Below are 288,358 nucleotides of genomic sequence, written 5' to 3'. Positions count from 1 at the left end.
GGTTGCACTTCTCTGAGAGCCTAAGATCCTTTTCCCTTCCTTCCAGCCTTCCCCTCTCTCCCTATCTCACATTTAGCAGTCCCCAGCTGACAAGTTGAATCCCCTTGCTAACTGGTTAATCCCCCACTCCTAATCAATTCTCTCCCAATCTGGCCCATGCGCAGATGCGTACAAAGTGCACAGAGTGGTGAGACAGCCCTAGGTTGCTCTCACTCTGTCACACACAATTTATGATCAATCAACACAGAGTAGCCACAAATCACCCAGGGCAAGTTTGTGCCATCTCAGCTGACCCTTGTGGTAGGGCCAGGGCCCAATCATGGCATAGGCACTGTAGCCCAGGGCCTGTACCTCCTCCTAAGGTCTCAGAGTTAAGGCAGGTCACCAGGAGGTGACATACTTCAGAAAGGTTCCTCTCAGGCAGGTGGTAACAGACACCTATCTCCCTATCTGGCCATTTGTGTATTGTCTGATGGGGCGTTCACCCCACACTTGCCCTGAAAATGTTAATGAAGACAAAGAAGGGGGCTAATTAACCCATCAGGACAGAGTTGAGAGGAATCAGGTAGCTAAGAAATCTCCTGACTGAGTGATGCTGTGTGAACACAGGAAGGGGCACCGACTTCAAGAGCTAATCCCCATAGTGACCAGGAGGAGGTGCCAGACTAGCAGTGAGTGGTGCACCCCATGACACTGCCTCATACTGTATGACCACTTACATACTGAGCCAGGTGTCAATGGAGAGATTACAAAATCTAAAAGAGGAGTTCTACAGGAAGAAAGGGGTGTCCTGTTTATGGATAAGGGCAAAGGATTGGTGTGGTATATCTTAGAGAACAAAGACACACACTGAATCCTTTACCGAGGAGGCAAACTGACAATGTTTGTCACATGAAAGAAGGGTCACTGCCTGCCTGGGTGTAAAGAGCTGCAGGGAGTTGGGATGAACAATACTTTATTAGACGTGAGGCCTGGTTAATTAAGTCTAGGCTCTAGACTGCGTGTTATGATTTTGTTTTATATGTAGCACTTTGTTTCCAATACTTCCACTTGCTAGTCCTTGAATCTCTGTGCATTGTTAAATAAACTTATACTCGATTTCACTTCAAACAAATCTAGGGTGCCAACTTCCTAATCGCACAAAATTGAATACCCTAGCCCCGCCGCTTCCCTGCGGCCCCGCGCCCCGCTAACTACATTCCCCCTTCCTGGGTGGCTTGCTCTTCCCCACCTTCACTCACTTTCACTAGGCTGGGGCGGGGGGTTGGGGTGCGGGAGGGGTTGAGGGCTGTAACTGGGGGTGTGGGCTGTAACTGGGGGTGCGGGTGAAGGTTTCAGGGTGCAGGAGGAGGCTCTGGGCTAGGGCATGGAGTTGGTGTGTGTGTGTGGGGGTGAGGGCTCTGGATGGGGGTGTGGGCTCTGGGGTGGGGTTGAGGATGTGAAGTTTGGGGTGCAGGAGGGGGCTCCAGGCTGGGGGGTGGGGCTGAAGGATTTGGAGTGCGGGAGGGGGCTGCGAGTTGAGGCAGGGGTTTGGGGTGCAGGAGGGAGGGGTGAAGGCTCTGGGCTGGTGGTGCGGGCTCTGAGCTGGGGCCAGGGATGAGGTGTTTGGGGTACAGGATGAGGTTCTGGGTTTGGGGGGCTAAGGGCTGGAGCAGGGGGTTGGCGCTCAGGGTTGGGGCGTGGGCTTACCTTGGGTGGCTCCTAGTCAGCGGTGCAGCGGGGCTAAGGCAGGCTCCCTGCCTGTCCTGACTCCACGCTGCATCCTGGAAACAACACCAGGTCCAGCTCATAGGCGGGTGGTCCAGGAGGCTCTGCCCGCTGCTCTCACCCATAGGCACCCCCTCTCCCAACTCCTATTGGCCGTGGTTCCTGGCCAGTGGGAGTGCGGAGGTGGTGCTCCAGGTACCCCGTGAGCTGAGGTGGAGCTGGCGAGTTAGAGGTGTTGGAAGCAGAAAATCAGCGAATACTGCAAGTGCCCAGTGGAACAGATGTTGGACACTCCAGGGAGAGCCTTGGTGGGCTCAGGGGTTGGAATGTGCCTATCGCTAACCTGCCAGAGAACACCAAAGCCTGTGAGGCCTAGAGGGGAATGCTTAGTTTTCCAGGGGCTGGTCAGGTTGGGGAGCTGACTCCCGACTGGCACAGAGCTGGCTTCCTCACACTAAGGGCAGGTGGTAGAGAGGTGCCTCCCAACTCTGGGTACTGCTGGAAAGTGACACGCTTCCCCCATGTTCTGGCTGCAAATGGGCTGGGCAGAGTCTAGCCCTTTGAGACAGACAGTTATGGGAGCTAAGATTTACAGCCAGGTCTGCAATGATATCCTCAACCAAAGATGGCTAACGAGGGCTGCTGCCCCTGGAATTGACTGCAGTTGTGGACAAAAGTAAACTAAACATCTTTTAAAAAAAATACCCGATGCCTCAAATACATTATGTGTATTTATAAATTAAAAACTGCCCACTCATGCAATAGAAAAATACTGAGTTTATAAACATTATTCAGACTTGTATGACTCGTATTGTAGAAGATGTTTTACAGAAAACTGCCAGCTGAATAGGAAAGCCTGGGGTTTTGCCTTCATTGATAAGTTTACTGTTCCAAAAGCAAAGGCAAGCAGCTACAATTAGCCATCCCATTTTGAGCTGTATCATCACCTTCTCCAAAAAGACCACCACCCAAACTTGCTTGCTGGGCAGGCATTCCAAATTGCAGCATAACTGGTGTAGATTCCAAAAGCAAAGCAAAAGGCTTTCTCTCTTTTGAAGCCATATCCCTCCCAACAAATCAAAACCAGATAGAAATGCCTGAGTTTAAAACAAAACAGATGCTCACTTTGAATGGTCAGCATCTGGAGCCTATTTCCCAAGCTTTCGTAATTACCCATTTTCTGGTGCTGTGACTGTTTACCTGTTATCAGGCTGCTGAGTTGTTGCTGCACAGACTTCCCCTTTACATTGTCCAGTTGCAAGTGCAAACGGAGTATAGCACTGACTGAGGGGAGCAGCTAAATGGAAATGCTTTAAAAAGTGCCTGGAACCGAGCAGCTGCAATAAATGTATGTGCTTCTGAGCGAATGGTGACACTTACTGGCTAGAGTTGTTGAAGTCATCATCACCATAACATCTCCTCCAGTTGGATGTCCCCAGGCTATTTTTGATTGGATTCCCTTTCATCAGAAAGAATCCAAGTTATCTCATCTAGAAATCAGTGTGGTCCTCTAAAGTTTAACTGTTGCATCATTTGTCATTCTGCAGCATTTGTCATGTGGTGATGCGTTTTTTTCTTTTAGTCTATATTTATTTATGAAGGTTACTGGACTGGCTGTGATAAGAGCCAAAGGCCTTTCCTTCTTTTTGAATTGTTCTTGTTGATGTAGTGCTGATTGAAGGGTGCCACATAGAAATAGCTCTAGAGACCAAAGTCCTCTATCCATAGTGACAGGACAGACTTCCCCACAATGCACCTCTACCTTGGCCGGGAGGTAGGTCTGGTTCCATATCCAGTAAGTGTTTACCTCTCTCAGACTGTTACGAGGGATCCCAATTAATATGGAGTTTGGTAGTGGTTTTGTGAGGTCAACATCTGGTCCCCGGAAATAAGACTGAGTCACCAAACTCTTTTTTGCCACTGAACAATCCAGCTGGCCTGGATTTGAATCTTCCACTTAATCCTCTCTTCCATCCACAGACCCTGGTCCAGTCAGTGAGCTGCAATGTGAGCTTCCACACACAGTCCTCAGCTAACTCCTCCTGGAGAAATGTTTTATGGCATGGGAGGTAATTGGGTCAGCTCAGTCGGCAGGCTTCTCCAAAGCAGCAACTAGCAGATGTGCACAATTGCATCCAGCAGTTCAATGTTGATGTCTGTCTACTGGAAACTCGTAACTCTTCAATTTGTGTATGTGTGTGTGTGTATACACAATGTCAGCTATTTGAAGCTGTTCAGGGGGTTGGAATGAATTAAAATCCATCCAGAGAGATAGATTAGTGAACAGTGGGCAGATGCCACAGTTCTGTAATTTATCATGTGGATTATCTCTTCCATATAAGTGTGTGTGTGTATTTGTGTACATACAACTATGTACCTATTCTACAATTCTTCTAACAATAACATGAATGCTATCTTTCAGACACAGATTAACCCCATAATAACAAACCTCAATGATCCAAAGTTTAGTTGCATAGAGCTATGTTATTATCTAGTATGCATTGATCGAAACTTTCTTCAGAGCAATAATAGGTTTTCTAAAAAAGTATTAGTCTTTTTACTCATATTCAAAAGCTAATTGAAGTGATAATCATCAGCCTGCTTGCTCAGCCATCAACAATGGACTTCTGTTGTCACTTTCTCTCTTAAATCTTTGAAAAGAAATACAGAGGGAAACACTTTGAGTTACAGCTTGGGGTCGGGGGGGTGGGGGGGACGACTTGATGTCTAACCTCCCAAAACATTCATTTGCAATTGTGGATGAGGTAGGGGAGGGGAATGCTAGAGCTCTTAATTCTGTTGCCTCCGGCATGCCTCTGAAAACACATCAAAAGAAACATGCTTTTCTTTTACCCGTTAGTGTTCTTAGCTTGTTGCTAATGTGCACAATTTCATAAAGAAAGCACTGAGTAAGCCCCAATTTAGCAAAGCACCTAGGCATGTACTTGAGTCCAGCCCTGTTCAGGACAGCTCTAAATCATGAGTTGCTGAATCATAGCCTCAGTAGGGTGACCAGGTGTCTGGTTTTTTACCGGAACACCTGGTCGAAAAGGGATCCTGGCGGCTCCAGTCAGCACCGCTGACCAGGCTGTTGAATGTTTGGTTGGTGGCACTGAGCAATGGGGCTGGCAGGCTCCCTGCTAGCCTGCACGCCGCACGGTTCCTAGGAAGCAGCCAGCATGTCCGGCTCCTAGGCTTAGGGGCAGCCAGGGGGCTCCACATGCTCCGTGTCCTACCCCCGCCCCCAGTGCAGCTCCCTTTGGCTGGGCCGGGTCAGGGCAGGGGATGAACTAGCGCAAGTCACAAGTGCTCATCAGGCAGCTGTTGAGGGGTTATGGCACGCACCTCTGCCGCTGCTGCTGACCCACTTCTCCTCCTCGTGCTCCTCCTGTGGCTGGGCTTGAGCTGCGGCGCATGCCCCTGGCCCAGGGGTGACCCATGGTCTGTCGCCCCATTGCATATCCCTGTCTCCGAGTGCTGGGATGTCTCCCTGCCCGTGTACGCAGTCTCCACCGAGCTGGGGTGACAGCAGAGGGGGAATCTGTGTGTTCTGCTGCCTCTCTGGGTCCGAAGCTGCCTGCAGCTGCTTGTGTCTCCTGAACAAGCCTTCAGGCACCTGACCCTGAGTGCTTTCTTAAAGAGACAGTGCGCTCAACACTCACTCAGGCACACACAAACTCCCCTCAACACACACGCACACACACAGACACTCACTCCCTCTCTCATACACACACACAGTCTCCCTCACATAGTTCCCCCAACACACACACGAGGGCTCCCTGCATCCAGGTCACTTTCCCCACCTGGGCTGTGCTGTGAGGTGAGCAACAGGAGCCGCTGCTCTCCTGCCCTCTCCTTTCGCAGCCCAGGCAGGGAAGGTGACCTGGATGCAGGGAGCCCCGACCTCACTCCTTGCTCCCCGCCTTACAGCCCCCTAGGGGCGTGCAGCGGCGGGACAGAGGAGCAGCAGTCCGGGGCTGGGGAGCGAGCAGCAATGCCAGCTGCTCTGTCACTGCATCCAGGTCAGTTTTCCCATGTTGGCAGAGGGGGATGCGGAGGTTAGGGGCGAAGGGAGAGTGGGGAGCCCATTGGGGTGGGGACAATGGGGGTGGGGGCACACCATGCCCACGGGGTCAGGGGCACCAAAAAGTGACCGGCCCTGACATGAGACTGCCCCTCTCAGGGCCCTGTGGCCTGTGGGACTCCAACGCCTCCTCCCCCATAGGGCCCCGAGAAAGTGTATGAAAAAGAGTCTCTGTGTAGGCAAGTGTGTGCATCTCCCGCATTCAAACTGTTGCAGCTCCTGGCCGTCTCCTGGTGCCTGTTTGGGCCTTGCAGTGAAAATGAACGAGTGAGCGAGGGTGGGGGAGAGCGAGCGATGGAGGGAGGGGGGATGGAGTGAGTGGGGGCCTTGGGAAGGGATGGAGTAGGGGCCTCGGGAAGGGGCAGGGGAGGGGCCAGGGCCACAGGGAAGGTGTGGGACAGGGGCAAGGGTGTTCAGTTACCTGGAATTAGAAAGTTGGCAACCCTAGGCCTTGGTGACAAATGGGCAGATACCGACTTCTATTGAGGCTGTTTTAATTTTCTTTAAATGAGTGTTCCTTGGTAATGCAAGCCAGTATGTTTTATTTTATATTGGTTCTTATACTGTTCACTAAGGCTTTGCTACTGTTGAAGCTAGCTCATAAAGGTCAAACAACATAGTTATTGACCAAATTGCTTTATTTATGTTGGTTTTTCTCTTTAACCTCCAATATGGCTTCTGCACTGCTGCTACTACCCTCTGGATTCCAAAGGTGGAATACTAATTTGTTTTCAGTTTGTACTTATAAAACTAAGCCATTTACACTTGTTAACTGGTCTGGCTTTTATTCTTTTTTAAAATGTAGAGGCAAAAGCCCATGGTGAGGTTTTCCAGTCATTCTTTGTTTGAGTTACCATTATTCCAAGTTTGGGTTAGAATATCTAGTTCTGATCAATGTTTTTCCAATTCCGTGGTTGACAGTCTGCTTTTTTTACTTCTGTCTTTACAATTTCCCTGGAATTTTAGGATAATTTCCATTATTTGTGTGAAAGATGGAAACACAAATGTGTACAGAATGTTTGCCTATGTTGAGAAAGAAGAAATATCTTGTGGCAAGATAACCCAGGGTTCTGTCAAAGTTTTTCAACAGTCAAAATATTGTAAAATATACAAAGAGGTTCTACAGTTCATCTAGTAGCTATAACAATGTCCCTCCATCTGTAGCCCATGGTCCAGTGTGCTTCAACAACCACCGTGGGAACTACAAGTTGTGGGCTACAAACTACAGCATGGGAGAACTTCCTGGTTCCTGCCAGGATGTACCCTCTGCCCCCCACAGGAGGTCTCAGCACTGACTGAGCTGGGAGCATGTAGCAGGCAAGCAGAGAGAAGGCTGCTGGACTATAATCCTGTTCTATATTCTTTACAGAATAAAGCCTTGTTCCTCGTGGTTTGTCGGAGTGGGTCTGGTCTGAGGTGAACACACACTGACACGCAATGCAGAGCACAAAGGAGCCTTGGGCCTAGTTTCCGAAAGTTGTGTAAAAAGATTCAAGGCAGGCTTCCAGTATCTTGAACAATCTCATACTGGGCCACTGAACAGGAGAGGGGGCTACACTTCTTTTTTCACTTGATAATGTGCTTTTCCTCTAAGTGTTTATCTGTGAACAAGGATACTACAGTGAAGGGTGCCATATAAAAGCCTAGAGAGAGCTAATATGTTTTTCAGCGTGTTCATACTTGCAGACCCTAGTGCTGAAAGATAAATATTTCCCACATTTTAGAGATGGTTTGTCAAGGTTCCTTCCCCACTCTGAACTGTAGGGTACAGATGTGGAGACCTGCATGAAAACCTCCTAAGCTTACTTTTACCAGCTTAGGTTAAAACTTCCCCAAGGTACAAACTATTTTACCTTTTGCCCTTGGACTTTCGCTGCCACCACAAAACATCTAAGCAGCATTATTATTATTAGAAAAGAGTCCATTTGGAAACGTCTTTCCCCCCCAAATCCTCCCAAATCTTACACCCTCTTTCCTGGGGAAGGTTTGATAAAAATCCTCACCAATTTTCATAGGTGACCACAGACCCAAACCCTTGGATCTTAAGAACAATGAAAAAGCATTCAGTTTCTTAAAAGAAGAATTTTAATAGAAGAAACAGTAAAAAGAATCACCTCTGTAAAATCAGGATGGTAAATACCTTACAGGGTAATTAGATTCAAAACATAGAGAATCCCTCTAGGCAAAACCTTAAGTTACAAAAAGACACAAAAACAGGAATATCCATTCCATTCAGCACAGCTTATTTTCTCAGCCATTTAAACAAACAGAATCTAACGCACATCTAGCTAGATTACTTACTAAGTTCTAAGACTCCATTCCTGTTCTGTCCCCGGCAAAAGCATCACACAGACAGAGAGAGAGGCTTTGTTTCTCCCTCTCCCCAGCTTTTGAAAGTATCTTGTCTCCTCATTGGTCATTTTTGTCAGGTGCCAGCGAGGTTATCCTAGCTTCTTAACCCTTTACAGGTGAAAGGCTTTTTCCTCTGGCCAGGAGGGAATTTAAAGGTGTTTACCCTTCCCTTTATATTTATGACATGGTTAAACTGAGACAGGGAGAGGTTACGAGTCGCCCAAAGTTACATACAATAGTGATTCAGTGGCAAGAAGAGAACCCAGGAACTCTGACTTCCAGTCTCTGTCTCTAACCACTGGATTTTGTGTCCCATTGACTGGCCCCTTTAAGGAGATACGGGGCCTCCCCCAACTATGCCATAACTAATTAGCTGCTTTCCAGCCTGAGAGGGTGGGACTAAGCAGGTCAGGTGATAGCTTAATGGACACTGGGCCTCACAAAAGGGTTAAAAGAGATCAATCATTCTTTGTTGTGGAACTGCAGCGAGTGGCCAGGTTCCTATGGAAACCCTGAGCCAGGATCTGCAGGATGCTAAGTACTCCAGGGGAAGGAGCCTGTGGGGACCTGTGCTCTATATCGGAGCAGGGGAGGATCCAAGGAATAATGCACAGCAGGGGTTGGGAATGGTACTCTGGAGGGAAAATTCATAGGTAGTCTAGAAAGGGGCTGGGCCAAGGGCCCAGAAGGAGGGCTGAAGAGATGCCCACAAAGGTCTGAAAAACCTTTTTGTTTGTTGAGACTCTTTAGTTGGACTTTTGTTAACCTGGAAGGGATTAAGTTTGTTTGTGACTTGACTGGAGAGCCATGCTACATCTCCAGAACTGACTTGCATAGGAAAGCTGAGGAGACCCATCCTGGAGAAAGCAACTGAGGCAGAGAGTGCTATGCTTGAGTAGAAGAGGGTGCTGTGGGGTAGACATGCCCTATGACACTCTCTCAAGGAGCCATAGTCACAGCAGGTGTAAACTGGTATAGGTTCAGTGACCTCAATGGAGCTATGCTATTATGCTAAACCTGAGAAAATATATAAAATTCCTGTATCACTAGGCCTCAAGCTAGAGAGAGAGAGTTGTATATCCAGAAGGTATTAGATTAAGTCCCCTTGCTGATCATTTCTAAATAATTATAGTGATGGCAAGTTTAAGGACAAACTTGGAGATATACAAGGCGCTTTTCTGAATAGTTTCTTCAATTCCTGGTAGTGTCCCTGAACTTGGCATTCTGGAAGGGCATGAGACACCACAGGCAACCTTAACTCTGCATTAATGAAGCTTTTTGTCAATGAATTGTGTGTATGATTGTGATGGGTTTGGTCACAGAGATCCCCTGGGGACTGTCAGCTGGTGTGCTGAAATTACCTCTGAGCCCATTTTCCCTGCCAGCTGGGGACTCCAGAACCCTGCCTTGTTGAGCCAGACATGCTAGCCTGCTGCAACACAGATCCAGTGTCTGGACCACTCGCCCAAAACTGCAGGATTTAAGTGAAAACAGCTTAGCAGGTTACCTGCCTCCAGCACCCAGACACCCAGCTCCCAATGGGATCCCAACCCCAAATAAATTCGTTTTACTCTGTATAAAGCTTATACAGGGTATATTCATAAATTGTTTGCCCTCTATATCACTGATAGAGATATGCACAGCTGGTTGCTCCCGCAGGTATGCATCACCTGTTTATTAATAAACAAAAATGATTTTGTTAAGTATAAAAAGTAGGATTTAAGTGGTTTCAAGTAATAACACAGAGAACAAAGTAAGTCACAAAGCAAAATAAAACAAAACACGCAAGTCTAAGCCTAATACATTAAGAAACTGATTACAGGTAAATCTCAACCTCAGAGATATTCCAATAAGCTTCTTTCACAGACTAGACTCCTTCCTAGTCTGGGCCCAATCCTTTCCCCGGTACAGTCCTTGTTAGCTCCAGCAGACATCTCAGGTGGTAAGCAGGGGTTTTCCCATGGCTGCCTCCTTTGTCCTGCTCCATCCCCTTTTATAGCTTTGGCAGAAAGAGGGAATCTTTTGTCTCTCTGGGTCCCCACCCCTCCTAAATGGAAAAGTAACAGATTTAAGATGGATTCTAGTATCAGGTGACATGATCAAATGTCCTGTGAGACCCCAGCCTCCATTCTTCCTGGGCTGGCTCGCACATACCCAGGAAGGCTTGCAAGTAAACAGAGCCATTTACAGTTCATTGATTCGGAAGCACCCTTAATGGCTTCCACTTAGTATGTTTTTTCCACTGAATACATCCGATGAAGTGAGCTGTAGCTCACGAAAGCTTATGCTCAAAAAAATTTGTTAGTCTCTAAGGTGCCACAAATACTCCTTTTCTTTTTGCCAATACAGACTAACACGGCTGCTACTCTGAAACCTATGTTTACATCAGTGATACAAGTTTATATCTTATTCTCCTAACTCCAGACATAGAAATAATACATGCCAACAAATACGATGAACACACTCAGTAGATTATAAGCTTTGTAATGATACCTTACAAGAGACCTTTTGCATAAAGCATATTCCAGTTACATCATATTCACATTCATAAGCATATTTCCATAAAGCATTTGGAGTGCAACGTCACAATGTTGTTGTAAAAGCAGCAGCAGCCAAGAACAGACATTCAAACGGAGATATAATTTATCCTCTGAGTTAAAAAAGGATGATAGAAGTACCCCCAATTTAAAATGCCAGCTCTGTCACTCAGCCTTATTTCTAACAAAGTAACATTAGTATTCATTTGTTTACAATTAGCTGAGCTTTCCACATGAGCTACTTCAGAGAATAGTTTAACAACAATACAAAGAACATGTGGTAGAGAGACCTACCCTTGGAAGAACAACTCATTATGTTGAGAAATTAAACTGTGAACAGATTACTTGAACGTGATATTTCTTCTTCTTTTAAATAATGAGCTGTAAAATCTCATCACTGTGCCTTCAAGGATATGATACTGTTGTGATTTTTGTTACACCACTTGGGCCATGGACTGGGAAGATTACTGAGTGACATGACATTGTGTTATCTAATTGTGTTTAATTAGAGATGTCTTATCTCTATGTACGCTCTGCTGAACAGACGTTTCTTACACTAAGGTTCTGTTCATGATACTAATGTAGCTGGGATGGCCAAACAAGCAGATATTCACCTTCAGATGTTTAGATTCCTATTTGGAAATCCTTATGTTAAGAACATGAGAATGGCCATACTCTGTCAGACTGTGTCCATCTAGCCCAGTATCCTGTCTTCTGACAATGGCCAATGCCAGGTGCTTTAGAGCGAATGAACAGAACAGGCAATCATCGAATGATCCATCTCCTCTTGTCCACTCCGAGCCTCTGGCAAACAGAGGTTAGGGACACTCAGAGCATGGGATTGCATCCCTGACCATCTTGGTTAATAGCTATTGATGGACTTATCCTCTTATCTAGTTCTTTTTTGAACCCTATTATAGTTCTGACCATCACAACATCCTCCGGCAATACATTTCACAGGTTGACATTGTGTTCTGTGAAAAAGTACTTCCTTTTGTTTGTTTTAAACTTGCTTGCCTATTAATTTCATTGGGGACCCCTGGTTCTTGTGTTAGATGAAGGAATAAATAACACTCCCCTATTCACTTTCTCCATGCCAGTCACAATTTTGTAGACCTCTATCATATCCCCTCCTAGTTATCTCTTTTCCAAGTTAAACAGTCCCAGTCTTTTTAATCTCTCCTCATATGGAAGCTGTTCTATACCGTTAATCATTTTTGTTGCCTTTCTCTGGTCCTTTTCCAATTCTAATATATCTTTATGGAGATGGGCGACCAGAACTGCATGCAGTATTCATATAGTGGCGTGCCATGGATTTATATATTAGCATTGTGTTATTTTCTGTCTGATTATCTATCCATTTCCTAATAGTTCTTAACATTCTGTTAGTTTTTTTGACTGCTGCTGCACATTGACTGGATGTTTTCAGAGAACTAGCCACAATGACTCCAAGATCTCTTTCTCGAGTGATAACGGCTCATTTAGACCCCATCATTTTGTATGTATAGCTGGGATTATGTTTTCCAATGTGTAGTACTTTGCATTTATCAACATCTGCCATTCTGTTGCCCAGTCACTGGTTTTGTAAGATCCCTTTGTATCTCTTTGCAGTCTGTTTTGGACTCAACAATCTTGAGTAATTTTGTATCATCTGCATACTTTGCCACCTCACTGTTTACCCCTTTTTACAGAGCATTTGTGAACATATTGAACAGCGCTCATCCCAATTCACACTGCTGGGGGACACCACTATTTACCTCTTTCCTTTCTGAAAACTGACCATTTATACCTACCCTTTGTTCTCTGTCTTTTAATCTGTTACTTATCCATGGAAGGACCTTCCCTCTTATCCTGTGACTGCTTACTTTGCATAAGATCCTTTAGTGAGGGACCTTGTGAAAGGCTTTCTGAAAGTCCAAGTACACTTGTCAGGATTCCCTCCCCACTCTGAACTCTAGGGTATAAATGTGGGGACCCTCATGAAAGACCCTCTAAGCTTATCTCGACCAGCTTAGGTTAAAATCTTCCCCAAGGCACAAGTTCTTCCTTGTCCTTGGAACGGTATCGCTGCCACCACCAAGTGAGTTAGACAAAGATTCAGGAAAAGGACCATTCCTGTTTCCCCAAAATATACCCCCAAGCTCCTTCGCCCCCTTTCCTGGGGAGGCTTGACAGTAAACAAGGTGAGCACAGACCAGCCCCTTGGGTTTTTAGGACATTAAAAACAAAATCAGGTTCTTAAAAGCAGAACTTTATGATAAAGAAAAAGTAAAAGAAGCACCTCTGTAAAATCAGGACAGAAGGTAATTTTACAGGGTAATCAGATTCAAAACACAGAGGATTCCCCTCTAGGCAAAACTTTAAAGTTACAAAAAAACAAACAAACCAGGAATAAACCTCCCTCTTAGCCTAGGGAAAATTCACGAGCTAAAACAAAAGATAATCTAACGCATTTCCTTCCTATTACTTACAATTTGTAATCTTAGATGCTTAGCTCAGATATGGCTTTAGGAGATGTATTTTCCCTGGTTCCCTGGTTCCTCGCTGTCCCGGAGAGAACACAAAGAAACACAAAACAAAAACCTTCCCCCACAGATTTGAAAGTATCTTCTCCCCTTATTGGTCCTTTTGGTCAGGTGCCAACCAGGTTATCTGAGCTTCTTAACCCTTGACAGGTAAAGGAGGGATTTTATGCTACCTTTAGCTGTACGTTTATGACAACACTATATCCACGAATCAGCTTTGTTCACATGTTTGTTGACCCCCCTCAAAGAATTCTAGTAGATTGATGAGGCATGATTTGCCTTTACAAAAGCCATGTTGACTCTTCCCCAACAAATTGTGTTCATCTATGTGTCTGATAATTCTCTTCTTTACTAGTTTCAACCAATTTGCCTGATACTGAATTTAGTCTTACTGGCCTGTAATTGCTAGAATTGCCTCTGAAGCTTTTTTAAAAATTGGTGTCACATTAGCTATCCTCCAGTTATCTGGTACAGAAGCTGATTTAAATGATAGGTTACTTACCACAGTTAGCAGTTCTGTTGGGAGAATATTAGATTTTAGGGGGAAAAAATCCTTGCCATAGAAATAAAAGAAGTAAAATTTGATGTATAATGGGCAGGAAAGCTATGGATTCTCCAGCAGCACAGAATTTGTAGGTAGTTTGCATGTTCATGCTACGCTAAGGCAGCACCCTGGTAGAATCCATAAGAGCTGGTACCAGGTGAAGGTAAATAATATGTAACATTTGCTGGGTGTCACTTTCCGGCAGTATCCAGTGTCTATTGAGCTAAAACAAAAATATTCATTCTTCCCTTTGCTGAAGGAGTGGGACACACTGCACCAGATTATGGCTGGTTGTCAGGGCATATCAACATCTAGGATTAATGGTCCCGAGTTAGAAAGTGTGGTGATGTTTACTGTGTACAGAAGATGAATGTACCCTTTATTGACATTCATAGACAAAACACCTTTTCTTGTGAAACAGTTAAGGTTATTAAACCTATAGCAAGGGTTGGCAACTGTCGGCATGCAGCCCATCAAGGTAATCCACTGGCGGGCCGCGAGACAGTTTGCTCACATTGACCATCTGCAGGCATGGCTTCCCACAGCTCCCAGTGGCCTCAGTTCACCATTCCCGGCCAATGGGAGCTGCGGGAAGCGGTGGCACAGCTATATTGGTGAGGTAGTGTAGACTAGCCCATCGAATGGTAGGGTAAGAAAAGAGAGAAAACACTGTCATATTTTAAGTCACAGGAAGTTCTCAGGCAAATTGGTCAAACAGATTCCAGATTTCCATGGCTGAGAGCAAAACTTGGCCTAGTTACTGAAGTGGAACCTGTCCAAACTGAAATGGATGAAATCTTTATTGCAATTCACACCTGTCTTTTCAAATGCTGTGTCTATAAAGTCTATTGATTGGCCATGTAATTTTGTTTGTTGGTACAGGGTCCATCCAGTAAAACAGGAAGGCAGTTGGTGGGGGGAACTACATGTTCTAAATAACTCCAATTCTGAGCTGCAGAGAACTGAAAGAAAATTCATGGCAAGGAAATCTGATGAGAAAATCCAAGAAAGAGAATTATGGCAAGTGGAGAATTGATATGAAAGTTACAGATCTCCCCATTCACATGAAAAGTTACAGATCTCCCCATTCATACAAAATGAAGACAGATCATTCATAAGAGTTCTGGTACTGAAATGTTATGGTGTAATGTGTGCTACCCAAATGAACATGTGGAATTAGCAACTGGCAACTGCAGCTGTTCAACAAAGTTATTCTCAGCCTTCTTCTGCTCCTCCTCCATGAGTGCTTTATCCTTCATGGTATCTAGGTAGACAGAGAAAAGGGCAGATTTCAAGGAGAATGTCTCTGCCTTTGTAGGGATCTTTAATAACAGGGAAATAATGGCATTTGCAGCTGTAGGAGTGCACCAAGGGTAGAGCATATATTAACTAAGTCAGGTATACAGGGCAGCATTTTTTTTGCTGAAGCTGGCTGGGTTTTTTTGCATGCTTTTATCCCTTATAACTGCCTGCTTTCCCCAAGAGACATCTTATCAGACAAATATTGTTCTGGCTTCCTAGAACATGACAGACTGTCATTAGATAAAGAAGAAGGTTAATAAAATAGAAATTCAGGCAATCTTTCAGCCAGAGGTGTCCCATGAGTTGCTATAAAGCAAATAGAGTAGTCAACTGCAGCAAGTTAGTTGGCAGGTGACTGCCAAATACCCACTTGTTAGCCTGTAATTCATGCATGTCAGGGGAAAGACAAAATTTTTGTAAAGCTCCTTGGACTGCACTGTCTCCCACCCCCCCGCCTCCATTTTGATAACTTGTCATTGCTAGGAGCATGAGGAGGTAGGGAGTATTGTCTGTGCAGCATGGCTATGAGTAAGTTTAAAGAATAAAAATCCCACAAAACATGTCTGATAGGGTTCTGGGGAGAGCTGAGATCCTGGGTCTGTGTAGGTAGGTGTGTGGTTCTGAGTACTGGCTGGTATATTCATTTTTCTATTCGATTGGTCTGCTTGTGATGTTAGTAGTAAATATTTATATTTATATTATTGTGTCCCACTCTGCTAGACAATGCAGAAACACAGGTAAGAGACTATACCTACCCTGTAGACCTTGCAGTCTTAAATCACAACAAAGGGTAGTGGTCGGGGAGACAACATTCAAGTAAATGAATATGATGATGAAGAATTGGCACAGCTCTGCTAGTTAAATGGATGTGGGGGTTGGCTTTTGTTGTTGTTACTGGAGTTAGAGGTAGGGTGCAAGAAAACGGAAAGAGAAATTGCTGCCGCTTGCCATCTGTCATGATCAGCAAGGCTGGGTTTTGTATGCATCATGGCAGAGGAGAGTCTCTTTAAAAGAGAGGCCAATTGGTCGGCAGTAAAAGCTGGAATGCTGGTGGAATGAAGATGGGGGTCAGGGGGGTCAGCTTCACAATAGGTTACTAGATCAACTTGGCAGGGTAGAGCTAGGTTGTGAAGAGCCTTAAAGGTAAATTGTTTATAATTTAGAGAACGTAGAAAAACCATGAGAATGATGAAAGGATTGGAACACATGCCTGATAGGTAGATAGTTTAATAAAGAGAAGGTTAAATATTTGATAATGAGTTATTTAATCTAGCAGACAAAAGGAGTAACAAGATCCAATGGCTGAAATTGGAGCTAGATAATTCTGACTAGAAATATGGTGCAGATTATTAACAGTGAGTGTAATTAACCACTGGAACAATTTACCAAGTGCTGTTGTAACCCATATGCCTAATAGGGAGATAGCTCTTTAAGAGACCCATTGTGAGGGAGGTAGGAGTGAGCTGTGTCTGGGTCATTGGTTTTTTGTTTTCTTTGTTTTTTTTAAGCCAGAGGAGAGCATGAACGCAGTCCCCCACTACCACAAATTATGCAGTTGAGTTTCCCACATTTGGGGAAATCGCAGGGGTCAGCACACCCGCAGTGCAATGGATGAGTCTCACCCTGGGAAAACTACCTTCGTGATCATGGTATCTCCCCTGCCAGGTAAGTTGGCACTTGTACAAGGAGCCACATATTAACTTCTGAAGAGCCGCATGTGGCTCTGGAGCTACAGGTTGGCCATCCCAGGAATAGAGCATAGTTCTCTCTTTGTGTTCTTATAAAATCTACAGCCATGTACCTTAGTGTGTGTTTAAGCCGCCATGCAAAGAATCAGACCTGATTCAAAGTAGCTGATGCCTTTGCTGCTAGTTCAGCACTTTTCAGGCGGAGTTATGAATACATGTGAATGAATGGCATCGTCAAATAATGTAACAGGTCCCACTTCTATTGCGATTGGGCACCTTTACGGAACAAAGCGAAATACAGTTTGTCTTGTTTCGGAAATGACTATAGGAATGTCTGCAAATACCACAGCCAGCTGTTCAGAAGCTTCCAAAGACCAGCAATGACTGAACTGCCAAGGAAGTGTGAATTTGCCTGGTGGACTGGTCCTGAGCCTGGATCACAGGGCTCACCCTAATTAAATACGTTATAGTGGGAGTACTGACCTGCACTGATTGCTCTCTTGAGACTAGTTGCAATACTTAAGGATCAAAGAGAACCCAGGTCAATGTGCCTGCTTCTCCAACCCACTGGTATTTCAACCACCAGGGCAAACAGCCCAAGTCCCTTCACCCCATCATTTGGAGGAGGGAGGAAGAGGAAAAAGTCTCCTGATCTGGCAGCCTGCTATCTAGATGCCTGATGATGAGAGGTGAAATATTCCCTTCTCTGCAATTCTCCTCAAGTTCTCCTCTAAGTGAGTGGGAGCAGAGGATTTCTCTCCATTGCTCTGACTTTCTCTTCTGGGGAGCAAAACAGATCCCTGCCGTCCCAGTTCTCCTCTACTGGCCTATCCTGAGGTGCTGGGAAAGAACAGAACTGGGCCTCCTTGGGGACAGACAGGAAAGCCTGTTTTTAGAGACCCTCTGAAGTCCTGAAGGGGACAGGTGAAGAAGCTATCAAACTAGGAGCAATAAGGAAACATAACACAAGCTTTTTAAACATGCTCTCTCATTTTGAGAAGCAGGGACTAGTTTTAGGAGGATGTGGGGTGAATGGATTGTGGGCGGTGTGGCATTCCGGGCTGAGAGCCTAGGTTGTATGAGAAGATAGTGGGTTGTAGATTGTAAGTGAATTTGGGATGGCAAGATGATTAGAAGATGAAGATGACGAGACTTTTAAAGGAATAAGGGCTGGAGTCTGAGGGAAGGAGGGACAGATTGTATGGGTGGGTTGATAAAGAGAAGTTTGTGAGATTGAGGTGTTGAAGCAGAGGGGAGGTGTGAAAGTCTAGGTGGAATAGGGAAGAGGAAAAGGGAAGGAATGAGGATTGTTGAGGATGAGAAGACAAGGGGGGGGATGGCAGAAGAGGCAGTTTAAAGGATTTGTGATAAACTGAATTAAGGCCACTTTAATTCTGGATTAAGGTATTCATACAGGGGTTTAATGCAGTTTAACTGATCCACTTCAAATTCACATTTGCAGTTCATTCAGATTAATTTTCCTAGATGTCTCTGTGTAGACAAGCTCAACATGTAGGTAACAATAAATGGTAGTCATGAAAACTGTTTATTAGGTCACCTAGCTCAGTGGGTCTCAACCTTTTCAGACTACTGTACTGCTTTCAGGAGTCTGATTTGTCTTGGGTACTCCCAAGTTTCATTTAACTTAAAAATTACTTGCTTATAAATTCAGACATAAACATACAGAAGTGTCACAGTACACTATTACTGACAAATTGTTTGCTTTCTCATTTTTACCATACAGTTATAAAATAAACCAATTGGAATATAAATATTGGACTTGCATTTCAGTGTAAAGTATATAGAGCAGTATAAACAAGTCATTGCCTGTTTGAAATTTTAGTTTGTACTGACTTCGCTCGTGCTTTTTATGGGTGGCCTGTTATAAAACTAGGCAAATATCCAGATGAGTTGATGTACCCCCTGGAAGAGCTTGGCATACCCCCAGGGGTACACATTCCTCTAGCTGAGAATCACTGACCTAGCCCCTTCCCTGACAGTACAGAGCAGTCCCTTGAAGTACCTCATCTAATTTTGTTTTAAATGTCCCACACAATGGAGCTCCCAGCACTGCTCCTGAGACACTGTTCCAAAAGACTTGCTGCCAGAATTATTGTCCTTATACTTGCCGTAAGCTTTCCTTTCTTCATTTCATCCCATTGCGTCTAGTTATACCTCCATGTACCAGCCTAGATAATTTTCTTCCCAACCTGCTGTTTATATCCTTCAAATATATGAACATTTATCCAATCTATGTTTGGTGAAATATTTAAAATTGTATCTGTGTATCAGCTCTTCCAGACTCCTAATCATTTTTGTTATCTGTATTTCCTACAATTTGTGCTTTGGGATCCTTCAGGTTGCTATGCGCATTGCACTTAAAATGCCAGCAGCCTCCAGTGCCTTGTTTACACTCTCACTGTTGTTACCGCTGCTGGAGCTAAACTGGTTGTAGCAACAGTGGGATATTTCAGGAGAAAAAAGGTTAGGGTCAAAACCTGCTATGCTGATAGCCGAGATTCTGAAAGTTTTGCCTTTTGTAAGTGTAAGAAAATACTCTACCATGGAATCTGATACAGCTGTGTGGGAAATGTGGGTATATGTTGCCATTTTTAATGAGAGACAAGGTGGGTGAGGTAATATCTTTTATTGGACCAACTTCTGTTGGTGGAGAAGAGAAGTTTTCAAGCTTCACGGGGTTGCTTTACAGGTCTGGAAAAAGTAACCAGAGTGTCACAGCTAAGTACAAGGCGGTGGGGGCGGATTGTTAAGCATAAGGGGTTAACACGTTGCAAGATATCACTTAAAATGAAGTGGGCTATTAACACCTCTGCAGTCACAGAACAAAGGAGGATTAATAAGTAAAAAAATGTTATAATGAGCCATAAAACCAGTTGTGAATTTAAGTTCCTAAGCTTGTCCATTGTGCAGGTGTCTTTGGAGGACAAGGACTGAGAGGTCAGATATGGATTGGTCGCTTTGTGAAAAGTGTTTGCCCATGGCTGGTAGGGTGTTTTTTGTCTTATCATTTTTCTGTGTGAGTTCAAATCTAGAGTGTAGTGATTTTCTGGTTTCACCCACTAGTTGTTGCTGGGGCATTTGAATGAGGTACATCACATGTAGGCATGAGTAGGACCCATGGATTTTGAAAGGAGTGTTGTGGGCAGTATTGATCATCACAGCAGGGGAGATATGTCTGCAGGCTTTGTATCTTTTGTTCTGGCAGCATCAAATATGAGTTGGTTTGTCCTGGGGTGTGGGGAGGTTGCTTCTGATAGGAGATTGGTGAGGATAGGGGGATTGTTTGAAGATCAGAAGAGGGGGCTGGGGAAAAATTTCTTTAAAGATGTGGTTTTAGCTGTTTGATACCCTGTATGCATTCCAGTGTGAAGTGGTAGGTGGCAACTAGGGGTGTGTGATTGGTGTATGTTTTCCTATATTGAAGCCAAGTTCTCTTGTGGTATTTGGATGGCCTGACCTATAATGCAATCTACTTCTCTGATGGATTATCCTTTATTTGGTGATGGTGGTTTTAAGTGCATTAATGTGTGTGTCAAGACTTTTCCTGGTGTATTGTGTGGTATCTGACTGGCTGGCTGTAGATAAGATTTCTTTTGTGACACTCAAAAGCTTGTCTCATCCACCAACAGGAGTTGTCTGATCCATGTAAAGGCAAACTCACGTCTTGAGCTCCTCCAGGTGGCATGGTGCATTGGCACAGTCCTTTCCTCACTCTTGCGCCCTCTGCAGGCTGCTGGCTGACCTTGGCAGGTCTTCAATGGCTTGGCCCTCTGGTCTAGTCACAACGAAACCCTTCCAGGGTATGAAAGAGTCCAGTAGATAAACTATATATATTTGCCCTCGCTAGGGTCTTCATCTCCAGCTCTGGGCCCTGTAAATTCATGTTGGGCTCCCAAATAACCCCTGTGCCCTTCCTGGGGTTTACACCACTTCACCTGTGGCTGGCAGGGGAACCCAGCCCACCCTCTACTCCAGGTTCCAGCCCAGGGATCCTATAGACAGCAGCCACGGACTGCTTACTTCTATCCTTTTCTGCTATTTCCCCAAGCCTCTTCCTACCAGGCCCTTTTATCTCCAGCCCTATCTTAGGGCCAACATCCCCAGGTTATTCTCTCTCCACAATCCCAGCTATGGAAATTCAGCCAGCCATAAACTTTATCTAATTGTTGGGCTACTTTAGCCAGAGAGGCTCACCCTTCTTCGCTCCACAGGCCCCAGCCGGGAACTAAACTGCTAAGGCCAGGCAACTCCTTTTCATCTGAGCCAGCAGGGCTCTGTTTGGTTGTTGCTAGGCCCTCTAGCCACAGGTCTCTGTGGCTTCCAAAATGGCTGTTCTGGGGAGTCCTCTCTAGGCGAGCTTGGAGGGCCCTTCTTCACTGCTCTTTTCCTCTCAGCACCCTCTTTCTTGGGGCAGGGTGCCATTGGGCCACGGTGTCCCCAGAAGGGAGCCTCAAATGTGAAATACACCCCGTCACAATCCAATAAAAGATATTACCTCACCCACTGTGTCTCGCTCATGGCTTGGGACCTGCATGGCTACAACAACGCTGCAGACAAAAGTGGAAGAGATCAAATTTTGCCGTTTTTAATTGCGGTCACTGTTCAAGAGATGTGAAATCAAACTGTAAAGTCATGTAGCAGAAAGGAGTACAAACACCCTTATCAGGCACTTATTCTGCAAAGCCATTGAGCAGATACTTAAGCATGTGCTAAACTTTAAGAACTTAAAGTTAAGTATTTTGCTAAACAGAGAGATTTAAGTTCATAGACTATGCTCCTTAACTTTAAGCAGGGAGTTAAGCACATGCATAAAGTGGTTGCCTGAACCAGGACCTTAGAATGTGTAACTGTCTGGTTTTTCCTCTCCCTGAGACTTCTATTCAAACCCTTCTTACTAATAAGACACTGGGCATCTTGTCACCATTCCACTTCAATTTTTTTCCAGCAATTTGTTTGCAGAGCCTCCTTCCCTAAATATCTGCTTTTGGTGGAGCCTAATCAGCTTGGCTGGATATGCTGGTAGGATCTTGGTAAGATATAGGTATATTTGCACAAGGACAACAAGGAGTCATATGGAATTTTCTGCTCTCAGTGGAAATGCTAATAGAAATGTCCTTGTGACTGCTGCAATATCAGAGTCTGCAAGAAGCGAATGTACCGTCATGCAGATTTGCTGCAGAGTGCAGCATGCTGCAAAATCAAGAAGCTGCCCAATAATTTTTTGCTTTATATCCCTTTGGTCTTTGACAGTATATTAGATGTGGAATATCTCTAATTAGATTCAATAACAGTTTCCACTGGGAGAGGGTAAACTAAATTACAGGGTTATTAGGCAGTGTTATACAGTGGATAGGCACTGGACTGAAACAGGAGTCTTAGGTTCAAATACTTTCACAGAAATCAGGAATGGATAGCAATTAGTTTATGAAACATTCAACAAGTACATTATAAGGAAAAACAGATTTGTGGAGCACTATTTAGGTCTGATAAGTGTCTTATTTAGTTTATCCAAGTGAAGGTTACAAGGTGATCATGGTCTATGTGTCTACATAGAGAGAAGATTTCTGATAGTTGAGGGCTCTTGAATCTAACAGATAAAGGCGTGACAAGAGCCAGCCGCTGGAGTTGAAACTAGACAAATTCAGACTAGAAGTAAGTCATAATTTTAACAATAAGGTTTTGTCTAAAGTATAGCCAATTGCTTGACTACCTTTGTGGTTTGCTAATATGAATGTTTTGAGAGACCACCTAACCAAGTTTAGCTAATTTTTATTTGTCAAAGACAAAGAAGTACAATACAGAAAGGAAAGAGTTAATACATTACCAATCCTTCTTGGAAACTATTTTCTCAGTGTTCAGTTCACCCTACACAGAAGGTTTGCTCTGAAGTATGTATTCAAACTAGCTGTATTTGCAGTATGGTTGTTTACAAGTTAGAGCACATTCTATACCTCACCTATGATTGAAATCCACCAATCAGCTTTTTACCTAGTTTTTCTGTATCAGCCTTTTCCTTCCTTATCTTTTCTTTTGGATACCACATTCCAAGTACTAGTTGGGCTATGGAAGTAGATCCCAACCTGAACTGTGACATGCCATTCCTGTATCTTACTTTTGACAGGCTTTGTATCTGTCAGAGCCAAAGCTGACTTCAGCTTTGCAAAGTGTTGTGGGATATAGATCTTAACGTAAGTGAATGGAATTGTGGGAAGAGCATAACACATATCAACATGGTGTGTGTAATACATATTAATTTATTGGCTAACAAAGGGTACCATTGGGACAAAATACCTAGGGACATGATGCATTATCCATGACTTGAAATCTTAAAATCAAGACTGGATGTTTTTCTAAAATATGTTCTAGGAATTATTTTGGGGGAGTCCTATGGCCTGTGTTACACAGGAGGTCAGCCTAGATGATCACAATGATCCCTTCTGGCCTTAAAATCTATGAATCTATTTGAGCTCATTGAATAATTGTTAAATCATTTATTCAATTAGTAATTTTCAAATCAATTATTTGGTGAATATTTTAAAATCATAACTACCGTTCTACCACAAGGACAGGATTAATGGAGGCCGCAGTGCAGCAAACACATGAGCATATGCTTAAGCCCCATTTGCTTAAACGCATGCTCTGTAGAGCAGGGCTGGCTGTGCACCATTAAAATGCCTAGTTCTACTGCAGACACTTCATTTCAGTAGTGGGTTGAAATTATTCAAGTATTATGGAGCCCGTGTGGCACCTCAAGATATAAGAATTTGACTTCTTTCTATCACAAGCCCAGTTTTGACAAAGCCCCAAAACCTTGCTCTGACTTCCAGTTTGCCAAAATATTTTAACTTGTCGAGATTAATAGGACAAATTGTTTGTTTGATGTATATTATGAGACTGTGATAAATAAGAGGCTTTCTGATTTCTGAAAAGTCTTAACATTATTTTGGAAAATCATATCTCAAAAATGGCTTGACCTAGGAACACAAAATGTATTCTTTTCATTTCTCGTCAATGGGAACAAGTGTCTGTGAATATTATTTTGAAATGTGGGTGTTTAATTTTAGAGTAATTCATTCCATGTTGACAAACCACTTTGATTTAAGGTGGTTACAGACTGCCAGCAGAACATGTGATTTCAATAGTATATTGTCTTGTGTGTTTTATATAAAAGGCATCATATTAATATCACACTCTACATTCTATGACTATAAATGTGTCAGATGAAAGCATAATAATCCACAACTAGTGAATTCTGACCCTATTGGAAGTTGTGAGAGGGTGAACCAGGCTTTGTGGCCCCCTGCTGGAGGCCCTGCTAATCTGTTACACCCTGCACCAGGAAAGGAGCAGCAAAGGTGAGTACTCCAGGCCTGCCTAGAGAGGCCTCACAGAAGCAGCCAGTCAGACTCCAGCAGGCTCAGATAAAAGGAGCTGCAGGGCCTTAGCAGGTTAGTTCCTGGCTGAGACTAGAGGGCAAGTAAGGGTTGCTCCTCTCTGGGCTTGAGGGGTAACCAGAGTTTGATTCTGGATGCACTTGTTTAAACTGGGAGAGAGGACCTGAGAACGTTAACCCTAAGGGAAGGGGTGACAATAATGTGTAAGGTGGGAAGAGGCCCAGGGAAGTAGCAGTAACAGATTGAAAGGAGCAATACATGGCTGCTGGTATAGGGACCCTGGGTTGCAACCAAGACAAATGCGTGAGCCTGGGTTTCCCCACTGGCCACCAGCAAAATGACATAAACCCCAAGAAAGGGACAAGGCTTGTTTGGAAGTCTGAGTGAAGGGGTGAATTTAAAGAGCCCAGAGCAGGGGCTGAAGACCCTGGTGAGGGTTGATAGAGAGTTTTGTTGGACTCTGTGCTACACCAGAAGGGAATGGGATCCATTTTGAATGTGTGACCTGGCTGGAGGGCTGAGCCACTGAAGACCTGCCAAGCAAGGATGATAACCTACAGTGGGCACCAGGAGCAGGAAAAGGACTGCAGTACAACAGCAGGGGGTTCTCAAGAGGTGAGTGTCCCCCTTTACAGAAGTCAATGACAAAATCCCTGTTGACCTCAATGGAGATAGGATTTCACCCCGTAAGTCTTAGTTAATCATAAGGCATCCCAGGAAAATCATCACTTTTTTTAAATTTTATCAGTTAGTGTTAATTCTTCTTTAACTACAAAATGTTTGTTATACCAAGCAGAGCTTGCTTTCTGTTCATAAAGAACAAACCATCTAATGTGATGAGTGAAGAGGAAAAGCTGAATGAGCACAGACTATCAAAGTTTTTCTTTCGCTCAAACACTTGTTCTGTAGAATTAGTTGAAACAGTTTTCTGTTGGCAAATACATTTTAAAAGCCAAAATCGTTTGCAAAATCTTATTGACTTTGATGAAACTTCATTTTCAGAAAAAATATGCAACTTTCTTTTTCAAAACGAAATGTCCCATTTTGACATTTTTTTGGAAAAAAAGCTTCTGTTTTTGTTTCAATATGTCTTTTAGTATTTAAATCTGTTTGTTTTATATAAAAATGTTTTAACACAATTCTTTTAAAGAATTTCACTCCGTGAAAACATTTTTGAAATATCAATTTTTCATGCAGTGGAAAATCTGTTCTCTGACTAGCTCTATTGTTTGGTATTTCATTGAGAACTCATTTGGAACACTAAAATACTAGGAAAAGATCTTTTTTAAACTCAACAGTAGGGACACTGGGCTTTAAACTAGGTTCACCCAGGGAAGGAGATCAGAGCCCTGAGGTAAGTGGGGAAGTGGGATACCGGGAGGAAGCACGAGCAGGAGAGCGCAAGAGGGGAGGGCTCCTGCCTCATACTGAGAAAGGGGGATGGTCAGCGAGTTATCTCAAATGCCTATACAAAAATGCAAGAAGCCTGAGAAACAGGCAGGGAGAACTGGAAGTCCTGGCACAGTCAAGGAATTATGATGTGATTGGAATAACTGAGACTTGGTGGGAAAACTCACATGACTGGAGTACTGTCATGGATGGATATAAACTGTTCAGGAAGGACAGGCAGGGCAGAAAAGGTGGGGGAATTGCATTGTATGTAAGAGAGCAGTATGACTGCTCAGAGCTCTGGTATGAAACTGCAGAAAAACCTGAGAGTCTCTGGATTAAGTTTAGAAGTGTGAGCAACAAGGGTGAGGTCTTCTGCAGTTTCCACGATATGCTATGCATCCGATGAAGTGAGCTGTAGCTCACGAAAGCTCATGCTCAAATAAACTGGTTAGTCTCTAAGGTGCCACAAGTACTCCTTTTCTTTTTACGAATACAGACTAACACGGCTGTTACTCTGAAGGGTGATGTCGTGGTGGGAGTCTGCTATAGACCACCGGATCAGGGGGATGAGGTGGACAAGGCTTTCTTCTGGCAACTAACGGAAGTTCCTAGATCGCAGGTCCTGGTTCTCATGGGAGACTTCAATCACCCTGATATCTGCTGGGAGAGCAATACAGCGGTGCACAGACAATCCAGAAAGTTTTTGGAGAGTGTTGGGGACAATTTCCTGGTACAAGTGCTGGAGAAACCAACTACGGGCAGACCTGCTGCTCACAAACCAGGAAGAATTAGTGGGGGATGCAAAAGTGGATGGGAACCTGGGGGGCAGTGACCATGAGATGGTCGAGTTCAGGATCCTGACACAAGGAAGAAAGGAGAGCAGCAGAATACGGACCCTGGACTTCAGAAAAGCAGACTTTGACTCCCTCAGGGAACTGATGGGCAGGATCCCCTGGGAGAATAACATGAGGGGGAAAGGAGTCCAGGAGAGCTGGCTGTATTTTAAAGAATCCTTATTGAGGTTACAGGGACAAACCATCCCAATGTGTAGAAAGAATAGTAAATATGGCAGGCGACCAGCTTGGCTTAACAGTGAAATCCTTTCTGATCTTAAACACAAAAAAGAAGCTTACAAGAAGTGGAAGAATGGACAAATGACCAGGGAGGAGTATAAAAATATTGCTCGGACATGGAGGAGTGAAATCAGGAAGGCCAAATCATACTTGGAGTTGCAGCTAGCAAGAGATGTTAAGAGTAACAAGAAGGGTTTCTTCAGGTGTGTTAGCAACAAGAAGAAAGTCAAGGAAAGTACATGGCATTGGTGATTCCAGTACTGGAACATGGCACACAATTCTGGTGTCATCGTTTTTAAAAGGGATGTTGAAAACTGGAGAGGGTGCAGAAAAGAACCACAAAAAGTTTTGAGGGCTGGAGAGAATATTTTACCATGAGAGACTTAAAGAGCTCGATTTGTTTAGTTTATCAAAAAGAAGATTGAGAGGTGACTTGACAGTATATTTATATGTAAAAAGAAAAGGAGGACTAGTGGCACCTTAGAGACTAACCAATTTATTTGAGCCACAGCTCACTTCATCAGATGCATACATATTAATATGTAGTACTTTTGTGGGGAGAAAGAACTGGGTATGAAAGGGCTCTTTAATCTAGCAAAGAAAAGTATAACAAGAATCAATGGCTGGAAGCTAAGGCCAGGCGAATTCAAATTAGAAATGAGACACAAGTTTTTAACAGTGTGAGTAATTAACCATTGGAACAAACTAAGGGTGTTTGTGGGGTGGATCCTCTATCTTGATATCTTTAAATCAAGACTGGATGCCTTTCTGGAAGATATGCCTAGCCTAGACGCAAGTTAGGCTTTAGTCAAAAGTTTGGGGGCTCGATACAGGGTAACTGGGTGAAATTTAATAGCCCATGATCTATAGGATGTCAGACTAGATGATCTGATGGTCCCTTCCAGCGTTAAGTTCTATGAATCAGATGAAACACATTTTGCTCCCGACTGATTGGTCTGCATTTGAACATTCTATTCCAGTGGTGGGAAACATTTCAGCAGAATATCCAGCTGGCTTAATATTCCTATTGTTGTACTCTATTGTACTTAGGGGGTGATTTCTTACTCTACTCTGACACTGACTTATCCATTTTTGGCAATAATTATAAACATTGCAGGTCCAGCTAAGCCCAAAGGGCTATGTTCTGATATCCTTACTCATGCTAAGCAATACATGGCTTCATGGAATTGTAGACTTTAAGGCCAGAAAGGGTCTGGGGTATATACTGAATCCTCCAGGAAGTGTAGAGATGTCATGCTTCCTGTACACTCTTCATGCAGCCTTTGAGTTTCCTGTGACATGCTTCCAGCTGAGAACAGAAGAAGGGCGTCCAGGACAGGGCTGTCACAGGCTGCAGATAGGGAGTTCAGTTACTTTATTTCTGTAAATTGCTTATCTTTGCAATAAACGGTTTATCTTTAAACCAGTCTGCTTGTCTGTCAGACACTGCAAGGGTCATTCTGGTCACATAGTCTGGAGAATTTCATCCAGTAACTTCTACATCTAGCCTGCTAGAGCATGTTTCTAGAAAGACCTTCAATCTTGGTGTTAGCGGGACCACTCCCCGAGCCAATGTGTCAAAATCTGGCCCAAAGTTAAAAGGGTTTGAGTGGGATAATGGCTAAGCCTACACTTGGAGCTGAGGTGTGATTCTGGCTCGAGGAGATATACTCATGGTGGCTCTGATTGACCGAGAGTGCAAATTGCAGGACAGGTTAGCTGCCCTGAGTATGTGCCTATGGTTTCAGATAGGTACATGCTCAGGGCGGCTAGCCCCTCCTGCTGCCCGTCCTGCCATAGCTGTGCTCTGTTTTTAGCATGCTAGCACAATCCCAGCTCACCAGAGTATGTCTCCTCAGATTGGGAATCGCAGCCTCAGCTGCAAGTATAGAGGGGAAACTGGATCTTGTATTAATGAGCAACCATTGTAGGGACTCTTATCAGCCTGTCTCTTGGATGGAGTTACAATGGGGTACAACTGTCAACTAGTGATACAATAGGCCTGAATGCTTAAAATCCAGAACACAAGGCAATTGCCAATTTAGTTTCACAATCTCAGGAGATAAATAGTTCCGAGAGTGGGGATTTGGAAAGTTATTTCCAAAATGTCCATGTGCACTAATAGCGCTGGGAGAAATTACTGATGCAGGGGGAAGTCCTTAGAAGGTTTAGGTTTTTTCCTTTGTCACCACTCCTAAAATGTTGGTCATAAACTTTATTGTTGTCACTCTCCCCCCTATAACAACCACTACCAAATTCTGTTAATAGTTACTTTATTATGGTACCACCCTTAGGCCCTATTTAGGATCAGGACCCTATTGGGCCAACCTCTCTGAAAATGAAGATGAAAAGAAAATCCCTATCCCAAAGAGCCTACTCATTAGGGCCCTGATCCTGCAAAGACTTGCTCATGTGCACTATAGCCAGCCCTGAGCACTGAAAAATCATGACTCAGCCCTCCCCCACATCAGGAGACTTAAAAAAATCAGTTAGGACTTGGGTTTTTAAGTTGTGTCTTCTGAATTTTGTGCCTTTGCAGGACTCATTGTTTTCAAACTGTTCTCTTCAACCACGAAGGCCAGTGTGTGTGTGTTTGGTGGTGGTGGCGTGTTTGTTTTTAATGAAAGTTGACATTCTTGTGTAATTGCATGACTCCAGGAGCTGGGTCTTTAAGAAGAACACACCAAATACAATAAAATCACAAGAATTAGCAACATTGCATTTGCTTAACTTCAGTCCCAATGACACCAGTGGGGCTACTCACATCTTCAAGGTAAGCAAATGCATGTGTCTTTGTGGGACCAGGTTCTAGTTTGGAGAACTCCTAATTTAGCTGAATGGTATATTCCAAGACCAAACACAACTATTGTGCACAATACTGGTGCACATCATAATCTACCAAATGAAGGGGTAGCCATAACTGCAATTTCTATAGAACTATCAATTCCATTTGAACTGGGCTATGAATAGATGAATAAATGAATAACTGGGCACTGCTGTTATCCTGGCATGCCCCATATTCATATCTGCTGAGACAGTATAAAACGCCCATTCAAATGGGAAAATTTGACAGATTTGTCTGTTTATTAATAGATTAAGTTCAGCAGAATTTGAGATGCTAATTTATTCCTGGCCTATTTTCCTTTATTCGCTTTCGGTCTTTGCCTTCTCCCCTGTGCTTTCTTTCCTGCTGTTATGTTTCCTAGCCGTCTCTCGTTCGAGTCAATAATGTTAAGATTTGTACATTTTTTGATCTCACGTAACTAATTGGATTAACTAGGAGCTGCTAACACTGGGTTTGAGAGCCTGTGGCCATTTTTCTTCCCCCTCCCACTATGTTGAGTCTCACTAATTGCAGCTCCTGGGCAAAAAGCCAAGTGTGCCTCTTCTTGATCTTATTTATTACACGACAGGGCCTGACGCGTGAGGGGTTGGGGAATATAGCCCCTCATTCAGAAGGGGCAAGTCAGAGCAAAGGAGCAAGACAGCAACCCTTAGACATCTCAGGAAGCTTTTTAAACTGGCAGAGACTTTACTAACATTTAAAGGAGTAGCAAAGGGAGAATGGAATGGTTCAGGAGGCTGGTACCAGGATCCAGAATTCATTCATCTCTGGTTCACTGAATCAATTCGAACTCAGGTTCAGCATGACTGGAAACTGCCAGTGACCTAGGTGAAATAGTCCTACTTGCCACTTGCATGGCAGCCTTAATCTAAACACCATAAAGCACGAGGCAAAGAAGAGTTAATTAAGTCTCCGACCATCACTTTGCAGTAGTATCCTCATGTTATAAGTGGGGAATTTGATGTGCTGAAAGGACACGTCACTAAGACGTGAAGTTGAACAATAAGTTAAGGGCAAATCTAGAAAGAGAACCTACATCACCATACTCTCAGACTTGTAGTAACAGGTTTCAGAGTGGTAGCCGTGTTAGCCTGTATCAGCAAAAACAACAAGGAGTCCTTGTGGCACCTTAGAGACTAACAAATTTATTTGGGCATAAGCTTTCATGGGCTAAAACCCACCTCATCAGGTGCATGGAGTGGAAAATACAGTAGAGAGGTATAAATACACATCATATGAAAAGATGGGAGTTGCCTTACCAAGTGGGGGGGGATAGTCAGTGCTAACGAGCCAATTCAGTTAAGTGGAAGTGGGCTATTCTCAACAGTTGACAAGAAGGGAGGAAAAATCACTTTTGTAGTGCTAATGAGTTCAATGTAATCTAGTTTGAATCCATTTCAAACAGTTGACAAGGTGTGAGTAGTAGTCTTGTAGTAGTTTTCCTCTAGGGCCTGATCCAAAGTCTCCCATTGAGACTCTCAGTGAGTTTTGGATCATCCCCAAGTGATGTGGATGTTTGTACCTTATAAAGCCCTGACTTATGTGGCGTATCTATATCGGAGATGCCCCCCGTTTTCTGGTTGCAATAAGCAAAGGTGCTTAAGCTAGCTGGAGTCTTCTCTCTTCAAACAAGAAACTGCTGGCTGGTGATTTTCCAGGAAGTCCCCTTCTTCTTATCATTAGTTTTACAGTAGCTCTATTTTACTAGACACTGTGGGGATGTATAGTGACCTTTCACCGAAGAGATTACAGTCTAGATAGACAAGCAGGAAAGGAAACCCAAAGCACAAAGTGAAGTGACTTACCTAAGGTTACCCAGCAGGCCAGTGGCAAAGCCAGGAACAAGAATCCAGATCTTCTGACTCCCTGTCCAGTGCGCTGTCTGGTGGCCCTCACTACTTATTCTGGAAGTTGCTTTCTCCTACAGCTGATCATAAAATGGAAACTCCATCTCCTGCTGAAATTCTAGTATTGGGACTGTTTTATCTGAAGTGGGGTGAAAACTTGTAATATCATGACTTTTTTAGAAAAAAGTTGTGAACTTGATTCAAAAATGTCAAAATGTTTTATAGTGTGTATTTAACTGATGTGGAAGAGCCCATAATTTAAAAAATATGGGTGCTTCTCATAAATCAAAATACATACAGTAAGCTGTGTTATTAAGTTTAGATGGTGGAAGGATAGATATACAGCTGGTGGCATCATTGAAAGTCAGTTAAACAGTTAATTTGGAGAGTCTTCTGGCAAATTCAGTAAATAAAAGATGATGACTGGAATAGGTTTGTTTCAATTTTTGACACTGAGAAGGATTTACACTCTGATCTTTATTATTCATAAAGTGCAGGTGCTCTGGGGTGCTCAGCCTTTCATTTTTACAGATGATGCTGGTATTCAGTAATGGCTCATTTATAGATATTGTGAATAATCCAAGACAAACAGAAGTATTTAGTGTGACAAAGTCCAAGACTTTGTTGCACATCTAAGGGAAAAACAGATTAAAAATTAAATTTTTATGCAATGTGACATGATTTAAAAAGTGGTAACAGAGTGGTGGCAGAGAGAATATTGCAGCTAGCTGGCTGAATCTCAGCCCAGAGAACAAAGATCATGCCGGTAGGATCCGGGGACTCTGCCCATGTTTTGTCATTTGGATTCACAACTTGGGGTTTTGTTTGAAACTTAGGTTGCTCCTGGATCTCTAGATCAGAACAGTGCCTAAAAGCACTTTTTATCTGTGCATGGCAAAAAGATGGTGAGCTTTTTTGTTAGAAGTGGACCGTACCACATTGCTCAATGCCTTGATCACTCCAGACTGCAAGACACCTATAATGGAGGTTCCTCTGGAGATCTCTCAAAGAGCATGTCTGCCTTCCTTCCCAGCAGTGTGATCTTGTGGCTAAGGTATTGGACTGGGACTTAGGAGTCCTGGGTTTTACTACCAACTCTCCCATTGACATGCTGGGTGACCTTAGATACATTATTTCACCTTTCTGTGCCTCATTTTTACCCACTGGTAAAATAAGGATAATAATACTGACCTCCTTTTAAAGCGTTTTGAGGTCTATGGATGAAAAGCGTTATATAAACCATGTGGTGCTTCATTGAGGGAACACATTACATCTGTACTATCTTCCAGGTTCTTGAAGTCTCTGTGGACTTGCCACCCTAAAACCCACCTCTCCTCCTGTGTTTTGCCCTGGCAGTTGAGGCTAATGTGGATGTTCCAGATTAAAGACCATAGATAGGCTCATCCGGAGGGAGAGGGGCCGGCCATTCTTAGTAGGAGGCGTTAGTCTCTGGAACTTAGTGCTGTTCTTTGTCTTACAGACCCAGAACTTGTTGGCTCTCAGGTCATGTTGCAAAGACTGTTTCTTGCCTTAGGCTTTTCTTAAGGATCACTCCAGATGTGGTGCATAAGCAGAGAGAGAAGGTTTACATTTCAGTGGGTTGCTAGAATTGTAATGCTGACGTTGCTTTAATCTGAATTTTTTGTATTTTTTCCCATTGACTTCAGTGGGATTTGGATCAGGCTCTAAGAACCTTGGATAGACACATCATTCTTTTGAAATCAAATAAATTTAGTATTACCAGTGAATTTGTTCTGCTGACTCTGGATTAGCTTAATTTGGCTTTATACAGATTGAAATAATTCTGAACCAATATAGTTTGGATATTTGTTACTTAAGGCTTGACAACAAAGAGCAGCAATTAACTGTTCTTTTATTTTTATTGTTTGCTTGTTGAAATTCAGTCTATTTTAAAAATATTCTTAACGAAGTGCATGCATTATTCTGCAAGCTAAGAAGGGATGTCATTTTTATTTGGAATCAGAGTGTCACAGCCAATCTTTCATCATTATAAACGCTTACATAAAAAGCCAGTGTCTTCCATCCAGCTGTCTGTGTTGAGTCTTTGTAACTTGTTTTTTATTTTTAGATTAATGTTATGTCAGTTGTAGAATCAGGTAGTGTACTCTGCTATGAATAGGTTTCAGAGTAGCAGCCGTGTTAGTCTGTATCCACAAAAAGAAAAGGAGTACTTGTAATAGCTCACCTTACCTGATCACTCTTGTTACAGTGTGTATGGTAACACCCATTGTTTCATGTTCTCTGTGTATATAAATCTCCCCACTGTATTTTCCACTGAATGCATCTGATGAAGTGAGCTGTAGCTCACGAAAGCTTACGCTCAAATAAATTTGTTAGTCTCTAAGGTGCCACAAGTACTCCTTTTCTTTCTGCTATGAATAGTGTGTTGTCACAATAGACAAAACTGAGTGTTAAACCACAGATGGTAAGAAATTCTAAATCTCTTGGTAACAAACTCATTCATGGCAGGAAGGGGGAGTGAAGAATTAAAGTGGACTACAAGTGTGTCTAGCAGAGCTATGCGGACTGTTGCATGTTCCCTTTTGGAAGGGATTAGTGAATTTCTATGTAAGAGTCTATTTGTAGCTTCTGAAGTTTGGAAAGCCCGTAATCTCAATGAATTCAGCTTTCTCAGGTTTGAATCTCATTGCTGAATCCATGGCAAGATTTTAGGTTCAATGGATCCATGACTGTGAGCTGCTTCATTGGCTCACCAGAACTAGAAGTTGGAAAAGTCTCATGAACAGAACAAAGACCTTGGCGAGATCCATTTCGCTTGATCTCTTGAGCAATACAACAGTACAACTTTGCTGAAATCACTCCATTTCTGTGGAACAGGTTTTTTTGTTTTTGTTTTTCACAGATCATCCAATTCTGACAAACAAATATTTTGTTGGAATTTCTTTGATCGGGGGCTGGTCTACACTATAAATGCTACAGTGCCGCAGCTGTGCTGCTGTAACACCACAATGTAGAGGCTTCCTACACAAATAGAAGGGTTGTTTCCATTGCTATAGTTAATCCAGTGCTCTGAGAGATGCTTGCCATGGTAGCTTCTGTCATCCTAGCTGCTTCTGTACTAGGGGTCAGGGTGACTTAAGTTGCGCGTGTACATTTTTTACATCCCTAAGCAACATAGCTAGGTCAATCGAATTTTTCAGTGTAAACCAGGGCCAGTGCTACCATTGGGTAGTAAAACTACTTGGGTATCCTTTCTAACCAGAATTTCTGTGCTGCTGTTGCCTGCACAGAGCCACCAATGGAGTACAAGTAAGATTTGTATCACAAAGTAGGGCGTTCAGCACAGCATTTACATCCCTTTATTCTAGTTAATATCCACATCTCTTCTTGCCCTCTAATCATCTTTAGAGACCATTTTTAATCTATGCATGTGTCCTGCGATGCAGTATCACCTGAATTCTTCAGTTGTCTAAACAGTACTGCAGTGAAAACTGAAATCTGGCCAAGCATATCCAAACCCAGATGCCTTGTCAGCAAATGGAAAACTCTGATGTGTGAATCGAGGTAGTTGGCTGCCTGCAGTTTGTCTGGTCAGATGATAAACCTGACAATTAGTCAGATGTTTCAGGTCTGAGGCAACAGCACAAAAAATCTTTTCTGAGGATTTCAATAGGGCCCAATTAATACAGTATTTTTATTTGTATTGTAGTAGCACCTAGGAGCCCCTGCCATACACCAGGGACCCATTGTGCTAGGTGCTATTACAAATACAGAACAAAAAGAGAGTTCCTGCCCTGAGAAGCTTGTAAGACCAGGCATAACATGGATACAACAATCAGGAGCATTCAATGCAATAAAAGGGAATTTTCTTCTGCAATAAACTCAGCTGAAGGGACTCATACACTCATCTGACTGAATTCTGCTTCATTGCTTTTCTTCACTAAGGCAGAATCCCTGTGTAAAGCAGCTATCCTGCATTCGTAGGATCTATGGGTAGCTTCTGTGGGCAGAACCCTCCCCCCCCCAAAAGCTCCCTCTAGGTCCTTAAAATACACTGTGAAGAGTATAAACTGTTTTGACCTCTTTTTTAAAGGCTGTAATACTTAGCTACAATGTTACGGGTCTGAGACCCAGTCACTGCAGCAGCCATGTACTCCTGGTTTTCCATATTTCATCCTTTGATGGGAATTGCCACCACTTCCCTCCTCAGCCCCCACAAGCTCTGATTTGCCTTGACTTTGATATATGTAACATGTGCAGAATGGTGTTCATGGTGGCTTCTATGCTAGCTTCAAGCAGCTACTAGCTAAAGCTGGTTGGGAAATTTTCCATTCTTTTTATTTTTAAAAAACAAGGGCAGTTTCCACAAACAGTGCCAATATTTTTAGATTTTTGTTTGGGAAAACTGAAATGAAATATTTCATTTTGGATCAGGTTTACCCAATTTAAAATATTTTGGTTGTCAAAACAAATGGAAACATTTCATTGTGGCAAAGTTCAACATTAAGCTGTGTCCACCTGAGTTGTCGTGGTGCCTCATGGGAGTTGTAGTTTAGATGCTTCGTGTAGCCATCTCCTCTATAGGTGGGTACTTGGCTGGACTACATCTCCCATGATATATTGCAGTCATCTCTGGTTGAATCTACATGATGCACCATGGGAGTTGCATGATCGTGGTGCATCATGGGATATGTATTCTGATGGGGGAGCCCAGCCCACAGAGGAGAACAGGAACCTGAGGCACCCAAGCTACAACTCCTATGAAGTCCCATGATAGCTCAGGAGGATGCTGACTGAAGTCAAACCGACTCAAAATGAAGTGTTTTCAGTTGGTTAAATAAACTAAAAGAAAATAATTCAGGAATTTCAAAAAGTTTCATTTCAATTGGACATGTCAAAACACTTCATTTTGATAGTTCTGAATTGAATTTTTTCAGAATTTTACATTCTGTAATTTTTTATATACATTTCCTTTTTTCATCCTGATTCACAACAAAAAAACAATTTTGAAAGTATTGAAGTTTCCCTCAGGATGGAAATTCTAGTCACTATTTTTGACCAGCTATATTCATTATGTCCCCCTCTCCCCCTCCCCACCCCCCCCCTCAACTTACCCATGCAGCACAGGGCTCGTTTGGCAGGATCAGGATCTACCCAGCTATACCTGCAACAAAACAACATTCACTGCAAGAACCACTTCAAACATATATTTCAGTAATCCCTTTTTATTGAGGTGTCTACATTTAGCAAGTATCAAAGAACCAGAAATCCCTACTGTCCAGGAGCATTAAGGCAGAGATGAGTATAATCTACACATGAGTAAAGTAGGCAATAGATCTGGTTTTATGAGGAAAACATGATTGGCATATATGTTAATGAAAAACAGCTTAAATTCAGATTTATATGTGGGATCATTAGTCACAAATATCCAGATGACTGACAAATGACTTTAAAAAGTAACAAAAAAAAAAAAAAACCTTAAAAAAAGTCCTTTTAACTACAGTCATATGGGGAAACTTTGCAGTTCCAGGATCTAATTTTGAGCTTGTGTAAATCTGGAGTAACTCCACAGATGACAACAGAGTTACTCTGGATTTGCCCTAGAATATTAGCCTTGGTCTACACTGGGAGTTGAGGTCGAATTTAGCAGCATTAAATTGATTTAACCCTGCACCCGCCCACACGACAAAGCCCTTTTTTTCGACTTAAAGGGCTCTTAAAATCGATTTCCTTACTCCACCCCCGACAAGGGGATTAGTGCTGAAATCGGCCTTGCTGGGTCGAATTTGGGGTACTGTGGACACAATTAGACGGTATTGGCCTCCGTGAGCTATTCCAGAGTGCTCCATTGTGACCGCTCTGGACAGCACTCTCAACTCAGATGCACTGGCCAGGTAGACAGGAAAAGGCCCGCGAACTTTTGAATTTCAATTTCCTGTTTGGCCAGCGTGGCAAGCTGCAGGTGACTATGCAGAGCTCATCAGCAGAGGTGACCATGCAGAGCTCATCAGCTCATGATGGAATCCCAGAATCGCAAAAGAGCTCCAGCATGGACCGAATGGGAGGTACGGGATCTGATCGCTGTATGGGGATAGGAATCCGTGCTATCCGAACTACGTTCCAGTTTTCCAAATGCCAAAACATTTGTCAAAATCTCCCAGGGCATGAAGGACAGAGGCCATAGCAGGGACCCGAAGCAGTGCCACGTGAACCTTAAGGAGCTGAGGCAAGCCTACCAGAAAACCAGAGAGGCTAACGGCCACTCCGGGTCAAAGCCCAAAACATGCTGCTTCTATGATGAACTGCATGCCATTTTAGGGGGTTCAGCCACCACTACCCCAGCCATGTTGTTTGACTCCTTCAACGGAGATGGAGGCAACAGGGAAGCAGGTTTTGGGGACGAGGAAGATGATGATGATGAGGTTGTAGATAGCTCACAGCAAGCAAGCGGAGAAACCGGTTTTCCCAACAACCAGGAACTGTTTCTCACCCTGGACCTGGAGCCAGTACCCCCCGAACCAACCCAAGGCTGCCTCCCGGACCCGCCAGGCAGAGAAGGGACCTCTGGTGAGTGTACCTTTTAAAATACTATACATGGTTTAAAAGCAACCATGTTTAATGATTAATTTGCCCTGGCATTCGCGGCTCTCCTGGATGTACTCCCAAAGCCTTTGCAAAAGGTTTCTGGGGAGGGCAGCCTTATTCCATCCACCATGGTAGGACACTTTACCACTCCAGGCCAGTAGCATGTACTCGGGAATCGTATAACAAAGCATTGCAGTGTATGTTTGCTGGCATTCAAACAACATCCGTTCTTTATCTGTGTTATCCTCAGGAGAGTGATATCATTCATGGTCACCTGGTTGAAATAGGGTGCTTTTCTTAAGGGGACGTTCAGAGGTGCCCGTTCCTGCTGGGCTGTTTGCCTGTGGCTGAACAGAAATGTTCCCCGCTGTTAGCCATGGGGAGGGGGAGGGTAGAGGTGGTAGCCATGCGCTGCGGGGAGGCAAAATGTGATCTTGGAACGAAAGCACATGTGCTATGTATGTAATGTTAACAGCAAGGTTTACCATGAAAGAGTGTACCCATTTTTCTGTAAAATGTGTTTTTTTAAATACCACTGTCCCTTTTTCTTTCTCCACCAGCTGCATGTGTTTCAAGGATCACAGGATCTTCTCCTTCCCAGAGGTTAGCGAAGATTAGAAGGCGAAAAAAACACACTCGCGATGAAATGTTCTCTGAGCTCATGCTGTCCTCCCACACTAACAGAGCACAGACGAATGTGTGGAGGCAGACAATGTCAGAGTGCAGGAAAGCACAAAATGACCAGGAGGAGAGGTGGCGAACTGAAGAGAGTAAGTGGTGGGCTGAAGAGAGGGCTGAAGCTGAAAGGTGGCGGCAGCATGATGAGAGGAGGCAGGATTCAATGCTGAGGCTGCTGGAGGATCAAACTAATATGCTCCAGCATATGGTTGAGCTGCAGGAAAGGCAGCAGGAGAACAGACCGCCGCTACAGCCCCTGTGTAACCAACCGCCCTCCTCCCCAGGTTCCATAGCCTCCTCACCCAGACGTCCAAGAATGCGGTGGGGGGGCCTCCGGCCACCCAGCCACTCCACCCCAGAGGATTGCCCAAGCAACGGAAGGCTGGCATTCAATAAGTTTTAAAGTTTTAAACTTTTAAAGTGCTGTGTGGCCTTGTCCTTCCCTCCTCCACCACCCCTCCTGGTCCTTCTCTCCTCCACCACCCCTCCTGGGCTACGTTGGTAGTTATCCCCCTATTTGTGTGATGAATGAATAAAGAATGCATGAATGTGAAGCAACAATGACTTTATTGCCTCTGCAAGCGGTGATCGAAGGGAGGGGGGAGGGTGGTTAGCTTAGAGGGAAGTAGAGTGAACCAAGGGGTGGGGGGGTTTCATCAAGTAAAACAAACAGAACTTTCACACCGTAGCCTGGCCAGTCATGAAACTGGTTTCAAAGCTTCTCTGATGCGCACCGTGCCCTCCTGTGCTCTTCTAACCGCCCTGGTGTCTGGCTGTGCGTAACCAGCAGCCAGGCAATTTGCCTCAACCTCCCACCCCGCCATAAACATCTCCCCCTTGATCTCTCAGATATTGTGGAGCACACAGCAAGCAGTAATAACAGTGGGAATATTGGTTTCGCTGAAGTCTAACTGAGTCAGTAAACTGCGCTAGTGTGCTTTTAAACGTCCAAATGCACATTCTACCACCATTCCGCACTTGCTCAGCCTGTAGTTGAACAGCTCCTGACTACTGTCCAGGTTGCCTGTGTATGGCTTCATAAGCCATGGCATTAAGGGGTAGGCTGGGTCCCCAAGGATAACTATAGGCATTTCAACATCCCCAATGGTTATTTTCTGGTCTGGGAATAAAGTCCCTTCCTGCAGCTTTTGAAACAGACCGGAGTTCCTGAAGATGCGAGCGTCATGTACCTTTCTCGGCCATTCCACATTGATGTCGGTGAAACATCCCTTGTGATCCACCAGTGCTTGCAGCACTATTGCAAAGTACCCCTTGCGGTTTATGGACTCGCCGGCTTGGTGCTCCGGTGCCAAGATAGGGATATGGCTTCCGTCTATGGCCCCACCACAGTTAGGGAATCCCATTGCAGCAAAGCCATCCACTATGACCTGCACATTTCCCAGGGTCACTACCTTTGATATCAGCAGATCTTTGATTGCGTGGGCTACTTGCATCACAACAGCCCCCACAGTAGATTTGCCCACTCTGAATTGATTCCCCGACTGACGGGTAGCTGTCTGGCGTTGCAAGCTTCCACAGGGCTACTGCCACTCGCTTCTCAACTGTGAGGGCTGCTCTCATCTTGGTTTTATTGCGCCTCGAGGCAGGGGAAAGCAAGTCTCAAAGTTCCATGAAAGTGCCCTTATGCATGTGAAAGTTTCGCAGCCACTGGGAATCATCCCAGACCCGCAACACTATGCGGTCCCACCAGTCTGTGCTTGTTTCCTGGGCCCAGAATCGGCATTCCACCGCACGAACCTGCCCCATTAGCAACATGATGCCCACATTACCAGGGCCCGTGCTTTGAGAGAAGTCTGTGTCCATGTCCTCATGACTCTCGTCACCGCGCCGACATCGCCCACTCGCCCGGTTTCGCTTTGCCAGGTTCTGCTGCTGAATATACTGCTGGATAATGCGCGTGGTGTTTAATGTGCTCCTAATTGCCAAAGTGATCTGAGCGGGCTCCATGCTTGCCGTGGTATGGCGTCTGCACAGAAAAAAGGCGCGGAATGATTGTCCGCCGTTGCCCTGACGGAGGGAGGGGCGACTGACGACATGGCTTACAGGGTTGGCTTACAGGGAATTAAAATCAACAAAGGGGGTGGCTTTGTGAGAAACGGAATGGCCCCCTCAAGGATAGAACTCAAAACCTCAAGGATAGAACTCAAAACTGGGTTTAGCAGGCCATTGATTTCACGGAGGGAGGGAGGAGGAAATGAATACAAAACAAATCTGGTCTGTTTCTTGTTTTGAGCCACTTCATCTATCTTTATACATCTTGCTGGCAGCAGACTGTGCAATACGACCGCTAGCCATCGTCATCTCCTGGGTGCTCGGCAGAAGATGGTGCAGTATGACTACTGGCCATCATCTTCTGCTAGCTGCAGATTAAAAGACAGTGCACTGCCGGTAGGACTCAATCGCCATGAGACACAACTTAAAAGGGAAATGACCTGGCTGAGTCACTCCCATGTTTTCCCAGGCATCCCTGACCTCATCGAGGTCGGTTAAAAGAGCACCCTGGAGTATGTCGATGACGGCTACCAGTCATACTGCACTGTCTGCTGCCAAAAGGCAATAAACTGCTGCTGTGTAGCAATGCAGTACCATGTCTGCCAGCACCCAGGAGACATATGGTGACGGTGAGCTGAGCGGGCTCCATGCTTGCCGTGGTATGGCGTCTGTGCAGGTAACTTAAGAAAAAAGGCGCAAAACGATTGTCTGCCCTTGTTTTCACGGAAGGAGGGAGGGAAGGGGGGCCTGATGATATGTACCCAGAACCACCCGCGACAATGTTTTAGCCCCATCAGGCACTGGGATTTCTACCCGGAATTCAAATTGGCAGCGGAGACTGCAGGAACTGTGGGATAGCCACCCACAGTGCAATGCTCCGGAAGTCGACGGTTGCCTCGGTACTGTGGACACACTCCGCCGACTACATGCATTTAGAGCATTTGTGTGGGGACACACGCAATCGACTGTATAAAAACGCTTTCTACAAAACCGACTTCTATCAATTGGACCTAATTTCATAGTGACGACATACCCTTAGAGTGACAAGGTGTGTGGAGGAGCACTGCATGCAGCTTGTCTCTCTTACCAACAGAAGTTGGTCCAGTAAAAGATACTACCTCATCCACCTTGTCTCTCCAATATCCTGGGAACGACACTGCATACTAGGATAACAGACAGCTGAACTTTGGCCCCTTGTGTATAGAGATCTACAACTGTTCACGTCTTAGCCTAGTGATAAATTCCCATTCTGACATTTGCAAAGATTTAGGGACCTGATTTTGCATTCCTTGTACACCCCAAACTTTCCATGTCAAATGCCCCAGCCCTCTGGATTTGCCTCATTGATATAAACGGGCTTTGGATCAGGATCTAGATAAGTGCTCAAGTTTTGCTGTTAGCACTCCAGCTGCCTGTTAATTACTTGCAACCCTTTTATTTTTATCTGTCATTACATAAAAAACCTTCAAGGCCAACTAAATAGATCAGACCACTCACTCCCTGAACAAATAATGACTTAAGTTTCTTGTGGCCTAAAAAAATAATAAAACCTTTCCCTCTTTATTTTCCAATTTGAGTTTCTTGTGGCCTAAATTAACCTTTGCTGAATGTTCACAGTTGAGAACATGCAGATGTTAAGTGTCACTGTGGCTGATAAAACAAGATAGCACATTGCAGTGTTAATATTTCTTACTATTGTGGGCACTGTAATCTGAAAACTTAATGCTCCAAGTAAAAGTAAATTTGCCTACAAAACCTGAATTATACACTGCTTTAATGCAGCTGTACTTGTAAACCTAACTTGGATAAGTACTGTTCTAAAGTGTCCTGAACAGAGCTGGTTGGGATATTTTAGCTTTTTGCGGAAAAAAAAAAAAAAAAAAGCCAATTTCTTGAAACTGAAACTGTTTGTGGAAAACTGTTCCTTACTCTCTGTCTGTCTGTCTGTCTGTCTCTCTCTCTATGTATTCGGGGGTGTGGAGTAGCTTCACGATTGTTGAAACATCATTTTTCAACCTTTTCAAAATTAATTTTTGTTTGTAAGTTTTATATATTTCCACTAAAAAACCCCAAAGGCTTAAAAAAAAAAAGATTGAAATCAAAACAAAATATTTTGACTGCCCTGAACACCACAAAAGTTTGGATTTTTGGTCAATGGAAAATGTGTGCGATATCACTTTTACTTACATCCCAATTCAGAACTGGAAATTTTTAAAATTGTTTATCTTCAAAATGTTATAGGGATGGGAAAACTGTTTCCTACTCAACTCTAGCATTGAAGCATTTGCAGGTTTATGCAGCCCATTATAAGTTGATGTGGCTATCAGATAATGGACATGCTACACACGTCCAGAGCCGCACATAAGTGGAGGCTGATGCTGATTTTGAGGGGGCCCTTAGCAGTTGCATTGGAATTTCTAAGTCAATATTCTGTGGCCACCTAGATGCAATTCCTCCAGAGATGCAGTTTGTGTCTATCCTAAACCTGAGATACATGGAGCTGGGAATGATGTTGCATCCCCAGTTGTCCTAGCCGAGGACCCTCCAATTCTCCCTTTATTGCCAGCTCTTGTGATTTTTATCAGCCTGTGTCTATGTGAGAATCTCAGCTTTCTCTTTTAGACAAAAGACGTTTCAAGCCATCGTTGGGTGAAGAAGAGCTTGAAAACGTGAACTCCAAAGGCTCTGACACCAGAAGACATAAGACCCCACCATTTTTTTTCTTTAAAACTTCACATATTTAAAGCCAATCTCATTTTGGGGGGGCCTGGCTCATGATTTTTTGAACACTTGGGCTTGGCATTAATGTTTTCTTCCTATGAAACTGTGTTCCCTTCTTTCTGTGCCCTGGTAGTTGCATACAAGGTCTGTAGCACTCCCTTCCAAGATTAATGTTGCAGCTGCCTGTTCTGAGCTGTGATACTCTGAATAGGTAAGACAGCTCTACTTACTGCTGTAAAGCTGGCACTGCTCCATTCCCCACCAAATTTGTCTTGTCGCCCCCAGTGCGGCTGCTGTCCATTAGGGCAGGATTGCATCCCAAAGGGCTGTGCAAGAACAGAAGGAGAAAACAGATGAGCACAAATAACATTTGGCAGTTCTGGATTTAAACTCATTAATAACTTCCAAAATGTTAAGCATCCTGTTACTTTTAACTAATATCAAAAGGAAAAGTTGAAGAAGAAACAGGTGGTGAGTGGACAGGGTGTTCTTGCAAATCGCTCTCACTATCATTAATGATGAGCCCTTCATAAGGGACCAGTCTATGAATAATTAGTAACATACTTCTAAAGCTCTCACCCTCTTATGCGTTAACGAGCCTTTCATTAAATAAGGCCATCATTTCTTCTTTTGACCCATTACATCAATACTTTCTGATGAGAGACAAATAAAGGAGATGAATAATTAAGCTGTTCCACTCAACTTAAAAATCATCCTGATTCTAACTAACCAAGAAGTTCTTGCTGCAACTTATTCTAGCACTGATCTGAATTAGCTGCTGCCAGGCCTCCTTCTAGTCTGTCAGACTTGCTAAAGTTTCACTCACCTGCAGATAAATGTGGTATTACGCCACCCATTGCATTTAGTCCTTCATCATTCTGAATTGTGGTTTGCAGGGGCCTTTGTATTGCCGCAGTTCCTAGGAGCCCTAGTCCTGGGCCTGAACTCCATTGTGCTAGAGGCTGTGCAAACACGGAACAAAAATATGGTCCTTGCCCCAAAGCGCTTACCTCCAGGAGTCTAGATAACTGATGTCAGTACAAGTGGGGATCCTTTGCTGTTTGCATAAGACGATGTGCAGTTCACCTGCTGTGTCACAGAACTGCATTTTGTCTTCTGAAATATTTGGCTGTATTGGTAGTATGTATGTGTCCAGCACTTAAATCATCAGGCAATGGGCATCTCAGAAATATCCAAGATATGTTATTTGCAAATATCTTATAAACAGGTAGTTTCATGGTTCACGGTGTGTTGTTTGACAAGTCACAATTGCACACTGATAACATGTCTCTTCCTCACCTGCAAAAATGCTCAACTAGAAAGAGTGCCATGTCTTCTGGGTACGATCGCCTAAGGAGAGTTTGTCCTGATGATGCACATCTTATAACTGGATTTGCTGCCAGAGAGCGTTGGTGGGGGTTGAGTTTATGATGAACAAGGTAGAACTGGAATTACTTTGTGCTTTCAATTGTAATTTCAATTAACCTCAATTGAATTGCTTGTGGTATTAATAAACTCTGCTTTTCTTTCTAATTCACATCTGGACGCATGGAGTCTAATTCTCCACTCAGTGTAACTCCATTGACTTCAGTGGAACTACTCCTGGTTTCAACCTGTGTTAATGAAAGAACCAGGTTTTTATTAATAGTTATTTCAAAACACAACTGGTATCTTGCCTGACCCACTAGGTATTGTCTTGCCTGTCTCGGGGTCCTGTTGGTGGACTTTTGAGATTTCCATTTGAATCCTTTGAGCTGGCCATATGGCCCAAATAGAAATGTGTAGTTTATTGTACTAAACTTCCCAATAGTCACTAGTGCACTCCAGCAATAAGCTTAATTTAATCAAGTTTTAGTTTAACTGTGGCTGGATGAAATATTGTTGCAGTCCTAGCATAGATTGTTGATATGTGTGTTATAGCAGAATACCAGCTGTCAGGACACTCCTCTAACTTAAAGAAATTTGGGCATTAAGAAAAGCAAGTTAGAAGCCAAGATTGGGAAATAACACTCCAAAGGACATGAGCCCCTACTTTGTTTTACTCTCACCTTCACAGCTTTCCTATAGAAAGAGGTATGATACCACTGATTCGGGATCCAATTCAAAATTGCCCTTCTTAGTATTTGAAACAGTCCATGAGTTTGCCCCCTCAGCCTCATGGACCCTTCTATATTCTGTTGCTGTCCCCCCACCCCCGCCTCCCTGCCTCTCCCAGCTTTCTCTGTGCTCGTCTACCCATCATTGAAATTATTAATATGAGAGCCGCCTTCTCTGCAGTTCCAGCCATCTGGCACAGCCTCCCCGTATCTCTCTCCCGCACTGACTTACATTCACTTCTCAAATAGCTGCTGACAACAATCTCTTGTCCCTTGCCTAAAACACTTCATTGTTTCCTTCCCCTCAACTGCGATTTCTCTCCATAACTGTATTAATTAGATCTTTTTTGGTCTTTTGGGATACAGTTCTTATAAAGAGGCGACACAATCTGAAGCAGCTTTGTATTGGGAACAGCAGATTGACGGTAAAAAATTCTGGTTTTGCTCCTGCAAAATCACAGTTGCATTTCAGAGGAAATGGCACAGACTCTTTCTCCCAATTGAAGATGGCAAAGAACCGAATACGCCAAGGTATTGCTTTGAATGCAATTATCTCTTTGTGCAGCTTCAACGCGTACTCATAGGGGAACTTGTACAACAAGGAGAAAAAGGAAAGAAAAACTATTGTACTGCAGAGTGAGGTTTTTTCACTCTTGATCCAAAAGTCAGTAATCATGCAATCCTTTTCTTTTCTGTATTACAGTAGCATCTAGATTCCCCAACCCAGGTTGGGGACCCATTGTTCTAGGTGCTGTACAACAAGAGCATAGATCCTTCATCTGAATAGATGAGAGAGACAAAGTGACTTGCTCAAGGTCACATAGATATTCAGCAGTAAAGTCAGGAACAGGACTCAGGTCTTCTAGGTTCCAGTCCACTGCACGTGCCACTAGACCACATTGTGCTGCTGTTCAGACAAAGCATCACATGGAAGGTGAACAGATTGAAAGGGGTCGGGGGACATCTGCTCTAAGAAGTTATTAAAAAAGAAAGCATGGGAGCCCCAGCCGCCCAATGTGCAACAACCACTTCCTGGTCAGGTCAGTTACTGCCACATAATAAGGCCTATATTTACAAAGCATGGCAGACGCAGACACTGCCTGTACAATGTTACCAGGAGTCCCATGAGAGATACAGTTTGGATAGACAATTCTGGCACATGGCTTTTATCTCTGATACACGGTGAAAGGATAATGAGGTAAGGAAGGTGCTAAGACTTCATAAAAAAGGCTAAAAGCGGATAGATATTTTTAATACTGGTTGTTAGAACTCTTGATTAATTATTTTCATCTGACTAGTGTGAAATAGTGAGAAGGAGTAGAAACACAGAGAAGGATGCAGAGAAGAAGCAAAGAAGCCCTAGTAGTGTGACCAGCGGGGCGGGGGAAGAGGGGGTGTAAGCTGTGAGACAGCAGGCTGACAGAGGCTTAGAACTGTGAGCAAAGAAACTGTCCCCTGTACGATTCCTGCTGTATTAAGGGAAACAAGCATTTGTACATTCTTTGTTAATAGACAGGACTGCATCAAAGAAACACCTGACTCCATCATTGATTTCACCTTCTGACAGAAGTAACCACTAGATCCCCCAAATTGGCTAACTACTGGGGTCAATCCTGTCACTTTTAAGGTCAATGGAAGTTAGATGGTGCTGTATATGTGATCAAGTTAAACAACATAGTATTAAGACTATATTTATTCAGAAGGGCTGTTTAAAATGAATGCCTACCAATGTTCATTAGCAGTGAAGTGTTGTTAATTTGATTAGGCTCCTGGCCTCGATAGGTTTGCAAAGGCATTATATGCCATGGTGTTTGATTTTCAAATCCTAATGCAATTTCTCTAATGACAGAACACTTTAGATGAGATGTTTCAAGTCAATGTCTTTTTTTATATAAATATTAAGTAGACATTTGCCTTTTTATGTGAGCATAATTTTAAGGAGCAGGGAAATGGAGAAGGTAGGACATCTGTATTGCCTTGGGATATAGGAAGAACAGCAGGAAAATAATTTTGTAATTTTTCCTCTAGCCTCATTATTTAGATATTTTTAAAGCTTTTGGAGTAGAAACTGATACCCTAAATGCTTTCATTAAACTTGGGGTTTCTTTAATGCACTGTTTAGTTTTTTACTCCTTAATTCAAAATGGTTTTCAATAACTATTTCATTGCTTAAATATGGTTAACGTGGAAACTCAAGTTTTAAATTAGAAAATAGATTATATTGCATCCCCTTTACCAGAATGCCTAGGAGGAATAGAAAACATATGCTGTGTACAAATTAATTATAAATCATCACGCTATATGCAATATGATAGCACCCCGGAAAAAAATGCCCTCCTCAGCTGGATTATGGTGCCTCACCACAAGAAGTCTTACTTACAGATCACGGCTCTAGCATTACAATTTTTAGTTACATATAAAAAGCCAAAATCTTTTTCTTTTTTTAAAACACTGCTAGTGTTTATTGATTGGGGCCAAGAATTTCAAATATAGGAGTTAATCACCCAAATAAATAGCCTGAGTTTGCAAAAGTCCCAAGCACTCAGAAGTTTCCATTGGCGTTAGTGGGAGTTGCTGGGTGCTCAGCACTTTTGAAAATCAGGTGATTTATTTGCCTAGGCATAAATCCTCCAAGTATTTAGGAGCCTAGCTCCCATTCAAATCAATTGGAGTTAGGCACCTAAATACCTTTGAGGATCTGGGCCCTAGTTTCCATTGATTTTCAGTAGGAGGTAGGGGTAAATTTTTTCAAATTGCCTAGAGTAGGTAGGGTAAAACTTTCAGTCCTATCTGACTGTTCTCCTAAGCCCCTAACTCACTCTAGGCAATTTGAAAAATTTTACCCTAGGTGCCAAAACTGCCATTTATACCTTTTTGAAAACCCGTCTCTAGATAAAAATAAGGTTTTGATTAAAATGAATGTAAACCAGTGCTTAGTGTTTGGATGGGAGGAATTCAACTGTATATATTACTTGAAATTCAATCCAAAGCAAGTGAAACTGGGATTCATCTAGGCAAAAAAAAAAAGAAAAAGTTGCTCCCATCTAGTTATGTGGATAGTTACCGTCCAATCCTGACACCACGAATAGAGCTACACCCAGTAGCACCCTGTTTCTCCGAATGTACAAGACTGAGAGCAGAACCTCAGCCAGTTACATCTGTTTACCTCTGCCAATTTCAATAGAGTGCATAGGTGTAAGCGACAACAGAAATCGGCTGTTTATTATACAAGAATGAGGGTATTCCTGGCACTAGTGTAATCACTAGATTAATCCTTCCCGTGTTACACTCCCTGTCTACTGTAGCACCTTGTAATGCGTTAGTTTATCATTTCACTGATCGGAAAGGAAAGGCTCTGCATATTTCCATTGGGTCACCCTCCTCTGATGGCTACCTGCTGTATATCAGTCGGCAAGAATTTAAAAGAAAAAAGATCTAAAAATCATGCTGACATGAAAGTAAAATTCTAAAACTGCCTTGTAATTTGTTAGGGAAGCTGTGAGCCTATATATACAGGAGAGCATAAAAAGCATTTTTCTGATGACTTTATGAGAAAAAGTCTGGAAAATGGATCAGGAAATAACTAGAATACATGCCTCCCCTATATTTAAAGGCTTGATTTAGAGGATACAGGACAGTAAGTGTTAGGCTAGAGTAGTGTGCTTCGGTCGATATAACAGAAGGGCACTGTGGGCTAGAATATTTCTAGTTCTTGTGTGGGTTGAAAGAGGTGGCCACAAGGGCTAGAGAACACTCCTGTAATGTACTCTAGAGGGTAAACTGCACTTCAAAGAGGAAGGGGAGGAGTCAAAGCTTTTCTCCAAGTCACCGATCCTCCCTACATCTCTACACCACAACCTGCTCAGGACTGTGCTTCTGTTGCCTAATCTACCCCATTAGATTTATCGATTCCCTGTTAGAAGGTCTGCCCTGCTGGAGCTTGAATAAAATCCTCTCCTCTCCCCCCGGGGAAGTGCTTGCATAGGTGGTAGTTGCTGGTGTTTGTTATGAAGCCCTATGTGCTTTGGTTGGTGATGGCAAGGTCAAAGAAGTGCCTCTTGCACTTGGAATGGACAGTGGCAAGGTTTGTGCTGGTGCTTAGTTGCTGCAAGGATGAGTTCCCCAGTATTATGCGAGCCCTTGACAGAGCTCCATCCCCCTGTACAAATAACCAGTTACGGGTACGATTCTAGCAACAGACAACTATCAACTGCTATCTTGATTCTAGAATGATCTTTTAACTATCCTGGCTTCCCCAACATTAAGAGCATTGATGATGAACCCTGAGATGTTGAATATGGTGTAATTCTATGGGAGGTTGGTGGGCAGAGCAGAAGACAGGTCTGATGAGATCATACTTACCCTGGTTGTTGAGAAGGCATGCTGCTGCTGCATTCTGTATCAGATCTAGTTTCTTCATGGCTATAGCTTTCATGCCTAGGTACAGTGTGTTGCTGTAGTCCTGCCAGGAGGTAAAAGAGGTGGCTGTTACAGAGTGCTGATGCTCTGAGAGGAGGAGAAAGTAAAGAGCTAACTAGCAAACTTGGGTTCAGGCCCTCATCTTAGCTCCCTCGTGAGGACAATAGACTTGCCCTGAAGAATCTAAGAGTTAACAATGTCACTGAAACAGCTAAAGTTATTCCCAGAGCAGAACCAAGGTATGGTCACCTACATCCCGGCACCCACAATCCAGCAGAGTGAGTGTGCAAGGACACCACAATGTGAAACTGCACGTCAGGCCCTTGAATGCCATGACTCACGCTCATAACAACCACACACTATGATTGGCTGCCCTGGCTTTCGTGCTCTCCTCCAACAGATATTTCCTTTCTTTCCCTCCCTTCCATGATACAGCCTTTATTTATGTAACACGTGTTCATCAGATTGCCGGGGGATAGGTCTGTGACTGAATGCACTCTGTATTCATACCCGACACACTATTGTAATAGTTCAAAATATGCCTGGTGAAGTACCTTTTGAAAACTAGTAACTCGCTGGTCAATATTATCATGGTGAAAGGTATGAAGCAACAATATATGTAACATTATGAATTCCCCTGGATGATCTTGGTAGCACATGTTCACACTCACATAGCCCTGATTAGGCTGGAGTGGTTAAGCAGGTCTATCTTAAACAAAGGAATGTGTGTTTAACCTCAGTGTATATATAAGTAGTAAAAAGGGTCCTTGAGACAGCAAATCGGTGTTTCAGCAGACACAGGGGAGAAGAAAGAGCATGAGGGCACCTTAACCACGGGAGGGGTGGGTCTCAGAGCCCGGGCTCCAGTCTGAGCCTGAACATCTACATTGCAATTTTATAGCCCCACAGCCTAAGCCCTGCAAGCCCCGGTCAGCTGATCTGGGCTAGCTGTGGCTGTGACATGGGTCTTTCATTGCAGAGTAGACAAACACCAGGGATACAGCTTCACAACAGTCCACCCTAGGCTTCAGAGCCGGCACTCCAGCCTAAGCCTGAATGTCTACACATATTTTTAGCACCGTAGCGTGAGCCTCATGAGCCAGAGTCTGTAGACCTGAGACTTGTTGTCATGCGCTTCTGCTGGCTGTGTAGACATATCCTCACAGTCCCTTCTCTCTGAGCAAGGACCCGTGTCCCTCTCCTTTCTCACCATGGAGCTGCAACTCCCCTGAAATTCACTGTGTTTATCCCAGCAGGTCTGCCTGTGAGTCCAGCCCCTGCATTTTGCTTTCTCTCCATGGGCGCTGACCAGTGTGTGGTAGTGGTTACAGGTAGTCAAACTGCTTTGGAAAAACAGAGCACATTTATTTTAGGATAAAAAGCCTTTCAGAGAAAACATAAAACAATAAAACACATACATAAGCTTCATTTCCCCCATCAACCCTTTGGAGATCCCAATAGCTTCCAGTCCTTCCAACCCTTCTGTGGGGTTTGACACCCCCTGCCAGAAAAAAGGTCATGGCCATTTGTCAAATCAACATGAACATCCCTCTGTCGGTTTAAACAGGCTCTTTATACCCCAAGCTCTTGCTTTATCTCCAAGCCTCCAGAATGATTCCAGATTCCACAGGAAGCCCACCCAGTGAGCCAGGAACACAAATACAGACCATACCTATTGATACAAAGGCTATGAATATTCTATAGGCTCACAGCATCTGGCCCATCTTGTTATAATAGTCTTTGAAGTTTTTTCTGCCATTTAAGGGAAGGTCAAAAATACAGATAACATTCACAAAATTAATACAAATGCTCCCAGATACAATGCATGTGGTTGTAATAATGGTCAGAAATACAATATTCAGCTTGAAATATTAAGGGGAATTGATAAGTTGTTTAATTACCTAAAAGGAAAGAAAATTCCTTGCAGCATCCTTGGTGGATATTTGCAGTATATATAAAATTCATAAATATAATATATAAATATAAATATAGAAAAAATACTCTGTCAATAAAAGAAAAGGAGTACTTGTGGCACCTTAGAGACTAACCAATTTATTTGAGAATGAGCTTTCATGAGCTACAGCTCACTTCATCGGACAAAATGTGGGGGGGGGGAAGGAAAATCAAAGTTATTTATTTGTATGGTGGTAATACCTATGAGCCTAGTCACAGAGCAGGACCCCAGTGTGTGAGGTGCTGTACAAACCCAGAACAAAAAGACAGTCCCTGCCCCAAGGGGCTTACAATCTAAGTATAAGACAAGAGACAACAGATGGAAATGGACAGACCAGCGGGGGAGTTAGTTTTCTGACAGCAGCCATAATTCAGCTGCACTGCATATATACCATGTGCAGGCAGTAGTCTCTGCTTAATTCTGGCTACCACTCTAATTTTAGCAAGCAATTTTGTTTGACCAAAAATTTAAAGATATTCCAGATTTACTTTAAAGTCAAAGGAAAAAGATTGAAACAAAAGGCTCCACCACATTACATCCAAACACCTGCTGTCCTGGCCATACTTGGCCACTCTGCTCCAAAACGTCTAGAGTACCTTTCTTCCTTCCATGCTGCCACCAGCTGTGTCTGCCAGTTATTGGTCTCCATAATCTTCTGCTGACATGAGTAGCCTAGTGAGCACTCCCTGACACACAGACTCATTACCAAGCACTCTCTCTGCCCACAAGCCTAAGCTCATTCCCCAGAAAAACAGTGCCCTAAAAGAGATAATGTAACAGGGTGTGCTTGTCCTTTAATACAGGCTAGAGGGCCTGGTTTCAAGCCACAATAGGTAGAACTCTGGTCGCTGTAGTTCCTGTGACTGATGGGAGTTGCAGGCTCTGCAGCATGGTATGCTGGGAAGGGAAGGGCTGCATCAAAGAGGCTTCCTTCTCTTGCTAGGTGCAGGGATGTTGAAGTAGTGGGAGCTTTGGAAAAGAAAAAGCAGGAAGGGTAAATTTGGGTTTGAGGCTGTTTTATGAGGGCTCCTAGGTAGTGGAGAGTCCTGGGAGGAAGAAGGGTAAGGAAGTATACAGGGCTTGGTGACTGGACTGGACACTTCTCTTATTTCCTTTGGAATTTAGCCTGGAAGGGGGAAAGTTTGGGGTTAGCTGCCCGATTAAACTATCCTATTGGAAGAAAAATGGAGCACAGCAGCCCCTTACAGGTGCCAATATTATTTCCCCCCCCCACACACACACAATAAATCTGGCAGGCATGGACGCTTTCTCCCATCTGAACAATGTGTTGGTCGGTTGCTAAAACAACTGTCACCTCACCAGGAGCTTTTGTCTTAGTTTAAGCACAACAAAAGCCAGTTTGAATTTTTTTCTTTCATACCCATAGTGTGTGTTGGGGGGGGGGTAAAGGGGAGGGGGGAGTTTTCCTATCTTCTTTACCTGATCAGATGAACTCTTGATGCCTTTCATCCATTTTGAACAATACAACCAATTTTCAGGTCTCATTGCACCTCAGCTCATCTAGTTAAATATATATTTATATATTCCAGCTAAATTTCAGATTTTATGCACTACTGTTAAGAATGAAATTAGGCAATCTAGTCTCTCGTAGGGGTGCGGGTATGTAACTTGCATTACCTAGAGCTAGGTGGGCCTTGCTTTTCCTTGATCTGTTCAGCATTTTTGAGGTGGGGCACAGGGAGAGAGAATGAGGATCTTGATAGCTACATGTTCAGGGGAAAACAGTTGCAAATTTGAAGCAATTTCTCTGTGGTTTTTAAGAGAATATGTGTCCTTGTCAATTTAGCTATACAATGATTATCCAGCCCTCTTTTGGTGTTAGGAGTAACAACTGTTCCATAGAACAGATTGCGGTTTTTTTTTTTACTTTTTGTATTTCAAATACTTACCCTTCCTGCTTTTTCCCATAAATTCTTTCAGCGTCACTCTCTATGTATCTGTCTGTGACTGCTTTGGTTACCTATCAAACTAAAATACGAGAAGAATAATTTTTGCTGAGGTAAAAAATACTATATTTGAGAGTCTGAAACCTGAAAGGGACCTCTCCTATAAATCGGCTTCACCAATACAATACAACAGAAACATTACTGCTTCTGACTATAACTGCAAGATGTATGGAGTGAGATTGGTGAGCCATTATGATTTTACGTAATAAAAAGTGTGCCTATAAGGGAAAAATATTAGCTAGTAAAAAGTAAGCAATGGGGGAAGGCAGGTGTGTGTTTGTGTGTGGAAAGCTTTGTTTTTTTTAAGACAAAAGTCCAAGGTCACTGAAATGAGCAATATATAAAAGACATACCTCAGCTTTATTTCCCCTCAGATTTCAATCAGATGTTTTTCTGAAAGGGTGGAGTTTGTTCTCAGACTAGCATACTGCAGAAGACATTATTTGAAGTCTGTAATGGGGCACGGTAGAGTGCTCTGAGCACTGATCAGGCACTCATGAGTTCTAATCTTGGCTTCGACACTGACTCCCTCTGTCTCCTTGCGCAAGTCACTTAGGCTCATATTGTCAAAAGTGGTCTCTAATTCTGCACCTCTTAGTGTTTCTTGGGGGTACTCAATCTGAGATAGGTAGAAGCCTGAGGAGCTACAGGTCCTCAGCTTCTCTGAAAATCAGGCCCCAAAATCAACACTTTTGAAAATTGGCTAGTTTTGGGTGCCTCCATTTTGAGAGTGGTTTGATATGCTAAGCCTTGAGCGCTCAAAAATCAGGCTCCATGTTCCTCAGAAGGTGGCCTGTCTCAAATCCATGTGTGCACATTGTACGTACACCAAAATCGACAGTTCCTCCCTTCAGTCTAGGGCCATCAACCCACGACCTAGCGACATTCTGCACCAAAGCCCAACAAAGTGGCCACATATTGTGCAGACACCGTGGGAACAATATGACAGAGAAAACAAAGGGTAGCAGAGCCCTTGCTTCCCTTCCGTATATAGAGTAGTGCTGTGATCTCGTTGAAGTTCCCTTTGCATCATAGACTGATGTATTTTAAGGCCCAAAGGAACCAATATGATCACCTAGTCTGACCTCTTGCATAACGCAGGCCATAGAATTGCACCAGGTGGTTCTAGTGTCAAGCCTATCACGGTGTCTGGTTGAACTAGAGTGTATCTTTTACAAAGACCTTTAATCTTGATTTAATGATGTGAAATGATGGAGAATTCACCACACCCCTAGATAAATTTGTTCCAGTAGCTAATTAACCTCACTGTTTATATATAAAATTCACCCTATTTCTAGTCAGAATGTATCTATTTCTTCCAACCATAAAATCTTGTTATGCCTCGTCTGCTAGACTAAAAAGTGTTCTTTATAGGGAGAAAGGATGGGATCCACAAAAGTACTTAGGTGTCTAAATCCAAGACTTAAACACCTAAGCCCAGTTTTGGCTCCACTGTGATCCACCCAAACCCTGGAGATGCCTAAATATGATCCATGAACCAGGAAAAGATAGGCATTTGGCCACCTAAGTCATGTACGGGGCCCAATAAGGTAGGGGTGCTCAGAGGGTACCTACCAGGTCAGATCCTCTTCAAAATCCAGCACCACTACCTCTTCCTTCCCCCTAATTTATAGCCCAACAGATAGAGCATTTGCCTGGGATGTGGGAGATGCAGGTTCAATTTTCACCCTCTCTGCCAGAGGGGGAGAAAGGATTCAAACAAAGGTCTCCAACCTCTCAAAGTGCTCTAGCTCCTGAGTTATGCGATATTCTGATGGGGGGCTCCCTCAGTCTCTCCTGTTGAAGCTGATCCACTGTGGATAAATAATGAGAGTCCCCTTGCTTCAATCGCTGGATATGGGGTCTCCCATATCCTAGGTGACTGATCTAACTAGCAAGCTGAAAGTTATAAGCTGGGCACCACCACCTCCTCTTCCTCCCTCTCCCTGTTCTCCTCCAGCTGTTTTGTGTAGAGTGAGGCGGGTGCCTAACTCATTCCCACAAGAAACACCTTAGACACCTAAACCGTCTGAGTCCAGGCAGCAGGAATCCATTTGTGGATCACTGAACAGATAGATGCCTCCCTGCAGCCTGGACTTAGGAGCCTATCTCTGAGAGAGGAGTATAAAGAAAAGGTAGAAGAGAATAGAAAGCAGCAAATAATGGAAAGCAAAAAATTGGCCATACTTTCTACTACCAAGTGAAATGAGACTTGGGACAGAAAGAAGTAAGTGTTAACAGATCTTGGTCCTTCCAGCAAATGATGTTGCCTTGGGATATTCTGTCTCTTAATAGTGCTGTCATCTAAATCCATCTCCTTTTACATAAAAAAAATGGAGTCCAGAAACACTGCAGACCGTTCTGGGGTTGACATCTAAACAATATGTTGAGAACTTGGAGAGGGAGCAAAAAAATATTTGAGGGCTAGAGAAAATGCTGTACAGTGAGAGATGTGGGGCTTGTCTACCTGGCAGCGCATTGCAGTCTACAAGGGTGTGATTTCTAGAGTGTGACACATTACAGTGCTCTACACTTCACACCCCCGTAGATCACACTATGGCACCATGTAGGCAAGCCCTTAAGGAGCTCAATCTGTTCAGTCTTTTTGATAAACTACAAGGATTACAGTACATAAGTACCTTCACTGGGATCAAATACTGGATACTAACAGGCTCCTTAATCTAGCAGAGAAAGGGCTTAGCAAGACCCAATGGTAGCTGGAAGAAGAAGCTGGACAAATTCAAATTAGAAACAAGGCATGACTTTTTAAAGATGTGGATGATTAACCATTGGAATAAACAACTCAGGGAAGTGGTGGATTCTCCATTTCTTTATGCCTTCAAATTAAAACTGGTTGTCTTTCTGGAAATTATGCTTTAACCAAACACAAGTTATTGGGCTCTCTACAAGGGTTTCTAGGTGAGATTTTAATCATGTGTGCTAGACGGGATGTCTGACTAGATGGTCCTTTCTGGCCTTAAGCTATGAATCTAATATAATGACCTGAAATAAAAGCAAAAAAACAGCAAGTGAACAACTGACTACCAAAACAACACCACAGAACAGGAACAATTTGTGAAGCCCAAGAGGCAACTTCCCCTTTTAAGCTACTGTAATTAGTCTTGCTGAAACTAATATCAGGTCCACCTAGAGAACAATCTCTCTCCCAGAATGAGAGGCTGCAGAATAAAGGCAGCAGAGGAGCAGGTTGGGACAAACCATCTGTCCCATGCAGTTTCCAACCATTCACAGTTTCAAGTTGGTGGGGAGATACTGTGGAAAATATCCCCTCTTGAGTGGCGTTTTGGCTGATGACAGAAATGGAAATGTACGCAAAAAAGGAAATAAGTGATCCATGGTATCTTTACACCTTTGAAAGTATATGCTGGCTCAAGATCCACTAGGGAGAGCTAGAGGGTAACTTGTTGCTCTTAGGGAGTAGAGCTGAGCAACTAATTATGGTGTTTTGGTTTTGGTGTTTGTTTTGGTTTGGGAACCAAATTGAAAAATTCCCCCCGCCCCAAATTTGGTTAGTTTCATAGTGAAACTGAATCTTTTCAAAGAAAACAAAAAAAATGAAGAAATATCTATTCATTTTGGATTAAAAATACACCTAAAATGAAACTTTTTGTGTTCCGTTTTTAGGTCTTTCACCTTTATTAGGTGCCTAAATCCAAGACTTAAACACCGAAGCCAAGTTTTGGCTCCCCTGTTATCCACCAAATCCTGTAGATGCCTAAACATGCTGGGGTTGGTCCTGCTTTGAGCAGGGGATTGGACTAGGTGACCTCCTGAGGTCTCTTCCAACCCTAGTCTTCTATGATTCTGTTAAATAAGTATAGTTAAATTTCAAAAGTCAAAATGTTTTTTTCATAATGGTTGAAATGAACCATTTTGGCTTAAATAAAAACAAAACTCCTTTTTGTTTCTTGGCCAAAATTATTGGCTGAATTTGACTTGAATTTGTGAATAGTTTCATTATCCTGAAAAAAAAATACATTTGGCAAATTTTACTATGTGGCAAAAAATTGTTGCCTGCTTCCAATGTGGAGTTTAGTTGCATCATTAAGGGGAGGTGGTTGTGGAAAGAGAGAAGGTCTTCTAAATTCCTCACCCCATAACACCGAAAGATCAGTGTTTCACCTCTATCTGTTTAACTGTGTAAGTGTAATAAAGCTGGTCATGTTTTAAGTAGTAAGGTTTTGGATGACCTTTTTTCCCAAACCAATTCTCTAAGAAATATCTTTGTCCACAGGCCTCGGAAATGTAAATTTTACTAGCAGTAAAAATTATGAAATCCAAGAGCCTTTAATAGGTAAATCATTAAATAATGGTTGCTTTAAAACAAACTGTTCATGTTTCTCTAATGAGCCTTGCTTGCTGCATGTTGTACGTAACTGTCTCATCAGGGATTAAATCCTGGATCTTAATCATAGAATCATAGAATATCAGGGTTGGAAGGGACCTCAGGAGGTCATCTAGTCCAACCCCCTGCTCAAAGCAGGACCAATCCCCAACTACATCATCCCAGCCAGGGCTTTGTCAAGCCTGATCTTAAAAACTTCTAAGGAAGGCGATTCCACCAGCTCCCCAGGTAACGCATTCCAGTGCTTCACCACCCTCCTAGTGAAAAAGTTTTTCCTAATATCCAACCTAAACCTCCCCCACTGCAACTTGAGACCATTACTCCTTGTTCTGTCATCTGCTACCACTGTGAACAGTCTAGATCCATCCTCTTTGGAACCCCCTTTCAGGTAGTTGAAAGCAGCTATCAAATCCCCCCTCATTCTTCTCTTCCGCAGACTAAACAATCCCAGTTCCCTCAGCATCTCCTCATAAATCATGTAGTTCCAGTCCCTTAATCACTTTTGTTGCCCTCCGCTGGATGCTTTCCAATTTTTCCACATCCTTCTTGTAGTGTGGGGCCCAAAACTGGACATAGTATTCAGATGAGGCCTCACCAATGTCGAATAGAGGGGAACGGTCACGTCCCTCGATCTGCTGGCAATGCCCCTACGTATACATCCCAAAATGCCATTGGCCTTCTTGGCAACAAGGACACACTGTTGACTCATATCCAGCTTCTCGTCCACTGTAACCCGTAGGTCCTTTTCTGCAGAACTGGTGCCGAGCCATTCGGTCCCTAATCTTCACTACCAAAGTTACAGGATTCCAATTCTATAGCTGCAAAAGAACTCCTTCCGTTATTAGGAAGTAGCAGGATGCTAGTTATTGGGGGGCCAGCAAATAGGGGGAAGACATGTTCTCATACATACCAAGCTAGTGCACATTAGTCTTTTATAATGTAATTTTTGGCCTAATGCTCACGCAGGGTGGCAGAATTAGGTCCTTATTAGTGCCTCTAAAGGAGAGGTGAGATGTCGTTACGCAGGGTTTTCAGAACCCAAAGCAGTGGTAACTTAACTGTTTCTCTACATGCGGGGTCAGGAATAAATCAGTGGGGATACAGTTCCTCCGTCTTATATATGATTGATACAAACCAGGGTGCTTTTACGTAAAACTACTTTTTATTAGATCTCAAGCACACACACGCATATGCTGTAGCAGTAGGTTCAGCACATCTTAAACCTTTCTATTTACCAAAGTTAAGATGATTTTGAGGAATTAGCAGCCAGGCTTCTGGGGGAAGTGGGGAGGGGCTCCTTCCATCTAGCTGCTGAGGAACTTAGGTGTCAGATCTTGCCCAAAGAAGGCTTCCTTGGACTGCTCCAAAGCACACTTTTTGACTCAACTTTTTATAAATTTTCTCCAAACAAAGCACTTAACTCATAATAGCCCCTAAGAGGCTAACCATTTCCCTAGCAACAACCAATAACAATTCATTATTCTCCTTATCAGCAAAGCATTTCTAATCATAACAACAATAAAAACTTACATATCAGAGGTACCTAAAACCAAGGTTGGCTGTCCAAACATGCCTTCTATTTTCATGGAACCTTAACTCCCTGTCCTAGCCTCTCATTCTGATTAGCAGAGCAGCAAACGTGCAGCTTCATGGCCTTGCCTCTCAGGGCCTAAGATTATCCCTAACTATGTGATGTTTGGGTTGCAGCTGGCAGTGGTTGAACATACTAAATGGCTGACTGTGGTACTGTCAAATTCTGGGGTACACGCAGGAATATCAAATTTGGAGGCTACAATGAGCTAGTCAAAACTAATATATCTCTAAGCTCATTGGGGATTTGACTATTTAGACTCTGCATAAAGCTCGTGTGCTGGTTGTGATGATGTGAAACAAACGTACTGAGATTCAAAACCCCATTTAAAGCTTTCATAAGGGGGGGACCAATGTGAGCCAGGAAATTACAGGCTCATCACTGCCAGCAAATGCAAACTACTAAACGTCTTGGCGGACAACTTCATTGCCAGCTTCATGGTTCTAACAGTCCCTCATTTTCCTGAGAACAGAGGTCATGTGCATTTTGTAAACATAGTAAAGGAATACAGTAAATCATGCTACACTCCTTGGACTGTAAGCTCTTCCCGGCAGGGTAACCTCTCACTAGGTGTACATATATGTGACATTCCCCAGGGTGGAATCTGGACTGTTGTGTCCCCTTAGCTCTCCAGCCTGGGATGCCTTTGCTGGTGAACAGCAAACCCCTCCAGGCTCTGCTCATTCATAGCCAGCAGCACATAAAGTCACTCCCAGCTGAGTACATGAATGCTATGACCAGCCATCCATGAATTACATATAGAGTGACACCCACATATCCCCAGTCCCAGGCTTGGTGCCCCAGAAATGTGCCCTCCTGGACAGTGTAAGCTCATAGATAGTCCATCATTTCAGCAAAGGAAAATGATTGTGCATCAGGCTTGTTGACCTAAGTAGAGATTCCCAAGCACTTCAGCCAAAGCACACCGGTTTAGATTAAACAATAAAACAAGTGTATTAACTAGCGAAAGATAGATTTTAAGTGATTACAAGTATAGCTGCATTTGTCAGGATGGCTTACAAACGAAATAAAAGGATAAACATGCAAGCTAACTCCTAAATTTTACCAAGGCTAATAGGTTAAAAGCAAGAAAAGAGTTTTTCTCACCAAGAGCCTACTATAGTCTGTACTGGCTTGAAAACCTCCAGGCCAGGAGCGCTCCCCCAGTTCCATGGTGCTTCTTTGAGGTGGAGGTCACTGTCTCCCATTCTTATATCCCATTCCCCAATTTGAGGATTACCCCCCCCACACACATGGATACAGACAGTCTCCTGTGTACCTGAGATTTGACGTCTTTCTGGGATGAAATGTAAATTCTTTGTTTATACCTTCCCCCTCCCCGTCACTGGTGAATAGCCAGTTAAGTAGTAATGGACCTTTAGCACTTTGCTGGTATGCCAGTTTTGTCTCTCGGAAATTGCTTTATGGGTTTTCCCCAGAAATACAACATATTTCCGTAACAATCATGTAGCAAAATCTCATAATTTTACATACCGTGTTGTTACACACATTTCAACAGAATAATAATATTCAGCAGACTGAGTTTTCAAATGATACCTCACAAGGCATACTTTGTACAAAATATAACTTAACCGGATAAAAGTGGTGAACATGGGGTACAGAGTGTCACAGCATGGTACCTAGCACAACGAGGCTAAAGAGTGTTCCTATCAAAGAGTTCCAGTTATTGTAGTGGGGTGCTGTATTCTGCTCCTCCACGATAAATCCAGCCAGATGCAGTGTTTTAAGAATGTTTGTCCAAAAACTTCTCTTTCTCCTCAAGTTGTTCAGGTCTTAACATTCTTTCAGTGGGGAAATAATTCATGGTTGATTGAACTAGGTCATTGCTGCTGAAGTTTTCAGAGCGACTGCTCAACTTTTCCCGCAATGTTTGCAAACTGGTGAATTCTAAATCATTGCACATTTTCCTCACATGCTCAGCCGGCTCTGAAGGCACTGCAAAAAGAAAAGTGTATGAGAACATTTGTTTGCATCAAACCTGCAAACTTTACTTCAGTGATCCTTGCAGCCTTTGTTGGCTTTCCACAAGCATTTTTAGAATGCAGTCGTTTCTTCATGAAAACCTTTGTGGAAGTGACCAATCCTACATTATGAACAGCAAATTATATAGCGTAAATGATTTAAAGCAGTAGTTGCAGCAGATAGTTTGTGGGTGATTCATGGGCTGAGATGTATATTTACATAAGCAATTCACTGAATAGTGAATCAAGTTATGAAAATTAGTCTGTATCATTCCTCTTCATGAATTATCTGAATTCATTACTGCAGATAGTGTGGCCACCCTTTGTCCTCTCTCAGTGACTCTCTCCCATACAAACTGTTCAGTCCTGCTTCCCTTGAAGTCAGTGGGAGTTTTGAAAACTAAGATACTTGGCTTTACAGGTGGAGGGGTAATAAAAAATGTAGTGGAGCTATTTTTTGTAACACTTATTGCAGTAGCGCCTAGAAGCAAATCAGGTCTGGACCCCACTGTGCTAGGTACTGTACAAATATGTAATAAATGTCGCTCCCTGCCCCTAAAACTGCCTTAAACATTTAAAAAATAAGTGGCTTACTCGTGGTATTTGATAGTAGAGAATAAAAGTGTGATTGGAGTGTTGGGGGTAATAACTCCCTTGTGACTCTGGTATGTGTAAATAATGCTGCCATTTTAAATTCATGCCTGTAAAAAAAGTACCCCAGTGTGTGCCTGTACGGAGAGAGAGAGAGAAAGCGAGCACAGTTGGAATTTGTGGCTGATTTGAGGAGTTAGCTGAGGAAAGGCTTATTATAGCAAGCCATTCTACACATCACATTTCAAGGTGACGTTACATAAAATCCAAAGTGAAGTGTTTCTACACAGGCTAAAAACAGCAAGGGGTGGAGCTCAAATGAATACTAAATAACTGTATTTAAATAGAAAGCACAGTGTACTTGTGAGTGACTTACATCCAATAGGACTGTATGAATTAGGGAACATTTGGTAGGAGCTGGAAATACAAAGTGGAATCAAAAGGGGAAAGTTCAGTCACAAAAAAAAGTATGCAGATACTACTCATAACTATGGCAGAAGTGGACCCTTTGTGAGGAGTGCCTTAATCTGCAAACAAACAGCCTCATCACTTTTATGGGTCTTCTGGCAGCGTAAGGTGCTACTTGGTGTAAGCATGGGTTGCAGAACTAGGCCTAGAGTTAATAGAAAAGAAATATAAGGATATAGTTAATTGAAAAGAAAAATTAGGTGTAAGAGGTATAGGTACGTCCTCGCCAGCAATAGTCCAAATAGCAAGTAGTTTTTAAGTTAAATGAAACTTGGGGGTACACAAGACAAATCAGTGCAAGGAGTACAGTAGTCTAGAAAGGTTGAGAGCCACTGGACTAGATCATAATGATCTTCTGGCCTTGGAATCTAGTAACTGCAGTTTCTCTGCATTTTTGCCTTAAAATTTTTTTTCGTGTTAATGGAGTCAGATTAGCTTAGGTCAGTGCCATATCACTAAGGTGATAAATGTAATTGACTAGGGAGCACCTTGAGGAGGGTGTTGGGTGTGATACATGTTGACTCTCCTCCTTTTGCTGCTAGACAAGAATGCGGTAAGAGTGAGCGTCTAAAGTTTGTGAGACATCACATTATCTTGACTCTGGTGCTGAGCACAAAATTCCCTATGTTCCTGTAGCAGCCTTGGTACCAATGGCCTCATTGCTGTTGCAATGACTAGCAAATTGCGTTGCAAGGAGAGAAATTAAGTGAGAGTAGCATAAATTTAGGTCAAGTATGTTCTTCATGTATGGAGGTGGTGGCCACTGCCTTATTAAAAACTATGCACTGTAAATACAAAGGGAAACAGGCCTGGAGTTAATGTAGCCCACTGATCAGTCTGTGTGCCCCCCTCTGTGTCTGATTCACAGAATATGTGTTTGCTACAGCTAACAACCAGGGGACTTTAGCTCAAGTTGTAGATGTTCTAGAAGTCAAAAGTTCAGTCCCTGATGACTGCCAAGCTGACAATCACTCCACTGTATCAACTCTTAAGTGAGACATGCCCACATAAGAGACTGGCAAATCCTAGTGTATCCATTCACTCAAGACTCTTGTATGGATATTTGTATTTGGAAGACAGGGTTCCCCCATGCAGAAGGAGCTATCTAAATCAACAAGAGCCCTGTGATTCTGGCCAACTGTTATGCTCTGATGCATTTCAGCATTGCAATCCAAAAACAAAAAAAACCAAAGAAAGACACATGGGTAGGTTGTCAATCATGCAATAGCCATGAACTGGTTAGGTCAGCAATGGCTTGAACAAAGCATAAGTCCGAACAGCAGATATGTAGCAGCGGGCCCTGAGTAGCTGCACACACACAAAGAGTCTTTTCCAGGAGCACGAACCAGGACACAGCACTGATCAGGGAGCAGGAAGGCAACACCCATACCAGTCATCACACTGACAATGTAAAATTGGTTCAAATATTCAATGAAATATTTGGATTTTTACACTGTTTGCCCAGCCCTAATTATCATAGAAGATATTCCTGTTTAATTTTGGTCGGAGAACCAGAAAAATGCTTTTAAAAACATAAGTGTTCCAGCATAGTATCGTTATTAAAGATCTAAACACATGAATTATATTATCACCCCTTCATCCTTCAGGAAAGAACCTGCTTACACAATCCTTGTGTTCTGAGAGAGAAGGGCAGAGGATCCAGTGGTTTTGTGAGGGGGTGGGAGAAAAGAGGCCAAGGTCTAGAAAAACATGTTCATTTTAAGCAGTAGGAAGTGGTGTGCAGTGGCTAGAACATAACCCAGGAATCCTGTCTGCCCGTCTGATCTTCATACCTCTAACATTAGCTAGCGTGGGCAACAAAACTCTTGCTGCTCTAGTTTTTGCCTCTTTAAGATGAGTGTTATGAAACTTACTCTCTGCACCAAGGCTGCTTAATTAATTAAACATTTTGTAAATTGCTTTCAGGTCCCTGGAGGAATGAGGCTGGAGAAGCGCAAGTCTTATTGCTACAACTAGACTGTATAACCTTGATTGGCTTCTGAATAACTCTGACTGGAGAGAGAGGCTGTGCTGGAGGTGTGTAGTTCTTCCCTTTAATACTACCCAGTAGCGAGTTGGGAAGAGATGGAGGGGTTGTGGGGGGTGAGTGAAAGACTTGGCACAGACACGGTCTTGTCCTCAAGGGGCAGAGTTTATAACAAGCACGTACATACGTTTAATGTAGATAGAAAGGGAAACGACCCTGATCTGCTTATATGTGTTCTTTCCGCTCTGTCTCCAAAGCTCAGGAGGAAGCTGAGCTGAACTTAACCCTTTTATTACCAGGGACCCCGTGGAACCCTTTCATCCTGGCACAGTGAGAAGTTTTGGAGATTGCAAAGAGAGGAGAACAGTAAAATGCAGTTGTAATCGATGCCCCCAGTCTGAGATGGCTATACTCATGGAGCAGGGAAAAATGTCAGGTGGAGCGAAACCTAGAGGCACCAACCGCTCGACTGCTAGCAACGCTTGAAAGGCTGCCAGCAGATCCAGCACCAGTTTCCTTCCCTCTTCAAGTTTCCTCCTATAACTAAATCTGCCTGGATGTGCTGGCAACAGCAGCCAGACCTGCCCAGCCTAGTGGTAACTGAGTGAAATTCTATGGCCTGTGTTATACAGGAGGTCAGAATAGGTGACCTAACGGTGCCTTCTGGCCTTAAAACGATATGAATCTATTGGGAAGTCAGATGCTGATAGACCAGTGACTCCTTCTCTCATGCTGAGGTGGAAAAACATAAGCAGCACCAGTTGGAACTAGGAGAAAAGCGAAAATCTGTCCTGCTCCCCAGGTCGTAGCAAGTCTCTCTCCCTTTAGCAGAGCAGCAGCAGATACTGAAGGGCCTTAAAATATTTCCTCTTCACTTTTCTAATAAAGGAAAGGCCGGCAGTAACAAGAGCCAGCACACTTTAAATAGATGCCAGTGCTCACGAGGCATCTCTTTCTGGCCTCACACCGTAGAATGCGCCTGAGGAATAAAAATAAATTGGCTTCATGTTGCCATTGTAGCTTCCAGGCCCTGGTCATCCAGTGAATTACATGTCTAAATAGTATTGTCTAACTTGAGAGTTTAAGCTCGTTGGAATATGCACCATGCTTTGTACAGCAATGACCCCCTCATGTGCACAAATTTAGTGATAAGAGCAGCATAGTGTCTTCGCTATGACATGGCAGGACCAACCATTTTGATATTTTGCTCATACCAGTAAGAGAGTCTACCCTCTCTCTGCCTATTGAGCTGAATGGCTATTAGCTCCAAATTCCCTCTCACCAGTCTCTTCACCTTATTGCACTGCACATTTGCCCCCATATACTCCTTCCTTTCCCTTCAGCGTCCCCTCTCCCTTCCTTTGTCTTCCCACTTAGCTATTCCCCTCCCAACCATATCCCGCCCAATTAAAAGCCAACAAACAAACATGGAACTAACATGATATTTGCAGTCATCATATAGCTCACTCTGCTTGAGTGCTATCCCTGTGTCTGTCCTGTTTGCTTAGACTGTACATGTTTCAGGGCAGGGATTTTGCATCTGTACAGCACAATGGGACCCTTCCTTGACTGGCCTTTAGACACTGCTGTAAATAACATACCGGTACTTCATACTACCCTCCTGTGATGAATTCTGGAAATGAAATATTGAAGCCTAACTCCTGCAATAGCAGGACTTCTCTAGTCAAATTTTTTTTAAATTAACTGTACATTCATATAATACTTTTCATTCCAAAGAATGCTGAAGGATTTATAGCGATTCTGCTCTGTTATACCAGTGTAAATCTGGAGTAACTCCTTTTTGATGTCAGGGGAGTTACAGTGTTACAAAATTGGAGTATAATCCTAGATAAGGCCCTGTGGATGTAGAAGTCACTTATTTCCATCTCTGCACTTATTTTTGCAGTCTCCAAAATTAAAATTATATTTAGTTTTTTTCCCCTTTTTTGCAATCAATATAAACATTGAACTTAATGGAACTAATTCTGTTGTTAAACTGGTGTAAATCAGGAGCAACTCCATTTTAAGTCAATGGGGTTCTGCTAGTGTGTATTAGTGAAAGGCTTTTAATATTAGAAAACTACCCAGTAATGCACTACAATCATTTGCAACTAGATGAAACACTTGAACTGAAGAGTAGGTCTCAAATTCTCCACTGTAATAATCTAGAATTTAAAGCTACATTGTGGAAACAGTGTGTGGGCAGGGGTTAGGGGAGGCGGGGCAGGAGAGTACCTGGTAGCTGAGACACACAGTCTTGTCAGTATTAATACATTGTATAGTTTTTATCTGAGGACACTTCGGTAACAAAGCACAGATCACTTCCAAACTTTTCAAGATCACCTAATAGATAGATGTCTGTTGATGTATGCATTAATCTGTGCATACCACTGGTGAGAGAGCTGCCTTTCACGTCTCTTTTCTCCCTCTGTCAAGGTTCCTTCCCCACTGTGAACTCTAGAGTACAGATGTGGGGACCTGCATGAAAACCTCCTAAGCTTACTTTTACCAGCTTAGGTTAAAACTTCCCCAAGGTACAAACTATTTTACTCTTTGCCCCTGGACTTCCACTGCCACCACCAAACTTTATCTGGGTTCCTGAAAAAACGTAGTTTGGACACATCTTTCCCCTCAAAATCCTCCCAACCCTTGCACCCCACTTCCTGGGGAAGGTTTGGTAAAAATCCTCACCAATTTGCATAGGTGACCATAGACCCAAACCCTTGGATCTTAGAACAATGAAAAAGCATTCAGTTTTCTTACAAGAAGACTTTTAATAGAAGTAAAAAGGAATCACCTCTGTAAAATCAGGATGGTAGATACCTTACAGGGTAATTAGATTCAAAACATAGAGAATCCCTCTAGGCAAAACCTTAAGTTACAAAAAAGACACAGAGACAGGAATATTCATTCTATTCAGCACAGCTATTTTCTCAGCCATTTAAAGAAATCATAATCTAACACATACCAAACTAGATTACTTACTAGGTTCTAAGACTCCATTCCTGTTCTGTCCCTGGCAAAAGCATCACACAGACAGACACAGACCTTTTGTTTTTCTCCCTCCTCCCAGCTTTTGAAAGTATCTTGTCTTCTCATTGGTCATTTTGGTTAGGTGCCAACGAGGTTACCTTTAGCTTCTTAACCCTTTAGAGGTGAGAGGATTTTTCCTCTGGCCAGGAGGGATTTTAAAGGGGTTTACCCTTCCCTTTATATTTATGACACCCTCCCCACACATGCATATGTAACAATACTTCATTTGAGATGTACCCAGGGTATGCTCTAATTGAAATAGTTCACACTGGGTAGGAAAGAGAACCTCCTGTAGATGGGAGGGGATATTAAATTCATGCACTCACAAACAAATGCAAAGAGGAAGAGTAGGGTTCCAATGGAACACGTCCTAGTCCCAAGGCCAAAGCTCTGCATGTTCTGTTCTATATAGGCAGTATCTGAGCGCCTTCCAGTGGTGCATTCAGCAATGTGACTAACATCTGTCACGTGGGTCATTTTCTACCTTATCTTCTCCCTAGGGGAAAATTGTGTGTGCAGTGGAGTGTCTTGTTTAGCTAGGGTTTCTTTGAGCAGGGGTGTCTCTTGTTGTGTAATTATGATCACACTGTTCTTCTTATGTTAGAGAAGGCAGATTGAAGATGTGCCCCTTGCACTGAGAGTGGAAAGTTGGGAGGTTTCTGACAAAATTTTTTATTCGAAAATGTTGATCTGTTCAACCCAAAACATTTCCCAGAAGCATAGTGGTTTCAGTGGACCACAGGCAGGTGTCCATAGGAAACCAGTTAGGTGTCCAGCCACCTGGGGTCCTTAGGGTCCCCACAGCTCTGGGGCACCCCTCCCATGAGGTCCGCCCTGGAACCAAGGCCCTCAGAACTTTCAGGGCCCTGCTGTGCAACTGGGAAGTCCTGGGATGGATTTCTAGGGTCTACAGTCCTGCCAAGCAAATTACCCCAGCTGGGAACTCCAGGGCTTCCAGACTTCTAGGCCAGCTGGCTGCCCAGCCCCAAAATCCTGGTGATCCAGCTGGTCTGGGAATCTGGAAGTCCTGGGTTCCTGGGCCTGGGGCAGTCCACATGGCCTGGCAGCCCAGGACCTGCAGGCCCTGGAAGACCTGGCAGCTGCTGCCTGAAATTGACATGATTCTTGTCAGTTTCCTAGCTGCTATTCAATAGTGGGCAGTGTTGAAACTCACTAGAATTATGTCAATTTCAGTCAGCAGCTGCTGGTTCCCAGGGAGCATATTTCCTTTCAGAAACACCATGTCCCTGCTTTTGTATTTTTTTTTTAATTTCCAGTTCACAGGAAACTTTTCTGAAATGTCCTTTGAACTGGACATTGAGTTTGGGCCAGATCTAGCTTGTGATTGTTCTTAGTTCCCCTGGATGGTCGTTCCACAGTCTTGGACTGGGTATTGAGAACTCTCTCTTTCACCAACTCACTTTACCCAGCTGTTACCCAACTAACAACTTATATCTCAGGGCTTTGTACTGCTGCCCATCACCATAGACTGGTTTGTCTTCTGAGTGAAATAGCTTGGCAATAGCAAAATCCCTGGTCTCTGGCTCGTCCCCTTACCAGGTTATAGAAAGCTCTGGGGAATAGGTGTGCATGTGTTTAACTAAAAGTGAAGGGGTTGTGACTGGCCTTGTTCTCTTCCAATTTTAGGTGAAAAGCCAAACTACAATAAGTAGCTAAACTGCTGCAGTGAAGTATTATGTATATTGTGGTTCATGGTCATAAACAGGACTGCGGGCTAAAACTGATTCTGTGTATCTTTAATTCCATATTATACTAGAAGGTCCCCTGTCTGCTTCCTCTATTTTTGTTTTCAGTCTGATCTCCTGTGAGTTATACCACTGTTCACTTTAACCTACTGGCTGCAAAGTCATTGCAAGACCATAAGGAGATTTTGGCTTTAAAGCCTGCGAGATCACTTTTCACACCAGATCAACTGACTTTTCTACCCTATAGTATTTGTATAAGATGACAGAATCTAAGGGATTGCGTGTGCTGTTGGGGCACAGTCGAAAGCAAGGAGTGGAGTGAATACATTGCTGCAGGTGGGGCACCAGGAGCCATCGCTGCTTGTCCTGTTCTGTAGGCAGGTGCATGAGTGGGAGTAGGACTGTAGCCCCCACCTCCTCCCAGGCACCTATCTGGAAAGCTGTGCACCCCGAGGGAAGTAGGGACGGTGCGTTCTGCTTGGCCTCTTACTTGGGGCACTCACGGAGGGAAAGGCTGCTCATGCACCATGCTCATGGCCTGCTTTTGCACATATAACCTGCCCTCAGTTCTATGAGGAGAGCAAGAGGAGATGGCAGCTGGGTCTAGGAGATGAAGCAACTGGCAGGGGAAGGGGTGATAGAAAATGAGGTCCAACATGCTCTACTGCCCTGGAGAGAATAAACATGAGCCATTTCCCTGAGGCTGACTTACCACAACCTGATGGAGGTGTGATAATAGGGTGACCAACTAGCAAGTGTGAAAAATCGGGACGGGGGTGGGAGGTAATAGGAGCCTATATAAAAAAAAGCCCCCAAAATCGGGACTGTCCCTATAAACTCAGGACATTTGGTCTCCCTCCAGGAGTTGTCTGTGATGTCTCTTCAGCAAAACACTGCTTAGAAAGGGGCGTATTGCATGTGCAATGTAACACTCAGTAAACAGCCTTGTGCTCTATCATGTAAATATGGGTTTCCAGCCTTCTAAAGATGAGGCCAGTTATTAACCCAGTAGACCACAAATGGCTCTGATGGGGCTGTCACCAGAGCGTGTCACTGGAATCCTCTACATTTAGTGGATCAATAGCTGTGGCATCTTGGGATGGCTGCTGTGTATGCTCATTAAGTCCGAGAGCTAAGCATCCTTGTGAATTCTGGAGGGGTGGAGGGGTGGGGGGCAGCTCCTGTGCATCTGCAATGGGCTATTTACAAGAGAGTAAATGACTTGCTTAGTTTAAATTTTTTATTCCCATGATCAAAGGCAATGGCCCACAGTGCAGACTAATGGCCTGTGCATTTTCAACTTAAAAACACATTTACGTCTGAGTAGTAGGAGCACAAAGAGACGGCGAGAAACCTCAACCGTCATTCATTTTTCTCTATGTCGTACTCATGTAACTTCGCAATTAAACAAACTGGCACACCGCTTGTAAGTGAACTGAACATTGTTAGGATGATCTGACGGCCCTTGTTTAAGACAGACGTGGCATGATTACACACAGTGCCTGCAGAAACCCTAAATACATGGAAGATTGTGAGGCACTCAGATGCTACGGTGATTTGCAGGGGGTGTGTGTGTGTGCGGGGAGACATCAGTACCTCAGATACCATTTTAAGCCTTTCTCATAATGAAGAGAGAGGTAACATGACCAGGTAAATCAATGTATATTAACTGTAGTTACTGGCAATGTTTATACGTTGTGCAAAACATACTGAGTATGTTGATAGCACAGCGTTCAACTTGGATAAATAGAAAGAGGAGAGGGGGAGAGAGAACCTTGTAGGAGGAAATAGATATAGTCCCTCGTTGAGCTGTGTGGAGAAGGAAATTCTATTTTGCAGAGGATTTCAATATGGAGAATGGAGCCCTGGATTCTGAGCCAGTCTGGCAGGTGGGTTGTTAGAAGCCAAGCAGGTGACCTGGCACAAAACTAGGCAGGTTTAACTGAAACCAAACCAACTCCACAAAACACTTGTATTTCAACAAATGCTCAACTTCAAAGAAACACTTCACCGGAATATTTCCGACCAGCTCTAGGACCTAGGACTGGGTGGGTTGCTCTGTTTAAACACCAAATGCTTGGTCCAATCTGCTCCATTCCACAAGCAAAGTATTTGATCTTCAGAAGTATTTTATGAGCCCCAGGGTTGAGTCATCTCTGGCAGCGATGCTTTATCACATGCAGAGAGAGAGTAAATGTGTGCAGTGGCAGGGGAAAGCCCCTCAGCAGTACCTTTGTTTTGGGTTTGGACTATTAACAGAGAGCCCCCAGAAAGAAAGCATGGTTTTGTGGTTAAGGAGCTGGTTTGGCGTTTGTGCAATGTGTGCTCAATTCTGGCTGTCACAGACTTCCTGTCTCACCTGAGGCAAGTCATTTTATAGCTCAGGCCTCAATTCCCCATCTCTAAAATGGAAATAAATCTTCCTTCGTTGGTCTTGTCCATTCAGATAAGAAGTGTTGTGAGGCAGGGACCATCTCTTACCAAGTGTCTGTACAGTGCCTAGCATCATGGGGCCCTGATCTTACCTGAGGTCTCTAGTTTCTGCCGCAACACTAACAATCCCCCAAGAACGCATTCCTGAGCACCAGCTGGTCCTGCATCTCAAGAGATGAAAAGACAAGTCCAGTAACCTCCATGGCTACCTAGTCTCCATATCTTTTCATACCAAATTTCAAGGCAGAGAAATTATTTTAACACCCTCATTGAAACCTTGATTGTGATGGAAACACTGACTGGGTATTGGCTGCATTGGTGCAAACTTCAACAGTGTAACTATAGTACAGAGGTAAAAGGACTCCTCAGTGGACCCATTAGCCATGTTTCTACTTCCACTCTTCCTATTTCACTCTTCCTTTAATGTGTCCTGACCTTGACCAACTGGAGTAGTTAGGGCCAACTATTTCACTGGTTTCTGCGGAACTCTTTCCCATGCTGATGTGTCTCATAGGCAAAGCACTTCTAATTATACTTTTCACAGGGTAACCATCCAGCTGGAACTGCCTAATCCTCCCTGGCCCTGTACTATTGATGAGATGTAAAAATAGTTCCGAGACTCCAAACTCTTTAATGAGGCTGGCTCAGTGAACGCAGGCTTTCTCTCTTTGCACGCTGATTTGGCTAATTGCACATTGCGAGGCAACACTTAGTGACTTTGATATGTGCTTTCCAATGATGTTTTTCTCCACCCTTACTCCAAGCCTGAAACATGATCTGTGTCATTTGGACTGTGTTGTTTTACAGTGCACAGAACAGCCCACTTAAACTGAACAACTGCAAATGGGAAAGGAAGGAGTTTTCTGTACTCCAAACTGACACCAAAAAGCAATAAAGTAATCTTTTCAATGAGAACTGGAAAAAGGAACAAACTTGCCAAGGTTGCAGGCCAGGCAGTCATCCCCAATCAGGCCAGCACTTAAGTAGGTGTTTAACTCTCAGCACATGTTTAAGTGCGGTCCTGAATCGGGGTCTAACAGAGTACATTTCAAATTCAGCAGGCTGTAAATGAAGTCGAGAGTTGGTGGAGGAAGTGAAATTTTATGGGAGAGTGGAGGTTGGCTAGGATATGGTCTGAGGAAGGCTTTTTCCATTGAAGTCAGTGGAAGTCAGACCTAACGCAGAAGAATGCGTAAAGTAGAAGTAAACATGGGGCCAGATCTTCTGTTGCTGTAGATTGGCCCCACTGAAGTAAATGACACCAGTGATTTACACTGGCTGGGGTTCTGGCCCAGGTTATGTCTACATATTTGAGGCCACCTACCATAAATCACAAATATTACTAGCGCCTGCAGAAAATCTGCACTTTTATCACTCTATTCACTCATCCCAAAAATGTTTCTTATGCAGGGTGAGTGAAATTTTGCAAGGCTTTTTATTTTTTTTAATATTACACCCACATAGTATGATGAGGACCATATAAGTACCTGGATAGATGGGCAGACAGTCATTAGAGGCCTCAGTTGAGATCAGTACCCCATTGTGCATAATGCTGGTCATACACACAGAGTAAAGGCAGTCCTTACCCTGAAGAAATTACAATCTAAATAGACAAGGCAAAAAATGGGGGCGAGGAAGTATGGGGAACAAATGGGGAAGTGAGGCACAGGGAAACTAAGTGTCTTGGCCAAGGTCACACAGGAAGTCTGTGGCAGAGTAGGGAACTGAACTCAGGTCTAATCCCTGAAATCAAGTCTTCCTCTTGAGTAAAATAATATTCATGTAAAATGTGCAGGATGACTTAATATATTTAAAAGTCTTAGGGTGCGATTTTCAAAACACATATGGTTATGTGCAGTGGGGAGGTGTGATTCTCAGCCTGGATAGACAGACTTGTGCTAGCTCAGCTCGAGCAACATCCACACTGCTCTTTTTAGCACACTAGCTTGGGCTGAGCTTGCACGAGCCTGTGTACCCGCCCTGGGAATCGCATCTTCCAGCTGCAGCACAGACACCTTCCTAAATGACTTAAGCGCACAAGTCCGTTAGGTGCTTTTGCAAATCTCACTGTCTGTGCTTACATACTATGTTGACAAGTAGAGCTGGGCAAAATTTTTCCAACCACATAGTTTATTTACCGAAAAAATGCAGATTTGCAAATTTGACCTAATCGTTTCAGCCAGGGAAAAGGTTTTTCAGGGCTTGCCAACTGTGCTAATCTGTCCCTCTCTCTAACCTTATGGCCTATGGATAGAGCACTTGCCTTAGGATGCAGGAGACCTAAGTCTGAATCTCTTCTCTGGAGCAGGGACTTGACCTCAGGTCTTGCTTCCCCTAAGCATCCCACCAGGCTGTAGGTTACTTTCACGTTTTCCTGCTGAAGTTGTTGAGATTTGTGTAAATATCCATTGGGACAAAGAGTGTGAGACTCTAGCTGAGTGCTGAAGGTCCTCCACCTCCCAGATGAATGCCTTAATCACCAGGCTGTAAAGCTGTTCTCAGCCTCTCTATTTGGCTCAATAAATATATAAACTGTTTTGCTTTCTGTAACTACTTCAACAGGCAGGCTTGAAAACAACCCACCCCCAAGTAGCCTGATGGATGGGGCGCTTGCCTGGCTGGGGTAGCAATCTGAGTTCAAGTCCCTGCTCCAGGGCAGGCATTAAAATCTGGGTCTCCTATGTCCAAGACAAGCACGCTCACCCCTGGGTTCAAGGTTAGAAACGCTCATACATATGTCTGTTTGTTGACCCAAAATGGACTCTTTCAATTTGCTGACAACTCCAATATTTTTGGAACCAACTCAAATGTTGTCCCAGATTCTTTGGGTTGCTGACTGAACCAAGAAATCAATTATTTGCCCAACTCTAGTGATAAGCACTACGGAAACCTGAAGACTTCCCTCATTTGATAGGAATTCCATTTGTGCAAAAATTGGCCCACATTGACCTGCAAATGTGTATTTCAATCAGGTAAACGAGCATACCAAAGAACAGCTGGGTGCCTCGCTGCATAGATAAGTAGCATCTCCACAGATACAGTTCGACTAATTGCGTAAGGAAATATGTGTGCGGTACATCTTCACGCACTACCTTGTGCCTCGGCCTCTGCCTCTAGTTATTGGTCCTTAACAGTCATGAACATTGGCTAATTTTGTCACATTTAAAACACATTGATTGTCCTCGCAACCAGATGGTCCATCCCGTCTGTCGAAATGTTGGGAATAATGAGCACAGTGAATAGCTTTTTAGTTTTTTAATTTGAAAGGAAATGTTCAAGTGCCATCTCTCGTAAGTGTTACTGAAAGCAGCAGCTGCACTGGAGTGTATTTAAAAACACGCTATCTTTGCGTCTTTGTTTGGAAGAACGAAGAAGATGAAAGAACTAATGAAGAGGCAGCTTGGAGGAGATGCGGAGGACAGGAAGGGTAGTACTGGGGGGGGGAGCTTTAGTTAGACAGAAGAGTTAAGAGCCAGAAAGAGAGCAGAGATATAGGAGAAAACATCTCATATGCTTTGTGTTCTTTTCAGTTTGCATTAATCTGTCCTTTATTCTATACATATTGGAGTTAAAAATAGGACAACTGTGAAAGAAGCAATAAATACATCGCTGGGGTTTGAGTGACTTCACAGACACTTAACTTTGACCCTTGTTTTATCATCCTTTCAGTACAAGCCCTTGATGGGCTATTTATAGCCTTGTAATTCACAGCTGCTTACCCCTTTGCTGCATCTCCTGCCTATTGATTGGAGAGTGCTGGCATAGCCCTGCCGAACAGCAGCCTTTTGTATAACTCTATGATATGGTTACAGGTGAGATAGGCAATTCCCCTGCAATGGCTATATTTTGAGCTTTGATATTGGGATGAGCTCTGATCTATCACGCTGCCAGAAGGGTGAATACTTTTTATTAAAGGGACACTGACCATTTAAACACACGTCCGACTGACATTGCCTGAGGGTCTGACAGAGAACAGTTAAGATTAGAAGAAAAATACTTTCTCTTTTCAGTGGCTTTACTTTGATCACACTAGACAGCAGTACTCTTTTGTATAGCCATTTCCCCTATTTCACTCTAGTCAGATCATCCTGCGCCTTTCTGAGCGAAACAATAAAACCACAAACATTTCTCAGGGAGGTTGTGGAGGAAAGTATTGTACCCGAAAACTCACTTGTAAAAATTAAAGAGTGATGAAGTTGACAGCGCCCCTTTCAGCTGCTCAAAGATCACAAATCAGAAGGCAGCAACCCTGCCTAAAGTAGTGCTAGAAATTTAATGAATATCATATAATTATAGAATGAGGCCTGATTGTGCTTTTTAGGCAGAACCCTGAGCAAGGGGTGATATGGAAAGTAGACACTACTCGGAATGACCCCTAACAGTAAATGCATCTGAGAATGATTACTCCCCTACCTTCCCCTTGCTCCTCAGTTGGCATGGGAAATACAGTAATTTTATTAGTGGCATATAGCAGTGGCAAATCAATGTCTATAGTACCACGGCCAGCAAGTAGGGATGGAGTAAGCAGTCAAGTAGCCCCGCTTACTCCTATGTGCCTGGACCCAAAATCTGGGTACCCATCTAGTGTGGATCCTTTGGGAGCTATGTAAAAGAAAACTCATTTATTCGTCTGGATATTGGTGGTATCCCAGCAGAATTTTCAGAAGACTTCTCAATCCATCGCTAGCTTCGAACACTGTACAGCTGATCTCCCAGTCATCTGCCACAGACATCTAGCTATCTCTTTGCTGGTCATCTCCTGCTACAATAAGCCACCATCATTCCTTCCATGGTAACTTTCTCAAGGTAAATAAGTGCGTGCCTGTTGATTTCCAACAGTAGAGTCTACTTGTCTCCAATATTTCTAACATAAGCATTTGGTCTCTCTTCTGTCCAGCAGTCTTCAGCAGCACCACATCTCAAAGGCATCAATTCTCTTCTTGTCAGCAGCATTCATTTCTCACAATTCATATCCATAAGTCGCTATGGAAAAATTAAGGTTTTCACCTTTGTACATTCTGAGATGCCACAATTATTGCAAAGTTTTTCATAACAGAAGCCATGGGTAAGTGAGCCATTTCTAGTCTTCTCCTAATTTCTTTGGGACACCCTCCTTGGTTGGATATATATGATCCCAGATAATTGAATTAATCTACTGCTTCTACAACTTGACCATTAATCGTGATATCTTGTGATCTCCTGGGTGCTACAATTGTGCAAATGGTCACTGTTATTATGACCAATTGTGTTAGGCCAGAGATTCTCAGTTGAGGCCAGCAGGATGTCATGTGCAGCCACCACAACTTTTTGAGGGGCATGTGGCCACCAGGGATTCATTGTGAGAAATTTTGTCACCACAAACATTTTCTTTTTAAATTGCTATAGTTAGTAACCATGTAACTTTGGTGGTATTATTAATATAACAATCTTTACATTGACAAGATTGTATTTTATTTCTGTGACACTTCCAAATAACCACTTGACCAGACTGTCACTATTCTACTATTTTAACTGTCAAATTTGCGTCCAATGTGAATTTGCAACAATTCGTTGGAGAACCACTGTGCTAGGCACTGTACAAATACAGAACAAAAAACCAGTCCCTGACCAATAATGATCTGAGTAGGGTTATGAACAGGGCAAAATTTCCCTCCTGAATCTTGTGGGCAGATATTGGCCTTTTCCAGGCTTCAGTGGTGATATTTCTTGTGCTAACAAAAGGGAAATTGATTACAAAAGTTGCCTGGTAACAAATGAATGTTTATGTAACTGTACCAAAGACCTATACTTACAGTCTTCTGAAGTAGCTGAGAGGTGAGCAGCCTGGACCTCAAAACAAATCTCTCCTAGCAATAAAGGCAGCTCTTCATTACAACTGAAGTTTAATTAAAGGAAGACAAAAAGGTTTACTACCCACAAGATCCACAAAGGTTCAGTGCAGTTACCTGAAAAGTATTAGGCAATCTGCCAGTTATTCTGTTAAATGCAAAATACTGCCTCTAGGCTAGATCTGCTGAAAGCTGAATGCTTGATGTTACACCTAATAGGCCAGGTATCTAATTGTTTCTTTGTCGTTGAGTCTAAGACCACATTTAAAAGTACATTGGAGATTTAAATTTGCCTTCTGAATACACCTTCTGTGTGACTCTGAAATTATTTTTATTTGTACTACAGTAATGCCTACAGATCCCAGCTGAGATCAGGATCCCATTGTGCTAGGTACTGTACAGACTTAATATGATATGATCCCTGTTTCAGAGAGCTTAGAATATGAATAGAGAAAGCAAGCATTATCCCCATTTTACAGATTGGGCATGGAAGCAGAAGAGGTTACATGCCTGGATCTAGGTCACCCAAGAAGTCCATGACAGAGCCAGGAACTGAACTCAAAATTCCTGAGTCTCTATTCAGTGCCTTAGCCACTTCCTCTTTTATTTTGCTGAAATGTACAGGCCCTATGCCTGTTTTATTTCTTCACGTAATGTTTTATTTCTTCACGAATTCTTCAGATGTAATGACAGTGGCCCATTCTGGTCACTAGATGCCTGTCCTATAAATTGGAACCTCAATGCAAATGGATTGCCCATAAACACATTCACCTCAGACATCTGCTGTGGCCATTAGTGATCCTGAACTACATGGGACTCAAACTAAAAGCATAAATAGTTAGTAAAGAGAGCTGCCCATTTCAGCCGCTACAGCTGCATCACTATGTGATGATGCACCATCATCACAACAGCACGTCAGGACCTCCCTGGCTTTGCAGCTCCCTGAGGCTGAGCGTCACTCTTTTAGACTTGGAGAGAGTCAGCCCACTGAGCTCGTCTGTACAAAGGAAGGCGTTTTAGAGCACAGCAGTGAAGATTGCCTGAGTTGCTGAGATAAGAACGTACCTGTTTTGCTTATACAAAGATTGCAGGGGGAATGAGTTTCGTCATGTTAGTGAAGCTATTCATTATTTGTATTGTGGACAGCGGTAGCACCCAAAGGCCCCAGTCAGGACTGGGATTTCATTGTGCTGGGCACTGTACAAACACACAAGAAGACATGATCCCTGCCCGGAGGGCTCACGATCTATATCAGACCAGGAAAAGGGACAAACAATGGAATGGAAGAAGGGGATACAACACACAAGCAGAATGATCATGGTGACCCTATTGGATCCTTCCCACCCTGTCCCCCCACCCTGTCTTCATCTTGCCTCAGCAAGAAGGCCTGGATTTAATTCAGCTTCTCTCCTGCTCGCAGAAATTCCCTTCCTAGCTGGCTCTGATTGCCGGCAGACTCCCTGGCCGGCTGCAGAGCTAGGAAAGCAGATACCAAGCGTACAACCGCTGAGGGCTAACAGAAGCAACTCTTTGCTCCCTTTCTTTATGCCTGTAACTCTCATGCTTTGAGCCAGGGGAGAGGAAAACTCTTGGTGAAAGGTTTTGGTGAAGCCGTGAGGGCTGGTGGACCACAGGTCCCTCTCTTCTCTTAGGCTGGCCATGTCAACTCTGATTCTACCAGAGCTGATGTGTGTGGGGGGAAGGGGGCACAAACCCCACATGCACCCCCCCCCAGATTTGTCTTCCATGTTGAGTCCAAATACGGGAGCACATATGGTGCACTTCACTTAAAACTGAGAACTTTCTTCCTTGTCCTACTTTTGGCTACAATCCCAACTGTTCTGCTAATGTAGAGCTTGTCTCTATGTGACTCTCTTCGATTTTGAAAAGGAGAAAAATGTGTCATTAGCTTGAGCCCTATTGTACAGGCCTGATCCAAAGCCCATTCAGGTCAATGGAAGGGTTGTACTTTATTTCCATGAGTTTTGGCCAGGGAATATCTAAATATCTGAATTAGAGGGAAAGTGACTTGGAGCAGGCACCAATGTACATTACATGCATCTCTGAGCATAGCTAGAACCCAACAAAGAGTAAAATTATAATTAAACTCCATTACAAACCCTAGAATGTAAATGGCTCAGATGTGCTCTGTTCCTGCCTGGAACAATCAGGGTGCAAGAAGTACCTTTCTATGTACAGGAGCCAGGCACAATCTTCGTCCTGGTGATCCCTTCATGATCATGTCCAGCACACTACTGGTACTCGACTTTCCACCCAGAGAGAGCAAGTTTCCTGCACGTTGGCTGGCCCTGCACAAGGTGGAGGAACACAAGCTGTGCACCTTCTTCTGGAGTGGCATAGAAGCCGTGCTCACTCTGCATTGCAAGGGCCATTGTGCTTGTGGCCCATAAAAGTCTCATGGAATTTGTGAGGGTGTGTGGGTGGGTGTGTGTGTGGGGGGGTGGGGGTGGGGGTGGATAATGAAGAACATTGGCATTCTGGCCAACTTCCAGTTCTGTTACTTTCAGTTTGCCTGTCGACAACCCCAAGTCCCATTGCAACTTCAGCTGCATAAATCATTATTCATGTCTCAACCTGCTCTGGCATTGCTGCATGCTGTTAAGCAGTTTCTGTGATTCACCTGTGAGGTCAATGCAATTTCAGGGGTGAATGAAGTGAGTCCTATGTATAGTTTGTTTATGAAACTCAATGGGATTGTTCAGGATGAAATGTTTTGGACAAATTCTGCCCTTGTTTTAGTCAGTGGGAGCTGCATCCATTTGCACCCAGGGTGAATTTGTCCCTGTCTTCTTCATCGGTATATAAAAACATGGATAAAAGATTAGCTCAAAATGTTACTCCTCAAGCGAGGAAGTTGTATGTTAACTGTGATCTAGAAGGCACATTATGGAAATTATAAACTTATATTTTAGATTTATATATGCAAAGTTTTTACACAATCTTAACAGCTCTGGTTGATATGGTTTGTTTATTGACTGGGACGTAATGTATTTGATATGTGAAAACAACATTTTTTTAAAGAACTGTTGCAGAATATTCATGAAAAGCCATTTTTAAATTCATTACTGCTGGTATTTGCTGTGGAATCCTGATTCTAGGAGTTACACTGACCCATCTTCTAACAGAAACATGTGACCTACATCTAGACAAGAGATCTTGAATTCTGAATACCCAATCTGGAGATGAGAAATAACTTGTACAAATTATTTGGTGACTAATTTAAATGATGGCTAAATTTGAGGAAAATGACAATGTGTTCATGGTCCATTCACAAACTGAGGGAACCTTCTTTGAGCAGATAACTGTAAATTATTCAGTGAGTTCTAAACAGCACTCATAACTGATGTGATTTATTTATATTATCATAGTGTCTAGGAACCCCAGTCATGGACCAGGACCCTGTTGTGCTAGGCAGTGTACGAACACTGAACAACAGACAGTGTTATAGCACATACCAAGATATTCGTATCAAATTATATCACCCAATTTTCAGTACTTAAAAGATCAACTTTTTGTTTGTTTTAGAGACTGTCTGCTGTTGCTCAGGTTTCTCATAAGACTTCTGTGCAAACCAAAAGGTGGTGTTCAGTTTGATTTGGGCAAAACTTCATCAAGAGGATTTTGTTTGTTTAATTCCAACCACCAATCACCAATTAAAGGGGTGATTCTGATCCTTTTCTTGAGAGGGTGGTAAAATCAATGGTTCTGGGTTTATCCCATAATTAGAAATAGAAGGAGACAAATCAGGGATGATCTTGGTTTTGCAAAACCTTATTGGCCAGAATTTGGATTTGTCAAACAGGGACAGTTTCTTTCACTAAGTCCCATTTCATATATATAGCACCAAAAGAATGCTCTGTGCTGTTAATCTGAATTTCCACCAGGCTACAACCCCAATTCTGTAAAGACCTCGCTCTTCTCAAACAGCTCTGCATTCCCCCCACCCACCCCCATGGTCCTACTCCTCCTTCCCCACATCCTAGATTCAGCTCTTCAATCTTCTCCTCTTACATTCCAGCCAATACTATGGTGCAATCTTGTCAGCTGCTTGGCACAGCTGCAGCATCATGGGCATCACACAGACCTGTCTGCAAACACTTTCAGCTCCCCTGCCTGGCCGGTTGGATAGCATTGTACCATGATGTTCCCCCACTCACCTGTATGGCTCTCTCCCCAGGGGTCTCCTCCTTACCTGACCTTCCCACTTGACTTCTGCTCCAGCTGACGAACCCCTATGGACTCAGATGCACCATCCCAGTCCCACACAGGTCCTCCTTGTTCCTGGAAAAAATCAGGAATAAAATACATTCTTGTTCAAGCCATGTGTGCGTTACTGAGTCACACCAAAGTACTGAGGGTGTTAGTGCTTGGATGGGAAATCACCAAACAGTCCTCTTTATCCTGTGAAACTTAACAACATCACAGCTGAGGTGGCATAGCTGACAGCCAGAATACGTGATTTACTTCATAACGGGGGGGGAGGGGGGTAAGTATACTGTACCAAAGACCTATTTGCATCAGTAAAGCATACAGCCATCATAAGTCTATTATTCTCTTTAAGTTAATACATGCTGCAATTCATTCAATATGGTTCTTAGTTAATGTCTACATTCCCAGTGGGACTATTCCAAACTCAGATTATATTTGTCATGAAGACAGTTGCAAAAGGCATCACAATGAAGGAGGGGAAAGTACATCAGTAGACAAAACAGCACTTCACCTTCCAAATGTATATAATTGGGCAGAATTGTGTGGCTTTATATCACTAGTGTATGCTGGTTATAAATCTAATTTTCTAATCTTCACTCTTCTCTTGGAAACCAGTGTTTTTCGCATAAAGTGTTTTAGTACATGGTTTGTGTTGTAGCTACCCTATTAGTGAGCATTTAGCCACAATAAAGAACATATATGGTTCCCTCACTGTTTTCAAAATTCCCATCAATACTAGTGGGAGCTATGCATACAAACTGAGCAAGGAATAGACTCATCTCTCGGTTCTCAGAAATTATTACTACATTGTAAATTGGTAAGACAATATTTTGCTCTGGGCTGAAACGCAGCACACAGGATCTTAGAGAGGATGAAATTCACCCTGTGCAGAAAGCCAGCAAAAGGCCGATGCACCATTTAAGTCCACAAAATAGAGCTTAAGTGGGACCTCACAGATGCATAGACTTTGTGCTGGCTTTCTGTATAGAAGTGATTTGCACCCAGATACATACTGAGGCTACGTCTACACTTGGAGCGAAGGGTGTGACATCCACTTAACATAGACATACTTGCCCTCAGTCCTGTCAAACTTCTGCTCTAAAAATAGTACTGTAGCCAGGGTAGCGTGGGCGGTAGCAAGTGACGGCGTGGGTGAGTCGTGTTGACTATGTACCCATGGGATTTAGGGGATTTGCACTCAGCACCACTGGCCTGTGCCACTGCTTGCTGCTGCCCATGCTCCCTCAGCGACACTATATTTAGCTGGTAGCTCACTGAGAGCGAGTGTGAGTATGTCTGTGCAAACTGGGAATCACACCCCCAGCTCCAAGTGTAGGCATTCCCTGGTGTGCTGATGAAGAGATCCTGTATGGACAGCACTAGAAACCAATATTCTTCGTTGTGAGGAGGAAAACAAAGGCAACAGCAGTGCAAACTTGCTGGCACCAGCTTAATTTTGTGCCTCAATTTTGACTGAGAAGGGTCACTTTCGGAGGGATAATGATAGGTTCTCAAATACCAAAGGGATGGACGCATGTAAGAGCCTAGATAGATAATGAGATTCGTCACTGGCGCCAATCTGGGATTTTATTTGGCATGGACACTGTCCCATTAGAATCTAGTTGGAGGTCACTGACTCATTTCCTACAGACTGCTGAAGAGGTGCCAGCCACTGTTGAAATAAGCTAGGCCCAGGCCAATCGGCTAAATGTGAAAGGGGAGAGAATATTTCTCTAAGAGATGATGCTTTACTTTGTTTCCTGATTGTTTTACTTTGTCTACTTGATTGTGTAGTTTGTTTTTAGAGGAGGTATAAAAAGAGAAATGAATATTGCTGATTTCAGATGGATTCTTGTGTAGAGAGGAGCAAAGGCACTTAGTCCATAATTTGTACTGATTGCTGTTTGATTGTTGAAAAGGAGCTAATTAAGGCTTGAAGTCTATTAGTCCCTATTTATGCTACAGTGACAGCTAAGGTACATCCTGGGTAGCTTCCCTAGAAGAAGCAAAAATCTCTTGTAGTTATATTCCATTTTCTAAAAATAAATGTCAGATTGAGAAGTCAAACACTCAAGTTAAAAAAAGACTAAATTAAAGTCATGCATGCAATCTTAATTCAGCCCCCTTGTGCATATGCATTGTGATAGTCTATAATTGCATGATCACACAGTAGTTGTTTTTTCCACAGGACCCCTGCCTCATTCAGTGTACACAATACACTTTTGCTGAGGACGAATCAGGGTTGTGTAGTGAAGAAGGCTGTTGCCTGCAGGATTACTGCTTTATTTGTTGTAGAAGTTGGGTGCTGCGTAGTGAATGAGCCAGGGAACTACAGGAAGAGAAAAGATGATCTCATGGTTAAGACAGCTGAATGCTGCTCAGGAGAACTGGATTCCATTCCTGCCCCAGCCACAGAATTCCTGTGTGATGCCGGGAAAGCCTCATAAATAAAACTTTTTCACACTTGGTCACTGTGTTCTTTGTTTTCTGAGTGCCTGATCTGAGACACCTAGAGTCTGTTTGGAGAAGTGCTAAGCACTCACAGGTGCATCTGAAGACAATGGGCTCTCTGCTCAGAACATACAAATGGATAGATAATGATCTATACTTTGGAAAATGAGACCCTAGTTTTCTCAAGTTGGACACCCAAAGTAAGTTGACACTTCTGACAATTTTAGCCTTAATTTCTGTGCCTAAGTCCGCCCATATGTAAAATGGGGAAAACAATATCACCTTGCCACCCTGGGTGTTATAAAGGTTCACTATTAGTGCTTTACAGAAACATGATAGTAATAAGCACCATAGAAAAACTCATGAGTAAATTAATAATTCTGTCTTCAGAGCTGGGTTCAAATAAAGTTCAGCAAACAATGCCTGGGGTCAAACATTGAACAATGTGAATGAAAAGAAATACTGAATAGCTACCAGTTCAGTGAGCATAGCTGACCTTATGCATTGAACGAGGCAGGGGTCCTGTGTTAAAATTAGTATGTGCTCATGTAATTAAAGACATACTGCATGCAGACAAGGGGCCAACTCAAGGTGGCACAGGCATTGATTCAGGCATTTCCTCACTTTTGAGTGCTTGACTTTACTACCTTAATATTCTTCTAACATCAGAAATTACATTTTTAACTGAAAGTTCCATCATGTGGAACCATATTGATACTCACCCACACTCACGTGTGTCAAAAGCAGTTTTGGGATAGAACAGTTACTTACCCCACAATAACTGTGGTTCTTCAAGATGTTGTCATTAATGTGGATCTCATTGTAGATTCTCGTGCGTGGGAGGCTCGATACTTTTAGCTCTCAGTGTCCCTTGGGTTGCATATGCGCCTTGAGTCTCCTTGTGTTCCTGCATGTCTAATTTTCTCGATAAATATATCATATCCTTCAAATGACTTCTGCCTCAGCAGGAATGCTTGAAGCCTGGAAGCAGAATGTCCTCCACAGAGTCAGTTCAGTGGCCAGAGACCTAACCATTTTATCTTATAGGGCAGTTTTTGCAACCAGTTGGCCCTCTTTAACAATGTCCTTGAGCGTCTCTCTGCTCTCATGAGGGAGTTATAAAGTCATATTTGGCAAAGAGCCTGACATTTAGCCACTCATAGATGGAGCAATGATGAAGATTCTGACATTCTCTCAAATACATCCAGTCATTTGGGATCCTTTCTTTGTGTTCTTGTCAAACAGGACTTCCCTTTGACAGCCAAAACCACTAAAGATCTGGGTTTAGGATCTAAATAAAAGTACTTGAACCCCAAAAGTGGCACATGGTATCTTTAATTTTTTTCTGTACATTTTCACTGTTCATGCTATAGTTGCCAGCATTTGCCACTGAGCTTTTGGTGATTGTAACAGTTCCTTGTTTATGGAGAGGACAAATCTGGCAGGTCCCACAGTGGATAAAATAACAGTTTTTGAGATTTCATGTGTATCTGAAAAATCCCAGTCTCCAGTGCAACAGCGACCCATTCCAGGAGCTCTTGAAATGTCTCAAAATCACCTGGCAGCAGTAACAGTGCTGAAATGACTGCCTTGGTTAGGTGAAAGGTAGGAGAGGTCTTTGGGAGGTGGGGCGGAGCACTGGTGTGTTTGTGTTTCTGGGTCTTGCTCTTCCTGGTACTTTGATGTTTGTGGTCAATCCAGAGATACTGCTGGAAAGGGAGATCTTTTACTCTTCCTTGATGGACACGATCAGCTCCTTGAAGCCTAGGAAGGCAGATCCTAGTACCCTCAGAAGGCCAGTGTGGTATCCCATATGCATACGGGTGTTTGGAGCATTGCTGAAAGGACCAATACCAGTCCCGGTGGAGTTGAGCTCTGAAGAACCCCTTGGGTCTCTCAAAGGAAATACTCATGGACTTTATGGGGGATGGGTCTCTTTTTGATGCTGGCAAGAAGTGTGTCCCACTGATGATGAGGAGTATGTCTTCTCCATGAATGGTGCCAAAGGTTGCGCCAATACCAGTGGAAGTCTCTGTGCTGCAGAGAGTTCTTGTGTAGTCCATGACTGCTGCCCTCAGTGCTGGGGTTGATGTCAGCAGGGTGCCTTCAGTACCAATCCCGGTAGCAATGGAGTCTGCTCTGCTCCTTTGCTTTGATGCCAGATGAGGTTTGGAAAGTTTGTCCCTCACTGACTTCCTACCTCCCTCTGTGTGTAAGAACACTCTTTCTCAAGCTCTTTACCTGATATTCTGGGCAGCCCTGTTCATTACCCTGCTTTGATGCCTGAGGCATTGCCTTTGACATTTAAGGTCTTGGTTGGTTTGGTGCTCCACTTGGGATTGGTGCTGGTGTTACCCCAAAAACAGATTTAGGGTACTCCCAGAATATAACTAATCTGTTCTCGTTAGGTATGAGTCTCTGGGGTGGCTAAACATATACTTTGAAAACACGGATACAGCCTTCTGATAAATAAATGAATGACACAAGCAGTGTTCTTTCCAAAACAAGGAAACTTTTTATTGATGCAAACAACAGTCCCTGATACAATGATAATCTAATCTAATCTAACCCACAAATCCCTTGCAGCAAGTTAAAGAGCTTCCCAAAACACAATAACATACAGCTGAGATGACCCTAAGTGATGTGCCCTGCTTATGGTGATCAATCCTTCACAGGTTGCTGATAGTGGTTTTAAAATATTCTTTAGGTTTTACGTATATAAATTCCTTTCACACAACGCACACACATACATCTTTATTAACACATACATTCACTACACTATACTATAACTGACAAGCTTACTCTGTCTGCTGAGTTCACTACACTGTCTCTCCAGCACGCTCTCTGTCTCTTCTCCCTCTACTATAGTGACAGGACTCCCTCTGCTGCTGCTTTTCTCAGTCACTGCTGCATCTGTTCTCTCTCTCTCTTCACCATCTCTCTCCACCTCAGCTGCTCTCCCTGTCACCTGACAACTGACACACTGACCTTTATACCATTCTGTCAGAATTTTCTAGACACTTCTGCTAATATATTTCTGTCAGATCTTTCTTGGACACATGCCAACGTTATAACTGCCAGTTCTATTTTTAGCCTGCAACTGTTATTTTCCTCAGTGTTATGACCTGCCATTGCCACCCTTTCCCCCACCAATTCTATTTTTAGTGCTATGTGACCTGCAGCTTCCATCTGATGGTGAAGTGACTCTTGCTTATTCAAAATGGAAGCTAGGGATACAAAATGAAGTTTGGGGAATTTATCTGGTAAAACCGGTGTTGATGCCAATATCAGTGATGGTTCTGAACTTCGCATCTGTTTCTCTGCTGAGGTCTTGGATATCATCTGCCTGATCAATGGAGCACTGGACAGTGCTGGTTTGACCAATACTACAAACAATATTTTCTGAAATCTGGATAAACAAAGGTCTCACTGTTATGTTGAACGGGAAAAAAATTGTTCCTGAAAATCCTAGATTTAGGAAGAGGGCCAACTCTGTGCTAAGCTTGTTTCTATAGAAAGATACCAAAGTCTTTTTTAAAAAACTTAGTTCTAGAATTTGGAAGGTCATGGTGTCCTCAGAATCAGAAGACATCCAATACAGCTGAAACAAGAAAAAAATATAAATCATAAAAAATAAGGCACTCAAAGAGTCAGTGAATTAATTTTTCAATTTAATCAATCTCATGGGTCATTTAACATCATTTGAAGAAAAACTATTGAGAAACGAAAACACAAATCCTGTTTCTGTTCTTGCAACTTGTCTAAATGAAAGTTTCTAACACAATTCACAAAAAGAATAGGAGTACCTGTGCACCTTAGAGGCTAACAAATTTGCTGAGCATAAGCTTTCGTGGGCTAAAGCCCACTTCATCGGATGCATTCAGTGGAAAATACAGTAGGAAGATTTTATATACACAGAGAACATGAAACAATCGGTGTTACCATACACACTATAATGAGAGTGATCAGTTAAGGTGAGCTTTTACCAGCAGGAGAGAAAAAAAACCTTTTGTAGTGGTAATCAAGGTGGGCCATTTCCAGCAGTTGACAAGAATGTGTGAGGAACAGTAGGCGGGAAATATAAACATGGGGAAATAGTTTTACTTTGTGTAATGACACATCCACTCCCAGTGTTTATTCAAGCCTAATTTGATGGTGTCCAGTTTGCAAATTAATTCCAATTCAGCACTCTCTCACTGGAGTCTGTTTTTGAAGTTTTTTTGTTGTAATATTGCAACTTTTAGGTCTGTAATCGAGTGACCAGAGAGATTGAAGTGTTCTCCGACTGGTTTTTGAATGTTATAATTCTTGACGTCTGATTTGTGTCCATTTATTCTTTTATGTAGAGACCGTCCAGTTTGGCCAATGTACATGGCAGAGGGGCATTGCTGGCACATGATGGCATATATCACATTGGTAGATGTGCAGGTGCACGAGCCTCTGATAGTGTGGCTGATGTGATTAGGTCCTATGATGGTGTCCCCTGAAAAAAACTCTAAGGTGCCACAAGGATTCCTCGTTGTTTTTGCTGATACAGACTAACACGACTACCCCTCTGAAACCACTCATATCTAGGAATTCAAAGTGGCAGACAACAGGGAAACGTCCTGCATCACGAGTGGGGTGGGGTACTGAACTTGACATGCTATGTGACTATGCACTGTAGCATGTGATACCACAAATGGCTTACATATTGGAATTTTAGAACAGTTACTTCCAGTTTTTATATCTGATTTTTTAATTATATGGAAGTTTCCAGCTCATATTTTTGATCGTAATAAAGTAAACTGCTCTAAGGGTTTAAAGCAGCTTAAACTGCACAAGTGGCTCTGAGGACTTCACTTAGGACGGAAGAATCCAATGCACCACTACAGACTAGGGACCGAATGGCTAGGGAGAAAAGGACCTAGGGGTTACAGTGGACGAGAAGCTGGATATGAGTCAACAGTGTGCCCTTTTTGCCAAGAAGGCCAATGGCATTTTGGGATGTATACGTAGGGGCATTGCCAGCAGATCGAGGGACATGATCGTTCCCCTCTATTCGACACTGGTGAGGCCTCATCTGGAGTACTGTGTCCAGTTTTGGGCCCCACACTACAAGAAGGATGTGGAAAAATTGGAAAGAGTCCAGCGGAAGGCAACAAAAATGATTAGGGGACTGGAATACATGACTTATGAGGAGAGGCTGAGGGAACTGGGGATGTTTAGTCTACGGAAGAGAAGAATGAGGGGAGATTTGAAAGCTGCTTTCAACTACCTGAAAGGGGGTTCCAAAGAGGATGGCTCTAGACTGTTCTCAGTGGTAGCAGATGACAGAACAAGGAGTAATGGTCTCAAGTTGCAGTGGGGGAGATTTAGGTTGGATATTAGGAAAAACTTTTTCACTAGGAGGGTGGTGAAGCACTGGAATGCGTTACCTAGGGAGGTGGTGGAATCTCCTTCCTTAGAAGTTTTTAAGGTCAGGCTTGACAAAGCCCTGGCTGTGATGATTTAATTGGGGATCGGTCCTGCTTTGAGCAGGGGGTTGGACTAGATGACCTCCTAAGATCTCTTCCAACTCTGATATTCTATGATTCTATGATTCATCCGCTTAAACCACTTTAAAGGATTAAAGTACTGTAAGCACTTTATTTGCCTAGCTGAACTTCACCTTAATCAAGGCTATATTAAGAAGGCCTCCATGGAGGACAGCTGGGCTAAAGAGGTGTGAAGCCAGATAGCTCTGGGTTTTTGTCATATGCAGGTTCTACGGGCCTAAGAGCCTATTTCCCCTTGTTTTTTCCTACCCCCCCCCCCGGCCTTCTGGTTAAACTTGGATTTATGCTGGAAGTGGCCCACCTTGATTGTCATGCACATTGTGGGAAGAGTGGTCAGTTTGGATGAGCTATTGCCAGCAGGAGAGTGAGTTTGTGTGTGGGGGGGGGGGGTGAGAAAACCTGGATTTGTGCTGGAAATGGCCCACCTTGATTTTCATGCACGTTGTAAGGAGAGTGGTCACTTTGGATAGGCTATTACCAGCAGGAGAGTGAGTTTGTGTGTGTGTGTTTGGGGGGGGGGGGGGGTGAGAAAACCTGTATTTGTGTTGGAAATGGCCCACCTTGATTTTCATGCACGTTGTAAGGAGAGTGGTCACTTTGGATAGGCTATTACCAGCAGGAGAGTGAGTTTGTGTGTGTGGTTTTTGGAGGGGGGTGATGGGGTGAGAGAACCTGGATTTCTGCAGGAAATGGCCCACCTTGATTATCATACACATTGTGAAGAGAGTGGTCACTTTGGATGGGCTATTACCAGCAAGAGAGTGAGTTTGTCTGTGGGGGGGCGGAGGGTGAGAAAACCTGGATTTGTGCTGGAAATGGCCCATCTTGATGATCACTTTAGATAAGCTATTACCAGCAGGAGAGTGGGGTGGGAGGAGGTATTGTTTCATGGTGTCTGTGTATATAATAATGTCTTCTGCAATTTCCACAGTATGCATCCGATGAAGTGAGCTGTAGCTCACGAAAACTCATGCTCAAATAAATTGGTTAGTCTCTAAGGTGCCACCAGTACTCCTTTTCTTTTAGCTTTGGATTGGTGACCTTACAATTTCTGCTGGTGAAGCAAGTAAGGATGGTAAGCTCTGGGAGCCAAATAGTTCCTGTTCCTAAAATGTAGAGCCTCTCTGTTACAAAGTCATGGCCCATGTGGCTTCCAAGGTCAGCAGCCGCAGCTGCCCATCTTATTAACTCCACAATTACTGCTACGGAAGGTAGGAGAACTGAAGATGTTGCCTTTGGAGCTCACAAAGTCAGACGGTCCAGCCCATTTTTAACAAGGTCAGGAGACACATTTTGTGGAACTCTGCGCATAATGCGAAGGAATTTGCAATGTCTGCAGGTTGTAAGCTCCATGACAACTAGTAGGGACTCTTCATAATTCTTACAAGCCTATGACTATTTGGAAGCTCCATAGAGAACAACTCTGACGTCAGTTATATGACTTCATGGATCCTCCATTTCAGGATCAGTCGAGTAAATACAAATACTTGTTTCTTAGAAAAACATCCTTATGTTTTGAATTGATCAGAGATTTATTTACCATGCTAACTCTATCTTAACCAAAGTTTTTTGTCTGCAATATTAATCTACTCCATTTAACATGCAGAAAGGTATAAAACAGCCGAGTCAATGAGATGGGAGAAAGCTTAATTTCTGGAAGTCCCTGGATACTGAGAGGAAAGTTCAGAGACCCCTTAGCGTGCTTCTGCTCATTTTCAGGAGTAGGGTCTACCACAGTAGAATTAAAGACCTCAAACATGGATCACTGCCCCATTATACTAGACACTATACAAACACACATTGCGGGGACAAGCTCTAATGTGAACAGTTCATTATCTAGGATTCAGGCACTGCACAAGAGGTGAAAACGCAGACAGATAGGGTGAAGGGCAGGAGGACAAGGTAGCAGCAGAGACAGGTGTATTTGCATGAGTCCCAATTCTGCAATGATAACACATAGGTGGACTACTGCGCCTGCACAGACCTTATTGAAGCCAATAGGGTTCTAGGTGCTTGATCCACAGCATTCAATCCGCATGCTATCCATTGCAAGATGAGTGCCTAAGTTAGCAGTCCACAGCGGTCTCTGTATTTAAAGATAATTGTCAGCACTCTAGGGTGAGTGATCAGCACCTTTTGATAGCTAGCCTCAGGATCAGATTCTATAGTTATAGGTCTCCTTTAACCACTTGAGCATCTCACAATATCTGTGACTACAGGCTAAATATTTATCAATATTTATTTCTGCACCAATGAGACCTAACAAAGTACTGAAACTGCAAATGAGGACAGCTTTATTAGGATAAATAATGCTTTTCTACCATTCATTAACCACTTTTCCCCTGATGTATAAAAATCTCGGCAACGCTCTGGAAGACAAACTGATGTGGAAGACAGTGGACATTTGCTGAAAAAAGCCATTAGCTGCCACACTCTAAGACTTACTGTGGAAGGTGTGTGCCATGGAGATGTGAGGGAATTTCCCAATCACTGCAAGATCATCTGATGGATCCAACTATCTACCTACCTATCTCCATCCCTGGGAAATGCCAACTATTGCTACAACCCCACACTATGATGGCACAGGCTTATTGTTTTCCAATTGCTATATGAGCTTTAATTTTAAAAAGAAACATAGGAGCTCATTTTGATATCAAAGTTATGCAACGAAGTGAACGTTACTCTTATCATTGGTTTGCATTATTCAGTGTTGTCAACTTTCATAATTTTATCAGAGTCTCATGATAGCTGGTGTTTTTCTTAAAGCCCCTGGAGTGAGGTGATTAAATAAGAATCCCAGCTTTCATTTTAAAACAGACAAAAAGTTCTTGTTTTAGCCCTCATGACTGTGGAGAAATGCTTGAAAACGTGAACACTAACAATTCAAAAACCAGAAAGCAAATAAATGCCAAATTTATTATTTAAAAAACACTATTTTAAAGATAATTTCATTATTTTTGAGTGTTTGTGGTTGGCAGTAATCAATTATGGTGGTGCCCAGGGACTGCAACCATGATTTCTTATTATGTTCTGATAGGCCATGTACACAAGACTCTGCCCACATGAGCTTGCAAAACTAAACAGAGAGATTCAGTGATTTGCCCAAAATCACACCGGAGAGCCAAGAACTGAAGTCAGATGTCCCAAGTGTGAGCCCACATACCTTAACCACAAGGCTATCCAACTGGAAACATACCAGGACAGAATTAGATCCCAACCCTGGTCACACTCAGGCACATGAATACAACCAGTGGATACCTCCTCTATCATGAGACCACATTCTCTCCTCACAGTGGGCTAGGCCTGGAGATTTGATTTAATACATCTTTTTCTGTCTACACTTTCTTTGGCCTTTTGATCTTTATGATATCAGTTTGCAGCCTGAAGCACATGAGCCTACCAAGTACATGGAGACAGTGTGGATGCAAAAACCACAAACTTAGCATTGTCTCCTTTGCATCTTTCCACCTCGCTGATTTCTCATCTCTTTTCATATCTCTGCAGCAAACATCTCTTTCCCTGCCCCCCTCATCTCTCCGTGCCACCCTCTTTCTCTTGCTATTATGTATTTTGGTTTGTAATTATCTAACTCTGCAAAGTGCTTTGGATATAATCTGCACAAAAGGAGCAATACAAAATACAGGCCTGTTGCATTGTTGTGTCTGAGCTATGAAGAAGCTGTTATGAAAGCTGTGACTTTCCTCACTCCTTTTAATGTAGTTTTTGCCTGAGTGACTAATGTCGAGGGACTGAGGTAAGACATCATTTGTCTGCTGGTGGAAAGCTGTTTCTTTCCCCCTGGGTCTTTCTAGTAACTGATGTGCAGGGACCCAAGAAAAATGTTGATTGGAGCCTCAGTTGAGATTTGCCAAGTGTGAAAGAAAACTTTAAATTATATGGTGGTGGGGAGGGGAGACCCATCTGAGTCTACAAGTGGATGTTACTCTTGCTGTACCTGCATTTTATATGGTATAGTTAGGCTGCTCTAGAAGGACCTAGAAGAAAAATAAATCCAAAATAGAATTTACCTGTTGACTGAAATTAAGGAAAATCTTGCTAAAATTGGCCCGTTTAGCAGCACCTGAACTCAGCAGAATTTGGGACTCCGTCTTGACACACAAGTTTTCAAAAATCATGACATTTTTGAAGGCCATTTTAGGTCTTTTTATTTGTCTTATGGTGTCGTAGCCTTTACATTTTTAGATTTCTCTTCACAACACAGAGGGCTAGAACTTTAGCTTTTATTTATTTGTACAAGTGAGATTTTTACATAATCCCATAAGTGCGGGAGCTGGTGCTTTAAAGAAAAGCACCAAATATGAGATCCTTGATAAAGTCACCAGTAGAGATGAAGTAACTTTGGTATTTACGTACTGTGGGAAATTCTGACATCTCAACATTTGATTTTGTCATGAAGTGAGGAAAAAAACATTGAAATTATTTGTGGAACAGAAATTCTGGAGCATTTTGGCAGCACAATGAGTGATCAGATTTAAATCTACCCATGGGAACAAGGATAGAGCCCCAAGGAATCTCACTGTTTAGAAAAAAAAACTATCAGAAACCTGGCTACATGGGAAAAAAATGCATGGTTGGGTAAAGTTGCTATAGTAGGCTTTGCCCCACCCATTCCTGGCTTTCCTGGTGTAATAAGATTGCCAGGGGCAAGATGAGGCATGGTCAGAAAATGTCATGCCCCAATGATCCTGGACTGGCAGAATGACTCCGAGGACCTGATTATCTAGTCCAGTGGTGGGCAACCTGCAGCCCGCGGGTCACACGCGGCCCGTCAGGGTAATCCACTGGCGGGCCGCCAGACAGTTTGTTTACATTTGCATGGCTGCCCACAGCTCCCAGTGGTCGTGGTTTAATTGGAATGATATTTTCGCAGAAAATGCAGTATCAGCAACTGAAATGTTCTAGAGGATTTTTTTTACCACATATATTTTTCCATGGGGAAAATCTAAATGAAATGCGTTATTTTGGGCCTGTTTGACCCAAATCTGAACACTTAATTTCTTGAAGTCACCCAAAATATTTCATTTTGAATCAGCTCAGTAAAACATTAAACTGCATTTCTCTATTGCATTATGGAAGTTATAGTTTGAGCCCCCATTCTCTGCTATGGGCTGGGCTGCTTGCAGACTGCATCTCCTATAATGAAATAGAGCTCCATTATGGGAGATGTAGTCTGACCAATAGGAGGGTAGACAAGGCAGATGGGAGGGTGACAGTCAGTAGAACACCTGGTTACCTTGGCTAGCTATATGCACAGCTTGATGCTTCTAAGTTTATACAACACCAATATCAGCAATCCTCACCAGCCTTCTACTTGCCTAGCTGTTATAAGATTATCAGCTGACAGTGAAATAAATTCATCCAAACGCCTATGAATCCTCCTATCCCCACTTTAAACTATCAGAAGCAAGAGGTTATTTTGTAAAACAGAGTTGTGGTGGAGATGGAGTTGCACTTTATCTGTGAAGTATCTCGAGTGTGTCATTCGCTTGACTTCCCAACTGAGCATCTCAAGTGACTTGATAAAAGTCAGCCAGAACTGCCTGTTGCATATCAATAGAGTAGAGCCAGAGCAAGATCTTTTTCTCTCCTCCCCATCCCTCTGAGCTCTTGAAGAACTGCTTTTAAGAATCACTTGAACATAAAATATCTAAAGGTCCATGGAGCTGCGACTTCTCGTCTCAGGTGATATTTCAACAAGTTACTTAACTATTGCACCTCCTTCACTCTCAGTTTTTTGGTTTTGAGAAGGCTGCCAATGACTACATGCCACCAATGCTTCTGGTGTGGTTCTCCATTGGGAAGAACTTGCCATATTACTGAGCAGTAAGAACCGGCTCAATAGAGTGACAGGACTGAGCTCCCAGGTCCCTCATCGGAACCCTGGAAGATAGGCAGTGAAATAAGCAATGAATCCATCGATGCTGTTGGTGACTAGGCTTTTGCAGGTGCACTCAATTACTGTATTTGAATGTGACAAGAAAAAATTAACAACTTGCACTATTCATCCAGCTGTCAAATGTGCAGTCACCTAATCTTTTAGAGGACTGATGATTCAACAAAGGCCTGTGCATCCCAGAAATGAAAAGGTTTATATTTTCTTAAAATCCCTTAACCCTGTCTGTCTGCTTCATCTCTCTGAATGTGTGGAATCAAACACCAAGTGGCTTCTTCATGACAGCTTCTGGATGATAAAGGTTACAATCATCCAGTCAGGGAACAGAAACAAGCCTGACCGACCAATCACAACTAAATCCAGCTCAAATGTCAAAAGATCAGGGGAATTCAAATAAAACACTGTGGAAGCTGCAATCTGCTTATGGACACTTTGCCAGCAGAAAAAGAGACCGAATTCTTAAAATATGTTAATTCCTTTGAGTTATTTACTCAGCTCTACTACAAATATAGAAGTCCTGGTTAGAATCATTGAGGAATTTTACCGAAGCCAATATGCTTTTCTGGTGATTGAGGACACAAAAAAGGTCATAACTGGAAGATGCAGGAAATATCCCTAGAAATGAATTCCAATCTGTTATGCTCAGGTACCAACAGCGTGCCCGTCACTGGTATTTAAGCACCTACCAATGGTGCTCTGAGTGAGGTGATTAACATCTCTCATTAGACTGGCCTAGAAAATATTTTTTGTAACATCTGGCAAACTTTCTGTAGGTTTATGATCACCAGACAGTAAATTTGCTAGTGGCTTCTCTTGTCGAGTTTTAAGTGTTTGTTCCGCTGTTTCCTAGAAATCTGAAAGCTGAGCCCCCTTTAAGAAAATGAAACTAATTGCATGTCCCCACATTGCCCACCTGCATGTGTTGTTAGAATCCTCCTCTTCTTTGTTTATAAATCTTTCATGCCTCTCCAGCTAGTGTTTCCTGCCAGCCCCTCCCCACCACAAAGTTTAGGAAGTGCTAGTGTAGATTTCTATAATCTGAATCTTTCCCTCCTTTCTAACATGCTTCTGAGGAGAAGCAAAATGGTTAATAATTTAATGGTGACATTCTTCAAGCATTATCACTGGCTTCAAAGTTCACATCCATTGAAACAAATGGGACAGTTCTTAATTCACAGCTATTGTTTCAGGTCGGGGTCTCTTCATCATTGCACGCAGGCCATATATCAAAGGTTTTCTGCACAAACATAATAGCTAGAGACTTTATTTTTTTTTAAATGAAAGCTGAGACCCTGGAATAAAATTTGGATGTCTCTCGGTATCCCACTGCCTCCAGGCAATCCTTCGGGGGCATGCCCCACAATTTGGAAAACCTCTTCCCAAGGTTTAGAAAGTCAGATGAAGTAAATGATACTAATGGTTAGAACTTATACTGCAATGTTATTAATCTTCAAAGCACTTTGCAAACACTAATGAAAAGCCAGAGGGATATTAGCAATAAGGTTTTGGTTATAGACTCTTTTCAGGACACTGGAGGAGATATTAGCCAGTGAGCCACTGGTCCTGCCTGTAATTATTTTTACAGCTACTCTTCTAGACAAACTCAATCAATACATTAGATTTGTTGGAAATTCCACCCAACAGCAAAAGGTGCATACATTGCACACTGTAGCTGATTTTTCTTTCGTTTTTGGAGTTATTCTTTTTACACGTGCCTTACCCATTGACGTGCCTATGCAAAATGAAGGCTCATTTATAAATAGAAATGTATTCAATTCATTGGATGTGCAGGTGGCTTGCAATGCCAAATAAAATGAAATAATTGCTGTAGCAAAATTCGCAGCATCAAGACATGAGTCATTCATAGTCAGGCAATCAACTCCACTTCACATTTCTGAGACCTGCCAAATCACTACCATGTGGCTAAGTTGTACGGTCAGGAGGTAGTTTTAATAATGGCTGGCTTTTGGCTAATTTAATGTTAGCTTATATAATTATTATGTTTTAATCTATTTATTTGTTCCTCCTTTTTAGATGACAGGTTCCTGAATACTTTACTGAGGATGGGTGTTATAAACGATGGTTGTATGGTTAGGGAACCAGACAAGGAGACAGGAAAGGTGGCGCTTATTCCCAGCTCTGCCATTCATATGGTGTGGGACCTTGTGCATGTCACTCAGGGTATGTCTACACTGAAATCACACTGATGTGTAGGCATACCTGAGCTAACTTTGATCAAGCTAAAAATAGCAGTGAAGCCATAGCAGCACACATGGTAACATGGGCTACCGGCCTTAGCACAAGTGGCAGATAAAGAAGGGAATGGGAAAAAAGAGTTGAAAAGAAACTTTAAATTTTTCAGTGTTTAATGTCATTGGAGTCAGATGAGGAAGCACAAGAGACAAACATGACTCGCGCCAACATCAGAAAAGGCCTTTGTCATAAATAGAGCAGAGTAAAAGCTATTTTTACTTTTTACTTCTTTCATTTGCGGAGTTTCTGATGGTTCAGATGCCTCCAAGACCCCTACTTAGAGGCTAAGAGGTTAGAAAGAGAGAGAAAGGAAGGGATGTAGGAAAGTGAATGAAAATGAGCAAGGACCAGCTGAGACAACACCCTCCCTTCCACAGCTCAGTGTGACTTCTTTCTACACACACTCAAACCCTCTGTTAAAACAGCTAAATACTCAAGCTGCTGCCCTGCTTGTAATTGTTTACCGCACTATGGAAGCAGTCGCACACTATAAAGTGTCTGCAGAGGCATCAGATATTCACATCCCTCAGGTGTGTTATAAGGCATGAGGTTGAATTCAGTCACCCAGGAAGTGAGGGGTTCCATTAAGCCATTAGTATGCACTCTCTCTAGAAAAGTTGGGTAATGGAGCGTTGGTCTATCAGTGGGAATCCTCGTTAGACAGTTTTATGAATAACCATAGCTACAGGGCCTGATTCTAGCGTCACACCAGGGAAACTCCATTTATGGAGTTGATCCTGGTTTTACAAGAGTGTAGATGAGATTAGAATCAAGCCTACATTGGAAAAGCTAAAGATGGGAAAAGAACTGTTAGCTCATTCAGCTCTGCCAGTGCATACTTGTCCCACGGAAATGCTTTATTTACTACTTCAGGCAGTGTGGTCTAGTGTATCACACTGTCATGATTTCCCACCCCCGATCCTCCAAGTTGTTTTTTTTTCTTTTAAGTTCATCCTATCCCACCTACTGGTTCCTAGGATTTTTCAGAGGACAAAGGAGATGGTTCTGCAGGAGTCATGCAAACTTAACAGATTCCTTTTTGTTAGAGGTTGGGTGTGTATTTCAAAGGGCAGAACTGTAGCTACAGACTCCGTACTTGGAGGTAGTGGGACTTGGTGACTGGTGCATCTGGTCTGCCTGTGGGTTGTTTTGCTGGCTGGTTGTTTGTTCTCTGTGTATGTGTTGCGTAGCTGGGCTGTGGGCCCCTGAGTAAGCAGTGTACATTGCAAAAGGCTGCAAGGCTGTAGCCCTTGGAACTTTGATCAGCCCACCTATTTGAAGTCTCTGGTTAATCACTCCCTGTTGGTGAGAGGTGGAACTGAGCTGAGCTAAGCAGGGAAAACTTGGTATAAAAAATCTTGCTAGATGCACAAGTGCTGACTTTTATTTTTCCCAGTGGGTGCGTCACCCCCACTCTGCCCCCCCCCAAGGCCCTGCCCTCGCTCTGCCTCTTCCTGCCCCCACTCCGTCCCCTCCCCTGGGCCTCCCTCTCACGCACTGCTTGCTGCTCTCCCCCCTCCCAGAAGCGCAGACAGCCGCCAAACAGCTGTGGCTGGTGAGTGCTCAGCACCCCCTTTTCTTGCCGTGGGTTCTTCAGCGTATGGCTAGATGAATTCAAGAGCAGCGAACAGAGGGAATTGAGAGAGGGAGTGTGAGAGGCTTTCCTTCCAGGTACAGCACTATGTGTGATATCAAAATGGCCAGCAATGGACCAGTGGTGGTGACCTGCAGTGGATGTGCCATCTTCTCTTTTGTGCCTGAATACAGAAGGGATTTCACGTGCATAATGGTGGCTGTGCTGGAGGAAAAAATTCTTGGATTGGAGGGGCAACTTGCATCAGGGAAGCTAAGGAGTTCCTAGATAGGCAGTTCTGGGAAAAGTCAGTACCCCAGGTTCAAGGAAGAATGGAGCTGGCCACCAGGGAATCAGAGAGAGAGGAAGTCAGAGAGGAGGACTAGTGGTTCGTAACCACCAGAGGCAGGTGATCTCAGTGGCATTCTACATGGATGGAAAAAGATGAGGATCGGCAGGCTGTGGCAACCGGAGAGAAGAGGATTGGGAGGAATTCCACACAGCTGGAAGTTTGCAATCAACCGCAGGTCCCCAAAATGGGAACTTTGGAAGATACCTCCCAAATCTAGCAGGTCCAATGTTAATAGAGAGATGTACGCAACACACGTCTGGATGGCAGCTCAGCCCAACCTGTAAGAAAATCCAGCTTGCTCACAAAGAGTTCTCCAACCATCCAAGGAAGACAGATGATCGTTGTTGGAGATTCAGTACTCAGAATAATTGAAAGAACATTCTGCCAGGGTCCGAAACACAACAGGACAGTTGCTGCATTCCCAGAGCCAAGACACAAAATATCACTCGAAGACTGGTTAGGCTTCTGAAGTCAATGGGCAAGGATCCACTGGTGATGGTTCATATCAGCACTAATGACACTAAGGGCAAGATATCTTGCAGATAGTCAGTGACTTCAGGGAAATCAGAAGCATGCTGACGAAGAAGAATATCCAAACAATCTTCTTTGAGATCCTTTCCCACAAGCAAAGTAAGACAGAGTGATGATTCTGAAAGTAAATTGCTGATTAGGTAAGTGGTGCAGGGTAGAGGGTTTTGTGGAACGTTGGTCTACCTTCTATGGGGCAAGTGCACTGTATAGTTCAGATTGCCTCCACCTCAGTAAAAAAAAAAGGGGGGGGACCAATCTCCTCAGGGACAAGCTGGCTAGAGTAATCAGGAGGGAGATAAACTAATAACAAAAGGAGAGGGTAAAAAGAGGGAAGATATGATCACTCAGTTAGCCAACTTTAAAGATGTTGGTAAAATAAATCAAGGAACCAAAAGACATGAAGAGAAGAAATTCTTGAATTGCCCATACACCAATGCTAAGAGCCGGGGTAACAAATAAGAGGAATTGGAATTGCTCATTTATGAGCATAAATATAATCTAAGTTGGTATTACTGAAACCTGGTGTGGTGAGTCACACAATTGGAATGTTAAGAATCAATGGTTATAACCTATTTAGGAAGGATTGAATGGCAAAAGGGGAGGGAGAGTGACACTGTCAAAAGTGGCATTACCAAGTCACTGATAATTTGGAAGAAAATGTTCTCGAATGCCTATGGATCAATGTTCTAATAGATAAAGCACAAGATGGGGTATTAGTTGGGGTCTGCTACAGGCCACCAAATCACACTGTGGAATAGGATGACTGCCTCATTGTGCACCTATCTATAATGTGTAATGAGGAAAAAAAACTATGTGATCATGGAGGACTTCAATTTGAGTGACATATGCTGGAGGTGTCATGCTGCCAGTACTAAAATATCCTTGGAATTTCTAAACATTATAGATGACAAGTTCCTAACTCAAAAAGTATTGCAGCCAACACAGAGGATTCTTGTTTAGACCTAAAGCCACGAGAATGAGATTAGAAAACATGCTTTATAGTGATAGACTCAAGGAGCTCAATCTATTTAGCTTAACAAAGAAAAGATTAAAGGATGTCTTGATTAGCCCGCAAGTATCTATATTGGGAACAAATATTTAATAATAGTCTCTTCAATCTAGCAGAGAAAGCTATAGCACAATCTAACAGTTGGCAGTTGAAACTAGACAAATTCAGACTGGAAATAAGGTGTATATTTTTGACAGTGAGCATAATTAACTATTGGGACAAATTCCCCGGGTTGTGGTGCATTCTCCATCACTGTCAATATTAAAGTCAAGATTGGATGTTTTTCTAAAAGAGCTGCTCTAGGAATTATTTTGGGAAAATTCTATGCCCTGCGTTACACAGGAGTCAGACTAGATTATAACAATGGTCCATTCTGGCCTTGGAATCTATGAATCTTCAGGCTGCTGCAAACTACCCCTTTTGCACAGAAGTGGAATTCCTCTGCTTCATGTTCTGGAATTTTTTTTCAAATGGACAAGTCTGTCCAGGAGCAGGGATCCCACCAGGCTCCCATGCACCTGAGGCGTTTGCATGCAGACTCTCTAGTAAAGTAACATGAGGGCTCAAAATGTCTAACTTCACTGCTTTCCTACAGGGAGATATAAAATGATCTGAAAAAATCACCAGTGCAAACTTTCAATCACAGTTGGTGCTTTGAGGATTATCTTTGTAATTAAAATGGCTAGAGAATTTTTTTTAAATAACCGAAGCTCCAATTGGCACTTAAATTTTATAGAGCCTCCAAAAGCAGAGGCCTAAAGCCCATACCTGCTTCTGGACTTCCATGGACTACCTTGAATAATTCCTCTCGATCCTTGATATTGACGCCCTTCAGATATTAATAGGCAGTTCTTGTGTGTCCCCATTAGTCATCACATAGCCAAGCTATAGACATTTAGCTCTTTTTATCCTTGCTCATAAATTAGTTCGTCCAGCTTGTTAATAATTTTCTTGCCCTTCTGTCTTTTCCTTACATTTTCTCTATAGCCTTTTGGTACTGCAACATGTTGAAACAAATGCAGTATTCCAAGTTCTCTCACCAGTTATGTGTGGCCTGATCTTCAAGCTCTCTCTGCTGTTGTTGGACATCCCTTCCGCTCTCCCTGACGTCTTAAAGCAAAGCTCTCATTCACGACACTGGTGCAGGATCTGAGGGAGACTTTCACTTCCCTGCACTGTGACCTGATGCCTCTGCATATACAACTCAAAGCTGCATTAACTTTTTTGGATGCTAATTAGACTGTTAAGAGCATTTACTAGTGCCATAAAAATAACATGGGAAAAAATGACAAGATCAAGGAGCAAAATAAGTATGGGCATGAGACCCCCTCAAACTTAGCATTGCTAACTTTCTAATTGCAGAAAACCGAATACCCTAGCCCCGCCCCTTCCCTGAGGCCCTGCCCCTGATCACTACATTCCCCCTCCCTCGGTGGCTCACTTTCCCGCACCCTCACTCACTTTCACTGGGCTGAGGCAGGGGTTTGGGGTGTGGTAGGGGGTTAGGGCTCTAACTGGGGGTGTGAGCTCCAGGGTGGAGCCAGAAATGAGGGGTTTTGGGTGCAGAAGGGGGATCCAGACTGGGACAGGGAGTTGCAGTGTAGGAGGAACTGAGGACTCTGGCTGTGGATGCGGGCTCTGAGGTGGGGCTGGTGATGAGGGGTTTGGGATGCAGGAGAGGCTCCAGGCTGGGGGGTGGGGCCGAGGGATTCAGAATGTGGGAGGGAGCTGTGGGTTGAGGCAGGGGGTTGGGGTGCAGGAGGGGGTGTGGGCTCTGGGCTGGGTGTGTGGGCTCTGGGGTGGAGCCAGGGATGAGGGGGCTCCAGGTTTGGGGGGTCTCAGGGCTGGGGCAGGGGGTTGGGGTTGGGGTTTGGGGCACGGGCTTACCTCGGGCAGCTTCCAGTCAGTGGCACTGTAGGGCTAAGGAAGGCTCCCTGCCTGTCCTGGCTCCACACTGCACCCCGAAAGCGGCCAGCACGTCCAGCTCCTTGGTGGGGGACCAGGAGGCTCCGTGCACTGCTCTCGCCCGCAGGCATCGCCCCCACCCCACAGCTGCCATTGGCAACAGTTCCCAGCCAATGGGAGTGCGGAGCTGGTGCTCAGGGTGGGGGCAGCGTGTGGATCTCTGTGACCCCCCCCACACACACACCTAGGAGCTGGACCTGCTGGCCACTTCTGGGGCACAGCGCAGTGCCAGAACAGCTAGGGACTAGCCTGCCTTAGCCCTGCGGCATCACCAACCGGACTGTTAATGGCCCTGTCACGGGTGCTGACCGGAACCGTCAGGGTCCCTTTTCAACCAGGCGTTCGGTCGAAAACTGGACACCTGGCAACCCTACTCAAACTACTCTCTTTTTTCATTTTAACTCAGAGATGATATTCTAAGTATGCCAACAACATAGATAAAGGGAATCACATCAGGTATTGTATAACCACACCAGTAAGGCGATTGCACTGGAATTAGGTGTTGTTCCTCTGAACAGACTCACTAAATAACTTATGCTAAACAATCTGTTCTATTTTGTATTTAGCTGTGGCACTCTGAGTACCTTTCCCAGACCTAAAGAAGAACTCTATGTAAGCTTGAAAGCTTGTCTCTTTCATGAACAGAAGTTGGTCCAATTAAAGATATCACCTCACTCACCTTGTCTCAGTAGATAACCATCGAAATAAATTTTAATAGAATTTTGAATGCAAGAATTCAGCCTATCAAACCATATACTTATGCAGCTGCCGTGATCCTGAATACACACGGTTAAAGCGATATGCACTATGAAATGGAGACTTAGGGTATGTCTACACTGCAAAAAAACTCCAAACCAAAAACCAAAACCATGGCAGTGAGTCTCAGAACCTGGGCCAACTGATTTTGGCTCGTGCTACGGGGCTAAGGATGGCAATGTAAATGTTCCTGCTCAGGCTGGAACCATTAAAATTTCTTTTTATGGATATCTAGTCAGTCTGTTCAGAGGAAGAAAACCTAGTTATAGTGCAACCTAATTACACTCCAGCTTGGGCTAGAGCCTTAGTCTGAGACCCTAGGTTTCAGAGCCTGAAGTGTCTACATAAGTCCCCCAAGGCTGAGTTAGTTGATCTGAGCCCTGAGACTCACTGCTGCTATTTGCAATGTAGACATACTCTTAGGGCCAGATTGTGAGTCGGTGTAAATTAGTGTAGCTCCATTGGCTTGTCACTGGCAGATCAAGATGCTCCTAAAATTCTAGTGTATCAAGAAAGTGCAGTTTCTAGGCTGAATGTATGCAGACGTCAGGCAATTGATGTTGATTATACCAGCTGAGGATCTTGGCCCTAGAATATCTGTGAAGAACATTTAAAGGCATATGGAAAATAGATACAAAAAGACGTGTCAGCTGCTCAACCTTAGTGAGAATTAGAGCTGCCTAAAACTTTTATACTGAAGCTTGAAACCAGGCAAGTTGCGCTGAAACTTGCTCAAGAAGAAATCGTCTGAGCCAGAATATTCCCTAGGAGACGAATATATATATAGTTCTATTAATCATAATAAGGATTTCAATAAATTATAAGGGGAATTCTGTCCCATTTATGATGCAAACTCTGAATCCAGAGCTGAATAGAGGCAAGTTAATTGTGCATCAGTGCATTGTCAACAGGGTGCCTTAATCTTAATTAGTGATACAGCACCATGTTAATACTCTAAAATATGTCTGTCTGAGCATTAGTATAAGAGCAAACAATACGTTGACATAGAATGATGATACCATTTCACATATTGAGGAGATATTAGCTATAACCTGGTATGCGTATTAGACACTCAGACACCTTTAACTCTTAGACAGATACCTCACTGGGTTTAGGCTGCCACGGTTGTTCCAGTCTATCAGCAAAGAGCAAAGTCTTGCCCCGTCTTGTGTTGCACACCCATGACAGAACAGGGCATGATATACATTAATGCCTCTTTGAGCCAGTGGCACTCGATGGCACTAAAGAAACATAGGCCCCTGTTTCCTTGCATGCCTGTAATGATGGGCAGTAGGCACTGAGTGGAGGACTTATGGGAGCAGCAGTAAGGAGTGCTACAGAGGTCATGGCCCCCAGAGCCAACCTGTCCTGCACAGGTATGCCTCTGTCTTTCCACTCAAGCATCTGGGAAGCAAGGTCAAGCTTTTATCCCAAATAAACATAGCAGGAGGGAGGATGGTGTAATGTCCATTGGAAGCTGAATCCAAGCACACGTGCAGGTTTATTATTGTTGCTTAGTAGAGCTCCACCAACCTGCTGCACAGTCGATCCTCTCTTGCACTAAACTGGCTACTGGTAGTATTCAGGTTCCCATGTTTCAGCAGTATGGTGGCCTTAAAGGGATACACCACTCCACCCCATCAGTGCATTAAAAAAACACCAAAGGCTATCAAACATAAACATCTATAATGTTGTTCATAAAAAGCACAGACACTGTACTGTGGTCACATTCTGTAGACTCCTGGCTCATTTTTATCTACAGTGGTATAAAGAGGTCAGTGAACTGCTATGACCCAGAGGCATTTAATCACCAACAGACTTTCTCAATTTTGTGTGATTTTTGTGCAACTTTTCTTCCGGGGAAATTGTCCAATGGCAGCTCTGTCCTACTAAGTGCTTCTCTTTGGAGTCTGGTTGTTAACTAATGTTTTGCAAATTGCATCTTGATCCCATGATCCAAATCATCAAGTTTGCCTGTAGGTGTTAGTTGCCAGAATCTGCTATAGACACTGGTCAGGATCTCACCTGCTTCTTATCATAATTGTGTGAAATTTTTCCAGGAGATCCTCATCTCCACCATGCATTTTGTGCAACCATGAATCATAAATGTCAATTACTATCTTGCCCACATGGTATAGCAGAAGGTGTGACTTGCCATTTTAGATTTTCAACATCAAGCGCATCCAACAGATTTCTCAATCTGCTTGTCCACCTCTGCCATCCCTGAGCCCTATCCTCAAAGATATTAAATGCTGGGAGTTCAAGCAATGCAATTACCATGTTCCTGTCATTTTAATTCTATTCTTCTTCTTTGGCTCTACATGTTGCTTTTCTTTCAATATGTCTCTAACTTATTGATTCTTTTCTTCTCCTGGTAAATTCTCTTTGCAGACCCTGGGATGTTCCAATTTAAAAAGGTGACCTACACAGGATATTTTTGTCAATGGGCTTCTTTCTTTCTTTCTTTCTTTCTTTCTTTCTTTCTTTCTTTCTTTCTTTCTTTCTTTCTTATGTATACAGATTTTCTTTTCTTACAGGTGTTGAGTTTCTTTTTTTTCCTGGCAGTTGTTTTAACTTCACTGTACAGGGAATGTCAACTGTGGCCTTTCCTGGTTTGGCTGGATGATTTCTTGCTGGTCTCTGAGGATATGTATTCTTAGCTTTCATTCCTTAATTGATTGGGGGTGGGGGTGTTGAATCTTTATCCTTATCAAATACAATTAAATGCATATCTTGTCAGCACACCACCAGCCTTGACCCTGAACCAGGAATGCTGGACAATTTTTAAATCCCTCGGTAAAAGGGGGATTTGCTACCTTCCAGATGTGTTCCCTAAACCAGCAGCGACAACAACCACCTTGTCTTGACTGGTTTCAGAGTAGCAGCCGTGTTAGTCTGTATTCGCAAAAAGAAAAGGAGTACTTGTGGCACCTTAGAGACTAACCAATTTATTTGAGCATAAGCTTTCGTGAGCTACAGCTCACTTCATTGGATGCATAAAAGTGGAAAATGCAGTGAGGATGTTTTTATACACATAGACCGTGAAAAAATGGGTGTTTATCACTTCAAAAGGTTTTCTCTCCCCCCACCCCACTCTCCTGCTGGTAATAGCCTATCTAAAGTGATCGCTCTCCTTACAATGTGTATGATAATCAAGGTGGGCCATTTCCAGCACAAATCCAGGGTTTAACAAGAACGTCTGAGGAATGGGGGGAGGTGGGGGGGTAGGAAAAAACAACGGGAAATAGGTTACCTTGTATAATGATTTAGCCACTCCCAGTCTCTATTCAAGCCTAAATTAATTGTATCCAATTTGCAAATGAATTCCAATTCAGCAGTCTCTCGCTGGAGTCTGGTTTTGAAGTTTTTCTGTTGTAATATCGCAACTTTCATGTCTGTAATCGCATGACCAGAGAGATTGAAGTGTTCTCCGACTGGTTTATGAATGTTATAATTCTTGACGTCTGATTTGTGTCCATTTATTCTTTTACGTAGAGACTGTCCAGTTTGACCAGTGTACATGGCAGAGGGGCATTGCTTGCACATGATGGCATATATCACATTGGTAGATGTTCAGGTGAACGAGCCTCTGATAGTGTGGCTGATGTGATTAGGCCCTGTGATGGTGTCCCCTGAATAGAAATGTGAGCACAGTTGGCTTTGTTGCAAGGATAGGTTCCTGGGTTAGTGGTTCTGTTGTGTGGTATGTAGTTGCTGGTGAGTATTTGCTTCAGGTTGAGGGGCTGTCTGTAGGCAAGGACTGGCCTGTCTCCCAAGATTTGTGAGAGTGATTTTTTCACGGTCTGTGTGTATAAAAACATCCTCACTGCATTTTCCACTTTTATGCATCCGATGAAGTGAGCTATAGCTCACGAAAGCTTATGCTCAAATAAATTGGTTAGTCTCTAAGGTACCACAAGTACTCCTTTTCTTCTTGTCTTGACTGAGTCTCAGCCAGCTTCCTTTCATCCTGAGGCAAAAGCCCAACATATTTTAAAGGGCCCGATCCCACTAATGCTTACTGCCATGTGCAGTTATGAAGCCAATGGGCCTATTTGTTGGATTAAGTCCACATGCAATTGTAATGTTTGCAGGAATGGCCCAACATATATTATATAAGGACGAAAGCACATTTGGCCTTAATTTATTTTAGAGCTCTTTGTCTCAGTTTCCAGGTCTCCCTTCACCAGGTATGCTTGCCCTGTTCCCTGTAGGTGTAGGGGTTGAACATGAACCGTATGTGACAACGTTTCTGCTGATCTCTATGCTGTTACAGATGGCATCAGCCAACATGCAACCTCCTGCGCTGTATACGCTGTTTAAGCTTGGGATAACGTATTCCGCCATAAGGTCTTCAGTCTTTGTTACTGGTGTCCCATAACATTTGTGGCCCCTTTAATATTTCTGCCTAGTCCAGAAAAATACTGCCTGCGCTGGAATGGGAAAACAACGCAATGAAACACCAGCTAAAGAGGCAATTTCAGCCGGTTGGATCTCTGCTGCTTTTGTTTTCAAGTGATTTATCCAGACCTGGCATAACAGAAAACTGGACCTGACTGAATAAGAAATATGTAGGCCCGGGCTCCTGTCACTAGAATTTCTTGCCACTCTCCTCATCCTTTGCCTCTGTCACATAGCTGATAACTAGACCTATACACTCTATTTGCTGGAACAATGAGAAATCCAACATGGAAGTAAAGGAAGCCAGGCTGCAGTACCCGTGAGGAGGAATCGCTGTTAAACCATCCATACAGACTCCATTGACAGAGATAAATGTCTGTTGGCAGCGTTGCTGGATCCATATTTGAAAGGGAAAATTGAAACCGTACTTCCACGAGGTGCTGACACTGCTCTCTGGGAGGATGATCCAATAAGAGCAATACAGAGCACGAGTCATCCCCCTTTACTGAACACGGTACAGGTCAGTATTGTACACCTCAGAGGAAAGAGCCGCCATACAGGCTAAGCAAATTCATGGGGGAACAATGTGTAATAGAATGAGAGGAAAGTAGTACCGAGGAAAAACAAAAGCAAGCCCGATAATGAGCTCAAAGGAAAAAGTTACTTTTTGTCGAGATTCTGACTTTAGCTACAGCCCTGTGTAAGAGTCACTCCTGTGAGTCACAGTTCCCCCTCTACTTGCTCCCAGGTGCTGGCCTATACACTTGACACAAGTGGGAGAGGGAGAAAGATGAACCCAAGACTATGCCAATTCCCTTGCCCATTCCAAGGAGGGACTAGCCAGGCAGGAAGTCCTGTTTTATTCCTGTGACTCTGAAACAAAGGTCCAGGTATTTTGTAAAGTGGATTCTGCCTTCCTATGTTTGTCTAGTACTTGTGGGTTATTGTGTTTTATGAGTGCCAGGGCTGCAATTGCTAATGCAAAGAGTCATCTTGATAGCAGAATCTTCCGGAACTGGAAAGGTTAAGCCATTCAGCTAGAGTCTGAGGAAGATGTGAAGATGTATATAGCTGTTTCTGTACAGCTGTAGCAGGAAGCCAAGCAGAAAGGGGCTAGGAAACGTTCTAGGTAGTTTTGCAGTGAAATAGAGAGTAGCTGTAGTACTGTTTTCCTTATTCTAATTTCCTTGTTCAGTGTTAGAAGAAAGTGAGTCTTTCTGCAATTCCTCACCACTGTCACATGGCCGTATTCTGGTGTGTTGGCTGGCAGGAGGTTCTTCAGCATTAAGTGCTGCCTTTAGCTATATTCAAATTTCTCCTGAATAACTAGCATCTGAGAGAAAATAAGTGTGGTCTCAACCTTTTAGCCATTACAGTATCTTGCCTTGTTGTGTGTCAGTTGTGCCATGTTATATTGCATTGTATGCAAATACAGTATGTCTCTTTAATGATTACACACAGAAGGATGGGTGATTGTATTTCATCAGTTTCCTGCAGCTGATGGGGTAAATGGATAAGATAATCCAAGTCAACATTTACCTTGCTTCCTCCATTAGTATCCTAATCTTTAGTGGATATGATAATTTATGACAGTACATTTAAAGTACCTCAACAGAAAGCTGCTTCCTGAGTGAGTTAGAGAGGAAGATGCTTTCCTTTATGAGCTGAAATTGGTCGTTTAAAGAAAAGGAATAAAACTAGTGACTATTAGGGTTCATACGTACCTTTTAAAAATGGTATTGTACTGTAATGGTCTAAAAACCCAGTTTGCTGGGTTGTTAATGAAGTACTTTCGTCCATTTGTACATATGGAAAATTGAGAGGCAGTGTGATTTTAATGGACTGGTCATGAGGCTAGAAACTAGAATCTTTTGAGTGAAGAAAGATGATGAGAAAGCCAGAAAATACTTTTTTGTTTAGGTTTTAGTCTTATGATAATGTCTGTGCATGCCACCTCTGAGATGGCAGTATGAACCTTTGGGATTTCCCATGTGACCTTATCAAGAGGAAAACCCATATCTAGTGGTACAGGCTTATTAGCCAGGAGTGGCTGATTTCAAGACCTAGCTTTGCACCGACTCACTCTCGCTGTTTCGGCATAGCAAATCACTTGGGCTAAATTTTCCAGAAGTGGCCATGCTTTTGAGTGCCCAACATCAGACAGCTAGGACCTAATTTTCAGAACAATTAAGTGTCCACAAATCCAACTGAAGTCAATGGGACCTGCAAGTGCTCAGTAACTAGAAATCAAGCGCCAGGTGTCTTAATTTGGGCCCCCAAAATGTTTGATGCATCTAAAATCAGAGGCTGTTCTTGAAATGTAAACTGAATTCTGGAGACTTTCATGATAGAAAAGGATGTGCTCATTTAAGTGGAAAAGAGAGAGAAGTTGTTCTATAAATGAACCATATTCTAATTTCTCAAGCGCTAAGCCCAATTACTGAAGTGCCCTGGGAATTAGCAGCTTTTTGAAAAGTGATGCCTGTTGAAAAAACCCCAACAACTAAGTTTTTTTCAGTCAAACTGAGAGTAATCTACTGAAAGCAATCCGATATCTTTTCGTGAAGATCGTTATCTGACTGTCCGTTCAATCAAGATAAAGCTGAAGACCTGGGGATTGATTCTGATGGGAAAGATTCAGTTGCATACATTTTAAGTGCTAAAGGGTTTTTTTTCCCCTTCATCTTTACGGCATTTAACATTTACTGCTTTTTCCACCTTGATTGTTCTTCAGAATGGAGTTAAAATCTTCTAATAACAATCTGTGTACAAGTACAATGCTATGCTATTTAGACAAGCTTGACCATACATGTGTGTGGATTTTACATACTTGAATAAGCAAAGCAATGGTGTGTGTTAGTGTAACATCTATTGTCACTTGCTATGCTGCTCGATTTAAGTGTGACTCGAGTAACATAACTTATTGGCAATGAAAATAGACATAAATTACCATTTGTAAATTTCATCTTTTTGGTATTGGTTGCTTAAATCATTCCCAGCTGGATACTATTATAAATATTTGTATTAGTAATAATTCCGTTATTACAATTGTTATTAAAAACATAGACTCATAGAAATGTAGAGCAGGCAGGGACCTCAAAAGGTCATTTAGGGATTGTCTACACTTACCGGAGGATTGATGCTGCGGCGATCGTTGCATTGGCAATTGATTTAGTGAGTCTAATGAAGACCCGCTAAATTGACCGCCGATCACTCTCCCGTCGACTACTGTACTCCTGGAGAGTGTCTCCAGTTGACATCACATAGTGTTGGCATCACGTAGTGTGGTAAGTAGATCTAAGTTACATCTATCTGAGTTACACTATTAACATAATCATAATTGCATAACTTAGATCGACTTTCATGCATAGTGTAGACAAAGCCTAAAGTCCATCCCCTCGGGCTGAGGCAGGGCCAAGTATACCTAAATGGAGTTGTATTGGAAGAAAACAATATACGGAGCCTTCTCTCTTTTTTAGTATTTCTGTAACTGTAATTCACAGGAAACATTCACAGGGGAATGGCCTCCAAATTCACACTTTCTCTTCCACCTCTGTTCTCAGGCTTTACTGCATGTGTGAAGTAATAAGGTTTGCCTAGTGAAGCACCTTCTGGAAGCTATTATATGACAGTGTAATCTAGTGGGTGGAGGTCTGGACAGCGAGTTAGGAAACTTGTGTTGTATTTCTGGCTTTGCTAATACCCCAAGATCACTCAATAGGTTAAGTCACTTCATCTCTTGATTCCTCCTCCTATCCTTTGCCTATCTATTAGATTGTAAACTCATTATATGCTTTTGTACAATGTTTCACACCATATCGTGTGGTGCCTGTAGATATTATGGCAATACAAATAATAAATAACAATAATTTATTTTAATCATCCATGTGATGAAATTGGTGGATCTTAGAGAGAACTATGATTGTGGTGGGAAGTCTTTTTTAGAAGTTAGTGTTAAGTAACAGACATTTATTGTGTGTACAGAAAAGGGAGTAATTTCTGAATTTATTAAAGTGTAATTGCAAAAGATTACAGTTGATGAAAGCATACACCACACAAATATACTACAAGCAATCAAAAATTCAGCCATGACTCTCTTCCATCTGTGTATGTGTGTGTGTGTGCGCGTGTATGTGCGTGTTTCCCTACCCACTGATTTTTTGTCTTGGTGACTTGTAATGACACAAATATAAGGCTTTATTATAATTGCTCATGAGGAATGATCTTCATATTGCTGTTTGTTATCTATAAGCAGAAAGGGCACATTTATTAGTTTGGGTAAACAGGCTTCCATCTACAATTCACTAGAGAAAAGTACCCCCAATAGGAAGTAGGTCTGACTCAATCCCCCAAGAGAGAAGGAGATGTTGTGAATGATAGATCTATATACTGTGATCCTGTTTATTTGTATAGTGAACAACTGGTTATGAATAGCCTTGAGCTATTTTGTTTGTCTGAGTCATGACATCCACCAACATGCAGAGCTTGTGTTTGATTAAATATCATATCACACTCCTGAGGTTAAATCAAGAGCTATGGGTGTTAGTAAGCTTTGGGTAAAGAAGGCCTCTGTTTCTCCACACCACATACTTATTTATAAAACACCTAAAGCATACATATATTGTATATGAAATTACTTATGTTGTTGTATATTACATTACTAGGCTCTGCAGGCATTTGGAATCATGGATGAAATCCTGGCCCTATTGAAATGAATGGCAAAACTCCCATTGACTTCAGTAGGACCAGGAGTTCACCCAATATCTAACCATAAACACCTTTCCTTTTTGTTCCCTGTTGTCTCATTTTTTGTCCCCTCACTTTTCTTTCCTTTGTTTCCTCTCCCTCCTCATTCACTGGGTCTCCCTCCACATGATTTGTGCCCTTTTCCCCATGTAAGCCACTCTGTCTCTTCTCCCCATACCCAATGGCTCTCCGCTCCTTTGGTTGCACCTCTCACGGCCACTGCACTTCACATAATATATCATTAGTCTCCCCCTCCATGGCAGGAGTGAAGCAAATCCACTTAAGACATTGTCAAGTCCTGACTGAGTCTGCTACAGCTGCTCAATAGTTTATTCTTTCATTTCTCAGGCTTATTAGGTATTTATGTGTATCTGTTGTGACTTTTCCATGCACTGAGCTCTAAATGGAAAGAAGTCCCTGTCCTTGCTTCAGAGGCAGAAGCCATTTTGTTTCCTGATGTAGTCTGCAAGAGGGCACATGCACAAAAACACACACGCACACACACGCGCACACACACACACACACACACACACACAGAGTGCTGTCTCATGGAAACTTTGCTTGGGTTATGTTATTCTCTCAGTCTAACACAATAGACCTCCTTTCTGAGGGTCTCTGGTTCCTTTCTGTGCATATGTAACCCACACACCGCCTGGGTGTGGTGATCTGTCCCATCTAGAGGCACTGAGAGAGAGAGAGTAATGAGTCTTCTCTACAGCCTTAGCTAAGGGCCATGTGGCTTTTAGCTCATGCACTAAGCTCCAGAGGTCCCAGATTCGATCCCGCCCACCTATCACCGGGGTCTGTCGGCATTACACACAGAAACACACAAAAACATGTGTGGTATTCCTAGTGGTCTTTCAAACAGCAGCATTTATCCTAAACACATGGAGTCTTTCACATTTTTGAAGATGCTTTGTATAAATGGCCAAGGTGGCTGGAGCCAAAAGAGCTTGGAGAGTAACCTAATCAACATACCAGGTCACTTTGGGTTTGGTAGTTTCAAAAACTGGAATCTTACTTCGTTAGAGCTCTGCATCAGAAGGGAGCCAAGAGACGAAATATTAATAACTTTGTTGATTTCAATTTGTGAAGGCAGTTCTCGTTCCTCCGCAGGGTTCCATATACCAGATGCTTCTTCCAGCACTTATTTTTATTCCTTTAAGCCACTGAGGCCATTTTGATTGCTTGGGCTATTTGAACATCTGCATGTTCAGTGAGATCGCTCCATTACAAAGAGTTTTTTTGGGGTAGGGCTGAGCAAACCAGTTACTGAGGAAACAGCAGCCCACCAATGCCAGTTGTATCCAAGTCTGCTGAACTGAATCTGAACACTGTTAGTACAGCTGCCCACTGGTGGGCAGTATCAAGGCTTCAGTGGGCGGGAACTGAGGCCCACACCCTCAAATGTAGTTAGGCTCCTAACTTCTAGTGAAATCAAGCATGTTTGAGAATGTGGACCTTAGCCTCCTTTCCCTCACCTCCAAACTCACAGCATCACCCCCAACTCTTGCTTACCTGTGGTAATCTGGCAATGCATCTCAGTGAAAGCAGGGACTCTCAGGTCACACCTTTTATGTCACACACTTGTATAGGCCTGGTGCTTTGAGCTTTCCGATTGGCTACACCCCCACTCCCCTACCGGCCCTCTGCATAATTGATTCTCTCTTTAGTTAAGTCTTTGCACAGTGGAGTTTCTTTTCCATAAGAATTGATTCACTATGTAATTAATTTCCTGTAGAACTGATTTGCTCCATTATTATTTGTCTGCCTTGCTCCATAATTAATTCGCTACAAAATTGATTCAAATTATTGTTTACTCCTCTCATTATTCCTGCATCATCTTCACTGATTATTTGCAAAATTTATCACCACCTTACTCATGGCCAGCCACTATTTACCTGTCACTCTCTTCTCTCCCTTTCTCTGCATTGTAATCTCAAGCCCTCCCCTGTGCCCCAGTTCTCACTTTGACAGCATAATGAGGATTATTTTGTACTGCACCTATGAGCCACAGTCGTGGACCAGGACCCCTTTGTGCTAGGCCCTGTGCAAACACAGAACGCAAAGATAGTTCCTGCTCCAAAGAGCTTACAATCAAAGTAAACCATCTGCCCATCTCTCTCTGGACTGTGACCTGGGTGTCATTTAATGGTTGTTCCACCCTCTTTCTATACTTACACATCCACACTGTATCTGAATCCCGCTGCTGCTTCCTTAATGATCTTTCTAGAATCTGACATTTTCTCTGTCCACACAGCCAAAATTCTCCTCCTTCACTTTATCTCCAATCTGGACTACTCTGCTCTCTTCAATGGCCTTCCTGACACTCATTGCTCCCTTCAGATCCCCTCAGAACGCTGCTGCCAAGGTCATCTTTGTTGGATCAAGATTCACTTACTCAGCAGATGGATCTAACAAATAGGGATGAAGGCAAATCACTCAGCAAGTAGTGATCAGTTACTTAAAGTGAGAAGCTCACCAGGGCGATCTCACCACAGTCCTGCCCCGCATTGGATAATACAGCTTCCACATTCCTTTGTTACACAGATTATTAATAAGTTTGTTAATTTTTCTTATATGTGTTAGTCTCTCATTCCCATGTTAACTCTCCTCCCCTGTCAGTACAGGTTCAGTGTTAGTTCAAACTGGCCTTTTCTAGCTTTGTAGTTACTTTATCTTTTCTTTTTATCACAAACATGATTACTCTGCAATTTCTTACATATGAGCAGTTCTACTTGTGCTTACGCTGCCAAGTGTTATCAGAACAGAGGCTCTGGAGGGGGAAGAAGCGAGGGCACGGCAGGCTCAGGGGAGGGCCTGGGAAGGGGTGGAGTGGGGGCAGGGCCTGTGGCAGAGCCAGGGGTTGAGCAGTGAGCACCCCCCCAGCACACTGGAAAGTCGGCGCCTGTAGCTCCAGCCCCAGAGTCGGTGTCTATACAAGGAGCCGCATATTAACTTCTGAAGAGCCGCATGTGGCTCTGGAGCCACAGGATGGCCACTCCTGGTCTCTAGTCTTATAAAATCCATTCCTCTGTATCTCTGATGCATGTGCACCTTACGATCCTACTTTATTATCTGTATATGTACGAGCGATGTGAACCAAGGATGAGGTTATTTCCAGTCATGAAGGAGGAAGTTGGCACACGGAGCTCTGGCAGCCTGATGTGTATGACAGCTAAAAATGCATACATTATATTGTTCTTGGCTGTTTCAGAAAGTCTTAGAATGAAGATTTCAGCATGACAACATTTTTAATGCTGCTGCATACAAGAGCAAGATTTGCACTGGTTTATGATGGAGAGGCATTCATTCGCACTGGTAAGGTAGAGCTTGGGAAAAAAAGTTAAGAACTTTCGCTTGTTCATTTCCTATTTTTGAACATTTAAGTTCATTAAATTGACATTAATAATAATTAATATTGTAATGTCCCTGTTTTTTGTTTCATTAGGAAAAAAATAAAGTAACCACAGAACTATTATGCTTGAGAAGCTTCTTACACTTGAACCGTTTGTTGGGTGTGCAGAGTTTATCAGCTCAGCCATCTTTGCCAGTGAAACTATTAAGCACCACAATTTGCTGTTGCTCAGACTGTAAATCCTTATATGGATGGAACCTGTAGAAAAGCTTCCTCCTACGGAGGTGAGACGTGGGAGGGACCCTTTTTCCTCAAGAACTTAGAAACTCTGTAAGCTCTTCAAGAGAATAAAATTGTCAGTAAAGAATGCTTTGCCTCACTGAAATGCACACCAGTGGGGCTCTAGCCAAACACTGATTTAATTTGATTATACGTTGATTTTGACAAAACCCACATGTTCTGATGGGAAAATATCCATCAAAAATTTTGACCAGCTCTACTATTGAGCTTCAAAAATATATTTCCTTTTTCAATTTTTTGGACGCTACTTAGGGAAAATTGTTCATTTCCTTTATCATTCAAATATTATTCACATGAGAACAATAGATATGACCAATAGGCATACCAAAATATTGAGCTTTCCATGAACTTCATAACCTATGAAAAGCACCTAGCCACCTTTAACTTATAAAGTTAGCTTCTTATAAACCTATTTGTTTAGAAGAGAATTAAGGAACTGACTCAGTACACATTTAATGCAGCAATTATGCCTCACTAACCCTCTGTCTTACACACACGCACACACACTCCTTGCCTACCATGGTAAGCCAAACACATGTAATTTGTCACAGTCATTCCCACTACTAATGCATGAACACATATTTCACCTGAGTTTATTTTATATTTTTGTTGAAAATATTCCCCATGATTTTTGCATCTTTTGCTTTGACATTTATATGTCTCTCAAACTAGCTATTTATGCCAGACTCCACTGTGATCACAGAGTGCCTCATAAGAAAGCAGAGTTTGACAGTTTGATGCAAAGTTGTTCTCTTTTGCCTTCATCCACTGCAGTACTTTGCATTAGTTAGTGGGTTTGGTTTTTTTACGCATATAATCCTTAATGTCATGGGAAAGAAGGGGGGGAGGAGAGTGTTTTCTGTTTTAGATGCAACCCAAAGTTTTTTGGCATGTCTGAATCTACAAAGAAAGAGAGAAAAACTGCACCTTCACCTGCTTTTTTCATAGACATATGTTTAAGCAACATCCCTTTGAGCATCTGCAGTATACTGAAACATCGGGGTGAAATCTTGGCTCACTGAAGTCAATGGCAAAACTCCCATTGGCTTCAACAAAGCAAAGAGTTCACCACAGGTTGACTGATCTTTGAGGATTTGGATGGGGTGGAAGAAAGTGTTGGTGACCTGCTGATTCGTCCAGAAATGATCAATTACACAATGAGAGACTGTTTAACATTCTGCAACTTGCTAAAGAAAAGAATCTTACACTAAAAACAAATATTAGATTAGTTATGCAGGATACAAAATCAGCATCAAGGAAAATCAGACAGAAGAATGGTGAAGTAACTGTACAAAATCAAGAGACCACAAAACATGAAGGCCTTATTAGGATATTCATTAACATATCCAATAAAATCCTAACTTGTCACAGCTTAAGTACTCCACTCAGAATGCTGCTTGATAGTACAGAATGGCATTGAGATAATTGAAAAACTGATAAGAGAGAAACTTCTGAATTAAAAACATTTTCACCAAAGCACTGGTATTGAAATATTTTGAGACCAGCAGAAAACATGAGATCTCAGTAGATGAAAGGTCACGTGGACTGTGAGCTGTCTTCTGCAAGATGATCGCTTAGTATTATATGCTTCCAAAGCATTGATAGAAACATAAAAACTGTGCCAATGTTGGCAATTAATTTTTAGTTGTGAGCCATTTCATGAATGTTTCTGGGCGGAATCAGTCGACATAGAAACATCATACAAATTGGAAGCCATATTACAGAAACCGTTGGGACAAAGCACTTCCTAGACTTCAGAAAATGACCATGAAATTGCAAAAGTATATTCTTAATGTGAATACAAGACTGATAAATTGCTTCTTCTTTTAGCCATATTTCAAGAGTGCCTATTAATAGTAAAAGCAAGGACCCTGCACAAAAAGTAGTTTGATGTAAATATGACTAACCATTTCCAAAACTTTGACAAGGTCAGGTGAGCTCATAAAATAATCTAAGCTTACAACAGTTTTAAAGAGAAATTCTAAATGGACAGCCAACTGAAAAAACCCAACATCTCTAAATAGAGAGAGAGAGAGATGAAATTGCCGCATGTCATGATATTCTATACAAAGGTCACAGTTAGAGGTCAGAATGCTAAATATAATGGACAATGCCCATCTGGTTATTGAATAGTGTAAGGACAGAGCTTGAGATATCCTATACAGGCCAGGCATAAATGTGCCATCAAAGATATCATACCCAAGTGTGAAATCTGCAGTAAAACCAGAAAATAGAATGTAAACGTGAATTGACACTCCATGAGATTCTTGATCATCCATGCTCTGTGTTTGGTACAGATTATTTAAATTAAATGGGAAGGATTATCTCTTATTAGTGGATTACAACACACATCTATTTGAAGCTGAGCTGTTGCACTGTCAAGTAGCAATATAATAAAATATTGTAAGTCATGATTTGCTTACCATGGGATTCCAGGTGAGTTAATAATAGATGATAGTCCATTACTCATATGGGCAGGAAGTACAAAAACCTTAGTGCCAGCATCTAACAAAGGTTTTTGAGCCAAAGATAATTAATCCTGCAGTAGTTACATAAGAGCTGGGAAACTAAAGCAAAGTACTAAGGCAAGAATGCCAGGTTTACCCTCAGTGCAAGACCGAATATTAGGTTCTAAAGAAAAGGTGTCTGGCAAGCTGCCAAGTTAACAACTGTCACATCCTCTCCAAGGTCATTCATCATAACCACGCATGAGGATCAGTCTTACAGGAGGAATAGAAGACATTAACTAAAACCAAGGATGATGGTGACTAGGTTTCTTGATCCAGAATGCTAATAACAGTGGTCATGTTCTGGCCAAAGTATTATAGGCCCACCAAGCATGAATAACAAAAGACACCAGGAGCAGCGAACACAGGTTTCAGATGAGATATACCTATTGGTAGTTGAATAGGCCACCAAAGAAGAAACTGTTCTGAGAACAGAGATTGCTATTGGTAGAGTCTAATAAGAGGCAGAAATCACTGTATAAAAGCGAGGGGCTGTATTATATCCGAGGCTAGACTAGATGGTCACAATGGTCCCTTCTGACCTTTAACGCTAAGACGACTCACTGTCAGAGGGTTCAGATCTTATATCCAGGCATCTATCTTAGATGACCGAATTCATGTATTTTATTAACTGGTTGCATCTATTTGTGATTATTGTTGTTCACTGATATGTGTTATTACACTTTACGAACAAGGGAGTCACACCCCTAGCTCATAGGGGACATATCCTAAGTCTCTTGAAGCATTGGGTCTTTGAGGTGCCATTATGCTAGAAAATGTCTGTCAGTTCTGCTGGGAAACATAAATATGCTGGAGCAGGGTCTAGAGACTTAGCAGGCTGACGTCTTGTGCATAGATTGGGCTTGTGCATAGATTCACAGTCTAAATGCATAGACGCAAAGGATTTCATTTTTTCCCATCTGAAATGAAATGGGGGTAGTATGGCTACTCTGCCACTCACATTTGGCCATTTGTTTTGTTGTGCACAGACATCCATATCCAAATCCTGGCGTTGCTTTCTTGGGTTCCAAAGAGAGCTAAGAGGTTCTCCCCTGGCTTCACCTGGCATACGAACAAAGATAAAATATCACTGATGGTCTGATTAAGGTTCACTAATGCAAACATATGTTGCTATCAGGCTTCTGACACCATTTTCCACAAGCCAGGGCAAAAGTCTTAGTGTGATGATTAAAAGCTCAACAAAGCTACAAGACATTATGCTCTGGTAGTTTTGAATATGTCAACATGACCATTATTTGCATGTTGCACTGGGCTACTTCGATCAGCAACAGCATACTATCTTCATTGCAGTGATCTGTTTAGGTTTAGGGTTTGCCTGAATTGCAGTTGGCTCCCTGGCTAATATTAAATATTGTCTCTTTATGTATTGGTTCGTCTAAGCTAACTGATTTTTGATTGCATCCTTTTTGTGCTGCATTATTGCACACACGCCTATGATGATAATCACTAGTATGGCTATTGCTACTAGCCAACCAAATGGTACAATAAGCTTAAGTCATAGAGCCAGCTAATAGATTCATATAAGTTTAGAACTGGAAGGGGCCTCAGTAAGTGATCTAGTCCAGTCCCCTGAACTCGAGGCAGGACTAAGTAATAACTAGGCCATTCTTGACAGATGTTTGTCCAGCCTGTTCTTAAAAACCTACAATGATGGAGATTCCGCCAGGTCCCTGGGCAATTTGTTCCAGTGCTTAACTACCCTGATAGGAAGTTTTCCTAATGGCTAACCTAAACCTCCTTTGTCTGAAATTTAAGCCCATTGCTTCTTGTCCTGTCCTTAGAAGCTAAGAGAACAATTTTTACCCTCCTCCTTGTAACATCCTTTTATGTACTTGAAAACTGTTATGTCTCCCCTTAGTTTTCTCTTCTCCAAACTAACCAAATCCATTTTTTTTAATCTTTCCTCATACGTCATGTTTTCTAGACCTTTAATCATTTTTGTTGCTCTCCTCTGGACTTTCTCCAATTTGTCCACATCTTTCACAAAGTGTGGCACCCAGAACTGGATACAATAATAATATGTGTTCCCTAGCAGTGTTCCCAGACATCATACAAGAATTATTTGCATCTGCTTGGTATGGATGAACCTCAGTCCAATGAAGTGTTCTTGGAACACTGTTTCTGGTCACCTGCTCTTAGGCCAAAATAGTACATGGCTTCCAGTCTTTAGTTGTGCAATTCTGGAAATGCCCATACAACAATAAATTCAATAACGGAATTTGCTTACAAGATCATGTCAATGCAATATAATCCCTTGACAGGATAATGGTCTACTGCTGCAATAAAAAAGCCAACAAGAAGCTGAGAAGTTTATAGAAAATAAATGTCAAGATGGAGGCAGACATTTAGTCTCAGGGTAGCATAAGCCTATTATCCTGTCAAATTCTCCTTTTCCAGTTTTTTTTACTTCCATTATACCAAGAATGGGGGAAAAAAGAGAGATCCAGTTAACCAATCAGAAGCCAGATCAGTCTGATGGGTGCACTGATGCTGAAGCTTACTTTAGTATATCTCTTCACTGAAAGGTGCATTATTTCAACTCACTGGCAGAACAGACTTGGGAGGTGCTTTAGACCAGAGTTTCTCACCTTTTTGGTACCAGGGACCAGCTTGCTGCCTTCCTAAACTGTGTCAGAGAGGTCTCAGTGACTGGCGCCAATCCGCAGACTGGCCACTGAGAAACACTGCTTTAGACAAGCAGAAACCACTTTATCCATTTGTCACAGGGCCAGCTCACCACTAGTGCACCTCCTCCTGGTTACTCTGAGGAATAGCTGATTCCAGGTCCAACACCTCCCTTCCACCTGTCACTGTACACCTGCCTTCTCTTCCTGGCTCTCTCAGTGTGGCAAGATGCTGTGTGTTCATGGCTTAGCCTCCAGCCAAGTCACATGTGTCCTCCCCTTCCAAGGTATGAAAGGCTTTTCTTATGAGTGGGCTCAGGAAGTCTCTGTTTGCAGCCCAGCTGCTGCCACTTCCCTAGTGGCTGGTAGAGGAACCCAGGCCCACCATCTACTCCAGGTTCCAGCTCAGGGACCCTCTAACCAGCAGCCAAGATCTGTTCCATTCTGGACCTTATTGCCTTTTCCCTGAGCCTTTTGTAACATTCTGGCTCCCCGCCCTCCCGGGGAGTAAATGTAGGCTGTCTTGACTCTGTAGCCCCCAAACTCTCCTCCCTTCTCTGCAGCCCCCTCTCTGCTGCCAGCTTCCTGGCTTTATAAATTTAGCTCCTTCCTCTTCAGCTAGACTCCCTCATTAGTGAGTCATGGGAGTATGTAAGTCACCTGATTCCCCTCAGCTGTGGCCTGTCTGGTTAAATAGCCCCCTTCTTAGCCTACACTAACCCCTTCAAGGCAAGTGTGGTGTGAGTACCCAACACACCATTTCAGATGGAATTCCCTATGATAATAGGGGGCAAGGAAAGCTCTCAGTGTAGAAGAAATGCCATAATCTCACTGATCTGTGGAGTGGGTAAGCAAAAGGCTTCTGCATCCCCTCTACGTGGCAAAGTTAGAATCTCTGTTCAGCAGAAATTATCATAAAAAATGTGTGTAGGGGCAGAGGGAAGTGAGTTGTGGGCATGGCCAATTGCGTGTATGTTTATTCTGATAAATGGCCACAGATAACCGTGAATGGAATGAGCCGAGGCCGGAGCTGATTTCAGAGTTGCTTGTGAGTTAGAAGTAGATTCCACACCCCCTGCAATCTCTCAATATTTCCCCCCACAAAGGAGGAGAGGAATTCATGCATTATTTTTTGAGTGACAACAGCATGCCTGGCACTGAGCAAGACCGAGTGGAAAGGATGGTCCTTGCTTGAGGACCTTACAGCCTCGAAAACAGAGATCTCCCATAAAGCACTGGAATGTCAGGAGATGAAACAACACAAACTGTCGCAGAGGGGTTTTGTTTTGTTTTTTATTCACTGTGGTATTTAATGGATTCAACCTGTGTAATCAGTGGACTAGCACTGATAGGCTACACAGAAGAGGTGTGTCTTGAGAATGGACCGGCAAGAGGAGAAGGTTGCTGCAGCTGCACTTAGATAGGGAAGGCATTCCAGAAACATCGTGGAAGACGGCACAGAGATCACCATGAGAGGGGGATAGTGAGGATATGCTTAGCCTCATTCAGACTTTGTTTATCTCACTGTGGAGCCCCACCCCATTCATCTACTAACTGAAGTCAAATGTCCTCCAGAAAATGGGCAGCGTGCACTTTTTATGTAAATAAAACAACTGCTGGCAAGTTTTCTGCCTGGAGCATATTGGGAGTCCCTCCATCTTGTCTTACTCTTCTAGGACCTGCTTTTCCCTATCACAATCCTCAGTCCCTTCCTCCTCAAAGGGGAATGGCACTATGTTAACATCTGTGTAGTTCTCTTCTTTCCTGTTAGAAGAATAGCCAAGACATGTATCCTCCACAGGTGAAAACTCCTCTCTAGATGCACTGATTTAATCTCTGGACATCAGCCTGTGCCGTGTCTTATGCAACCAACAGGAAACCCCCAAGTCCCTGACTGTTTGCTTTCCTCAGTCAAAGTGTGCAAAATACACTCTAATTTCTGCACACCAGATTGCTGTGGTCAGCTACCAGTAGAAAAGCCAACTTGTGAGGATGAGGCTGTGCTAACGGTGCCCATTTGAGGACTATCCTCTGGTATGGGGCCTAATTGTAGCTCATTAGTAGATTCCTTTGGCCATCCATTGCTGTCTCACTGGATCACTGTGTGTGCCAATGACCTATAAAGCCAGCTACCCATAATATAATGCTTAATTAACACAAAGAGGGACAGAATTGTGAAAGGTTCCCCAGCTCCGAGTCAGAGCCATGACATGGAAGTTATTACCAGGATATGACCATATCCTTCTCAACTCGGATTCCATCCATGGTGCAACTATGGATTTGCTTGTGACAGTGACTGAAGGGAATGGTGATAAGTGACATAAAACTGGAGATCTATACATTCAGTACTTCATAACTATATGTATGTATATAACTATAAATATAAATGTACTTCATAACTATGTGAAATATTGACATTCATTGGACAAGAACGGTGCTTAACAGTACAATAGAAACGTAGAGCTGGAAGGGACCTTGAGAGATCCTCTAGTCCAGCCCCCCTGTACTGAGGCAGGGCAAAGTATACCTACACCATCCCTGACAGGTGTTTGTCTAACCTGTTCTTAAACACCGCCAGTGATTGGGATTCCACAACCTCCCTTCAAATCTATGCTACTAAACTACCCTTATAGTTAGGAAGTTTTTCCTAATATCAAACCTACATTTCTCTTACTGCTGATTAAGCCATCCTACCTTCACTGGACATGGAGAACCAGTGGGAAGACAACAGCAGTCACCAGCAGCCAATTAGAGGGCAGAAGAGAGCTGGGAAGCATTGCAAGCAGTATCTGACCCTGCGAAAGAGCCCCTGATGCCTGGGAAAGCAGGAAGGAAGGCTGTGAATAGCCCTACTTTGCCTCCACATGGCATTGACTAGCTGGGGAGCAGAGAGGGAAGGTCTGCCTGAAACCTGACCACATGGCATTTTCAGGCCCTACACCTGGCCTGACTGCAGTACTTCCAGGCCCAGCAAATGGCATGTCTTTTCCCTCAGCCTGCCAAAAAGCCACAGTAGGAAACAATCCATTTCTCCTGCAGCCTGCCTGCCAGAAACAGGAGGAGACAACACTTCTCTTTTGCCATCACCTGCAGTCTGCTTACCTTGCAGCCAGCATACACCAGATTCTGGATCCAGAGATTCTGACCTGTTTGCATCTGAACCCGCGGGTTCCAGTCTTTGAAGGCTGTCAGCACAGTTACAGAAGGGGACAGATGGTTAATCTCTATCCAACAATACCCAGGGAGGACCTGCTTCCCTGTGCCAGTCTCCTGGTCACCTCAGCCAGAAAAGGAACCTGAGTGAGTATCCTGTATTATACTTAGAAAGTTAGTGGTTCATTTTGGATTATTAAGGCACATTGCATCTGTGCAAGGGCTTTCAGCCACCTGGATCATCAAGACCTGTGTTTTCAGTTCCCAGTATAATAAAGTGTGTTTCTAGAAGTGTCTCCTTACAAGCCTGCATTGTATCTCCATGTGCACCACCCAAGTACCTAAGATGTGTGGGAGAGATGGAACTGAGCGTGGGGAGACACTTTTGTTTAAGAATACCAGGCACCATGTGGATACAGGACCTTGTGTGCGTGTGCCAGCATAGATTTTGGTAAAAAAAAAAAAAAAGAAAAAGGTAGTATTAATATCTCCAATTATTTTAATCATTTATTCTTATTGGGTGTATATTTTTTCCGTAATCAAATCTTCATATAAAGTTTATAGCTACTGTTTTAAATTGTTTGTTTGGGTGAGCCTTGAATTATGTGTGAGTTCAAGTGTGGTAGCCACTGCGTTAGTGTGGTTAAGCCCTTGTCTTACTGGAACCACTGCCAAATAGATTTATTCTTTAGCACAGCAGGAGAAGGAATTGGGCACCCACCAGCAGCACCACGAAACCAGGACTGGTGACAGAAACTTTGGAACCATTCAAAGACTGTGCAGGTTCCCCTCTTCTGTTTGCACATCATACAAGTAGTAATGTGTTTAAATTGCAGTAAGGGAGATTTAAGTTAGATATTACGAAAAGCTTCTTAAGTGTAAGGATAGTTAAGCACTGAAACAAATTACCAAGGGCGGTCGTGGAATCTCCATCATTGGAGGTTTTTAAGAACAGATTAGACAAACACCTGTCAGGGATGGTCTAGATAATACTTAGTCCTGCCTCAGTGCAGGGGACAGGACTACATGACCTATCGAATTTCCTGTAATCCAGTCCCAGCTTCGGGCAGTTGGAGCTTTAGGGACACCCCTAGCATGGGGTTGTATCCCTGACCATCTTGGCTAATAGCTGCATGAATTTATCTAATTTATTTTTTGAACCCAGTTATACTTTTGGCTTTCACAACATCCCCTGGCAATGAGTTCCACAGGTTGACTGTACATTGTGTGAATACTTTCTTTTGTTTGTTTTAAACCTGTCGTCTATTAATTTCATCGGGTGTCCCCTGGTTCTCATGTTATATGAAGGGGTAAATAACACTTCCTTATTTATTTTCTCCACACAATTCATGATTTTATAGACCTCTAGCAAACCCCCCTCAGTCGTCTCTTTTCCAAGCTGAACAGTCCCAGTCTTTTTAATCTCTCCTCATACGGAAGCTGTTCCATACCTCATATCATTTTTGTTACTCTTCTCTATACCTTTTCCAATTCTAATATATCTTTTTTGAGATGGGTGACCAGAACTGCATGCAGTATTCACAAAGTGGCATACCACGGATTTATATCGTGGCATTATGATATTTTATGTCTTCTTATCTATCCCTTTCCTAATGATTCGTAACATTCTGTAGCTTTTTTGACTGCCGCCGCACATTGAGAAGATGTTTTCGGAGAACTATCCACAATGACTCCGAGATGTCTTGCTTGAGCGATAACAGCTAATTTAAACCCCATCATTTTGTATGTACAGTTGGGGTTATGTTTTACAATGTGCATTACTATCCATCTATCAGCATTGAGTTTACTCTGCAATTTTGTTGCCCAGTCACCCAGTTTTGTGAGATCCTTTTGTAACTCTTCACAGTCAGCTTTGGACTTAACTATCTTGAGTAGTTTTGTATCATCTGCAAATTTTGCCACCTCACTGTTTACCCTTTCCCAGATCATTTATGAATATGTTGAACAGCACTGGCCCCAGTACAGATCTTTGGGGACTCCGCTCTTTATCGCTATCCATTGTGAAAACTGACCCTTTATTTCTACCCTTTGTTTCCTGTCTTTTTTCCAGCTACTGGTACCTGAGGGGATCTTCTCTCTTATTCCATGGCTGCTTACTTTGCTTAAGAGCCTTTGGTGAGAGACCTCATCAAAGGCTTTCTGAAAGTCCAAGTACACTATATCCACTGGATCAGCCTTGTCCACATGTTTGTTGACCCCTTCAAAGAATTCTAATTGTTTGGTGAGGCATTATTTCACTTTACAAGAGCTGTTTTGACTCTTCCCCAGCATATCATGTTTATCTGTGTGTCCGATAATTCTGTTTTTCACTCTAGTTTCAACCAATTTGACTGGTACTGAAGTTAGGCTTATCAGTCTGTAATTGCCAGAATCTTCTCTAGAACCTTTTTTTAAAAATTGGTGTCACATTAGTTATCCTCCAGTCATCTGGTACAGAAGCTGATTTAAATGATAGGTTACATACCTTAGTTAGTAGTTCTGCAATTTCACATTTTCGTTCCTTCAGTACTCTTGAGGCCAAGGCAGCATCTGCTTCAGTATGGGCTGTATAAGGCCACCTTAACCTCTGGGTAATTATTCACATGGCTAGCTCCAGTACCTGAGCTAGCCAGATAATAAAGCTAGTCCTGTGACTGGAATGTGGTGTAGACATGGCCTGTAATATTCTATGAAGGTTTTAAAGGCTCAAGCCAACCATGAACCGACAGGGGTTGGGAACAAAATTCCACTTCAGCTAAATCATTCCAGAATGATCCATTACAGGGTTTCTTTACACCTTCCTCTGAAATGCCTGGGCATGATCATTGTTCGAAACAGGATACTTGCTTCAATGGACCAGGACTCTGATCCAGTAGGACAATTTCTGTGCTGGTAAAGGGCAACCTCAACTATTATTAACCAAGTTTCTGGTGTTGTACTCAGGTAAATCCCTTTTATGACCGTTCTCAGCTATATGAAAATAGACTCAGATTACACTTATCTAAATGATCCTCCTAGATAAGTATTCTTCTGGGAAGGTGGAAATCAAGTCTGTTAGATCAGATTGCCAGACCTGGCTTACTGCTCGATCTTACAAATTATTGTTCAGCAGCAAAGGAACAGTCTTAAACTACAAAAAAAAAGGGAGTACCTGTGGCACCTTAGAGACTAACAAATTTATTTGTGCATAAGCTTTCGTGAGCTACAGCTCACTTCATCTGATGCATTCAGTGGAAAATACAGTGGGGAGATTTATATACACAGAGAACATGAGACAATGGGTGTTACCATACACACTGTAATGAGAGTGATCACTTAAGGTGAGCTATTACCAGCAGGAGAGAAAAAAAAACTTTTGTAGTGATAATCAAGGTGGGCCATTTCAAGCAGTTGACAAGAACGTCTGAGGAACAGTGGCCGGGGGGGGGAATAAACATGGGGAAATAGTTTTACTTTGTGTGAGGACACATCCACTCCCAGTCTTTATTCAAGCCTAAGTTAATTGTATCCAGTTTGCAAATTAATTCCAATTCAGCAGTCTCTCGTTGGAGTCTGTTTTTGAAGTTTTTTTGTTGAAGAATTGCCACTTTTAGGTCTGTAATTGAGTGACCAAAGAGATTGAAGTGTTCTCCGACTGGTTTTTGAATGTTATAATTCTTGACTTCTGATTTGTGTCCATTTATTCTTTTACGTAGAGACTGTCCAGTTTGGCCAATGTACATGGCAGAGGGGCATTGCTGGCACATGATGGCATATATCACATTGGTAGATGTGCAGGTGAACGAGCCTCTGATAGTGTGGCTGATGTGATTAGGCCCTATGATGGTGTCCCCTGAATAGATATGTGGACACAGCTGGCAACCGGTTTTGTTGCAAGGATAGGTTCCTGGGTTAGTGTTTTTGTTGTGTGGTGTGTGGTTGCTGGTGAGTATTTGCTTCAGGTTGGGGGCCTGTCTGTAGGCAAGGAGTGGCCTGTCTCCCAAGATCTGTGAGAGTGATGGGTCGTCCTTCAGGATAGGTTGTAGATCCTTGATGCACTGGAGAGGTTTTAGTTGGGGACTGAAGGTGATGGCTAGTGGCATTCTGTTATTTTCTTTGTTGGGCCTGTCCTTTAGTAGGTAACTTCTGGGTACTCTTCTGGCTCTATCAATCTGTTTCTTTCACTTCAGCAGGTGGGTATTATAGTTGTAAGAATGCTTGATAGAGATCTTGTAGGTGTTTGTCTCTGTCTGAGGGGTTGGAGCAAATGCAGTTGTATCGTAGAGCTTGGCTGTAGACAATGGATCATGTGGTGTGGTCTGGATGCAAGCTGGAGGCATGTAGGTAGGCATAGCGGTCAGTAGGTTTCCGGTGTCAAGGTTCCTTCCCCACTCTGAACTCTAGGGTCCAGATGTGGGGACCTGCATGAAAGACGCCCTAAGCTTATTTTTACCAGCTTAGGTTAAAAACTTCCTCAAGGTACAAACTTTACCTTGTCCTTGAACCCTATGCTGCCACCACCAAGCGTGTTAAACAAAGAACAGGGAAAGAGCCCACTTGGAGACATCTTCCCCCAAAATATCCCCCCAAGCTCTACACCCCCTTTCCTGGAGAAGGCTTGATAAAAATCCTCACCAATTTGCATAGGTGAATATAAACCCACACCCTTGGATCTTAAGAACAATGAAAAAACAATCAGGTTCTTAAAAGAAGAATTTTAATTAAAGAAAAAGTAAAAGAATCACCTCTGTAAAATCAGGATGGTAAATACCTTACAGGGTAATCCGATTCAAAACATAGAGAATCCCTCTAGGCAAAACCTTAAGTTACAAAAAGACACAAAACCAGGAATATACATTCCATTCAGCACAGCTACTTTATCAGCCATTAAACAAAAGAAAATCTAATGCATTTCTAGCTAGATTGCTTACTAACTTTTTACAGGAGTTCTGAAATATTTTAAAACCTGTTTATAGGCCAACATACAGCAAGGCTGATCAGCAAGAGCAAATGAAAAGAGAATGTAACAATGTTACATTGTTCTAACAAAGTTAATAATAAAACTGCACATTGATTTTTTAATGTCCCTTAGCCTGAAAAGGTAATATCTAGGGTGAAAAGGCACAAATGCTCCAGATTGCCATATCATTCTGCCATTCTGTCAGTACAGTTTGTTCTGGAACTTCCATGATATATAGACATTGTTCAGCTCCCTTTGTGTAATTATGAGTATGTGCATGTGTGTGTGAATTTGGATTGCATGTGTTGCAATTCTTATAATTAATACGTGGTATTCCCATGACACCAATTCAACCATAAATTCCTTTATTAAATCCAAAGGCCAAATGATATTTGTACAGTTGCTCTAAATATGTCTAAAACAGCCTAAAATATAAGCAGTTACTACATCCGTACACGAACCAACTTTCAAAAGTATTTGATCAAAATACTTACCAATGTACTAGACTGGGGTGCTCCCATTTGGACAGGCAGGTTCTAGTAATGAACTCTCTAAGAGCTCACCTTCTTATACCCATTAATAAATAAGTGATATCATTGCCAGTTGCTGACTTCAGCTAAGAAACAGTCTAGGGTAGTCTGAGATTGACCCTTTACTTTGGCCTGAAGTAAACAAGGGAGCCCTTTTCCAATATAACATAGATATGTTAGGTCACTATAAGTGTGTTACACCTTTGTCAGTTAGAACAAGTATGTAATGGTTCTTCAAAATTTTAGAGGCCTCTCTTCCCAGAAACCTTCTGTTTATCTTATTATCCACATTTCAAGCTTAGCATCCTCCCAAAACTTGTCTTGCTAGATGCCACATACCTCCTGAACCTATTTTTCAAGGCCTCAGTACATTTTCCTAACCACCTACATTTTATTTAAACTTCAAAGCACATGTTTAACCAACCTAATTTAACCTTTTATATGCCTACAGCATGGTAGGCTAAAATTTATGAACTCAAAACCATTATTTCCCCCATTTCCACCCCTCCAAGTGAACTCTTTGATGCAGGTATACTGGGTCTGAACCAGTTCTCCGTGTGGGTTTTGATTTTGAAAATAAAAACCAGACTGAGTTTTTGCAATACCATATCCACCCGGGGTTTTGCCCATCTCTGTTTCAGATGAAAGAGATGTCAGATAAAATGAGATCTGGATCCAAAGCACCATGTCTATTTTGGATTTACAAAACCAAAACTCAGCTGATGAAGCCTTGCTAAACCAAACTCTCATCACCTCTGGTTTATGCCCATCTTTAATTCCAGATTCCTAATGAACTCCTGGGTTGTTTTTTTTTTTGGCGGGGGGGAGAGGGGTGTTGGAAGAATTCTTTCAGGACATACGTGATACAACATTTTTGCATGTTGTCTGCGTGTGATTTTTTATGTGAATGTGTTCAGTCATTTTTGATGAGGTAGCCAATACTGTGATGAGTCTGATGTAAATATGTAGACAAGATCTCTTTAGCTATTGGTCTATTCAACTTTTTTTTTCCTGTAGACCATATATAATCACTTGACCATTGTGTATCTGATGTTCCCTTCTTATCAGTAGGAGGTTTCTGTTGTAAAGCTAGGAGGGTAGACTAAGCAACTCCCACCATTATTAATCGCACTAAATTCGTACAAGCTGTTGTCTAACAAAGCTGGGAACCCTAACTTTCACCCATACCATCATCTTTATTATACAGGTAGGGTCTGATTTTCACAAGTGTTGAGCACCAAAAACTTCCACTGAAGTCCATAGGAGCTGTGGGTACTCAGCACCTCTGAAAAATGAGCTAATGGATTCCATTTAGCCAGGAATTTGTAGCCCAGGAACCAGATTCCTAGCTGGTGTAAATGGGCATAGGTCCATGGACTACACTTTTGTAAACGTAGAAATAATGGTCTCTCACTGTTCCACCAAATCAGTTCTTCATGCTTTCTTGTTTTTAACCTATGTCCTAGTCCCAGTTCTTCTCAATTGTCCATTGTATTTTATACTTATCCCACTGGAGTGGAGCAAGGCATAATAAATTAATGTTTGTAAAACACTCTGGGGCTATCAGCTAGGAGATGCTATATAAATGCAAATTATTGTCTATAATAATAAATTTTATAGGAGTGCCAAGAGACTCCCAATCAGAATCAGGTCTCAATGTATTAAAAGGTCCACAAACACCTGTTAAGACACAGTCCCTGCCCTGAAATGAAGTCAGATGACAAATGCCAAGGAAGGGGTTGGGAAGAGGCCATAATCAAATAAAGGGGAAGAATGGTGTGATGATTAGGCCACTAACCTGGGACTCAGGAGTTCTAAGTTTAATTCCCTGCTCTGTGTCACAGACTTCTGTGTGATAGAGGGCAAGACACTTAGTCTCTGTGCTTTTGATCTCCATCTGTAAAATGGGGATAATAGCACTTCCCTACCTTACAGGAGAGTTGCAATGATAAGTATGTTGAAGTTTGCAAGGTGCTCAGATATGATGGCAGTTGGGGCCATATAAATAGACAGATATATTGGATGATTTGTATATACAATTTGCAATATTTTCTTAATAATTTTTACTAGCAGAGCTGGAAGCATTATCCATTATTAAGGTTGCCTGACATTTCCCAATGCAGAAGTCTGTTTTTATGGGCTTATAACTTTCCCAGACTTTAAGCATTTGGGCTGAAATTTTCCTTGCTGGGTGTCTGCCCCAGGCTGAAGTTTTGGGGAAAATTTCAGCCAAAGCAGTTCAGCCATTTTTGAGAAAGAACAAGGCTGGGGGGAAATTGGTGGTTTGGCCCATGTTAAAAAATTCTGGTGACCTTTTCATTAAAAAGCTCTAGTGCCCCCATGCTGTGGAGCAGGGACTTGAAATTTGGCAGTGTGGTGTCCTTTGTGTCAAGGAGGTGCCTGTTGCCAGTCCTGAGAAAATCTGCCCAAATTTGGCCAAGTAATAAGCCTTTGAAAAATTGCAGTTTTCACATGCTCAGAAGAAACTTCTTAGGGCTTGTCTCAACAAACATGTACTGCAGGGCAAGCTAGGTTGTAAATCTACACTGCATGAGCTTGACGTGCACTAACTGCCCATGTGGGCCCTGCTGCTGTGTGTTAGAGAGCTTATTCCTTCACTCTCCCACTTCCCTGGTCCTTCTCGCATGAACAGAGAGCAACAATACCCAAAGTCCGAAGGTGCAAACAATTCAATGTTTATTGGGGTGAACTTCCAGCAAGCTTAAATCCAAGTTCCTTTTTCCTTATTTTCGAATCTCAACTTACTTCCTGTTTGCCCCAATTTATATAGTAATATTCTTAGCTATACCTTAACCAATCATTCTACTGAAATTTAACTAACCAATCCTAACATATTGTAACATGATTAGCTAACCAATTTTATCCCGCCACCTTAATTAGTTTACACCCAGCAAAATTAATTATACAGCAGACAGAAACAATCACAGAACCAGACAGAGACCGTGCAAATAAACAATAGCAAAGTGGGAACTATAATGACAAAACTATAATGACAAAAATGACAAGAAGTGAGGATTTCACAACTACATCTATAAAGACATAAGGGTTTCCCAACTGTGTCTATTGATAAGTGAGTTCTTCTCAGACAGAAAACTATCAACCTAAATTTCCTTTTACATCTTTTATGCTCTTCCCTTTCTCTGGAGGTGATAGATCGGATCACCTTCCTAACAGCCCCATATGACTAGTTTGGAATGTGAGGATGTGACTGTTCGCTTCCCAGCTTATGGCTGCCTCTGCTGCTTAGCCAAAGGCATTGACCTAAGAACAGGGCCTCAGACTGTCACAGTGAGAGAAGGCCCTTACACAGATTCTTTCTTGTATACCTCTATTACTAGCCAAATGATAAACATATACCTACATGCTTAGAGTATAGGCCTTTACAGACAGGCCTGAATATCTATATCCTAACACTGTGTACTAAAAGTCCCCTACCATGCTTTAATCTATTCCCATTTCAAAGTGGCTTGACACTTGGACCTCTGAGATCTGGGGCTTCACTGGAGGGCCAAGTCACCTTAGTGATCATCACCAAACTCCCTGGGCTGTTGAGAATTCACTGATTCACAGAGGGGGAATGGCCTCTGTAGAGCACATTTCCCTCCAGAGCCTGGAATGGAACCCAAGATTCCTGAGTCTCATTGTTCCTCTGCTGTCTGCAAATATCTTTGAAATCCACTGGCAAAGTTTCTCCTCTACTGTTCCACATAGCAGATGACAGCCTACTACTGCTATTAGTTACTCTGTTATCCGGAGTGGCAGAGGTCTGTGCAGTGGATTCAAAGGTTCTAACACTATTGATGACCCACGATGGTGTTAATATGAGGCCACGTGGTGGAATTTCTGTTTTTTCAGTTTGCTTTTTTAAAGACCTATGAAATCACACACAAAAATTATGTTAAAAGAATATTATTGAGGTTGCAAAGTCAAGCTTTCAAAAGTTAGGACGTTTGTCTGTGCAACCTTCTTTTGGACCCCTTGTATGTGTTTATTGTGATCAGGGATTGAAACGCACAAGAGATGCCGGAACACAAATACTGGAAGGGCTGCAAGACACCCCCCAAAAAGTGCCTTAAAGGTGTTCTGGAGCATTCCAGCAGAACACGAGCAGTGATCATGATACAGTCTTTAATTACATGATCACATGCTATTTTTTCCCACAGGACTCCTACCTTGTTCAGTGCATAGTATGGACTGTGCTCACTGAACTGATAGTTACTCAATATTTCTTTTGTATCCTCATCATTCCATGTGTGGGCCCATGTATTATTTAAAGACTGCCTGCTGTAATTAAAGACCATAGCATACTTAATACGGACAAGGGAGCTGAATTAAGGCTGCCCAGGTAACCTAACTTCTGGCATTTCCTAACTTTTGAGTGCTTGAATTTGCAACTTTAATAATATTCTTTTAAAATAGGGGTTTTGTTGGGGTTTTGTTTATTGTTGTGGCCAGTGTGTGTGTGTGTGTGTGTGTGTGTAGTAAATACATAAAGCAACGACCAAGTATCTCCCTGTGCCCCTCCAGCCATTTTTAACCGTCTGATTTCTTATTGGTATTGTGGTAGAGAGGTGGGTCTTAAAGAGGGATCTGGAAAAGGGGTAATAGTGGCCTTATGGATGGTATTCCAAGTGTAAGGTGCAGAAGCTAGAGATGGAAGAGACTTACATTTTTAGGTTGCCTTGTCCATACTCTTGTCAATCTAGGTTTGTCCTTTATGGTATATTCTCCAGTGTTTCCCTTGGTATAAATAACTCAAGGAAATTAGTTTACTGGGCCTTCGCGGGTGCAGCATAACTGCAGACCTGTCTGTAGGATTAATAAGTTTCCACATTGTTTTTTCCCCTTGCTGAAACTAACCCATTCACGTTGCACTTGACCCTGGCAAAACAGAACTTAGCGCTTTTACAGTGACGCCTGTCTTAGACATCCTCTCAAGGAATGGACAAAAATTGATAGTTTAACAGAGGCGGCCTTCTAATGAAGAAGAAGCAGAATTGTTCTTGGGATACTTTGGACAGTATCTTGAGACATGAGTGTGCCTCATAAATGTGGTCTCTTGTGCAGGTTTTACGGTATGGCATTTTTATCTTGAACACCCTTTGAAAACATGAATTAATACTGAATTCCAACCCCCCACCGAATTTGGTAAACAAGTGGCATTATCCCAAGTTTACACATACAGAAGCCAAGACAAATGGGATAAATTTTCAGCCACGACAATAGCAGAGATAGGATTAAAACTCAGGACTCCCTGACAGTCATTCCTTTGCTCCGACCACTACACCAGGCCTTTCTCACCCACCTTTTTCTGGGTCTATATGCTTTAAAAAACATCATGTAATACTGTCAGAGTGCATCATCTAAAGCTCATTGAATTAAATGGAAAGATTCCAGTGGACTTCCAAAGGCTTTGGATGGGGCCCATAGCAAGCACCATTATAACCAGTTTTAATTTACAATTCTGTAGCTTTGCATCAAAGAGTGTGTTATTACAGAAAACCGTATTTTGAGAGTGCAACATGCTTCTATTTTCAGAATATGCAGGAACTCAAAATAAAGACACGTTTGAAGAACTGAAAGTTCACAGTTGGTCTTTTATAGCAATCAGAAGCACAGTAACAACAGCTGAAGAGATGAGTTTTAATTTTTGCAGAAGCGATAAACACATGGTGCGGGAGAGGCTTTGTTTGATTTTCGCTCATCTGAAATGGCTTCCTCAGTCATTTCTATTTTTTTCAGCTGAATCGATATTTTCTCATTTGGAAAAGAAATCAAACCCCGAACTTAAACTACTCCCCACCCCCAAACACACACACACACACATATTACTTAAGAGTTTTACTGCACGCTGATCCCAGAGTTGATCTTTGCAAGCCATGTTCTTTTAATGTTTCATTCCTTAATCCTCTCAGGAAATATATTTGTCACAAATATCACACATCATTCTCAACAACTCAGAAAAAGAACCAGGCTTTTATTACACAGGGTGTATTACAGGGCGTAATAACTAGAGTTGATTGGAAAATTGTTAAAAAAAAAAAAAGGAAAGAAATGAGAACTTTTTCTTTTTTTCTAAATTTTTCAGAGACTTCCCAGTTTTTTATTATGAAAAACTGAAACCCTGGTTTTTGAAAACAGAGAAAATATTCAGGTTTTTCTGAAAACCCAAAATGTTCATTTTTTTTTTTTGTAAAACAAACAAAAAAGAAAAACCTGGAAATGTTGAATGAAATGCAAATTGTTAAGATGGCCTTTTTCATCTGAACAAAATAGGCTGATGAATTTTTCAGAAAGTTTATTTTTGGTAAAAAATTGTGGTTAAAAATATCACAGAGAATTCTGCAAACAACAAAAGGCCCTGGCCCAGCTCTGACATAAGGTAGAGCAGCCCTTAGTCTTATGTCAACTAGTTATGGTCGCTAAAAGGGACTGTATAACAGCTGGGAATTGATGTCATTCCACACAGTCCCTGGATGTGGACTATTTTTGCATCAGAATATTCAATGTCACTGAAATGGAAGAGTTTCACGGGGACATGTCAATTTTGGTGAAATTTTTCAACAGGAAAAAGTCAAAATGTTGCCTTTCAATAGCATTCATAGAATCATAGAATCTCAGGGTTGGAAGGGACCTCAGGAGGTCATCTAGTCCAACCCCCTGCTCAAAGCAGGACCAATCCCCAATTTTTGCCCCAGATCCCTAAATGACCCCCTCAAGGATTGAACTCACAACCCTGGGTTGAGCCAATGCTCAAACCACTGACCTATCCCTCCCCCCAAATCATTGTTTTGATTCATTTTAGTTTGACTTTTATATCACATTGAAACTAATTTAAATTTTATATAGTTTATATATAAGATTATGTATATTTGTAATGGGGAATCTGCTCCATACAGAGTTGAAAGGGGATAAGTAGGCCAGATGGGCCAATTAACTGCACAGGTGCACCTGGAGGAGGAGCCAGGGAGTATGCCACTAATTAGAAGTAGGCTCAGCTGGGCAGGAATAGGCGGAGCCAGTATAAAGCCCAGGAGCAGTGCGAAGCAAGGTAGGAAGGCAGGCTGTAGTTACTTCCTGAGTGGAGGAAATAGGGAGGCTGGCATGCCCAGAGAGGGAGGAAACTAGATAAGTAGGAAGAAGCCCAGGGAAACAGCAGCAAAGGGGTCAAACTGTGCAGAGATCTTTGCTGCTTGTTATAGGGTCCCTGGGCTGGAACCCAGTGTAGAGGGTAGGTCAGGGTTCCCCTACCAGCCACTTGGAAGTGGCAAGGGTGTTGGAGATGCCAGCCAGCCAGTGGGTCTGGAAGGACTTTAGATTCTCTGGAAGGAGAGGACCTTAGTGACCTGGCTGGAGGGCCAAGCCATGAAGGAGAGACTGCAGATCTGAGAGTAAGCTGGGCCACAGAGTGAGACAGGATGGGGGAAGACATCACCAGAGGGAGAGCACAAGCCTGGAAGAGCTGATTCCCAGGATGGCCAGCAGGAGGCATTGCTAGCGGTGAGTGAGCCCTGTGACAATATTATATAGATAATAGTTCACTATAAGTTAGAACACAAAATGAAATTAATTGAATCAACACTGTTGAAATGAAACTTTTTGACACCAGAAACAAAATATTTGAATGGTCCTGAATCAATTTTTTTTTCCAGAATTTTCATTTTCAGGGAAATTTTTTGAATTTTTAGCTTTTTGTTCTGATTCAGAATGACTTCTTTAATGTTGAAATTTCCTGAAGAATGGACATTCTAGTTCCCAACCAGCTATAGTTCCTTCCTTACCCCTCCTTGCCCATGTCATGCCCTATCCCCTCCCCCAACATATACCCTACATCCCCTTAGGTGGTTGGCATAAGAGATAGCTGAGAATTCTTCTCTATGAAAACTATGAATTCTCCCAGAAGACTCATAGAAAGGTAGAGCTGGAAGGGACCTTGAGAAGTTATCAGGTCCAGCTTCTGAACTGAGGCAGAACCAAGTAAACCTAGATCATCCCTGACAGGTGTTTGTCCAACCTGTTTGTGAAAACCTCCAATGATGAGGATTCCACAACCTCCCTTGGAAGACTATTCCAGAGCCTAGCTATCCTTATAGTAAGAAAGTTTTTCCTAATATCTAACCTAGATCTCCCTTGCTGCAGATTAAGACCATTACTTCTTGTCCTACCTTCAGCTGATATGGAGAACAATTGACCGCTCTCCTCTTTATAACAGCCATTAACATATTTGAAGAATGTTATCGGGTCCCCCCTCAGTCTCCTTTTCTCAAGACTAAACATGCCCAGGTTTTTTAACCTTTCATCATAGGTCCAGTTTTCTAAACCTTTTATCGTCTTTGTTGCTCTCCTCTGGACTCTTTCCGATTTGTCCACATCTGTCCTAAAGTGTGGTGCACAGAATTGGACACAGTATTCCAGTGCTGAGCCGAGTTGGACAATTAACTCGTGTGTCTTACATGCAGCATTCCTGTTAATACACCCCACAATATTAGACTTTTTTTTTTTTGCAACTGCATCACATTGTTGACTTATATTCAATTTGTGATCCACTCTAACCCCCACATCCTTTTCAGCAGCTCATTATTCCCCATTTTGATTTTTCCTTCCTAAGTGAAGTACTTTACGCTTGACTTTATTGAATTTCATCAAGAATTTTCCTCATAATTTTGCAGTGACAGCAAGATTGCAGCACCTTTGTAATGTTTGGGTGGTGCAAAGGGGACAGAAAAAGACTTGAGAATCTGACCCTGAGCTGGGAAAGACAACCCTCAAAGGGCTGAAAATGAGCATAGTTCTGCTGACTTCAGTGGTGCTGCCCCCAATTTACAGCAATCGGGTATAAAGTCTCCTGTTTTAAGAATGACTTTTCCCTTCAGAAAACATTAAAGAGAAGCACCCTATGTTTTGGTGATAGTACCAGTTGTTACCCATGTGCTAAACCCTAATGGGATTGATAACAAACAAAATGTATTAGATTTACACAGCTTGGCAATTTTTTCTTTAAATATGCTGGCACCCCAATTAATATAACACCTTCACGCGTAACAACGGGTAAGAAAATATCCATTGTTCCCATCTACTCTGCCAACGTCCACATCACAGGAGTCCCACCGTTTGCAAAGAGGACTAGTCCACTGTCTCAAAGAACTCATTGTTAGGAAGCTTTTCCTCATTCACCCTAATTTTTCCCTTACTTAATTTCATTCCAATGCACCTAGATCTTATTTACACAAGGAATATGCACTGGTTTAAATTAAGTGGGGTTTTTATACCGATTTTTAGTTAAACAGTACAAAAGGCTTTGTGAGTGCTCATATTTCTTTTTAGAAGTGTCTTATATTAGTTTAAATTAAACCTACTCCACATCAGTTTAAACTAAGACAAAAGAAGCATAATTTAAAAGAAGTGTCATCACAGACTTTTTGCACCAGTTTAATTATATCAGTTTCAAAATCACACACTAATGCAGTGGCCCCCAAACTGTAGGGTGTGTCCCCCTTGGGGGGGCACAGAGGAATGTTGTGGGGGCACGGATGGGGGCCTGGGACAGCCCCCATGGGGAAGTAGGGAGGGAGTGCCACCCAGCCCCACTCTGCCCCCAGCTCGGGCCTCGGCCCTATTCCTGCCCCCAGCTGCAGCTTGGACCACAGCTCCACTCCCGGCCTCAGCTGCAGTTCTGCTCCCAGCCCCAGACATGGCCTTGGTCCCTAGCTCATGGTTCCATTCCTGGCCCCGGCCACCGACAATGGCCCCTGGCTCCCCGTCCACTGCACTAAGCCATGTCTACTCTACAATATTATGTCAACCTAATTTTTGTTGGCATACAGCCACTGTGGTTATTAAATTGATTCTGTGTGTGCACACTTGGCTTTTTGTGTCCACGGTGCGTGTCCTCACCCGGTGCGTTTGTATCGATTGTATTGTCAGTGTGGGGCTTTGTGGGATGGCTCCTGAAAGCCAGTAACAGTCGATGTAAGCAATGCAGTGTCTACACTGGCACTGCCTCAACCTAATTACATTGACTGTGACTCTACGCTGCTTGAGGAGGGGGTGTTACTGAATCAGCATAGAACGGCACTTACATTGGTGGGAGCCAAATTAAGTGAAGATACTTCCACAGATAGGTCAATGCAAGGCAGCTTATGTTGACCTAAACGTGTAGTGTAGACCAGGCCCAAGTTAAATTGGTGCAACTTTCTCATATAGACAGGTCTCTAGTTACATCCTCTATGGTCACCCTAAATAACAACTTTCCCTCCTTGCTGTTATAGTCTTTAAATAATTATTAACTGATATGTCCACCCAAAGGCCAGACTGTGATACCCTCATTCTCATTGACTAGTCACTCTGAAGTCAACAACGCTATTTATGGTACTATCCTTGTGAATACGCATATGGCAGTCTGGCCCTTAGACATCACTTAGAGCCAAACTCGACTTTTTTCCAGCCCTTTTTAGTCATTCCAGATAAGCCAGGCCACGCAGCCCCCTGATAATTCTTGCTATACTCTCTACAGTGTTCTAATATCTTTCTGATACAATGGATGCCCAGAACTGAACACACTAGTCCAGGTGCAGACACATCAGAAATAGAGAGAGAGGCTATTACTCTGCTGTTTCATGATACGAGATCTCTGTGTAAGCAACCCAGCGCTGTATTGCCTTTTGCTGCTGCCAAATCTTCTTTCAAACTCCCATCTAATCTGCTGTGCGTTGTCATACGTTGCTTTGCGGGTCTGCATTTGGCATTTTTTTCTTCCAAATTGAATCTTCTGTTTTCTGGCAATATTTCTAGCTTCTTTAGACACCTTTGTGTTATATCTTTGGTCTCACTCATACTTCTTGACTTAGAATCCTCAGCAAATTTCATTAACATCTCGATGGAATCATTAAATGACGCCGCTGATGCCATTCATTGGTATTAACCACAGGGAACATATTACTTCACTGGGTTCAAAATATTGACCCCTTATTCACTCTGCGGAGCACTTCTTCATATTGTTAATATTGACTTCTAAAGCCTTATCTGCTTTTTGTCATTTGAGATGCCTTGTATAATTCACGCGTGGCAACGTGATGTGTGAGTAATGTGACTCACACTAGTAAAACTTTTTCACTCCGCTATCGTGTATTACATAGATAATAAGCAAGCTCTTTTCCATCTTCTCTATTTTTCTACACTGGGGGGAAATTAATGTGTGATGAGCCATGTCTCTAAATATGCATATTTTCATCAGTATCTATTGTATTTTACTTACTTGCCTGGCCCCCTTACTACTGTATCTGAGTGCCTCACAATCTTTAATAAACTTACCCTCACAACCACTGCAAAGTAGGGATTCTTATGTTCTTATCCCATTTTACGGTGGGGAGCTAAGGTGGAGAGAGACTAAGTGACTTGCCCAAAATCACACAGGAAATTGAACCTGCAGGCCATTGAACACAGTCTCCAAGGCACTAGGTTAGTGCTCTAATCGGTGAGCCATCCATCCTACCTAGCTTCCATGTCGATGCTGATAGAGTTTTGTGAGACAGAGCTGGGTGTTGTCAGTGTATTATTGGCACTGTTACCTGTAGCATTTCTCAGTCTTTCTAGTGGTCTAGTATATACACTGACCAAGAGTACTGGCATAGGCCTAGGCTCTTCAGGGCTCCACCAGTGAGGACAAGGAAGAGGAACTGCCTATCTTAATCTTGTGGGAATTCTCAGAGAAGAATGTATGCAGCCAATGTAATGTGACTCTGTCCCCTGCACTCCAAGTACTATAGGTCGATGATAACTTTAATATTATCAGAATAGCCTCTCTCCATATGTATAAGGAAACCTAATCCATCTGTAAGGGCAACAACATCTCATCCTCCTTCAAGTGTCTCCTCAAAACTCATCTCTGCAATAAGGAAACTGCAAGCTGATAACCACTAGGCTGTGGCAAGTTATGATGACTGCACCTGATTGGCTAGCTGTCATTTTATATAGCTAGTGTGTGCTAAAATCAGAACTAGATTCCTTTTTGGAAGACATACTTTAGTGAAATTCAACTTATTTGACTCAATACAGGAGTAACTGGGTGAAATTCTATGGCTTGTGTCATGCAGGAGGTCAGATGAGATGGTCTAATGGCCCTTCCTGGCCTTCAAGAATTTATGACAATGTCCTGTTTTTGTTGTTCTGTCTTCCCTTAGTCTGCATTTGTCTCAACCATCTGCTATGTCTTGCCTTTCAGAATACACGCTCTTTGGGGGACAAGGATTGTCATTTACTATATGAGAGTACAGCACCTAGCGCAATGCGGTCCTGACCTGCTTGAGGCCTCTTGGCCCACCACAAGAAAACGTTAAATAATAATCCATCTGCACTACCAGCACCATTGCTTGCTGTTCCCTGGTCGGAAGACTGCTTAGGAAGAATGTGGGACATTACCTTAGATCAGCTGTTGCTGGAGTTTGCTTTGCTACCAATGTCTTAATAACCTGACCCGGAAAGACATGTGAGGTGATATCTTTTATTGAAGATTTTATTTTATATTTAATATCTTACATGTAAGCTCGAAAGCTTGTCTCTCACCCACAGACGCTGATCCAATAAAAGCTATTACCTCCCCCACCCTGTGTCTCTAGTGTCCTGGGACCAACACAGCTACAACAACATGACCCAGAAAGGCAAGACAAGCGACAGCTGCCTGATTTTGACAAAAGAACAAGCTGTGTGCTAAGGAGCAGATGTAGCTGGCACGATGGTGCAGTTACTTTTCTTTTGGCCATAATTTTCCATTATACAAGCACCATGTGTCTTTGATTTTTTGTTACATAAGTGATTCACTGAAGCTGTATGAAAATTCTCAGTGCTTTATGGAACCCCGTCAAAATCACATTTTTTTTTGTTTAAAATTTTGTTTGTTTGTTTCATTTTCATCTCTTTCCCCCATAAAGTGAAGGGTTTTGAAAAAGCAGAACAGCTGCTTAGATGTAGCCCCTTCAGGGTCCCAATATACTGTATCAAGCTTGGTCAAACAAAAATGGATTCCTCTTGGTGGGGTTCCAATGGTAGTCTGAAATGCTTCAGGCAGTGTGAGGCTCATTTTCCCCAGAAAAATCTGTTTACATTGTAGAAACGGCAAATTCACAAACAGTCATGATTTCGATCTGAGAAGCTGAACTTTGCAAATAACAGTGGGAAGACTGCATTTCCTGGTGGAACATTTTCCCCTGGATGAAATGTACAAGCACTAATGAAAATATCAGTTATCCAATGTGCGGTAGGTATTTTCATAGAGCTCTGGGACTGAAGTGAGTAATGTGGCTCTAATTAGGTGAAGAAATGGGGCAGGGAAGGTGAATTCCAAGAAAGGGATAGAAAATGTACATAGAATGATCTGGCCAAAAGGAACAGGGAGGGGTAAAATTTTCAAAAATACCTCAGTGACTTAGGAGCCTAAATCCCATTTTCAAACTTAACTTAGTCAGGAACATTAGTGAGACAGGCTCCAAAGGGTCAGATATGTAAAGGCATCTCTAGGTACCTAGCGATGCACATAGGTGCCTAGCATTATATAAGAGCTAAGTATTTTATTAGTTGCATTTAAAAAAAAAATCATACCTACATCTTTAGGTACCTAAAATCTGGCCCAAAGTGCCTGACTCAATTTTGGAAAGCACCTAAATGATTTAGGAGGCTACGTTGCATTTTCAAAAGACATCCCCCTGCCCCTGACTTTCCTGTGCACTCACTGAATCCTAATTCCATGATTTCTGTACATTCAAGGATTCAGAAATTCTTAACAATGATACTGACCATGTAAACAACAATTTTTATCCATACATCTCAACGAATTTTACAAAGGTGGGTACATATTAGCTCCATTGTAACAACTGGGAGACTATGCAACAAAGAGGTTGAGTTAGGTCATGTAGCAAGACAATGGCATGGGTAGGAATAAAATCCAGCTCTCCTGACTCCCAGTCCAGTGCTATGTTGCTTTTCCATGCACCCTGAAATGTGATAATGAAAAATAAATAAATCACATAAACATAAGAATGGCCATATTGGGTCATACCAGTGGTCAATCTAGCCCTCTGTCCTTTCTTCTGATAGTGGTCAATGCCAGATGCTTCAGGGGGAATGAACAGAACAGGGCAATTATTAAGTGATTTATATGCTATTGTCCAGTCCTAGCATCTGACAGTCAGAGGATTAGTCATCCTGGCTGATAGCCATTGATGGACCCAACCTTCATGAACTTATTTTTTGAACCCAGTTATACTTCTGACCTTCACAACATCCCCTGGCGATGAGTTCCACAGGTTGACTGAGCATTGTGTGAATACTTTCTTTTGTTTGTTTTTAAACCTATAGTCTATTAATTTAATTGGGTGTCCCCCGGTTCTCGTGTTATATGAAGGAGTAAATAACACTTTCTCCACACCAGTCCTGATTTTATAAACCTCTATCATTTCCCCTCTTAGTCATCTCTTTTCCAAGCTGGATAGTCTGGTGTCTTAATCTCCCCTTATTTGGACGGTGTTCCATACCCCTAATCATTTTTGTTACCCTTCTCCATATCTTTTCCAATTCTAATATATCTTCTTTGAGATGGGCCAACTAGAACTGTGGGCAGTATTCAAGATAGTACTTAGTCCTGCCTTGAGTGCAGGGGACTGGACTAGATGACCTCTCAAAGTTCCTTCCAGTTCTATGATTCTATGTGGGTGTACCATGGATTTGTATAGTGACATTGTGATAGTCCCTGTCTTATTATCTTTTCCTTTGGAAATGATTCCTAACATTCTGTAACTTTTTTGACTGCCGCTGCACATTGAGCAGATGTTTTCAGAGAACTATCCATAATGACTCCAAGATCACTTTCTTGAGTGGTAACAGCTAATTTACACCCCATCATTTCATATGTATAGTTGGGATTATGTTTTCCAATTTGCCTTACTTTGCATTTATCAACATTGACTTTCATCTGCCATTTTGTTGCCCAGTCACCCAGTTTTGTGAGATCCCTTTTTACTCTTCACAGTCTGCTTTGGACTTAACTATCTTGAGTCATTTTTTATCATCTGCAAACTTTGCCACCTCACTGCTTACCCTTTCTAGATCATTTGAGTATGTTGAATAGCACTGGTCCCAGTACAGGCAATATTCATTGCAATGTGTCACTGGTGAATCACATCAGGGAACCACATGCCATGGGTTACAGCAAGGTTCAAATGAGCCCTACTGTTAATTACCTTACATGTTGTGGAGTAACTTACAATGTGCAAATTCAGTGTAAAACACTACCTGATTTTGTGGAGGGAGGGCATTTACACCTTTTTTGCAGTGACTTTGTACTGCTGTAAATGACCAAATGAGATGCAAGGCAAAGAACTGTCAGGTTCAAAAAGTCCCTCTGTGTACAATCTTGGGGTTTTTTTTTTACCCTGAACACCTCAGACTGAAAGGCACTTTCATGCCTCATTCATACATGGCTGACCGCTTCCAATGGCACACCGCCACATGCCAGGTACTGTGAAATACAACATTTATCAGCGCTACATCCTGTGTATAGTGAATGGGATATGTGTGTGTGTTCACCTTTCCCTCATTGAAGGAAACATTACAGAGTAAAACATACTCTGATGTGAACTTTTCCTCTATGTCATAGAGTTTAAGGCCAGAAGGACCCACTAGATCATCTAGTCTGACCTCTTATATACTGCAGGCCACCAACACCCACACACTAAATCCAACAACCGAAATGAGATGACCGAAGTATTACAGCCCACAGGAGACTAGACTGTTCTGTGCCCCGGGCAGAGAATAGGAGGGACCACGGTGCACCAGTGCTCAAGGCCCCTGTGTCATTATGTACTCACCTCTGTAATAACATGGAGATAGATTATGACATGTAGGAGACCAGCTCATGTGTAAGTTCAGAAGATGACACTAGGACCTTTACATTTAGACCTTGACCCAAGTGGGTATTAGACCTGATTTCAGTTGTTGGTACAGTGAACAAGGAAAGCTGCACTTTGCACTGGTGGAGTTTAACCCTGCCTGGAACCAAGAAAGGATCAAGCTTCCTTTCCTTTCCAGCACTCAGTTTGCAATGGTACAGGTATGCCGATAGCTGAAATTGAGGCAAATTCCCAGAGCAGAGAATCTGGTATCGTGATTTTGTTGTTGTTGTTTGTGTACCCATGTTAGTACCCTTCCCCATAAGGACTATGCCCAGTATTTACAAATGCAGGTGCCTGAATATAGGCTTCTAAATCCATATTTAGGCACTGATCTAAAAAGAGCCTGATTATTTTTTTTAAAGACACTGAGCACCTGCAGCACCCATTGATCAGTGCTTTTGAAAATCAGGCCATTTATCTTTAGGTACCTAAACGTAATACAGCACCTAAATGTAGATTGAGGAAGCTAACTCAGGCACCTAGCTGCACAAATTTGGGTTTGTATTCCTGCCTTTTCTTCCCTTATGTCAGAGTCAGATGTCTGGCTCCTTCAAAACCACAATAACCTCATGTCTGTGATCTGTGTTGTCAGATATAGAAGTAAAAGCAATAATTATAACAAAGAACAATTGCAAAGATTCTGACAAACCCCCTTTTGTGTGTCCAATCAGATTGGAAAGTAAGTGTGTGTGTGTGTGTGTGTGTGTGTGTGTGTGTGTGTGTGTGTGAGAGAGAGAGAGAGAGAGAGAGAATGAATTTAGTGATGGGAAAAACACCTTTATACACTGTGAAATTACATATAAAACATAGACCTGTGTTATAAAAATATTAACTGTTATGCACATAGATCACTAAGGCATCACCATCATCAAGTTCACCCAAAACAGTAACAATGTATCAGGTCAGCTGAAACACATCCAGATTGTCAGTTTATGAAAGGGAATAGTCAATCTGCAGCCAGGCCCCAATCGGTGTGTGGAACAGCCCCAGCACACCACTCCCTTCTGCCCCTCCACTCTGTGCTTGTGAGATTTCAAAACTGCCAGTTTAGCCTGCCTAGGTAAAAAAATTGGTCAAGCAGAAGCCAGGCTGTGGGCAAGCACTGTATGTCCCTGCCAGAATACTGGGGCCTGGAGAAAACCCTGCAGAAGGCAATGAATGGCTGCCACAAAAAATCAAAAAGAGGAATCAAATGGGGAAAAAATTGAACCCCCCTATCTGAGGCCAAACAAAATGGTCACTGTGCAGACACCTGGGGGGATGTGGCTCACAAAGTGATTGGCTGTTGCAATGCCATGCAAGATCCATCACTGCAAGTCTCCCGAGTGCTTAGGGATAATTCAGTGACACCTCTTCTCTGCAAGGTCTGTGGTATATTATTTGGATGAATGAGGAAGCTCTGTCTAGCACTTGTTAGTAATTCTTGGTGTGAGTCAAATCTCTTAACCAATGGGCTCAAGCTTTCTGTTGTTTTTTCTATCTCTTGATCTCCTTGTGTTGCAACATTAGCTTGTTAGGAAAGCAACTCACAATATCCTAAGCTTTTCACAATGTCACCGATATCCTACCAGGATCAATCAGTTTTTGTTGACAAAACTGGCTATACAGTCTATTGGAATTTTTAAGGTGCTAATCCATTAAGTAGCTATTCTGGGTTTTGTTTTGTTTTTCCCCTTAAGACTTAAATTAGAGATCAATAAACCTATGGTTTAGATTATACTAGAGGGGAAACCCTTCCTCTCTTCTGTCAGGTGTTATCACCACTGCTAACACTGAACCTGCTGTCCCAAGCATCCCTGGCTAAAGCATCCTAAAAACAATTCCTCCTGCTTAGAAACTTCCACTCAGAGGATGAGCCAGAGAACTCTTGTCCTGCAAACAACCACCTGGATATTAGGCACCTTTCTCTTGGCCTCAGAAACAGCATAAACGAATCCTCTGCTCTTATGCAATGTCTTGTCTGTGGCTATATTTTGGAGAGTTTTTTTTTTCTGGGGTATTGTCCTTCCTCTAGCCTCGGTTGGGTTGTTATTCTTGAAGGGGCTGGTAATTAGTGTCTAGTTTTAGGAAATTCCTTTGTTAGGTGTATGGATCTTCTAGTCCAGTGTCTCTCAACAGCCGGTCGATGGACCTGCGCTGGTCCCTGACAGAGTTTAGGAAGGCTGCAAGCCAGTCCCTGGTATCGCCGAGGTTAACAAACACTGCACTCGTGCGCTCTGTTTCAGGTGATTGCAGTCGGGATCTGTTTCCCCTCTCCCCCAATTCCCCTCTCCCCCAGCTTTCCTCAGCTGATCTGTGGGGCAGCCCCTGCTTGGGAAGCTACATTTATATTAGTGCAAATGGGGGGGGGGGAGGGAGATACTCTGTTTAACACCCCCCCCCCCCCCACACACACACACACAAACAAAGCAACTGAGGGTCAGGGTTCTAACGCAGGGTGTTGCGGGACAGAGCAGCGATGGGACCGGCTTTCACCAGGCACAATGGGCAGGGAGGGGCATGCCCCCACCATCACTTCCCAAACTGGGAACCCGGAGCCCCTTGGACCTCGCCCTCTCCGCTCCCCGTGTCCCCCAGAGAGGCCCCGCTGTCCCAAGCAGAAGTCCCGGCAGCCAGCCCGCAGCTGCGGCTCCCCGGCACCGCACCCCCGGCACGCCGCGGGGCGAGAAGCGGAGCCTGCCCCCAGCCTGGCGTGGCCCGGGAGACCTTCAAACGCAGCAGCAGCAGCCGCAGCCGCCCCTTGCCACCAGAGCGCAATTCCCTAGAGGTGAATGGGGGATCCCAGGCAACCCCCCCCCCCCCCACACACACGCCCTCCCCCCTCTGCTATTAATTCCCGAGGACCATTCATTTCCCTGGGATCCCTCCCGCTCTCTCTCTCTCTCTCTCACACACACCAGCCCCCTGCCTCGTGTGACCCTGCTGGAAAACGCACTAAAAATAGACCCCCCCCCCGCGCCCGCCCGCAGCCATTCCCACCCCCCCCCCCTCCTGTTCCACCGCCGGGGCACATGGCTAGCGAGGCTCTCCCTCGGGGTGGAGGGGAGCGGGAGCGCTCCGGTACTGCAGAGCCAGGGCCGACCCCCGCACAATGCCAGAGCCGCCGTGGCGAGAAGGGGGCCGGGAAGGGGGGCGACGCTGCTTAGCTGGGGGAGCGAGAGGGGGGAAACAACCCGGGCGCCACCCTGCCCCCAGCGCCCCTCCACACACACAGGCGCGCGCGCGCGCCCCACGGATCGATCGTGGGCTGCCTTGCTGCAGTCCTGCAAAGGAGTAGTGGGAGTGGGGGGCGGGAGGGGGCGGAAAGGGGAACCGGGCGGGAAGGGGGGCAAGGAGCCACACATGTCACATGTGCTTTCGAAGACGCCCGGGAGCATCTGCAAGCTGGATGTGGTGGAGGATGCTGCGGCAGGTGATCCACAGAGGGCTTCAGTCGTTTTGCTACAAGCTGGGCTTGTTCGTGAGCAGGCACCCGGTGTTTTTCCTCACCCTGCCCGCAGTCCTGACCATCATCTTCGGCTTCAGCCTGCTCAACCGCTTCCAGGCGGAAAGGGACCTGGAGACGCTGGTAGCCCCCAGCCACAGCCTGGCCAAGATCGAGCGGAGCTTAGCCAGTAGCCTTTTCCCCCTGGAGCAGTCCAAAAGCCAGCTCTATTCGGACTTGCACACCCCGGGGAGGTATGGCAGGGTGATCCTCCTCTCCAAACCAGGAGGCAATATTTTGCATCAGGCTGATGTGATCCTGCAGATCCACCGAGCCGTGCTGGAAATGAAGGTGAACTACAAAGGCTATAATTATACTTTTCCCCATCTGTGTGTGTTGAGCAATCAGGATAAGAAATGCGTGCTGGATGATATTATTTCAGTGCTAGAGGATCTGAGGCAGGCTGCCCTCTCCAATAAGACAACAGCCAGGGTGCAAGTGAGCTATCCCAACACTAAATTAAAGGTATGCTCTTGCTGCATGCTTTTGCCAATTAAAGAGGCAGCAGTTCATTTCTTGTCCTAAACAGCAACCAGGGAACCAAAATATGAAGCTTTAAAAGGGATGCATTTCCTTTCAGGGGCGGGGAGGCTGTGGGTTGAGGGGAACTAATGATGAGAAGCATTCAAGGAAGGAACCAGCGTGAGACCCTGCCCTAGTATCTTTAAGGGTTAATCCATCAGAGCAGGGGATGAGGGTGTGTGTGGGGGGATGGGGGATCGATCACAGTTTGTGGGGATTGATCATTGAGAGCTGGGGTGCAAATGTATCTTGATTCCCTATCTACAGTCCCCAGCTGGCATGCCAGAATCATCCACCTTTAACATGGCCAGAGAAGGGTTTCCTCAAATACATAGTAAGCTCTTGTCTCTCACTGACTCTGTAGGTGTGGTAGGAACAGCAGAGGATTTGTACTGTATTGATTCCAGGTGTCCTGGCTTTTCTTTTTCTTCTTTACCTGCATGCATAGGAGGGGGTGGACATTTTCTCCCAGTGTGAAAATAATTAGCACTGCCACTGACTGCTGGGCTGGAGTACTGGACGGATCCCATCAACAAGAGGTTTCCAGCAAAGGCAAAACAAGGCAAAAGGCTAACTAAGTTTCAGTCTCGCCAATGGAAGTAATATACACTCAGCCCAAAACACCTGCCCATTTTAACGCTACCTCCCCCTGCATAGTGTTTTCACCTCTGGTGGGTTTTCTAGGCTGGTTGTTGATTAGTAGAACTTGTCTGCTCAGAGCAAATAAGACATAAGGTCTTCAGGAGGCTGGTGAGAGAAGTTTCAGGGATTACTGCCAATGTGACTCCTCCAGGAGGCATTGCATTATCTGCAGGAGTTACCTCGTTAAGTGTCACAGAATTACCTAGCACATAGTTACTCACGGGTCAGGTGTAATCCCACAAAGGGAAAAAAATGTCTTACGGTCTTTCTTCTAAGACATTGAGGCTTCTAGTGGATTTTTGTTTCTGCCTTTCGTTGGAAGACACGCATCCTGGGGTGTGGAGGATGGTAGAGATTTTTGTAACTACTGGCCAGACCCTGAAGTTATTACTCTGCCTTACTTTTTATTTATTATTTATTGATAACTATACAAGACACCAAGGTAAGACCAGTCCTTGCCCCAAAGAGTTTACAGTCTGAAAGAGAGATGGAGATTTGCCTTATTGGGTGTTTTGTTTCAGTAAAAACTATCTAAGAATTTGGTTCAACACTGTCTCCTGTGTCAAAAAACCGTTTCGTAACAGGAGAGAGGTGGTCGCTGGAGTTGAATTAGGGTTGTGTGAATTTGAAAAAATGTCCTTATTTGTGTAAGCGCTGCTCTGAGAGAACCCTGGGGACATCTAACTGAGCTTGGCAAAAGGAGGTCAGGGTGATCTGCTGTCTCCCTTTCCCAGAAGATGTCCAGAGTTCCTGCTCTAAAAATAAATAAAGAAAAAAATAAAAATTGCCATCTGCTAGTGACTGAACCAAATACATGTAATGAATGAATTCTAAACACTGGTAAGGACTTTCGCAGAGCCGAAAGGCCTGACCCTGAGAGACGCTCCCTACCTGCCAAGCATCTCTAACTCCCAAGGAAGTTGCCAGGTGCTCAGCATTTCTCAGGAGAAGGAATTTATGCTCCTTAGCCTCTAGCTTTAAAGTTGGACAGGGCATGGGGCAGGAGCTTTCTATTCACTCGTCAGTACTTGGCTGTGGGAAACCAGAATCCCTGACTGATTGTATTAGAATAAAGTGAATTAATTATTGTAATTGTTTGTTATTTGTATTAGTGAAACGCTGAAAAAACCCACTTGGGCTAACTACTGTGGAAGAAGAGCGTTCCCAGTGTTTCTGAGACAGCTTTAAACAATCCTTCGTGGGCAAAGTTCATGGTCCCTCAGAAGTGCAGTTTGTCGGTGCTGGTTCTCTTTCTCATCAAGGGCTGGGTTGTAACCGCCAGCCTGCCCTGAGTGATGGGTGGTGCATCGCTGTGCCATCCCAGGAGCAAACTAGGGAGCTGGTGGACTCAGAGCCATAATTCCTCCTCTGCCACCTTGTGCTATAGTAGGCACTTCACCCCCTTTCATGGAGCAACTGACTCTTCGACTGGGTGCCCAGTTACTTTGGCCTGCTGCTAAGGTGGGAGAAAAGCCAGCTGCTACTCCCTCTGCCTCCTTTCCACCCTCCCTACTCACTGGCTTGCAGTGGGGGAGTATGGACTGAGTAGCCACTGCTGCCCCAGAGTCACAATCTGAGCAAGGCTGATTTGGGACCAGCAGTGCCTTTGCTTCCTCAGACTCCCCGGCACATAGGAGGAAGGGCTGGGACAATCTAGCCCTGTGAGGATAGCTCTTGAGTGGTCAGTGTGTGTTTACAAACAAACACTTTGTACACTGTGTCCACTTAGCTAGATCACTGCCTGGATGTTCAGCATGGGAGAACAACGCCCGAGGAGCCTGGTCCCAACGTGATTATCTAGCACATTGTCAGAGGGCTGGGGGGGTTTCTATTTTTTTTATTGCTTTTCAATGAAACAGTGAAGTAAGCAGGCTGTGATGTGACCCAGCTTACTGAATACTGAATAATGGAGAGCTAAACTCCCCACACCAAACTGGATCCTGCTCCCCTGTTGTACTCACAGCCCAGCCTCCTACTCCTGTAAACTTCCAGGGCAGTCAACGAAGCTGAAGCCAATGGGAGAAAGAACATTAGGTTTTAGCCTGTTGGTGCCAATGGACTTTTCCCTGGACAGTGACTACAGGTAGGGCTCTGTGATCACTCCTCAGATTGGCCAGATCGCTTGTAAAAATTATACCACTTATCTGTGAACTGGGAAGATGTCCCCAGTGTCTTTATTCTGTTGCGGCCAATAGGTGTGTGTCAGCCCGAGTTTGCCTGAGAACTTGAATGATGATCTTCCTCAGATGCAAGCAGGGTTTGGTTTTGTCAGTGGTCCCTGTAATCTCTGTCAAACAGACCCTTGTGAACAGCACCAATTTCCATCCCTTTCTACTGATGAGTCCAGCCACCAGCGGGCCTTGCTTTTTCAGTCTGAGTTAAGGGTTGACAATGAGTCAACTCTTGCCAAATCCATGGGCTTCAGTGGTCGTTTTGTGTGAATAATTTGAGCGGGATTTTGCTCCATCTCAGTGAACAGTCTCAGTGGTATGGTCTGTCTGTTCTGGAAGCAGCTAGGTAAAATTGTTAAGAAGCAGCACCAGGCAGCCTGGGAGGTACAACCAAAGAGCTGGGATTTTCCTATTCAGTCGCTTGCATGAAGTCGTTTTTACGTGTCCACACCCCTACTGTAGTATTTGAGGGCCTCACATTCTTTACCATATTTATTCTCTTCACAACACTTCTGGCAGATAGGGCAGTGCTATCATCCCCATTTTACAAAGGGAGAACGGAATCACTGAGAGACTAAGGTCCCACTGGGACTTGGGTGCCTACATCCCTTTGAGGATCTGGGTATAAGTGAGTTGCCCAAGCTCACACAGGAACTCTGTGGCAGAGCAGGAAATCCAACCTGGATCCCCTGACTCCCACAGTAAGCTGCCATTGTCCCAGTTAACTTCCTTTCCCAATTAGGAGAAGGAGCAATTAAAAATGAGAATATTTAAAATGAAATAAAATATTAAACTGGATAGAAATACAAGCACGGAATGTTACTTCGTTGTTTTCTTTGTATCTTTGTTTTCCAATTTCTCTATCAAAAGACTCTGTCTTAGAATTTCTTACCTATTTAACACCAGATTAAACATCATTTAACTACTTGGCACTGGTCAAATGGTTCCTCATTAAACAGATTTTTGGCAACCCTGCCCTCAGTTATGTATTAGTCACTCCTGAACACTAGGCTAGATTAGTTCCCCATAAAGCAGCCATTCTGATAACTGTAAACTCAGTTAAGTGGAGTGTTGTGTGGGAGATTGTGTTCAACCTCCCTGTCTCCTCCATTGCTCAAGACAGTGCTCACTTCATAACCCTAAATGGTTTCAAAATGCTACAGGTGCTGCTGTGGAGCCAGATTTCCACATGCTCAGCACTCAGCAGCTCCCGAGGCACCGCTAATCGCCGTGCTGTGAAAAGAGCTCAGCTCCAATTGTGTACCAGGAATCTCCCTTGCCTGCTGTTTCCCAAGGACTTCCTGTGATTCCGGGGGCCCAAGCCACTGCGAAGGGGTGGAGAGGAGAGCATGGCCCCAGGCAAAAAGAGCTGAACATGTTGCTCCATCCTAAGGAATGGTACAACTTGCAGGCTTCTCCTGGTTGCCTGGGAGCTCCAAGCATTGGGCTTCCCCAAGGCACTGTCCCTCCCCCAGCAGTTCCCCTGGGGCAGTGCAGCTGCATAGTGCACCTGGTACCCTCAGGCTCAGCTGAGCCCCACACCTTCGAATTCTGTAACGCGCTTTGAGGCTCGTGGCAGCTGCTGTATAAGTCAAATCATCACAACAAAATCTGAATGGGGAGGGGATCCTGGGCTCAGAAGAGGAAGGACAGAGGCAAGGGACAGTTTTAATCTCATCCTTTTGGATCAAGGTGTTTCGAGGAAGGGCATGAAAGTGGGAGGTGGACCGTTTGCTGGCAACAGCAAGTAACTTCACTTAAGTTCTCCTTAGGCTCTAGAGATTGGGAAAAGTTAAAAAAAACCCACACCTGCTCTTCAAGCTGCCTTTCGGCATGTTTGCAGCACTAACTTTAACCCCTCCGGTATTTGATCAAAGAGTCTGAGAATGTCCACACTTCCCACAGTGTTAGAACCTGCTGGCATGTGAGGGCAGCTCAGTTTGGCAGCGATGGTGTCTGTAGCAGGTTAATTCTGCCCCTGCTGGTAGATGCTACGGCAGTTACAAATCCTGGAGTGCAATAGTGCCAAATGGTCAAGCAGCCTTACTGCTGGATTCAGGTAATAAGCATTTCTGGGGGGAAGCAGGGGAGGATAGGATAGGGGTCAGTCTGTGCAACAAAACAGATACAAAGATGAATCATAGAATCATAGACTTTAAGGTCAGAAGGGACCATTATGATTGTCTAGTCTGACCTCCTGCACAATGCAGGCCATGGAATCTCACCCACCAACTCCTGTAACAAACCCCTAATTTATGAAATTCCCTACCTGTTTCAAGACATCACAGGATCATAGATTAGCCCGGGCCTTTTTCTTGGGTAGGTTAGTCTAGCTTCGTGCCCTAGAAGAGAGAGAGGCCAGATTTGCAATGCTGACTGAGATCCGATGTGGAGAAATGTAACCTGGATCAAAGGTAACAATTGTGCTCCGCCAATCCCGGGGCTGCTCTAAATGAGACTCCAAGGGGCTGTTCCATTTTTGGGGTAAAGGGATGCTCCAGACATACCCCCTTTCTCTCAGGGAGGCCACCTATGCCAGGGGCCAGGAGGAGGGATGCCATAGAGACCCTACGCTGGTAGTGCACCACCCAGGGTTCCCCTTTATGCATAGGGAATCCTGAAGAAACTGGTTAAGCCACTGAAATGGACCCAAGAATTAGGCCCATAATTTTAGTATTTTTACCAAATTCAGTGCGACAGAGGATGTGGCATTTTGATACTCACACTCTAAGTGCTTTAGCAAGTGCTTTTCTTGCTCATAACTCTGTGTACTGGATAATGAGGGTTCCCGTGTCTTGATTGCATTAATTGTCACTGCTTAGTAGTGTACGAAAGGAGCTGTACAAAATAAAGTAGCACTGTTGTACTAGAGAGAAACACACAGAGTGGAGCATAGTTTCCAGAGTTTTCTTTTAACCATAGCTTTTTCTAGACAGAACTGTTTTGTTACAAACATGTTGTTTCAATCACATCTCTGGAGTGAATTTCATTGTTGTCATACCATGGCCGGATTTCACCTGCTCCGTGTATTTATGACTCATTTCTTTCCCTTTAAAGTTCAAATTAGTTGCTAGAGTGACAGTTGTGAAGACTAAAATTCTCTGTTTATTGATAGCATGGGTTGTGGCAATGCAAGACCTGCTGGAATACGTTAGCCCTGTTCTGGAAGGACAAACTTTTGGGACCATTTTAGTCTTCATGTCGACTCAGTCCTTGGCCTTTCTCTGTCTGGCAACCAGGATGCTAACTTGTGCCAAATATATTATGACAATAGTTCACCTTATTATTGTTTTTTAAATACAATATGTGCTTTGCAGGTATGTAGGAAAAAAGGACCTTGTCTCAAAGGTCTTACTGGTATCTGACAAATAATATAGCACTGGGCAGTGCAAGGCTGTGTGCTCTAGTGGTTTGGCCACTGGCCTTGGAGACTTGTTCAAGTCCCATCTCTGCCACTGACTTATTATGTGACCTTGGGCAAGTTGCTTCACCTCTTTAGGCCTCAGTTTCCCTTTCCATCTATTGTACTATCTCTTTAGCCAGTAATCTCTTTGTGGCAGGGAGGGTCTGTAATGGGGAGGGAGTGTGGCCTAGTGGATAAAGTACTAGATTGGGACTCAGGAGACCTCAGTTCTCATCCTAGCTCATCCACTAGCCTGCTGAGTGACCTTGGGAAAGTCACTTCTCTGTTCAGTGAAAGTGGGATAAATAGGGATAATGATAGTGACCTACTTTGAGAGCTACTGATGAAAAGTACCATATAAGAGCCAGGTATTATTATTCATAATAATATGCTATAATAATGAGTGCCACAGGTTACAAAAAAGGAAGAACAACCCAGTCTGGGCTGGATTTGAGCCAGTGACTAGAAATGGAAAGCTGTGTGCACATGACTAGATCCCTGGTCCCACTGCTCCTCCATAGACAGTAGACTCTTGTCTGTAATGTTTAGTAAACACCAGATATAAGTGCTTGGTTTGATCCTGCTCAGGATTCTGCAAAGAGCTGTTTCACGTTGGGCATTGGTAACGCAAGCATTAGCCTAGTGACTTGTACACTCTATAAGTATGAGAGTAACTCTGCTTATACTTATAGGGTTATAGTTCTCCTTACCCTGCCTTTAAGCATAAAAAGTATGTGCTCTGGTAAGCTATTGGCAAGGTAAAACCATTGTCAGGATGAAAGGAATGCAGATGTGTTACTGTGTAAGCATGGGTGTGGTATATACCAGTATTTCAAATCCATTTCAAAGTCCTGCCTAGTGGTGTCTGGGTTAATCATCCAGGAGCAGAGTGCATCGTGTTGCCATGCAGAAGAGTGAAAGCTCCAGGATTCCCTTTTCTGGGCCGGTGGACGTGGGACACGCTACCGAGTTGATGGATTTGCTCTCTGGTGGTGGGACTGAGAACTGATTCCAAAAAACACCTTGCTGGTAAATCTATAGAAAACATTAACCATGAGTCTTAGTGGAGGCCACGTGTCTGAACTTCCCAGCCAGAGGAAAGGTGCTTTAGCAGCTCAGACCAAGGATAAGAAGAGTTGACCGCGAGCGTGGAAAATGGACATTAGCTGATACTTGGATGTATGGTGTGTATGCTGAGGGGATAAGGGGCAGCTGGGGGAAGGAAGCTAGAAAAAAAAAAAGAATACTCATATAAATAGTCTTCTGTTTCTGATTATTCTGTGTGTGCATGTGAGATCATGCACATCTTGCTTAATTAAGAAATAAGAAAATGAAATAGTTGATAAGCCATGGGCCGTATGCAGTGTTGTGGTAGCCATGTTGCTCCCAGGATATTAGAGAGATAAAGTGGGTGCGGTGATACCTTTTATTGGCCCAACTTCTGTTGGTAAGAGAGACAAGCAGTTCAGCTTACACAGAGCTCTTTTTCAAGTCTGGGGAGCTAAGTCAGGCCATGTTGACACTGTCACTTATGTTGGCAAAACTTACCTCACTCAAGGGTGTGAAAAAACACACCCCTGAGTGACATACATTTTGCTGACATAAGTGGTAGTGTGCACAGTGCTTTGTCAGTGGGAGACCTACCCCCACTCATTGTCGACGGGGAGCTCCCGGGGGCGTTGATCATTGCAGCTGTGGAGATATGGCTGCAGGTTTTGCATCTGTTGTTCCGATAGGATCTGGTTCCGCTTTGAGTTGGGCCAATAAAAGATATGACCTCACCCACTGGTCTCGCTCTATGATGTGTGCTGGGCATTTATTAAATACTATGCTAAGAACAAAAGATGCATTAGTCTTACCATGTAGAAAAGGAGTATTTGTGGCACCTTAGAGACTAACCGGTGCCACAAGTACTCCTTTTCTTTGTGCGAATTGGTTAGTCTCTAAGGTGCCACAAGTACTCCTTTTCTTTCTGCGAATACAGACTAACACGGCTGCTACTCTGAAACCTGTCTTACCATGTAGTAAGAGAGAGGCACTGCACCATTACAGTTGTAGAAGTGGCAGAGAATGAGCCCAACATCTGTTTTTCTGAGAGGAGGAAAAAGCTCATTTCAGACCATGGTCTTGTGTTTGTACACAGCGCCTTTTATCCCAATGAATTCCAAACCTCCGTGCACACCAATTGAGCGAACAGTGAGAGTCACTCTGTGCACTTCAGAAAGGTTGCACCTTCAGGGCTGAAAAGCAGCTCTTGTTTTAAACAACAGATAGCAAAAAGCTACACAACAGCTTCGGACATGAACTGAACTGGGACTTGGTCCTGCTTCGAGCAGGGGGTTGGACTAGATGACCTTCTGGGGTCCCTTCCAACCCTGATATTCTATGATTCTATGATTCTATGAAGGTGCCACGTGTAACAGAAATGAAAGGAGCAGCTTCTGTGGACAGGGAGAGTACAAATGGACGGGTCACTTCCTGGGAGGATGGTATTGATGGCCTGTGATATACAGGAGGTCAGAGTAGATGATCTACTGGTCCCTTCTAGCCTTAAATTCTATGACTAAGAAGCCTTCTGATCCCCTTATATCTCTGCCTAGCAGCTAGACACTATTGAAGTCCCCTGTGTTCTCCTTCTTATTGCACTCTGGTGTGCAAGGCTCACACCCTGAGGATCATGGACAAGGAAGAAGCATCCGGGCTGGCATGTGGGGGTGGAATTCAGCATGCTGAGGAGGGAGCAGGGAAAGCACTGCGCCTGAGCGCTAAGGAACTCTAGTTGGCAGAATCTCTCTTGGACATGTTCCTGAGGTGAGGTGTCTCTGAAGTGGTCCCAATGCAGGCCAATGTCTACTAGGCCTGAACGACCCTCAAGTTAGTATCGGATTAGGACATTGGGGAACAGGACTAGGTGCCTCATGAAAAGTGCTTCGAGGTCTTTAATGATACTGAGGCATCAGGACATCGGTTTTACATCTCATCCCAGAATGGGAGCTCAGAGAGCACGCCCTGTTGAGGAACCAGCTCAGGAGTGGCTCAAGGGGGTTAGCTTGCAGCTCCACTCACACTGAGGCTATGCAGTTGCATGAATTACAAAGAAAAATGTCTTTGTACTCGTAATGGAGCTTAACAAATGCAGCCAGCCCGAGTTTCCGTAATGCTGCACAAATACAAATGAGAACCAGAAAATGCCTGTGAATGAGATGGGTAGAAAAGGGTAAGCCTCCCGCAAAGCAATATAAAGATATCTAGTGTGCAGGGTGTAAAGCTAGAGAGCATTAGTAATGGCTGGTATGTGGGAGGCTGTGATTGGGAAGGGCATTTGTTGGAACATTGAAGACTGGACCATGCTATATTTATATTACTGATAGAGCTGGTCAGAAACACTTGGCAAAAACATTTTCTGTCAGAAAATTCAGTTCTGCTGAACTTGAAACTCTTCGTGAAATCATGTCGATTTATGCCCACATTTTGTTTTAGCAGAACCACCCCTTCTACCTCAGAAAAGTTTTGACAATGTCAAAACATCCCATTTGAACATTTTATGAATGAAACATTGTCATTGTTTAATTTCCAATGATGTCTCATTTAGATTTTTGAAATGTAGTTTCATATTATATCTGATAATGTAGTATAAAAATTATCGCTGTCAAGCAATTAAAAAATTAATCATGATTAATTGTGCAATTAAAAAAATTAATCGTGATTAATCGCACTGTTAAACAATAATAGAGTATCATTTATTTAAATATTTTTGGATGTTTTCTACATTTTGAAATATATTTATTTCAATTACAACACAGAATACAAAGTGTACAGTGCTCACTTAATATTTATGTTTGATTACAAGTATCTGCACTGTAAAAAAACCAGAAGAAATAGTATTTTTCAATTCACCTAATATGAGTACTGTAGCGCAATCTCTTTATCATGAAAGTTGAACTTACAAATGTAGAATTATGTACAAAAAAACTTGCATTCAAAAATAAAACAATGTAAAATTTTAGAGCCTGCAAGTTCATTCAGTCCTACTTCTTGTTCAGCTAAACGCTCAGATAAACAAGTTTGTTTACATTTTCAGGAGACAATGCTACCCGCTTCTTGTTTACAAGGTCACATGAAAGTGAGAACAGGTGTTCTCATGGCAGTGTTGTAGCCGGCATCTCAAGATGTTTACGTGACAGATGCGCTAAAGATTCACCTGTCCCTTCATGCTTCAACCACCATTCCAGAAGACATGCGTCCATGCTGATGACGGATTCTGCTTGATAACAATCCAAAGCAGTGCAGCCCGACGCATGTTCCTTTTCATTATCTGAGTCAGATGCCACCAGCAGAAGGTTGATTTTCTTTTTTGGTGGTTTGGGTTCTGTAGTTTCTGCATTAGAGTGTTGCTCTTTTAAGACTTCTGAAAGCATGCTCCACACCTCATCCCTCTCAGATTTTGGAAGGCACTTAAGATTTTTAAACCTTGGGTCGAGTGCTGTAGCTATCTTTAGAAATCTCACATTGGTACCTTCTTTGCGTTTTGTCAAATCTTCAGTGAAAGTGTTCTTAAAATGAACAATGTGCTGAGTCATCATCCGAGACTGCTATAACAGGAAATATATAGCAGAATGCAGGTAAAACAGAGCAGGGGACATACAATTCTCCCCCAAGGCATTCAGTCTGAAATTTAATTAACACTTTTTTTTTAATGAGAGTCATCAGCATGGAAGCATGTCCTCTGGAATGGTGGCCAAAGCATGAAGGGGCATAGGAATGTTTAGCATATCTGGCACGTAAATACTTTGCAATGCCGGCTATAAAAGTGACGTGCAAATGCCTGTTCTCACCTTCTGGTGACATTGTAAATAAGAGGAGGGCAGCATTATCTCCCTTAAACGTAAACAAACTTGTTTGTCTTAGCGATTGGCTGAACAAGAAGAAGGACTGAGTAGACTTGTAGGCTCTGAAGTTTTACATTGTTTTGTTTTTGAATGCAGTCATGTAACAAAAAAATCTACATTTGTAAGTTGCACTTTCAGGACAAAGAGATTGCACGAAAGTACTTGTATGAGGTGGATTGAAAAATACTATTTCTTTTAAAAAGAAAAGGAGTACTTGTGGCACCTTAGAGACTAACAAATTTATTAGAGCATAAGCTTTCGTGAGCTACAGCTCACTTCATCGGATGCATACAGTGGAAAAATACAGTGGGGAGATTTTATATACACAGAGAACATGAAACAATGGGTGTTACCATACAGACTGTAACAAGAGTGATCAGGAAAGGTGAGCTATTACCAGCAGGAGAGTTGGGGCGGGGGGGGAAACCTTTTGTAGTGATAATCAAGGTGGGCCATTTCCAGCACTTTATAAGAACAGTGGGAGGGAAAATAAACAAGGGGAAATAGTTTTACTTTGTGTAATGACACATCCACTCCCAGTCTTTATTCAAACCTAAGTTAATTGTATCCAGTTTGCAAATTAGTTCCAATTCAGCAGTCTCTCCTTGGAGTCTGTTTTTGAAGTTTTTTGTTGAAGAATTGCCACTTTTAGGTCTGTAATCGAGGGACCAAAGAGATTGAAGTGTTCTCCGACTGGTTTTTGAATGTTATAATTCTTGACATCTGATTTGTGTCCATTTATTCTTTTACGTAGAGACTGTCCAGTTTGGCCAATGTACATGGCAGAGGGGCATTGCTGGCACATGATGGCATATATCACATTGGTAGATGCGCAGGTGAATGAGCCTCTGATAGTGTGGCTGATGTGATTAGACCCTCTGATGATGTCCCCTGAATAGATATGTGGACAAGTTGGCAAAGGGCTTTGTTGCAAGGATAGGTTTCTGGATTAATGTTTTTGTTGTGTGGTGTGTGGTTGCTGGAGAGTATTTGCTTCAGGTTGGGGGGCTGTCTGTAAACAAAGACTGGCCTGTCTCCCAAGATCTGTGAGAGTGATGGGTCATCCTTCAGGATAGGTTGTAGATCCTTGATGATGCGTTGGAGAGGTTTTAGTTGGGGACTGAAGGTGATGGCTAGTGGTGTTCTGTTATTTTCTTTGTTAGGCCTGTCCTGTAGCAGGTAACTTCTGGGTACTCTTCTGGCTCTGTCAATCTGTTTCTTCACTTCAGCAGGTGGGTACTGTAGTTGTAAGAACGCTTGATAGAGATCTTGTAGGTGTTTGTCTCTGTCTGAGGGGTTGGAGCAAATGCGGTTGTATCGTAGAGCTTGGCTGTAGACAATGGATCGTGTGGTGTGGTCTGGATGCAAGCTGGAGACATGTAGGTAAGCATAGCGGTCAGTAGGTTTCCGGTATAGGGTGGTGTTTATGTGACCATCGCTTTTTAGCACTGTAGTGTCCAGGAAGTGGATCTCTTGTGTGGACTGATCCAGGCTGAGGTTGATGGTGGGATGGAAATTTTTGAAATCATGGTGGAATTCCTCAAGGGCTTCTTTTCCATGGGTCCAGATGATGAAGATGTCATCAATATAGCGCAAGTAGAGTAGGGGCATTAGGGGACGAGAGCTGAGGAAGCGTTGTTCTAAGTCAGCCATAAAAATGTTGGCATACTGTGGGGCCATGCGGGTACCCATAGCAGTGCCGCTGATTTGAAGGTATACATTGTCCCCAAATGTGAAATAGTTATGGGTGAGGACAAAGTCACAAAGTTCAGCCATCAGGTTTGCAGTGACATTAACGGGGATACTGTTCCTGGCGGCTTGTAGTCCATCTTTGTGTGGAATGTTGGTGTAGAGGGCTTCTACATCCATAGTGTCCAGGATGGTGTTTTCAGGAAGATCACTGATGGATTGTAGTTTCCTCAGGAAGTCAGTGGCATCTCGAAGATAGCTGGGAGTGCTGGTAGCGTAGGGCCTGAGGAGGGAGTCTACATAGCCGGACAATCCTGCTGTCAGGGTGCCAATGCCTGAGATGATGGGGTGTCTCTTTGGTCACTCGATTACAAACCTAAAAGTGGCAATTATTCAACATTAAAAACTTCAGAAACAGACTCCAAGGAGAGACTGCTGAATTGGAACTAATTTGCAAACTGGATACAATTAACTTAGGCTTGAATAAAGACTCGGAGTGGATGTGTCATTACACAAAGTAAAACTATTTCCCCTTGTTTATTTTCCCTCCCACTGTTCTTATAAAGTGCTGGAAATGGCCCACTTTGATTATCACTACAAAAGGTCCCCCCCCCCCCCGTCGTCGTCCCCCCCCCCCCCCCCCCCCGCTCTCCTGCTGGTAATAGCTCACCTTTCCTGATCACTCGTTACAGTCTGTATGGTAACACCCATTGTTTCATGTTCTCTGTGTATATAAAATCTCCCCACTGTATTTTTCCACTGTGTGCGTCCAATGAAGTGAGCTATAGCTCACGAAGGCTTATGCTCAGATAAATTGGTTAGTCTCTAAGCTGCCACAAGTCCTCCTTTTCTTTTTACGGATACAGACTAACACGGCTGCTACTCTGAAAGCTATTTCTTTTGTTTATCATTTTTACAGTGCAAATATTTGTAAGCAAAAATAATATACACTTTGATTTCAGTTACAACACAGAATACAATATATATGAAAATGGAAAAGAAACCGTCCAAAATCTTGAATACATTTCAATTGGTATTGTATTGTTTAACAGTGCGATCAAAACTGCGATTAATCAACAGCCCTAATAAAAACGTCTAAACTGAAACATGTTGATGGATCAGAAATGTATGTTGTTTTTCAGCATTTTCCCTTGTGGAGAATTTTGCAATGCTTTGATTCGAAATGAAGCCAAATTTCAAAATCCTTCAGCAAACAGAATTTCTATCCTCTGCCCAGCTCTAATTACAGGGCTGCCTAGAGGTGTTTGCACAGCTAGGAGCTGTGCAAACACAGTGTAAGAGTCCATCCCTGCCCTGAAGAACTTAACAGTATAAATAGACAAGACAGATAAAAGGGGAAACAAGAGTGCAGAGAAGTGAAGGGGCTTGCCCCGCCCCACACACTAGAGCCAAGAATGGAACCTGAGACTCGTGCCTCAGACTCGAACAACCTGGCCTCTGGACCATGCTATCAGTTGCATATTATTATTGTTTTCCCTCCAAAAAAGATGGCTGCATTTCCTGTTGTGCTGTGTGATCCCAGAATATAGTTTCTGTATGAATTAATGGTTGTAAAGCACTCTGTAGTCCCTTTGAGACAAAAGGTGCTGTTAATGTCATTTCATTCTCATTATCCAACTTCCCCAGGCAGGAAGGTGCCAGAGTCTTCACCCTAGAGCACCCTTTCCTGCACCCCAAATAACCTCAACTGGTCACTTAGCATGAAGTATTAATGGCAGAAAGTCCGTAGCATGTCTCCATTTTCCAGAATGGTTTCTTAGAGTGAGTTGTGACCGATTAATTAAATACTTTATCAAAGGAGAGCTGAGCAGCAGCGCACAGAACATTCATTTATAGTTTTGCTAATAGAAGCCATAATTGGCTTTGCTTGTGTCCTCGACTTCCTTCATTCACAAACGTTCTGCTGAGTGAAACTTTGTTCCGAAGGACATTCACAAAAGGCAAAAGGATCATAAATATGAAATATGCTCAGGAGCGGTTGTTCACATCATGCTTTTGTGTCCATATGGAAAAGCTGTTGCTTGTTAGGAATATTTGTGTGTTATTCTTTGGGAGCATTAATGTTTCCCCACTGATATTTATTCCTTCACTAGCATTAATATTCCTGTATGTTACTGATTCTCCGTCTATCATATAGGAACTAGTGAATCAGTTGGAACACAACAGATTTAGCATTGTAAATTACATCAGAAGCTGCCATCAGAAGCATAGAGACAAGAACATTTCAGATTATTTACGAATGTCTCCCTGGTCCATTCTTTCCCAAGGCTCCAAGATTAGTTCAAGCATTAAGCTTTACATTTATCACAGAAAATTCAGGCGTTTTCCAAGCTTAGGATGCCCCACTGTCCTCAGCTATTACATTATGTTTCAGTTTCAAAGGGAATGTAATTATAGACACTTCTCCTAGGAGAATCAGGTTTGTTACATTATAACTTCTACCACCTTTTCTCTTTGTGTGCATTTTCTTCATCTGAGGGATCCCAGAAGGTAAAAAGTGTTGTGTAAATTCCAAATCTTATAATTGCATAGGCATAATGTTCTTGTCACAGCAGGTTCATTGAGAAAGGATGGCTGAAATGAGTCTTTTCTCATTTCTTACCAGCCCTGAATATACTTAGAACTGTCATCCCTAAACTGTGAGTCTGGCTTCTTTCTGGAGGCCCCAACCTTTCCCTGAGGAGGCAATAACAAGCGAAGGGAAAATAGATATGGAACAGGGAACACATTTTCTCTTGCTGCATTATGGTCAAATAGGATGTAGCAAATGGCCCAGAATGGACAGTTGATGATTTTGCTTTTGCTGAAATTTGTGCAATGAAGTATGGCTCAGGAGAACACATTCTCCTAACTTTGTAGAGTGGCAAAGCTTGAGAAATCAATTGATTTCAAAGGGAGCTGCACACATAAAAACCTTTGAGGATCTGAGAGAGAAAGGTAGGTGAGGTAATATTTTTTATTGGCACAACTTCTGTTAGTGAGAGAGACAAGCTTTTGACCTTACATGGAGCTCTTCTTCAGATGTGGGAAACTAACTCTGTGTCACAGCTAAATATAAGGGTGGAATAGATTGTTTAGCATAAGTAGTTAACACATATTTCCAGGGATCCTTTGAGGTGAACTCGATCTTGGCTTACATCCTTAAACTATCCTGTCTGTGGGGCCAATTCCACCTGGCTCTTCTCTGTACCCATGTGGGGGGAAACATGTATGCAGCAGGGCTCCTGCATACCCCATGGAGTTGAGGAACAACAGTCACTGCATGTATTGAGCTGTGGAGGGGAGCCCTAGAGTGGGGTTTAGGGTCAGAAGATGTGGTGTATGGGTTTTAAAATGGACCTTCCTATTCTGCCTGTGACCCACATGCACCCTTCCCTCATGCTGATTACTCCTGATCCTGGCAGAGTACATTAATCATCCTGAGTAAGTAGGTGGGGGTTCATGGAGGGTCTGTAGCCTGCCAGGATATGGGTGCAAAACTAATCTGTGAAAGCAACAGTTAAGGGAGAACCTCCAGGGAGTCAGGAATTGGCCCCACTTGTTTACTCTGAAAACAAAATAACTCTTAAAAAATAATGTAAGGCGATTTCTTTGTTCCTCTTAAGGGGAGCTCTGGATGTATTCTCCTAACTTGAAGGAGGAATGTTGTGGAAAAGCTTGATAAATCCAGTCCTAGTGGGTTCCAGAGTTTTTCTGTTTTCAATTACCATCTCCCGCCTTTTTATCATATCACCAAAGAAGTCAGAGACATAAAAGGCCTACGAAGTTCCCTAGCCAATACAGGACTGCGAGGAAATCCTAATTGAAAAATTAATTCAAATTGGCTTGCACAGGAAGCCTGTCATGTGGATTGGAAACTGGATAAAAGACTCCTAAACAAAGAATCATGATAAAGGACAATGGATCAAGTTTGTGGGGAGTTTGTGGGGATTGGTCCTGCTTTGAGCAGGGGGTTGGACTAGATGACCTCCTGAGGTCCCTTCCAACCCTGATATTCTAAGATTCTATGATCTAGCGGGGTACCTAAGGGATCCGTGTTATGTCTAGTCGTATTTAATATCTTCATTGATTATCTGGAAGTGGAAGTGAATAGCACATTAATGAAATTCACAGATGACATTAAAATGGGAGGAGTTGGGAACACCAGCTGGGTCAGAGAACTTATACAAAGGAGCTGGAGTGATTAGAAACCTGGACAGAAAATAACAAAATTCACTGAAGGGCTTTGTCTGCCCACTGGTGAGTGTTTGCACTGACAGAGCTCTCGCCAAACATTATCCTAGAACTATAGGGTTAGAAGGGACCGCAAGGGTCAGGATTTGTTGTGTCTAAACTATCCAAAACACATGGCTATCCAGCCTCTTTTTGAAATCCTCCACTGAAGGAGCTTCCACACCTTCCCAAGGCAGTGTGTTTCATTGTCCTACTGTTCTTACAGTTAGGAAGTTTTTCCTGAGATTGAATCTAAATCTCCTATGCTGTAGTTTGAGCCCACTGCCTCTTGTCCTGCCCTCTGTGGCAAGAGAGAACAACTTTTCTTTTAACGAGTTAGTCTTCACAACCCCACTGTGAAGCAGAGTAGTATTATCCCAATTATTCAGATGGAGAAACCACGACAGAAAGTGTAGGTAACTTGACAAAGGACAACAAGAGAATCTATATTAAAGCTAAAATGCTGTAGTCCAGTGGATTAGGTTTGGGACTATGACAAGGAGACCTTGGTTCTGTTTCGGACTCTGACACAGGAGTGCTGTGGACCCTGACCACTTCACTTTTCTGTTTCTGCTTCCATCCTCCTTTGTCTGTTTAGAATGTGAGAACTTTGGGGCAGGGAGCGTCTCTTATTTAGTCTCTGTGCAGTGCCTAGCACTCTAATAATATAAGCTATCATAGAATCCATGGAGCCAGAAGGGCTTGGGTCAGAACAAGGACTGGACAAACTCAGAATCTGGACTCAAGGGGATGGTGTGGCTCCACCTCACCACAAGGCGAGGCGCTAACAGAGAAAGGCTCCCATGTTACATCCCCATTTTACACATGAAGAACTGAGGCACTGAGAGGTTAAGGCCCAAATCCTCAAAGGTCTGTCGGTGCCGAACTCCCATTGATTCGTTGGAAGTTAGGCACCTAAACAGCTATGACAATCTGGCCCTATGTGGTTTGCCCCACATCACTCAGGAAGTCTGTGGAAGAGCAGGTGTTAAAGCCAGGTCTCCTGTGTCCTATGGTCATGCCCTAACACTAGAAAACTCTTTAAGTGGTGCATAGATCTTGTGCTGGCTGTTTTACAGGAGTCAAAATCACCCTGTGTGCATTGAGTCCTACGGAGCATTGGCCCTTAGAGATGGGCTGAAACAAAACTTCCAGATTGGAACATTTCATAGACTGTAGGATATAGATCCAATCCACACTTTTCCATTTGGGGGCCCATCCCTGACACAATGAATGTTATCATTCACCATTCATCACCAGCAACGTGTTCAGTGCTCAGACACAAAACTAAAGATGGCCCCTGCTCCAAAGAGCTTACACGCTACAAGAAAGATACAGGGTGAAATCCTGTTCTGTTTAGTGAATGGAAAAACTCCTGTTGGGGCCAGGATTTGATCCAGAGAAAAGATGGGAAATGCTCAGAAATTGTGAGTTGTTTGGTTACAAACACAAAACACGTAGTAGAAGAATGTACACAACACCCCATTCAGACCTTAGGGACAATGCTGATAGTTGGCTTTATAAGAGAGGGTGTGTGTCCTTAAAAAGTGATCTGAAAAGAGGTTATGTACAAGCAAAAGCCCCAAGCCTGAAATCAGAGCCACATGAGGGACCTTTGCATACACACAGACCTCACTGAATTTAAGAGGGCTTTGCAAGAGTAGCGGTGGTGATCCAACTGCAGGATCAGGCCTCGGTTACATTTCTGACAACCCATAACTTGTCTAAATGCCCCCCCAAAATGTTCAAGATACATGTTAAGAAAGTGAAAACAGGCGTCTGAAATGAGACTTTTATTTGGCTATCTCTGATTATAAAGTGGCCAAACTCATTAAAAACCAGTGTGTGTGGGGACGGGGAATACTCCTGGGTAGAGAACCCGTATTGCTATGCCAAGTTTGAGATGAAAAAAAAAAAAAGAAGAAGAAGAAGAAAATGAACAGCTGACTAATTATCTCCTAAAAAAGAGATTTTCTGCTGGAAGTGTTAACAGTCTTAATTATAGCTGCCTTGCCCATTTCCTGTTGCTGCTTTCTGAGGTAACATGAAAAAGATGGCTCCCTGCAAAAAGTACAGGCAAATAGAGTCTATAGTGGGGGTTCAAAGGTTGGGTTTGGATAAGCATCTACACTTTCCAATGCTTAGCTGAAAGTTAACCTCAAAACCTCTTTTTTCTGGAAATCTTACTGTATTATGCTTTCCTGCCTGACTCTCAGTATTTCCTTGCTTTTTTTCTCATCTTTTGATAAAGCATTATCATGGTATTTTAGTATTTCTGCTTCAGCTTCCAGGAGAAACCAGGAAGAGCAGAGCCAAGTGAAAATTGAGGGGACACATGCCAACATAAAACACAATTTTTAAAAGAAGTGGTTCCCTGTGTTATTGATACCTTAGACTGGAAGAACTGAAATGATTTTTATCAATCTAATATATTCGTCATCATTTACTCTCCTTTTGTTTACTTTTACATTTCACTGGGACTGAGTAATAAAACCAGATGGGCCTATTTCCCTTTTGTTTCTGGTACATTTTTCTTCCTGGTTCTTGGGCTTGTTTGGCTTCACTGAACTGCAGGAAAATCTTTCAATTAAACCAAGTTTACTTACTTATAATAATTTAAAAAGAGAACATCTTTAATATGTAGACAAAGATTTGTACACTTCCTTCCCCTATTCTCACCCCACCCCTATAACTTCATCTGGGATTTAAAGATAAACTGGAAAGTTTAAAAAATGGGGTCATGCCTTTTTCTCCTTTGCGGTATTTCAAGAAGTCTTGCAAAGAGGTTTTATAGTAGAAATTTGGATCTTGTTTAGCCCCTAACTCTGTGGGCATCTGGAGAGCTTCGACATCACAAGAAATAGATTTCTGGTGGAACTACGTGTCGAGCTGTCCTGCAGTGGCCCAAGAGCATGAGTACCAACTTCAGGTCAGACTGTTGGGAAGCAGGGTGCAACCCCCAAACTAGTTGTGAGTGCTATATTTAGATTTCACCGACCAATTATCAAGTGTAAACTCCTCAGGTACTAAACAGCCTTAACACAGAGTCACAGACTGCCCCCTTGGGTACTCCAGTCTGTCTTGCCATCCAGGCGAGCATACCTATATGATAGGTGGTCCTTTACACCAAGAATCACAGGAATACTCAGGTTACTCCCGGGCCCAAAAGACCAGTCACTTACCCCAGGTCAAATGCACTTTAGAATTCACACCAAAGACAACACTTGTAGCCAATCCTATAGTAAACTAGATGCAGATTTATTCAATAGAAAAAGGCAACAAGAGTTATTTACCAGGTTAAACATATGTACACAAATGAATTACAATCTTAAATTTCAAACTCATTCCTGGCTCGTGACTTACACAGTGACAGAGGCTTTCAATACAAATGCTTAAATATTACCTTAAAATAGGGGGCACAGATGCCATAGGTGAGATTAATGAAGTCTAAACAGTCTTAGAATTGATAACTATTTTAACAATATACAGGTGAGCCAGACTGATTCCTGACATGCAGTTGTCAGTGTTCAATTGAGACAGGGGGACCTTGGCATGAGCTGGCACCTGGTCTGGCAGCATCACAGCCCCAGTACAAACATGGTGTAGGAAGGGGTGTCCCCAACCCTCCTGAATTTACCTCAGGGTTTCCTATTCTTGATAAAGGATATGCCACTACATTTTCTTTTTGTTTGAAATGGACTATTTCCATGGCATATGCCTCTAGAAAGAGGCTCCGCATGAAGTTTGCACCACGGTCTGACAAGATTTCCCTAGGAAAACCTACTTTGCTAAAAATGATAATTAGGACAGTAGCCACAGTTTCAGCTTCAATATTAGACAGTGCATTGGCCTCAGGGTACCTGGTGACAGACTCCACCACATCCAGTATGTACTTCTTTCCATTTCTAGAAGGTCTAGGTAGGGGTCTCACAGTTGCTGCATGCACTTGGCAAACACCTCCTTAATGATGGGCAATGGCTGCAAAGCTGCCTTTCAAATGTCCCTTTAACTTGTTAGGCTTCTGACATAAGACACAGCTCTCACAGTACTTCTTTCCTGCCTCAAACATGTGAGGCCAAGAGAAATTCTGTTTGGCCCTATCACAGGTTCTCTCCACTGCTACATGTCCAGCAAAGGGACAATCAAGAGCAATCTGCAGCAACTCTCTCCTGTACTTATCAGGCATCAGCACCTGCTTGCAAACCTCATAAAGGTGCCTCTTTTTCCCTGTGGGAGCCTCCCTGTACAACAAACCTCCTTCTAGAAAAAATCTTCCCTTTCCTTCCCCAGCCAGGGTATTATTAGGGCAGAGGTTTTCAAACTTTTTTTCCGGTGACCCAGTTGAAGAAAATTGTTGATGCCTACGATTCAATGGAGCTCGGCATGAGGGGTTTGGGGTGTGGGAGGGGGCTCAGGGCTGGGGCAGAGAGTTAGAGTGTGGGGGTGAGGGCTCTGGAGTGGGGCCGGGGATAAGGGGCTTGAGGTGCAGGAGCGGGCTCGGGGTTTGGGGGGGCTCAGGGCTGGGGCAGGGGATTGGGGCACAGGGTTACTCCGGTGGCTCCCAGTCAGTAGCACAGCCAGGGTGCAGAGGCAGGCTTCCCGCCTGTCCTGGAACCGCAGACCGCTCTGTGCCCCAGAAGTGGCCAGCAACAGGTCTGGCTCCTAGGCAGAGGTGCACAAGTGGCTCTGCGCGGCTCTCGCTCACAGGCACCGCCCCCCTACCTCCCATTGGTCGGTTCTCGGCCAATGGGAGTGCAGAACCAGTGCTCGGGGTGGGGGCAGTGTGCGGAACCCCGTGGGCCCCCCACCTAAGAGCCGGACCTGCTGCTGGCTGCTTCGGGAGTGCAGCACAGTGTCAGAAAAGGTAGGGAAGACTAGAGTTTACTGGCCAGCCGCCAGGCTCCCTGGATGCTGAGCAGGGCGACCCAGTGCCTTGCATTCCATGACCCAAAGTTTGAAAACCACTGGTCTAGGGAATGATCAGCCTGTTGAACCTCAATAAACGTGATTTGAGTCTCGCTTAAGAGCAGACACTAGCACAGCAATGGAATCTCCAAACCCCTCCTCTGGGGACAAACTGTTACTTTCAGCTGACAAAGGACTGAGGGCATTCCCCTCTCCCCCTCCATTGCAATGCTCCTGGCTGTTTATAGACAAACCAGGTGCAGCAGAGCCATGCTCTTTCCGGCTACAGGTTATAAAATTAACCTGCTTAGATATTATTACCTATTAAAACATCAATGGGAAGGAGATTCCTAATGCCCAAAACAATATCTTCTTTGAAAGCCTCACACTCGAGGAGACCTTGATCAGTTACAGGGAATTTGGCCAAAGCTAATATATTTAGGTTTTTATTAGGAAGTCTGTCCTCTTCCCTTACAAAACTTTCCTTGACCAAAGTGACTTGGGACCCTGTGTTTCTCCAGCCCCTACAATCTGTGCCATTTTCCTTAGCATTTTTAATACATTCTTCATTACCCTCTCAAGAGTCAGTCCTGATATAGTTTACTAGGGTTTTCTCCAGCTTTGTCACTGCCTCTGGAGCAATGGTAGTGGCATTCATGGTGGCAGGTGTGGGTGTGGATAGTGGGTTACCTTAAGTTTTGGGCAATTTGATTTTATATGGCTGCGAGCCCCACAGGGATATCAGGTTCCTTCCCTTCCCTTTTGGAAGGGAGTTTTAGAACCTAGGTTCCATTGGGGTTTTCTATCAAAGTTGGGGATAGGTTTATTTCCAGTCCCCTCTTCCCTCTTCACCTGGGTGACATGGGGATTTCCCTTCCCCTGGGATTTGCCCACCCTGGATTCAACATATTCATCAGCAATTTCTGCAGCTTCTAAAAGTGTGGAAGGTTTTCTGTCACAAATGGCTGCCTTTACCTCATCTGTAACTATCCATAATTGCTCTTGAGCCATCAGATCAATCAGTTTTTCATAATCACCTTCAGCCCGCCCACCCCACCCCCATTATCTGTTTTCTCAAAAAAATTACATATTTCTAGTTAAATATTCAACATGAGTGACACTGTCAGACATTCTGAGCTTCCTGTACTTCAGTTGACAGGGCTCAGGGTTATCTTAAATCTTTGCTATACATTTTCTTTAGTTTTTTTATACACCTTAGCATCACCCTTCTCCATATCATTAAAAACTTGTCTGGCTTTCCCCGTTAATGTGGTGAAGAGGATAGTCACCCATTTAGTGGCTGTAATATTGCGCTTCCCACATAGTCTCTCAAAGGTGGACAGGAACTCTTTTCTACAGGCAGTTTCTTTACAAATTGGACAGACTTTCTCCACTCCCTTGGGTTGTGAGGGGTGTAGCTCCATGTAATTTAATTTGCTGCTCCAGTAATTTAAGCTGCAGTGTTTGAGCTTCCATCTGCCTCCTGTGTGCCTTCCTCTCAGCTTCTTCATTGGCCTTGACTGCTGCTGTCTGTTCCATGCATCTTTAGTGAGCTCTCTCCTCCGCTTCTTCATTGGTCTTGACTACAGCCTGGGCTGTGTCAGCCTCCCTGGTCTGCAGTTCTGCCTTCAGTCTCTGGGGCTTATGTTTTTCCTGGCCTTTTAGTGCTACAGTCGGGCCAGTTCCTTTGTGGTGTCTGGGGCAGGAGGGTTCCCTCCTTCCCTTGGCACCTGATCAGAACGTATGAGCAAAGCTCTCAGCTCCTGAACTGGGGCTTTCTTTCACAGGATATTCCCCTCTGCACACATAACTCTTCAAGGTCTTGTCTCACAAAATCATTGTACGACCGTGGTTCACTCTTAACCTTTAAAACTCTCAGTATCAAGTTTGAACTTTAACGCACTGGGGTTGTGCTCTATAAACTTAATTGACTTGTCATATGCGAATCCTGCCAACTATGCCAGTGTCAAGTTGTCCTGCAGTGGCCCAAGAAAGCATGAGTATCAACCTCAGTGCAGATGGTTCGGAAGCAGGGCATACATGCCAAACTGGTTGTGAGTTCTATATTTAGATTTCACTAACCAGTTATCAAGTATAAACTCTTCAGGCACTATCACAGTCTTAACGTGGAGTCACAGACAGTCCCCTTGGATACCCCGGTCTATCTCGCCGCCCAGGTAAGCCAATCTTTGTGACAGATGGTCCCTTACACCATGCATGAGAGCAATCCACAGGTTACTCTCAGTACCAAAAGACCAGTCACTTACCCCACGTCAACTGCAATTTAGATCTCACACCAGAGACAACTCTTGTAGCCAATCCTATCATAAACTAAAGATTTATTAAATAGGAAAAGGGAATGAAAGTTATTTATGGGGTTAAAGCAGGTAAACATACCTACACAAATGAGTTACAATCTTACATCTTCACTCTGGGGATCAAATTTTAAATGACAGAACTCCAGTTGATTCCAGTTGGGGCCAGGATTCCACCCTGTGTAGACAAGGCCAGTGTTATAATCACCCCTTTTAGAGATGGTCATCCTATACTCTTAGCCAAATAAACAAAGCCCCTGGACGTCAGGGGGAATTACATATGTAAGAGGCTGGAAGGATAAACTTTTTTATTTGGGGGCTTGTGTGTAGCTGGGAGCTGGGTTTTCATGATTTTGCACAAACTGTGTAATAAGGATGTGAATGCACAGGAATAAAAAAACTAGCACAAACCCCATCGTATTTGGGTGAGAATTTCTTGTTACCTTGGGCGTTTGGAAGTGTGTGAATGTTGTGATGGAGGGAAAGTCCTTGCTGAAATCCACTCACCCTGGTAACGAATCATAGAAAGTCACTTTCTTCTAACACTGACTAAAGGAACTGCATTAGAATAAGGAAAACAGTATTATCCCTAAAGCCACTCTGTCCCATTCTTTGTTCCACTGTAAAGCTTCTGCCTACATCCTTCTCCAACTCCCTCCTGTTCAGGTGACAGGCCTATACAACCAGTACATCTGGGGTACACACCCTGCCGTGTACACATTGTACACAGTAGGTTGCAGGGCTGATACTAGCAGGTTTACCATTGCTATGGAGGGATGGGGTACATGGTGTTAATGGACTGGAAGCCAAAGATCTGTGAGCAGGTAAATTACAGGCAGCAGGGAAATATATGCCACTCATAGGTAGGGAAAAGCCTGAAGGGACTGAAACTTAATGCTAGCTGCCTTAAATGCCTCCTCCTCCTCCCCCCCCCACCCCCCGCGAGGGCAAGGGCTCAGTAACACATACAGAAGAGGCTAATCTGGCTCTTAGTTCCTGTAATTCCATCTGGTGCTGGCTTCTTGGGGAATTGGACCCCAGCAGCTTCTGGGAGGTGGTGAGAAGTGAGCCCTAGGCTGTTGCGGGAGGGGAGAGAGGGAGCACTGACTGCACCACAGTGAGCTCTTTAGCAGGATTGTGCTAGTGTGGTTCCTATCTGCCCAGCACAGCTGCCGCAAGAACCAGAGAGAGAGAGAGAGAGAGAGAGAGAGAGAGAGAGGTTCCTTTTATTTGCAGGAGGGAATATAAGCAACTTAATGTTCTTCCCTACAACTTTCCATCACCGCCCACCTCATCGCTTCCTCAGGTGTCTCAGGACTTTGAGACTATTGCAATGATTATTGCAGCCCTTGTTGCCTTCTCTCTCTCTCTCTCCCCCAACCCCTCACGTATGTTCCTGCTCCAACACTCTTCCTATCTCCTCTTGCATTCTCCTCGGTGTGCCGCCTTTCCCACACCACCCCTTGTGGTCGGGACTCCCTTCCTCTTTCAGACCTGGCAACTATCCTCCCTCTGCTCAAATCCCTTCTCAAAAGACACCTGATCCACTGAGCATATTCCTCAGAGACAAGTGAGTGTGTGTGTGTCTGTAGTGGGGGGGGCACTCACACCCCTTTCTGGTGATTATTTCTAGAGTGTCATAAATGTGCCTGGTGCTTCACGGGCACAGATAAAGAGAAGGGGCCTGATCCTCCACTCTGTAACACCTGTGCAGTTACACTGGTGTCACAGGGCGGACAACCGAAGCCAAGGTCTCTGCCACAAAGGGCTGACAGTCCGAACTTAGACAGAACACACCATCAAAGCACAACAGACCGCGGTGGGGCAGGATGCAGGACAGAGTGGCTGTATGTCCTTGTAAATCAGGAGTGTGACGTTTTCTGTGGGAGAAGCTGAGCTGGCGAAACTGACAGCTGCCTGGCTGAGTGCATGGGCTCGTCCGGGACCACCCCGATGAAGCCTACTGTCTGTCCAGCAAAGCTTCCTGTCTTCCCCCATGCCTCTGCTCTGCCCCACATGTTCACCCAGCTCCAGGGGGTATCAGGGTCTCACTGTCCCTCCAGGCAGTGGTGTGACAGCCAGGTCAGCTAGCACTGCCACCATGTGCAGATGGCCGCTGCTCTGGCCTTGGCCAATGACCGCTACACCTCACTTTCCTGCAGCAGAGGGAAGTGCCAGAGTGTGGCAGAGTATGGAGGGAGTAGAAGAGCCTGTTTTGGGGAGAGAGGAAGTGGACACAAAGGTCAGAGGGTCAATTCACAGTTGCCTTGTGGCCCCCCCGGGCAATACCCCTGGTGCTAGAAGCCCTCTTGGAACCAATTCTGTAATCCCCAGCCCCATCACACAAGAGTGCCCAGTGCAGGGGACATGTCAGATGTGGGGAGCTGAGGGGAGAGGGGCGGGGGCCTGTGGTCATACCTGCCTGGCTATTCCCCAGCTGCCACAAGGACCACTGGGGCCTCAGGCACCCGTGTGCAATTTAAGGCTGCTCGAAGCAGTGCTGGGGACGGGCCTGGCCTGCAGCAGCCCCAGAATCAGGTGGAGGGGTAGCCCCAAAGCTGGGTGCCTGTGATGGACTCTGAACTGGCCCAAAGACTCAGGGGGTGGGTGAGTGAGTGTGATAGGAAGGGTGAGACTGAATGTGGACAGAAAACCCCAGGAACAAGGAGGGGAAGAAACTGCAGGGACAAAAGCAGGAGTGCATGGAGAAAGATAGGACTTGGAGCAGAGGAACTGAAAAGGAGCTGGAACTGCAGCTGCAGGATAGAAAGAAAAATCTGGCATTGTGGGGGAAGGGTCTGGGAAAGGGGTAGGAAGGGGGAAACTAATATGTCCTGTTTTCTAATTATAAAAGGGGGTGGGGTTTTGCTTGGCTAAGGAGGGGAAGAGGCAGGAGGGGGACCCTTTTGTTTTTCCTCTCCTCCCTCCCTTCCCCACCTCCCTAACCCAACCTCCAAAGCCATCCCCTGTCTCCTTTAAAAATCTGGTCACCCTAGGGGAGGACATGGTGTCCCAAAGAGGTAAAGACCCTGCCCATTGGGAGTCCTATATGTCTGGCATAGAATGCTGGGTCTCTGCCTACGTTGTGTATAGGGTCATGTGCACTGAGGCCTCTCCACAAAGAACAATAGGAATGATTGCATTTCACTCAGCTATGGCACAGGAGTGGACAGTGAATACGCTGATACCTTGTTTGATTTGGGGGATGGCCTGAGTGAGGAATGTTTCTCTCTGTCCCGAAGGTAGATAAATATTCAGGAGCAAGTCCCTCTCTTCCTGGACGTGTATCACTCCTGTTCCAATTCTGTTTTAATCCTCTGGTGGCGCACCAGAGCCCCCAAAGTAATGAGACAAAGAAGTGCAGGACTGGAAGAGTTCTCAAGAGGTGATCTCGTCCAGTCTCCTGCACTCAAGGCAGGACTAAGTAATAACTAGACCATTCCTGAAAGGTGCTTGTCTATCCTGTTCTTAAAAACCTCCAGTGGTGGTTGCCCAGTGTACAATCTAGACTACTGCACAGCTGTGTCCCCTCAATTCTCCAACCTAAGGTGCCTTTTACACGCTTCACTGTCAGAGCAACCACTCCTGGTCTGCTCACACATAGCCTTTAGAAAGTAAGCTGAGTTATATGAGTGCTCCAGTCAGCCACTCCTGAATTATATTGCTGAGAGACACCAGCAAATTTCCAGTTCCCATTCTAGTTCCAGTGTTACACTGTTGACTCATATTTAGCTTGGATCCACTATGACCCCCAGATCCCTTTCTGCAGTACTCCTTCCTGGGCAGTTCATTTCACATTTGATTGTTTCTCCCTAAGTGTAGTACTCCACATTTTTCCTTATTGAATTTCATCCTATTTACTTCAGACCATTTCTCCAGTTTGTCCAGATCATTTTGAATTTTAATCTTATCCTCCAAAGCACTTGCAACCCCTCCCAGCTTGGTATCGTCCACAAACTTTATAAGTGTGCCCTTTATACATTTTATCTAAAGCATTGATGAAGATATAGAACAGAACCAGACCCAGGACCTGTCCCTGGGGGACCCCACTCGTTATGCCTTTCCAGCTTGACTGTGAACCACTGATAACTACTCTCTGGAAACAGTTTTCCAATCAGTTGTGCACCCACCTTATAGTAGTTCCATCCAAGCTATGTTTCCCTAGTTTGTTTATGAGAATGTCATGCGAGAAAGTATCAAAAGCCTTACTAAAATCAAGATACACCACATCTACTGCTTCCCCCATTCTCAAGTCTGGTTTCTCTGTCAAAGAAAGCTATTAGGTTGGTTTGACATGATTTGTTCTTGACAAATGCATGTTGACTCTTACTTATCACCTTATCATCTTCTTGGTGTTTGCCAACTGATTGCCTGGTTATTTGCTACATTTTCTTTCTGGGTACTGAAGTTAAATCGACTGGTCTGTAATACGCCTTATTTCCCTTTTTATAAATTGGAAGAGGGCAAATATAATGCCAGTCTTCTGTAATCTCTTCTGTCTTCCATGATTTTTTGAAGATAATCGCTAATGGCTCAGATATCTGCTCAGACAGCTCTTAAAGCATGCTAGTAGGTATTTCTTGAGGCCCTGCTGACTTGAAGACATCTAACTTGTCTAAGTAATTTATAACTTGTTCTCTCCCTATTTTAGCCTCATATCCTACCTGATTTTCACCGGCATTTGCTGTTAGACATCTGATTGCTTCTAACCTCTTTGGTGAAAACAAACAAAAAAGTATGCCATTTCCACACTTTCTGTTATTGTCTTTGCCCTCTCATTGAGTAAAGGGCCAATGCTGTCCTTGGCCTTCTTCTTGCTTCTAATGTATTCGTAGAAAGTTTTCTGGTTACTCTTTATGTCTCTAGCTAGTTTAATCACATTTAGTGCCCTGGCCTTTCTAATTTTATCCCTACATGCTTGTGTTATTTATTTATATTCAGTTCCTTCATAATTTGACTTAGTTTCCACTTTTTGTGGGACTCTTTTTTGACTTTCAGATCATTGAAGATCTCCTGGTTAAGCCAGGGTCATCTTTTGCCATACTTCCTATCTTTCCTGTACAGTCCTTGGGAGCCAGTAAATCAAGCCCAGACTCAGCAGTGATACATAGAAAAAGGTTCTGGTCACCTTACAAAGCCCAAAGAGTTCTGTATCCTGTACTCCATTCCATAATAGTAACAGAAACAATTAACATTCTGCACTTATGCTCTGCCTATCAAGGAAGGAGCTCAAAGCTCTTTATATTTATTAATCCTCACAACATTCTCATGAGGCTTGCATGTGCAGGATTGGTATCGTTCAGTGGACAGAATATGAGCCTGCTAGTCAGGAGATTTCTCTTGTATTCTCAGCTCTGCCACTGAGTCACTGTGCCTTGAGAAAATCCCTTAATCTCTATGCCTCAATTTTCTCATTTGCAGAAATGGTTTTAATAATACCTACCCACCTTTGTAAAGCACGTAATACAATGATATATCCATTATACGGATGGGTAACATGGAGCTCAGTGATATTCAAGGTTGCACAGCACATCACTGTTAGGGGTGGGAAAAGACCCTGGCCATTCTGGAACCCAGTTTCTTCTAAACCCCTAACCATACTCATTTTCCCCATACTATACCTAAATGAACTTCTGCTCCTACTACTGGTAACATAGGAATTGCCTGTTGGATCATGTAGTACTTTAACTGTGGTCCATCTAGTCCAGTACAGTGATTTGAACAGTGGCCAGCACCAGTTATTACAGAGGAAGGTGCAAGAAACTTTATTTAAAGGGACTTGATTTTTTTGGAGGGGAGGTAGCTCACCATTTTCTGAAAATCAGGCCCCTCCACTGTCTCTCAAGCTGGGCACCTAAAGCCTGAGGCACCCAGAATCACCAGTCATTTTTTGCTATAGTCCATGCTCATAAGAGTTTACAATCTAATTTCGGCTAACAACAGAAGAGAGGGGCACCAGAAAGGGGCAGGGTTGGAGAAAGCTATTCAGTTAAAGCTGCAATCAGAGGACAGGTCATCTGATGGAGGACCAGATGAAGCATTCCTTGATGTTTCTCATGTGTAGTCTGAGTTTGTAAAGAGGGAGCATTCTCAGGAATGAGAAATGATTCCCTTGCTATTCTCGTCACACCAGGTTAGAGGAACTGCATAGTCTTCTGATTATGGGTTCCTGAGACTGGTTGCAGTATGATTGTGGGGACTCTATCCTTCCCTCAAGGTTCTGTTGGGCCTGACCTCTTAGTACTTTAACTACTTTAACTTCCTTGGGGAGTAGTTTCTCTTGACTTGTGACTGTGCCTTTAGTACTGTGAGCTGCACGGACAGTTCAGGTCATAGCCTGGAATCTGGACACAGATGGAGTCTCATTCTAATGATTGACAGAACCAGAAGAGTACCCAGAAGTTACCTACTACAGGACAGGCCCAACAAAAAAAAATAACAGAACGCCATAGCCATCACCTTCAGCTCCCAACTAAAACCTCTCCAGCGCATAATCAAGGATCTACAACCTATCCTGAAGGATGACCGATCACTCTCACAGATCTTGGGAGACAGGCCAGTCCTTGCTTACAGACAGCCCCCCAGCCTGAAGCAAATACTCACCAGCAACCACACACCACACAACAGAACCACTAACCCAGGAACATATCCTTGCAACAAAGCCCATTGCCAACTGTGTCCACATATCTATTCAGGGGACACCATCATAGGGTCTAATCACATCAGCCACACTATCAGAGGCTCGTTCACCTGCGCCTCTACCCATGTGATATATGCCATCATGTGCCAGCAATGCCCCTCTGCCATGTACATTGGCCAAACTGCACAGTCTCTACGTAAAAGAATAAATGGACACAAATCAGATGTCAAGAATTATAACATTCAAAAACCAGTCGGAGAACACTTCAGTCTCTCTGGTCACTCGATTACAGACCTAAAAGTGGCAATTCTTCAACAAAAAAACTTCAAAAACAGAGTCCAAGGAGAGACTGCTGAATTGGAATTAATTTGCAAACTGGACACCATTAAATTAGGCTTGGGAGTGGATGTGTCATTACACAAAGTAAAACTATTTCCCCATATTTATTTTTGCCCCTACTGTTCCTCACACGTTCTTGTCAACTGCTGGAAATGGCCCATCTTGATTACCACTACAAAAGGTTTTTTTTCTCTCCTGCTGGTAATAGCTCACCTTACCTGATCACTCTCATTACAGTGTGTATGGTAACACCCATTGTTTCATGTTCTCTGTGTATATAAATCTCCCCACTATATTTTCCACTGCATGCATCTGATGAAGTGAGCTGTAGCTCACGAAAGCTTAGGCTCAAATAAATTTGTTAATCTCTAAGGTGCCACAAGTCCTCCTTTTCATTCTAATGGGACTCTTGTAGCTCCTAGGGAGAGTGATGGCCACTTGAGCTTGTGGCTGATTTTGCTTGTTTTGTTTTAAAAAAATCATCCTTATCCAAGCACATACAATTCCTGGCTGAGATTTTGTTTTTCAAAGCTGCCTAGTGGATTTAGCAACATAACTGCCATTCATTTCAATGGCTAGCTCCCTTCTTCAGGTTTGGAATTCCAACCCTGGATAGAGTTGGTGGAAGCACAGGAACATTCTTTGCAAAAACTTTCATGAAATATTGTCCACTTTTTCCACTGGAAAATTTTGAAACTTTGATTGGCCTGAACCCAAACTCCAGAATGGAACACTTGTGATGTTGGAGGAAATTTGGATCTGGATCTGAACTTTGAAGCTATTTCCTGTCTCTATAATTGGCCAAACCAAAATCCTTGATTTAAACACCCCCAGACTTCAGGAAAGTTTGGATCTGAATATGAACTTTTTGGGTCTCCACCTGTTATTTACCAGGGTACTCAGTCTCACATCTTCAGAGAGGGACTCCGCCAGCAGTGCTTAGGTAGTACCAATAAGAAGGTGCTCTGTAAGGGCCTGTTCACCCTCCAATTTTCACTTAAGTTTGTAACAGTTGCTGCCATGGTTGGCTCTAGACATGGCTTTTGCCTGCACGCTGGATGGGTAGCACTTGGCTGTAGCTGCTTGGTTGTGTCAGAGGCCTGCAGCATGGACTAGCTTTCCAAATATAACCTCTCAGTTCTGTGTGGCACGATATCCCAGAATTTGCTGCTAATGCTGCTCTGTGTACGTGTCCTCTGAACGCTCTACCCCTGAGGAGGCAATGCAGAATAGATGTAGATTTTCCTAGAATGCACTGATAAAATACAGGTAAACAGTGTGGCTGCATCCACATGGTCTGAATGGCAGGAAAGCTGTTCTGTGGACATAGATCAAACAGTGGTGCTTGCAAAATAGCCACTGTCAAGGTTCCTTCCCCACTCTGAACTCTAGGGTACAGATGGGGGGACCTGAATTAAAGACCCCCTAAGCTTATTCTTACCAGCTTAGGTTAAAAGCTTCCACCACCAAAGTGTTACACAAAGAACAGGGGAAGTGCCCACTTGGAAACGTCTCCCCCACCCCCAAAATATCCCCCCAAGCACTACACCCCCTTTCCTGGGGAAGGCTTGATAAAAATCCTCACCAATTTGCATAGGTGACCACAGACCCAAACCCTTGGATCTTAAGAACAATGAAAAAAGCAATCAGGTTCTTAAAAGAAGAATTTTAACTAAAGAAAAAGTAAAAGAATCACCTCTGTAAAATCAGGATGGTAAATACCTTACAGGGTAATCAGATTCAAAACATAGAGAATCCCTCTTGGCAAAACCTTAAGTTACAAAAAGACACAAAAACAGGAATATACATTCCATTCAGCACAACTTATTTTATCAGCCATTTAAACAAAACAGAATCTAACGCATATCTAACTAGATTGCTTACTAACTCTTTACAGGAGTTCTGACCTGCATTCCTGCTCTGGTCCCAGCAAAAGCATCACACAGACAGAGAGGACCCTTTGTTTCCCCCCCTCCAGCTTTGAAAGTATCTTGTCTCCTCATTGGTCATTTTGGTCAGGTGCCAGCAAGATTATCCTAGCTTCTTAACCCTTTACAGGTGAAAGGGTTTTTCCTCTGGCCAGGAGGGATTTAAAGGTGTTTACCCTTCCCTTTATATATATGACAGCCACGCTGTGAACAGGTTACAAAATCATGGTTGGCTTTGTAATGCGGATAGACTCCTAGGAGGCCTTTGGTGATTTGTCTAGTGATGGGGAACCCACAAGAGGTTTGGAGATTCAGTTCAGTTCGGATAAGCACGCAAAAATGAGGATGGTTAGGCTAAAAGGGAAGAAAAAAAGGTCACAGTTTGAGCCTAAAAATCTGTTTCAAGTGATGGGTGAAGATGGGTCTGTTGTTATTGCTAGTTTCAAGCACAAAAAAAAATTGGGATGAGCTCAAACCAGTTACTTCACCTTAACTGTGTATTTTCTCTTTTTGTTGACTTTAGCCTAACACTGAACACTAGCTTAATTTGGAATGTCTTTGTCATGGTGATAAAAATAACTGAACTAATCTCATTAAAATGTCTCTCGCTTAATATATTTAGCAGACAATCCTGTCTACCTTTTGTAATACTTTTTACCAAGAATCACATGCTTTATATCATCCTGTCAGTGATGCTGCCTGATCTTAACTTTCACTCTGGCTGATACTTTACAAAAATTCCACAGTGCTTACAAAGTTTCCCGGGATATGTTTGTATTCTCTTTGCAGATAATTGTGATTCCAAGGGGTTCTCTTTCTTCTGTCAGGAAACTGAAGTGAATCTTGAACATCTTGCAACCTCTTGGTTTCAGTGATGTGGATGACAAAAAGGTTGCAGACAAGATTGATTCTTTTTCTTTCTTTCTTTTTTTTTCTTTTTTTTTACATTGCTTGAAAATAGGTTGAATCTTCTGGCATTTCCTTGAGATGGAAACCAGTGGAGGCAGGTGGCATCTAACAGGGAGGAAGGCAAAACAGACCCACTAAAGGCTGAAAGTGATCATACTGTCCCTGGGGGACTTCCACTGACGGAAGAATAGGGCAAGCTGATATTGACCACTAGAAGTTAGTGCTGCCGATATAGGTGCAGTCTCATGATTCAAACTGTAATGCTGCATCGTTAAGAAAGCACAGAGATCTTGATCCTAGTGGAATCCACTGGTGAGTGTGTGTGAGACAAGGCCCCCTATTTGCTCATTCCTCAGAGGCTTTGAGTCTCTTACAGCCCTAGACAGGGCACCTGGATGCTTTAGCTCAAGCTGTAGCAGCTTGTGCGTTTTAACTTGAAGTCCTCAGTTCAATCCGCATGTGTTGGCTAAGATGATAGACATCGCACTAACACAGGCCACAGCAGGCAGCCCAGGGTTGCAAGCATGAGTGGAGGTACCAGGACTGAGATTTCAATGGGAATTGTCCATCCAAATTCCACAGGCAGCTTTGAGAAGTCACAGCTCCCCAGATGTAGATGTCTATGGTGAGCCCTTTGCTTGGACTCTCCTTTACTTTCAAGAGTTTAGGGTAATAAAGGAACAGGTGTCACTGGGGTGTAAGCAGGGTCTTGAGCAAGCCAATAGGACTTGGTTACATGTTCTCCTCTTAGACCTTACACCTCCCACTATTAAGCAGGGGTAACTTGGGGCTAGATTCACAAAAAGATTTAAGCACCTGTCACAGTTAGAGGCCTAAATCCCAGAATCAGGCCCTACTGGGGTTCACAAATCCCACCTCAGCTGCTGCTGAACCATGCAGGTTCCTAATCTCACCCAACGCTTAAGGTTTTGCAGTAAAGGTTCCCTAGGCACCTGTTTCTGCCTCTGAGCATGTGCACTGCATCTGGTTATTTAAGTCCTAGAGTGATGCACCACCTAGGGGAAGTTCTGCATTCTTCTGCCTATGGGGCCTGACCTGGTAAACATGCTCAGAACTCAGAACCAGACTGGACCCCACATGCAAACTCACACACAGCAGCTGGACCTCCCTTGTCACTTTTATCCTAGCACTTAGTGTCCTGCGGTGTGGGAGATCCCTGGTTCAAGTCCCGCCCCATCTGAGAAGGAACTTGAACAGGCATTTGCAACCTCTCAGGCGAGTACTCTGATGGCTGACCTACAGGACGTTCTAGTCTGGAGCCTTCCTCAGTCTCTCCTGTGGAAGCTGTTCCACTGCGGATAAATAATTGCAAAAGTCCTTGGGCTGGAGAGAGAGGGAGAGAGCACAAGCATGAGATTGACTCCTAGCCTGAGGGCTAGCACAGGCAATGGGAGTAGGGGCTCCTGTGGTTAGAGCAGTCACCTGAGAGGTGGCAGATCCCTGTTCAAACCCTGTTGCCTGAGGAAGAGAGACTTGGAAGCAGAGGTGTGCCACATCCCAGCTGAATATCCTACTCACTGGGATAAGTTATTAAGGAGCTGCTGCTGAAGCTTCCCTTAACAACCCCCTAGCTTATTGTGAAAGTGGCAGAGGTGCTTAGTGCCAAGAGAGGGTTTGCAGCTGAGAATCCCAAGAAGAAGGCGGCACCTCCATGCAGCCTGGATTTAGGTGCCAAATTCCCTGAGAGAGTGGGGCTTTGCATCCACTCTTCTGGCTGGCATCTCGTATTGGCTAGCTTGGGCAGGGAGCTGCCTAGCATCGTGGCTTTTGTGAATCCCATTCTGAGGTGCTTGTCTCTCCCCATTCATTGTACAGGAAGCTTAGGCACCTACCCCGGGCTATTTGAATCCCAGTGATTTTTTCTAGGTGCCTAAAAGTTAGATGTAGCTGATGCCACACCTATGTTTCTTTGTGAATTTAGCATTTGGTGTCTGTGCAGCAGCAATGCCATTAATGCAGGATTGAGTGTCTCTGGGCTCCTTGTGTTGCTCATCGCTTTTATGTGTTGGGTTTATGCTGGAACCCACCATAGCTGTTCTCTGCTGGCTCAAACTCCAAAGCTCAGCACATGTAGAAACTTACACTAGGTATGTAAAAATATCTGCCTCAAAGGAAGAAATACTGACTCAGTTAAAGAAACACAGGAGATGGCTGAGAAAAACACTGACTAACAAGATAAAAAGTTGCAAGGTTATTTCTGAAGCATTTCCAATATGTATTTTCTATAGAGTCAGGTGTCTTTTAAGTAGATGTGCAGTACATTTTACTGAACAGAGGATTAAAAAGTATATTAAGGTCCATATTGTCCATTACAGAGGCTGCTCACAGGTAAGGAGACAGGAAACACTACGAGATTGTTGTAGGGAACATAGGTCGTATTTGGATTTAGGCCTGAGTCACTGTAGTTGGCCAAAAGTATCTGAAAGTTACATTTAGAAACTAGGAGATGTCCAGAGCAGCTTTCTGGCTTATAGTCAAATGGGTGTTAGGGTAAGGTCACTTATTGGCCCTAGACTCTGCCCCTGCCTCTGAGTTTCTTCCCCAGTTTTGTACTTAAGTCACTGTTACGAGGGCATGTGGGAATGAGTGAATGTGGAATGCGAACAGTCATTAGTTATATTTAAACAATGAAGACATTTATGTCTTGGGCCTAAGCAGAAGTTTGCCTACCATCTCCTTATTACATGGTATCTTCTTGCATCCTGTTTTTGAGAGCCATCTGGTTGCCCTTCGCAGTAAACTGCTCTCAGACATGTACATTCTAACCTGGAATCTTCAATATGACTTCAAGGTCCAGATGCCAAGTCACTGGTCCACACTGAACTGTAGGCAACATGCTGGAACCCCTAACTGGACAAGGGTCCCTTGGGGTGGAGCAGAGGAGTCACTGATTCCTATCAAAGATGCCAACTGTGCAAGAAGGAAGGGAAGCGGGTGGGGAGACTCTTTCGCATCAACCTGAAGTTGTGTCCTGCTCTCTTCCTTGGACCGGCCATCCAAAGAAGGAGAGATGAAAAACTCTGACGACTGACAAAGCCAAGACTGGAGCCTATAACAAAGAGAGAGGAAAAAGCTGAACTTTTCCCCACCACATGTGCAACAGCTCCAAACTACATCTTATCAATAAAGATAATGGTAAATATCAATCTACTTCCAAGGCCAGTCACATAAACTTAAAACTTTGAGAAGAAGATGTGAAAATCCCTTTGTAGAGCAGTGTAAGGATGCTCAGATCACTCCAGTGTCCACTAGTGTGTGTGCATGTGTGTTGTGTCTTTCTGTGTCACTAAGTGCTTCTCAGAGTTGACACTAAAACCCCTAATTCTGTGAACAGGAAGAGATCTCTGTGTTAAAGCAGTGTCATTCTAAAGCTGCTAAAAGTGTAGGACTCTAGAAATCATTCTGTGTCTATGCCAGACTGCCAGAAAGATGCAGTCACCTTGTTAAATTGTGGAGAGGAAATAGGCTAGATCAATAGATCAGACTTTCCAGGCTACTGTTCCCCTTTCAGGAGTCTGATTTGTCTTGCATAACCCAAGCTTCACTTCACTCAAAAACTCCTTGCTTAAAAAAATCAGACACAAAAATACAGACGTGTCACAGCACACTATTACTGAAAAATTGCTGACTTTCTCATTTTTACCATATAATTATAAAATAAATCAATTGGAATATAAATATTGTACTTACATTTCAGTGGATAGTATATAGAGCGGTATAAACAAGTCATTGTCCGTATGAAATTTTAGTTTCTACTGACTTCACTAGTGGTTTTTATGTGGCCTGTTGTAAAACTAGGCAAATATCTAGATGAGTTGATGTACCCCCTGGAAGACCTCTGCATACCTCAAGGGGTACACGTACCCCTGGTTGAGAACCACTGGGCTAGATAAACAAAACTTTCATGTGATTTCTGTGACTGGTGAGCTTAATGGGACAAATCAGCTAGAGGAGGAAGTTACCAGGAAATCATTTTCAGAGCTGTGATTCCCCAAAGCTAAGACAAGGAATAGCATCTGCATTTAACAAGACTCATAGCTAAATAGCTTAAATCAAAGGGAAATGCTTTTCCCCTTAGCCTTCCTGTAAGACCTTAAGAGAATTGGTTTTCTTAACTTGTTCATTATAATTTGATTTAGTTACTAATTGTAGTAATTGGTGAGACAGATAAATTGAACCATTGACTTATTGATTGTATTTTAATTAAACCTTAATTTGACTGTTGCATTGTGCCACTGTAAATTAGGTTAGGAAAACTGTTAGATTAGCTAGTGACCTATTTTGCTTGATCTAGAACTGCTTACTTAGTCTTTTTAATAAATTTATAAAAGAAACCTGAACTGGTTTCTCTCTCAAAACTTCAACACAGACAACATGACCTACATAGAAGATAACAGTGAAATAATTTAAAATCATTCTTGAGCCCATCCTATATTTTAATTACTTACAAAATGCTCCATTATCTCTCTCATTGTATTTGTGGAGTTTCCTTTGAATTCTTGCTTTAGGGGCATGAGTGATTTCCCCCGAAGATCAAGCAGGGAGTTCTGACCCACAGACACCTCTGAGACAGGATCAGCATAAACCTACCGGCTAAAGTCCGATGGGTTTGGAGGTGGAGGGGGACAAAGCCAGAGAATGTGTCCATCACCCCTGTCTCACTCCTCCAGCGTTCCCCCTCCTCAGCTTCAGAAGGGCTTCAGAGGAGCTGGAGAAAGTGGAAACAATGCCTAAAGAGGGTCAAAAGATCAGAGGAAAGTGGACAGGGCCCTGGCCTGGGAGTCAGGAGATCTGGGTTCTATTTCCAGCCCTGCCAGTGATCTTGGGAAAGCCACGCTGAACCTCTGTGCCTCTTTCCCCGTCAGTAAAGCAGGGCTAATAATACTTATGTCCCTCTGTAAAGCACTTGGAGATCCCTGGGTAGAAAGTGCTACACAACCACTAAGTATTATTTTTATTTTCATGAGAAACATGAGCAAGAAATAGCAATTAACTGTGTCCTGATAAATGTAATATAATCTATGGGGGGGAATTATAGTCTGAAACTAGAAACAGCTGGTATGAAATTAGGAATAGCATAATGTAGGTGCATGTCAGAAATATATAATAGCAATGGCTTTTGGAAGGATGATCTTTTGGTTAAAGAATTGGTGTGAGACTCAAGAGATCTGGGTTCAAGACCTATCTTTGCCATATACTTATACTTCCTGTATAAATTTGGGCAAGTTGCTTAAACTCTCTGCCTCTGTCCACCATCTGTAAAATGGGGATAACAATATTGCCTTCCCCCTCCACCCACCTTTGCTTGAGACTGTAAGCAGTGACTCTCTTACTATGTGTTCAGACAGTGCCTAGCTCGATGGAACCCTGATCTCACCTGGAGCATGTAGGCAGTACCAGAATACAAATAAATAATAATAATGAAGTGTATTAAATTATGGAACCATTTCCCAAGAGCAATGATGGAAGCCTCATTGTTTGCATTGTTTAAAAGTAGACAGGGTCAAACACTTGATTCTGTATGAAACAGTCTTGCATTGTCAAGGAGGAGGTGGACAAGATGCCTTTAAAGGTGTTCACCATCTCTAATTTCTATGATTCTGTCTGAAGGATCTCACTATATTTTGCTGACATATGGGCTGGGATAGCCTATAGTACATTAATGTAACAAATAGCCATTATCTTCCATTTTATGGAAGATACTGTACAGCATGATATATTTGTGCCTGTTCTGTTTCTTCTTTCAAAATGCTACCTTTCACTGAAAGATGGCTATCCAAAAGTTTCCAGTAACCTTGCAGTGCATTCTGCATAGTAAATCAATGGAATCTGAATTACAATACATTGTCTTTGGTAGCTGTTTTAGGCTGTGCTGCTGGAGTGTCCTGCTGTGACAGAAAACATTTGGCTATGAACACAGCATATATATGATCATGTATGACATTTGTCCCAATTTTTTTTAAGTGGTGCAAGAAAGATTTTAAGTGTGCTGGCCCATCTGATGTTAATGGGATCTGCATTGCTAACTCCTTAAATATCACTTTGGAAACTTACCCAATGTGTTTCAGAGTAGCAACCGTGTTAGTCTGTAACCGCAAAAAGAACAGGAGTACTTGTGGCACCTTAGAGACTAACAAATTTATTTGTAGCTACAGCTCACGAAAGCTTATGCTCAAATAAATTTGTTAGTCTCTAAGGTGCCACAAGTCCTCCTTTTCTTTTTACCCAATGTGGTTGTTTGTGAATGCTGAGTATCATCTGCCTCAAAAAAGTAAAAGTAAAATAGCATTAAACATCTGATCTGAAATGATACGAACAACGATGTTCAGAGTCAAGACTGAAACAGCTGCCTTATCTTGCTCCTTCGTGTCCTGCCATCCCTGCTCATGTGACATTTGTAAGGATGGCCTTGGGTGATTTTAGAAGCTGGCTGGTGATTGCAATTTGAGTCCCTGCCACCTGGCCATGCCCTGTAAGAAGATTCTCTGCTGCAGGACTATGTCCTCCGCAGACCACAGGCAAAAGTAGGTATGTGACTGAGTTTCAGCCTTATCTCTGAATTCCTGATATTTATTGAACGTAGGAGCAGCCATCCTGGAACACACCTTCGGTTCAGAAAGTCTGCTCTCTTTCTTCAGTGATTGATTTTTATAAGAGACAGAGAGAACTGTTATGCTAATCTAGTCTGCCCTTCTGCATAGAACAGGCCACAGAATCTCACTCAGTGATTCCTCTATGTCGCCCAATTGCTTCTGGAAGTGGCTTCTATTGGATGCTTTAGAAGCTGAAAATCCCTCAGAATGTACCTGGCCATTTGCTGCCGCATAGGTGGGTGGGAAGGAGTAGATTCCTAAATTAAGCTATCGATCAGTTGATGCTCTGAAGCATCCAGATAATAGTTATATAGCTTGCAGTTCTGACTGCTATAATTCTAACTTGTCTTGTATCTGAGTGGCTTTAGATTTTTATATTTGTTTTAGATATGATAGAAACAAAATTAAAAATCTCTCACTCAATTTATAAATGTGTAGACACTTTTTAAAAAGTGTTGTTATTTGGTACCTAGCAGCAATTTAGCGTCTTCTTGATTAACTAGATTATTAATGCTGGGACCTTTTTAAATCCACCCTTCTGATGCATCCTGAGTCTGCATTTAGGACTGTATCCATTCCCCAGTGAAGTCAATGGAAGTTTCCCATTGTGCAGGAACAGGGACCTTTGGAATTACCCACCGTTAGGGATCTTTCAGAAGTCTTTGATGCTAAGAATTGAAGCATATGAGCTTGGCAAGATGACTGTATATGAAATAAATCAGTTTTCAATACATGGGACCTAATTCTGATCACACTTACACCAGTTTTACAGTACTGTGACTCCACTGACCTGATTTACACTGGAATAAGAGACCAGAATAAGGCCCATTCCTACAAAACACAAAATGGGAATCTCCAACATTATGGACTAAAGCCGAGATTCTGATTTGGGTTACACTGATGTAAATCAATTCACAGATTCTGATCTCAATTACATGAGTGTAAACCTAGAGTAATTGTACTAAGCTCAGTGGAGTCACTCCAGATGTACATCTGGGTAACTAAGATCAGAATCAGGACCTAATTTTCTGTAAACATTTCTATTTATTTTTTAAAAGCAATGTCACAGTGGCAGGACATCACAAAGGTCCCAGAAGTTTAACTTCTCAAATTTGTCATACTCCAGTGACTGGAAATTTAGTTGTTGGTTGTTTTCAGGGCCGGCTCCAGGTGCCAGCTTTCCAAGCAGGTGCTTGGGGCGGCATTCAGATTGGGGCGGCCGTCCTTTTCCCTCGGCAGCAATTCAACGGCCGTGGCAATTCGGCGGCGACTGCTTGGGGCGGCAAAATTGGTAGAGCCGCCCCTGGTTGTTTTAAATCTGGAAAAGCTATCATCAGCTTCTGTGAGTGAGGAGCTTGCATGTTACATTTTAGTCCTCAAATATCTGAGTCTCTGATGAATATTCTGGCAGCCCCTTAATGGCTGCATGGAATGGCAAATGGGTCTACTACAATTAAATAACATAGAGTCGTTGCAGAGAGCAGGGGCCTGATCCAAAGCCCAGTGAAGCGAATGGAGAGCCTCCTATTGACTTCAATGGGCTTTGTTCTGGCCCTTAGTGTGTATATTTATAAAACCCAGAAAAAAAGATGTCCCTTTAGCTCTTAATAACCACATACTTCTCTTTCACTTTTCTCTTCAGGATGGAAGGAGCAGTTTTATTGGACACCAGCTTGGAGGGGTCATGGAGGTGCCAAATAGCAAGGACCAGAGAGTGAAGTCAGCCAGAGCCATCCAGATCACTTACTACCTCCAAACCTATGGCTCTGTCACCCAGGGCCTCATTGGTGAAAAATGGGAGAGTGAATTCTGTAAACTGATGCGCAAGCTGCAGCTGGATCACCAAGATCTGCAGCTCTACTCGCTGGCATCCTTTAGTCTCTGGAAGGACTTCCACAAGACCAGCCTCCTGGCCAGGGGCAAGATCTTGGTGAGCCTGATGCTCATGCTACTGACTGCTACGCTCTCGAGCTCCATGAAGGACTGCCTGCGCGGCAAACCTTTCCTGGGACTACTGGGGGTACTGACAATCTGCATCTCCAGCGTCACTGCGGCAGGGATATTTTTCATAACTGACGGAAAATATAACTCTACCCTGCTGGGAATCCCCTTCTTCGCTATGGGTAATTCTTTATCTTCATAATAATGGGATTAATGCAATTTAATGAGAGGATTGTAAATTACATCCCAGGGTATAAAGTGCAGAATTCACCTTCAGTGAAAGTCCAGGTCCTTTTCACCTTGTTAAGCTGACCCATCCCTTACCAAAACAATTAAAAATTAAATGAAAATCCCAAACAAAACAAAGTAACAGACAAAAAAAAAAAGTGAATGACATTGTTGGAACCTCAGCCAATAGGAGAGCAGCAGTTGTATCAATCCCTGTTACAAAACAAAGGGGGACCTTTTATTAAAAACTTGTCAGCTCAGCATAGAAAATGGATATTTGTTGACGTGTGTTTGACGGAGGGCCAGTGGGAAGAGTAAGAAGCGACTGCAGGGCGTGGCAGAGAAAATAATATGTAGCATCCTCTTTGGTGAGGCTTTCTCTTTCATTTGTGTGGGAGGTGGAGGAATGGTTTGGTTCACGAGCGGGATTGAGAGAGAGGCGATGACAGCCCTCGTGTCTGCCTGACTGTAAGCACAGGGCCTGTCACTGTCTGTAGAGCATAATCCCCTGGCTTGTGAAATTTAGAGACCCTCTGCAGTGATTTGCTTGGGACACACCATGAGGCAGAAGTTTCAGCTAAAGAGCAAATGTCTGGACCCATTTTTGAAGGAAATTGTTTGTTTTAGTGCAGTATTTTAAGCATATCTCAATTGCATTCGTTTAACTCTTTGATTGCCAGGTTCCAGGCTAGGGAAGTAAGCTGAAGAGGAAGATAAAGCAGTATCCACAAAGATGCTGCCACCTCATTTCTCTGTGCAGTCAACAAGCTGAAACATTTTAGTCTCACTGCACAGTGCCTTTGAACATTTGTGTTCCCATTCATCCTAGGTCTCAGTGGAAGGAGAGCGGCCCAACTTGAAAGGCTCCATTCTGCCTTTTGGATCTGAAGGAAATCTTACCTGTGGGCAGAATGCTCTGTCCCATTCTCTTTCAGTTAGTTTCTTAAGCTGTGCCCATTCTGATGTTGTCTGAGCACCCAGTGCTCCTCTGGGTGAAAGTCCATGTGTGGACACATCACAGACTAGAGGGACCCAGTGGGAGGGGAAGCCATGCGTTTTTTCCTGGTCACCCAACTGCTGTGCAGTGTGAGTGTAGCCCTGCAGCATAGGCAAAGTTCTTCCCCCATTGCATTCCTGTCGGAGGGGGAGAGCAGAAGAGACAGGATCAGGAGAGTGACTTAGGGATGTGTGTGGGAGGTGGGACAGAGTCAAGGCTGCTTGACAGGGGAATTGGAGTAGACTTTTGGGTGGAGAGAGTGTAGAACTGGGAGGGGGGTGGGGAGCCAGGAGAGGACCAACACAGAAGGAGCAGCGTTGTGAGAGAGACAATCATGTCTGTGATTGTCTGTGGAGTGAGGGTGGGAGACTGAGCTGGCGGGGGGAACAAGTGCAGAGCCAGAGGGGAGGGAAGAGGATAAGAACTGCTGACAGACTACATCATCTTATGCTGTTTGCGTGTCTGCACTCAAAATCAAGAGGCAGATAACAGAGGGTTAGGGTTAGCTACATCCACAGGGTGCATCCACCGGGCGGTTGAAAGGCACCTCCCTGTAGTTTTTTACTATTCTGCCAATTTCCCCATCCATGGCTCCAGAGCTCTTCGGTCCTGCATTCATGCTTTTGATGTAGAGCTCCCAGGCTCGGTCCTGGCAATGGGCCTGCCCAAGGAATCATAACACATGTGGAGGCACGTACAGGAATTTGAGGTGCCTGGTAGCTCTCTGGATCTAAAACCAAGAGACTGCTTGAGCTTTAGGCAGGCTCATACATTGCTTTACATGATGCAGCCACAAGAGGGGGACAGAGTCTGACACTGGAATGAAACTGTGTTACAAAATGGATTGGGGTGCCTTGGTTTACCATTTAGGGTGGAAGACAGAACTCTGTTAGTTTGCTAGCCAGAGATTAAATGTAATTTTATGTTTATTTGCAGTTTTCTGGAGCTCACATCTACCAGAAAAGGGCTCTTTATGAAATTGCAAGGAAATATTCCATAGGATTACATTGTACTTGCTTTGGGTTTGGAGGAACTAAATAAATAACCTTTTTATGTATATTTCATCCAATAATTTCCAGCTGATTTGTAGACATGATTAGATGAATGTTCACATGTCCCTGAGAGCTATAGTAGGTAAGTTTTATTTTTTCCAGAGGGATAAACTGAAAGACAAGAATTGTGACTTACCCAAGGTCACATGGAGGCCTTCTCCTACAGTCAGGTACCCTGTACTCCCATTAATAACAGTGCCAGTTGATGATACAAAATACTTGTCATCAGGTACCCAGGACCACGCAGGACTGGGCACATAATAAACCAATAGCAGAGCTTTGAACAGAACCCAGCCATTGCAGTTCACAGTCCTGAGCTCTAACCATTTAGATCTGGTCCTATATGGTCTCTTAGGTAGAAGAGTGTCCCAAATTGTGCTTCCACAGAGCTGTATGTCTGTACAGAGTATTAGTCCTGCCTGTGCTTTGGCCACTTCAGGATGCTCCTGTTCTCACTACTAGCATCTCCTACCGTCAATTTTGCCTCCTCATGCCCTCCTCCTTTTCTGTTGTGTTCTGCATTCACCTATTAAGAGCCATATCTGAAGCCCACTGGTATGGAAAGACTCTCATTGATTTCAGTGGGTTTGGGTCAAGCACTTAAACTGTAAATTCCTTGGGAGAGGAACGGTCCTCTATCGTATTGTTTGAACAGCACCCAGCATAATAGGCTCTTGCTCCAGATTGGAGCCTTTGGGTGCTACCATAATACAAATGAATAATACAGACAAACAGCTACATGAAAAGAATGTTATTCAGGTTGCAAAGTCAAGGATTTGAGAATTCAGGAATGCTGGATTTATGCTTCCCTGCGCAACATTCATTTGCACCCCTCACTCATCTACCTTGTGCACTGAATGAGGCCAGAGTCCTGTATGTTGATATATATTTTTAAAAGCATGTGAACATGTAATTAATCACAAGGGGGCTGAATTAAAGGTTGCATGACATTTCTTAATGTTTAAGGGTTTCACTGTGTCAGTTAGATAATATTTTCTGAACAGATCTTTTAAATGCAATTTACTAAGATGTTTTTAAAGGAAAAAGGTACAAAGAAATTATATTATGTATATACTGCACCATCTGCAAGGTTTCAGCCCTGACCCTGCAGAACAGACCATCACTTGAGCTGCAGGACTACCAACATTAACGGTTAGCAGGAATGGTTGTTATCCTGGAGGGGGGAATGCGCCGTTGAGGCCACATGTAGTGTCCAAGTGATGGGAGTGGAGGGCTGGCCCAGCCTGGCTCTCTTCTTCACTCCCCCTGGAGGTGGGCAGCTCCTGCCCCAAGTGAAGCCATCAGGGGAGGAAATTGGGACATTGGGGCCATATGACAGGTCTGATGGAAGAAGCCCTGTGCAGCCTGACTCTTCCCCCCAGCACTTCCTGCCATCTATACAGTATCTGCTGCTGCTTCTTCAGAGGCAGCCTAGACCGGACTCTTTAGAATGTTTGTGTTTAGTGAGCATTGCAAAAAGCATTGCAAGACTCTTGTAACAGAAAGTGGTAGGCAACCTAGATAGAGGAGTCACCGCCAGCTCCCCCTATAATAAAAAGGCACTGCTAAAACATTGGGTTTATTGGACAGACCTCCCCAGGGTGAGAGCTCTTTTGTTGTTGTTGATGTTCACTGGGTTTTGTTAACTGCTGTACCACCAGAAACACACAGTTTTGTGAATCCAGAATTTGGGACAGTTCTGCCTTGGATGTGATTATGACTTGACTTTTGGGACGATCAATTACTGGTTCTGCAGGGGACTAGCAGAAGTTTGACTGAACGTGAACTCTTGGGGAGAAGGCACCAGAAGAGCTTTCCCAATAGTCAGGATTCTGGATTGTCTCTCATTTTATCAATTTTCTACAAATCTGGAGTATAGCTTGTCATGAGGCTGATTTTGTTATGGACCGTTGCACCAGAAAATCCCTAATAGATGGGTATTTAGGGCTAGGTAGTCAAAACATCGGGTACCTGTTGTGTGCCTAAACAATGTTCAGTTAGCTTTTCACATTTTCCTTTTAGGATTTAGGGTCATAACTCACAACACAATTTCAGAATTGTTATATGCATGCCAGAGGTATTCTTTTCCACGTCTAATTATCACAAATTAACATAACCAGATGGTTAAGGACACGATTGAGTCATTTTACCTCCCTCTTGTTGGTCTTAATGCATATGGACCGGATTGCTCTAACGAAGCTACACCAATTTGCAGCAGCTCCGGATTTGACCCTGTATTTTTGAAATTCACATATATTAACTGTATTGTTTTACAGGGTACTTATTCTCAGTCATCTAGTGTTATATGGATTATTGGCAATTATAGGTATCAAAACCTATAACAGCAATGTAATAACAGTTTCAGAATAGCAGCCGTGCTAGTCTGTATTCGCAAAAAGAAAAGGAGGACTTGTGGCACCTTAGAGACTAACAAATTTATTTGAGCATGAGCTTTCATGAGCTACAGCTCACTTCATCGGATGCATTCAGTGGAAAATACAGTGGGGAGATTTATATACATAGAGAACATGAAACAATGGGTGTTACCATACACACTATAACGAGAGTGATCACTTAAGGTGAGCTATTACCAGCAGGAGAGCTGGGGGGTCAGGGAGGAGAAACCTTTTGTAGTGATAATCAAGGTGGGTCATTTCCAGCAGTTCACAAGAACGTCTGAGGAACAGTGGCGGGGAGGAATAAACATGGGGAAATAGTTTTACTTTGTGTAATGACACATCCACTCCCAGTCTCTATTCAAGCCTAAGTTAATTGTATCCAGTTTGCAAATTAATTCCAATTCAGCAGTCTCTTGTTGGAGTCTGTTTTCGAAGTTTTTTTGTTGAAGCATTGCAACTTTTAGGTCTGTAATCGAGTGACCAAAGAGATTGAAGTGTTCTCTAACTGGTTTTTGAATGTTATAATTCTTGACATCTGATTTGTGTCCATTTATTCTTTTACGTAGAGACTGTCCAGTTTGGCCAATGTACATGGCAGAGGGGCATTGCTGGCACATGATGCCATATATCACATTGGTAGATGCGCAGGTGAACGAGCCTCTGATAGTGTGGCTGATGTGATTAGACCCTATGATGGTGTCCCCTGAATAGATATGTGGACACAGTTGGCAACGGGCTTTGTTGCAAGGATAGGTTCCTGGATTAATGTTTTTGTTGTGTGGTGTGTGGTTGCTGGTGAGTATTTGCTTCAGGTTGGGGGGCTGTCTGTAAGCAAGGACTGGCCTGTCTCCCAAGATTTGTGAGAGTGATGGGTCGTCCTTCAGGATAGGTTGTAGATCCTTGATGATGCGCTGGAGAGGTTTTAGTTGGGGACTGAAGGTAATGGCTAGTGGCGTTCTGTTATTTTCTTTGTTGGGCCTGTCCTGTAGTAGGTTACTTCTGGGTAATCTTCTGGCTCTGTCAATCTGTTTCTTCACTTCAGCAGGTGGGTATTGTAGTTGTAAGAACGCTTGATAGAGATCTCGTAGGTGTTTGTCTCTGTCTGAGGGGTTGGAGCAAATGCGATTGTATCGTAGAGCTTGGCTGTAGACAATGGATCATGCAATGTGGTCTGGATGAAAGCTGGAGGCATGTAGATAGGAATAGCGGTCAGTAGGTTTCCAGTATAGGGTGGTGTTTATGTGACCATCGCTTATTAGCACCATAGTGTCCAGGAAGTGGATCTCTTGTGTGGACTGGTCCAGGCTGAGGTTGATGGTGGGATGGAAATTTTTGAAATCATGGTGGAATTCCTCAAGGGCTTCTTTTCCATGGGTCCAGATGATAAAGATGTCATCAGTGTAGTGCAAGTAGAGTAGGGGCATTAGGGGACAAGAGCTGAGGAAGCATTGTTCAAAGTCAGCCATAAAAATGTTGGCATACTGTGGGGCCATGCGGGTACCCATAGCAGTGCCGCTGATTTGAAGGTATACATTGTCCCCAAATGTGAAATAGTTATGGGTGAGGACAAAGTCACAAAGTTCAGCCACCATGTTTGCAGTGACATTATCAGGGATACTTTTCCTGACAGGTTGTAGTCCATCTTTGTGTGGAATGTTGGTGTAGAGGGCTTCTACATCTACAGTGGCCAGGATGGTGTTTTCAGGATGGATTGTAGTTTCCTCAGGAAGTCAGTGGTGTCTCGAAGATAGCTGGGAGTGCTGGTAGCGTAGGGCCTGAGGAGAGAGTCTACATAGCCAGACAATCCTGCTGTCAGGGTGCCAATGCCTGAAATGATGGGGCATCCAGGATTTCCAGGTTTATGGATCTTGGGTAGCAGATATAATACCTCAGGTTGGGGTTCCAGGGGTGTGTCTGTGCAGATTTGTTCTTGTGCTTTTTCAGGGATTTTCTTGAGCAAATGGTGTATTTTCTTTTGGTAACCCTCAGTGGGATCAGAGGGTAATGGCTTGTAGAAAGTGGAATTACACTCACTGTACTAGAAAGTATCACTGGTTCTTAGGCAGTGTCGAATACCACACTGAGCTGCATTCGGTTCATCAGGCTGACGTAGTTAAGGCACGTCAGTTTCTGTAGCCAATGGCACACAAGGGAGCGACGTGGCTAGCAGCATGTCTGTCCACTTTGGACTTTTTCAACCCAATGGGGTTCGGAGTGCAGGAGGGGGCTCCGGGCTGGGGCAGGTGGCTGGGGTGTGGGGGGTTTTGAGGGCTCCAGCTGGAGGTGCAGACTCTGGGGTGGGCCTGGAGAGGAGGGACTTGGGGTGTAGGAGGGTGGAGCTGGATGGTGGAGCTGAGGAGTTCGGAGTATGGGAGGGGGCTCCGGACTGAGGCAGGGGGTTGGGGTGTGGGAGGGGGCACGGGTTCTGGGCTGGGGGTGCAGGTTCCAGGGTGGGTCCAGAAATGAGGGGTTTAGGGTGCAGAGGGGGCTCCGGGCTGGGACAGGGAGTTGCTGTGCATGGGGGAGTGAGGGTTCCAGCTGGAGGTGTGGGCTCTGGTGTGGGGCTGAGGATGAGGGATTTGGGGTACAGGAGCAGGCTGGAGCAGGGGGTTGAGGTGCGGGAGGGGTGAGTGCGCCATCTGGGGATGTGGGCTCTGGGATAGGGCCATGAATGAGGGGTGGGGCTGAAGGAGGGGGCTCCAGGCTGGGGCTGAGGGGTTTGGAGGGCTGGAGGGGATCAGTGCTGAGGCAGGGGGCTGGGGTGCAGGGGAGGGGGGCTCTAGCTCGGGGTGCAGACTCTGGGGTGGGGCTAGGGATGAGGGGTTTGGGGTGCAAGAGGAGCTACAGGCTGGGTCCAAGGGGTTTGGAGGTGGGAGGGGGATCAGGGCTGGGTCAGGGGGTTGGAGCGCAGAAGGGGGTCAGGGGTCCTCGCTCTGGGTGGCGCTTACCTCAAGCAGCTCCTGGAAGCAGCAGCATGTCCATGCTCCAGCTCCTATGCAGAGGCACGGTCAGGCAGCTCTGCACGCCACCTCGACCTCAGGTGCCGCCCCATCCGCAGGCGCTGCGTCCACAGCTCTCTTTGGCCATGGTTCCTGGCCAATGGGAGCTGCTGAATTGGCACTTGGGGTGAGGGCAGCGTGAAGAGCCCCCTGGCTGCCCTTACATATAGGAGCTGGAGGGGGGATATGCCGCTGCTCAGAGCCATGGCAGGGAAGGAGCCTGCCTTAGCTCCGCTGCGCCATTGACCGGACTTTTCACAGCACGGTCAGAAGTGCTGACGGGAGCCACCACGGTCCCTTTTTGACCAGGCGTTCCGGTCGAAAACTGGACACCTGGCAACCCTATTGCAGAGTGAGGTGCTCTTCAGCAGGATTAAAGGGCATCAGAATGTATTTGTATGGCCTATGTGGGCTAACTGAAAGCAGCTCCGTTGGATGCATGTGGGCAGTATATAAGGAGTCTGCCAGTGACATTCTACCATGCAGCTTGTCTCTGTAGGCAGTCCTGGGGCAGTCATACTCAGGGGTCCTGCGCAAGGAATGAGAGCAGGGCCTGGAGGCTCCACTGATATATGTATCTGGAGGGTACACTGCTGCCCGGGTCCATTGAGCCTTCCCATTCCCACAGAAGAGGATTCTAGAGTCGTGGAGCCTACTTCAGTTCTTAGCAAGTGGAGACCAGCTCTGCTTCTCCTCACAGCCCTTTGTTTTTATCAGCTCAGAGATCCGGTTACTTCTCTCTGTGAGGTGGGTCTGAGGGGCTGGTTTTTAAAGGCACAAAGGGCAGTTAGGCAATGAACTCCCATTGACTTTTCAGCAGCTGCTTTTTAGTGGTGAATGTAGTGATCTCTGTGTATAGCACGCATATCAGTTTGCAGAGGGCTTTGAGATGATTCATAATGAAAGGGACTACATGAAAGACAATATTTATTGTCTGAGCTTGCTTTGTTATGCAGGCGCTTATCACTGTTGTCTGCTTAGGTTACTCAGAGATACTTTTTCTCCCATGCTAGCAATGGTCTTTGGCATGTCTGTTTTAGGATGCCTTACCAGTTATACTACAGTATATATTGTTTTAAGTTACAAAGTGTGTCACTTCGTTAAACATCACATTTAACATGGGCTCATTTGGGGTAGGAAAGAGTTGCATCATGGCAGGAATGATTTAACTCCGTATATATCATCTCTAATAGAAGGATGTCAAATCCAGCATGAATAGCTTCATCACTGGTGATTCCACAAACTGCACTGACAGCTTGTTCCAGTGCCTAAATGTCCTTACATTTTTAAATGTTTCCTAATATTTTCCCTGCTGCAGCTTCTGCCCACATAATTTCAGGATCTGTGTGGCTTGACTAAAGAGATTAACTGTTCCCTGTTCTCTTTAGAACATCTCTGTATGTATTTGAAGACAGTTATGGAGAATTTTATATGTGGACTGAATGTAAGAACGGCCATACTGGGTCAGACTAAAGGTCCATCTAGCCCAGTATACTGTCTTCTGACAGTGGCCAACGCCAGGTGCCCCAGAGGGAATGAACAGAACAGGTACTCATCAAGTGATCCAACCCTGTTGCCCATTCCCAGCTTCTGGCAAACAGAGGCTAGGAAAACCATCCTTGCCCATCCTGGCTAATAGATATTGATGGACCTATCCTCCATGAACTTATCTAGTTCTTTTTTGAACCCTGTTATAGTCTTGGCCTTCACAACATCCTCTGGCAAGGAGTTCCACAGGTTGCCTGGCGCATTTTGCTTAACCTTTCCATACAGATCTCATTTTCCACCTCCTTTAGTGTATTTCATACTCTCTTCTTAACTCCATCTAGATTTGGGGCTAGATTGTGGCATCTAGCTTCTGTCATGTGTGGGGGCAGTGCAGAGCTGCACCATCCTTCCCCAAGGGGAGTGCTGGGAGGGATTGTGCCTCAAAAGATCATGTCCTTTCCTCCTCAGCACATGAAGGGAATGTGCAGCTTCGCAACATTCCTCTGTATGCTGCTGTTGAAAGCGAGGTGGGGCGATGGTCTGGATTCCTCCATGCCACCTCTCAGGTAAATAGTGCCCTGGGAGATGAGTGGCTTGAACAAGCCTGTACTCTGTCAAGCACAGAAACTGTGATGGTCCTTAGTTTTTATACAAGAAAAGCAGAGGCTGGGAGGGATTTTGTGCTTTCTGCCTTTGGCTTTTGATTAAACTGAAAAGCAGGAAATGTATTAATAATAAAAAGAAATAGCCCGTGGAACTCACTGCCACAAGATATCATTATGTCACAAGCTTAGCAGAAATCAAAAAGGGTTTGGGCATTTTCGTAGATAATAAATGAGCATGTTTTCATATTGGATAAGATTACAAAAGTAAAATCCACCAGTTAGGCAGGGATATCAACTCATGCTTCAGAGCATAAGCCAGCTTCTAAAATGGTTAGGAAAAAAAAATTCCCTTGTGGGCAGGTTTTTCCATGCCTTGAAATTGGAGTATTTTATATTGGGAGTGACCTTTTCCCCCCACCCCCCTTTCCTCTGCAGCACCGGGTGCAGGTCACTTGCCAGGATTATCTGAGTACATCTCACTTGATCATTTCCCTGCCATTGTGGTGGCCTCAGACACTGGTGCACCTTGGCCCTCCTTTCTTGGCTTGTGACACACAACAGTCTAGTCTCCTGTGGGTTAGAATACTTCGGGCTCACTTCAGTTGCTGGATTAGGGTGCGGGTTCTGGTTGCGGTTGGTGGCCTGAGCCATACAGGAGCTCAGAGTAGATAATCTAGTGGTCCCTTCTGGCTTTAAACTCTATGACATCTTGCCTCTGTTCAACCACAAGCCAGTGGGATTTTCCAATAATTCAACTGAATCTTTCCATTTCCAACCTTTTTTTCACTCCATTTCTTTCCTGTGCATTGACGTCCACTCACTGGTGGGATAACAGCCTGCATTAATATAGTGCATGCTGGAGCCAAACTGGCTCCAAGTGCATTTAGTTGACCTGTCATGGACACTTGGCAGTAATATTAGCCATCTGCAGTACTGAGTGGTTCTTCCCCTGTCCCTCCATATTGCTGTGGTAGCTCTGTGTTACAAACCTCTCTGTTTCTAAGCAAAAGTACTTGACTGCTGCAGTCATGAAACGCTGTGCTGCAGTCCTGGTAGATTTTGTAAGCTAAGCATGGTCAGGTATTGTAGGTAGTTGGCTGGGTTTCCTAGGTGCGGCGGGAAATGCCATTTGATGATTCATAAAGTTGTAGTCCTCCCTCTGAGTCAGATCTGAACCATTTCACTTTTTTGCAAGAATAGCTCTTACCCTCAGTGTCTTGGCCAAATTCCAGTTTGGACAAATGCATTCCCGCTACCTCCAATTCCCCCTGCAGTTTCAGTTGGATGCACTATCTTTATGAACTACCTGGCTTACCTTGTTGTGCAGAGGTGAAGAGTCTGAGGGCTTTACCAGTCACTTAAACCAGTGTTTCTTGGGTTGGTGACCCTTATTTGAAGTAACAAATATTTGTAAAAAGAAAAGGAGTACTTGTGGCACCTTAGAGACTAACAAATTTATTTGAGCATAAGCTTTCGTGAGCTACAGCTCACTTCATCGGATGCATGCAGTGGAAAATAAAGTGGGGAGATTTTATATACACAGAGAACATGAAACAATGGGTGTTACCATACACACTGTAACAAGAGTGATCAGGTAAGGTGAGCTATTACCAGCAGGAGAGAAAAAAAACCTTTTGTAGTGATAATCAAGGTGGGCCATTTCCAGCAGTTGACAAGAACGTGTGAGGAACAGTGTGTGTGTGTGTGGGGGGGGAAATAAACATGGGGAAATAGTTTTACTTTGTGTAATGACACATCCAGTCCCAGTATTTATTCAAGCCTAAGTTTATGGTGTCCAGTTTGCAAATTAATTCCAATTTAGCAGTTTCTCATTGGAGTCTGTTTTTGAAGGTTTTTTTTTAGGTAGATACTGTCCGATTTGGCCAATGTACATTGCAGAGGGGCATTGCTGGCACATGATGGCATATATTACATTGGTAGATGTGCAGGTGAACGAGCCTCTGATAGTGTGGCTGATGTGATTAGGCCCTATGATGGTGTCCCCTGAATAGATATGTGGACACAGTTGGCAACGGGCTTTGTTGTAAGGACAGGTTCCTGGGTTAATGTTTTTGTTGTGTGGAGTGTGGTTGTTGGTGAGTATTTGCTTCAGGTTGGGGGGCTGTCTGTAAGCAAGGATGTGCCATCATGTACCAGCAATGCTCCTCTGCCATGTACATTGGCCAAACTGGACAGTCTCTACGTAAAGAATAAATGGACACAAATCAGACATCCAGAATTATAACATTCAAAAACCAGTCAGAGAACACTTCAATCTCTCTGGTCACTTGATTACAGACCTAAAAGTGGCAATTCTTCAACAAAAAAACTTCAAAAACAGACTCCAATGAGAGACTGCTAAATTGGAATTAATTTGCAAACTGGACACCATTAAATTAGGCTTGAATAAAGACTGGGAGTGGATGTGTCATTACACAAAGTAAAACTATTTCCCCATGTTTATTTCTCCCCACTCCCCCCCCACCCCCCACACACACACACACTGTTCCTCACATGTTCTTGTCAACTGCTGGAAATGGCCCACCTTGATTATCACTACAAAAGGTTTTTCCCCCCCTCTCTCCTGCTAGTAATAGCTCACCTTACCTGATCCCTCTTGTTACAGTGTGTATGGTAACACCCATTGTTTCATGTTCTCTGTGTATATAAAATCTCCCCACTGTATTTTCCACTGCATGCATCCGATGAAGTGAGCTGTAGCTCACAAAAGTTTATGCTCAAATACATTTATTAGTCTCTAAGGTGCCACAAGTACTCCTTTTCTTTTTGCGGACACAGACACGGCTACTCCTCTGAAACCTGTCAGAAAACAACTACTATATCTCTACAGTTGACTTCATTAACTCTGAAGGTTTTGGCCACCCTGAAGTTATTCTGGAAATTTTACTTTCTTTACTTTAGATTTGTGATAAAATTTTTCACTGCCTTCCAACTTCCCCGATTGTCCTTGGTGGCCCCTGTGGGGGTCACAGCCTACTTGTTGAATAACACTCATCTAAACAATTCAGTCCCCTAAGACATTTTATTTTAGCTACTGCTACCACTTCCTTGGAGTTTACTCAATGAACATGCGAAAAGATCAGTGTCTTTGGTTTCCTTCATTGATGGCATAAAGCAACATTTGCCACCATTTAATATTGCAGTGTATGGGGGACATACTGCACATTTTATAATTGAAAGTGGGAGCATTCGGCCTGGCAGTATTGTGAAAATAAGAATAATAGAAAGTGGGGATGAAAGAGAGAGATTCTCCTTACCTATAAATCAAATTTATGCATGACCTTTCCATTTACCAGTGTGGATCACTGGGCCTCCACTGATCATTTCTATAGGCTGATGGGCTAGTCAGCTGAAACTAAAGTTTCCCTTAGTGGCATGATTTAAGCAGGAATCATCAGTTATGTTCTTCCACAGAAGACTCAGCCTAACTTTGTCTTGAGATAAGATGCCTTTCTGGAAGACAAACATGAGTTATTGGGCTTAATACTGGGGCAACTGGGTGATCTTTAATGGGCTTAATACAGGGGGTCAGACTGGATGATCTGATGATCCCTTCTGGCCTAACATTTATGAACTTAATTAAACTTTTCAACCATCAGTCCAATCCAGTGGAGATAACTAACAGCTCAGGATGGCATCCATATCTGAGCTAAAAGTAGAGTAAAGGGCTCTGTGTGTTCCTGATCCATTCAAAAGTCTGGACCAATGGGCACTAATTAGCAGTGTGCAATGCCTTGCTAGGCTAAGAGCAGATACGGTTCCTCAGCGCCACAGCTGCAGATTGACTAATTGCTACAGAAGCTGCAATGCAGTATTTTCTTGGAGGATGAAAAGAGGGAGGAAAGGGAGCTCTCTTGGTCAATATGGAATAATGAGTGTGATATGGGACTAAATCCAGGCTGAAGGAGAGGAGGGGACTACAGTAGTGGGTGTGAATTTCTATGTTCAAGTACTGCTGGTGAGACTGGAGAATGACCTTGTGAGGATCATTCAACATTAGAAATTCTCCAGTCTCCACTGTGGCTGACACTGGACCTCAGGAACTTCATTCTGAATTCATTGAGAACTGAGATTTGATTTAGCCATTTGAGGACTACTATTCGCCTTCTTGATGGCGAGTTAAGGACAATATGAAGGAATGTTTGAAATATATCAGGAACAAACAAAATCCTCGGAGTCGACTACGACTGATACTAGACAAGAATGATAACATTCTCTCTTATGACGTAGAAAATGTACTGGACAAATATTTCTATTCAGTATGTGGAAAGAAGCAGGCTGATTTATTCACACTGTACAGTGATAATGAAATATTTTCTATTCCACCAGTAACTAGGGAGGATGTTAAACAGGAACTATTAAATTTCTACATTTTTAAGTCTGCAGGACTAGACATCTTGCACCCAGGAGTATGAAAGGAATTGGCTGAAGAGTGCTCTGAACCATCAATGCTGATTTTTAACAACTCGGGGGATGTTCCAGAAGACTGGAAAAAACCAGTGCGGTGCACATACTTAGAAAGGGTAAACCAGATGACCTGGGAAACTCTAAGCTGGTTAGACTGATATCAATCCCAGGCAAAATCATGGAAAGGTTGATCTAGGATGCTTTCAGTAAAGAATTAAAAGATGGCAGGATAATCAATGCGGATCACCGTGTTTTTATGGAAAATAAGTCGTGTCAGACAAATCTGATATTTTTAATGAGATCACAAATTTGATGATAAAAGTAACTGTGTTGACATAATATATTTTAACTTCTGTAAGAGATTTGGCTTAGGCCTGCATGGCATTCTGATAAAAAAATATTATCATTATACAAAATCAATGAAGCCCCTATTAAATGGATTAAAAACAGTAATTGTAAACGGGGAATCATCCAGTGGGGATTTTTCTATTGGGGTACTGCAGGAATCTGTTCTGATCCCGTGCTATTCAATATCTTTATCAAGAATTGGGCAGACAATATAAAATCATTTCTTGTAAAATGTGGAGATGATACAAAAATTGGTTGAGTGGTAAATAATATGAGGAGAGGTTGACCTGGATCCCTTGGTATCGCCCGTTTCAAACTACATGTGTTTTAACATGCTAGATCATAGATCTAGGAACAAGGAATGTAGGTCACCCTTAAAAGATGGGGGACTGTATCCGGGAAAACAGTGGCTCTAAAAAGGGCTTTGGGGTCATAGTAGATAACCAATTGAACATGAGCTTCCAGTGTGATTCGATGCTTTAGCTCAGGGGGCAAATACAACTCCTGACGAGTAGGGCGTGGTATTAGCTCTGTATATGGCATTGGTGAGACTATCACTGAAATACTATGTCTAGTTCTGGTGTCTACAATTCAAAAAGATATTGACGAATTGGAAAAGGTTCAGAAAAGGACGACAAAAATGACGTGACGTCTGGAAACCCTGCCTTATAGCTCAATCTACTTAGTTTATCCACGAGAAGGTTAAGAGATGACTTGAGCTCAGTCTACAAACACTCAGGAAGAGATCTATGATAGTCAACAGCTCTTTAATCTAGCAGGAAAAGGCATAACAAGATCCAATGGTTGGAAGCTGAAGCTAAATAAATTCAGACCAGACGTAAAGGAAATTTTTAATAGTTTGCGGGTAACTAATCATTAGAACAATTTACCTAAGGACATGGTGGATTTCTGTCCTATGAAGTCTTCAGATTAAGTTTGGATGTCTTTCTAAAGATATTCTATAGGTCAAACAGAAGTTATGGGCTTGGTGCAGAAATTACTCGGTGATGTTCTTTGGCCTGTGTTATATCAGAGATCAAACTACACAAGCCTATGATTCCTTCTGGACTTAAACTCTATGACTCGATGAACCTTTGGGCTATGGAAAAACAAAAGGGGTAAATTTTCTCTCGTTCCTCTCAATGAAGGGTCAGATGAGTAGCTTTGCTCACGCTACCGTGAGACTCAGCCTCAATTTCCCTCCGCTCAGTTTCATACTATTATTGCTATTTAATCCCCCCCTTGTGCAATTCCTATCCTCCAAGGGGGTCCCAGTGAGTGTTTAAGTAGTTAACGTTTGTACAAATCTCTGCAAATAAAAAGTGCCTGTTGTTTAATGTTGCCCTGAAATAGCCTCCCGGCAATGTACAAGAAACTCTCTCACACTCCTCCTAAGATTCATAGGATCTCCGGGTTGGAAGGGACCTCAGGAGGTCATCTAGTCCAGCCCCCTGCTCAAAGCAGGACCCAATCCCCGATTTCTGCCCCCGATCACCCCCTCAAGGATTGAACTCACAACCATGGGTTTAGCAAGCCAATGCTCAAACCACTGAGCTATCCCTCCTCAAACCCCAGGTGTTCTCAGCTGCATTCCAACTCCAGTGAGCACTTCCGTATTGTTTTGGTCCATTTTCCTGTAGTACCCCGAGCGTTTAAGTCCTCCAGAGCAACTGTAGTTCATCAGGCACAGCCTCCTTGATCTACAGTTCTGTGTTCGCTTTCAGCACTATTGAGTATAAATAATTAATCATTGGCCATGTGAGTTGTTGGCATTTGATTATCCCTTTTCCTTCAGCTGGATTTCACTCCTGGTGACGCACACCCAAGCCAATTTGCACTCATCAGTGCAGTAAGATGGTGCAAGACATCTCATTGTGTGCTTTACTCAAATCAAGACATACTGGATCTGCTATTATTAGCTACTTTGTTCTCTTAATTTTGTAATTGCATCAAAAGAGACATCATGTTTAGCATGATTTCCCTTTTATAAACCCATGCTATTTGTAGATCATGGTTGGTGAAATTCGCCCCTATGCAGGGAGCCAGCAAAAGGCCTATGCATCACTTAAGCCTAGTTTGAGGACTTGAGTGGGATATGGGCCCTGTGTTGTCTCTCTGCATAGGGATAAATTCTACCCAGTTCCCTTATCTTCTAGCTGTCTAATGATTTTCCCCCTTAATATTATACCCTTCCCTTTGTCTGGACATTGAAGTTAGATTTAGGGAGTCGGTAATTACTCTCTCTCTCTCTTTTTTAAATCCTCATCACATTTGCTTTCTCCCTCTCTCCCTAGTTTTCTGACCTCCCCATTTCTCCATGACTTTTTCAGAACTGGCAGTGATTCAGTAAGTCCATTCATCATTATAATTCTCTGACTGCCCCCGCAACCCCTCCCCAGGCTCTCAGTTCCCCGCTCTACACTGCCGGGATCCCGGCTGCCCCCTGAAGGGAATGGGAAATCAGGAGTTTCAGGGCAGCCACTAGGCCACCCATGTGGAGCCGGGAGCTGAGAGTCCGGGGGGCAGCCAGGCTCCTGACAGGGAGCTGTGTGTGGAGCTGAGAGCCTGGGCTCTGAGCCCCCCACGCTGCCCCTTTTAAGTCAGTGGGAGCATTTCTGGTGAGGATGCGCACCACCAACAAGAGGGTAGTGTGGAAATCAGTCACCACAGTAAGTCGACGTACATTTCTAGTGTAGACATGCCCTAAGTCACAGCTCAGCTTAGCTAATTTTCTCTGCTGCCTTTACTACATCTCATCATTCCCGCCTCCATTTCTTTGCTTCTTTGGATTCCCCTCCTGCCTTGCTGAATAATCCTTCCCCCATCCCTTTAGGATAATCCTCATCCCTCTCTCCCTGCCTTGTATGCCTCTGTCCCTCAGGCCTCTGGTTTCGGTACATTGCCCTGGGCAAATTCGTCCTTGCCAATGATTTCAACTGTTATTTTTATGCAGCTGATTCCAAAATCTGCCTCCAGCCCAGCCTCTCTCTCTTTGCTCATTCTCACACTATGAACCCTCTCTTAGGGTGAGCTCTTTGCAATTTCAAATTCAGTCTCGCCAAGGCTGATCGCCTTCATTTTCTTCCTATTCCTTCTGCACCATGTTTCCTTCAGACTACTTTACAGCCCTTCTAATGTGTTTCTGTATACGTCTTTCTTCCTCTGTCCACGCTTATCTTCAGCATGATCTTTTCTAACTTGGTCTATCTCAGTGTCTCCTCTCCACCCCTCTGTGTGTGTGAGGGAAGGAACATGCCTGTGTTAAGAGCTACACTTAGGAAGCCAATTTTAGTTCATAAAAACAACTTTATTAGACATTCTACTTTATGAACAATGCTACATATTCTTTCCACAGCATGCATCCGATGAAGTGAGCTGTAGCTCACGAAAGCTTATGCTCAAATAAATTGGTTAGTCTCTAAGGTGCCACAAGTACTCCTTTTCTTTTTACATATTCTTGTGTGTCCGTTGGTGCCACACTTGAGAACAGTTATTAACTACTACATACACATATATCTTTTATTTAGCAGTCCTGTAATGCTGTGAGTTACAATCTGTTCTTGCTGTGTTCCGGGGATGGGGCAGCTATGCACTGCTCTTTACTCAGGGCATATTAGAAGGTTACAGTCTTGCTCATAACAAGGAGGTAGTAAAGGCTGGTTGTAATGGAAGGGAAACACAAAGGATTAACACTAAAGGAAGAAAGATGCGGAGCATAAATTTCAATTCAGTGTCTGATTCCACTGGCAAAATCTGAAGAATTTTCTCATTTCTTAGCTGTTTCTCTAATTTCAAAGCACAGGGTGGTGTTTTAGCCGCACAACTCCCATTTCCATCAGTAGAAGCCTTGTGGTTTCTCACTGCACCCCCCACTTTGAAAATATCCCCTTTAATTGCAAAGGTGCCCAGGATAATAGAGTTTCCCATTACTCTCTCTTATTAGAGATGGTGTTTTTGTAAATTTCTTTGTGCATCATGTTCCTATAGAAATGCTGTGTGTAGAGAATCACCAAATGAGGTGACATTGTTCAATCATAATTCATACTCTCCTGGTTGCCTCTTTGCATTTGCTAATCCTGTTCTTTAAACAGTCAAACACAAATAATCTTCTAAATGACAACTAAGGCCTCAGCTGCTCCCACAGGAGATGCAGCAGTATCCAGTCAGCACTCAAAAACAGGATGGACGGGGCATACCATCTCTCTCCTCCCATATTCCTAACCTCTACCCCCACTAAATAAGCTTCCTACTTCCTCTTTCCCACTGTCCCTCACCATCTGGAGGAGCACAGCTTTGCCATAGGGGTGGCCTATTAAAGGTTCCAGTTCCCCAGGATGGAGAAGAAGTAGAAGTAGAACCCGCTGGAGCAGAACTTCAGCACTTCCAGTGCCTTGACAGCTCCTTCAGAGTTCTCCAGCTTCTGATGTCATCTGCTGTACTGCAGGGAACAATACTGCATTGGTAAGACCTTGATGAGTAAGGACCTTGATGAGATGATTCTAATTCCTATGAGTCAGATTCTGCCACTTGAAACACAGGTGCCATTGTCATTGACTTAATGGATGCTACGTGTGCAGTGAGGGTATGACATGGCCCTTGGATATTATTTATCCCTCTGTACCAGCAGTACAGCACTAGGCCTCTAACAAGTAGTGAAACGACTATAGCCAAGACCTTCACTGACTTCACTGGGCTTTGGATTAAGCTTTAGGTTCTGTGAGTGTTTTGATGATGCACACACCATTTTTGCCATGTGCTGTCTGGATCTTGGTAGACTCAGCAATTTGGTCCTAACAGAAATACAGAAGAACTCTGAGATTCTTGCCCCTTACATTTTTGAATGCATGGCTGAGAGGTATCTATATTTCTCTATGTTAGAAAAGATAATAATGGCTTTGTGATGAGACATATTGCTTGTCAACAGAGAGAAATCTCTATGTGTGTGATCCTTTTTTTCCAGAAACCTTTTCAATTAACCCTTTGTAAACAATAAGTATCAGGGGGTAGCTGTGTTAATCTGTATCCACAAAAACAACAAGGAGTCCGGTAGCACCTTAAAGACTGATTTATTTGAGCATAAACTTTCGTGAGTAAAACCCTCACTTCTTCAGATGCATCTCCTTATTGTTTTTATAAATGATAGAAACTAAAACGCCATGGACCAAATTTATCACTGGGAGAAGCCTACCATAGTTAGTGGAATTGTACCAGGGACAAAATTGGCCTGGATTATTTACAGCAGATATACTGTTGTTCTGTATTGCTTTTATTTTTATTACAGTACAAAATTAAGGCCTTATTGTGGTAGGTGCTGTATAAATGCATAGTAGAAGACAATATCTGCCCTGAAGAACTTACAGTTCAAATAGGCAGGAAGGGAAAGGAAACAGGGGCACCAAGAGGTGACTTGCCCAATGTCAAATATAAGAGTTGGGAATAAAACTGAGGTCCCAATCCAGAGGCCTAGCTGCTAGCCCATACTACTTGTCTGATAGATAACGGATTTAACATGAAGTGGAATGTAGAGGTGGAGTAGAGAGGCCAGTGTTCTGCCTGGGAAGTGGGGCAGGGGCTCCCAGGCTCTGTGTGGAGGGGAAGTTAAAACTGGCTTTGTAAGATGTGCTGTTCCTGTCGTTTTCTGTGGAAATTTCAATGATTAAAATACCATAGTTCACTACACAGTCCTCGTTTATGATGGATACAACCAAACTCAAAGACAACTGGCTAGCTAGTGATTTGCTTAAGAAGGGCTTTCTTATAGCTCCGACAGCTGGTACCACTTTGCAATGGGAGGATGTACATCGCTCGCCGGGGGGGTAGCTGGCTGCACAATGCCATCACAGGACAGCAGCCAGTATAATAGTGGCTTCTGAAACACTGAGGAGAGCACCAACCCGCTGTGCAAGGCTTCCCTACAGGTGCTAGCTTCTGCACAAAGCTGAGTGGGGCCATTGACCTGCCACTTCCCCATCCCAACATGCCCAGCTTGTGATAACAGCTGGAAGGCAGCAAGAGGCACCATCCCCATAGCGGAGCCATGACCATATTGTGGAAATGGAAGGTCAGATGTTTCCTTGAAACATCTCCAACATCCCAGCCACAAATTGATACAGGAGGCAAGATGAAAATTTCCATTGCTCAATGAAAAGATACAGGAACAAGAGCATAGGTATCAGTGCCAGTTGCTACAAGCATTAGTATCCCCAGTAAAGTAGTATAGTAATAGTAAACAATATCAACACCTAGCTCTAATATATTGCAGATTATGAATGGGATTACATGATGGGGTTGCCTTAGATAGTACGAGACAGGACTTGATGAACCAAGAGGTCCCTTCCAGTCCTATGTTCTGATGCTCAGCATTGCCCCATCGTGTTTAAATAACCCCCAACTAAAGCTTCAGCATAATTAGCCTTGACTCTGATATGTTAGAGCCAGTGTCCTGGGGAAACCAACACTGAAATAAAATACAATGCCTATAAATACCGCTTTGAAAATCATTTCAAGATCTGTTGACCACTCTGTGCTATATTATTTCAAAATTAACTGTGTCATTTTAGGGGAATTAAAGTAGTTAAAAAGCAGGACAAAAGGGCTAGGCATCAATTTGCTTGTATGGAAAGGAGTGTGCTGATCTCTTTGTCAAGCTGCTGAGCATAGCCAGAATGAACTAGATTCCTGAGCAGGATTAGACTGAGTGGAGTGCTTTCATGGTTAATAAATGTGCCGTGGTTTCTCTTCAATTAAACTGACTCCTGAGTGCTTGTTTAATAAATATTACAGTTCTCATGCACTTTTACACCAGAAAATATGGCCCTCCTTCCCCAAACATTACCAGGCAGTTTGACACAACTGTTACTTGGTTTTGTCACTTACTTTTTAAGAGCCCTTCATATCTTTTGTCGTAATGGCTGCAAGCCCATCTTGTATAGATGTATGCAGCAACAGTGTTTGAATGGCTTTTAATACGGCTTTATCCAATTTGGCGCCTGCACTGTTATGTATTAGTAAGCAAAAACAATGATCTACCATTAAAATATAGATTACTTTAAAACAGATTTTCTCCTTTAAACATTTTTGGCTGAATAGGTATGAAGGTTTAACCTTGGAAAAATACTGACCAAACGTTCTTTGATCTGAAAACCAAGCTTGGAATAGAAGAAGCAGCAGTAAGCAGCTTTAAATGGCTCTGCCAATAATATCTACTGGGACTTAAATGGAACATTCATCTAGTGTAGAGCAAATGGGGGTGAGGGATAAATAGAGATCAAAGGGAGCCCTTGAAAATGAAACAAATGCAGGAAAAAAGTAATATCAATTCTGACTCTACTTCTGTGTAATTAAATGTATTTATAGTTCTTCCTCATGTTAGTTTCTTTTCATTTCCAGGTTTCAGAGTAGCAGCTGTGTTAGTCTGTATCTCCAAAAAGAAAAGGAGTACTTGTGGCACCTTAGAGACTAACAAATTTATTTGAGCATAAGCTGAGCTATAGCTCACGAAAGCTTATGCTCAAATAAATTTGTTAGTCTCTAAGGTGCCACAAGTACTCCTTTTCTTTTTCATTTCCATAAATTCTTCCTATACCATAAACCCCAGCTCATAAGGAAGAAAACGTAAAGTCCCTAAGACTGGAAAAGATTTACACTTTATAAAACAATTACTGTAATTACATTGTAATTCTGCTGGAACATTAATGTAACTACACTGTGGTTATCTTTACCTTCCTGTTACCACTATTTCACAAAACTGGAAGGTCAACTATGTGACTGAATAATTAATCATTACCCCTCTTGATTCATACTTAATAGATTTCACTGTAATAACTGAAGTTACACTGTTTGCTACATGTAACTAGTACACAACCTTATCACATAAACTTTAATTACATGGAAATAGTGATATTTCTCTCTAATTACACCTTTAATTATGTATATTATCATGGTGGTAGGCATGGTATGAGAAAGAAGATAGATATTTCCCAAAGTTTTGCCAGATTATCATTCAATCAGGATATCAACTCTTCCAAAGAAGCTACTTCTTTCACACATTGGCCACAGCTTTGCTGACATTATGAAATTTTTGGTTTTAAAAATCATACATTTTACAAATAATGATAGGCCGTCTAGACCAATCTGTTGGCCTGATTTTAAAAAGTAATCTCAATCCTAATTCCCTGCTGTTTTAACATGCCCATAAATACCTGTAACACCAGAAACAAATGTAAGGTGAGTGTCTCTTGAACCATTTTACTGAATCATGGTCTTACTTGACTTAGAAAAAAAGCATTACTATTACGATCTAATCGAAGCCAAATGGGATGGGGAACGTAGGGTACCCGCCCTCATAAGAACAAGCAAATTTAACTTAATTCCATCTATGTTTTCTGTGCTCTGTGTTTCTGTAATCACTGGCAAAAGGTCCTATTTATTTTTGGAGACATGCACAGTCAGAATGTAGGAAAACTCTTGTTGCACTGTGCATGTATCTATAAACAAAGTAAAACTTAATAATAACCTAGTATAATGTTTTGCGTCCAAATAGACCTGGGTATGAACTTAGGAGAAAAGCTTCTAGTACACTTTTGATGAACCAATTAACTTTTCAGATTGACTGGGTTGGCCCCCAAATTGTTGTAGAGATGAAATAACTACGTGTATCTACAGTTGCAGATCCATGCTTCCTTCCCCCCTCCCATTTTTCTCATGGCTCATCACTGCCCCTAGTGCGGCAAGAGTTATCTGTGCCTAGCCATGCTCTATATCCTGATATCTTTCCATGCTTCTGTAGAGGAGTTACACTAGTCCAGTGCATCTGGAAACCTCTTCATCCATGGAGAGGCAGCATGTGTTGGGATGGGACAAGATTTCCTTATATATGCTTCGTTTTCACCTTGGCTAGGTTCATAAAGTTTCTATGGGGAGCTGCTCATTCACATGTATCAGAGGATCTGTCTTGGCCACATAGGGAGAGACTTTCAAAGGTGTCTAAAGGATTTAGGAGCACATTTCCTTGACTTGTTGTCTAAAGTCAGTTAGGCAGTTTTGAAAAACCTTCCACATATACTCTATGCCAGTATAAAGCAAGCATCATTAAAAACAGAGGCTCATTAAATAAAGTAGCTCTTAAAATACAAACATTTGAAAGTGCAGGAGATGTGCAGGATGGGGAAACTCTCTAAGGAGCTTTTCATTCAATATGTGCTGTTTCATGAGAGCACTCTGCTCTGTGATACGTTTAATAATGGAAAACAAATTTAGGGGCAGATTCTTAACATTTAGAATAAATTACTATCCTTAGAGGGTCAAATACTGCATACAAAGTAACAACCACCTAACAATTTTTTTTGCTGATTATCCTTGGTCATGTACCGGAATGTGGTGATTTAGGTTCCGAATCACCAGCATCGCTGTGAGAAAAGTTTTGCACATAAAGCAAAATTAGCAAAGCTTGTCTCTTTTTTTTAAAAAAAAAACAGCTTTGTGAAAGGAGAAGGAAAACCACTCAGGCCTTCGCCTCTTGCTGGTGCCATTTTGTTTTATCAACCAGCAAAAACAGCTTGCATTTTCTCAATTTGCAACTTGACCTGGACATAATTTACACAATGAGGGAAACCAAAGGGTGCATCCTGCTTGGTTTGACATAGCTCACTCTTGCTCCTATACTCTGCAGCTCTCACGACCAATAGCAGCAAAGCTGGAAGAGGAGTACACCTGGGCTTTTACGGAAGGAGAAGTGGGTACATATGCATCACTGTGTGTGACCCAGGATGGGAGACTAAAGCACTTTCCACAATACAAACATAACCTGTATTACACGGGGAGTCTGAGAGAGTCAGTGGAGTCGAGATTTCACCCTATGACTTTAAGAATGAATGTTTGTATAACTTGTATTATTATTATTATTTATTATTTCTTTGTATTGTAGTATCCCCTGGTGGCCGCAGTCATGAATCAGAGCCCTGCTGTGTAGGTCAACATAAATATAACATAATTAAAAGGACAGTCTTGGCCCCAAATAGCTTACAATCAAAGTGCCTGATCCAATGCATATTGACATCAATGGAAAGGCTCCTATTGACTTCAGTGCATGTTGGATCAGGCCCTAAGTATGGGTTCCATTGAGGAAAGCATCTCTATTCAGAAAAACACTTAAGCACATGTGTAACTTTATGCATTGAAGTCAAGGGGACATAATCACATGCTTAAAGTTAAGTATGCCTTTAAGTGCTTTCCTGAATAGGAATGGAGTTAAGCATATACTTAAGTCTCTTACTGAAGAGAGGCCTATAGGATGGCACATGGATACAACACTCTGAGAGTCTTAGGGGAAGGACAAGGTGACAATGAATGGATTTTGCCCAATATAATAAGTAGCAGTTACAGTACTCCAACTGTCTACCTTTTGCTTGTACCTTTTCTACCTTGTCTGGATGAACACATTCCCTCCCCACAATATTTTAACTATGTGTCATAAACATGTTTTAACCCTTGGTTGCTGTTGGCATGGACAGAAACTAGATAATCTGGCAAAGGCAAGGTCATTATTAACCTAGGATGTCTGTGATTACAATATAAGATTGTTGTAGCACTCAGGTTTATGAGCTAATATTCCTATGCCATACAACGTACAGGTGATGGTATGTAATTTATAAGAAAGAGAGAGAAACTTCCAGAAGTGGTCCTAAATATGGTCAGCTTCCAATGACAGATGTATCAGAAGCCTTCGTCCCACTAGCACAGGGTCAGGGAGGACAAATGTTGTCTGCCTACATTGCACGAGACCAGCACGAGAAAGGGCCTGACTCAGTTTGAAGCATAATCACCACCTTTGCCTATTTTTTTAAATGCCGTCTTTCGTTCAGTAATAGCTGTCGTCACCTGGGGCTAGAGTCACCAAAGGGCTTAGGCGCCTAACTGCCACTTTAATGCCAAAATCCCAGACACAGGCCTCGCCTGGATTCACAAAAACCACGGCACAGCTGCCCCCAAGCACTTTAGGTGGCTAAATTCACTTGGTACCTAAGGTTTTGCAGTGAAAGTTCTCTAGGCGTCTAAGTTTCTGCCTCTGAGCATGCACCCTGCAGCCCCATGCCAGGCATCTGGATGCCTAAGCCCCAGTGTGATCTACAAAGAAGCGGAAGATGGGCATTCCTCCACCTAACTCACCTGCAGGGCATGTGCCTATAGGTGAGTTTATACAAAACAGCATGTGAGGAGGGGATGAGGCCTTTCCTCATAACTTTTAGCCAGTGGTTTGGGTACTCGGCAGGAGGCAGGGAGACCACACAGTTCAAGTCCCTGTTTTGCCTGACAGGGGAAAGGGATTTGAGCTGGGATCTGCTGCCTCTTATGGGAGTGCCCTAACCTTTGGGCTATTCTGATGTGGACTCCCTCAGTTCCTCCTGTTGAAACTGTTGCAATGTGGGTTTAATAATGAAAGAATCATTGAGTGGAGATGGGGGAGAGAGAAAGGAAGAGCAGAAAGCATGAGAATGGCTCTGTAGCCCAGTGTTAGAGAACCTACCTCAAGGGCAGAAGACCCAGGATCCAGTACTCCTATGTCAATGGCTTTTTCTTAATTACTTACACACAGTGGAACAGCTTCAACAGGAGAGATTCAGGGATCCCCCCAGCCCAGCCCCTATCAGACTGTCCCATAGCCCAGTGGCTTGAACACAAACCTCAGAAGTGGCAGATCCCAGTTCACATCCCTTCTCTACCTCAGGTGGAAGGGGGACTTGAACCAGGGAATCTCCCAATTTCCAGGTGAGTACCCTATCCATAGGACTAAAAGATATGAGGGAGCATAGATGCCAAGATAGGGTTTGTAACTGAGAATCCATATAAGAGGGAGATGCCATGGGTGGTGGGTATCATAGGCTGGGGGAGGCTGTGCCTCCCCAAACAGCCTGGTGTGGCCCTGCCCACACTCCACTCCCAGTCCCCCTCCTGCAGTTCCCTGAGCTCTGCTGGCCCAGGCTGGCTGGGGCTGGGGCTGGGGGGCCTGCTGTGGGGACTTGGGGTGGCTGGCACTTGGACCGTGCTGCATGCCTGGCACTCAGACCGTGCCGCCCAGCTGCCTGGCGCTCCAGGGCGTGCTGCCTAGTACACCAGCCCTGGGGGCACTACAGCCATGCTGCCTGGTGTACTGGGGCTGTGGGCCATGGTGGGGGTGCTCTAGGCTCCTGCGGGGGAGGGAGGGCACAAGGGAAGGGAGAGGGGAGGGGCCTTAGGCACAAGGGGAGGGGCCAGGGGCTAGCGTTCCCCAGTAATTGGGTCACTGGCCGCCCATGGCAGGCACCTCCCTGCAGTTTACCCTTAGGTGCCTATCTCCAGGAGAGGGGCAGGACTTAGGACACAACCCTTGGCTTGGCAAATCCCATTGGCTATTTTAGGTGAGGAGCTACCTGTATTCTGGCTTTTGTGGCTCCCATTCTAAGGTGCCTGTCTCCCCCCAGTTAGTATAGAGAGAGCCTGAGGGCTTGTCTACACTACCCGCCGGATTGGCAGGCAGCGATCGATCCAGCGGGGTTCGATTTATCTAGACTAGATGCAATAAATCGACCTCTGAGAGCTCTCCCATCGACTCCGGTACTCCACCAGAACGAGAAGGGCAAGCGGAGTCGACCGGAGAGCGTCAGCTGTCGACTTACTGCAGCGAAGACACCACGGTGAGTAGATCTAAGTACGTCGACTTCAGCTGCGCTATTCACATAGTTGAAGTTGTGTATCTTAGATCGACCCTGCGCGCAGCAGTGTAGACAAGCCCTTAGTGGTGAACTCAGGCTTTGTGAATCCCAGTGATTTTTCTAGACACCTGAAAGTTTAGGTGTGGTGACTCAGAGCATTGCCACTCCTACATTTCTTTGTGAATCTAGCCCCCAGCTTTCAGACTCTGAGTCAAACTGTTTGGGCAGTCACATAAATAACGAAGAAGAATTAGGTCAAGAATAAAAAGAAAATAAAACATGGTCATGTGCATCCCCCCTCCCCCCCCGCCAATGATGGGGATTTGGGAGTCAAAAGTCTGCTCCCCTGCCAGATTTATTTTGGGTTCCGTTCAGACACTCCTTCCAAACTGAAATCCCTGATGATTATGATGATGAATGACATAAATCCTCCAGTCTATTAGAGTAGCACCTTAGGGCCAGATGCACAGGTGGTATAAATCGTCACTCCACTGAAGTTAATGATGGAGCTATGTCATTTTACACAGTCAGGGACCCTGGCCCATGATCTCTCAGTATTGATGGGTTTAATTTTGGACAGTGACATCAGCAAATGTCCTAGAAAAGGCAGGTGGCAGGCAAGCTGTTATTTTGTGCCTTGTACTTTGCAGATAATGAGCTGGGTGTGTTATGAGGATTACCATTGGTAAACACACACAAAATATATGTTCAGCCATTGCACTTTTTTGTTTGTTTAGTTTTAGTTAGTGTTTAGTTTTAGTTTTGTTTGGTTTTGTGTCAGAAAAACATCTTTCACTGGCTAGAAATTAAAGCTAGACAAATTCAGACTGGAAATAAGGTATACATTTTTAATAGTGAGCGTAATTAACCACTGGAACAATTTACTAAGGGTCATGGTGAATTCTTAGTCACTGACAATTTTTTAAATTATGTTTTGCTAGAAAATCTGCTCTAGAAATTTTTTGGGGGAAGTTCTATTGTCTGTGTGACACAGGAAGTCAGACTAGATGATCACTCTGGTCCCTTCTGGCCTTGGAATCTATGAATCTTAAATTCACTGTAAAAGTCACCACTGGGAATACTACCCTGGGTGTCCCTGAATTTGAGTTCTGCTTGATAGCAAAACAATTCAGTTCCTTTCAAACAGCAATAAACTTTACACACTTAGTGCAGCTAGACATGGATAATTTAAGCTCCATACGCAGGCTTGTATATAGTTACCCTACCAAATAAGAAGGCAAAACAATTTTAAAAACACAGTAAAAAATACATTTCTCACTATTCAGTGGAATATATTGTCTCATTTGAAGAACACTGCAGTTTTCCCAGTGGTTGAATATGAGATCAGGTAAAGTTGGAGCAAGTTCTCTGGGGTAACAACACTAACTAAGCTGCACAACAGCACCTATAAATTCTAGCATCCAGAAGCATTAATCTGCAAAACCGCACAGCACGGGGTGACAGAATTTATTTGGTTTAGCTTTGTTTGGGTTTGTTTCATCTGTGAAGGTTATAATGTTTTACAGTTTTGGATGATGTGTTGAGAAGAGAATTGAAAATGGTCGTTTCCAGCAACTGCCAATGAAAAGCTGCAGAAACCGTGGGCTTTTTCGGAAAATATTATACATAGATTTTAAGATTGAGATGATCTAGTCCAACTTCCTGCATTACACGGCCATAGAACTTTCCCGAGTTCATGACACCATCTCAATGATACAAGAAAAGAACTAGAAACATAATGGGTCCAATCTTCATTTGGTGTAATTCCACTGTCTTCAATGGGAGCTGCAGGAACTGAGCACCTCTGAAAGTCAGGTCCAAGGTGTCTCAGGGCAAGCAAGCAAAAATCAGTGAACATTTTAGAAAATTCAGGCCATACTCTTCTTATTCCTAAAACCCTTTTAAAACAAACAAACCACTTTTCAAATAATAATAATCTCAAAATGGGTCCTTTTCAGGTATTTCCATGCTTCAAGTAGGTGTTTCTACAACCACCCCAAGCAAGACATGCCATTATTATCATAACAGTTTTTATTATCGAGGCCTTCTCCTGCAGCCCTTTTGGTGCATAATGAGTGGCCGATTCTTGAGAAGGCTCCAATGCCCTATAACACAGCTCTGTGTGTGGGTCTGGCTAAGTGCCACCACAGAATTATAGCATACTACAGCTTACTGCCAGGAAGCTTCGTCCCCTTCCTTTCATAATGTCATCCCTTTTCTCTGAGTTACCCCCACTCTAGGCCTGTCTGTGCAGCCCTTAAACTGAAAAGCACAAATACTCCATTGAAACATGGGGCAGAAATTCATGGGACTACTCCAATGTGAGGATTACATAATTGGGTCTTGCTCTCTCCTTGGTGTTTATGCCATTCAGATATCTATAGGCTGCTATTCTAAAACCACTCCCTCCACACCTCACCCTTGTTTGTCTCTTAAGCATGCTACACATACTTACTTTTAGACTGGGATTTCCCACGGGACTTAAGGGAGTTAGGCATGCAGCTTCAATTGAGTGGGCCCCTATAGAAATCTCAAACTTAATGTTTACTCATCAGTCAGTCCTTCTGTCTTGTGATGCTTTTTTTCTGAACTCCCTCCAACTGGTTTCTTTTTTTCTGATAATGCCGTGTCTAGAGCTGAATGCCATATTGCAGGTGCAATCTCACCAGACAGAGTATTACTTCCTTGTCCCATCACTTGGGCCAAGATTGGTAAGGTATATAGAGGTTGCTGCCTGCAGCATCACAATGCCTAAATGATTTAGGAGCCTAAGTCTCATTTTCAAAGGGGATCTAGGCACTCTGGAGCTTTTGCATATGCAACCCAAAATGGCATTCACCTTGTTTGCAGCCATATCATACTACAAATGCCTGCTTGCTTTGCTTTCTCTTATCACCCTTAGGTCCCTTTCACCGTTTCCATTTCTCAGATTTCTCTCTCTCATTGAATATGTGTGAGTCCAATTATTTCCCCTGTTGTTATCAGTATCTCAGTTTCATGAGCATGAAGATTTAGCTGGAAAAAAATGCTTCTTTACATTCCTGCTACCACTGATAGTAACTGAGCTGGGTTTTTACAAAAGTTTTTGACAGTTAAGTAGGTTGAGGGCATAATTCTCTTTTACTGAAGTGAACACAAGTTAAAAACAAATGTCCTGATTTTTAAAAGGTGCTGAGCGCTCACCAATTCCAGTGAAGTTAAATAGTGCTCAGGGGTGGATTAAGTTCCTAATTACTGGTTCATGTGCACAACTTTAGGCACCCAAGTTTGAAAATCCAGGGCTAAAATCCCAGAACAAAAGCCCATACAAGTATTGTAATAGACCATTTTTTGGTAGCTGCATCCATATCTTCCTGTCATTGCACTCAACATTCAGCTCTATTGGGGAACATCTGATGGCTTGCTTCTTAGATCTATTAATTTAATGTCATTTGATGACAGAAGGAAGAATTCATAGGTCAGATTTTCCACTGGCATGGACAGGTACAACTCCACCGGAATCAATAGGGCCATGGCCATTTATACACATTTATTGTGTCTTTGTTTCCTGGTGCTTCCCCATCTGTCTGTATCCATCTGTTGTCTCTTGTCTTATAGGTTGTAAGCTTTTGGGGGCAGGGACTGTCTTTTTGTTCTGTGTTTGTATAGCACCTAGCACAAAGGAGTCCTGGACCATGACTAAGGCTCCTAGGTGCTAGAATACTACAAATTGTTAATAATAAGAAGAAGGATTGGTGAATTTGGCCCTATGTTCCTATTCAGTAGACTATATAAAAGTGATTAAAAATGAGAATTTTTTCAGCATGTCTGAGCTCCATGTTGTATACAATGAATTGGCAAAAGATTTACTTCTAGATGGAACTTAATTCTAGTACTAAACAATATTAGCATTTTGATATAAACTAATCAAATGGCATTACCATCCCTTCTTCAGCTGACAAGATCTAGTTTCTTTACTTGCTGTATTTATACCTTTCTGAGTTCTTTGAGCTGTCAAACAGAAAACCCACCTGTTTCCGACTTTAAAGAAAAAGCCATAAACTAGTGACAGTGCTGCCTCAATTACCTTTACAATCAAATTTCTCCTTGTCCATGTGAGTGAAGACTTGTCTTCTTTCTAAATCTTAATGAAGGAGAAGGAGCCAAGAAGAAAAGAAAGCAACATCTTTAAATGCAGAAATATCTTTAATAGTTGCTGTAAATTTCAACATGTTTTTATGCTTCCCATGAAGAAAGAAATGCATAAATTTTACAAACAATGGATGTATCTGGCAGGTGGCACATCTTAAGAAAATATTAAAGTGCCGAAAGACTGAAAAGAACAGCAAGGAACCTAATAAACATTTTATAAGTACACTAAATTCAATATACTTGCAAAGCAAAAGGAAAAATTCTTCCAGTAGCCAAGCTATGTAACTTAAGGATACTGACTTGATTCCCAGTGATTTCAGATGTTTGAAAATCACTCTAGGTCTCTAAATAGTGCTCATAAATGTTTTACTTCTGGCCTTCACCAAAGAAATGCATGAAGAATTCTATGAATTCTTAATAAAAGTGACTATGTTTAATTTTACTGGAACAGTGGAGGAAAAAGCATTTTCAGCAAAACAGTGAATCTGTCTCAGCCCTTCAAAGACCATGAGCCAACTCCAACCCTGGTATAGCTTCTTGGGTATGTCTACACTGAAATAAAAGACCCATGACACTGAGTCTCAGAGCCCGAGTAAATTGATGGGTTGAGGGGCTAACAACAGCAGTGTGGATGTTGGGTTTGGGCTGCAGTCTGGGCTTTGCAACCAGGCAAAGAGGTGAAGGTCTCAGAACCCAGACTCCAGCCTGAGCCTGAACTTCTACCCTGCTATTTTCACCCCACAGCCCAAGCCCCGTCAGCCCAAGTCAGTTGATCCAGACTCTGAGACTTAGTGCTGCAGGTTTTTCTTTGCAGTATAGACATCCCCTTTGATGACAAAGGATTGACACCAGGTATAAAGCTGGATCCGTGCAGCCAGTTTCTGTTCTCTTTTACACTGGTGTAAATCCAGATTAACTCCATTGATTTCAGAGGATTTACTCTGGATTTTGGCCAGTGTAACCTAAATCTCAATTTAGGGAAGCACTTAGGCACAGTCTTAACTCCATCCCTGTTCAGGGAAGCACTTTAGCTTAACTTTAAGCACGTGTTTAAGACAGACTACATGTTTAAGTGCTTTCTTGTTTAGGGATGCTTTCCTGAACTTGGGTCCAAGAGCAGAATCTAGCCCAATCTTCAAATGTTAAGATGTACACTTAATGGATAATTGTACCGGTAAACTTAACGGAATGGAATGGATGATGTTTTAACAGCTATATAGATTATTATGGAAGTAGTTTTTTCACTCAAAATGAGATTTAAATTCCTTCATTTTCTCATGGAAATTAATATATTTCATCACCAAGTTTACAACACTCAGCCGCTCCAGACTGAATTTTTCTTACCCAATTATTAGATTCAGTTCAGGGGTTCTCAAACTTCATTGCACTGCCACTCCCTTCTCACAACAAAAATTAGGACATGACCCCAGGAGTGGACACCAAAGCCAGAGGCCCCCCCCGGGTGGGAGTCCAAAGTCAAAGCCCAAAGGCTTCAGTCCCAGGCAGGGGGCCTGTAATCTGAGCCCCAATGCCCAGGGCTGAAGCCCTCAGGCTTCAGCTTCAACCCTGGTTGGTGAGACTTGGGCTTGGGCTTCGGTCCTAGGCCCCAGCAAGGCTCAGCTAGCCTGGCGACCCCATTAAAATAGGGTTGTGACCCACTTTGGGGTCCCGACTCACAGTTTGCGAACCGCTGAGTTAGTCAATATTGTTCCTGTTCTAAACAATTAAAAATCACTCTCAGTTGAAATTTAGCACTCTTTGTCTAATTTTTTTCTGGAACATTCTAGTATAAAATTCACAACAGAAATTTCAGGTTTCATACATGTAAGCAGAGTCAGGATGAGCTCCACCCTGACATCTGGTGGTAAGTTGTGGAAAAGAACTTCATGGGTTGATCTCATTTGCATAGGCATACCCACCCCACCTAGCATGAGCCCATAGCTGCCCAAATGGTCACTTTGGTTGCTGTGGGATCCCCAGTTTCTCTGTTATCATGGCAGGAAGAATAAATTGTTATTATCCTGATTATGTGAATCAAGGACAGTGGAACTGTACTTGGCCTTTTGTTATGATGGAGGGACTCACCATCAACTAAGTAGCACTTGCTAGGCAAGGGACATGGGTTCCAAAACACAGTTAATTGAGAGAGGTTGGGGATAGGTATTAATACATGATGGGATGGGCTTGTGGTGAGGGCCTTACATGCTAATTGTATTGCCTTCTCTCTCCACTGTAGAAAGTCAGCTAATTTTGATTCCGTTAGGAGTCTAGTTACAGGCTGTTGAGCTGATTTCACTTTGGGCTAATAGTACACCAGCACTGAAGCTCCCCTAGTACAAGCTGAAATCACTGAGTGTTGTGTTAAGTAGTGGGGGAGCCTGAAGATATGTTGTGGAGCAGTTTGTGGGGCAGCTGGCAGAGTGGAGTGGCTGGTGGAGCAGAGCAGTTTGGGGGATGGCTGGAACAGCTCATGGGTGGGGGCTGGCAGAGCAGAGCAATTCGTGCGATGGCTGGTAGAGCGGAGCGGAGCCCCATGGAGAGTGGGGCAATCGGCTTCGGTCCATGTAAGGTGCCCCTTAACCCTCCCACCTCCACCCAGGTTGGGAGGTAAAACTCTGCAGATAAATTTTCGAACTCTGGGGCTGCACTGACCAGGGGCAGAGACTTTTGCGTTGTTGGACTTCTGGGACTTTGAGTGACTTTTGGGTTGCTGGTCTCAAGAACTAAAGGGAAAGGACACAGCCCAATTTGTTTGGGATGGGTTTTTGCTCATGGGTTGTGTTATGAATCCTGTTGGTGGTGTTCCCCCAACGTAATACCACATTGTTTCTCTCTGTTATTAAAAGGCTTTTGCTACACTCAGACTCTGTGTTTGCGAGAGGGGAAGTATTGCCTCTTAGAGGCGCCCAGGGGGGTGGTATATATTTGTCCCAGGTCACTGGGTGGGGGCTCGAGCCAGTTTTGCATTATGTTATTGGAATGGAACCCCTAGATACTGAACCCGGCCCTTGTTGCTGCTAACTGTGATGGGTAGAAGGGTTACATACACAAATTGCTCTTCGTTCGATCACCTTCATAAACTAATTTTTTTTAAATCAGTCATTGGGAGTGGAGAAGGGGAGGAGCTATTGCTCTTTTTTAGGAATCCATTGATATCACTAGATTTACACCAAATGTGGTCCAATAACCAGCCAACAATGTCAAACCAGCATAGATTCTGCAAGGCAAAACTGTGTCTATTATGTCTGTCTTATCCCTATGGGATAACTAGGATGCTCATTACAGCTATAGCTGAGTGCCACATGAAGAAGTAAGATTCACAAAAGAGATGTCTGTAGAATATTTGATAGTGGTCTCTGCTCTTCACCTCTCCAAGGTTAGGCAACTCTTTTCTCAGAGGCTTTTGTTAGTTTTGCTTGCTTTTACTTTATTTTTTTGGTTTCCTTTTGTCGTGATTGTGCAATTACTTCTGTTATTGCAGGAATAACTATGAGTGTAGCCTCGGGTCCATCACTTTACGCTGGCAAAGCCCAAGAGCTGAACTTGGTTCTTCGTTTGCTTGTTCTCTTACACATGCAGTTTTTGCATATGTTCCCATTTCCCACACTCACAAATGTAATTTGCACGTGCAAACAGCAGTTTTACACAAATGCAATATTCAGGTTGCAGCCCTCCTTTAAATTGGACTCCGAATCTAGTGAATGGTTTTCTGCAAGCAGGCTGATGCCATTTGGCAGAAAGGAATTTTGAGGCTCCGAGCTTATGAAACTGCTGTTCATCTATGAGTTTGGATACTACCGTGAAGTTTGCTGTTTAAACCACTCCTCATTCAATTATTCAGACATATGTGTTTTGTGGATTTTTACAGTTCCTCGCCTTCTCATTCCAGGCTAGGGCTCATCAAAAATTGTCTGCTGAAAGTGTTTTTCAATGGAAAATTGCACCTTCAATTAAATGAAAATGTTGTGTGGAAAGTGTCTGATTTCTTGAGAATTTTGTGAAATTTTCTTCAAAAAAAGAAAAAGAAATTTCACTCTCAAATGATCACAATTTTTTAGGCCAAAATTTTCTGGGTTTTGGCATGAGTCTTTGGTTTTCAGTTGCCAAAAAATGAAAATATTCAGTGAGTAATTTTTCTAAAAAAGTCAAAATTTTCTGCTGCAAAATTCAACAAAAATGAATTTTTAAAAAATTTCAGTTGGAAATACCCCATCTAGTCCAGACCTTCAAATCTCCTTTTTCCTGTCATAGCCCATAAAACCATCCACATTGTCTTGAAGTATTCAGTCTTATTAAGATGTAATTTATTGTGCACGTATGGTGAGTTGTTGAGAAATATCTGTAATAACTTGACCAACTCTTTTGACTATCTTGTGTAAGGCTGAAAACAGGGTGATGATTCTCTAGCTCTTGATGTCCTGTGCATTTTCTTGCCTATGAATTGATACCAATACTCTAATATTGCAGCAGAAACTTGTGAACTTAGTGAGATGTTTTCACATTGGATTTTTTGTTTAGGCCTTTTGCATATCATAGAATCATAGAATATCAGGGTTGGAAGGGACCTCAGGAGGTCATCTAGTCCAACCCCCTGCTCAAAGCAGGACCAATCCCCAACTAAATCATCCCAGACACGGCTTTGTCAAGCCTGACCTTAAAAATCTCAAAGAAAGGAGATTCCACCACCTCTCTAGGTAACGCATTCCAGTGCTTCATCACCCTCCTAGTGAAAAAGTTTTTCCTAATATACAACCTAAACCTCCCCCATTGCAACTTGAGACCGTTACTCCTTGTTCTGTCATCTGGTACCACTGAGAACAGTCTAGATCCATCGTCTTTGGAACCCCCTTTCAGGTAGTTGAAAGCACCTATCAAATCCCCCCTCATTCTTCTCTTCTGCAGCCTAAACAATCGCAGTTCCCTCAGCCTCTCCTCATAAGTTATTTGTTCCAGTCCCCTAATTATTTTTGTTGCCCTCCGCTGGACACTTTCCAATTTTTCCACATCCTTCTTGTGGGGCCCAAAACTGGGCACAGTACTCCAGGTGAGGCCTCACCAATGTTGAATAGAGGGGAACGATCACGTCCCTCGATCTGCTGGCAATGCCCCTACTTATATAGCCCAAAATGCCGTTAGCTTTCCTGGCAGCCAGGGCACGCTGTTGACTCATATCCAGCTTCACGTCCACTGTAACCCATAGGTCCTTTTCTGAAGAACTGCTGCCTAGCCATTCGGTCCCTAGTCTGTAGTGGTGCATGGGATTCTTCTGTCCTAAGTACAGGACTCTGCACTTGTCTTTGTTGAACCTCATCAGATTTCTTTTGGCCCAGTCCTCTAATTTGTCTAGGGCCCTCTGTATCCTATCCCTACCCTCCAGCATATCTACCACTCATCCCAGTTTAGTATCATCTGCAAACTTGCTGAGGGTGCAGCCCATGGCATCCTCCAGATCATAAAAAGTAACCCCTTCCCTTCTTGTAACTTTGCACCTTTTCATGCACTTTAGAGCCTATTCAACTCATTGTTGTGATGCAAGTATCTCTTTAGGTACATCTAAAGTTATGGTGGCATATAGAGTACACCCACTGCGTGCCAAGCTATCATGGGTAGACAGTGAAGAACGGCTCAGGTGATTAGAATAGAGTGCCCCACACGTCTGAACCCCTAGGTGTATATACCCTACACAGGCTCTCTACACATCCCAGCAGTGCGTCCCATGTCTACGCTGCTGTTTGAGCAGTATTGTGTCTTGCTGCCTACCCACTGCCAGAGCCTTTCCCCTGTAGTGAAAGGCTCCAGCTATATGGAAAGGCTCTGGCAGTGAGGAAAGGTGGAGCTGCTGGAGACTTTCCCTGTGGCATCCCCGCTGCCAGAGCCTTTCACTGTAGGATATAGCTAGTACACATGTAGTGTCTATACTCTGTAGGCTACCATAGGTGTAGACGTAGCCTTTTTCTTCTCTGTCAGTTGCTCCATTTACTCGGTCAAATGCTTTATTTTTCTCCATGTATGCAAAAAGATTTTAATTCACCGTAAGCTCTTCAGCGTGGGACCCTTGCCTTCATATATGTCTGTACAGCACCTAACATGATGGGGCGCCTATCCTAATTAGGTTCTCTAGACACCACTTTAATATAAATATTAAATAAGAATTATTGCCAGGTCACTTGTGAAAGCTACGCTTCCATTATGTTAAAAATGACACATGTGGTGATTTAATCTCTTATATTAAGTCTATGCATAATTATAACATAATTTAATATTATTCAGTAGAAAAACTTCAACAGGAGAAAGAAGAATTGGAATAGGAATGTTCTCTTGTGTGGATTTCAGCATCACAAGACAGTATTATGGAACATGATTTGCCTCTTAAGGGCTTCTGTATTACCATTGATATGTGCAGTAAAAGAGAGAGAGATTTAAACCTAAAATGCAGGTTTTCTAGACCAGTCCTCATTATTTACGATGTATTTTTCTGGTATAAAGTCCAATATTGAGACATTCATTTTACATAGGTCCTCTTTTAAAAGTGCTTTGGCAATATTTTGTGACTTGTATGCATTCTAAATATACAAAGGGTAGGAGATGCTACAAATCTGTATTTCTGCTGAGCTATAGAATTAGAGCGAAGGAAATGCTGACCAAGGAGGTGAAAAAACTACATTCGGTCTTCTCTCTCATCTCATAATTGGAAAGAATGGGTCCGGGGAGGGAGGACGGGGGGGAGCCTCTATAGTTCTTTTTCATCGGTTACAAAACAAAGCACATCCAAGTTTGTTGAGTTAAACTTTTCCGTTCATTTTTATTCTTCCTGATATTCCTGTTCTGTGCAAGTTGCTGTCAATGTCCACTGAACTCTCAGGAAAATGCTTGCTTAATATTCATTGAAAAACTTGGCTTCCAGTCATTTCAGTTAGGAGAGAGGTAATTTTTATAATAATGTATACAAAGCTTATAAAAAAACAATCACCTAGGGAGATTCAGTACTGCACTACAATAACTTAATTATGCAAGCTGCAAGGTAAGATCCAGAAAAACAGAACTAATGGGAAATTCCTAGTTGGATTTTGAGAAAAATGGGCCTAATTTGCTAATGCGCTATTCCGATTTTACACCAGCATGATTCCATTGGTTTCTGCAGATTCACATCAGTGTACACAAAAAAAAAGTATAACACAACAAAAGAATGTGTTACAAAAGAAAAAAAAGTATAACACAATGTTTTAGAAGGCCAATCAGAAATTCAGCAGTAGAACTCACTGTTGTCTGCTAATTCTAATGAGAGTGAATTCCTAGCAGTAGTCAACCAGTAGATCATGGGCCTTTGGTCCATGTTTTCTTAACATGAGATTTACTTCTTGTCTCATCTTTGGCTATATTTCTTAACCACTTTATTACATGTTACCCCTGGATAGTGTGCTTAGCCCTGCACATAATACACAGAATGATAGTTCCTGCCGTGAGGATCTTAAAATCTGAATAATGATGTTTGGACTATCATCAGTAATGTTTGATGAGAAGGGCCATCCTAACTTCTGTTCCCAAATTCACACAAGGGACCTCAGCAATTAGGCTCTGATCATTACAATGTGTGCACTATTTGGAGTTAGGTATTCAAAACAGCTTGTCACTTTCTACATGCTATTGAGCATATTTGTACAATATGCACTCAGCGTATGCGGGTACATTCTTCAACTACTTTTCTTTAGATACAAAGGTGCTTCAAGAGTCATCACAATGGTACTGTCTATTCATTGTGCTTTCTTGGGTGACGAAGAGCAGAGACTAGGACTCATGTTCTCCTCTGGCTCCCACCGCCTTTCCTAGGCCAAGGGAATTCTCTTTCCTTGACTGAAAGAGAGACTCAGACCTACAACCTTTAAAAATATCCTCCCTGCTCTAGAAGTCCAGTGTCCTACAGAGGCACTCAAAGAGAAGAGAATATTCACCATCTGTGTGACAGATTAGATGGGAATTTGAACTTGCAACACTCACCAGAAGCCCCACATGTTCCAATATTCTTCTCTGTTACTGCATAGAGATTAAGGGCTTGTCTCCATGGCCCCCACAGTGCAGACCAAGGAGGTGTGAGTTGCAATGTGCAATAAACTCTCGTGCTGCCACTGTCTCATGTAAACACTGCTAGCATGAACTACAAGATACCTAGTTGGGGCATTAACATAGTCCCCTTTCAAACAGGACACTAGGTCACACAGGCAGTTGTTGTCAGAGCTGCTGATTGATCTAGCTGATTTGCTAGATCACCAAAGTTGCAGTTCAGTGCTTTAACCGCAGAACCATCCTTCCTCCCTAAAAGAAAAAAAAGATAGTCTCTCTCTCTCTGTGTATGTCTTTTATATAATGGTAACTCAGGGCAAAGTTGAGCAGCAGTCCCATAAGCACAATGCCTTGAAATCCCTTCCTGCAACCAAACATCTAGTGCTACAACATCTTTGCAAAAAACTTTACTAGACTTTTGAACTCTGCCCAGAAACCTTCTTAAAGCCTGCAAGCTAGCTACTGTTTTTCCATTAGGCAACATGCAAATAAAGATGACATATTTTCCAGACCTGAAAGTCAGAATGAAGGTGCTGCTCAGTTTGTGCTGGGAAATACGACCAGAGATGAGGAAGTCACAAGAAATTTCAATTACACAGACAGTTGTTGGGAGAAAAAATACATTGAAATTCAGTCAATCAAAGAAAATTACCAAACTTTGCTAATTACTTGTTTCAACAAATTGAGCAAGCAGATGACTTGAGACAATTTTGGAGCTGTTATTGACTAATTGGGAGGAAGTAATTAAGAGCTTGGAGGTGAACGGAAACTTGGAGGGAGTGATCATTAACATATGATTGTGTAGTAAATTCAAAAGGGAGGTTTATTAGTACTCAGTTGCACCAAAAGGACAATCTGCCAGAGATTGAGAACCAAGAGACAGGTTCCTAAGTATAAAATTATTAAGAGAGCAAAAATGTAGAGGAAGGTTTCCAAGGTATAATAGAAAAGATGCACAACAGAAATCAATTCCACTGCAGCAGAAAAACACAAGGAACAACAACAAAGTAAGGTGACTATTTGAAGGACTACGTATAATAAAAGAGGGGCAAAAGAGAATTATACAGGATTTAGCATGCATCAGCATGACAAAGCAAAATGACTAGCTGGGCCAGATCCTCTCCTGGTGTAGCTCCTTTGGCTTTCAGACAGTTACTCCAGCTTATAGCAGCTGAGGATCTTGTGTCAGTGAAAGCTTTGTGGAGACCAATTTAGAGAGGCGAAATGGTAATACTGTAGGGTGAGTTAAAGAAGTCAAAGGAAACAAGAAGTTTTATAAATGCACTAGAGCTAGGATACCAGGGAAAAGGAAGGATCACTACACAATCAGGAAGGAGAACAAACAATCGTATCTTGGGGCCTGGCCCAAAGCTCATTGAAGTCAATGGAAAAACTTCTACCGGCTGATTTCTGTGAGGTTTGGATTAGGCCCCTTGTTGCTTTGTCTCGATTTTCAACAAAATGTAAGGAGAAAGCTGCAAGCTAAGGAGGGATAGGATAATAGAGTGAATGAATGACAGTTGGTTGCAGATAGAGTACCTGGATAACCTGAGCATATGTGTGTGCATGAGATATAATCCATTGGCAGGGGAATTTAAAGAACCAGTAAGAAGGAGAACAGATGAGGTCTCAGATGACTAAAAAAGAGAAAGTGAATGGATTTAAAAGCCTGACCACTACGATCATTTATTCTATTCTCCTACATAATACAGGCCATACAATTTCACCCAGTAATTCCTGCATCAATCCCAACAATTTGTGTCTGAACTAACAGCTTGTAGTCTTCATTTAAAGAGTAAATACAGTTTTTAAAAAATGGATTTCCATGCAATATCATCATGTAGTTGAAAGTCAATGGGCCTGATCCCATAATCAATCTATCCTGACAACTGCCATTGATCTCAGTGCAAGCTGTATATATGGAATGAGTACATCATCGGGCCCAAAACTGGAAAAAACATGACCACAAATAATAAAAGAATCCCTCTGAAAGTATATAATGTAGGAGAGAACAGCACAGGGACAGCATGAGCTCACAACGAATGACAGCTCAGGCCAGACCAAACTGGCTGCTTTCTTTGATATAAGTTTGGGCTTAAATGGTGCATACGCAAGAACACTGCACTGAGAAGTAAATGTCTTCCTGGGTGAGCAAGGAGGAGGTAGTGATTGCCAGACTCTGGAAACTAGTGATGTGCGGTAGCATTAATGGGGGTATTGGCATACCCCCACCAAGAGCACAGAGGGATGATATTTAACATCACCAACCACCCACTTCACCTTCTTTCTCCTTCTCATCTCACTTCATTGAACAAATTGTTACAATGACCATAAAGAGCTGATAAAAATTAATAACGTACTCTAGCTCTTATGCAGTTCAGCCAGAACTTTGATGTTGCTTTTGGTTTGATGTATCCCATCTGAGCTCTATAAGTCCCATCTGTTCCACAAGGAAACAGTTGTGCCTCTCAAACCAAGAGTGCCTCTCAAACCTGTCTGCAACAATGTTCATCCATACAGCTCTTTCCCTACCACAGTATACCCTATTATTATTTACATTATAGTAACACCCAGAGGCCCCCAGATCACGGTCCCATTGTGCCAGCACTGTAAAAGCTCCTACTAAGAGACAGTCTTAGAGTTTACGATCTAATTACACAAGACAAAGGCATGGGGATCTGAAATAATTTGCCCAAGATCACACAGCAGGAGTGTGATGGAGCTAGATATAGCACTCAGATCTTCAGAGACTCAGACCTGTGCCTTACCCATTGGACTACACTTGCATCAAGTTGATCAGCAGAAATATTTCATAGATTTTATCACCATATTTTTCCCTATGCTACCTGTGTTTGCTTGGTTGCAGAACTTTACAGATTAGACTCCAGTGTCCAAATATCATCCAAGGGGGAAAATACCAGCTACTAAAAGGCAATTTAATGTAGGGTGAAAAGCCACAAGAACCAAAGGCTGGAAGTTGAAGCCAAATAAATTCAAATGAGAAAAAAGGCACACATTTTTAACAGTGAGGTGATTAACCACTGGAACACAATACCAAGGAAATTGGTGGATTTGCTATCTCTTGAAGCCTTCAAGTCAAGGCTGGATGACACTCTAGATGATGTGTTTTAGCAAAACACAAGTTATTGGGCTCAATATAGGAATCAGTAGGTGAACTTCTATGACCTAAATTATACAGGACGTCAGGCTAGATGTTCTAATGGTCTCTTCTTGCCTTAAAATCTACAAATACACGAATCACTAGTCTGTTTATGTCTCTGAGATTGATTCTGACATAGACCAAAAGTACTGGCTCATCTCCATCCTCTGCAAACTACTAGGCCATCTGTAATCAAAAGTAAAATTAAAAACAGAATGAAACACACATTTCAAAAGTGTTTTAAGGATGTAAACACCAAGGAGAGAGAGGAATTGTTTACTGTGGTAAAAGGTGTAACTCATAGTTAAAAAGTAATCACTCATACCTATTCTGTTCTGTGTAGGTTCTTCTACCATACCCATGATATAATGGATGGGATGAAATTAAATAAAGGTAAATTTAGGTTGACTGTGCCAAGATATATAGGGAAAGATACATTATTTTAGGCATTTAAAAGGAGACTGGAGAAGCATGAGATAATGTTCTGTAGGGAATAATTCTGAGGTGTCAGAGCAAGGGTTAAAGGACTAAATAGGTCTTTCCTTACTGAGGACTTGGCCTCCTCATCTTTCAGAAACCCCTTTGAAGATGCTGATTATGTTGGACATTAACCCTTAGGCAGAGGGCCTATGCACCTTGCAAGTTCTCTGCAAGCCCTCAAGATTGGGCTTAAGTGGTAACTAGGTGGTGCAGAGTCATTGTGCTGAGCTGTAACACAGAAGTGAATTTCCCCCTATGGTAGAAATGCAAATTTTAATGAGCGGAAGAAAATACAAGGCCGTTAGAGTGATTTCTATCTGATGCCTCTTATTTTTACTTTCACTTCCCCATAGGTAATGGATGTCTAAGGCAGTTGATTAGCCTATCTGCATAGATTGTTTTTTTTTTATGTCTTACACATGGTGATATAGTACTTCTCTTTAACACACGGTACTTTTCCTGGAAAGATGTCACACCCTTAGTTATCACTCTCCAGTAACTGTCCTGCCTTGGCATAAAAAAAAAAAAAAAAAAAAAAAGGATATGTGATGTTCAATGCCAATGAGCCTTCTTCAAAATGTACGGTTAAGGTATTGCATATTTTCTCAACATGAGAATTTGCTTGCATCCTTGAGAGATTCGCCCTGCCACACGTGTCTACTCCATGGCAGATATTTAGTTTTTAATTGCACTCCAAATCAGCATCCTGGCCTGATTATACCGGTCAATGAAACTCCATTGACCTCAGGAGAATTCCTGAGTTACACAGATATAAGTAAGAAATGAATCAGGCTCTCTCAGTTTACAGAAAGAACATTGGCTACATTTTATAGCACAGAGAGGGCTCTTAAGATTCAATACTAACTTTCAAATCCATATTGACTAGTATTCCAAGAGCCTTAGGCTACATTCTTAATGCATTTCTTTAAAAAAGTGTATGAGATAAAACTCTATGGCCTTTGATTAGTTTTTGCCACAGAATTATCACTGTGGACTTTTCAATATGGACTGTTAATCACTGCCCTAAGCAGGAGTTCTTCATTAGATGAAACCCGCACTGAATTACAATCAGGCTTCCAGTGAGAAACTCAGCAGCTAGGAAGATATGGAAATATTAACTGCTGGGAACTTTTTTGGCATATTCTTTTTAGTCAGCATATGGATTCCTATCACCTTCTCAGCTTTTACTCTGACAAAAGTTCTCAGGCAAATTTACAGGGTATCATTTCCAAAAAATGCTTCACTGACTTAGGAGCCTAAGTCTCATTTTCAAAGTGTCTAAGAGACAGATTTACAAAGGTATTTAGGCACCTAAAGATGAAGACAGACACCTAGTGGGATTTTCAAAAGCACCTAGGTACCGAACTGCTTTTGATATCAATGGGCTTTAGGCATGTAGGTACTTTTTAAAATCCCACTAGCCTCTTCTCTGCACTAGCCTCTCTTTAGGCACCTATATACCTTTCATAATCTGGCCTAAATCCCTTATACCCCTTAAGTCCCATTGGAAATCATATATTCATTAAAAACAAACTATAAACACAATATTCTGTTCAATATCTTCATCAATGATTTAGATAATGGCATAGAGAGTGCACTCATAAAGGTTGCGGATGATACCAAGCTGGTAGGGGTTGCAAGTGCTTTGGTGGATAGGATTAAAATTCAAAATGATCTGGACAAATTGAAGAAATGGTCTGAAGTAAATTGGATAAAATTCACTAAGGACAAAGTCAAAGTACTCCATTTAGGAAGGAACAATCAGTTGCACACATACAAAATGGGAAATGACCACCAAGGAAGGACTACTGCGGAAAGGGATCTGGGAATCATAGTGAATCACAAGCTAAATATGAGTCAACAGTGTAACACTGTTGCAAAAAAAGCAAACGTTATTCTGGGATCTATTAGCAGGAATATTGTAAGCAAGACACGAGAAGTAATTCTTCTGCTCTATTCTGTGCTAATTAGGCTTCCGCTGGAGTATTGTGTCCAGTTCTGGGCACCACATTTCAGGAAGGATGTGGACAAATTGGAGAAAGTCCAGAGAAGAGTGACAAAAATGATAAAAGGTCTAAAAAACATGACCTATGAGGGAAGATTGAAAAAATTGGGATTGTTCAGCCTGGAGAAGAGAAGACTGAGAGGGGACATGATAACCGTCTCCAAGTACATAATCTCTGAGGATAGGATGAGAAGCAATGGGCTTAAATTGCAGCAAGGGCAGTTTAGGTTGGACATTAGGAAAAACTTCCTCACTGTCAGAGTGGTTAAGCACTGGAATAAACTGCCTATGGAGGTTGTGGAATCTCCATCACTGGGGATTTTTAAAAGCAGGTTGGACAAACACCTGTCAGGGATGGTCTAGATAATGCTTAGTCCTGTCTTGAGTGCAGGGGACTGGACTAGATGACCTCCCGAGGTCCTTTCCAGTTCTATGATTTGATGAAACATAAGCAGCATCACCTGAGGAATAGCCCCAGGAGACATGGTGGCCCACAGATACCACTCTGAGGCAAAATTCCTCCCCTGCTCTGTTCCTACTCCAAAGGAGCATCTCTTGTAGGTCACTTCATCCCTTGACAGGACACAGCTTCCTTGCCTTCATGCCTGGTCTCAGCTCTGTCCATCTAGTGGGAGAGGTGGAGCCCAGGCTTTTCCCACCCATTCCCCATCCACTTGCTTGGAGAAGCAATATCCAGAGAAGAGGAGAGGCCTGCTCCAAAGCCCATTGACTTCAGTGGGCTTTGGCCCAGGCTCCAGACCCAGACTCAAAGTCACGGTGGGTCCTATTCAGCTAAGCAGAGGGTTGGGTAGGCTACCTACTCCCCCACTTCTTCAGATGACACAAGGGCACAATTTAGCCCTCACATATCAGCATCTCAGGAAAATATCAAAAGAAAGGAAGGAAGGAAACAGGAGACACCCCTCCCCCCAAAAAAACTGATCATAATCAATGCACATACTTAGAAAAAGAAACGTGCTTTTTCTGCTGTTCAGTAATAACAGAAGTTCAGGTTTAGCTGCTGTATAATCCCAATAAAATAATATTGTGCTAATGTAACATCTTTTCATTTTGAAGGCTCAACATGAGGGACAGAAAGAAAAAAGCCCAGCCTATGGGCAATGGTGCCAGGGCTGTGGGAAAAAATCACTTTATGTCTCTCTGCTGCAACTACTCCAGGAAAGGGGGAGAAGTAATAATAAATTAAGTTTGTGCCCCAGCCCCCACATCTGCCCTAGTCCCACATCAAATCTACACACCCAGCCATACAATAATTGTGCACCTCTTCCCCATACGCCCTCAGCCTTAGATCTTCCCCTTGCTCCTCCCACCCAAGCACATATCTCCTTCACCTGCACCTCTTCCCAGGCCTGGCAGCTCCAACGGGATCTTCACACACACAAAGCCCTGCCTGAGGGGAGAATGGCTCATCGGGAGTTTTCCTCTCCACCTTCCCAGGCCCGGTGGTGAAGCATTAGAGAGCAGGAGAAGGGGAAGGAGCAAAAAGGATCTCTCCAAGCCATTTTTCACAGGAGGGCACACAGGGAGGAGGGACCCGGGCTGCCCTGTATTGCTGGGTTCTTTCTGCTCCCTGCTTCCCCTCCCTCTTGTGAAAATCATTTTGGCTGCTCCCTCTTGCACACACCCCCCCCCCACACAGTCCACAAAACTTCTTGCAGCTCCTGAAAGGAGAGGGAAGAGTTCTGCCACCTCCTGCAGCGGCTGTGATTGGCTGTTCTTTCCCCTTGGCTGTCTGTGTTGTGACGGCTGGAACTTCTTGGCTCCACAGTCTTCAAAAGCTCCTGATTTGTGGCAACACTGCTTTGAAATCAGATATCTATGAAGATGACCGTGAGGCTTCACGATGCTCCCCAAGCCACAACCTCTCCCTGCCTCCCCTCTCCCCTTTGTCATTTTCATGGCTCAGTTGTGCCCTACTGAGTCATGTTGATAGCAGTGTGGTTAGTGGCCTGCTAGCCCCATTCCCTGGGATCTATTCCCCCCACTCAGTCCCCCTCCTCCCAAATCCCTCTCCACAGTGGCCTCTTCTATTCTCCTGTCCCATCTTTAATGGGTCCCTCTACCTCCTTGTGGGGATTCCCCTTCTTTTCCTTCCTTGTCCTATTTCCATCTCCTGTGAGGCTACCTCTTCCTCTCCTCCCCACCCTAATGCCTCTTCTTTGCCTCTTATGATGGAGTCTGCAGAAAGGAAGAGATAAATAGAGTTAGATTGCCCTGTACAATCAACTGAGCAGAACAGACATCAGTGAACCCACAGTTCTCTATATATCAAAATAAGTATCATGATATTGTGGCAACTGTAGCAACCTGCGTGGAACTTGTAGGAAGGAGCACAAGTTGCAGGAGGGAAGAGTTTTGGGGAGGCACCACGAAGTCAGTTGAGGTGCACGTGATTTGAATGCTAACTTCAGTTGTGTTTACTTTTAGTAACATGGCATCCTCTATGTTACTACCCAGCATGTGGCACATGCCATGTGATGGCAGTGGTAAGTCTAATGAGACTTCCAGCAACAAAGAGAGCGTGATTAACTGGAAAACAAAGCAGCATCTAGAGACAGAGCAGGCAGGCTGCATGGAGGGACTCAGACCACTGGGAATGCTAGATTTCCAAACAAAAAGTTTGCACAAGCATGGAAGCAAGGACTGAATCTATATACAGAGATGACCATAGCGGATAAAGATGAGAAAATGAAGGTAAAGATAGTTTCACTCTTTCATTGAGGAAAAAGGATGAGAAGTGATTGAGGCACTGTGGCCGGGAATTATGCCTGTAACACTGGAACAGCTGATAAAAGAGTCTGATGAGTACCATGACTAAAGAGACAGACTATAGATAGTTCTGGGTAAAAAAACCCAGCATCTAAGAAGCACTTACATTACAGAGCTGAGAACTCTGGCATCCACTTGTAACTTTGAAGACTTAAAGATTTGCTAGTTGGAGACAGGATCATTTCTGAGGCATGGGTTTCCAACTTAGAGGACAACCTGTTTAGAGAAGCAGATCTAGCCCTAAAGAAATGCCTCCCAAACAGCTAGGGCAGCCGAACTGTGCAGGGAAAGGATCAAAACAATGACAGCCACTAGTGCAGAACAAGTACACAGGCTCAAGCTAAAGGAACCCAGGAAGCAGGTCAAGGATGGATCAACGAAGAATGCAGGCATCATGGTCCAGTGTAGATACTGTGGAAAACAATATGAGTGACAGAAATTAAAATGTCCAGCTTATGTTCAACTGTGCAAGTGGTGTGGAAAATAGAACCATTTAATGATCCAATGTTGAAGCTTCCTCAAAAAGAAAAAAAGCAGAGATATTAGACTGGAAAAATGTGCTCAGCTGCTTAACTACCCTAGCAGTTAGGAAGTTTTTCCTAATGTTCAGCATAAACTTCCCTTGCTGCAATTTAAGGCCAGGGCTTCTTGTCCTATCCTCAGAGATGAAGGAGAACAAATTTTCTCCCTCCTCCTTTTAACAACATTTTATGTACTTGAAAACTGTTATCATATCCCCCTTCAGCCTTCTCTTCTCCAGTATAAACAAACCCATTTTTTTTTTCAATCTTCCCTCATAGGTCATGTTTTCTAGACCTTTAATCATTTTTGTTGTTCTACTCTGGACTTTCTCCAATTTGTCCACATCTTTGCTGAAAGGTGGCACCCAAAACTGGACAGCTGAGGCCTTATCAGCACAGAGTAGAGCAGAAGAATTATTTCTCATGTCTTGCTTACAACACTCCTGCTGCTATACACCAGAATGATGTTCGCTTTTTGACTCATATTTGTCTCGCAGTTCACTATAACCTCCAGATCCCTTTCTGCAGAAGTCCTTCCTAGGCAGTCATTTCCCATTTTCTATGTGTGTGGTTGATTGTTCTTTCCTAAGTGGAGTACTTTGCATTTGTCTTTACTGAATTTCGTCCTATTTACTTCAGACCATTTATCCAGTTTGTCCATTTTGAATATTAATCCTATCCTCCAAAGCACTTACAACCCCTTCCAGCTTGGTATTACCCGTAAACTTTGTACTCTCTATGTCATTATCTAAATCATTTTGATGAAGATATTGAACAGAACTGGACCCAGAACTGATCCCTGCGGGACCCCACTCAATATACCCTTCTAGCTTGACTGTGAACCACTGATACCTACTCTCTGGGAAAGGTTTTCCAACCAGTTATGCACCCACCTTACAACAGCTCCATTTAGGCTGCATGTCCATATTTTGTTTATGAGAAGGTCATGCAAGAAAGTATCAAAAGGCTTACTAAAGTCAAGATATACCACATGTACTGTTTCTCCTCATCCACAAGTCTTGTTACTCTATCAAAGAAAGCTAGTAGGTTGGTTTGACATGATTTTTTCTTGACAAATCCATGCTGGCTGTTACTTATCCCTTTACTATCTTCCAGGAGTTCGCAAACTGATTGCTTGATTATTTGCTCCATTATCTTTCTTGGTACTGAAGTTAAACTAACTGGTCTGTAATTCCCCAGGTTGTCCTTATTCCCCTTTTTAAATATTGGCACTATATTTGCCCTCTTCCAGTCCTCTGGAATCTCTTCCATCTTCCATGAGTTTTCAAAGATAATTGCTAATGGCTCAGATATCTCCTCAGTCATCTCCTTGAGTATTCTAGGACTTATTTCATCAGGCCCTGGTGACTTGAAGACCTCTAACTTGTCTAAGTAATTTTTAACTTGTTCTTTCCCTATTTTAGCCTCAGATCCTATCTCATTTTCACTGGCTTTCACTATATTAGATGTCCAATTGCTATAAAACTCTTTGGTGAAAACTGAAACAAAAAAAGTCATTTAGCACTTCTACCATATCTACATTTTCTGTTGTTGTCTTTCTCCCCTCATTGAGTAACAGGTCTACCCTGTACTTGGTCTACCTCTTGCTTCTAATGTATTTGTAGAATGTTTTGTTACCCTTTATGTCTCTAGCTAGTTTCATCTCATTTTGTGCCTTGGCCTTTCTAATTTTGTCCCTATGTTCTTGTGCTGTTTGTTTATATTTATCCTTTGTAATTTGACCTAATTTCCATTTTTTGTAGGATTTTTTTGAGTTTCAGATCATTGAAGATCTCCTGGTTAAGCTAGTGTGTTCTCTTACCATACTTCCTATCTTTCCTATGCAGTGGGATAGTTTGTTCTTGTGTCTTTAATAATGTCTTTTTCAAAAACTGCCAACTCTCTCAAACTGTTTTCCCCCTTAGACTTTCTTCATGATATCTTCCCTACCAACTCCCTGAGTTTGCTAAAGTCTGCTTTATTGAAATCCATTGTCTTTATTCTCCTGTTTTTCCTCCTACCATTCCTTGGAACCATGAACTCTACTATTTCACGATCACTTTCACCCAAGTGGCCTTCCTCTTTCAAATTCTCAACCAGTTCCTTCCTATTTGTCAAAATCCAATCTAGAACAGCCTTTTGCCTAGTTTTTTTTCCTACTTTCTGAAATTAAAAAATTTCTTCAGTCCATTCCAAGAACTTGTTGGATAATCTGTGCCCTGCTTTATTATTTTCCCAACAGATATCTGAGTAGTTGAAGTCCCCAATCACCAACAAGTCCTGTGCTTTGAATAATGATCTTAGTTGCTTTAAAAAGTCTCATCCACCTCTTCTTCCTGGTTAGGTGGTCTATAGTAGATCCCTACATGACAGCACCCTTGTTTTTCCCCCTGTTATCTTTACCCAGAGACTTTAAACAAGTCTGTCTCCACATCAGTCCAAGTGTATACGTCTTGGACATACAAGGCAGCACTTCCTCCTTTTTTCTCCTGCCTGTCCTTCCTGAACAAACTGTACCCTTCTATACAAGTATTTCAGTCATGTGGATTATCCCACCAAGTCTCTATGATGCCAACTATTTCATAGCTGTGTTTATTCACTAGATTTTCTAGTTCTTCCTGTATATTACCCACGTTTCTTGTATTAGCATACAGAAATGATGATGTATAATAAAACCATTCTGAGGCCAGTGGGCAAATGTAGGCTGTCAATAAGAAACCCATGGAACAAGATATTATTGCTTCAAGTTTTTAAATAGTTGACACCCAGGAGTACCAAAGACTGCTGGGTAGCAGGGCACTGCAAGCAACAGATTCGATTTCAGTACAACACCAGAATATCCTGAACGTGAGACAAGTGGAAGAACAGTCATGATAGGGCCCCTCCAGCATTCTAACAGTATAGAAGGATATATTTCAAGGAGATGGATACCTAGAGGGCAAGCTGAGGTTAGAAATAGACCCCCCCCATGTGAAACTAATGAGATGTAGAATACCATTAACCCTAGTGGAGCCACAGAAGAAGAAATTGACAACCGTGCGAAAAAGAGGCATCATTACACATGCTAAAACTGGTAGAGAGTGGATCAACAGCCTAGTAGTGATAAGAAAACTGTCAGATGAACTGGGGATCTGCATTGATCCAAAGCCACTTAACAGAGCATTGAAAAGAAGTCACTACCCATGACCAACAATTCAGGACATACTACCTGATTTATCTACTGCAAAAGTGTTCAGTGTCCGTGATATCAAGAATGGGTTCTGGCACATAAAGCAAGTTGAGTTATCCAGCCACATGGCAACCTTTGCCACATCTTTTCTCAGATATTGCTGGGTACAAATGCCTATGGGCATTAGCCCATCGCAGATATGTTCCAGTCTACACTGAACCAGACACTAGAAGAACTTCCAGGCTAAAAGACTGTAGCTGATGACATTCTTATTGTAGGAGGAGATGTCAAGAAAAACGGCAATTCAGGACAATGATATCAAGCTGCGACAACTGCTAAGCAGGTGCTGAGAACAGAATAGTAGGCTGAATGCAGACAAGCTGAAGCTGAGAAGAACTGAAGTTCTCTATATCATACATCTGTTGGACTCCAGAAAGATCCAGAGAAACTGAGGGCTGTTAAGGAAATGCCCACACCAAAGGATGTGTATGGAGTCCAATAATTTGTAACTATATATTTCTATACAAACTATATTTCTATACAAACTATTCCAAACTATATTTCCAGATTATGCAAACACATATCAGAAGCCTGTGAACCCTTGAGACACTTAACACACAATGATGCAGCCTGGGAATGGTAAGAGACCATTGCACTGGGTAGACCTCAGTTTAAACTGAGTTCTGACTGGTGAGATGAAATCATACTGTCTGCTTCTATTCCCCCCACTGGATAAGCATGCAAGCCAAGGGCAAAAACAATTGTGTGAGTGAATATAAAATTCAGTGCAACTGAAATTAACTTTCAGCAAATGTTCTGGCCAGTGCAGATGACAGAATTTGTAGTTATTCTCTATGCTGCTGTTCCAGAGTCGTCAGCATTGGATAGAGCTATCTGACTGCAACCTCGCAGTAGCAATAGGCATTTGGTGAAAAAGAGGCTATTTTTAAAGTACATTTTAAAAGAATAACACTAGGATTTATTTTATACTCCACATGGCCTTCCCAGTATTGCCAACCTCTAGCATTCAAAAATCATGAGTCGGGCCCCCCAAAATGATGAGATTGCCTTAAAAATAAGGAGATTTCTGAAAACTATAAATGTGGGTTCTTCTATTTGCCGTCTAGTTTTTGAGTCCTTAAGGTTCATACTTTTAGATGTTTCTCTCCACAATCATGAGAGCTAGAAATTTATTTTTTGTTTCTAAATGAAAGCAGAGATCCTCACATGAGTTCCAGAGATGACGCTTTAAGAAAACCTAGTGACAGAGGATGTGGAAAAAGCTAATGTACTCAATGCTTTTTTTGCCTCTGTTTTCACTAACAAGGTCAGCTCCCAGACTGCTGTGCTGGGCATCACAAAATGGGGAAGAGATGGCCAGCCCTCTGTAGAGATAGAGGTGGTTAGGGACTATTTAGAAAAGCTGGACGTGCACAAGTCCATGGGGCCGGACGAATTGCATCCGAGAGTGCTGAAGGAATTGGCGGCTGTGATTGCAGAGCCCTTGGCCATTATCTTTGAAAACTCGTGGCGAACGGGGGAAGTCCCGGATGACTGGAAAAAGGCTAATGTAGTGCCCATCTTTAAAAAAGGGAAGAAGGAGGATCCTGGGAACTACAGGCCAGTCAGCCTCACCTCAGTCCCTGGAAAAATCATGGAGCAGGTCCTCAAAGAATCAATCCTGAAGCGCTTAGAGGAGAGGAAAGTGATCAGGAACAGTCAGCATGGATTCACCAAGGGAAGGTCATGCCTGACTAATCTAATCGCCTTTTATGATGAGATTACTGGTTCTGTGGATGAAGGGAAAGCAGTGGATGTATTGTTTCTTGACTTTAGCAAAGCTTTTGACACGGTCTCCCACAGCATTCTTGTCAGCAAGTTAAGGACGTATGGGCTGGATGAATGCACTATAAGGTGGGTAGAAAGCTGGCTAGATTGTCGGGCACAACGGGTAGTGATCAATGGCTCCATGTCTAGTTGGCAGCCGGTGTCAAGTGGAGTGCCCCAGGGGTCGGTCCTGGGGCCCGTTTTGTTCAATATCTTCATAAATGATCTGGAGGATGGTGTGGATTGCACTCTGAGCAAATTTGCGGATGATACTAAACTGGGAGGAGTGGTAGATACGCTGGAGGGGAGGGATAGGATACAGAAGGACCTAGACAAATTGGAGGATTGGGCCAAAAGAAATCTGATGAGGTTCAATAAGGATAAGTGCAGGGTCCTGCACTTAGGATGGAAGAATCCAATGCACCGCTACAGACTAGGGACCGAATGGCTAGGCAGCAGTTCTGCGGAAAAGGACCTAGGGGTGACAGTGGACGAGAAGCTGGATATGAGTCAGCAGTGTGCCCTTGTTGCCAAGAAGGCCAATGGCATTTTGGGATGTATAAGTAGGGGCATAGCGAGCAGATCGAGGGACGTGATCGTTCCCCTCTATTCGACACTGGTGAGGCCTCATCTGGAGTACTGTGTCCAGTTTTGGGCCCCACACTACAAGAAGGATGTGGATAAATTGGAAAGAGTCCAGCGAAGGGCAACAAAAATGATTAGGGGTCTAGAGCACATGACTTATGAGGAGAGGCTGAGGGAGCTGGGATTGTTTAGTCTGCAGAAGAGAAGAATGAGGGGGGATTTGATAGCTGCTTTCAACTACCTGAAAGGGGGTTCCAAAGAGGATGGCTCTAGACTGTTCTCAATGGTAGCAGATGACAGAACGAGGAGTAATGGTCTCAAGTTGCAATGGGGGAGGTTTAGATTGGATATTAGGAAAAACTTTTTCACTAAGAGGGTGGTGAAACACTGGAATGCGTTACCTAGGGAGGTGGTAGAATCTCCTTCCTTACAGGTTTTTAAGGTCAGGCTTGACAAAGCCCTGGCTGGGATGATTTAACTGGGACTTGGTCCTGCTTTGAGCAGGGGGTTGGACTAGATGACCTTCTGGGGTCCCTTCCAACCCTGATATTCTATGGTTCTATGATTCTATGAAAAGTGCCTTATTTAAAGAGACTTGTCATAAAATTGCAAGAGTAGACAACGCTGTTTCTAAATAAAATATTGCAACAGCAAAACGGTATATAATACCTAGGCTTTAAATGAGAACATTATTAATTACATCGAGTTTCTTGTTTTTCTCCTTTTATTTTAAAAAACAAATTAATGTAATGTATGTTAATGCAAGAATAAAGTTGTATGTAAATCAGATTCCCAGAGCAATATTAATTCAGCTGCTTTGTACATATGCAATATTTTCTATTTCTGTTTTTCTGGTTACATTTGCATATTAATATATCAGTGCTTCTGTTGAAAAATGTATACCATAAAACAGAAAGAATGTGTTATATGACTGAGTTAATATTACAATAAGAACCTGAATTTTAATATTTCAAGTTTTGTAAAAATTTTAACCTTACCCATAATGTTCTTTTAACATTGGTGCTTTGCAATTAGTATCACTATAAGTTTGTAAAGTGTTATGAGATCCTTATGAATGAAAAATGCTTTTGGCATAATAATCTTCCAGTTTAAAAAGGTGTGGATTGAACCCATATGGATATCTGGTTCAGTCTCATAATGGTAACTCATGACAAGATCTGAACATCATTTAGTTCCTTAAAATTGAAAGAAAACTGTTACAATGTAATATTTCGGATGAATAAACAGTATTCTTAGAATCAATCATCTAAAATAAACCAGTATACAGGCACTATTAGAAGGCAGACAAGCTTAAAATTTCTTTTTTTAAACAACATACAAGTTTGTTGTGTATTAAACATCTAAATTGCGGTGTTTTATACATATGTTTATTTCATATTTATTATTATTAACTTTCAGAGCAAATTCAATACAATGAATGCACACTGCTAAGCACCACTCACAAGGGTTTGCTGGCATAATGTAATATAAAGTGAAGTATGCCCTTGGTTTATGATCATACGGGTAATCAATACCTTGCTTTCAGTGTGAATTGACATTTTCTTTCTTCTGAACCTAGCGTACTTCCAGAAGTAAAGCCATTATTAGCTAGTGGGTTCTCTGACCCAAGTATTTTAAAATTATTATTTACTGCTTTGCCATCAAACAGTTAATGTACTCAGTGGAGCTGGGCAAAATTATTCAGCTGAAATTTTTTTGTGCAGAAAATGTAGATTTAGCAATACCAAAATATTTTGCGAATTTGTATTGATTTTGCCTAATTGTTCAAGTTTGGGGGGGAAAACTATTTCAAAAATTTTTTAAATGTAAGGTTTTTTGGTTCAAAACAATTCTTTGTTTTAAAATTTCCTTCAATTTTCTTTAAAAAATAATTCACAAATGTAAAAAAAAAAAAGCTCAAAATCAAAACAAAACATTTCATTTTTGGTTGAATGAAATTTTTCATTTGACCCAAAACAAATTTCTTATTCCTTTGTGATTTGCTGAGAATTTTTTAAAAATTTTGGTTTTGGTTCAACTTGAAACAATTTTTTTTCTTTCAATTGTTCAGAATTGCCAACGAACTGATAAATCTTTTTATTCAGACAGCTCTACTCAGGAGTTTGGCCTCAAATTATCACTGGCTCGCTCCCATTGTAACCATCATTAAATATGTTTTAACCTGTATTAAACACATGGAAAGAGAAAGAACAGTTAAAGCATTTGGAATTTTAACAGTTGAAAGGGAAAGGCAGGCAGTAATGAAAGATGGGAAGAAAAGGAAGAAGAGAAGAGTGGCTAGTCCTATAAGAAGAAGAGAAGAGACAAAGGAGATACCCAGAGTTTGGAACCCAGGGGGATAGAGGATGACTCACAGGAGATTTCATGTGAGAACAGAAGACAAGACGACTTGTAGCCAGTAAGAAGAACAGAAGAGGGGAGGCTGCAGAATTGCACCAACACCAGGAAGAGGCAGATCTATATAACTTTGGAGTCCCTACAAAGAAGACCAGACAGGCCTGTCACCAGAACTGATTCAGAGAACAGAAGGGTGTATTATCTGTTGGGAGCTAAGATACAGCATGTGGACCTAAGGCTGAAGAGGATCCTAATGGGAGCAGGAAATAATCCACTGATTGTCATTCAAGTGGGGAAAATGATACTGGTAGATTCTTATTGGACTGCATCAAAGAAGACTACACCAGGCTGGGGAAGATGCTTAAAGAAATGGAGGCTCAGATGATTTTCAGTGGGATTCTACCTGTTTCTAGGGGAGGAGAGCAAAGGCAAGACGAAGTTATGATGATCAACAAATGGTTCAGGCAATGGTGCTAGAAGGCGGGCTTTGGGATGTTTCCACTGGGAAGCATTCACAGGCAGAGGACTGTTCTCATGGGATGGACTCCAGCTGACTAGGGAAGGAAATAGATTTCTGGGATGGAGCTTTGCACAACTGATTAAAAGAGCTTTAAACTAGTAATTTAGGGGAGATAGTTGGGAAAAGCCCTTGTAATCTCTATGTCTGATTCTAATATTGGGCAGGAGGAAAATCAAGTAAAAGAGATACAGCAATGGAGAAAGGAATGATAGCAGATAGGAGAATGGCAAACAAGAGGTACGATGACACTGGCAGTAAAATGACTGTACCTAATCAGGCAAGGACCTGGGAGTTCGCCTGGAGTGAGCCCACTGAGGCTTACACCCTAACGACTTCTCTGAGTAATTACTGCATCTCCTGAAGAAGCTCATAGTAGGAAGGTAATATGGATGGGGAGTGTTCAACTGTTGTGACCTGCACTGGATGTGCCATGTTTGTCTTTCTTCCAGAGGACAGAAGCGACTTTGTCTGTACAAAGTGCAAGCTGGTCTCCATATTGGAAGAGAAGGTTCAAGGTCTGGAGCAACAGGTATCGACCCTGCGTTGCATAAGAGAAACTGAAGATTTCCTGGACAGACGTCAGGATATGCTTCTACAGGCACAAGGTTCTGAAGATTCAGAGCAGGCTGCGCAGCACGGACAGGAGGACGGTGAAGAAATCTGGCAACATGTGACCTCCAGAAGAAGAAGGGGGAACGTCCATGTACCAGCAATGCGGACACAGGTAAGTAACCGTTTTCATGTTCTCTCCATAGGTACCATTGCGGGGAGTGGCCCACATGATACGTCTGGGGGAAGGGAGCAGAAGGAGACTCCACCAGTTGAAAGGCATGAGATGCACTGTCCTAAGGTTGGGGGTTCCATGACCACCACTCCCAAGAGGAGGCGGGTGGTGGTGGTCGGGGACTCTCTCCTCAGGGGGACTGAGTCATCTATCTGCCGCCCTGACCGGGAAAACCGAGAAGTCTGCTGCTTGCCAGGGGCTAAGATTCGCGATGTGACGGAGAGTCTGCCGAGACTCATCAAACCCTCGGACCGCTATCCCTTCCTGCTTTTCCACGTGGGCACCAATGATACTGCCAATGACCTTGAGTGGATCACTGCAGACTACGTGGCTCTGGGAAGGAGGATAAAGGAGTATGAGGCGCAAGTGGTGTTCTCGTCCATCCTCTCTGTGGAAGGAAAAGGCCGGGGTAGGGATCGTCGAATCGTGGAAGTCAATGAATGGCTACGCAGGTGGTGTCAGAGAGAAGGCTTTGGATTCTTCGACCATGGGATGGTGTTCCAAGAAGGAGGAGTGCTAGGCAGAGACGGGCTCCACTTAACAAAGAGAGGGAAGAGCATCTTCGCGAGCAGGCTGGCTAACCAAGTGAGGAGGGCTTTAAACTAGGTTCACCAGGGGAAGGAGACCAAAGCCCTGAGGTAAGTGGGGAAGCGGGATACTGGGAGGAAGCACAAGCAGGAGCATGTGAGAGGGGAGGGCTCATACTGAGAACAAGGGGCGATCAGCGGGTTATCTCAAGTGCCTATATACAAATGCACAAAGCCTGGGAAACAAGCAGGGAGAACTGGAGGTCCTGGCAAAGTCAGGGAATTATGATGTGATGGGAATAACAGAGAGTTGGTGGGATAACTCGCATGACTGGAGTACTGTCATGGATGGGTATAAACTGTTCAGGAAGGACAGGGAGGTCAGAAAACGTGTGGGAGTTGCACTGTATGTAAGGGAGCAGTATGACTGCTCAGAGCTCAAGTATGAAACTGCAGAAAAACCTGAGAGTCTCTGAATTAAGTTTAGAAGCCTGAGCAAAAAGGGTGATGTCGTGGTGGGAGTCTGCTATAGATCACCGGACCGGGGGATGAGGTGGACGAGGCTTTCTTCCGGCAAGTCGCAGAAGCTATTAGATCGCACCCCCTGGTTCTCATGGGCGACTTCAATCATCCTGATATCTGCTGGGAGAGCAATACAGCGGTGCACAGACAATCCAGGAAGTTTTTGAAAACTGTAGGGGACAATTTCCTGGTGCAAGTGCTGGAGAAACCAACTAGGGGTGGAGCTCTTCTTGACCTGCTGCTCACAAACCAGGAAGAATTAGTAGGGGAAGCAAAAGTGGATAGGAACCTGGGAGGCAGTGACCATGAGATGGTCGAGTTCAGGATCCTGACACAAGGAAGAAAGGAAAGCAGCAGAATACGGACCCTGGACTTCAGAAAAGCAGACTTTGACTCCCTCAGGGAACTGATGGGCAAGATCCCCTGGGAGAATAACATGAGGGGGAAAGGAGTCCAGGAGAGCTGGCTGTATTTTAAAGAATCCTTATTGAGGTTACAGGGACAAACCATCCCGATGTGTAGAAAGAATAGTAAATATGGCAGGCGACCAGCTTGGCTTAACAGTGAAATCCTTGCTGATCTTAAACACAAAAAAGAGGCTTACAAGAAGTGGAAGATTGGACAAATGACCAGGGATGAGTACATAAATATTGCTCGGGCATGTAGGAATGGAATCAGGAAGGCTAAATCACACCTGGAGTTGCAGCTAGCGAGGGATGTTAAGAGTAACAAAAAGGGTTTTTTCAGGTATGTTGGCAATAAGAAGAAAGACAAGGAAAGTGTGGGCCCCTTACTAAATGAGGGAGGCAACCTAGTGCCAGAGGATGTGGAAAAAGCTAACATACTCAGTGCTTTTTTTGCCTCTGTCTTCACAAACAAGGTCAGCTCCCAGACTACTGCACTGGGCAGCACAGCATGGGGAGGAGGTGGCCAGCCCTCTGTGAAGGAAGAAGTGGTTTGGGACTATTTAGAAAAACTGGACGTGCACAAGTCCATGGGGCCGGATGCGTTGCATCAGAGAGTGCTAAAGGAATTGGCGGATGTGATTGCAGAGCAATTGGCCATTATCTTTGAAAACTCATGGCGATCGGGGGAAGTCCCGGAAGATTGGAAAAAGGCTAATGTAGTGCCCATCTTTAAAAAATGGAAGAAGGATGATCCTGGGAACTACAGGCCGGTCAGCCTCACCTCAGTCCCCGGAAAAATCATGGAGCATGTCCTCAAGGAATCAATTCTGAAGCACTTAGAGGAGAGGAAAGTGATCAGGAACAGTCAGCATGGATTCACCAAGGGAAAGTCATGCCTGACTAATCTAATTGCATTCTATGATGAGATAACTGATTCTGTGGATGAAGGGAAAGCAGTGGACGTGTTATTCCTCGACTTTAGCAAAGCTTTTGACACGGTCTCCCACAGTATTCTTGTCAGCAAGTTAAAGAAGTATGGGCTGGATGGATGCACTACAAGGTGGGTAGAAAGTTGGCTAGATTGTCGGGCTCAACGGGTAGTGATCAATGGCTCCATGTCTAGTTGGCAGCCGGTATCTAGCGGAGTGCCCCAAGGGTCTGTCCTGGGGCCGGTTTTGTTCAATATCTTCATTAATGATCTGGAGGATGGTGTGGATTGCACCCTCAGCAAGTTTGCGGATGACACTAAACTGGGAGGAGAGGTAGATAGGCTGGAGGGTAGGGATAGGATACAGAGGGACCTAGACAAATTGGAGGATTGGGCCAAAAGAAATCTGATGAGGTTCAACAAGGACAAGTGCAGAGTCCTGCACTTAGGACGGAAGAATCCCATGCACCACTACAGACTAGAGACCGAATGGCTAGGCAGCAGTTCTGCAGAGAAGAACCTAGGGATGACAGTGGACGAGAAGCTGGATATGAGTCAACAGTGTGCCTTTGTTGCCAAGAAGGCCAATGGCATTTTGGGGTGTATAAGTAGGGGCATTACCAGCAGATCGAGGGATGTAATCGTTCCCCTCTATTCGACATTGGTGAGGCCTCATCTGGAGTACTGTGTCCAGTTTTGGACCCCACACTACAAGAAGGATGTGGAAAAATTGGAGAGAGTCCAGCGAAGGGCAACAAAAATGATTAGGGGATTGGAACACATGAGTTATGAGGAGAGGCTGAGGGAACTGGGATTGTTTAGTCTACGGAAGAGAAGAATGAGGGGGGATTTGATAGCTGCTTTTAACTACCTGAAAGGTGGATCCAAAGAGGATGGATCTAGACTATTCTCAATGACAGCAGATGACAGGACAAGGAGTAATGGTCTCAAGTTGCAGTGGGGGAGGTTTAGGTTGGATATTAGGAAAAACTTTTTCACTAGGAGGGTGGTGAAACACTGGAATGCGTTACCTAGGGAGGTGGTGGAATCCCCTTCCTTAGAAGTTTTTAAGGTCAGGCTTGACAAAGCCCTGGCTGGGATGATGTAATTGGGATTGGTCCTGCTCTGGGCAGGGGGTTGGACTAGATGGCCTCCAGAGGTCCCTTCCAACTCTGTTATTCTATGATTCTATGATTCTATGACCCTGGGTGAGGCCAAGAGGAAATAACTAAGATGTGTGTATACCAGTGCAGGAAGCCTAGGTAACCACATGGAGGAACTAGAACTACTGGTGCAGGAAGTGAAACCAGATATTATATGATAATGGAAACATGGTGGAATAGTAGTCCTGACTGGAATACTGGTAAAGAAGAGTGTGTACTGTTCAGGAAAGACAGAAAGAAAGGAAAAGGTGATGGAATAGTATTGTATATTAATGATGAGGCAGACTGTAAATAAATATGAAGTGATAGAATGGATAACATGGAATCTGTTTCGGTCTAAATCACTTTGGGGAAGAAAGGTAATAGAAGCTCCACTGCGATACTGCTTGGGGTTTGCTACAGAACCCTAGGATCTTGACAAAGTCCTGGCTGGGATGATTTAATTGGGGATTGGTCCTGCTTTGAGCAGGGGGTTGGACTAGACGACCTCCTGAGGTCCCTTCCAACCCTGATATTCTATGATTCTACGATTCTATGATTTGGAAATGGATAGAGACCTCTTATATTTTAATTAAATAAATGATACTGGGAATTGTGTGGTTATGGGAGACTTTAATTTCCCAGATATAGATTGGCGGACAAATGCTACTGATAATGAGAGGACCCAGATATTCCTGGATGTGAGAGATTACAGATTTCTTCACCAGATAGTCACCTAACCAACAAGAGGTGATGCCATTTTAGATTAAGTATTGGTAAGTAGCGAGGACCTATAGAAGAACTGGCTGTAGAGGACAACTTTGGTTCTAGTGATCATGAGTTAATTCAGCTTAAATTAAATAGAAGGATAAACAAAAATAGGTCTGCAACAAGGGTCCCTGATTTCAAAAAGGCAACCTTTACAAATTTAAGAGAATTAGTTAGGGAAGTTGACTAGACTGAAGAACTCAAGGATCTGAACGTGGAGGAGGCTTTGAATTATTTTAAGTCCAAGTTGCAGAAACAATCTGAACCCTGCATCACAAGCAAGGGGAAAAAATTGTAGGGAAAGGTTGCAGAGAAAACGGGGAAAAAAATGATCTGGGAAACTACAGGCCTGTTAGTTTGACCTCAGTTGTATGCAAGGTCTTGGAACTAATCTTGAAAGAGTACTTAAAGGTATAGAGTTAAATTGTAATTGGAATGAAATACATCATGGTTTTACAAAAGGTAGATCATGCCAGACCAAACTGATCTTTTTCTTTGAGAAGATAACTGATTCTCTAGATAAAGGAAATGCAGTAGATCTAATCTAGCTGGATTTCAGTAAAGCTTTTGATACAGTGCCAGATGGGAAATCATTAGTTAAACTGGAGAAGATGGGGATTAACATGAGAATGGAAAGATTAAAGGGGAGAGTATAATGGGTCATATTGAAAGGTGAAGTGTCAGGCTAGAGGGAGGTTATTAGAGGAGTTCCTCAAGGATTGGCCTTGGGACAGATTTTATTTAACATTTTAATGATGTTGGCACAAAAAGTGGGAGTGTGCTAATAAAATCTATATGATAAAAGTTGGAAGGTATTGCTAATATGGAGCAGGACTAAAATATTATAGAAGATGTTGATGACCTTGTAAACTCGAGTAATAGAAATGGGATGAAATTTAATCGTGGAAAGTGCAAGGTGATGCATTTAGGGACTAAGAACAAGAGACTTTGCTATAAGTGGGGCATTTACCAGTTGGAAGCAACGAAAGAGGAGAAAGACTATTGGTAAATCACAGGATGACTATGAGTTGCCATTGAGATGCAGCTGGGAAAAAGCTAATGAAATCCTAGGATGTATCAGGCGCGGTATTTCCAGTAGTGATAGGAAGTTTTATTACCATTGTACAGGGCACTGGTGAGACCGCATTTAGAATGTTGTGTGTAGTTCTGGTTTCCCATGCTTAAGATGAATGCAAACTGGAACAGGTGAACAGAAGGGCTACTGGGATAATCAGAGGAATGGAGAACTTGCCTTATGAGAGGAGACTTAAGGAGCTTGGCTTGTTTAACCTAACAAAATGAAGGCCAAGGGGAGATATCATAGATCTATATAAATATATTAGAAGGACAAACAGGGATGCAGAGGAGTTATTTATGTTAAGGGTCAATGTTGGCACAAGAACAAATGGGTACAAAATGGCCATCAACAAGTTTAGGCTTGAAATTAGATAATGGTTTCTAACCATCAGAAGAGTGAAGTTCTGGGACAGCCTTCCAAGGGGAGTAATGGGGGCAAACAAAGCTAACTTGTTTCAAGACTGAGCTTGATACATTTATGAAGGGAACAGTATGACGAGGATGCCTACAATGGCATATAGCCCATCTGCAAACATTTCCAATGGCAGGAGATGGGACACTAGATGAGGAGAGCTCTGAATTACTACAGAAAATTCTTTACCAGGTGTCTGGGTGATGGGTCTCAGCACATGCGAAGGGTCTAACTGCCATATTTGGGATTGGGAAGTAATTTTCCCTTAGGTCAGATTGGCAGATACCTTACGGGCAGAGGGGTTGCCTTCCTCTGCAACTTGGGACATGGGTCACTTGTTGGTTTTAACTAGAGTAAATGGCGGATCTCTGTAACTTGAAGTCTTTAAATCAAGATTTGTGGAGTAACTCAGCCAGAGGTTATGGACTTACTGCAGGATTAGGTGGGTGAGGTTCTGTGGCCTGCAATGTGCAGGAGGCCAGACCAGATGATCATGATGGTCCCTTCTGGCCATAAAGTGTATGAGCCTATGAGTCCATCAATTTCCTTATTCCCCTCATTTTTTTTCATTGTACAGGGTTTTTTACAGGGAAAAATCTCCTGCTTGACAGTTTCTTTAAATGGAAGAAAGAGATGAGCCTGAACCAAAATTCCAGACCCAAACATCCTCAAATATTACAAGCCCAAGCAAAAATCAATTGTTCAGCTTGCAAAACTGTCAGTATTTTTTAATATTATTTAAACCTAAAGCTTCGCCTATGCTAGAAAACTATACTTTTTTAATGATACCAGCACCTCCAGTGGGAACACAGTTATATCAATATAAAGATGTTTTATATTGACATAGCTATTCCTGTGCAGGAAGGGCAATAAGCTATACTGCTATAAGGCACCTTTATATTGGTATAATACATCCACACTAGTTTGTACCAGTATATTATGTCAGTAAAAAGTCACACCTCTAACCAAAATAGTTATACTGGTCCAAAACGTGTGTGTAAACCAGCCCTTAGGAATCTCTATTACAGGTTGTTGTGAAACACAGAGCAACAAACCCATCAGAGACAGGGTTCCCACTCCAATCCTTATTCCCTCATTCCTCCCCTCCCCCAGCTTATGTTTCTCAGAAGCAAAGGACACATTCAAAATAAAATGTAAGAATGGTGGACAACTCATCAGGCTGACACTGCCCTAACGAGGGAGGCCACAGAGAAAATGGAAGCAGTTTTCAGATGCTATTAGAATGCTGCCAAAAACTTAATTATCTCCTGTTGGGACACACTGCTAATGGTCAGGTTTCATTCATATTAATAAGCTATCAATAAGCTGCTAAATGCTGCTAACTGCAGTGAGTGTGCGGCGTGGGGAAGGGCTGGTGATTTTTAAGGTTTACACAAGCCAACACAGCTCATGGTTATAAAGCCAACACCGCACATGACTGAAATCCATGGGAGTTTTGCCCTGCAGTATATGCTAAGCTAGCCCGTTTTATGCAACTGATATTATATAGGAGGACTTGATCAAGCTGCGTGATGAGTCAAGGGGACTGAACATGGGGCTACTCTCCAGGAAGGAACTCCTCAATATAATTCCAGCTCTGCACCAAGCACACTCAACAGTGGTCTGGAGATTTATTCGGGCTGTGTAGTGAAAGAGGCTCTTACTTGTAGGACCCCTGCCTCATTCGTTGCAGAAGTTGGAAGATGTGTGATGTATGGGGCACAGGCTTGCAAAAAGAGATAGGATGGTCTCATGGCTAAGATTCTATCCATGCCTCTGCCATAGAGTTCCTGTGTGATGCTGGGCAAGTCACTTAAATCAAAATGTTCCCACGTGGTCACTAATTGCGTCTTTCTCATTTTCTGGGTGCCCAGGGTGAGACACCTGAGGTCTGATTTGCAGCAGGGTTGAGCACTCAAAGCTGCAACTGAAGTTGATTGGCGCTGTGCTTTGAGCATATCAAGTGCTATAAAAATGCTAATTACTCTGGAAAATAACAGCCTAGATGTCGCAAGTTGGGTTCCCAGAATTAGTGGATATTTGACAATTTTAACCTTAATCTCTTAGTGCCTCAGTTCCCATGCTGTAAAATGGGGAGGATCATATTACTTAATCTCACAGGAATATTGTGAAGATGAACTCGTTGATGTATGCAATGCACACAGACACCGTGGTGAGACCACCTTAGAATCACCAAGGGGACTATTAATAATTCTGTGTCGAGTGCAGGATTTGAACAGTGTGCAATAAATAACACTTAGGGCCACACATTGCATGAGGAGGATACTCATAAAACTTCCATTAAAAGTACATTACTAAAGTTGCTAATCAAGCACTCAGAAGTTAGGAAATGCCAGACTTAAGGTTGTCTGTATGACCTTAATTCTGGCATTTCGCATATGCATTATGATACAGTCTTTAATAACATGATCACATATTATTTTTCCATAGGATGCCTGCCTCCTTCAGACATCCATCCTAACCTTCCCACTCAGCTAGTTGTCCCAGTCCCCCATCCCCTTGACTACTTGTGCTATCTGTAATGCACTGTACTATGACACTTTGAGACCCATCAAGGTGAAATCTTCAGTATACCATGCATAATACATTATTATGATTATTTATGTACATGTGTTTTAGTGAGGCATAATGGTCTAGTGGAGCGGGGACTGAACTGAGCAGTGTTCTAGTCCCGACTCTGCTATGGGGAGAGTGTCTTTGACTCAGTTTCCCCTCTTTTCCTTTGTCTGTCTTGTCAATTTAGACTTTAAACTCATCAAGTTAAGGACTGCCTGTTGCTTTACATATATACAGCCCTTAGCACAATGGGTCCCTGATGGTGGTTGCCTATAGGCACTCCCATAATACAAATAATCATTTAAAACTTCAAAAACTATAACCTCACTTTCCAGGCTGCCCAGAAAAGCTCACCTACTCTGGGGTGCACTCAGTGGTGGAGCCAGGTTTTGCATTGGAGGGTAGTGGGGGGTGATGGATCATTGGTTGTGAGCTCCTGCCTCATGGGGCTGGACCCAGCTCTCCACTCTGAGCATTGCAACTTGGCATATGGGGTCACGGGGGGAGTGGTTTTACTTCAGGATAGATATCTCAATGTGAAACAAGGCACTGGAGATTTTACATCAGTGTCGCTACCTGAGGTGGACTCCAGGTCAGGGGTATGAGGTTGATTTGACTAGCTGGATCAAGGGAGTAACAACTACTGGTGCCCTGTGTCCAGTAGGATTTTACATTGAGAGAGCTATCTTGAACTGGCCATCTCATTGTAAGAACACACCCATGTTATTCACCAAAGACAGCCTTCATTAGACTATTTGGTATATTATGAAAGCCACAAAAACAAGATGATTATAGAGTCATAGGGCCGGATCCTCAGCTGGTGTATATCAGCATGGCTCCATTGATCTCCAGGGTGGTATGCTGATTTACACCAGCTGAGGATCTGGCTCATAGAAGTCAGAGCTGGAAACCTAGCTCCCTGCCAATGGGAGATTGTTCCCTACAACGCTTTATTAGTCTAGCTTTAAATTATTCAAGCAATGGGATAACCTCAGCCTCCCGGGGGAGACAATTTCACAGACTAATGGATCTCATTACTGGAAAGTTTAATCTGAATAGCAGTTAAAATTTCCCTTAATTTTATCCCATTGCTCCTAGTTATACCCTTCCTCTTTGGATACCTCTAAACCAGTGGTTCTAAACCTTTCCAGACTACTGTGCCCCTTTCAGGAGTCTGATTTGTCTTGCATACCACAAGTTTCACCTCACTTAAAAACTACTTGTTTACAAAACCAGATATAAAAATACACAAGTGTCACAGCACACTGTTACTGACAAATTGCTGACTTGCTCATTTTTACCATATAATAATACAATAAATCAATTGGAATATAAATATTGTACTTACATTTCAGTGTCTAATATATAGAGCAGTATAAAAAGTCATTGTCTGTATGAAATTTTAGTTTGTACTGACTTTCCTAGTGCTTTTTATGTAGCCTGTTGTAAAGCTAGGCAAATATCTAGATGAGTTGATGTACCTTGTGGAAGACCTCTGTGTACCCCTAGGCATTTGCATAGCCCTGGTTGAGAACTACTGCTCTAAACAGTTCTTCCCCTTCCATTGTGAATACATCCTTCAAAAACGTATGGACTGTTCTCCTTCCTGTTACACTCACAAATATCTCAGTCATCCTTCAGCCAAGCTCTACGCACTTGCTCCTTTTAATCTCTCCTCCTGCCCCTTGATAATTTTTGTTGCTTTTCTTTGAATACCACAAATTTTCCTACCGCCTCCTAGAACTGAAGAACAGTAAATAGCCAAACTCACTGCTTCAATTATGATCAGAGTTTATAGATTGCATCACATTATTTTACATGGACTAACCAATTTGATACTAAAATGCTTCCATTCCCTGTGACCCCATTGGTAATCTCAAATTCCCAATCTTCCTCCTGATCTTTCTAGTCATAGATCCATTTTGTACCTAGCAGCTTCAGTCTTCTCATCAGCTTCACAAATCTGTCCAGTGGTATTGGCATAAATGAATAAATAATTAATTCATTAGTAATTTGATCTAAATTCATCTCAGGTTTCTTTATGTGTCACTTAAAGCTGCATCATCTGATGACAATTTCTGTTTGTATAATCGCTATTTACAAAGTTAATCTAGAGGCATAGATAAGAAAAAGGAAAAAAGGATTTTAATCATTGCTAAGACACAGCAGAAAAATAAGTGGTATTCGGGGATATATACAATTTTCAAGCTGTATGTATTAATTCAAATGTAAATCACACGACAAGGTAATTGTTAAACAAATCCATCTGCATCTGTACTCTACATTTCGATCTACTCCAACTCAGAGTGGTTTTTATGATTAGGTATTTTAGTACTCATTGAACAAAGAAAGAAAGAACATCCAAAATCTGTGAGGTTGCAAAATGTGACTTTAAAACAAAAAGTGCCAGGCTAACCTTGAACGCAGAAAAATGCCAGCATGGTTCTGTTAGTAACACATTCTCTGCAGGGTCATTGGTTCAAATCCAGCGCTAAAGCCTGATCTCATACCCAATGCCAATGGCAGTGCAGTTCCAAAAAGTGGTTGTAGATGCTATAACTAGGGAAAGATTTGAAATCGAAGTTGCTAAATTATCGTCTAGAGTCTTGTGCTACCTGCAAAGACATAAAGATTTTGTACACTTTGATTCCTTGCATTCTTTTCCCATTCAAGCCTTGGCTGGGTTTGACTTTGAAGATTTTGATTTAACATTTGCTTTTTAACATCTACAGTAAATATTTCAACTGTTTTTAATATGACATGGCTACCTTTATTCATTATAAGAACAGGAGTATTTGTGGCACCTTAGAGATGAACAAATTTATTTGAGCATAAGCTTTCGTGGGCTACAGCCCATTTCATCGGATGCATAGAATGGAACATATAGTAAGAAGATATGTATATATACATACAGAGAACATGAAAAGGTGGAAGTAGCCATACAAACTGTAAGAGACTAATTAATTAAGATGAGCTATTATCAGCAGGAGAAAAACAACTTTTGTAGCGATAATCAAGATGGCCCATTTAGACAGTTGACAGGAAGGTGTGAGGATACTTAACATGGGGAAATAGATTCAATATATGTAATGACCCAGCCACTCCCAGTCTCTATGTATTATTGCTATTATTATTCAATCAGGATCAAGGCCCCATTGTGTTGTCTCTGTGCAGATACAGATATAAGCAGTCCTTCCCCTGGCGGGCACACAGTCTGAGAAACACAAACAAATGGAAGATTGGGGGCACAGCTGTAACACCGAAGCAAAAGCACATGGTGGTGATTGGCATCATTTTCTTAGTCACACGTTTTGTAGTTGGTTTTGTTGTTGCTATTTTTAATTGGCGGTAAAATCAGGATGGAGGGACTGGCAAGAAAAGAGAGCTGGTGAAAGTAAGATTGCAGGAAATGGGAAGAAGGGGAAGAGTGACACTCACTGCTTGTCACCTGCCTTACTGATATATCTGGCAGTGTGAGGGGGTGTAATTTACATACCAGGGATCCATAGGTAGACGAAAGTAAAATTAGCATGAGGGCTCTTTTAACTTACATCTTCTTCCAGCTCCTCAGTGTGGGAGCTCAGCCTTCCTTACACAGCGGTAGACTGGGTTTAAATAAGTTTAATGGAAACTGAGAGTGGGCTCTTTGGAAGTATTCACTGTTGACCTAACTCTGTAATAGTGAAATTCCCAATGACAGCAGAGCAATCGTGAAAATCTCACCCTCAAGTGAGTGTAAGGGGGAGTCTAGCTTACTCCATCTTCTGAATTTGGCCCAAGGACTAAAACTTGAATTGCTCATGGTATCTCTATCAGTGAAGAACTCCTAAAATGCAGTGAAGAGACCAGCATGATTTTGGGCCCCTCCAGTGGCTCTGAGGGGTATTTAAAAGACCTCAGGAAACATCAACACTAATAGACATAAATGCAAACATTTAAAACAAAGATGACAGCACTAGCCCTACTGCTCACCTCTGTCAGAGAGTGCAAAGCAATTCATTCCAGGATTTTTTCTAATTGGGGTTCACATGGGAAGTGGAATACAATGCAGGAGCTGGAAACCATCCATTCAGGCATGCAAAATATCATTAGGCTGGCACAGGTATGTTAAGGCAGAGAAAAACCTTTTAGGCATAAATGTGTTCAGGGTGGGGGGTTTTTTGCTCAAAGTGCTAAACTATAGAAAAACCAATGTCCTGAGACAGATTTCCTTGCAGGGCCACTTCAGTAAAGATGTGCAGTTCTGCTGGATGATATTTCACTGCGCTTCATTTAACATTCCTGCTATAGAAGCCAGCTTTTTTAACTAGCCATTTTATTATTAGAGGGATGTGTGACTTAAAAGAGCAATTCTGTACTGCATACTTTTCAAGAAATAGAGACACAGCAGGGTACAAGCACCTTTCTCAGTGTGTCTGTATAAATCCAATCAGCATTAGTGGGTGTTATCCTACACGCAATGCCATCAAGAGGGCAATGCACCTGCAAGTCTATTTCATCGTATTTTTAAAGAAGTATTGCTTATATTCAGTCCTGAAAGTGTCACAAAGGCCCCATTCCTCAAAAGCTGCTAAATTCCACTGAAATCCAAGGACATTAAGAGACTAAATACCTTTGAGGATCTGGAGCAATCTCAAATGAGAGAAAGGAAAGTGTCCATAGTGCGATGATGATTTCAGCAGGGTGCTGTCATTGGGCCTCTGGCTGGATTTTACATATTGTCGCGTATGATTCCAGGTGTGTGTGTGGTTCGAAATGTCTCCTTCGTTACATTCATAAAACGGAGGTGTTTTACTGCACTCGCTAGTGGGTGTTTCCAGTGCGGGGCGCAGGATCCCTCTTTAGAGAGGAAGGCTGAGCTTGTGATTAAAGCATGGCACTATGGCTCTAGGAGAACCAGGTTCAATTCCTCACTCTTCCGCATATTGTGGTTCACAGCTACTGCTGCCTTTGTGACCTTGCCCCAGTCACTTCACATTCCAATGGGCTTCAGTTTCCCAACTGTAAAATAGGGGTGGGGTAGTAGAAATGTTTCCATTCGCCCACCTTCATTTTTCATTCACAGTCTAAGGTCAGGGACTGTCTTTTACTATGCGTTTGTACGGTGCTTAGCATTGTAAGGCCCCAGTCTCACACTACTGTAAGGCCCCAGTCTCACACTACTACTATATAATATATGTCATATGTCACCCGTCCTGTAACTACTCTATGGCAGAGTGGGTTTGGGGCTTTATTCCCATCAATGCCTCATTCTCACTGTATGACTTGAGGCAAAGGTTAAGTGACTTGCCTGAGTATCCCCACGTGTAAAATGAGGATACTAATACTTATGCAACAGGAGGGTCTAAGGGGCTTACGGGATTTATATTTGCAAAGCATTATAGAGCTGAAAATTGCTATTATAAGTACAAAATTCTTCTTATCAGATGAAAACCCTGGACATGTCTGCTGAGAGGTGTTATGACCTATGCAGAAATGTATTCAAGAGCTGTGTCTGTGCGACTGCTTAAACAGAGGGAAATGGTCTTAAATGCTGCAAATGTAAAAGAATGATTAGCCACTTAGCAATCAGTTGACACCTGAGGCTCCGTGAATTGCATAGTTTCCAGAAAAGGAGTATTAAAAGGATGCACAATGTAGAAAGCATTCCCCCCTCCATCCCCGCCCAGGCAGCCACTGGGATAGAATCACTGGAATGGGGATGGGTAGTGGAGACGATTGTATAGTAAAGTGAGCCCTTAAAGGCAGGTCTATACAAGTAACTTTTGCTGGTATAGCTTCTTCTGTAGTATGTAGGGGGAAAAGTGGTGTGATCATGAGGGATTTCAATATGAATACCATATGCTGGATGTCTCATGTACTAAAACATCATTGGAATTTCAAAATATGATAGATGACAATTTCCTAACTCAAAAAGTATTGCAGCCAACACTGTGGGATTCTATATTAGACCTTGTCTTGACAGATAAAGAGGAACTGATCACATAACTAAAATGTAATCGTACCTTAAGTCCAAGTGATCAGGATTTTATCATATTTATAATGTGCAAAGAGAATATAGCTCGGACCACTGAAATATATACGTTAACAGGGCCAGTGTCACAAAACAAAAGAAAATATGAGCCAAAGAAGCTGAGAGGAAGAATTTAAGAAGAAAAATGTGATGCCCCAAATATGTGATGCCCCAAAAGCCACAATTGAAGAAGAAAGGCATACCTGGTTTAGAGAGGAAGTGAAGGTAACTATAAAATATATACAAAAGAAATGGAAGAAAGGGGAGGTTGATAGTAATGAATATAAATTAGAAGCAAAGGGACACAAGGAGAAATCTATGGGCAGCAGATTTAAGGACAATACAATTGAGTTTCTAAAGTATATTAGGAACAAAAAGAATGACAACAATGATATTAGTTTATTACTAGATAGAAATGGCAGAATTATCAATAATAATGTAGAAAAGATGGGAACTGGAGTGTTCAATAAATATTTCTGTTCTGTATTTGGGGAAAAAACCGATGATGTAGTCAAATCATATGATGATACTCTTTCCATTCCACTGGTATGTCAGGAGAATGTTAAATAGAAGCTACTAAAATTAGACATTTTAAAATTAGCAAGTCCAGATAACTTGCATCCAAGAGTTTCAAAACAGCTGACTGAGGAGCTTGCTGGACCAATAATATTGATTTTCAGTAAAACTTGGAACCCTGGGGAAGTCCCAGAAAACTTGAAGAAAGATAAATTTGCCCATGTTTCAAAAGGGTAAACAAGATGACCTGGGTAATTAGAGTCCTGTAAGTCTGGCATTGATCCCAGACAAGATAATGGAGCAGCTGATATGGGATTCAATTAATAAAGAATCAAAGGATGGTAATTTAGTTAATGCCAGTCACCATGAGTTTATGGAAAATATATCCTGTCAGCCTAACTATATCTTTTTATTATGAGGTTACAAGTTTGGTTGATAAAGGTAATAGTGTTGATGTAATACACGTAGACTCCTGTAAGGCATTTGACTTGGTGCCACATGACATGTTGATTAAAAAAACTAAAAAGATTTAAAATTAACATAGCATACATTAAATGGAGTAAAAACTGACTAACTGTTAGGGCTCAAAATGAAATGGCACGCCAGGAATCATCATCAGATGGGTGTTTTTCTAGTGGGGTCCCATAGGGATTGGTTCTTGGCTACTGAATATTTTTTCAATGACACAGAAGAAAAGATAAAATCATCACTGATAAACTTTGCAGATGACACAAAAAATGGGGGGAGTGGTAAATAAGGAAGAAGACAAGTCACTGATAGAGAGTGATCTGGATTGCTTGGTAAACTGGGCTCAAGCAAACAATATGCATTTTAACATAGCTAAAAGCACATGTATACTTCTTGGAACAAAGAATATAGGTCACACATATACGATGGGGGATTCAATCCAGAGAAGAATTGACTCTGAAAAAGGTTTGCTGGTTGTGATGGATAATCAGCTAGCCATGAGCTTCCGGTACTATGCTGTGCCCAAAAGGGCTAATGAGATTCTTGGATGCATAAACAGGAGACGCTCAAGTAGGAATAGAAAGATTATTTTACTCTGTATTTGGCAAGGTTTGACCATCTCTGGAATACTGTGTCCAGTTCTGGTGTCAAGAAGGAGGCTGGTAAATTGGAGAAGGTTCAGAGCCATAAGAATGATTAAGGGATTAGAAATCATGCCTTATAGTGTTAGACTCAAGAAGAGCAACCTAGTTAGCTTTAAAAAGCAAAGGGAAAGGGGTGCTTTGGTTACAGTCTGTAAGTACCTAAATGGGGAACAAATATTTAATAATGGTCTTTTAATCCAGCAGAGAAAAATATAACCCAATCCAATGTCTAGACGTTGAAGCTAGACAAATTCAGACTGGAAATGAGTTGTAAATTTTTAACAGTGAGAATAATTAACCATTCAAACAACTTACCAAGGCCATAGTGGATTCTCCATCACTGACAATTTTTAAATCAAGATTGGATGCTTTTCTAAAAGATATGCCCTACGAATTATTTTGGAGAAGTTCTATGGCGATCAGACTAGAAAGATCACAGTGATCCCTTCTGGTCCTGGAATCTATTAATCTGTGAAAGATAAGTGTGTGCTTAAGTATTTTGCTGAATCAGGCCAGAGTGCTCAGCACTTTGCAGGATTGAATCCATAAATGAGTTCTCAATGTTCTACTGGGAGTTGGCAGGGGGAAAGAGTTGGGAGGGCTTATGGGAGCAGGGTGAAATATTTGTGCTGAGAATCATGTTGTTACGAATTCCAGATGCCCTTCGTATCATCTGAACTTTCACTCACGTGTGTGTGTGAAAATGACTCTGTTTGCTAAGTGCAGGGGAAGGCAATGAACCATTTTACAGAAAAAATAATAGAGGCTGATTGGACCACCACAGGTCCGTGTCAATGACATGTGGAAATTAGCCAGTATAGGATTTGGGGGGGGGGGGAGGGGTTGCTTTTGATGGGAAAATAGCCATTTCATCAAAATTTCACGTTTTGTGACATGAAAAGCAAACATGTATACTTCTTGGAACAAAGAATATAGGTCACACATATATGATGGGGGATTCAATCCAGAGAAGAATTGACTCTGAAAAAGGTTTGCTGGCTGTTTTCACACAAAACAACAAAATGTTTGCTCTAACAAAGATCTTAGCTCTCACGCACTCATTTGCCTCCTAGCTCTGCTATGTCACCTGATGAGAAGTCAAGCTTCATTTATCCATCTCATAAAGTATAGATGATGCCCCAGTTGAGCAGCGAGAAAGCAATAAGAACCGGAATAGTCCAAAGTATGTGTTGCAGAAAATGATAGTTGCTAGATAGCATATGGGAAATAAAATTAGCATATTCAGTCATCAGGAAAATAGCAGAAATCAAGTACCAAAGATAAGGGGGTAAAGGTAGTCAGTGAGGCAGGGAAAAACATGTGGGATGTCCCACCCAGGCTCCCAAGTTCCCAGCAATTTATGTCCCTCTCCCTCAGCTCCTCTGTTACCCCTGATTCCCCCAAGCCTTTGCACTGCTTCTGAGAGGGTGTGGGAAATATGGTTCTGTATTGTAGTTTAAATGAATTATTACTCAGAGTTCCGTATTAATATGCCTAGTAAGGAATCTATTTGTCAAAAAGCATTTCTTGAATTTTTGTTGTTGTCTGTATTGTTACAGACATATTTGCTGATGGGTATTGTGAAATAAATTACCAAAAATAATTGAAACTGGTGTGATTATACTGTGTTATTCTGACAAAGAAAATATGCAGAATTTTAAAATATCGTGCACAGGATTTTTAATTCCCCAGGAATGTTGTGTGATAATGTGCAATAAGTAGCCTGCGACTTTGACCTGGCTCATCATGAACTTACCCAGGAATGCAAAATTCACCAGTTATCAAAATTAAGTTGACAGGAGGGGAGCATTTCGATTAAGATTTTTTGTTAACTAGAAAATTTCTGTGAGGCCAAATGTTTACATATCGCTGGGGGACACTGATTTACAGTGCACCCCAGTAAAACAGGGAACATTCACAGCACCTGACATTTTATGCTGTAATTTTCCCTGCCCGGAACGGCTGTCAAGAGTCTGCTTTTGGCACCATAAGTAGTGTGTGGATAAGAAAAAAGTAAATAAAAATATAAACCCAACAGACTTTTCAGCACACTTCGTTATCCAGTCACCAACTGCGGGTCTCCCTATCGTGTTTCTGATACAATTACAAGGGCTTTTCCTCCTGTCTTGCTATTTATAATTCCTTTACTATGCTCAGTGAATATATATATATCAACATTCTATTTCTACTGGTTTCCAATTTCCACCTTTCTTTCTCTGTCCAGTGGTATGTCTGCTTCCGTGGTCTGCAATTCTCTTTAGTCTACTGATTCAAAGCCCCATAAATTCAATGACAGACTTTCCATTGACATCAGCAGACACTGGCTTAGGGCTTTCATGTAAGATAGTTTAGAACATGGGTTCTCAACTGGGAGTGGGGGCGAGTCATGACAGAGTTGCAACTACCATCCCTTTTTTTATGACTAGTTGTAAGAGAGTCCCAAAATATTTGTGTGCTGTAACAGGAGGCCAAATTATGGAAAAGGTGCGGCATCACTGGTTTAGCACTTAGCAAACACTTGAACCAGTCAAAAAATGTTCATCTAAATCTTAGTTCAAAGAAAAGTGGATTTTTGACCAAAGTGAAGGTTTTTTTGCTGAATAATCACTAAAATAACACAACAATGCTGTGAAACCAATGTTTTGTGAGATCAGAACATGGTTCATTAATTATTTTAGGGTTTTTTTCAGACTCAAGGAGACCATATGGGTTATATTCTATTCTATATAATTTCTTACACTGCTTTCATAACCATAATATCTGAGCACTTTCCAGCGGTGCATTATGCTACAACTACACATTTGTCACATGTGATTCATTCTCTCTCTCCTGCTCTCCCCAAAGGGACAATTGTGCGTGCAGTGGACGGTTTTATTTTCGTAGCGCTTTGATTTTGTCTCTGTTGTTATTTTTCTAACACACTGCTCTATGTTTATGTGAGAGAAGGCTGGTTGAAGAAGTCCACCTTGCACTTGGAGCAGAAGGTGGTGAGGTTTGTGATAGTCCTCAGTACTGGTGGGAGTTAATTCCACAGTCTCAAAATGTCATATTCAATTTGTGTGTGGAAGATTCCCTTTACTACAGTGACAGCTAAAGATTTAGGGCTGGTCAAAAATTTTCCATCAAAACTTGTTTTCAGCAGAATATTGAGTTTTTGACTGAACTAAAATGTTCACAATAACTGTCTGCTTTCCCCCCAAAATGTTAATTAATTCCGGAAAACCAAAAGCTCCAAAACTGACATTTTATTTCAGACTTTGTCTGGAATTTTTATCACTTTTCATCCAAAAAAGAAAAAGAAAAGAAAAGAAACCATTTGGCATTCAGGCTTTTGCTTTTTTGAACAAAATGTTGACAATTTCCACAGAGAAAAAAAACTTTTTCTAACCTGATTCACTAAAGATGTCACTTAAAAACAATAATTAAATCTTAGCCAAACAATTTGTGACAAAATTTGATAGCTGGGGAATCCCAGAACTCTGACTGTATTCAGTAATCAAGGTTGCCAGGAGCACAGCTGGAATGACCTTCCATGTTCAATACAAAATGTACCCCAAAATGCATCCCATGATTAAACAATAAATAAGAACCTGTTCTTGTGAGGTTTGGAGCACCTCCTACTGTGTGCTGAGTGCTCTCAGCTCCCATGGGAACTGAGGGCACTCGTTACCTGGCAGGGTCAGTCCCTAATAGCAGAGAGAGAGAGAGAGAGAGAGAGAGAAAGAAGTGTAGACAAGGAGAAAATGTATGTGAATGTGTGTGTGTGTGTATATATATATATATATTATATTATATATATAATTATATATATATTATATTATATATATAATTATTTAAAAAAACATTTTTAAGCTCTAACACTTCAAGATAGGCAACCTAAATCCATATTTAGGCAGCTAAACAATTCGCTTTGTTTTGAGCCCAAGTCTTTGCATTCTCTGCAAAGGGCATTGGATCAGCTCCTATCTTCTTTGCATTCTCTGCAAAGGGCATTGGATCAGCTCCTATCTTCTTTGCATTCTCTGCAAAGGGCATTGGATCAGCTCCTATCTGAGGTGCTGGGCAAGCAGCCCCTCTGAATATCAGACAGCTTATTTAGGTACCTAACTATGATTAAAGTGTCTAACTTTGGACCTACAGATCTGAAAATTTTACTTGTATTTAACTAGTAAAATGATACAAATGTTTTTTTAAAAGTCTGTTTAATAAAACGTAGTTGCCAAAAGTTCACATGAATGTTGCAGAATGAAAAGTGGAACCCTGTGTTTATACTTTGTTATTGTTATTGTTTTAGGTCATGGAACCAAGGGAGTGTTTGAACTTCTTTCAGGATGGCGCAGAACCAGAGAGAACCTTCCATTCAAGGATAGGGTAGCTGATACCTATTCCGATGTCATGGTCTCCTATACAATGACGAGTTCCTTGTATTTCATAGCCTTTGGCATGGGTGCCAGTCCTTTCACCAACATCGAGGCTGTGAAAGTTTTCTGCCAGAACATGTGCATCTCCATCCTGTTGAACTACTTCTATATCTTCTCCTTCTTTGGCTCTTGCTTGGTCTTTGCTGGGCAGTTGGAGCAGAACCGTTACCACAGTATCTTCTGTTGTAAAATCCCTTCAGCAGAATACCTGGAAAGGAAACCTATGTGGTTCCAAACCATGATGAGCGACGGCCATCAGCACACTTCTCATCATGAGACTGACCCCTACCAGAATCACTTCATCCAGCATTTCCTACGAGAGCATTACAATGAATGGATTACTAACATCTATGTCAAGCCATTTGTGGTGATACTGTATCTCATTTATGCCTCTTTCTCCTTTATGGGGTGCTTACAGATCAGTGATGGGGCCAACATCATCAACCTCCTAGCCAGTGAGTCTCCAAGCGTCTCCTATGCCCTCATTCAGCAGAAGTATTTCAGCAACTACAGTCCTGTGATAGGATTCTACATCTATGAACCTCTTGAATATTGGAATGGCACTGTGCAAGAAGACTTAAAAACACTGAGCCATGGTTTCAATACAGTGTCCTGGATTGAACAATACTATCAGTACTTGAGAGTTGGCAACATCAGCACCACCAACAAAAGTGACTTTATCAGCATCCTCCAGAGCTCCTTTTTAAAAAAATCCGAATTCCAGCACTTCAAAAATGACATAATTTTCTCCAAGGCTGGAGATGAGAACAACATCATTGCTTCCCGCATGTATCTGGTGGCCAGGACTAGTGAAAACACACAAAGGGAGGTGGTGGAATTGCTGGAGAAGTTAAGGCCACTATCTCTAATACAGAGCATCAAATTCATCGTGTTCAATCCTACATTTGTTTTCATGGACCACTATGGTTTATCAGTAACTATGCCTGTCCTGATTTCTGGCTTTGGCATCCTGCTGGTGTTAATACTGACCTTTTTCCTGGTTATTCATCCTCTGGGAAACTTCTGGTTAATTCTCAGTGTCACCTCAATAGAGTTGGGTGTCCTAGGCTTGATGACTTTATGGAATGTAGACATGGATTGTATTTCTATACTGTGCCTTATCTACACTTTGAATTTTGCCATAGATCACTGTGCACCCCTGCTTTACACATTTGTACTAGCAACTGAGCACACCCGAACTCAGTGTATAAAAAACTCCCTCCAAGAGCACGGGACAGCCATTTTGCAAAATGTTACTTCTTTTCTTATTGGGTTGGTCCCCCTTCTCTTTGTGCCTTCAAACTTGACCTTCACACTGTTCAAATGCTTGCTGCTCACCAGCAGTTGCACACTACTGCACTGTTTTGTTATTTTACCCGTCTTCCTAACTTTTTTCCCACCCTCCAAAAAGCACCACAAGAAAAAGAAACGGGCCAAAAGGAAGGAGCGGGAAGAGATTGAATGCATAGAGATTCAGGAGAATCCTGATCATGTAACAGCAGTCTGAAAGGCTTAGAAAAAAATAATACAGATAGCGATATATTACAAAGCGTTGCACAGAGATGCAGGGAAAGTAGAGAAAAGATCTCAGCTGCTTGCGCTGGCCAGGTGTAACAAGGAAAACGAAGACCAAGAAGGGGTATTTCATGACACATCAAGGTTAACTCGTTTAAACAAACTAACAAAAGTGAAAATAATCTAAAAAAATGTCTTTGAATTCTCATTCTCCACTAAGGAAGAGTCTATGGGCCTTCAAGTGGTCTTGAATTTAAAACTCTATCTCTAAATGTGAATTGTTCAATCTGCCCCGTGTAAGACTGAAGTTGGGGAGGGGAAGAGTTATCAAGAAGAAAATAGTGTATGCTAGGATGGTTTGATAAAGTTGCCCAGCAAAAAGCAACAAGGGTTTCAAACGAGAAAAAAAAAAGAAGAAATGTAGGGGAGAGTAAAAATGCCATATTTTTCGTATTGCTTTTCTTAAGCGGGTTGGTTAAAGTAAACCTATGCACTTGGGAAGTAGATATTTAAATCAATCTCAGCCAAAGTACTTCCCAACTTGCATATACAGTGTGTAACTATATACCACAGTTAAAACATTATCATTAAATCTGATGGTAAAGCTATACTGCCATGTGATACAGGTACTGGATATATGGGTATATGGAAGAGGAAATAAGTGTAGGCCATTTGGAAACTCAAAGCTTGGTTTCTTGAAAACTGACATTTGACCTTTCTCCCAATGTGGTTATCAAGGACCTCATAACTGATGGTTATTAGTATAAATATATTTTGATACCTGTGAATTCTGGAATTCCCCTTCCATTAACAGATCTTGTAAAACTAACCCAGGCCATTACCACTATAATGGTAATTGAAATTACTGCAGTGTTAGCCTCTAGATTCCTAAGTTCTCAGTGTTAACATTAAATGCCAAATATTAATCAAGCAGGAGCTTTAGATGTAACGACAGACCACATACTGTAGACTCAGTGATGTGATCATGCTGTGGCTGAATCAGTTCTGGAGCATGCACTATATTGGCTTCTATATTTGGTTCAAGGTGCAAAGGTACCTATTTGCTGGTCTCTGCAATATGCTACAGGACATGGGGTTCTCTACTTCCGTTAGTAAAACGATCAGTAGACTATGCTTTTTACCATCTGCAAAAAAGAATGTTTTAATGTTTGAGTGAGACTGAATGAACTTCTAGCTGTAAAGAGCCAGATCAGACCCTTGGGGGAGTGTTGATTATTATTATTACTAAATATTTGCGTATCTGATTGAATGTCTGCAACATCAAGCTTTGTTATGGCTGTTGAAATTTAACAGAAGGTAGTAAATCTGCACTTAATGCATGACACTAGAATTATGCCATAAAGTATTACAGTATGACCTTCCCTGCTTTGTAAACTATACAGCTTAGAAGCTCAAGAGAAAGAACAAAAAGAGACTTAGCCAGTTATTAAGTTAACACTTAAGGCCAAATTCTGTCCCCAGTTATGACATGTATGTCTCCCATCTCAAATAGTGTTTTAAAAGGGCTTGTTTTATACGCTCTTAAATGCAATCTAGCTTCACGTCAAGGAGTGATATACAGTGTTGTTGTAGCCGTGTCAGTCCCAGGATATTAGAGAGTCAAGGTGATGAGGTACTATCCTTTATTGGAACAAACTTCTGTTGGTGAGAGTGACAAGCTTAAGAGCTCTGTGTAAGCTTGAAAGCCTGTCTCTCTCACCAACAGAAGTTAGTTCAATAAAAGATATTACCTCACCCACCTTGTCTTATCAATGAGTGACGGCTTCCTGAATATATGGGATCTGTCTGGACAGTATATAGATGAAATGGTTATAGGGAATGTTTGTTATGTCCACTTTAGGATTCCTTTAAAAGATGTCTGAGCTGTTTACCTCTGGAACTGTGATACACTTGCACATATTTGTGTTCATGGTTGGCTTACTCTAGATTTTAGTGTCGATCTGCAAAGAGAGTTACTGATGAGCATGTGTTCACATATTTCTCTAGAAGGCTTTCTACAAGAAGCTCATTCTCTGTTCCCTGATGCCTGTCTTCCCTTCCTTCACTGATTTATGTTTAGGGGGAATCTGGGGAATTCCACTTACCCTCAAAAAGCCATCTGTTCCCTGGTTCTGAAAGTTCATTAACTGCATCTCTCGCCAGGGAATGCAATTTTCCCTTCCCCTCTGTGTTTTTTTGAGGTTTCCATTACCATTTGCTAAACATTGGCCCAACCTCTATATTCTATACATAGGCAAAACTCCCATTAAAACAATAGCAGTTCTTGCCTGCAACAGGACTTGAGGAATCATGGGTCTTATGGTACAAAAAAGAGATGGGTCCAAATTGCAAATGAGACCAGATGCAAAGTTCAGGAGCACCTAGATCCATGGTTTGGCCCAAGATATAAAGACATTGGGGCCATCTGTACAAGTTGAGATCCAGATAAAAACCTCTACTAACGTTTGGATGGTGGGGAATATTAGGTTTTGGTTTGGACCCATCTTTAATTGTAGGGCATTACTGACTTCAGTCTGTACCTTTAAGATGTGTAGTTTCCAGTCCTTAAAAGAAAATTCATCAGTACCTGGCAGCCTTTCCCCACTAAATCTGAACCTCTAAGGAACAAGTGTGACATTTGGGGGACATTTTTGGATGTTCCCTCCAAAAATGCAGGTCTCTCACTGTGAAAACTGCAAGTGTTCATCCCTTCTGTCAGGAAGAGTGTCCTAATTATTCCCTCCTTTTAAAAAAGGCATTAATTGGATTAAAGTGAACAACATTTTTCATTCTCATAAACATTTCTAGGTACCTTGTGGAAGAGAAAATGAGAAAACTTTGGAAATTTGTCTTTCCACCATTTAAACATAGAGCCAAATTCTCCAGTGTAGCTAAGATCAGACTTTGGCCTTTAACATTTTGCTGCCTTTATGCAGAACTGTTCGGGAGGTTGTGATGAGGACATTTTTTCATTTTGTAATTACCCCTTGCACTTTCCCATTCCAGCTAATCTAATCCTTGATCACTTAGGTTTGAACTATGGGATTAACCCTAGGTCCAGAACTGGGTATTTCAAAAATTATTACTTGATAGAGTAACAATTTTTAGGGCAAAAATAGGTATGAATGCATGGCATTTTGCATGCATAATTTTATTAAATACTAAATAGATTTTCAAGTTACTGTTTTCAGGGTTATTGTTCTCATCTTTTTATTCCATACTATTTCTCTTTAGGAAATTACCCACCAACCTTTTATGCTTATCCGGGTTTATTTGTGCATCCCAGACGCTTACATTTTCTTTAGTGGGGAAAAATAGGAATGTATACGCAATACAGTAGTTCGGTATCATTTGATCAGCTATTTTTCCATCTCGGTACCATATTCTGTTCTTAAATTACACAGTGTGACTCAGGCGTAACTCCTAGGGTTGCTAAGTTTCCAATCTCTCAAAACTGGACACTACAGCTGTGGTCAAAATTTTCTTCCCCAAATACTTACCAGCATATACATTGTCAAACAGGCACAACACAGACTCACCAGCAGCAGTGCAGATGCTAGCAAGACACAATTACAAATGGGATGGATGAGGGGGGCCATGGGGAGAAGGGAAACTGGCTTTGACTTGCCATTGTTGGCGTACGCTTCAGACCAAACAAACCTTTCCATTTTTAGCAGCACTTGTGTTCCAAGGCAGATCCCAAGCACCTGGAAGGGGCTCCAGCCCTTCATTCTCCACAATATCCTGCCCTGAAATGCCACTTTGATAGAATGGCTTCAGATTGAAAGTTCAGGGGCTTCCTTTAACAATCCCCGCCCCCCAGCAAAGCAAAACAACTATGAGCTGCTGGGACCAGCAAGGGGAGTTTCCCAGCACATGAGGGGCTGTTACGTTTGCTCTTTCCTTGAACCACCCCCAACCAAAGGCTCAACTCACCAAAAAGAGAAGAGGAAGACCATGTCTCTCCTGCACTGTCCAGCAGCGGCTCAGAGGCAAAGAGTTTGCAAGGAGTGATGAGGGCAGGAAGCAGGGGGCGGAGCTTTCTGCAGCCGGGGAAGGTGGATCTGACCCAGCCCTGGGAGCAGCCCATGTAGGGGAAAAGGATGTGTCTTTTCCACAGCCCAGCCAGGACTAACAGCTGGGGTCCCTCCAGCTCTGGGACCAGCGCTCGGGTTTTAAAGGGGCTTTGGGCTGGCTGAGTGTGGGGAGGGGGGGGCCCAAAATCAGAATTGTGGTAACCAGACTTCTGGTGTCCAGTCAATACTTCTGACCAGAGACTGTACAGGTCCCCTTAAAATCGGACACCTGGCAACCCTAGTAACTTCATCAACTTCAGTGGAGTTACTCCATATTGAACTAAGATCCCATTGTCTTTAAGGAAGTACAACACAAAATCTGTTTGATATAATCTCTATATATTTCCTGAACTATTCAATTTAGTACATTACTATTAATTATAATATTAGGTTGTTTGGTTTACTGCTTAATTGTTTTTAGGTTATACACATTCAAAACAGAGCAAGGTCCTGAGTGCTTCTAGTTCCCACTGATGTCCCTGTGGGTACTAAGGCCAACTAAGGTTAGGCCCCTCGTGAGCAAAGCTAGGGAAGCAGTGCTAGGAAAAGGCACCACAACATGATGAGAGGGGGAAATTATTCTTCATCTACCCAAAACCAAATGTATGGGAAGAAAGTTAAGGCTCTGACACAAAACAATAAAATATCACTAGGGAGGAAATTCAGAGTTAAGGGAGAACTAGAACATGCGTGAAGCACGTCATGTGAAATATAACCTAGGTCCTGCAATGCCATCATATAATGGGAATATGGCCACTTTAAGGGTAAATCCTGATCTATCCCATCTCACCCAGTAAGAGGATTTTGAAGAAAGGAGCTATGCAAGCTTTTTGGGAGAACAGAAGCATCTTGTCCTTTCCCCCCAGCTCATCCATCACCCAAAATACCCACACAATTGCCCTAGAGAGAGGAACACTTCAGAACAAGGGGTGACAGAGTCCCCCACCCCATGCAGGCTCTCTGCAACCTAGTCTCCCTTTGGAACAGGAACATATCATTATAGCTCTATCTTGGGCTGCACACACTCTTGGAAAGGACAGCCAGCATTTCTCCCTGCATTAAGAAGGGTCCATATGGAATACACATCAAACTGAGTGTGCAGACTAGAAAATGCTGCATTTGTATCCAGCAAATCCCCATTTTAAGCACTATCATCATCAATGCTTTTGGGTGCTGAAAAATAAGTACAAGGTGCTGAGTGTCTGCAACTCCCATTGAAGTTACTGGGAGCGCAGAGCACTTTGCAGCTCACAGGACGCATTCAGCACTTCACAAGGGGGGGGTCTTTGGGATTTTTTAGGCATGTCCTTCAAGATGTCTTCCATTTCCCACATCAGAGCCCCTATACATCCCACCCCTCCTGACAGAAAACAGGGCTTGCTACAGCTTTTCCCAGAGCCTCTTGGTTCTGAAACTTCAGTCAGTTAGAAGGAGGCTCTGGGAAACCCTGGGAAAGTCTCCCCTCCCCCCCCCCCCCCCAGAGGCTAAGCATACTGTCCCCTAGTGCCCCTGTTCATGATACACACATCCCTTGCCCTTCCTGGAGTAGGAAGCAAAGAACCAAACTCAAGACCCAGATTTACATTCCCCATGGAGCAGTGCACCGTGCTGCCACTAGACCACAGCGTCAACCTTATTTTAGTTCCAATGTACAGATCTTCTGCTATGGCCAACAGTCTAACTGAGTGTTCTGCCTAAATCTAGCAGTCAAGGACAGGGCCGGCTCGACCGTTTTTGCCGCCCCAAGCAGTGAAAAAAACCGTCGCCGCTGATTGCGGCCCCGACAGCAAGAGAGGGAGAAGCTGCCGCCGAATTGCCTCTGCTGTGGAAACTCTGCCGCCCCTTTCCCAGGGCCGCCCCAAGCACCTGCTTGGAACGCTGGTGCCTGAAGCCGGCCCCGGTCAAGGTGGAGTGCTGGAGTTCATCTTTCCTCTCTATCTTTGTTCTCCCCTGTGTGAAAACCAACTCCCCCTAGTGACATGTATATAGAAGTGTTCCCATTTTCTCTCTGCCACCCCAGTGGAGGAGCAGAAGTTTTTACTGGCCTCTCCCTGAGGCCATTTGCCCTTTAAGGCTAGGCTTCTTTCCCCTGCCATGCCCCTTTCCCCTCCCCCCACCTCTCCAGTTCACATTTCAAAACACTAAGGACACGCCTACGCTCAAAAGTTAAGTTGACCTATGTTAGGTCAACTTACAGCCATGGCAGTAATTACTGTGGTGGTTCATGGCCACACTGCCCTTCTTCTGTGGGTGGTGCACATCCTCACCAGGAGCACTTCCACCAACTTAAAGGGGGAGGAGGTTGAGAGCCTGAGCCTTCAGCTCTGCGTACAGCTCCCCCCTGGAGCTGAATTGCCTTTAGGCTCTCAGCTCCCCGCTCAGAGCCGGGCTGCGCCTGCCCGACTCCCCACTCCCAGCCAGGCTACCTCTTCGGCTCCCGGCTCCCCATTCCCTGCTGGAAGCCCGGCTGGAACTAGACTCCCTGCCAGAAGCCTGGGTGCTGCCCCCAAGGCTCTTGGCTTCCTGCTGGAAGCACAGGGGCTGTCCCCCCGGGTTCTCAGTACCCTGCCGGGAGCACAGCTGCCCCCTCCACACCCCGCTGGAAGCACGGCTGCCCTCCCCGAGCTCTCAGTCCACCTCTCTCCCTGCCGGGGAGTCTTTTTTGTTCTGTATTGGTACAGTGCCTATCATGTGGTCCATGACTAGGGTACCTAGGTGCTACAGTCATTCAAATAATAATAATGAGCTAAATTCTCCTATTCCCAGCCCCACTAAAGTAAATGAGGGAGCGTGGATGCAGCAAAGGGCAGAAATGTGGCCCAAAGTCACTAGCTCACATCAGTGTCCAATAGGCTACAAAATTCCCTTCAAACAGAAATGGGTTTTGTTTTTAAAAAGCACAGAAAAATGTTCGGCAACCCCCAAACTTCCATTCTTTCTGCGTCTTTATACCTCAGAGAAAAAAACCAACGACTTTTTCTTCGAATTTCTCAAAAGTAATTGCAGCCAGCTAGGACATTTGGTGCCAAGTTTCAGGCCTGAGCCCATTTTTACAGCTGATTTATGCATTTCTAGAAATAGAGGTTTGTCATGGAAATGCAGACACCGCTTTAACTACAGAAGCATGAATGCCACCTCCATAACAGGCTTTTTAACGTTGACCCCCCTGCGTCTGCCCAAGGCAGTGCTTTATAAAAGGTGATTTATAATGATGTCCCTGTTATTTGTAAGACGCGTCTTCAATGGCTCCTAGGCAGTACTAAGTGTGCAGCATAATGTATCCTTGCTGGACTTGTATTGGGCCAGGGTGTACTAACGTAAGGACAAGATTAGCATGGGTTTTGTGAGATAACATTAATAACAGGTATGCTGGTCCAGAAGGGGAAATCTGACTTAGTGAATAGGCTACTAGACTAGAATTCAGGAGACCTGTCCTGCTGGGTGACCCTGGGCAAGTCATTTCCCCTCTCTATGCCCCAGTTTTCCCAGCTGTAAAATGGGGATAATGACACTAACCTCCATTGTATATTGTTTTGAGAACTGCTGAGGAAAAGCACTGAGAGCTAGTTAGTATGAGCCATTTGAGACAAACTATAAAAAATTATTAACTGCCTCTGTAGATGTATCTATTTAAATCTCTGCGTGGACATTTTAATAGGAATAACTGTAAAAGAAGAAGGTCTTTATCTTAATCCAAAAGAAAAAAACAGTGCCCCTTGGTGTAAGCCTAGCATTTGATGATGATATAACATTTAATTGATCAATTTGATTTCATTTCCTGCTGAGTGGAAGCTATAATTTCACATTTTAAAAAAAGAAACTACTTAGCATATTAAAAATTGTCCTTGAGCTGTTAAAATATCCTATTGGTCAATGAGCCAAATGTTCTGCTGCTGTAAACCGGCACAGTTGCATTGACTTCAAATTTATATCAGCAGAGATTCTGGCTGAATATAGCAGACTAAACTGGGCCTGCTGGCTATAGTCTCCTCGGCACCATGTGGCAGCTGGAGATCGCCAGAGCATGTTGCATTCCAGACAGTCCCTTTGCACATTCCTCCTTAACCCAAACTTGCCCCTTCCAGTTCCTGACATGCCCTCTTCACCAGATAGGCTGTGTGGGAGGAGGTTTCAATTCTCTGCATTGCCTAAGTCTGAGATCTACATTTGCCTTCAAAAAAATGTGAATTGTGTTTTCTTTTAAGAATGTAGAGAAATCATTCATTCATGCAGAAATTAAATATGGACAGGACACTCACTGACACAAATAGAACTGGAATGTATGTTAATATAAGATGTCTTTCTATATGAAGAAAGGGAGAATTAAAATATTAATATATCTTTTTACTGAATAGCATAGTACATTTGGTACAGAATTTCAGGTTCAGTAAAGGATTGTATGTAAGGGGGTACACTCCATCCCCGTCCACTGGTACCCCAGAAACCTCTCAGATTCTCCAGCAAGTGGCAACTTCATGTGACTTTATTTATATTCCCATCACCAACACCTATATAGTCTTGTGCAGTAAAGTTTTTACAATGTTCCTTGCTCTTTACCTTTCTCCCACAGGGCCAGAGAGGAATCGTCTCTCATCCTTAAGACCTTAGTAACATATAGGGGCTCAGCTAACCCAGAGCCTCCCCTCTCATTTCCTTCCTGTGCTTTCTTTTATATCCCTCATCTGCAGGCTACTCGGTTCATCAGCCCTCCCAGCCTGATCAGCTAATTAGCTGCATATCCCCAATCAGCCTTCCCCAGGGAAACTGATTGGTACCAAAGTGCTGGCTTACCTGCTACCTCCGAGCACTCTGTTACATTGTAACTCAGTTATTCTTATGATATAATTTCAGAAAAAATAATCAGATTTCAGGAACGAGGCAGTTTGATGGGGCAAAAAGAAGAACAGTTATGATGTGAGGTGTTTATTCACAGCCTGGTAAAACTGCCTGTAGCCTAAGCAATTCTATTAATTAACAACATCTAATGTTAAATTCACACAAACTAACATTAAATAAAATAATGAAAATTAAAGGGACACGGAAAGGGTGAAAATTATGTGCTTTTTTTAAAAAACAAAAACAAAAGGACCTCGTCTAGGTTACAAATAGATGGACATAAACACCTTAATCTGCAGTGTTTTGTCAAAATCATTCAGCCATGTTCATACACTCCTCTACGTAGTCGTTATCAGTTATTAGTTGTACTACTGTTGTGTCATCTATCAGGGAGCAAAAAATATTACCATGTGACTGTGGTGACCAATAAAGCACCTTAAGAAACAAATACACAAACAAATTATTTCCCATAAACTGAAAACTGTTCCTCCAAATTTCCAGTGAAGTTACGAATAACAAATGCATGAACAATTAGGCATTGATCCTGCAGTGGGGGCCCAGATTTTCAAAGGCATTTAGGCCACTAACTCCCACCTAAATACCTTTGAAGATGTGGACCTGATCGTTGTTTTCAGTAAGCATAGGATCAGCCAAAATAACTACATTTGCAACCATCTGTGTTAAACATCTGATTTTCTTCTCACTATTCATGATGTCTGTTCATTTTAGCATTCCCATCAATTTGGGCAAGGAGAAGAAAACCTAACAGGTGAAACTCATTTTTCTGTGTAGATAGCTGCACTTTTAGGTTTTCATGTACTAGCACAATTCTGCAAAATATTATTGGTTGCAAACATGGCAGAGGAAGGTTCATTTCTTTAAAATAAACTTTTTATTTGAATTAAAAGCATTAATAATAGGTATGTTTAGACCTTAAGTTTGAAGATTTTGGCCTGCATCTTCATTAATATTGGTTTTAGAACCTTAATTTTTGCTTTTCCTGATTTTGGGCAGGAGAGCAAAATGGATTCTAACTGAGCAGACAAAAAATATACACGTTCATTAACTTCATTTTTTGAATTTAATGTATTTTTGAAGGTGAAAGAAATGTCCAGTGCTTATTAATGTTGGCATTTGCATGCTCTTAATTAGGTTACAAAATTCACACTTCAGCAGAAGTCAATGAGGTTGTGGGCCAAAGTTTCTGTCCTTGATACTCTTGTTGTTTAACTTGAAATGGTTTTCTATCAGATGGGATGGACAAGGTAACATGATCTTTGTTGATAAGGTGTACATAATATCTTACTCCATGAGTAATCCCATTGGTAAGGATGGTCAAATTGGGCCCACAGTGAGAGCTGTATTTCTGCAATGGAAAATAAACTTTTTTTTTAAACGAAAGTTGAAAAAGTTTGCAATACTCTAGGATCCAGAAAAAAATAATCCCCAAAATCATGGGATGAATTATTTTCTCTTTTCCTTGATGCCAAGGGAGCAAAGAGGTTTGGAGGATTTTTCTGTGTAAGTTTCTATGAAACATTTACAATCACCCTAAAGTAAACTATCCTGACAGTAACTCCTGTGTTTGACAACCCCTGCTGGATGTGCACTGAGATATCACTAAAGAACAGGAGCTTCATTAGCTGCCATTAACAATCTGAGCAGAGGCCTCATAAGCATGCTCAGAAGTGTTTATTCAATTGCATATAACATTAAAACAAATGGGATATGGGTTTGACTGCTTCCACTGAAGTCAGTATCAAAACATCCACAGACTTCAAAGGCAGCAGGAGTGAGCTGTGTATCCTTCCCAAATTTCAGACTTCAGCTATTTTTGTTGTTGCCTTGTTCAGAATATGTAAATATGGTGGACAGAATACCATGGGGCAGTACTTTTTTTAATTCTCCGGTAACTCAAAAATGGTCAGAGTGATCTTTGCCTTAATTTTTGCAAACAAATTCAGCTGCCAGCAGAATGCCAGTGTGGAAAATCCTGCCCCCCCCCCCCCCCCCCGCCCCAAATGAATGTTCCGGGAAATTTCAGTGGTGCAGAAAATGGGATGATGTCAGAAACCATCTTGCACTTTTGAATGTATCTTACACTGTCTCCTAGCCACAAACAGCCACTGAAGAGAGGTAGGACACTGGATTGGGACTGAAGGGACCTCTCTTCCTATTCTATCCTATATAGGTTCATATACTGCCCTCGTACGATTCGTTCTCTCCTTCATCCTCTCCCCAGGAGGAGAATTGTGTGTGCAGTGGAGAGTTTTGTTTTTTTTAAAATGCACATGCTGCTCTACGTTTAAGTGGGACTTGGTCCTGCTTCGAGCAGGGGTTGGACTAGATGACCTTCTGAGGTCCCTTCCAACCCTGATATTCTATGATTCTATGATTCTATATTAGAGGTGGCAGATTGAAGGAGTGAGCCTTGCACCTGGAGTGGAAGATGATGAGGTTTGTGAGGGGCCATGGTTCCTGTGGGAGTTCATTCCACAGTCTCCCACTAACCCCTGAGCAAGCTCTTTCTTCTGCACAGATGAGCTTCTCTCTTATGGTAGAAAGTTCCGTTGGGCCTGAAGGCATGGAGTTGTCAATTACGGTCTTCATTCTGGAGCTTGAGGTAGTCTTTGCATATGCTAGGTTTCAGAGTAGCAGCCGTGTTAGTTTGTATTCGCAAAAAGAAAAGGAGTACTTGTGGCACCTTAGAGACTAACAAATTTATTTGAGCATAAGTTTTCATGAGCTACAGTTCACTTTATCGGATGCATTCAGTGGAAACTGCATATGCTGTGGGTCCAGGCTATTGAGCATCTGGAAGATAAGGACCAAAAACTTGAACTTGACTCAGTGTTCTATGGGAAGCCAGAATAGAGGTTGGAGGACAGGTCTGATGTGATGCTTTGGAGACTTGCTGCAGCATTCTGTAGCAGTTGGAGTTTCCTAAGTGTTGTTGGCTTCATGCCCAGGTATATTACATTGCTGTAGTCCAGATGGCAAGTGACAAAGATATATATAACCGAGGCCAATTCATCCTCCTCCATGGTGGGATGGAATCTCCTAGCCAGCTGGAGATGGTAGAAAGCATTACTGACTTTGTGACACTTCTATGTGAGATCATACTGTAAGCAAGGAATCCAAGATCACTCCTAAACTATGACCTGAATTGACCAATTGTGGGTGTGAATTGTTAACCAAAATAACTTCACCCTGGATGCAAACTCCCTGAAGTGCTTTCCTCTGTCCACCAGCATCACCCCTGTCTTGGCTGGCTTCATCTTCCTGGCTCTGGCACTTACCAGCTGCTTTGGCAAGTCAGTTCTCTGTTCTCTGCCTCTGTTTCCCCTCCTGCTTTTTGTCTGTCTTGACTATTTACATTGTTAACTCTTCAGAGGAGGGACGGACCCTTGCTCTGTGTTTGTGCAGTGGTGGGGCCTCCAGGTGTTACTGAAATATAAATGATGAAGTAGGTGCCTGATCTTGCACTGCTGGCACGAATGGAGATTTTGCCACTGACTTTACTGGGTGGATTATGGGGCCGCTGGATGTGCGATCAGGTCTAGATGAGCACCATGTTTTCAACTATGATAATTCAGAACTAGTTTACCTCCGCTCTTAGGGCATTGGTAGGAATAAGAATGAAATGTGAAGGTCTGTATAGTGCAGGTACCAATATATGGCAAGAAATGACTTGCACTTTGTTACCTTTGTTTGTGCTGGATCTGGGCTTCACTGCAAGGGTATGTCTACACTGCAACTGGAAGATGCAATGCAGCATGTGTAGACATACAAGAGCTAACTTTGGTCTATCTAGCCAAACAATACTCAAAGCTAGCTTGAGTAACAATAACAGTGAAGCTGCAGCATCATGGACAGCTGCACGGGCTAGCTGTGCCCACCCAGGACCCTGGGTTCATACTTGAGTGGCCACCACCCGTGGTGCTGCGGCTGCACTGCTGTTGTTATTCAAGCTAGTGTTGATCTGTATCTACATGTGCAGCAATCACACCTCCTCACTGCGGTGTAGACATGTCCTAAAAGTGTTGAACAAGTTTATATTCTAGAGAGCGTGTAAGCTACATTGCATGGGAGCCAGGCAGAATACTTCCTCTACAGATGATACACACCAATGCAATTTCAGAGCCGATCTACATTAGAAAATTAGATTTACCCAGCTAGGCTGCTCAGGGCTGTGAAAAACCCACACCTCTGAGCGACATAGTTAAAACAACCTAAGTCCCTGTTTAGACAGCCTCTCGGGAAGGTGGATGAGCTGCGGTGACGGGAGAACCCCTCTCATTGGCATAGGCAGCGTCTACACTGAAGCACTGCATTGGCACAGCTGCAGCAATGCAGTTGTAGTGTTTCAAGCATAGGCAAGCCCTCAGGCTGAAAACAGCCATAAAATACCATCAGTTGTTCCCTGCAAGCCAATTTCTGAATCACTGATGTTAACAGGATAATTCACCTTATTTGAGCTTGGAAAGACAGACCCAGTGCCTGGAAAAATACCACACACTCATTTTTTTTTTTTTTTTTACACTCTGCGCAGCTGGAATTGCCCTCCGAATCAGTTCAATTAGGGTCACACGACTTAAAACCTTTCCAGACCTGATTCAATCTCACACATTTTCTGCGTACGTGTGCTAAGTGAATTTGCCCCTTTTCCAGACACCTTCATACTCAGAGTAGTATGCCATGCGTTATTTAAAATCCTTAAATGACATCTTCTGAGTGTCATGTTTGCAATGGCATTTTATCACATTCACTTGGAATCCCATAACACTAATGGTATCCTAAGTGATCGTAAATCTCTCTCCTCTCTGTTTCCCAGTGCTATCTGCAGCAAATGCTCAGGATGGTATTAGCAGTCTACTGCATTTGCTGCACGTAGCCATATTAAGGGCCACAGCTTCCCATCCCAACCCTGGCTGAAGGGGTTAAAAATCCGGTAGATCCCTGCTGGAGCAGCACAAAAGACATGAGTTCCAGGTTCAGGGCATTGTAACCTATTTCCCCTGGCCCCACAGGACCTCCTTTATTGCGTGCTTTGCAGGAACTGGACTCTGTGGTGTTGGGATGGGAGGGAAGGTGACCAGGACAGCTGTTGTCAGTGGCATTGTTCCCCCAGCTCCAAAATCACAGAACTTTGGGACTTGAACCTGCAAGGACGCTCAGCATCACACAGAAGCGCTTTGCACCTTGCAGGACCAAGTCAGAATTAACATACCTGCTTCTCTTCTCCTCCTTCCCCCGAGGTGTTCTATGCATCCTTAGAAGGGATGCCACAGACAGCAGCTGACAGGGCACGTCCTAGCACCAAAACTCCTGTTGTACGTAGTTTAGTATGACTCAAGACTATAAAAGAATAGGAATACATGGCTTGGTGCTGAAACGCATAACTAAAAGCTCTGATGTATGCACCTTTCACTAGTTTTATGCCACAAGTTAATTCAGTGTTTGAAAAGGGCCTGAGGCATAATATTTGGACTTGCCCCTTGATCTAAACTTTGTCAAAGTTTGGGGTATTCAGATCAGGGCAAAATATGGAATAAAGTCCATCAAATCCTAACATATACATGATTTACTCCTAACTATACTCACTAATGTCCTTACTGAATGTGATCAGTGAACCTCTGTAAAAATCTTTAAGAGGCTCCGAATGAGCAAATCGCTTAAGCACATGCTTAAGTCTCATTGAAGTCAATGGGATGTAAGCATGTGCTTCTGTGTTTTGTTGAACCAGGGCCTAAGGAATGTATTGCACTATAAGTAGCTGGATTATTAATTGATACTAAGTGTGGCTAACAAAAATGAGCAGTTACCCTATAGCCAGCCAGCTAGAGATTCGTTGTGATTGGGATTTGTTTTGGTCTCAGTCAATAACAAAACTCTGGGGCTAAAAATGAAATGCAATGTAACTAAGTAGCAGCCCTATCACAACCATATCAGTGTTTCTTCTTGATTTGCTGTCACAGAAGTAAATGTTTTCAGGTACGTGTAGTAAAGCTGAGAGAATAATTCATAGTGAGCAGATCATGCTTTCTTTGATATTTAAATTTACTTGAAAATGAATTGTGCAAGGGATTATTTTTGTCTAGATGAAATGGTTACAAACACTTCACAGTGAGTACTTGATAATCAACATTCTAAATGTATAGTATGTTGGTTAGTTACCCCACCAACCGCCTTGACATTGTGTCTGTGTTCTGAAGAGATGAGCATCACTCATGTCCCCCTGCTGTATCAAGCACTGTCCTAACTAATCAAATGCTTTCATCTACTGGGATGTAATTTTCTGCTACCACCAATCATTGACACAAAATAATTGTATGAATGTGTGCAGACCAATCCAATCTTTGGCTGCTTTGCTTAATTGTTTCTGGGTCGGGGCTTTGGCAATGGGCTTTGGGAACCTTATCACCCTTTTGTCTCAATCCC

The 288,358-nt window shown here is 43.0% G+C and overlaps 1 protein-coding gene, 1 long non-coding RNA gene and 1 other non-coding gene across 4 annotated transcripts; 2 read left to right on the top strand and 1 right to left on the bottom strand.

The window, feature by feature from the left end:
* Window positions 1–16,560: 16,560 nt before the first annotated feature.
* On the bottom strand, window positions 16,561–16,724 carry LOC114021388. The gene has a single exon (XR_003565963.2). It is a non-coding gene; the product is annotated as a U1 spliceosomal RNA (small nuclear RNA).
* Window positions 16,725–150,172: 133,448 nt separating this feature from the next.
* Window positions 150,173–273,419, top strand: PTCHD4 (patched domain containing 4). 2 transcript variants are annotated; one of them, XM_027830478.2, is made up of 3 exons: window positions 150,173–150,598; window positions 193,149–193,629; window positions 271,364–273,419. In XM_027830478.2, the coding sequence occupies exons 1-3, from the start codon at window positions 150,173–150,175 to the stop codon at window positions 272,995–272,997; spliced, it is 2,541 nt and encodes an 846-aa protein (XP_027686279.2). In that variant the 3' UTR covers window positions 272,998–273,419. The 2 variants fall into 2 exon arrangements, with proteins under 2 accessions (XP_027686279.2, XP_007068375.3); XM_007068313.3 differs by having other exon boundaries at window positions 150,173–150,772.
* Window positions 245,797–256,362, top strand: LOC122464909. The gene is made up of 4 exons (XR_006289335.1): window positions 245,797–245,807; window positions 246,376–246,381; window positions 247,492–247,497; window positions 256,211–256,362. It is a non-coding gene; the product is annotated as an uncharacterized LOC122464909 (long non-coding RNA).
* Window positions 273,420–288,358: the final 14,939 nt, after the last annotated feature.

The sequence above is a fragment of the Chelonia mydas genome, chromosome 3 (genome assembly GCF_015237465.2).
Source record: "Chelonia mydas isolate rCheMyd1 chromosome 3, rCheMyd1.pri.v2, whole genome shotgun sequence".
Taxonomy (NCBI): Eukaryota; Metazoa; Chordata; order Testudines; family Cheloniidae; genus Chelonia; species Chelonia mydas.
The sequence above is the reverse complement of the archived record's forward strand: the minus strand, read 5'-3'. Positions and strand labels throughout refer to the sequence as shown.

Bases quoted from the DNA above. Each gene is read 5' to 3' on its own strand.
- PTCHD4 (XM_007068313.3), top strand. From the start codon at position 150,173: ATGTGCTTTCGAAGACGCCCGGGAGCATCTGCAAGCTGGATGTGGTGG. The intron at 150,773-193,148 runs GTATGCTCTTGC...TTTTCTCTTCAG, and splicing joins ATCCCAACACTAAATTAAAG to GATGGAAGGAGCAGTTTTAT. The intron at 193,630-271,363 runs GTAATTCTTTAT...TTATTGTTTTAG, and splicing joins AATCCCCTTCTTCGCTATGG to GTCATGGAACCAAGGGAGTG.